The 245,889-nt window shown below is 47.0% G+C and overlaps 3 protein-coding genes and 1 pseudogene across 5 annotated transcripts; 1 reads left to right on the top strand and 3 right to left on the bottom strand.

Annotated features, from left to right (window-relative positions):
- Positions 1–21,333: 21,333 nt before the first annotated feature.
- CFAP221 (cilia and flagella associated protein 221) lies at positions 21,334–125,648 on the bottom strand. Of its 3 annotated transcripts, XM_060625506.3 has the most exons (25): positions 125,497–125,640; positions 124,290–124,379; positions 123,922–124,107; positions 120,159–120,259; positions 112,790–112,876; positions 112,546–112,644; positions 110,532–110,632; positions 90,542–90,645; positions 74,253–74,412; positions 69,830–69,950; positions 69,634–69,745; positions 69,083–69,191; positions 65,918–66,005; positions 61,291–61,380; positions 59,181–59,279; positions 56,876–56,981; positions 53,719–53,852; positions 51,269–51,349; positions 50,514–50,621; positions 50,079–50,213; positions 37,324–37,482; positions 35,669–35,760; positions 29,906–29,998; positions 26,717–26,812; positions 21,334–21,623 (listed from the first exon to the last, which is right to left on the bottom strand). In XM_060625506.3, the coding sequence occupies exons 3-25, from the start codon at positions 124,058–124,060 to the stop codon at positions 21,515–21,517; spliced, it is 2,523 nt and encodes an 840-aa protein (XP_060481489.3). In that variant the 5' UTR covers positions 124,061–124,107; positions 124,290–124,379; positions 125,497–125,640; the 3' UTR covers positions 21,334–21,514. The 3 variants fall into 3 exon arrangements, with proteins under 3 accessions (XP_060481489.3, XP_060481490.3, XP_060481488.3); XM_060625507.3 differs by lacking the exon at positions 124,290–124,379 and having other exon boundaries at positions 125,591–125,648; XM_060625505.3 differs by lacking the exon at positions 124,290–124,379.
- Positions 80,029–80,122, bottom strand: LOC132674030 (U6 spliceosomal RNA; annotated as a pseudogene).
- A 16,700-nt stretch (positions 125,649–142,348) lies between the features above and the next one.
- SCTR (secretin receptor) lies at positions 142,349–220,764 on the top strand. Its single transcript, XM_060625508.3, has 13 exons — positions 142,349–142,672; positions 165,611–165,731; positions 183,324–183,431; positions 189,907–190,010; positions 196,842–196,939; positions 198,072–198,204; positions 200,341–200,494; positions 208,308–208,368; positions 208,685–208,754; positions 212,692–212,783; positions 214,203–214,329; positions 219,172–219,213; positions 220,283–220,764. The coding sequence occupies exons 1-13, from the start codon at positions 142,613–142,615 to the stop codon at positions 220,451–220,453; spliced, it is 1,341 nt and encodes a 446-aa protein (XP_060481491.1). The 5' UTR covers positions 142,349–142,612; the 3' UTR covers positions 220,454–220,764.
- A 1,600-nt stretch (positions 220,765–222,364) lies between these two features.
- On the bottom strand, positions 222,365–230,376 carry TMEM37 (transmembrane protein 37). Its single transcript, XM_060625511.3, has 2 exons — positions 230,003–230,376; positions 222,365–223,706 (listed from the first exon to the last, which is right to left on the bottom strand). Exons 1-2 carry the CDS (start codon positions 230,021–230,023, stop codon positions 223,134–223,136), a joined length of 594 nt encoding a protein of 197 aa, XP_060481494.2. The 5' UTR covers positions 230,024–230,376; the 3' UTR covers positions 222,365–223,133.
- Positions 230,377–245,889: the final 15,513 nt, after the last annotated feature.

Below are 245,889 nucleotides of genomic sequence, written 5' to 3'. Positions count from 1 at the left end.
AGTGATCCATGCTGTACAGCCCACAGAGCAGCGTCACACCTGTCACTTCATCTTCCCAGCAGCGCTGCTCGCCACCTGTTTTTTGTAAATAAAGTTTTATTGGAGGACAGCCATACCTATTTCTTTACAAGTTGCGTATGGCTGCTTTCTCCCAGAAGGGCACAGTTGACTAACCAAGACAGAGACCGTCTGACCCAGAAAGCCTAAAATTTTAGCTATCTGGCCCTTATGGAAAAAGTCTGTGGACACATGAAGTACATTATTCCCATCTTACAGATGGAGAAACAGAGGCATTTAGCTTGCACAGGATGCCCAGCTCATATGCACCTAGCATGCACCAGAATGGCACAGGACTCCTGTCCCTGTACATTTCCCATTACATCTCCTGCCTTCATACAATTCAACCTAGTTGCTCTTGTCCATTCTCCCAAGTGGGTCTGGCCTCTGTGTCTGACTTTCTCTTCCATCCAAGCCCTTTTCTGCCACCCCCAAGGAGAGAGGAGGGCTTAGGTCCTGGGTGGAAAGGTGAGGCTGCCAGGGAAGATAAAGATGTAAGGAGACCCAGAAGCCTGTGGGCATTGGGGTGGGGTTTTGGATGGTTAGCAGGCTATGGGCCACTGTCTCTCCACACAAACCATCAGCTCTCTGCAGGGGTCTTGACCACGAAAGGGCTAGCAGCAATCTCAGTCAGGACCATACCTGATTCCTAGCTAACCCTCTGTGTGTAGTATCCCATGGAGACACCTTGGGGTTGGTGTTTTCTGTCTCAGGCTTGTCCCAGCAGCCCCTTCTGGAGCCATAGGCTGGCCTGGCAGAGATAACCCTACTGACACTAGGGAAGAACCTAGATCTGGTGTGGCTGCCCCTGGGGCAGACGTGGGTTGGTCCCTCAGCCCAGAAGCAGTGTTTACAGAGACTGAAAAAGAACTTTCTTAGGAGGCAGGGGGCTCTTGCCTAAAGGATGTCACCTGCCCTGGACCTCAGTTTCCTCATCTCTAGAGTGAGGATAATATCTACCTCAAAGGACCATGTTACCTCCTAATCCTAGAAGTTTCCTAGATACTCTCATCCCCATAACTAAAGAGGGGTCACTTCAAGTCACATGCTCCTGAACAGGACTTGGGGGTCTCCCTTCAATCTTGGCCTTGAAAGTCTGTCGTAAAAGGTTCTGTGACCAGATGTAAATCTAGAAATAGTGCAGCGCACAGAGGCTGACGCTAGACTGCTGGGGGTACATCCTGGCTCTACCCCTTACTAGCCGTGTGACTTTGGGCAAGTTAACCTTTCTGGGCCTAGTGTTCTCATCAATAACACGGGATGAGAGTACCATCTAGCTCCTAGGATTACTGTGAGGATTCAATGGGTTCATGTACTTATGATGTCCTGCATAGTTTGTACCAAATAGCTATTAGCTATTATTACTGGGATCTGTTCTGATTCTGACGCCAACTCTGGCTGCTCATTTGTTTGTGTGTAAATGATGCTATAACACGCTTCAATATGTGACCTCAGCTAGATTCCGAAGGTGGGATAGTCTACAGGGCAGATGATGTGGTCTTTCTAACAAATCAATGGCCTAAAAAACAAGGGAAAGGAGACATTCACAAAATAAGAGATGTGAAAGACAGAGCAGTTAAACGCAAGATGTGGCTTTTGTTGGGATCCTGAATCAATAGTTTAAGTGTAAAAAAAAGACACCTTTGAGACAGCTGGGGAGATCTGAATATGGAGTGAACGTTAGGTAACATTAATGAATTGTTTATTTTGTTAGGTGGGATGAAGGAAGATATTTATGTAAACCAAAAAGTCCTTGTCAGTTAGAGATGCATATTGAAGTATCTAGAGGTGCAACGACATGATGTCTGCTATTTAGTTCAAAATATTACAACCAAAACAAAACCACCGCCATGAAAACAAAAACCAGGGGCATAGATGAAACAGCAACGAAATGTCGGTAGTTGTTGAAGCTTCGTGACCAGTTTAGGAGGGAGTTCGTTATCCTGTGCTCTACATACGTTTGGAAATTTCCAAATAAAATGTGTTTTGTTAAATGTGTATTTGAAAGTACGCTGATCTGGGGCGCCTGGGTGGCTCAGTCGGTTAAGCGTCCGACTTCGGCTCAGGTCACGATCTCACGGTATGTGAGTTCGAGCCCCACGTCAGGCTCTGTGCTGACTGCTCAGAGCCTGGAGCCTGTTTCAGATTCTGTGTCTCCCTCTCTCTGACCCTCCCCCGTTCATGCTCTGTCTCTCTCTGTCTCAAAAATAAATAAACGTTAAAAAAAAAAAAATTAAGAAAGTACGCTGATCAATTGAACTTCATCAAATTAAAAACTTTTGGGCATCAAAGAACATTATCGAGAAAGTGAAAAAACAGTCCACAGAATGGGAGAAAATATTGGGAAATCATAGATATAATAAGGGCCTAGTTTCCAGAATATATAAGAACTTGTAACAACTCAGCAACAAAAAGACAACCTAATTTATTTTTTTTTAATTTTTTTTTTAACATTTATTTATTTTTGAGACAGAGAGAGACAGAGCATGAATGGGGGAGGGGCAGAGAGAGAGGGAGACACAGAATGGGAAGCAGGCTCCAGGCTCTGAGCCGTCAGCCCAGAGCCCGACGCGGGGCTCGAACCCACGGACCGCGAGATCGTGACCTGAGTTGAAGTTGGATGCTTAACCGACTGAGCCACCCAGGCGCCCCAAAGACAACCTAATTTAAAAGTGGGCAAATTGGGGCACCTGGATGGCTTGGTTGGTTAAGTGTCTGACTTCCATCAGGTCGTGATCTCATGGTTTGTGGGTTCGAGCCCTGCTTCGGGCTCTGTGCTGACAGCTCAGAGCCTGGAGCCTGCTTCAGATTCTGTGTCTCTCTCTGTCTCTCTCTCTGTCCCTCCCTGCTTGTACTCTGTTTCTCTCTTAAAAATAAACATTGAAAAATTTAAAAGAAAAAAAAAGTGGGCAAATGACTTGAATAGACACTTCTCCAAAGAAGATTCACAAATGGCCAACGAGCACATAAAAAGATGCTCAGCATCCTTCATCATTAGGAAAATACAAGTCAAATCCACAATGAGATACTATTTCACCCACTGGGACGGCCATAAAAACAAAACAAACCAACAGAAAATAACAAGTGCGAGGATGCGGAGAGACTGAAGCTCTCATACGTTACTGGTGGGAATGTAAAACGGGTCAGCCACTAGAGAACACGGTCTGGCGGTTCCTCATAAAGTTAAGCGTAGAATTACTGTATGATCTGGCAATTCTACTCCTAGGAACACAGACAACCCTCTTAGCTGTGAAGGATGGGGTCTAAGAGGCTTTGTTTTGTTCGCCATGTTTATATGATAATGATCTCACTGAGAAATAGTGTATTGAGAGTATCTCATTGAGAGAGACAAATTGATGATGCCAGAGAGAGGGGATCCCTGTGGGAAAGAATTCCTTGGGTAGGTGAGAGGGGTTGGGGTCCAGGGCATGAGTGGGAGAGGGAGTGGGATCAGGAACAATTCTTCACCGTAACAAGATAAAGCTGCTAACGAATCAACACATTGTAACTTTAAACTTACAAAATTCTTTAAAAAGATTTATTTATTTATTTTTGAGAGAGAGAGAGAGAGAGAGAGAGAGAGAGAAAGCGTGAGTGGAGGAGGGGCAGAGAGAAAGCAAGAGAGAGAATCCCTCTTCACTTATAGGGTGGAGCCTGACACAGGGCTCGAACCCAGGGTGAGAGCATGACCTCAGCTGAAGTCGGATGCTTAACCAACTGAGCCACCCAGGCGCCCCAAACTTACATAATGTTATATGTCAGTTATATTTCAATAAAGCAGGTGGCGGGGGGGGGGGGGGGGGGAGGGGGAAGCTGTGGTCAATGGGCCCAGGCTAGTGATTTCACAGGCGGAAGGTGAGGCTGTTCTTACCTGATTGCTTCTTTGTTTTCTCGGTGTAGGGACAGGGTGGGGAATGTATGAAGAAAGCAGAAAAGATGTGAAATTTCCACATGAAGAGGAGGAAGGAGCCCACCTGGACCCTGTAATGATTGTTGAGTGCCCATTTGGGATCTGGGTCAAAAACACAGCGTGAGGGCAGTTAATATGGTTGTGTGATTTTCTACAATAATGTTCAGATGCTTAGGTGCAGGGATGGGTGGATGGATAGTTGAGGGGTTTAGCCAGAGGTAGAGTTTGCCAGTCAGGTGTAGGTGGGGAGAAATGAACGAGGGAGGTGAGGGCATTTGCAAAGAAGTGGTTATATAGTGATGGACCATGAACTCTAGGCTAGAGAAGAGGACAGTGAGGGCCCATGGGGATGATTTATGTGCTAACCACGGAAATGGTGGATACCACGTGCACTTAGCACTGTTTCTAGGCCCTTTGCAGAAGGAAGGAGTGGCAAGATCATCGTCCCAGTGGAATGTAAGGATTGTTGGAATGGGGTCACCATAGTAAGGTGTGTAGAAGTATAAGGAGGTGGTGATTAGAAGGGGGGAGGTTGGAAATGGACACTTCAGAAGTGGTGTCAATATTGGTGATGGCAAGGTCAAGAGTATGACTGTGAAGGGCGCCTGGGTGGCTCAGTCGGGTAAGTGTCTGACTTCGGCTCAGGTCATGATCTCACGACTCGTGGGTTCGAGCCCCACATCGGGCTCTGTGCTGACAGCTCAGAGCCTGGGGCCTGCAGCCTGCTTCTGATTCTGTGTCTCCCTCTCTCTCTGGCCCTCCCCTGCTCACACTCTGTCTCTCTCTCCCTCTCAAAAATAAATAAACATTAAAAAAAATTTTCTGAATAAAAAAAAGTATGACTGTGGGAGTCAATGGCTATGGTGAGGCGAAAGATTACAGAGAATTGAGGAGGTGTATGACTTGTGTTTTTTTAAAAATTTTCCATATTTAACGATATCTTGACAATTTAGGGGTCTCGCTAATGCTGGAAAGACTGCCCCTCCCAGGACTAGCTAATTCCTAGAGAGAACAAGTGACTCCCTCTACTTTGCCCATAAACATACCTTTCACATGGGAAACCAACCGTACCCCCGACCATTTCCTTCAGCTCTCACACACCATGCCAGTATTTCCCCTGCCCTAAATGAATGACCCTTGAGTCAGGTACTGGACAACTAGAGACCATCCCTGTCATCCTGGAGGCGGCCAAAATTATTCAAGCTATCCAATCCTTAACTTCTTTAAACTTCCCTACGCTGCCTCACCATTCCTTCCCATGGAAACCACGGTAGAGGTTCTGGGCCATGCCTTCTACCTGCTCCTTTTGCTTCTGGACTGACCCCGCTACTTCCCATGTTGCCCCACGTGGCATGATGTGCTCCCTCCTCTCAGGAAATGTAAATAATAAATACTTCTTTCAATGGCGTTGACCTTTCCATGTTGCCCCTCAGTCACCTCTATACATTACATCTGAGGTACAATCAAATGTAAGGAGGCTCAGTTGCAAGAGGCCGAGGTCTTGGGTGGATTGTCTCTGCCAATGTTGAAGTTGGCAAGAATGGTGAAAAGGAGAGTGTTAAAGAATGCAAGGGTCCAGGTGCTAAAATAATTCAAGAAGGAGACAGAGAGTGACTAGGAGGTGGGTGGATCACGGTAGCAAGGCTGGCGGTGTATTGGAATGGTCTGACGGCACGGATGTCACAGGTTTGTGAAGGAAATGGCCATGGGGGCAAAGAGGACACCTGTTCTATCCTGACTTCCGCCTGGTGTGGGGAGAAGTTATGGTATCCTCACAAAAGAGAGCCAAGCTTTGGTGAAAGCAAGCAAGAGAAACAAATGTTCAGAGAAGGAGGTGAAGGTATGTGGAATTTGCTGATGGCGGACCAAGCATCCTAAAGGTTGCAGTGATGTCTGGGAGGCTTGCAAGGGGTGCATGATTGGGACTAGATTAGGGTAGAAAGAGGAAATAAATATATGGGGATAAGCACCCAGGGAATGACAGATTACAGGGCATCTGGTGGTTGGTATTTCTCGATGGTGGTAAAACACACATATTTTTAAGTTGTACAGTTCAGTGGTCTTTATACATACATTCATCATGTTGTACAAGCATCACCACTATACATCTCCATAATTCATCTTGTGAAACCAAAGCTCTATACCTAAAAACTCCCCATCTCCCCTACCCCCTAGTCCCTGACAACCACCCTCGTAATTTCTGTCTCTATAATTTTTACTAAGTATCTCATATAAGTGAAAACATACAGTATTCGTCTCCTTGTGACTGGGTAATGTAATGTAGCACAATGTCCTCAAGTTTTGTCCGTGTTAAAGCGTGTGACAGGATTTCCTTTCTTTTTAAGGCTGAAAAAGATTCGATTGTATGTATGCACCACAATGTGTTTATCCATTCATCAGCTGATAGGCATTGAGTTGCTTCCACCTTTTGGCTATTGTGAATAGTGCGGTTATGAACATGAGGGTACAAATATCTCTCTAAGACCCTGCTTTCAAATCTTTTATATAGACCTAGAAGTGAATTGCTAGATGAAATGGCAATTCTATTTTTTCTCTTTGAGGGACCACCGTACTGTTTCTCACAAAGGCTATACCATTTACATTCATCAACAGTGCACAAGGGCTCCAATTTCTCTACATCCTCTCCAACAATTGCTGTTTTCTGGGATTTTTTGATAGAGGCCATCATAATTAGTGTGAGATAGTTATCTCATAGTTTTGATTTGCACTTTCCTAATAATTAGTGATATTGAGCATCTTTTCCTGTGCTTATTGGTCATTCACATATCTTCTTTGGAGAAATGTCTATTCAAGTGCTTTGCCCATTTTTTAATTGGGTTGTTTTTTGTTGTTGTTGTTGTTGAGTTTTAGGAGTTCTCAATAGACTCTGGATGTTGATCCCTTATGAGATATATGATTTGCAAATATTTTCTCTCATTCTGTTGGTTCCCTTTTTAGTCTGTGGACATTGTCATTTGATGTTTTTGTTTTTGTTTTTGTTTTTGTTTTTGTTTTTGTTTTTTTATAGAGTTTGAAAATTGTCACGAAGTCCAATTTGTCTATTTTCTCTTGTTGGCTATGCCTCTGGTGTCATATCCAAAAAATCATTGCCAAGTCCAGCACCAGGAAGCCCTATCACCATAGGACAACTGTGTTTTCTTCTAAAAGTTTTTATCATTTTAAGTCTTACATTTAGGTCTTTGATCTGGTTTGAATTAATTTTTTGCATACAGTGTTAGGTAAGGGTCCAATTTCATTCTTTTGCATGTGGATATTCAGTTTCCCCAGCACCATTTGTTGAAAAGATTGTTCTGTCCTCATTGAATGGTCTTGGCATCCTTGTCAAAAATCATTTGGCTATATATATGAGGGTTTACTTCCAGATTCTCTCTTTTGTTGTATTGGTCTGTCATTATGCTAGTACCATACTGTTTTGATTGTTGCAGCTTTGTAGTAAGTTTTGAAATCAGGATGTGTGAGTCCTTCAACTTTGTTCTTCTTTGGCAACATTGTTTTGGCTATTTGGGATCCCTTGAGATTCCATATAAATTTTAGGATGGGTTTTCCTATTTCTATTAAAAATGTCATTGGGATTTTGATACATTGCATTTGTAGTTTTCTTTGAATAGTACTGACATCTTAACAATATGAAATCTTCCAATTCATGAACATGGGATGTGTTTCCATTTATTTATGTCTTTAATTTCTTTCAGCAATATTTTGTAGTTTTTATCATTATATAAGCCTTTCACCTTTTTAGTTAATTCCTAAGTATTTTGTTCTTTTTCTTGATATTATAAATGGACTTATTTTCATAATTTCCTTTTCAGATTGTTTATTGTTAGTGGATAGCAATTGAATTTTGTGTTGACTTAGTATCCTGCTACTTTGCTAAATTTCATTTATTAACTGTGTGTGTGTGTGTGTGTGTGTGTGTGTGTGTGTAATCTTTAGGGTTTTCTACATATAAGACCATATATCACCTGTAAACAGAGATAACTTTACTTCTTCCTTTCCAGTTGGATGCCTTTTCTTTCTGCTCCTTGCCTAACTGAATTGCTCTGGCTAGGACTTTTAGTACTATGTTAAATGCAACTGGTGAAAGCAGGCATCCTTGTCTTGTTCCAGATCTTAGAGGAAAAGCCTTTGGTCCTTCACCATTGTGGATGATGTTTGCTGTGGGTTTTTCATATGGCTTTTTATTATGTGGAGGCAGTTTACTTCTACTCCTAGTTTGTTGAGTGCAGGCGTGCTAACAACACTGACTCCATCTTTGGCTTTCCATCTTGCTCGTGACTCCACTTTAGATGACTAGTAGCACTCCTCTCAGGTGCACAGGTGGCACTATTTTAGATAACTACCTTGGGACCTCACCACCAGGCGTCTCCATTTATACAAGCTGTGGTTGCAGTCAGGGCTTGGTGGAAAATGGGCAGAGAATAACTGCCTAGCACCACTTGGATTGGCAGCCCTCCGGATTGCCCCCATCAGTAAACTGTGCAACCAGTATGAAGTGGCTTGCTTTGTGTTTCAGTATTAAAGTGAAACACTTTCTCCTTCTGGAGGACACGTACTTACTGACCCTCCTCTACCATCTAACAGTTGTGTGTCAAATTTTATAGAAGTTGAGATGATCAATTGGCTTTTTTTCTTTATTTTGTTAATGTGGTGTATTATGTCGATCTGTTATGTTGATATGTTGAGCCATCCTTGCATTGCAGGAATAAATCCCACGTGGTTGTGGTGCATAGTCCTTTTAATGTGCTGAATCCGTTTACTAGAATTTTGTTGAGGGCTCTTGCATCAGTATTCACAAGGGATATTTGTTGAATTTTTCTTGTAGTATCTTTGTCTGGCTTTGGAATTGGGGTAATCCTGACCCACAGAATGAGTTACGAAGTGTTCCCCCTTTGGAAAACATTTGAGAAAAGAAAGACTGGTATTATCTCTTAAAAAAATTTTTTTAATGTTTGTTTATTTTTGAGAGAGAGAGACAGAGCGTGAGCAGGGGAGGGGCAGAGAGAGAGGGGGAGACACAGAATCCAAAGCAGGCTCCAGTCTCCGAGCTGTCAGCACAGAGCCTGACTCAGGGCTCAAACCCATGAACTGGAAGGAAGATCATGACCTGAGCCAAAGTCAGGAGTTTAATCGATTGAGCCACCCAGGCACCCCCTTGGTAGAATATTGAAAACCAAATAGACCAGTGAGACCATCAGCTCCAGAGCTTTTCTTTGTGGGGAGATTTTATATTTTCATTTTTTTAAGTTTATTTATTTTGGGAGAGGGAGAGAGAGAATCCCAAGTGTGGAGCTGGATGTGCGGCTTGAATTCACAAACTGTGAGATCATGACTTGAGCTGAAACCAAGAGTCAGATGCTTACCCTACTGAGCCAACCAGGTGCCCCTTTTGTGGGGAGATGTTAAATCACTGATTCAATCTCCTTTCTTGTTATTGGTCTACTCAGGTCTTCTATTTCTTCATTAAAAAAAATTCTGAAAAAAAAAATTCTGAGGGGGCTTTTGGGCACGATAGAAATATTTAAAAGTTCATTGTACTTTGATTATTATTTAGTTGATTAAAATAGCAAGCTCCAGAGGTGCCTGGGTGGCTCAGTCGGTTGAGCGTCCGACTTTGGCTCAGGTCATGATCTCGCGGTCCGTGAGTTCTAGCCCCGTGTCAGGCTCTGTGCTGACAGCTCAGAGCCTGGAGCCTGTTTCAGATTCTGTGTCTCCCTCTCTCTCTGACCCTCCCCCGTTCATGCTCTCTCTCTGTCTCAAAAATAAATAAGTGTAAAAAAAAAATTTAAAATAGCAAGCTCCAATATCCCATGTCTTCTAAGCCGAGAACCTCAATTTACAAACAGAATCTTAGTAAGAAATCTAGTATTTTTTTTAAATAAAATAAGAATTTTTTTCTACTTGTTCTGTGATTACCTTTTAATTAAGTATGGGCTTTACAGATTAAATCTTCCTTAATTATATCACATCCCTCCTGTACTTAATTGATCAAATTCCCTTAGACATTTCCAACCATACTTTCAAATTTAATTGAGCTGATTCTTTTAAATACACTCTCCTCAGACTGCAGCCTTTCAAATCCAGTAAGCAAAATCTTTCAAACAGTGGAATGAAACTCCTTATTACAGATAGCCTAACCGGCACCGAAGTACCAATTCAGGTAGATTTCTTTATTCATCCTGACATTACAAATGTCGTCTCCCAACCCAGGTGTCCAGAACCATCCTCTCAAGGCACTTCACACTGCAGTGCTCTGGGTCAAACTTTCAGTGGTATGTTCTTGCCCAGGACGGGTCCAGAATGATTTCCGGGGTGATTCCTCATGAGTTCGTTTATTAGGTTGAGTATCGGTGGGGATAATTGGACTTCCCAAACCTCTGTGGGGTTTTTTTTTTTTTAACAGTAAATCTTCCACAACTTTTCATTGCCTGAGGAGAATTGATGCGATGCTGAATCCCCTGCCAAGATTGCAATCCATCTTTTAGCTGTTTGATTTGTAATGATCAAGTTTTGATGTTATATTCAAAACCTGAATATAGTATATACATCATTTTGGCTTTGTCAACATACTGTAAACATCATTAAAAAGTTGTACCTGCCTTTTTTTCTTTTTCTTTTTTCAGTATGCCTCATAGGGTTGTGCAGAGAACTATTGCTATCTTTCTAATTGTCACAATTTGCTCAGTGGGAGCCCTTTCAACTGGCTCCTTTATCCTTTAAATTGCGTTGGATCACTTTGGAGGCATACTTTCTTTCTGGCAACAAAGTGATACCCCACACCCATCTGAATGATCCTTGCTCCAGGATATAGAATCAGAAAACTTTCCAAGGCTCCTTGGTTCTTGCTGGGGAACTGTAAAGACTAAAATCTAGGTGTTTCGGGCACAGGTTAGACCGCTCTACTCGATATTAGGGGTGGGCTACAGCATAGCAGACTATTTTAGAGGCAGACCCAGAAAAAATATCATGGAAGGGGCGCCTGGGTGGCTCAGTCATTTAAACGTCCGACTCTTGATTTCTGCCCAGGTCATAATGTCGCGGTCATGAGTTTGAGCCCCGAGTTCAGCTCTCTGGTGGGCATGAGGCCTGCTTAAGATTCTCTGCCTCTTGGGGTGCCTGGGTGGCTCAGTCGGTTGAGCGTCTGACTTAGCTCAGGTCATGATCTCGCGGTCTGTGAGTTCGAGCCCCGCGTCGGGCTCAGAGCCTGGAGCCTGCTTCGAATTCTGTGTCTCCCTCTCTCTCTGACCCTCCCCTGCTCATGCTCTGTCTCTCTATCTCTGTCAAAAATAAATAAAACATTAAAAAAAAAAGATTCTCTGCCTCTCCCCCAGTTGCATGGGTGTGCGTGCTCTCTCTCTCTCTCTCTCTCTCTCTCTCAAAAATAAAAAACAAAAAAAATCCCCCCCAAATAACAACAAAAAGGAAAAACATCACGGAATCCTATTATTTTCAACTCCAACTTAACTGAGAACCTAAACAAATCATGCTTTAGTATAAAAGATTTTTCCAGAGATACCAGCTTCCCTTATTGCCACAATAATACAACACTGTTTTCCTAACTTTAACATGTCAAGCTGTATATTGTAATTCTGACCCGCAGAGACCAAATTAGATCCTGTATCCCTCTCCTTAGGCTGCACTGAACACCCTCCCTTCCACTTTCATGATCCCATGTGCCCACTGACTATCATTCCTCTCTATGAGTCACAAGCTGGGACTTGGGGTGGTGACTATAGTGTGGATAGTTTGATTGAGTAATATATCAGCTCATTGAGGCATAGACGAAATAACTTTATTGTTCAGGTAATTACTACCAACTGTATTTAAACATGTGCTTTCCTGCCTACTGGTGGGCTCCCTTAATGATACACAGTCCAAACCTATAGTTTGTCGGTCGATGTCTGTTACTAAGACAGTATCCTTTTGGTGAAGACTCGGTTTCATTGTGTGTTTTAAAACTTCAGTCCCGTATTTGACACAAGGCTGCCCCTACCATGTCAGCACGCCACCCCCAGTGTAGACCAGACTTCTATCTCCAACAGCTTGGAGCGCGGAAGTACGGTCTGCTCTCGTTCCCATAGCTCCTGGGGCTTCCTCTTTTGGTAGGAAGGATGGAAAGAGAAACAAAGATGTTTGCCTACACGGCTGCTCACTGGTGGTCTTCCTGGTGGGTCGTAATGTGAACAGCTGATGTTATAGTGACCAAGTTCCTGTTGCCTTCTATTAGCCCCTCTGCTAATCTAGCTTGGTTGGTGGTGATGGTGGCGGTAAACACTGAGTCAAGATGAGATTGGCCTTGGTAAGTACTCTAGACTTTGAATCTAGGGCAAGGTGGGTAAAGACCATTTAAAGGTCCAGAGTAATTCGCCGGAAGTTGCAGGAGAGGCTCGGGGCTTCGTTGTTCAGGCTTGCCATTGGAGGTAGATGCATCAGCCTGAAGCAGAGGCAAGAGCTTCTGGAACTTCAGAGTGGGAGGAGGAGCAGCAGAAGCCATTGGTGCCCCCAGGATGGCCAACTTGGAGCTCCGGGCATTGGGGACTTTGAAGAGTAGCCTGTCCTTGGCTTCAGCCTCCACCCCGGTCAACTTCCACCTTCAGGGACAGTAAGCACATAAAAAAGGGCTCTACCTTTTGCAGGTATCTAGTTGTTGAGATATTGACAGCTGGACCCCAGGCAGGGTGTGTATGTATGTGTGTGTGTGTGTGTGTGTGTGCGCGTATGGGCTTGCACTGTTGGTTACTGAGGGAGTAAGCATCATCTGACAACCTTCTCTATACATCTCAAGGTCTTTCTTTTGCATTGCTTTCTCTAAAGTCTTCTCCCAATGGCTTTAACACACTTCCTGCAAACAGTATCTGAAATGAAACGTTTTTTTTTTAATACACTGCTATTGGAGAACGTGACACCAGACCTCTGTGCCCATGCCTTGGCCGAGTCTCGAGATCGGATTAGCCTCTTTGGTGTTAGGGAGTAGATTCTCCTAAGCTTCTGAAGAAAGAGAGGGCTTGTTACAGGGTGGGGTCCCAGGACTGGGGCTGGCTGAGATTGGGGCTGCTCAGGGAGAGGCATGCTTGGGTTCCATCCTGACTTGCCTCTTGTCTCTTGGTGCATCTTGGTGCATCTTGGTGCATCTGCTTTATTTCTTGTGTTTACCAAACCAAGAAACCTGCTTCTTCACTGCTTCCTAACTTCAGCTGCTCAGGGCCTATCATAGCTGCCCCACATAACTTCTCTGTTTCATAACCATCCAGTTTCTGTCCCTGTTACCAGGTTGCTCAATCTCTCTCTCTCTCTCTCTTTTTTAATGTTTATTTTAGAGAGAGAGAGAAAGCATGAGAGTGTGTGGGGGGGGTGCAGAGAGAAAGGGGGGCACAGAGGATCTAAAGCGGGCTCTGTGCTGACAGCAGAAAGCACAATGCAGGGCTCAAACTCACAAACCATGAGATCATGACCCGAGCTGAAGTTGGACGTTTAACCGACTGAGCCACCCAGGTGCCCCAGTTGCCCAATCTCTTTTGAACTTCCTGGTTCAAATTCCTGATAGAAGGGATCAGATTAGTTCAGTCTACCTTTTTTTAAAAAAAATTTTTTTTTAACATTTTATTTATTTTTGAGAGACAGAGCACAAACGGGAGGGGCAGAGAGAGAGGGAGACACAGAATCCGAAGCAGGCTCCAGGCTCTGAGCTGTCAGCACAGAGCCCAACGCAAGACTTGAACCCATGGATGCGAGATCATGACCTGAGGTGAAGTCAGATGCTTAACCAACTGAGCTACCCGGGTGCCCCTCTATCTTTTAATGACAGACTATTGGTCCCCATCTCCCATAGACCAAAAACCTTTGGGTAAGGTGCTTGCTTGCTCTGATTGAATCAACTGTAAGAAGGAAGGGGAAGGGCACCTGGGTGGCTCAGTTGGTTGAGGAGGATCTGACTCATGATTTCAGCTCAGGTCATGATCTCATGGTTGCTGAGCATGGGGCCTGCTTGGAATTCTCTCCCTCCCTCTCTCCCTGCCCCTCCCCCACTGTGCTTTCTCTCTCAAAAATATCAACGCTATTAAAAAGATAAAAAAAATTTAAAAAGGAGCGGGAGGGGTGCTATGGGCTCTCTACCCTGGAAGTAAGTGGCTGCCCCCTGGATAAAAGGCCCTTCTGGATGTCCTCTAGGAGAGGTAGTTCTCCTTGCCTTCATAATCAACCTCTCTCCATGATGCCATCTGCTGGGCAAAGGGGGAATGGCCTGTGATGTGACTGGGAAGGGGAAGGCGGCGAGGTCTGGACAGAGACCCAAGATGAAGTCCTCCATCTTTGGAAGGCACATGAGAGACCACTGCGTCGATCAGTCCGCTCCCCACCTTCAAAGAGGCCCACATCCCAACCGTTCCATTCCCAATCTTTAGCATTTACGTGAACTCCTGTTCCCAAACCCTGCTTGAAGAGAGAGACTTTGTGTTCTTTAGTGCAATGTTTCATCCCCACACCTTCTGGAAGGTTCTCTTTCGTGTGTTCTCAGCTTAGCCATTGGAGCATGGGAGACAGATGGTAGAGGGTGGCAAGGGGAATTGCGGAAGGTGGGGCGGCAGGTAAGGAGTCAGCTTCACTCCCTCAACAAATAAACAGTGAGACGCTCCTAACAGCTAATCTCTATTGTGTAATGTGCTGCCATGTCATCTCACTTAACTCCACAGCCATCCCGTAAAGTTATTATTGTTATTTCCCTGTTTAATAAAAGGCAAGGAGATTGCATAAACTTGCTGTATTTGCTGAGAGTACACCCTTGTTTACCAGGGATTCAGAATTCATTTATTACCTTCAGCTCCTATTTCTCCTATAACAAATATTCTCCATAAACACACACGTTCATGAAAATGTAAATGGATATTAGACACATAGTTTTCATATTTCTTTCATATTCTTTGATTCAACAAACATTTATTGAGAGCCTATATTGTGCCAAACCTCTTGCTGTGTGCTGGGGACACATAAATGTGGCCAATGCCCTGGTGGGGTAACATACTATCTGATTTCTTTAAATCCAAACGGATCGATTTTAGAGCTAGGAGATTTGCTAATTCGTGCTTTTTCTACATTACATATTTTAAAGAACAAATAATTAAGTAAAATGTAAGTATTATTCTGTGACACGTAGAAACCCAGAAGCTGAGATTTTAAATTAAAAGTAAAGAAATATATAGCAGTAAAATTTCCATTGACTTTCATTTGGTAGAAGGAAGAGTGGATGCAGAATCAGGCAGCCTGGGTTCTGCCCAAACCTGGCTGTTCTGTTAATTGGGCAAGTCCACGAACCTCTCTGGGCCTCAGTTTCCCCACTTATATCACGATAATAACAGCCAGTCTGTGTGTCTCAGCACACTGTAAGGATCATTGAGAAAATACTTCACAAACTGAAAGTCTTCAACAAGGAAGCAGTTATAATTACTTGTAAAATGAAGCAACGGTAGTGAATTATCCTGAGGTCCTTTGGTTTCACAGCTCTTGGACTTTAGAGAGAAGGAGAGGGGATAATCTGAGTAAATGCAAGCGGGAAGGAGCTAGCGGGTCTTCAGAGACCGCTGCTTAACCCTGAGCTCCTCATCTACCCTTTGACTATATCCACGATCCCTAGAGAACCTGGCTGACTGATTCCGTAGGAAGCCCCCAAACTTCACGTGGTCAATGATTCCACTGAAGAAACTTTATGGGATTGATTGTGGAAGACAACACGTATAAGGGTTCCTTGCCTTTTCTCATCTAAGGGTGGTCTGAAAAGAAGGAAGAAAAGCACAGACCATAGTCCCTCTTTGGAAGCTGGTTTGTTTCATGGGGGATATCTGAGGCTACGGTGTACTTGGGAGGCAGATGAGGCCTTTCTTGTGGCATCCAGCAGGTGGCACCAGATCCCCAACACAGTCCCATTCTTTCAGAGGGCCCATAGCCATAGGTCGCGTTTGGAAGGCAAGGAGAGAAACAAAAGAAGTTGGCCCTTGTTTATGTGGGGCAACAGAGCTGGATGTAAACACATGCACTGACATGAGCCCAGGTTCCAAGCCCTTGGAACAAGCCCTGAGCGGGAAAGTTCGCACAAACAATATAATGCTGGGCACCCAGGAAGAAAGGGGGAAGGGGCGGGTGGAGTCAGCCAGGGGCTCACGGGCTGGGTGTGCTGAAGGAAACAAAGTAGACAAAGTGGTGTTGAATGTGGACGTCGAGGGAAGCAATTCCCTGAACAGGCAACGATGCCTCGCCGCCTTCCTCAGTAGTGGAGGTACTGAGTACCAGGTACCCAGAGATGACAGACCTAGTCCCTGCCTTCGAGGTAGTGCGGTCCTGCAGAACCAGGGGCCGAGGGAAGCCTGACCTGGGAACAGGAGGCAGGAAGGTGGTGGAACCTTAGGAACAGTAGGGGCACAGGTGCGGGATGTGCACGCGTGGGCTGTGTCTAGGGAACTTCCGAGCGAAGGTGGAGGCGGGATATGGATCTCAAGACCAGCCCGTGAGAGATTTACGAAAACTACCGATTCAGAGGATAAACCACAAACCAAAGGGACTGGTTACCTACAGGGTGCATATGAGGAGGAGGGAGAGACCTTCCCCTGAGTCTTTTTGTGGAGCTCTGGCTCTTAGAACCGTGGTAATGCTCCACAAACCAACCCCTCCCCCCGCCCACCCCAAATATGAGCAAATAATTAAACCCAGAGATGGAAGATAAACAGTAACACATGGGCCTAACTGTATCCCAAATGCACGGCACAACCACAGTGGTAGAAGCAGACAAGAAAAAGAAAAGAACTAACTTTGGAAAACTGTATTTTAATTGGACTCTATAACACTAACGACAAAAAGAACCCAAGCAATATAATCTAGTTAAAAGGTATGTTTCTTGGGGCGCCTGGGTGGCTCAGTTGGCTAAGCGACCGAGTTCGGCTCAGGTCGTGATCTCACTCACGGTTTGTGAGTTCGAGCCCTGCATCGGGCTCACTTCTGTCAGCGCAGAGCCCGCTTCAGATGCTCTGTTCTCCTCTCTCTCTGTCCCTCCCTCACTCCTGCTCGTGCTCTCTCTCAAAAATAAATAACATGTTTTAAAACAAAACAAAAGAAAAGCAAACCAGAAAACACCTGTTGTTGCTGGAGTCCTACCCCAGCTGGTCCGTGCTGGGTCTGAGCTACAGCTCAGGCGTCCTTTCTTATGCAGTGCTTATCAAGTGCTTCTGAAGCACAGCCGGGTGGAGGTCTCTCAATCCAAGAAGAGCAGGTGTATCATTTCCCAGAATAAAACCTGGCCGACTGTCCACCCCGTGTCCGAGCCCTAGAGCATGGCCCTTACCCTGCAGACACTTGGCTTAGGGCAGCAGGCAGGGGAGATGTGTCCCAGGGCTTCCCCTTCCCACCTATTTTCCACGGCTCCAGCAGGAGCCCCCATATTTGTTGTCCTTTGTTGGTGTAACAAGATGCCTGACCCTGAGATGAGCCCCACCCCGAAGAGCTCACCTTCAAAAAAAAGGCCTTGGTGCCAGACAGCAGGAGTTCTGACTGGGACAGACTGGTGCCGGTGCCCCTACCCCCTATGGCTAGTTCTCCACGCAGGCCCGTAAAGTGTGTTTATTTTTGTGTTTTTTTTTTTAATTTATTTTTTTTATTAACGTTTATTTATTTTTGAGACAGAGAGAGACAGAGCATGAACGGGGGAGGGGCAGAGAGAGAGGGAGACGCAGAATCGGAAGCAGGCTCCAGGCTCTGAGCCGTCAGCCCAGAGCCCGACGCGGGGCTCGAACTCACGGACCGCGAGATCGTGACCTGAGCTGAAGTCGGACGCTTAACCGACTGAGCCACCCAGGCGCCCCTATTTTTGTGTTTTTTTTAAGTTTATTTATTTATTTTGAGAGAGAGAGAGAGCACAGCGAAGGGCAGAGAAAGTGGGAAAGGGGGAATCCCAAGCAGGCTCTGCGCTGTCAGCACCGAACCAGATGTGGGGCTCAAACCCACAAACCGTGGGATCACGACCTGAGCCAAAACCAAGAGTTGGACGCTTAACCGACTGAGCCACCCAGTAAAGTGTGTTTAAAACAGAACATGGCTCCTGTTACTCCCCTGCTCAAGACTCTCCAAGGACTCCCTGACCTAGGATGAAACTCCAAATCCAAAGTCCATGCCCTAGCCGCAAGATCCCATGTGACCAGCCTCCTGGCCACATCTGTGTTCTTTCCCTGTCCCTTTCCCTGCAGCCCCCACTGTTCTAGCTATCTGAGCCTTGTCCCTGGTCCTCCAGCAGGCCAAGCACACTTCCTCTGAGGGCCTCTGAATGCGGCGTCCCAAGTGTCTGGAAGTGTCTGTCCCCAGATGACAGCCGGCTTGCGCCTTCCTACAGTCAGGTCTCTGTTCCATGACAAGTCCTCCGGGCGGCTCTTGGGCCACTCCCTCTCCCCTAGGCCAAATGTCAGTCTTCCTTTGTAGCACTTCTCCTGCCCTGGCTTTATAGTGCATATGTAAAATCTGGCTTTTGTTGATGACGTGTGCCCTTTGCCACGGGGCAAGCTCAGGGTTACATCCCTTGCTGGGCCCAGCAAGGCCCAGCTCCTAGACGGCACTCAGCAACTCTTCTGAATTGTGTGTCTACACGTGTACATCTTTGTGTGTGGGGGGGGGGGGCGGGGGGTGCGTGCACACGTGTGCCCTCTTCCAGGCCACTCTTCCCTTCTCCACCCAGAGAACCACTGCCTGGCCAGCAACGGTGGCATGAGCCTGTGTCCCCACAGCAGATGGGCATCCATCCGACACCAGCCTGCAGAGACCCCCAAGCTGGGCAGCCAAAGGTCCAGGCTCCTCAGCGGTCATCAGGACCAGCCTCTTGGGCTGAGCGGGACTCCCCAGGGTGCTTCCACTTATCCTGGAAAGGGAGTGTGACATTTTAGGTGGGAAGGGAGATACAAATTGTGAACTCTGATTAGTCCGAGTACTGTGACCTCATTTTATCCTTGAAGCTGATGAGGCAGGACAAACGGGTAGCTTAAAAAAGGGGCAGTTGGGGAGTCTGGGTGGCTCCGTCGGTTAAGCGTCCGACTTCAGCTCAGGTCACGATCTTGCGGTCCGTGAGTTCGAGCCCCACGTCGGGCTCTGGGCTGATGGCTCAGAGCCTGGAGCCTGCTTTGGATTCTGTGTCTCCCTCTCTCTCTGCCCCTCCCCCCGTTCATGCTGTGTCTCTGTCTCAAAAATAAATAAACGTTAAAAAAATTTTTTTTTAAAAAGGGGCAGGAGGTGGCGGTGGTAGAGAAGGAAAACAGAGCCTGTTGTATGTGACTCGGGAATGAAGAGTCTGGTGTCCTCGGGCAGAGGCAGGCAGTGTCCCCATCTCTGACTGCCCCTCTTGCCCAGCACAGGCGACCCAGCTGGAGTTCTAGCTGCCTGAAGAGTCCCTCTCTGATTCTGCCCAACCTCGTAGTCACACAGGCCTTGTGAGTCGTCACCAGCTTGAAGCGTCACCTGGCTTCTGGGACCTTTGGACTTCTCTGTGCGGGAGGGTGTGAGGACTCAAAGAGCAGTCCCCCCTTATGGGCCAGCACAGGGCCTGACACATGGGGGACGCCAGGGAAAAGGAACCGGTGTTCTTGTTCAGAAAGCCTGTCCCCTGCCTTACATGCGACTCCCATGTGAACCACTGACTCTGTGTCGTTCGGCCATCCCATCTTTCATTCACCCGGGATCTCTCACGAGGCTGTTGGGTGTCGAATGGGGTCGGCGGATTCAGCAAATAAAAATGTAGGATGCCCAGTTAAATATGAATTTCAGAGAAACAATGAATTTTTTTTTTTTTAGCGTAATATGTCCCAGAAAGTGCATGCCCTATTGGGACATACGTACAGTAAAATATTATTTGTTGATATCTGAAATTCAATTTCAAGTGGGCGCCGTTGTATCTGGTAACCCCAGTTCTGAGGAGGGGCCGTGGCCTCTGCCTAGTGCTGTTGGTGTCTCCCTCTCTCTGGGACATTCCCCAGAGGGACTTGGTTGCATAAATGAGTGATGCGAAGTTCTGTCTTGCACGTGGTCTGGGTTAGCCTTTAAGAATACTGAAGGGGGCGCCTGGGGGGCCCAGGTGGTTGAGCGTCCGACTTGGGCTCAGGTCATGACCTCACGGCTGGTGGGTTCGAGCCCCGCGTCAGGCTCTCTGCTGACAGCTTGGAGCCTGGAGCCTGCTTCAGATTGTGTCTCCCTCTCTCTCTGTCCCTCCCCCATTTGTGCTCTGTCTCTCTCTCTCTCAAAAATAAACATTTAAAAAATATATATTTTTTTTAAAAAAAAATTTTTTTTTCAACGTTTTTTATTTATTTTTGGGACAGAGAGAGACAGAGCATGAACGGGGGAGGGGCAGAGAGAGAGGGAGACACAGAATCGGAAACAGGCTCCAGGCTCCGAGCCATCAGCCCAGAGCCTGACGCGGGGCTCGAACTCACGGACCGCGAGATCGTGACCTGGCTGAAGTCAGACGCTTAACCGACTGCGCCACCCAGGCGCCCCTAAAAAATATATATTTTTTAAGAACACTAAAGAAATGACTTCACAGACCCAAGCTCACTTGTGTACCTATTATACTGACAGCAAGGAAACGGTCATTAACAACATTTAATTGTCTAACGTATGCGAATTGCCTCAAACACACTGTAGGTCCTGCCCCTAAAGAGTTTTGGTTTCATGATGGAAAGACAAATCCCAGAAAAAATGTCAGAATCAATGAGCTAATGAAGAGCTCTTTTAAAATGGTACATAGAGTCTGATAACAGCTTCGCACAGAAAGAGGAATGTAGGGAATACATCCAAATATACTTGGATAATGATGGGTTGTTATAACCCAAATGTCATCAGTCTTACCAGCTTCTGCAAATGAATGGCGTCATGTTAACAAACACAAGCAAAACCAAAGACCCACACAATCAAAAGGTTTTCGCTGATGCCTTCACAGAGCCTCCCGACCCCTTGGCAGTGACCTTTTGCCTCAGGTGTTTCTTAGCGTTTCCAGAGGGATAGTTTCCAGTTGCTTCCAAACCAGTCTGCACGCTTGGGTGGCTCACTGTGTCCCCTCCGTTTTCCAGCCCCTGCTCGCTAGTGTGTGCCGTCCCACAGATGCTTGGGGAGCGAGGGTCCTCACCAAGGCTGTGACACTCAGGGGCCGCGGAGGTGAGCAAGCAGCTCTGCTCTGAACCCTCCTACCTCCGGCCCCAGGCACCACACCTCCAAAAACGCTCTCAGGAACACCGGATAGCCCCGGCTCTTGGTCTCGGCATGGTGGCCCACGACTTACTCAGGAAGTCTGTGCCAGCACGAAATCTCGCACCGAGAAGCTTCCGACACCGCCATCCCACCAGTGACATTTTATTTTTGAAAGGAAAGATCATTACTTAAAAATATATACACCGTCCACATTCCGATTTTATCCTCTAGGAAGTTTAATTCCAAAGATGGCTGGGATGCAAGTGGACACAGAGGACCACGGTGACGGGCGGAAAGCCGACGGAAGGAACTGACCTCCTGGAGGTTTTATCCTAGAATCAGGTACGAGTTGAGAGCTTTGTTCTGCAGAAGCTTCATCTCCTCCAGCACCTTTTCTCCTGCCTTCTCCTCTGGCTGTGCTTGTTCTTTGGCCTCTCTGCATATCAAACACCCAACAAGGACACATCAGGGCATTTGGTAACAGCTCCAGTCACCACCTCCCATCCCCCCACGCCCTTCTGCTGGCTCGGGGATAGCGTGGTGAAGGCTGGACGACTTGTTTTACATGTTTTTATACACGATTGATAGCATATATGTATATATGTACACACACATCTCAATGTACATAAACGTGTATGTATAACTACATGTATATATAAAAAACTATATTTAGCGATAATTTAGTTACCAGTGAAAACACTTGGCCGATAAGTGATGCAAACCTGGCTTCCGATCTTAGCTACATGCGTTTCTTAGCATGGCCAAGTTCCCTAATTCAGGCTCCGTTTCCAGACATACAGACAGTGGGAATTCCCACCTCCCAATATTGTCGAGGTGAAATGAGAAATTACTCCTAGACATCTTAGTATGATGTCTTCTGAATGTTCAGGCAGCGTTAGACGCTTCCTCACGTTTGTGAATGAAGCAGACACATAATATCTCCGACTCTGATGACGGCTCCAGAAGCGGGGGAATCAAGAGGGAGGGTTCTGCATCTGGATCAAGTGATGGCTGGTGTGGAGCCCAGACTTTGGCTGGGCGTGGCAAGGGGGTTGGTGGGTAGAAGTTTCCAAATGTCTGGCAAGGAATGACCCAAGTGCATTTGGTTGAAAGGACAGATGTCTGAGGATGGTGAGCTCAGCTAGATGATGTGCCTAGTTAGGAGAATACAATATAAACTCAAGTGTTTCTGGAACGTTTTCTAAGCAGGGTGAAATGTAAAGTTCTGACAAATGCCTGGCAGTTTTGAGAAAGCAGAAATATCTGAAAATGAGGAATTAAAATGTTCCCTGATGCATGTCATAAAAATATTAATTGGTATCATTTAATGGAATCAATCTCAGGGGCGGTGCCTGGGTGGCTCAGTTGGTTGGGTGTCCAACTCTTGATTCGGCTCAGGTCATGATCCCAGGGTCGTGGGATCAAGCCCCACATTGGGTTCCGTGCTGAGCGTGGAGCCTGCTTGAGATTCTCTCTCTCTGTCTCTCTCTCTGTCTCTCTCTCTCTTGCTCCCTCTGTCCCTCTCCCCTGCTCATGCTCTCTCTCTAATAAAAAAATTAAAACATTTAAATATATAGGTCTGTCTCCCTATCTTTATTAGTAAAGATACTAATGGTCGAATGATATTATGAAAATCTCAGAAGTGTCAAATGATGTGTCAGCAACTGAAGTCACCCTCACAGTTTCTTGGACATTTTGCACGATTCCCCTTAGGGGGGTCCTGAGCAGGCTGAGATCACCACGAGGGCAGCAAAGAACCTCTCAGGGTAATTACAGCTGTTGAGGGAGAACACATGATTCTTTGCATCCCTGAAAACAGAATTTTCCAGAGACCAAACAGATAGCAGTCCTTATGGGAAATTATACACCACGGATGTGTTCTTTTCATTCTGTCTACCTCCTGGTTGTGTGTGTGTGTGTGTGTGTGACAGCGAGGACGCTGGCAGCTTCTGCCTGAGGTTGAAGAGGTGAGGAAAAGGAACAAGCAGGGACAGAGAAGACAAAAGAGCACAGGATAATGCTTGATACGAGCTGAAGAGAACCTGTGAATCAATGAACTTTCTAAAACCGTCTATGGGCTATCAACCTGTTGGAATAGTCTTCAGCCAATAAAATGATGATCATGTTGATAATTTTGCCATGTGAAAACATGTACATACAATAATGTAAACAGAAAAATAGGTGAATTGAAAATGCCATGATAGGGGCGCCTGGGTGGCTCAGTCGGTTAAGCGTCCGACTTCAGCTCAGGTCATGATCTCGCGGTCTGTGAGTTCGAGCCCCGCTTCGGGCTCTGGGCTGATGGCTCAGAGCCTGGAGCCTGCTTCCGATTCTGTGTCTCCCTCTCTTTCTGCCCCTCCCCCATTCATGCTCTGTCTCTCTCTGTCCCAAAAATAAATAAACATTAAAAAAAAAAAATTAAAAAAAAAAAAAGAAAAAAGAAAAAAAGAAAATGCCATGATATGTCTATTGAAAGTGGGTCGAATGTTCTTGTATTTTTTAAGGTCTTTTTTGAAGTTTATTCATTTATTTTTGAGAGAGAGAGAAAACGTCTCTCACCCCTACATCTGTGTTTTTTGAAAAAAATTAGAAGCTAATGTGATGTGCAGAAATGTTTAGAGGTCACTCTTAGTTTATTTTTGTGGTAAAGCAGCTGAAATATGTAAAAAAAATACCACTGGGTGAATATATAAAGTAATAACTTCTGTTACATTTAATAATAATTTGATAATCAGGTGGCATTCAACATTTGCTCTGTAGTATAAAGGGTGAAAAACCACATTTAAGAGCACATGAGCAGAGAGGTATTACATATTACTCCATTCGTGTGGCAAGTCATTATTTGTCCAGGGGCAAGTTTTAAAATAGAAAAAAAGGGGCGCCTGGGTGGCTCAGTGGGCTGAATGTCTGACTTCCGCTCAGATCATGATCTCGCGGTCTCTAAGTTCAAGCCCCGCATCGGGTGCTGTGCTGACAGCTCAGAGCCTGGAGCCTGCTTTGGATTCTGTGTCTCCCTCTCCCCCACTCTCACTCTGTCTTTCTCTCTCTCAAAAATAAATAAATACTAAAAAAAAAAAGAGTCTCTTAAAAAAATAATAAAATAGAAAAAAAAAGGGTTTTATTTAAAACCCTCAGTCAATTGTTTGAAACCTGAAACAAATGCAGTGCAAAGAGCATCTGTTTGTTGAGGTACATGAGGTTTGACATGTTGTGTTGTGTAAGATGATATTTCATTGGTAATTGACCAAAGCAGGCTCACTGAAATTCTATTTAACATTTTTCTACCTTAAATTTCCTTTTCCTAGAAACTGCTAAAAAATTTTCTGAGGAGTGTTGGTTTCTGTAGGCCTCTGAAACCATCACAAACAGGCCAAAGGAACCCCATACTAAGACATGTGGGGGGCGGGGAGGGGGTTAGTTCCTTTAAAAAAAGGCAAGGCCTCCCAAAACATTCCAAACAAAGTTCCAAGACACACTGAGAAACTTATAAGTATCTAAGAAAGGGCAATTATCCTTAATGTACAAGAGACACAGAAATAAACGACAAACAGATAAATGCTTCTGGCAAAAAAGGCAAAGCGAGCCCCTCGTTAAAGAAGAAAAATAAGGTGATAATAGCCTGGGAAACTATGTAACATCACTTGTACACACAGAAGTTAAAATGAAGACAATGAGAAGGGCTTTTTTAAATCTATCCTATTGCTAAAGAAGAAAAGAAAAATGATAGTTTTCCATGTTATTCAGGGCATTTGAATGTGGGCAGTCCTGACCTCTGCTGATGGAACTCTGAATGACAATTAGACTATATACAGTGATTCTCAATATGCAGTATGGAGTAAGCATGGAAATTTACTACAGCACAATCGCTAACAGCAGAACACTGACAACTCAGAAGACAGTTAAATAACTTATGGTGGAATACAATGTCTACCTATATTTATAAATATATGTTTATGGTAAATTGATAAATAAAAGTGCAGAAGATGAAACATTATGAATAATATGTTAAATGTTATTAAAACATAAGTATATAATCAATATAATTATGTTAATATATATTAACATATATAATGAATAATATAGATATTAAATAAGTAAATATTTGGAAGACCGTACATCAGAATGTACAAGTTACTGTCTCTGGTGGTATTATTGTTTTTATTTTTTGTATTTTCCGATTTTTTAATAATAAAAAGGCATTTTTAAATTATTTATTTTTATCTTTATTATTCTTTTTTTAAATCTGTCTTTATTTTTGAGAGAGAGACAGAGCACGAGAAGCAGAGGAGCAGAGAGAGAGGGAGACGCAGATTCTGAAGCAGGTTCCAGGCTCTGAGCTGTCAGCACAGAGCCCAACGCGGGGCTTGAACTCACGGAAGCGAGTTCATGACCTGAGCCGAAGTCAGACGCTTAACTGAGCCACCCAGGCGCCCCTATTTTTATTTTTTAACGTTTATTTATTTATTGAGAGAGAGAGAGAGAGAAACCACATTTGAGAGAGCAGGGGAGAGGCAGAGAGAGAGGGAGAAAGAATCCCAGGCAGGCTCTGCGCTGTCAGCACAGAGCCTGATATGGGGCTCGAACCCACAAACTGTGAGATTGTGACTGGAGCCGAAATCAAGAGTCAGATGTCTAACTGACTGAGCCATCCATGCACCCCAAAAAGGCATTTTTTAAAAGAAAAAAGACATTTTAAACAATATTTTTATGTTTATTTATTTTTGACAGAGAAAGAGAGCGAGAGAGAGCGGGGGAGGGGCAGAGAGAGAGGGAGACACCGAATCTGAAGCAGGCTTCAGGCTCTGAGCCGTCAGCACAAAGCCTAACTCCGGGCTTGAACTTGCGCATGGTGAGAGCATGACCTGAGCTGAAGTCGGATGCCCAACCGACTGAGTCACCCAGGCGCCCCAAAAGAAAAACATTTTAAAAGCATACTTGGAATTTCAAACTTATAAACCATATGAACTATATCAGGTTATTTCCATTACAAAACTGTTCACCGAAACTAATGTTTTGAGGGATGACGATGTTTGCTTAGCTCTTTGGCCCCTGATGGAGAGGCGAAGGGAAACATTAACGTTTGCTGAGCGTATTAGCTCCCATCAAGCAACTGGCGAGACGTCCTCTCGTTGGTGTCTCACTTAATCCTCACGCCGTCTGTGAGGGACACTATGTTCCGCACGGTATAAACTAGGAACCCGAAGCTCAGTTACTGAGGTTAAGTGACATGGCTGGAGATCTCACGTGTAACACATGGTGGGGCTGAGACGTGGCTACAGGTGCCCCCCGCCCCCAAACACACCTGTGAAATGAGATGATAAGCAAATGGAAAAATTGGATTCAGTTCTTAAATGTTCACTTACCAACCACATTTGAGGGCACGTAATTGTGCATAAACTAAGATATGTGCAAATCTCTCTTTTTTAAGCCTGAGGTATTTCGATTCGGACAACGTGACAATCATGCACTTCATATAGGACACATTCGATCGGAAGGCTGCCCCTTCCTAAGCATAAATCATCTACTTACTTCTCCTTTTTGGTGTCCTTGTGGTCCAAGATAGGGAATTCTGCTTCAATTATTTCTGGAGTCAGTATAACTTCTACATTCTGTTCGCAGAGCTCACTGAAAAGGGAGAAGACGCTTAGCTGGCATGGATTTTCCTTCCCAAAATAAAATAGAGAAATATTCTGATCGTTTAAGAGTTACGTAATTCTTGTGGCTTTCAAGGTTAGTTCTACCCACTTTTGTTGAGTGTATGTTAAGAGAAGCATAAGGCTGGGGCGCCCGGCTGGCTCAATCAGTTGAGCGTCCGACTCTTGCTTTCAGCTCTGGCCATGATCTTAACGGTCATGAAACTGAGCCGTGGAGCTTGCCTGAGATTCTCTCTCCCTCTCTCTCTGCCCCTCCCCTGCTTGCCTGTGTACTCTCTCTCTTTCTCAAAATAAATAAAGTTAAAAAAAAAAGAGTAGCATATAGCTGATAAATTGCTTTCCACTCAAAAACAATGGTAGGAATCATTATTTATAAGCAGAGAATAAAAGGGAATTTTTATTTTTTTTATTTATTTTTTTAATTTTTTTAACGTTTATTTATTTTTGAGACAGAGACAGAGCATGAACAGGGGAGGGGCAGAGAGAGAGGGAGACACAGAATCTGAAACAGGCTCCAGGCTCCGAGCTGTCAGCACAGAGCCCGATGTGGGGCTCGAACCCACGGACCGCGAGATCATGACCTGAGCCGAAGTCGGACGCTTAACCGACCGAGCCACCCAGGCGCCCCAAAAGGGAATTTTTAAAGTGAGGTTACAGAATTCATATTCTTTTCAAGTGCACGTTTGAAAATGTGTACCAGTCTTGACCATATCTTACACCAAAATGAAAGCCTGAATGATTTCAATCTTCTGATATTAGTCACAATATGTTCTCTGGCCACCATGGAATTCAAGTAGAAACCAGTGAGAAGATAACTAAAAAATCCACAATTGCTTTAAAAATGAAATAATATAGGGATGCCTGGGTGGCTCAGTTGGTTGGGTATCCAATTTTGGCTCAGGTCATGGTGTCCCAGTTCGTAAGTTCAAGCCCCATGTCAAGCTCTGTGATGACAGCTCAGAGCCTGGAGCCTGCTTCGGATTCTGTGTCTCCCTGTCTCTCTGCACCTCCCGAGCTCGTGCTCTGCTTCTCTCTCTCTCTCTCTCAAAAATAACTAAACATTAAAAATTTTTTAAATGAAATAATATATGGGAAGGCAAGCTGGTGCAGCCATTCTGGAAAACAGTATGGAGGTTCTTCAAAAAGCTAAACAGAGAACTACCCTATGACCCAGCAATTGCACTATTAGGCATTTATCCACGGGATACAGCTGTGCTGTTTCGAAGGGACACATGCACCCCCATGTTTATAGCAGCACTATCAACAGTAGCCAAAGTATGGAAAGAGCCCAACTGTCCATCGATGGATGAATGGATAGAGAAGATGTGGTATATATATACAATGGAGTATTACTCAGCAATCAAAAAGAATGAAATCTTGCCATTTGCAACTACATGGATGGAATTGGAGGGTATTATGCTAAGTGAAATTAGTTAGAGAAAGACAAATATCATCTGACTTCACTCATATGAGGACTTTAAAACACAGAACAGATGAACACAAGGGAAGGGAAACAAAAATAACATAAAAACAGGGAGGGGGACAAAACAGAAAGGTTACAGGGAGGGTTGTGGGGGGGGGGATGGGCTAAATGGGTAAGGGGCACTAAGGAATCTACTCCTGAAATCATTGTTGCACTATATGCTAACTAATTTGGATGTAAATTTAGAAAAATAAAAAATAAAACAAGTTAAAAAAAAAAAAAACAACAGAAACGTCATTCAGCAGTAGTAGACAGAAGTGTCATAGCAAGTTTCTGTTGTGGAAAGTACCCTCGAAAGCCACAAAAGCTGTTCCAGTCCCATATGATTGAAAACTCACGATTCCTAAGCAGCCACAGGCGGGTGCTCTGCAAACATCATCTTCTTGTGAGCAGTTTCCTGTCTCTAAGATGGGGATGACGGCGAGACCTCATCATGGGGGGTAGATGAGACTGCGTGCAAAGTGCTGTGCCCGATACACAAGTAGTGCTTTAAATGTTTGTTATAATTACCACCCCCGTCATCGGCATCGGCATTATCGCCTATAATTTTGACAACTTGCGTGAAATAGATACTCTTATTCTCATTTCACAGATGCGGACACTGGGTCACGACAGTCCCCGCATCAGTGCTGGGTGGAGGGACAGCTAAGTTTTGGCCTGCTGGGCATCTCCCCGTGGCCTCTGAACCTCGGGCAGATGCGTGCCATCCCGCCCTGGCTGCAGCGTCCTCACCGATGCCCGCAGGCAGTGGTTTGAATAGACAAGACTTCAACCTTCCCATTCAGACCTGGGTTCAGTTTCAAATGCTCAGGTACTGCCAAATGTCACTGCGTGTGGGCAGGTCTGAGAACTAGATGCGCGCCTCAGATATTTAGGATTTCACTAATGGATTATTTACATGTAAGAATGTTGACATGGGCACGATGACAGAAAATTCAAGGATGTATTTCTACTGGCTGTTGGACGCTCACCAGTAAAATCAAACTTAAGCGCCTTGGTTTGGGGCCTATAGTTGTATTTTTTTAATTAAATTTTTTTTTTTTTTTAACTTTAGAGTGAGAGTGTGAGGTGGGGGAGGAGGGGTAGAGAGAAAGACAGAGAGAGAATCTTAAACAGGCTTCACGCTCAGCGTGGAGGCTGATGCAGGGCTCAGCTCGATCCCACAACCCTGGGATCATGACCTGGGTGGAACTCAGGAGTTGGATGCTTAACCAACTGAGCCACCCAGGCACCCCCTTTTCTTTATTTTAGAGGAGCCTATTGTTTTTTATGCCTCTCCAAATCCTACCCTTTTTCAAGTACTAACCCAAGTTCACATGACCACTGAAGCCTTCCAAGCCCACTTAGCACCACCTCTACTCTCTGGCTCCTTTGAGCTCCAGGGGCACCTAAAGATCAGCAAATGTGAGGCCGCAAAGACTGTCCATTCCCGACCATGAATTCAGCATGTTATCCCCTAGGGAGGTCTGAACTCCTCTGGGTTGCAAGCTCGGACACCGTGTGCTCTTCTGAAATCTCTCACGGCACCTGGCGTATTTTTGTGACACAGACCACATGAGAAGCCAAAGGCAAAAAAAGTACCGTTCTGCTGTTTCCAATCTGTCTTCTTCTGGTAGGGCCTCAAGAATGCCGGGGGCATTTATAGGAAGCATAACGGAATTGAAGGGATCACATCTGTGGAGGAATCACACAGGCAGCTGGGATAAATGCTCGCATTCACAGTCTTGGAATGCCGACATAACTTTCTAAAACACTTTTACTTTGCCACAGGGGAGGACTTTACCCTTCTGTCCTTTGCTCCTGAACACCCCCCATGTTTCCCTACAGACAAAGGCAGCAGGTGCAACAGGTAAGTAAAATCCGTGAGAATGCGGCCCAACAAGCCATTTCCCAGAGTTTAGAAACAGAACTTTCAAGCTGGTAGTGTCTAAAATAATGCCATTTCCTGGGGGGCCTGGGGTGAAATTTAGATAGCTCACTTTTCAATTCCTAATATTTCCCCCCATCTTTACAGTCTCCCTTTATTGTTCTATTCAATTTCAGACCTTCCGCCAACCCCCTTATATATTGCTTGGTATTATATACTTAGAGCTTTATATAAAAATTCCCGGGTATCGAGCACATTAAAATATTTAAAAAAGGGAGAAAAAATATTGTTATTTTAGAGGTTGGCAACAGAATTCTGTTTCAAGATGGTAGAGGCATTTGCTTTTTTTCTTTCCTTTGGTCTCAATTACTTAAAAACCTTTAAAAATTGAACGCACAACAAAGAGGAAGAGAAAAAACATACGTGGGGTAAACGTTTTCAACAGTTTTCTGGAGTAAGTTTCTGGAGGCTGGGAAGAGTGTTGTCTCATGAAAAAGTACACAGTGACAGAGCGTAGAAAACGCAGGAAGGAAACCGGCCTCCTACAAACCCTAGAGAGGTTGTGGGCTGATGGTGAGACAGGAGGCAGGCACGGAAAAACAGGGGATTAACTGAAGCCTCCTTGGCATGTGCACCTATGTCTTTGAAATAAGCTTTTTTCTCTTCGTTTTTTTTTTTTTTCCTGTGCAAAAATGCACCTGCTTGCCAAGTATAGAGAATGAATCAAACTAGGGCATATAGCTTTGCAGCTGTATAAAAGAGTGAGGAAGAGATCTATAAACTAATATGCAGCAATTTTCAGGAGATATTTTTTATAAGCAAAAAAAGCAACGTGCAGTAGAGCATATCTAGTGTGGCACTTTTTGTGTAAGGCAGAAGGGGAAATGAGAAAAAAATATATATTCTGCTTAGCATTAGAATATATTAGAAAAAACTGCAAGAATGAGTCAGAAGACAGAGCTGGTTACTGACAAGGATGGGAGGGAGGTGGCCAGCATGGATACTTCTCTAAGTGTGCCTTTTTGTGTAGTTTTGAATTTGGAAAGCATGTCATTATTCTACATATTAAAAAAAAAATTAGATTAAATCTATCACAGAGGGAAGTGGGAAAACCCCAAAGTGAAAGCAAACTGAAGCAAATAATATTTCACATGAATTCCACAATCACAGTGGAGGGAAAGAAAGAGAGAAAGAAAGAGGAAGAGGGAAGGAAAAAAGAAAGAAAAAAGAAGAAGGAAAGGAAGGAAGGAAGGAAGGGGAAAAAGGAAAAGAAAGAACTAATCTAAGAAACTTAGAAATGTAGTAGTTGACTGTCCGGTCACAGTTTTGGTGGGATGTGGGTATAGGGGAAACTGAAGATAAACCTGAACTCTATTTATGATGCTTGTTTATTGAAATGGTTATCGGTGAAGCAATTCTGAAACTATTTTGGACGTACTAGGGAACAGAGTAATGAGTAAATATGTTGGGAGCCAAGGTTCTCACAGCAGAAGGGACATACAAATACAGAATGGGGGACAGCAGGCAATAACTTTATGGGTAGGACTGGAGTTACAAGCATTGCTGCGAATCCATAATTTCTAAAATGTGTGTACGTGTGTGTGTGCATGTGTGTATTTCCCCACCTACACTCCCTGGCGAGTCTGCTGAGAAGGCCAAGGAACAAACCCTCCGAGTAGCAATGTGAACCCCCAGCCCCCAGGTGTTGGGTTTTAACACCATTTCTTACTAAAGGGAACCTGGGTGCTACCACCAGGGATTAGTCCTATCTACTGACTTCATGACAAAGGTCCTAACTGACAAGCCCACTGACCGCCAGTGTCGCAGGGGATTCCAGACGGGAAGAGGTGCTGAGAAGTGGAGAGCCCAGATGCCTCTCTCCAGAGTGCGAGCCGGTCTGGGAACACAGCCAGGCAAGCATTTCTCATAAGACCAAACGTACCTGATTTTTAAATTCTGAGACTGTGTTTCTTTAACTTTTTTGTGTGTATTAATATGTTCTTCTGGAATTGAAATGGTGGAGACAGTAGATGGTGGTTGGGCTCTTTGTTTTGCTTTGCTTGTTTTTTTTTTTTTTTTAATTTTTTTTTTTTAACGTTTTTTATTTTTGAGACAGAGAGAGACAGAGCATGAACGGGGGAGGGGCAGAGAGAGAGGGAGACACAGAATCGGAAGCAGGCTCCAGGCTCTGAGCCATCAGCCCAGAGCCCGACGTGGGGCTCGAACTCACGGACCGCGAGATCGTGACCCGGGCTGAAGTCGGACACTTAACTGACTGAGCCACCCAGGCGCCCGCTTTGCTTGGTTTTAATGCCTTTCTTGGCAAAGCAAAACTCGGACGGCTCTAAAAACGGTTCTCAGAATTCTTCTGGACGTTTCACTCGTCTATAAAGTCCGAAAGTTGGGGGCTCCTGGGTGGCTCACTTGGTTAAGCAACCAACTTCGGCTCAGGTCATGATCTCACGGTTCATGAGTCTGAACCCTATGCGGGACTCTGTGTGGACAGCTCAGAGCCTGGAGCCTGCTTCGGATTCTGTGTGTGTGTGTCTCTCTCTCTGCCCCTCCCCGCTCATGCTTTGTCTCTCTTTCTCAAAAATAAATAAACATTAAAAAGAATTTTTAAAAAATCCAAAAGTTGGGGTGCTACTGAATTAGGTAATTTCTTCTGTTGCTGCTGACTCTCGAGATGTGTATGGAAGTCCTAGAGACTCAACAAATTCGCACTGAATTTATTAAAGAGCAGAGAAGCCAAGCAAGCTTGTTTTGATTAGTATGAATACAAAAATGACTTGAAATAAATAAACAGTAAATAACCATATCGCATGGTCTGACAACAAACAGATAATTCTCAGGGGCAAAAGAAACATCTCATAAGTAATAGGTCATTTATCGAAGCAAAATGACTACAAAGTTGAAGTATCATTAATGGATTTGTAGAAACTTAAAAAAGAATACCATTATTATTTTGTAACTGCCTTTAAAAATAAAAACACGGGGGGCGCCTGGGTGGCTCAGTCGGTTGAGCGTCCGACTTCAGCTCAGGTCACGATCTTGCGGTCCGTGAGTTCTGAGCCCCGCGTCGGGCTCTGGGCTGATGGCTCAGAGCCTGGAGCCTGCTTCCGATTCTGTGTCTCCCTCTCTCTCTGCCCCTCCCCCATTCATGCTCTGTCTCTCTCTGTCTCAAAAATAAATAAACGTTAAAAAAAAAATTTTTTTTTAAAAATAAATAAAAACATGGTCTAGAATCTGACATCATGGAAATCCATGATAAGGAAACGTAGAATCCCCTCTTGATTTTATAATCTGTTACACAATTACGGTTTATTTTGAAACAAACTGGCCCCACAGAGCACCCAGGCACAGAAGTTGAAACCAACAACTCATAGTTGGAGAGTTTTCTTTAATTCATGTAGAGTTCATGTTTAATTCATGGTTAATTCAAGCCCAAGGTAACTGCACTCTGACTGCTTTTTGAAAGAACAGCGTCTGGAAATTTTTCCAAGGACATGGGTTTGGAAGAAAAAAAAAATAGGATTTTTTTTTCCCCCTTAATTCTTGAGACTTCTGCGTGCCGAAAGCTGGTGGACACTTCTTACGATCTATCCATGGGTCATTTTGCTTATTCGGTCTCCTGATGGTACTCCACAGCCAGCTATGCCTGGTTGACTGGTTACCTGGGTGAAGCGTCCCTACCCTACACCAAATGTGTGTCAAGGTGGTGGCAGACCATCGCCATCTGGTGGCAGGAGAGCCACTGCAAGATTTAGTGGCTGGGGGGAGGGCAGGGGGGAGGGTAGAAGGGCCGGGAAGAGTTATTATCAAGGATTGTGCTAGACGCTTCACATCATCGTTTTACTTTGATCCACACAACAGTCCGGGTAGGACACCACTGCTGTCCCCGTTCACAGGTGAGGAAATTATTGCTCAAAGGGCTTCAGTAATAAGTAACTCGCCCAAGGACACAGAGTAGGTGACCCGCTAATGAGTTACAAAGGCAGGTCTCCAAGGGCTCCTCCAAGGCGTTCATTCTCTCTACAGTGCCATCGCTTCTCCTAATTCTGGAAATTTCAGATTTTAAAAACACGCTGAGGTGAAGAACAAAGATGTGGAGTTTATTTTGAGGTGGCTCCAGGATGGATGAAGTACGGAGGAACCCACAGAAAAGGAACTAATATCTTTGAGCCCCAACCAGGTCGCAAATCCTAGGCTGGGTGTTTTTTTTTTTTTTTGCTTGTTTCCTGTTCATCTCCAGGCAGAGGAGAGTAGCTGAGAAGTGCTAATGAAATAATACAAAAGAAAGAGCATGTGGAAATGCCTGGGGAAGTGTGGCTGAATGTTGCTTAATTCTGAACCAGCCTTTCCTCTGGCAATGAAGGAAGAAGTAAAACTCAGTGGTCTAGAGTCACAAACTGGCTTTCACCGATCCCCTCAAATACCTGGGGAAGGCCGGTGGACAGGGAGTCTATCAGGGTCACTGCACATCCAGTGACTCCCTGGTGGGAGTCAAGGGGCATAGTGCTCACCTGTGGATCCTGGATAGTGGCAAAGCTCAGGTTTCCCCCGGGGGGTGGGCCTCATTTTGGATCAAAGGACTTGAACGAAAGGTGACTGCCTGCCGATGGCCATCATTGTGGATACTAGTCACATTCACTCACCAATAACCGATTTAACTATGCTTGTAAGAACAGTGGACTAAAGACGCAAATTCAGGGGCTCAGGAATGGGGTACTGACCAGCCAGAGTCCCAGAGAAAAGGCACCGGACTCCTCGTTTGAGATCTTAGGGCTCTGAAGAGGTGTTAAGTAAGCAAACTAGCAAAAAAACGTGGCTACTCTAGATTTCTTCTTTCTTTGGCCCAACAATATTCTCATCTACCCATTCTGTTTCTGCAGCTGTGGCACCTCGCAGGGAATGCCAGGCTGCGGCAGAGAGAGGAGTACATGCTCTAGAATCGGATAGGGAGGGTGTTGAAGGCTCATCTTGGCAATTCAAAAATGTTAAAACCTGGCCATGAATATTTCAGCTGAATTATATGGATTGGTTGTCCACGTTTATTGAAATATGGCCAATCAAAGCATAAGAGACTCTTAAAAACTGAGAACAAACTGAGGGTTGATGGGGGGTGGGAGGGAGGGAAGGGTGGGTGATGGTTATTGAGGAGGGCACCTTTTGGGATGAGCACTGGGTGTTGTATGGAAACCAATTTGACAGTAAATTTCATATATTGAAAAAAAAAAGAAATATGGCCAATCAACCACTTGGGACGTTCATTTTTTTAACAAGTAGACCTCAATGATGATAATTAAAATACGTGAATCAGTTATACACATCATCATATTTCTCTAACTAGCAAACTTCCCTCACACACTTCAAGTAGGATTTGATACATTATTGGCATTTAACTTTGAGGATCTTAACCTCTGTGATCCGTGGGGCAAACATGCCCCTGGGAGGCACACAGATGAGTTGTGGCTTACCTCTGTGTAGTCGCCATCTTCGAGGTTTCCGGCAGGAATGAGAGGGCCAGGGGCTGGAACTTACGCCAGTTCATTATTCCAGGAATAATGTCCTGTAGGGAGAGCCGGCACAGGATCTGACATGTAAGGGAACTGTGTGGTGAGGTTAAAGTCTAGGAAGGACTTCCGTTTCACTCAACTGGCTTTTTTTGCAGCCTTAGAAGTTAAGTTCCAAAATGTATTTATTTATGCATTTATTTTAAATGTTTATTTTTGAGAGAGACAGCGTGCGAGCAGGGGAGGGGTGGAGAGAGAGGGGGACAGAGGATCCGAAGTGGGCTCTGTGCTGACAGCAGGGAACCTGACATGGGGCTTGGTGCTTGAAATCACAAACCAAGAGATCGTGACCTCAGCTGAAGTCAGATGCTCAACCGACTGAGTCACCCAGGCGCCCCAAGCCCCAAAATGTATAATTTCATGAAGTTTGACTGAAGTGTTCCGAGGTAAAAGACAATTTCTCTAGCAAAGGGCACTACACAATGCTGTATGGAACTTAAGTAGGGGTGAAGGAGACCTTTTCTCCCCCCTGATTCATCAGGCACACAAGAAAATTCTCCTGGTGATGGAGGACGGATCGGACCTTTCAATCTGTTTGGTGAATGTGATGATAAAGCAATATTCAAAGCGATGGGGGTTCATCAAATGGCATTCCGGGCAGGGCAAAGTGCCTGCAAATGCACAGAGATGCAAAGGAGAGCACTGTCAGGGGACCAACAGCTTGGCTGAGTGCAGGTCTAGATGGGGCCTGGTGGGAAGTGAGTCTGGACAGGCAGGCTGGGCAGGAAGGGCCTAGCCAATGATCGGGGCTCATTGGGGCCGAGCCAATGAGCTCCAGCCGCGCCCTCGGGCAGCAGGGACCACTGAAGGTTATTAAACTGGAAAACAAGACCCAATTTGTGTCAAGGGAAGGTTTCCAGGGAGGGCTGACCGCACAGTCAGTCCGTGGGGTGAAGTAGAAGGAGACTTGCCTGTTGTGTGGGGCACACTGGGGGATCCGGTGATGGGCAGATATGGGGCAGGAAGGAGAGGGAGTGATCAAGGACCACATGGGTCACTGCACAAGAGCATGGAGAACAGAAAGGCAAGTGGGCAGCCCAGGAAGGCGAGGCGGTATGAGGTCTGACTGGCAGAAGCAGGGCAGAGACAATGATTTGAGTTAGGGACTTCTTGACTTTGAAGGGCCTGAGGGCCCCCTTTAAGAGATGTCTCTGGACATTCAGGTCAGGTTGGTCATCTCAGGGGAGAAGGAGTTCTCTGGAGCCTCTCCTGTACTGTGCACTGGTCACATTGCCACCTTGTCCATTCTGATGTTTCTGTACTTGATGAAAGAGGAGGTCAGGTCGTGAGGTTACACCAGGCACATGACCATCTTCTACATGGTTGAAATAGGAAGAAAATGAATAGTAGTCACAGCTTTCACGGGTAAAAGAGAGCGATAACGTTGAAACAATCGGCCACATGCTGCCTGAGACGTGGGCATGGAGGGGACAAGAGCAGCACCGGGGCTGTGGTTGCAAACCTTCTTCTTGACTCCAGCTGCGACCCTCTATCCTTGTCCCCTGCCCTTCCCTGCAGCCCAGGGCCAGCCGCGACAGTGAGCCCACCGTTGGCATTACCGTGTGATGAAGAAACTGCTTTTGGGTGAGAGGAATGCTGGACCCCCTGTGGGACTCCTTGATGAACTTGTACTTGGGGTGAGGGCACAGATGGTAATCTATCAAGGTTTCTGCGTAGGTCAGAGGGTGCATCACAGGAAATAATCCTGGGTTGGGATTCTGCAGGAGAGAGACAGAGAGAAAGAGAGAAAAAAATCTCTTTTGTTTACCAGTTTCTAAGACAGGCACAGGCCAGGCGACAGCGAGTGTTGTCCATGGCTCCTGCTAGCACTAACACTCTGGGTCCTCGTCAGCTCGTCTGGGAAAGAGAAGCAGCGGAAGAGACACGTCTTCAAATTGGTAGCAGCCACAGTCATTCATAAATGCCACTTTTCTGGTTTAAGAGCCTCAGTACATGCCATGTAGATTTACTAAGTTCTCGTGGAAACAAGTACAACTGAAATCATAGCTTAAGACAGCTTAAAGTTCTGTATTTATTTCTAAATTTGATGAATTAGGGGACTCTATTAGATAAGCAAACTGGCTTTAAAAAGCAAATAAGCTTCTGGGTTTGAAAACAAAAATAGCTTCTTGAAGACTACTTTAAAGACAAGACAAAGAAGAGGATGACATTTGATAGATCAGGAAATGTCAACATTTAACATTGTTTTGGTAATGTTTTTAATTCAGGAAGGCTCCATTTGGAAGCAGTATCTGGTTTTAAGGGAGATCCTGTTTTTTCCTAATTTTCCAACAGAACTAATGGAGGCCCAGAGCAATTATATCACAATAGGAAAATAGAGAGCCTTTTAATGTCCCTTCTGGGGCTTGTCCAACAAACCCTGCTCTTGTCCCACACAACAATGGAGCTTTTGTCCCTCACGGTTGTTTAATTTCAGATGTTTAAGAACCACTAACTTGACACTTGGTTCTTTTTGTATGCTCATCTGGTTTTTATTTTTTCTTTATTACGTCTATTTTTTATAATTTTTTAATGTTTATTTATTTTTGAGACAGAGGAGCGGAGGAGGGGTGGAGAGAGAGAGGGAGACACATAATCTGAGGCAGGCTCCAGGCTCTGAGCTGTCAGCACAGAGCCTGACGTGGGGCTCGAACTCACAAGCTGTGAGATCATGACCTGAGCCGAAGTCGGACGCCCAACCGACTGAGCCACTCAGGAGCCCCTCATGTTTATTTATTTTTGAGAGGGAGAGTGTCTGCACAAGCAGGGGAGGGGCAGAGAGAGAGGGAGACACAGAATCCGAGGCAGGTTCCAGGCTCTGAGCTGTCCGCACAGAGCCCGATGCGGGGCTTGAACCCATAAACTGTGAGATCTCATGACCTGAGCCGGAGTCGGACAGTTGACCGACTGAGCCACCCAGCTGTCCTCTGTTCGTGTGATTTTTAAGGACATTTTTTTTTTTTTTTTTTTTTTTTACAAAACAACAAAATTCCACATGGCTTACAGAAACCCAGTCTCACTGCCAAGCAACAAATGTCTCCCACAAAGAAGAAAATGTAGCTAGCCAGGTGGGGAGGAGGGGGGGAGCCCCAGAGCACCCAGATGTCAGGGGTAGGAGAGCTGGCATCCTCGGTGGTGTACTAATCAAATGTGGCCCAGCCATGAGCACTGCCAAGAGTATATGCTGTTGGTGCAGACGCTGACCTGCAGCTAGAGCCAGGGAGAGAGATGCAGAGAGGACCCCTGCCTGAACTGGAGGGTACAAAGGAAGGTGCAGGGCAGGGAGAGGGAAGGTGCCCCCTGGTGGAATCCGCAACACCCACAGCCTTGTAGAAACAAGCAAACCCCTCAGTGAGCAGTTGCGGTTGAAAGAAGAGTTAGGGTACACATCTACATGTATTTTTTTGACAGCAGCAGGTTCTTTTCAGGTCCCTCAAAGCACTGCATGGGGTGGGGGCAGAGACAGAAGAGAATGGGCTCCCGTGGAGCCCAAGGGAAGACCCCTTACCCAGTTAGGGGCCGGAGGGTTGGAAGGGAACAAGGTGAAAGTGGGGGCCCTGGCGGGACAAAGCAGGGGAGGTCTGAGAACATAGAGAAAGGTGGGTGAGGAGGAAGGATAGTAAGGAGGGGGGTGGTGGAGGAAGTGGGGGACATTTCGTGTTCCATTCAGTGCATTTCAGAAGGAGAACCCAAGGACAGAAGACAGAATGAGCCCCCCAGTCCTCATTGGGCGAACCAGGTCGTCTGTATATTACACCACAGAGATGCCCAAGGAGCAAGGAGGACTTTGGCCACCCCCAGCCAGGAAGCGGGGGAGACCGGCAGGACTGGAGAAGGGACAAAGGAACACAGCCCCACCTCAGGGGTAAAGAGAGCGATTGGAGGGTAACAGTCTGATAACTGCTGACTCCCACCACCAGGAGTCACCCCTGAGGTGACCGAAGGCCAGTCGGGAAAGTGCCTGGGAAGGGACTCTAAGGGGAATTGGGGCAGGAGTGACGGAGACCTCAGTGGGGCTGGGTCACAGTGAGACTAGGAGACCGCGTGATGGCGGACAGGCCGGCTGCACCCTAGTCAGGTGGTGAGGAAGGCAACAGTGCACAACACCAGGGAGGTGAAATTAGCTGCATGGCCTTCAGGCTCCTCTCCTACCCTGCTTGATTGAGGGCCAGTGAAGTTGTGTGGCCGACTCTCTGGATGTGCCTTGGGGCCAAGGGTGATTAATGAAGGAAATGCTTTTGGAAACGGCAATATCACTATCTTTAATAGTTGTCATACTTCAGATTCCCCTGGGTGGCCATTGCCACCAGAGTAAGCGGCCTGAGTGGTCATCCCATAATTATTTTAATTCTCATTTTCCTCAGACTAATGCACGCATGTGGCAGCAACTCGTCCAGGCTGGAAGGGTTTGTGATGAAAAGCGATGGGGCTCCTGAAGACCATTCCTGTCCCCAGGCCCATATCCCAGAGGCTGTTTCTTTCCATTATGTCTGAGTTTTGTGCCTCCAATGGCCATTACTCTAAACATTATGCTTATTCTTCCAGCTCTCTATTACCAACCTCAGCCAGTAGCCATTGACTCATTCCTATGCGAATGGGGATTTTGCTCATGTACACCAATGCTCCTTCCAATTTTGAAAATCACATTGTTATTTTTAGTGCTGCTGTGAGTTATCTTTGTGACTTGGAAGGATGCACTTATACCCCTATTTGTTGTTTCATTATCTTTGGCTGCGTATTTCAACTCCCCCCTCACATGCGATGAAAACATTACCATTCCTATGCTTTCTTGTAACCCTCCTGCCCTCTTCCACAGTCTTGCTTTTATGTCATGGAGATGGTTAACATCTGCCTTCTGGAACCACAGTCAAGACCTCCATACTTTGTTCATTAGTTGTCTTTGAAAGTTGGCAACTAATAAAGAGCATTTCTTTTGTCTTAACTGTGGAAATATGTTTCTCTGCCAGGCCAAGTGGAGGCTCAGATTATAGTTCTTTTTTTGTGTGTGTGAAGGTTCACTATCAGGTCACTGACAGAAAAAGAGTCCCAGTAGCAAGGCTAACTGGATTCCACTTTTTCTTTTATTTACCAGTAACTCTTAAAAATGACATCGAATTTTAGTTCGGTTTCCTATTTGGAACAAATATCGATTTTTAGTTGATTCTTTTCCCCCCTAAAGTTTATCTTATTATTATTTTTTTAATGTGTATTTACTTATTTTGAGAGGGAGGCAGAGAGCTAGCAGGGAAGGGGCAGAGAGAGAGGGAGATAGAGAATCCCAAGCAGGCCCCACGCTGTCAGTACAGAACCTGACATGGGATTCGAACTTACCAATGGTGAGATCATGACCTGAGCTGAAACATAGAGTCGGATGCTTAACTGACTGAGACACCCAGGCACCCCATCAATTCTTTAAAAAAAAATTTTTTTTAACATTTTATTTATTTTTGATAGAGAAAGACAGAGCACAAGTGGAGGAGGGGCAGAGAGAGAGGGAGACACAGAATCTGAAGCAGGCTCCAGGTTCTGAGCTGTCAGCACAGAGCCTGACACGGGGCTCGAACTCACAAACCGGGAGATCATGACCTGAGCCGAAGTCGGACGCTTAACCCACTGAGCCACCCAGGCGCCCCTCCCCTCTAGAATTTATAATGGCTTTTTCTTTTGCCTGGATGATGTACCTTTCTCAGGTCCTCGAATGTTTCCATCCTTTCGACTGCACTGTTAGTGTGTGGGGCCCACCCTTCCCTCTACACCTCTTTCCCAGAGCCCTTTACCTTTCCTCCTGCAGGCTGAATGCAGCAGGACTTCTCGATAATGCTTTCCAACTGGTATTTCTTCCCTTTGGTTTTTGTTTCTTTTCTTAGGGTTTCCAAATTTCTTCTTTTATAGCTATACTGATATAGAACTGACACACAATAAACTACACATATTAAAAGTATGTAATTTGATGTCTTGATGTATGTTACATCTGCAAAACCACCAGAAAAATTACAAACATCTCAGGAGCGCTTGGGTGACTCAGTCTGTTAAGCGACCGACTTCCGGCTCAGGTCATGATCTTGTGATTCACGAGTTCGAGCCCCACATCGGGCTCTGTGCTGACAGCTTAGAGCCTGGAGCCTGCTTCGGATTCTGTGTCTCCCTCTCTCTCTGCTCTTCTCCTGCTCATGCTCTGACTCTCTCTCTCAAAAACAAAAACATTAAAAAAATTAAATTAAAAAAATTTAAATTAAATTAAAAAAAAGATCAAGATTTTTCTTGATCACCCTCCAAAGTTTTCTCTTGTCCCTTTGTAAGCTCTCTGTCCTTCTTCCCTGCTCCGCCATACCAATCCATCCAACTCATCACTACACAGTCAGTAATCTGCTTTCTGTCTCTATAGATTACTTTAGATGTTCTAGACTTTTACACAAATTGAATCATACAGCCTGCATTTGTTTTTTGGTCTGATTTCTTTTACTCGGCATAATTATTCTGAGAATCATCCATGTTGTTACATGTATCAAGAGCTCACTTTTTCTAGGTTACTCAAAAAAAAAAAAAAAAAAAAGAAAGAAAGAAAAAGAAAAAAGAGAAAGAAATACCATATGACCCAGCAATTCTACTTCTGGGTATTTATCCAAAGAAAATGAATACATTAATTTTAAAAGATATATGCACCCCTGTGTTCACTGCAGCATTTTTCACAACAGCCACCATATGGGAGCAGCCCATGTCCATCAATAGGTGAATGGATAAAGAAGATACGGTACAGGGGCGCCTGGGTGGCTCAGTTGGTTAAGCGTCCGACTTCAGCTCAGGTCACGATCTCACACTCCGTGAGTTCGAGCACCGCGTCGGGCTCTGGGCCGATGGCTCGGAGCCTGGAGCCTGCTTCCGATTCTATGTCTCCCTCTCTCTCTGCCCCTCCCCCGTTCATGCTCTGTCTCTCTCTGTCTCAAAAATAAATAAAACGTTAAAAAAAAAAGAAGATACGGTACATATATACAAAGGAATATTAATCATAGAAAGAATGAAATATGGCCATTTGCAACAATATGGATGGACCTAGAAGGCATTATGAAAAATGAAGTAAGTCAGACAGAGAAAGACAAATATGGAATGATTTCACTTACATGTGGAATCTGAAAACAAAACAAACAAGAAACCAGACTCTAAATACAGGAAGCAAACTGGTAGTTGCCCGAGGGAGGTGGGTGGGGAGATGGGTGAAACAGATAGAGGGGATTCAGAGGCATAAATTTCCTGTTATAAAATAAATAGGGGGCGCCTGGGTGGCTCAGTCAGTTAAGCTTTCGACTTAGGCTCAGGTCATGATCTCAGGGCTTATGAGTTCGAGCCCCGTGTCAGGCTCTGTGAGGACAGCTTGGAGCCTGGAGCCTGCTTCAGATTCTGTGTCTCCCTCTCTCTCTCTCTGCCCCTCCCCTGCTCATGGTCTGTCTGTCTCTCAAAAATAAATAAACATTAAAAAATTTTTTAAATAAATAAGTTATGGGGGTGCAAAGTACAGCATAGGGAATATAGTCGATAATACTGTGATAACACTATACAGTGACAGATAGTGACTATACTTCTTGCGGTGGGCGCTAAGTCATAAATTAATGTTGAATCACTATGTTACACACCTGAAACTAATATAAAATTGCATCTCAACTATACTTCAGTTTTTAAAAAAGGAGTTCGGCTTTCAGCTCAGAGGAGGCAAAGGTACAACTGTCTTCCATTGTCCCAAATCCAGGTTCATCTAACACCAGCCGCCTCCACCATGTGGCCCAAGTTCGACCCCAACAAGATCAAAGTCATATACCTGAGGCGCACTGGTGGGGAAGTTGGTGTTACACATGCCCTGGGCCTGAGGATTGGCCCCCTGTGTCCTTCTCCTAAGGCAAATGGTAACTAGAACAGTCTATGGATTACGGTGAAACTGACCATTCAGAACAGACAGCCCCAGATTGAAGTGGCACCTTCCTGCCTCTGCCCTGATTATCAAAGCCCTCAAGGAACCACCAAGAGACAGAAAGAAGCAGAAAAACAGTAAGCACTGTGGAAATATCACTTTTGATGAGAGCGTCAACATTGCCCAACAGATGCGGCGCCGATCTTTAGCCAGAGAACTCTCTGGAACCATTAAAGAGATCCCGGGGACTGCCCAGTCCATGGGCTGCCATGCTGATGGCCGCCACCCTCATGACACATCATAGATGACATCAATAGTGATGCGGTGAATGCCCAGCTAGTGAACAATAACAACAACGGAAAATATCGCAATAAAGGATCATTTGGCAAATGATCGCCACCATCGCCACCAGTAACAAGAAAAAAGGGTTCATTGCTTTCTATTACTGAGGAGTAGTCTACTGGATAGTAATACTACAGTCTGTTTATCCATTAACCTATTGGTGGTCGCTCTTTTCCAGGTTGGGGAACATATAAAGCTGCTATGAGTATTCTTACTCAAGCCTCATGCTTCCATCTGTCTTGGGTAAATACCTAGAACCAGAACAGCTGGATCATATGATAGGTATATGTTTACTACTAACTTTTTACCTCTGTAAGAGACTGTCACACTGTTGTTCAAAGTAGTTGTACCATTTTACATTCTCACCAGCAGTCTTTTTAATTTTAGATATTCTAACGAGGTATCTCACTGTGGTTTTAATCTGTATTTTGCTAATAACGCATTATTTTGAGCACCTTTTCATGTACATATTTGTCACCTGTGTATTTCTGGTGGAGATCTTTCGTCCATTTTAAAATTGGGTTGTTGAGGGGCGCCTGGGTGGCTCAGTCGGTTAAGCATCCGACTTTGGCTCAGGTCATGATCTCACGGTTCGTGAGTTCGAGCCCCGCGTCGGGCTCTGTGCCGACAGCTCAGAGCCTGGAGCCTGTTTCAGATTCTGTGTCTCCCTCTCTCTCTCTGACCCTCCCCCGTTCATGCTCTGTCTCTGTCTCAAAAGTAAATAAACATTAAAAAAAAAATTTTAAATTTGGTTGTTGAGGCATGTGGGTGGCTCAGTCAGTTAAGCATCTGACTTTTGATTTCAGCTCAGGTCATGATCTCATGGTCGTGAAATCAAGCCCTGAATCAGGCTCTGTGCTGGGCAGGGAGCCTGCTTAAGATTCTCTCTCTCTCCCTCTGTCCCTACCCTGCTCTATGGCATGCATGTGCTCTCTCACTCTCTCTCTCTCTCTCAAAAAATAAAAAATAAAATTGAGTTGTTTTCTTAGTATTGAGTTTTGAGAGTTCTTTCTATATTCTGGATATAAGTCTTTTACCAGATATTGTGATTTCAAAGTGTTTTCTCCAAATCTGTGATTTATCTTTTCATTTTCTTAACAGTGTCTTTAGAAATGCAGGAATTCTTACTTTGGACAAAGTCTTATTAATCCATTTCCCCCCTATTCATGGATTGTGGTTTTGGTGTTCTAAGAAATCTTTGTCTAACCCAAGTACACACAAATGTTCTTCTATGTGTTTTCTAGAACTTTTCTAGTTTTTGGTTTTATATTTAGGTCTATGTTCCACTAATTTTTGTAAACAGTGTGAGGTACAGATTAAAGTTCTTTTATTTTTATTTTTGGTAAATAGATACCCAAATATCCTAGCAGTATTTCTTGAAAAGACTATCTTTTCTCCAATGAATTGTCTTTGAGCTTTGTCAAAAATTAACTGGCCATGTATGTACGAACACATTTATTTCTTGATTCTCAATTCTGTTCCATTGATCTGTTTGTCTGTTTTTATGCAGATACCATACTGTTGTGGTCAGTGTAGCTTTACAATACCCACTGAAGTCAGGTAATGTAGATCCTTCAACTTTGTTTTTCAAAGTTGTTTTGGATATATTTGCATTCCAAATAAATTTTAGAGTAAGCTTGTCAATTTCTTTAAAAGTGGGGTGGGGGTAGGCTGCAAGCTTTCGAGTGGATTGTGTTAAATACTTTTACGTTACTTTGTACATGTGATGTCTTAGCGATATTAAATCTCCCAATCCATCAATATGGTGTTATTTCACCATTTATTTAGATCTTTCTTGATTTCTCTCAGCAATTTTTCTTAATTTCGGTGTATTAGTCTTACACGCTCTTGTCAGGTTTATCCCTAAGTGTTTCATATTTTTTGGAGCTATTGTTCAGTGAAATGAATTTTAAAAATTTCAGTTTTGGACTGTTTGTTGCCAGTATATAGAAATATAGCTGATTTTTGTGTCTTGATCTTATATCCTGCAATTTTGGTAAATTTACTTATTGGTTGTATCAGATTTTTGGATAGATTCAATTGTATGTTTTGAATAGACAATAATTTTGTTTCTGAATACAGATAGTTTTGCTTTTTCCTGTCAAATATAGAGGACTTTTATTTCTTTTTTCTTGACTTGTTACACTGGCTATAGTTACAATCTTAATAGAATTAGTAAGAGCAGACATCCTTGCCTTATTCCTGATCTTAGGGGGAAAGGATTCAATCATTTACCATTCAGTATTGTGCTAGCTCCAGGTTGGATTTTTTTTTTTTAATGTTTATTTATTTATTTTGAGAGATAGAAAGAGCATGAGTGGGGGAGGAGAAGAGAGAGAGGAAGAGACGATCACAAGCAGGCTCTGTACTGTCAGCACAAAGCCTGATGCATGGCTCGAATTCACGAGCCATGAGATCATGACCAGAGCAGAAATCAAGAGGTGGATGTTTAGCTGCCTGAACCACCCAGGTGCCCCTCCAGGTGTTTATCTGTCCGTCACTTACTGAGACTATCAGGAATGACAGACTGCTCCTCTGTACCTATAGAGATGCTCATGTTGTTTTTCTTTTTTAGTCTGTTAAAATGGTGAAGTACCCTGAGTTTTGAACATTAAACTAATTTTGTGTTTCTTGCATAAGCCCCTATTTGCTCATGATACATTATTCTTTTTGTATGATGAATACGATTTGTTAAAATTTTATTTGCTTGTATTTTATTTGCATGTATTTATTTATTTGCATCTATGCTCATGAAGGATATTTGTTGATCCTTTTCCTGTAATGTCTCTGTCTAGCTTTGGCATTAGAGTAATACTGACTTCTAGAATGAGTTGAGAAGTAATCTCCTCTTCCCTTTTCTGGAAGAGTTTTTGTGGATTTGGTATCATTTCTTCCTTAAAAGGATTGCTGAATTCTGCAGTGAAGGCATCTGTACCTACAGTTTTCTTTGTGGGAAAGCTTTTAATCACCAATTCAATTTTTAAAATAGATACAGAGCTAGCAGAGTTATCTACCTCTTCTTGAATAAGATTTAATATTTTGTACCTTTTAAGGAATTTGTCCATTTAACTTGTTGAACTTACTGGCATGAAGTTTTTCATAACATTAACTTATTATCTTTTTAATATCTATAGAATCTGTAGTGATGTCACTTCTCTCAGTCCTGATATTGATAATTTATGTCTTTTAACCATTTTTTCCCTAATCAGTTAGATTACAGGTTTATCCAGTTTACGGATCTTCTCAAAGAACTAGTTTTTCTCTATTGTTTTTCTTTTTTCTGTTTCACTGGTTTTCAGTCTAATCTTTGTTATTTCTCTTCTCTGATTAGTTTGGATTTCATCTGCTCTTCTTTTTTGAATTTCTAAAAGAGTAGCTGAGGACATTAATTTAAGTCCCACCCTTACTTTCTAATGTAGGTGTACAGCATTATAAAATTCCCACAAATTTTTTTTGTTTTCATTTTCACTAAGTTAAAAATACTTTCCAATTTCTCTTTTGATTTCTTCCTTGGACTATAGACCATTTAAAATTCTTTTTAATGTTTATTTATTTTTGGGGGAGAGAGAGAGAGAGAGAGAGAGCGTGAGCAGGAGAGGGGCAGAGAGAGAGGGAGACACAGAATCTGAAGCAAGCTCCAGGCTCTGAACTGTCAGCATGGAGCCCAATGTGGGACTCGAACCCATGAACTGTGCGATCATTACCTGAGCAGAAGTCAGATGCTTAACTGACTGAGCCACTCAGGTGCCCCAATATAGGCTATTTTATAGTATTTAATTCAGCTTCCGAATTTTGAGGGGAGGTTTGTAGATATCTTTAGGCTCTTCTTTTCTGATTCAAGTTCTTCAAAACCAAAAAAAATACTTCATATGATCGGAGTATTTTCAATTTTATTGAGACTTATTTTATGGTCCCAAATATGGTCTATCTTGGCAAACTTTCTGTATACACTTGAAGAGAATCTTCATTCTATTACTTTTGGGTAGAGTATTCTAGCAATGTCAATTAGGTGAAGTTGATTGATAGTGGTATTTAAATATTTTATATCCTTACTGATTTTCTGCTTACTTCTTCTATCAACTATTGACAGGGGGGTGGTATTGAAATCACCAACTATAATTGTGGATTTGTCTCTTTTTTCCTTTGCATTTCAATGGGTTTTTGTTTCATGTATTTTGAAGCTCTGGTTATTAGGTGGATAAATATTTAGAATTGTTGTGTCCCTCTGATGAACTGCCCCTAACCTTAGGTTCCTAACCTAAGGCATGCTCTTAGTATTTGTGGAATTAATGAGTTAATAAGTAACTACTGATATTTTCCAAGGAAGTATGAGTGTGACTGTGGAAAATTCCGGTAACTCCTTTAGACCAATTTCCTGTCTTTTAGAACGGGGAGGGGGTGGTAATGGGTGAATCTGGGGAACAAAAGATTGAAGAGTGTTTTTCAAATCTTGCTGTGGGGAGCCCCACAGTTTTGCAGGGACATCTTCCTCAGGAGAGCCTTCTACCCCACTGCCATCCCAGCAAGTAAGTAGGATTCTAGGTCATTTTACCTATTGCCTTCTGATGTAAAATTTCAGCTGATGTGAGGACTGTAGTTCTAAATGAAGTTTGAAAATCTGTGAGTTAAACATCCTGTGAGTTTATCCCAGCTCCAAGATTCTAAGTCTCCAAGGAACACTCCTCTCAACCAATGTGACTATGAAAAAATGCCCATAATGGCTAATGTAGGAAAGCAACACAGTTCGGAGGAAGAGCCCTGAGGCAAACAACCAGGAAATAGGCAGGTTTCTGTCCTACGTCTCCCACTAGCTGACTGAGAGACGTTTGGTGTTGAGTATCAGCATCTCTGCCCACCTTAGAGATGGAGATTCCCATATGGAGATTCTCCAAAGAGACTTTCTCAACTAGTATCTAAGGTTGTTCTTGGTTGTACGTATGTGTGTGTCTGTCTTTAAAACATAAACCATAACTTGGGCGACTACTGTGGCATCTCACTGATGATCCCATCATTACATAGAACCTCATCAGATTTCCTGTCAGCGTTTCATTCACTCAGGACTTGGGTAGAAAGAAATATAAGGGTAGGAGAAGGGACCCCACGAGGGCAGATCAGCAGAAGTGGAGGCCTGGTGAGGGAGGAAAGTGCACCAAGTTTGGCAGGGAACTACGCAGGGACGCAGAGAAGGGGGTGTGGTCTTGTTGTTGGTCTCACATAGGCTTGGACTTAATTTGGAAGAAAATGGGGAGTCAGTGAAGAATGTGGAGCAGGACAGTAGCATGGTTAGGGTGTGCTTCAGGGAAGTTAATCAAGTGTGGCTACAGAAACAAAGTGGAACAGAAATCTGGGAGACAGAGGTAGAAGTATGGAAGGGATGCCCAAGGAAGAAATAAGGCATCCAGAGAGCTCTGAGTGATGAGGTTTAGGTTGATTTGACTTTCTCTTTCTGCTGTTTTTCTTTCTTTTTCTTTTTCTTTTTCTTTTTCTTTCTTTCTTTTCTTCTTCTTCTTCTTCTTCTTCTTCTTCTTCTTCTTCTTCTTCTTCTTCCTCTTCTTCTTCCTCTTTTTTTTGAGAGAGAGGGAGAGAGTGGGGAGACTGCAAGCAGGGGAGGGGCAGGGAGAGAGAGAATCTTAAGCAGGCTCCATGCCTAGCATAGAGCGCTGACTCGGGGCTCGATCTAACAACTGTGAGATAACAACCTGAGCTGAAAACAAGAGTCAGATGCTTAACTGAGTGAGCCACCTACGTACCCTCTTCTTTTTTTTTTAACCATCCACATATATATATATATATATATATATATATATATATATTATATAATTATATGAAATTAGAAAAGACCATAAAGGTATTTTCATAAACATAAATAAATTCTGGAATTGCTAGAAGACAGGAACATTGACATTCTTCAAACAATAAATGCTGGCAATTGATTTCAAAGGTGAGATATCGCTTAACACTTGAAACTCCAAAGACAGAAAAATATTCCCAAGTAATGCTTCTGTTTTCTTACAGAGTAACTTTTGAAACAGAGGAACATAAAACCTGAGACTTCTGCCAGTTGTCACTTACAAAAATATAAAGCGGGTCATAATCTGGAGACCTGGCTAAGGCCTCAGGTGGTTTCATGCCCAAGACTGAGGTCTTGCCAGGGAGCTGAGTTGTGGCGTCCTGCTTGGGCAGAGTTATGATGGTAGTGGCTTCATCCTGTGAAGGGACCAAGCAGCGTGTTAGTCTTGACACCAGGACAAGAGCGGAAACATAAGAGCACTTCTTTTTATTTTTCATGTTTATTTATTTATTTTTGAGACAGAGAGTGAGAGCACGCAAGGGTGCTAGTGGAGGAGGAGCAGAGAGAGAGAGACAGAGAGAATCCCAAGCCTGACTCAGGGCTCGATCTCATGAACCGTGAGATCGTGACCTGAGCCCAAATCAAAAGCTGATGCTCAACCAACGGAGACACCCAGGCCCCCCGAGAGAAATTCTTAAAAGTGGGGGTTGTGTTACCTCAGCCCCTTGCTTCAGGGTTCGAGCAAGCTTTTGAGGTCTGTAGCTCGTTGACGATCTCTGGACACAGAATGGCTGATACCCTTTAATTTTGTACAGCTGAGGAACCTGAGGTCAAAGAAGACAACTGACTAAATGCTCTTAAAACTCCCGTTACCAATGAATGGGATCTCATTCTCAATAACAGCACTTCTGAGCTGCCCAACGGTAAAAGGAACATGAGTACCGGCTTGCAGCCATCACCTTGTGCAGCCAAGCACTGGTTTGGCCCAGCACTGGGGGACATTAGCGTAAGTCCCAAGCCCTGTTCCAGGTCCCTGCTCTGGGTCCCAGGACACATGTGCATTTGCCATTACTCTTCTGTACCACAGGGCTTATCCGTAGAAATACACCGAACACTGGTTAACAAACCAGTGATTTAAAATACTTAGATTTTCGAAATCAGAAGTGGCTGTATACCTCAAGAAAGGCTGACTAACTTCTGTTCACTTCACCTTGTGCTTTTTCTTAAAGTTTATAATATATGTAGTTCGGATAGCTTCACGCACGCGATATATACCATATATCCCCAGGGTAAAGAGAAACCACGTATGTTACACCTCGCACATACCATCAAATGATAGCAGAAAAACACACACGGTATGCTCTAGTGTATCAACTATAAAAGAACAAAACCAGTAATGCAATTCAAATTCAAGAATATTTTGTACACTTCATAAGAAACCCATTAGCTAATCCCGTATGACAGGTCTGACCTGCAGATTGAAGAAAGAGTAACTCTGCTTGATTTGAATTTCCGAAGATTTAATTGGGACTGGTCCAAGGCCATCAGGAGCCTAAAACGTGGAAATTCAAAAGACAAGGGCACATAATCAACGCTGGGCGAAAGCGGCTACGCTTCTATTCCTCTACCTCCCGTCACCTTTCCCGTGACCACAGTTGCTACCTGATGTGTGAGGCATGGAGGCAGTGCTGACCAACCTCCCCTCGTCTCATAGTGTCTGTGACCCTTCTTCCTTTCCTATTGTTGTGGGTGCTGCAATATGCCACCCAGAATCCCCTTCAGGCTTAACGGACTCAGTCCTCTTACTTCAAGGAGTCCTCTCGACAGAAACAACTCTCAGGGGTCAGCCCTCTTCAGGGGTTGCTTTGGTTGAAGGGAACTGCCTCCTTCAAGGTCCTGTGCCCCACCCAGGGAGGCCTGCCTACAACCTCAAGTTGAAACAAAGGTATAAATGCCGGGTGGCCTCACGCTGCCCCAGCTTCAGAGCCCCTCGCAAGTTCAGCTGAGGCCTCTGCCCAGGAGGGCGGTTCTCCTCTCTCTGTCCTATGCCAGCTCCCGCTGCTTCCCTTCCCCAGGGGCTGATCCCCAAAGCATTACCTTCCTGCATGCTGTCTGCCTCCATCACCCAGAGAACCTGGAACACTGCCTGACATACTATGGACATTCAATAAATACTGTACTTCACCCAATCTGAGACACCATCATGAAATGAATCCGATGCAATGCTAACATGCCATCCATTATGAGACATTTCCCAATTTCAAAGATGGTAATAAAAAAGAATTGATGAGATAAAGTATCTATGGAATCAATTATACAATTCTTTATAAACTGGGGTGCTGAGCACTCTTTCATCAACCCTGAGCGGCAGAGAAGTCTTTGTAGGACTAAGATGCCAGATGGAATGTGTGAGATGGGAACTACTGGAAAATAATGAGATGCACCCCACAGCACAGTGATCTCTTCATCCCTCTCACCCTTTGCACCCCACTAATTATTAAGTGTGCTTATTAATGCTTGAAAATCACCGATTTATTATTCCCTAGGAATTCTGTAGTCTGATCTTTTAGGTCATTTAATTATCTAATGCAGAAAACACATGGAATTTCTAAACTCAGTCCTGCAATTCTTGAGTAGATGAACCGGCAATGTGTAAAATACATCGTAGGATGTGAATGGCAAGCTTATTCTTTAAAAGTAAAAAATTAGGGGTGCCTGGGTGGCTCAGTCAGCTGAGCATCTGACTTCGGCTCAGGTCATGATCTCGTGGTTCGTGAGTTCGAGCCCCGCATCGGGCTCTGTGCTGACAGCTCAGAGCCTGGAGCCTGCTTCGGATTCTCTGTCTCCCTCTCTCTCTGCCTCTCCCCTGCTCACGCTCTGTCTCTCCTTCTCTCTCAAAAATAAATAAACATAAAAAACATTTAAATTTAAAAATAAATAAATAATTTGCCTGTGCACTTTCAACATCAATTTATTTAAAAAAAATTTTTTTTAATGTTTATTTTTGAGAGAGACAGGGTGTGAGCAGGGAGGGGCTGCAGGACAGGGAGACACAGAATCCGAAGCAGACTCCAGGCTCTGAGCTGTCAGCACAGAGCCCGACGTGGGGCTCAAACCCATGAATCATGAGATCATGACCTGGGCCGAAGTTGTCCGCTTAACCAACTGAGCCACCCAGGTGTCCCTCAGCATCAAATTAAAGATGCCTTTTATTGCTAAGGACATGAACTTAGGCTACATTTTATTACCGGCCATATGACCTTGTGTCTCAGTTTCCTCCTCTGTAAAACAGTAAGCCTATCACATAGATTCGTTGAAGATTAAATGAACTGTTACAAGTGAGGCATTTCAGGCACTGCCTGATTCATGGTAAGTGCAATGTAAGAGTCAGCTATTATTTTTATTTTAATGCATCATCATGCCCATAAGGCAAGAAAATGAACTGTCGCACCTCTTTCCAGAGAGAGTGAGAGAGAAGGAGAGAGAGAGAGAGAGACAGAGAGAATTGAGAGTCTCATGGCTTAGAGTGTTAGATCCCGGGGCCACCCGTCCCTGGCTGCCCCATTGCCCATGCAGTGGGGCCCACCTCCCCAGGCCTGGCCTTCTCGGATTCTCCACCTGCCCTTCTGCTCTCAGGCCCGGTTCCCCGGGCTGTCCGGAGGGGTTCTTGCTGGCTTCCAGGCTGGAAACCACCCAGTGCAGATTACCAGGGAGCTCTGCACATGTGTGTTAGGGGCCGGGCAGGCGGCAGTAGATGATCCCTGGTTTCCCACTGGTCACAAGTCCCTGGGCACAGGTGTCCCCTGGGAGCTTCTCAAGGGGAGGTGAAGGGACAGAGACTGAGGTACGGCTTGCCTTGGTATCTGCCCAACAAGCATCTGCTCGAGCCCCGTCCCCACCCCACAGCCCGACAGCACCTACCAACTCGTTGGAGCTCTGAGGAGGACTGTAGGATGGGAAGGCGAAGGGCAGCACTTTCTTGGGTGAGACAAAGAACGAGCTGGAATAATCATCTCGACTGATCTGGGACAGGAGGTGTCTGGACGAATTCTTATCTGTGGGTGAAAAACAAAAGAGCACTTTGGGGGAGTTCTTGGGGTATTTTTACGTGAAACTACCATCTTCAGTTTCTTATTTGCCACCCACCAATTAGTGGATATGTGCTGCATGCCATTGTGGAAAAGAATAGAGGTCTGGGGCGCCTGGGTGGCTCAGTCAGTTAAGCATCCGACTTCTGCTCAGGTCATAATCTCACGGTTAATGAGTTCGAGCCCCACATCGGGCTCTGTGCTGACAGCTCAGAGCCTGGAGCCTGCTTCTGATTCTGTTTCCCTCTCTTTCCTCTCTGCCCCTCCCTTACTCTCACTCTGTCTCTCTTTCTCTCTTAAAAATAAACATTAACAAATAAAAATTAAAAAAATTAAAAAAAAAGAAAAGAATAGAAGTCTATGCATACGGTCCCATTTGTAGTTTTCTTTAGTTCTTTATCTCACCCCTTTTCCAATTTTTAGAAATTTCATTTTTTTACCTCCAAAAAAAACTATAATTCCTAACGAAAGGACTGCTAATGAATACTCTTTGTCCTTGTCAGCAAAGAAAAAGATCATATTAAAAAAAGACATATGAAGGGGCGTTTGGGTGGCTCAGTTGCTTGAGTGTCCGACTTTGGCTCAGGTCATGATCTCACAGTTTGCGAGTTTGAGCCCTGAAATCTGGCTCTCTACTGTCATCGTAGAGCCCCCTTCAGATCCTCTGTCGCCCTCTCTCTCTGCTTCTCCCCCACTCATGTTCTCTCTCTCTCTTTCTCAAAAATATATACACATTAAAAAAAAACTAAAAAAAAAAAACCAGGAAGACATTTTACATGGGTCCATATATAATTAACAGGTAAACTTTACAATACTTTAAAAAAGGGGGTGTCTGGATGGCTCAGTTAGTTGAGTGTCCGACTTCGGTTCAGGTCATGATCTAATGGTTCACGAGTTTGGGCCCTGTTTCGGATTCTGCGTCTCCCTCTCTCTCTGCTCCTCCCCCACTGGAGTTCTTGTCTCTCTCTCTCTCAAGAATAAACATTTAAAAAAATTAAAAAACAAAACAAAACAATACTTGAAGAGTTCCTTTATTAGAAACATCAATATCGGACATCAAAATAATATAGGAGGGGAAAAAAGCATAATTAAAAAAAAATGTTTTATTTATTTTTGAGAGAGAGAGAGAGAGCACGTGCACACATGAGTGGGGAAGGGGCAAAGAAAGAGGGGGACAAAGGATCCCAAGCAGGCTCTGCACTGACAGCAGTGAGCCTGATGCGAGACTCAAACTCACAAACTGTGAGATCATGACCTGAGCCAAAGTCTGATGCCCAACTGACTGAACCACTCAGGTGCCCCAAAAACATAATTTCTTTTTAAAGTTTATTTATGTATTTACTTGAGAGAGACAGACAACACGAGTGGGGGAGAGACAGAGAGGGAAAGAGAATTTCAAGCAAGCTCTGCGATGCCAGAGCAGAGTCTGATGTGGGGCTTGAACTCATGAAACCCTGAGATCATGACCTGAGCCCAAACTAAGAGCTGGATGCTTAACTGACTCAGCCACCCGGGGGCCCCAGAAAAAAGCATAATTAAAGTGCAATAAAATGTTATGAAAAACAAAATACCCATCTGGATCTTGAAGGGGAGGAAGAACCGGGGTTTCTCCCTCCCTTGGGGCTATGTGGGTCTCTCCCTGGCTCTGATTTGGGGGCCCTGCCTGCGACAAGTGATGGGATACTGCTGGGGACATGCCCAATGACTGTTGGGTGTGTCCATGGTGAAGGTCTGGACAGGTTGCTTGTCCTCTGTAGGACTCCAAGCCTCACACCTGCTGCCCCCCCAGACCACACCCTCCTGTGGTGAAGCCCAGCCCACTATTTTGTGATAAATGGCAAGTATTTTCTTCCTCTGATAATGGACTCAATAAACAGCACTGGATGAAGAAAAAAAAAAGGATTAAAATGCGATAAAATATTTTGAAAAAAACACCTATCCAGATCTTGAAGGAGAGGAAGAACAAAGAGCCAGGCTCGGAGGCCTCAGGCTAGGGAGGGCAGGAAGGGTCTGGAAGGATAGGGGCCTGCCCGTGGGTCTGCAAACAAGCCGCAAATGAAGAAGACGGTGACACAGCTTTTGGACTCCCAGAAGCCACTGAGAGCGTGGCTCCAACAGCCCAGTCAACTCGGGTATCCAAGGACTGGAATACCTTTAAGTAGCAAAGATGATATGAGATAAAAAGCTTTTTGTGCAAATGGTAGGTTGAGACAGCACCAGATGCAGCCACTCAGTCAGCAAGTAGGAATATGGACTACCCCGGTCTCTCTGATGACCCGACAGAACAGAGGGCACACAAAACAAGAGATCAAGCCATGCCCAGCCTTTGTGGACATTACAACTTGACCTGATTGGTCGGACTTGCTAACTCTCAGTTGGGCATTTCAACCAAACCTGGTGGGGAAGTCTGATTCATGTCCTGGGTAGGCTGAAAGGTGGTCCCCTTAAAAGATGTGCACGTTCAGTTCCCCGGGGAGCTGTGACTCCATCACCTTACACGATAAAAGGGACTTTACAGGTGTGATTGAGTTAAGGATCTTGAGATGCGGAGAGTGTCCTGAGTGATCCAGGTGGGCCCAATGTTGTCACAGGATCCATGTAAGAGGGAGGCAGAAGGGTCACAGTCAGAGGAGATGTCACGACTGAAGCAAGAGGTCAGAGTGGTATGAGGAAAGGGCCTCTGGAAGCTGGAAAGACCAGAACAGACTCTCGGCTGGAACCTCCAGAAGGAGCCAGCACCACTGACACCTTGATTTTAGACTGCTGACCTCCAGCAATGTGCGATAATACATTTATGTTTGTTTTCAGCCATTAAGTTTGTGTCGCTTTGTTACGGTGGCCATAAAAAACAAAACAAAACAAAACAAAACCCTAATGGATGTGATTTATGAAACTGTTTTACCTCTATGCAGCTAACCTCATTACACAGAAGAATCATGTTCAGAGAACTTATGGCCGAAGCATCGTTGCACCTGACAGCTGTGCTTTACCTGATGTTATTGTCTGTCTTCCTTGGTTGAGCTTTCTGATTATGGTCTCTCTGTCCATGTTATGAATAGCACTCAGCATAACGAGTAACCTCCGATGAACCATGATCTGGAGTGAGAAGGGACAGCTTCAGATTATTAAATTGGTACATGCTCATTTTGACGTACGAGTTAATTCATTTTCCCCAACCACGCTAAGGGCTGAGGCCTCGGCTCTAAGTCAGACTTCACAGGGAAAATGGCACGCTGCCCCAGGGACTTCAAGGTCTCGGCCATGTTGACTTGCCTGAACACAAACAAAGACCAAGTTGTCATCTGGCCTTGTCCCACCCAATTTATGAGCCCTGTTTTTCTATTTCCAGAGTGGAAAGAATGACTAGTCCCACATTCCTTCTTTTTAGTGTATCTGAATAATAATGCTCCCGCCGTGTTATTTTCAGAGTGGAGGGAGCAAATAAATAGACGATTGTGTGGGAACAGGGCTGTGGATTTTGGGCAATGCTAACTGTCTATCACTGTGCTTTGCACCCAGAGCACCTGCTACTGGAGGTTGAGTGCTACCTGTGCACAAAGCTGTGGCTGAAAGGACCATTCCTTCCATGATTAATACCCCTTTCCATCCTGTAAAGGACTCTATTTAACAAAGAAATAGTACGACGTGCCAGTGCTGTGGCCGGTTCTGTTCAAGGTATTGCAGATACCATGAGATCAAACAATTGTCCTGCCTGCACAGAACTGATGTTCTAGGTGTGTGTGTGTGTGTGTGTGTGTTGGTGTGTGTGTGTGGGGGTGATAACAATAAACATTTAAATGAATCTACAGGATAAATACCATGAAGATGATAAAAGAGTAAATGCACAAGGGCATGACCGAGGGACTGGAAAGGGGGTTCGTCTGGCCACTGGTGCAAGAATAATTAAGCAAGACCTCCCTGAGGAGGTGAGGCTTGATCTCAGACTTGATGAGGAGGAGAGAATGAACTGGGAAGAGAATTCAGAGCAGAGGAACCAGCGAGTATGAAGATCCTGTTTCAGGAACAAAGGAGACCTATTTAAGGGACAGAGAGAAGTCCAGTGTGGCCTTGGCCTTGACAACAGTTGTGCACTTCATTCCGATTGCAATGGGAAGGCTCTGGAGGGTTTTACCAGGGGAGAGGTGTCGTCACCTTTAAGTTTTGGGAATGCTAGTCCGGCTGCCATGGGGGCACTGGACGCAGGGAGAGCTGTTGCCCTGGTCCAGGCAGGGGATGATGGGGCTGTGGCCGATCCAGGGAGATGGCAAGAAGTCATCAAACTAGGTGCATATTTGTACATTGAGCTGACAGTCTTGCTGAGGAGTGAGGGAAAGACTGAGCCATCACTTAGAGCAAAGCACATGACTACTGACAACACTTTTTCACACTGGAGGGCTCACCCCAGAAAGGCCGTGTGGTCCCGCTGCTGGGGAAGCCAGCCTGGCCAGTCTCACTGTTGTTTGCCCATTGTCAACACCTGTGCCCTCGTCCCTTGACAGTTTTGTGCTGCCTCTTTCCACCACTTTCTTCCCCACACTGGAGCATCTTGGGGCCACCTCTGTTCACACATGCAGAGCCCTACAGGGCCCTGGAGGTTGACGCACAGGTCACCCATCAGCGGGCTCTGCCTCTCTCCCCCTAGATTGTCATCAGTCCACACTGAAAACACTGCTCGAGGGGCACCTGGGTGGCTCAGTCGGTTGAGGGTTCGACTTCGGTTCAGGTCATGATCTCGCAATCTGTGGGTTCGAGCCCCGCGTCAGGCTCTGTGCTGACAGCTCGGAGCCTGGAGCCTGCTTCGGATTCTGTGTCTCCCTCTCTCTCTGACCCTCCCCCACTCACACTCTGTCTCTGTCTCTCTCTCTCAAAAATAAATAAACATTAAAAAAAGATGTCCAGAAGAGGTGAATCCATAGAGACAGAAACAGACCAGTGGTTGCCAGGGACTGGGGGATGGAGAGGGGCTCCTGATGGGAACCAGGTTTCTCTTTGAGGTGATAAAAAATGTTCTAAAATTAATTGTCGATTGCCAAATCGTACACCTGAAACTAATAAAACATTGTATTTCAGCTATACTTCAATAAACTTTTAAAAAAATGTTCTTGAGTTTGGATGGTGATGGCTGTACCACTCTGTAAATATATTAAAACCCACCAAACTGTCTACTTTACCAAGAGTGAGTTTTATGGTATGTGAATTATCCTTCAATAAAACTGTTATAAAAAAATTCACTGCTTGATTTCCTTGTGCTGAGGGCTACACGAATTGAAATTTCCGTCTGGTGCTGGGACTCACCTTGCGGGCTGCTTGTTGAAACCGCCTTTGCGCCCTGAACCTGTTGACCCAAGTATTATTAATAAGTGGGTCAAAATTAGGATGCAATTCCTTGATTTTCTGTGAACACAGAACACAGGCACATCTTAGACTTAAAATTTAACTCCAGGCATGAGAATTTAATAAAAACGTTTATTTAACTCCAGGCATGAGCATTTAATAAAGACTTCGATCCCAAATCAAGTTATTATTTATTTGTTCTGCTACTGAATGAGCATTTATTCAGCACTTTAAGTGTATGTAGCAATAAAGAGACTTCTTGCAGGGGGTGGGGGCAGCAAACGTGGGATTTGCGATTTGGGTTTTAAGAAATTTACGGTCTAGGGGCGCCTGGGTGGCTCAGTCAGTTAAGCATCTGACTTTGGCTCGGGTCATGATCTCACAGTTGGTGAGTCTGAGCCCTACATTGGGCTCTGTGCTGACGGTTCAGAGCCTGGAGCCTGCTTCGGATTCTGTGTGTCTCTCTGTCCGTCTTCTGCTCACGATGTCTCTCAAAATAAATAAATGTTTGTTTTTTTTTAAAGGAAATTTTAGAGTCTAGAGAAGTTCAGGCAAATACATGCAACCCTGAAGAGGAAGAGACTTGCAGAGCAATCAGTCCCATGTGGTGGGTGCTGGCACTGCCACATTGAGAGGCACAGACTCTATGACCCCCCCCAACCCCCCCCCCCCCCCAGTGCAGAAGGAGGAGTGCTCTGCTCAGCCCTGTCCTCAAGCACCACACAGTGCTTGCATGTCGTGGCACAGAGTGTGTAGACTGGGAGGAATGGGTGTCTGGGGGTGCACTGAGGCCAGCCAGAACCTCAGGCACTGTGGGTTCTTGAGCAGGGAAACGCTATGAAGAAAAAGGCATCAAACGTGAATCAGTCTCAGGGCATCTGGCTGCCTCAGTTGGCAGTGTGTGTGAGACTCCTGATCTCGGGGCTGTGGGCTCGAGCCCCAGGCTGGGTATAAAGATTACTTAGATAAACTTAAAAACAGTGAATCAGCCTCACACTGGCATATGCAGTGGGCTGCAGGGGGCAGGGAGGATGGGCAGATATATGAACAATCTGTTGGAATAGTTGAGGGTAAGACACGAAGGCTTGAGCTCACGTGTGCTTTCGTGGAAGAGCTATGGGCAAGACTTTGTGGCCAGATTAAATGTAGGGAGAAGAAAAGAGGTAAGAAAATCCAGAGGTGGCAAACCCAGGAATAAAAATCGAGAATGATGGGGGTGGGGAACATTAAGAATTGTTTTCATTTTCAAAATTAAAAATCGGGGTTTTAAAAAAATAAATAAAATAAAATAAATAAAAATTGGGGGTTTTAACCAGACACTATCACATGACAGAGGACTCTCAGGGGGAGGGGCCACTGTCCCCTTTTTATGTTTGAGGACACTGAGGCACAGAGGCTAAGAGGGCTTTTCCCTGGTCCCAACTCTGTGGTAGAGCTGGGACCACAACTCTGGCTTCTGGCTTCCTGTCATGCAGGAGGCAAGGAACGAGGCCCTGGGACCCACCTCGAGGACCTGCAGAGGGGCTTAGAGAGCAAAGGGAAACAACAAAAAAAAAAAAGATCCAAAAAGGAGAAAGTAGAGAGGCAGAGAAGAGCCAAAGAATTTAAAGCTGTTCATTTCAAGGGTAATATTAATGAATGACTTTTGATGGTTCGCTTGCAAAAATGTAGTAAAAAAAACCACTCTGAAAATGTACGTTAAAATGTAAATGTAAATTAAAAGTTAGCAAGCCTCTCTTAGTGGAAGTGTTTCTATAAAATTATTCAGTGTTTTAAAAATAAGCATTATAGGCCCCTGGGTGGCTCAGTAGGTTGAGCATCTGACTTCGGCTCAGGTCATGATCTCATGGTTCGTGGGTTCAAGCCCCACGTTGGGCTCTGTGCCGACAGCTCAGAGCCTGAAGCCTACTTCGGATTCTGTGTCTCCCTCGCTCTCTGTCCCTAACCCACTCGCATTCTGTCTCTGTCTCTCTCAAAAATAAATAAACATTTAAAAATAAATAAATAAAGAAAAATAAGCATCATAAAGGGCTACCAAAAATTAGGTCCCAAATAAAGGAAAGTTACCTACTTCTTCCAGATTATGAACAACCCGTTTGTGGCTGACTTCTGTCTTGAGGCGCTGAAATTCCTCATCCAAAATGGGATCTCCTCTATCTAGCTGGGTTTTTTAATCAACAAAAATATTAAAATTGAATACAAATGCGCACAATGTTGCATCTCTTTCAAACTGACAGCAACTCATCAAGTGATCGGCCACACCTACCATGAGGTCTGGCTGGGAGCCTGACAGAAGTTTCAAGTGACCATTATAATTACACTCACTGTTTCAACACAGGGGTTGGTTACAGACGCACGGACCCAGCACTTTGTTTTCATAACGAGTGCAATCTGGCAATCATTTCCAAGACATTTAAAATTCACAGAAAGGATTTTAGAAAACCGTGTAACTACGGGAGTGCAGAGATTTCATTTAAAAGAAATTTAATGTCTCAGTAAAGTTTCAAGCTCTTCAGAGTGGATTATCTCAGCATCAGGTTCAACAAAGGCCCAATAATTCCTCCCCCTCTCCTGGGCGGTGCAGGTGGATGGGGATCTGCCCCTTCCCTGGAGGAAGTGTCCCCCCAGGCTGCTCGCCTCCCTCACCTCCTTCTTCCCCTGAACCAGGAGCCCCGGGACACTGGGACACTCCCAGGAAGGCTGGCTGGCTGGGCTTGGATTGATATCCCCACATACACCTGCTTTCGGGGAAAAGGGGACTGTGCACACTGCAAAAACTTACTGGTTTTTACCTGGGTTTTTATTATTTAAGTGACTTCTAAATCTAGCTTGGTTTGTGCATACGCTGTTTGCAATCATTTAAAAAAAATTCCTTTTAAATATTTATTTTTGAGAGAGTGAGACAGCGTGTGAGTGGGGCAGGGGCAGAGAGAGAGGGAGACACAGAATCCGAGGCTGGCTCCAGGCTCTGAGCTGTCAGCACAGAGCCCGACTCGGGGCTCGAACTCACAGTCCAAGAGATGATGACCTGAGCCGAAGTCAGAGCTTAACTGACTGAACCACCCAGACGCCCCTGTTTGCAATCATTTCCAAAGACCTAACTGAAAGAAAGGTACTCTGATCACCACACTAACAAGAGAAACAAGAGAACTGTATTATTGTCACCAGGGGGTAAGCTGTGTAGCTCTGATGTGAACCTATCTGGGAGCTGACTGTGGACCTTAGCTTCAAAATACAGATTTTGTGGGGGAGACACCAGACCCCCACCATGACTAAAAATAAAATAAAATAAGCACCTTAAAGAAGGGAATGGCGAATAGGTTGGTAGCCAGAAGAGAGAGGAGGGTGATGTATTATACGTTTATCAAGACTCTACTTATTTCGAATGCGCATTTTGGAATTCACTATCATTGATCATCTCCCGAGGAAAAGCCCATCATCCTGCTAGAATGCCTACTCCCTCCGCTCCCTCCACAGCCCCCTCCAGCTCTCTTTCATTCGCCTTTCTGCCACCTGCCTTGGGCCTCCAGGTGTTCCTTGCCGCTGGGTCACCTGCCAGGATTCGGCTGCCAGATGAAATCTCCCGGACACAACAGAATAGGGTCTCTGCAACAGTCCCCCTGCACTGGGGCTCAGGGTCCTGGTGGGTGTTGTTAAGGGTGTGATGGCTCCTTTCCTGCTCTACTCGGGCACCTTTGCGGACGCTCACTACTCTCTGCAGGCCTCTCTCCAGCCCCTGCTCACGGCTGTCTCTGCTTCCTGGACCAGAGAAGCCTTTTCTTCTGGGATTGCTCTTTGCTCTCCGTGTACAAACATGCCCGAGTCTGCCAACTCAGAAACCAACCTCCTAGACACCTCATCCCCCTCTAATGGTCCAGGCCCTGACTCCTCGCCCCTGCTCATCTCAACTTTTCAAGAAACCATCTACTCGCTTCCATACATTCTTCGGGCAATCGCAATTTGGCTTTTTACCTCCGCCTGTCTCCCAGGATTGCCGATGCTAAGGCAAACAAAGGCCTCAGAATGGCCAAATGCCATGGGTTCTTCTCAGGCCCTGCCATCCTGGATCTCTCCCCCATCGGTTTTCTCAGCGTTGTCCGTTTCTCCTGACCTCCCTGACCACTTCCCTTCTGTCTTCTCCATCGTCCGCTGCTCTTCCCTCAAATCAGGAGCTTCTCTAGATGTCCGGTCTTGAGTTACCAGCTTCTCGCACCATTCACTTTCCCCAGGTCACCGGGCTCCTCTGTGGTCTAGTGGCTACCTCTCTGCTGAGGCACACTTGTTCCTTCAGCCGCCACCTGGATGCCCTCCAGTCCCAACAACATGTCCCAAACTGAAATTTTCATCTTCCTCCTTCTTTGGTGTTTGGGATCTCATTTAAAATCGCCAGCAAGCATCAAGCTGGATACCTAGGAATCATCCTATCTTCCCCCTTTCTTTACCCTTTAATTACTGCAGTTGGTACATTTTTAAATCATCCCTTCATGTTTCTCTGCCCCTTCTGGACTGTGCCCTTCTTGAGGGCAGGAAAAGTGGCTTATTCTCCAGCAGAATCTTACAGACAGTGAGTATTCACTAAGCACACTTGCCACGCGAATGCACAGTTGGGTTGGCCCGTCCACCAAATGCTGGCAATTCTAGCCCTAACGGTCACATTGACCTGGTGGTGCCATATCTGTATCACCTTCATCTCTAAAACAGTTAGAGGGGTGCCTGGGTGGCTCAGTTGGTTGAGCGTCCGACTTTGACTCAGGTCACGGTCTCGTGGTTTGTGAGTTCGAGCCCTGCATCAGGTTCTGTGCTGACAGCTCAGAGCCTGGAGCCTGCTTCCGATTCTGTGTCGCCTCCTCTCTCTCTGCCCCTCCCATGCTCATGCTCTGTCTCTGTCTCTCAATAATAAATAAATGTTAAAAAAAATACAAAAAATAAAAGTTAGAAAATATCATCAAAAAAATAAATAAGGGGCACCTGGGTGGCTGAGTTGGTTAAACGCTGGACTTCGGCTCAGGTTATGATCTCGCCGTTCATGGCTTTGAGGCCCACATCAGGTTCTGTGCTGACAGCTCAGACCCTAGAGCCTGCGTCAGATTCTATGTCTCCCTCTCTCTCTGCCCCTCCCCTGCTCACGCTCTGTCTGTCTGTCTGTCTCTCTCTCTCTCAAAAATAAATAAACATAAAAAAAATTCTTTAAAGAAAACATCACCCACTGTAGGGTGGACAGAAAACTTGGTATTTTGTTTTGAAAATCACATATGGAGAAACTGATCTACTCATCAACCTAAATTTAAATGCCAATCTAATATGTGCCTTCCCCCAATGCTAAGATTTACTAATGCAATGATTTTACATTCTTTTGTCTATCTCATGAAAAATAAAGAAAAGTAAGATAAATTTATTCAGATATTTGACTTAGACTCTAATCAAGAAGAAAACGGAGGAAGAAAAATGTATTCTATACGAGAAAAATATTCCTATCTGACAACATACCTATTTTTCCGCAGTCCCTCCTACCCAATGCTGCCACTGTGTGCGGCTCTGACTGTGGGAAGCACACACTCCCAGGCTGAAATATATGTGTTATGGCTGAATTATGTCCCCAAAAGTCATATGTTGCGATCTTAACCCCTAGTCACATCAGAATATGAATGTATTGGGAGATAGTCTTTGAAGATGTAATCAAGTTAAAATGAGGTCATGGCATGGGCCCTACTCCAGTGTGACTGGTGTCCTTTATAAGAGGGAATCTGGACACAGAAACTATGAAGTCACAGGGAAAAGACGATCATCTACAAGCCAACGAGAGGGATCATTCCCTCATGTCCCTTACAAGGAGCCAACCTTGCCAACACCTTGATCTTGGGCTTTCAGAATGGCGAGAAAATACATTTCCGTTGATCACACCACCCACTCTGTGGTACTTGGCTATGGCAGCCCCGGCAGGCCAACAGGACATGTGGTGATTCTGCAAGTCCTACCACCAAAGTCCGAGCCCCTGAGACAGGAGGTGCAAGCGAAGCCCTATCTCCTCTGGCCCGTGTGTGTCCTGTGCTTCGGCCATTACAGGCCTGTCCCCGGTGTCCCCTGCACCTGTCCTCAGGGAACAACATCTCTCATGCCATGACAAGCCCAGGGGTGTGATCCAGCCCTGCCATTCCCGTCTCCACCCCCCACTCCCTGAATCCACAGGTGCCGCCTTGGCGACCTAGCCGTGGCTCCCTCCCCTCAACCGGTTTCCTGCTCTCTGCTTAGCCCCCTTGAGCATCTCTGACTTGGACCTTTTGTCTGGCTCTGGCATGGCTCCTGGCCACTGTCTTTGTGTCCTTACTTTCATGCCCTGCAGAATACAGGACAGATGCACCTAATGTCCAGAATTCCAACCTGAATTTGAGGCATTTCCCTCCCTCTGAATTGAATGCCTCTGTCCTCTCTATTGCTTTTCAAAATCATACCGTGTCTTCCAGGAAGCTTTTCAATTAAATGAGTTCTCTCATCTCTCTGGCTTCGAAATCCCCACAATACTTAGTAGAGGTCTCTTGTGACATTTATGGCCGGCCTTGATTTATGGTTAACAATGAACTTGTCATCAGCTTCCTCCCCCCAACTTTAAGTTTTCTTTCTCCTGATGTGGCATCTTGCATATAGCCGGAATTCGACCTATTGAGTGCAATCAGCGACATCAAACTAACAGTGATTCTGACCTTGTATTTGGCGTATTCTCTTTGCCGCTCTTCAATAAGGTCTTTTTTAAATTTTAAAGACACATGATCTTTACCAAGGTGCACCTGCCTGGGGAGAAAAAAAACAACAACAAAAAAACCAGCTTCCAGAACCGATCAGAATACCATGGTCGGCTTGGGGATGGAATGTCTTAGCTATACTCTACAACGGAAGAGGAGTGCTGAGACATTGGAGCAGGGCCATGGGGGGGCAGACACTGTGGAGACTACAGCAACACAGCTGAGATGAAGAATGTGTTCTACAAAATGAAGCTTCTCTTCTAGCAACACATGCTGGATCTTTATAAATAAATGAAACAAAAATCCGGACGCTCAACATCTCTAGTCATTAGGGAAATGGAAATCAGGACCAGAGTGACTCGTGTACTGGTACGCCACACCCACGAAGATGTCAGTGACGATGATGACGGCAGCAACAAAGCAGGCACTGCCAAGGATGTGGGCAAACTGGAACCTTTGTTACACCGCTGACAGGAACGTTCAGTGGGGCAGCCACTGCGGAAAACGGTGTGGCGGTGGCACAAAAAGTTGAACATCGAGTTCCCACGCGACCAAGCAATTCCACTCCTAGGCATATACCCAAGAGGACTGAAAAGATGCGCTCACACAAAAACTTGTGTGTGAATGTTCACAGCAGCGTTATTCACGACGGCCAAAAAATGAAGACCACCCAATGCCCATCAACCGAGAAACGGATAAACAAAACACCGCATGGCCATACAATGGAATAGTATGCAGCCATAAAAAGCAACAAAGCCCCGATAGATGCTATGATGTAGATGAACCCTTAAACCGTGTTAAATGAAAGAAGCCAGTTACAAAAGGCCATATGGGTGTGTATGATTCCATTTATTTTTTTTTAATGTTTCTTTATTTTTGACAGGGAGAGAGTGTGAGCTGGGGAGGGGCAGAGAAAGAGAGAGAAAGACAGGGAGACACAGAATCCGGGCTCTGACCTGTCAGCACAGAGCCCATCACAGGGCTCGAATTCATGAACCGTGAGATCACGACCTGAGCCAAAGGTGGGTGTTTAAACAACTGAGCCGCCCAGGCGCCCCTGTATGATTCCATTTAAATGAAATGTCCAGGGGCGCCTGGGTGGCTCAGTCGGTTAAGCGTCCGACTTCGGCTCAGGTCACGATCTCGCGGTCCGTGAGTTCGAGCCCCGCGTCGGGCTCTGTGCTGACAGCTCAGAGCCTGGAGCCTGTTTCAGATTCTGTGTCTCCCTCTCCCTGACCCTCCCCCATTCATGCTTTGTCTTTGTCTCAAAAATAAATAAACGTTAAAAAAAATTTTTTTTAAATAAAAAATAAATGAAATGTCCGGAATAGGTGAATCTACAGAGATATAATAGTGGTCACCAAGTGCTGGGGGAGGGGAGAGGGGACTGGGGAGCGACTGCCTAATGGGTATGGGGTTTCTTTCTGGAGTGATGCAAATATTCTGGAGTCGAGTAATGGTGATGGCTGCACAGCCCCGTGAATACACGAAAAACTTCTGCATTGTACACTTGAAAATGGCTAAGATGGTGAACTTTGCGTTTGGTGAATTTTACCACGGTTTAGAAAACTCTGGTATGGAGTGTATTGACTGTGGAGGCTGGCACATGTTCAAAAATAAATAGCAGCTACGATGGGAAGGAGAGTGAAGAGACCTAGAAGCTAAATACATATTGTATGACCTTTGGATGCTGGATTCTTCCTCTCCAAAAACAAACAAAAAAGCCAGATAGAAAGGACATTATTGAGACAACCGGGTAAATCTGCATATAGGCTGGAGATGATAATATTACGGTATCAATGTCAGCGTTCTTGGAAGTGATTATGGTAATGTTGGAGAATGTCCTTGTTCTTAGGAACTACACGCTCAAGTCCCTAAGAGTGAAGCCTCATGACATCTGCAACTTACTTTCCCATGGTTCAAAGAAAGACGCGTGTGAAGCGTGTGTATGTGGAGAGGGAGGAGTAGATACGGCATAATGTCAGCAACCGGTGACATGTCAAGTGTCAAGTGTGAAGAACCCATGTCAAGTGTCTATGGGTGTTACTGGCAGGTTTAAAAAGCTTTCAACAAAAACAGCCGGGGGAAAACATGAAGTGAAGAACACAGCATACAAAACTGAATTTAGGATGTGACTTGAGGTATGCTGCGAAGAAGCACGGGAGGAAGGAAATACACCAGGGCTAATGGTGGTCATTAGCACATTATAGAGATTTTTTTTTCCCTTCTCTACACTTAAAAAATATGTATTTTTCAGGTTTTCGACAATGACAACGTGATCATTTCTTATAATAGGGAAAGAGCATTTTAAAAAATGATCTGAAGGGACTTGGCGTTCTTCCCATTTAACAGAGGGCAGCCCGTGGATACAGACTGCCGCGGAAGCAGAGGTGCTTCCGTGAGAAACTAAGGGTGGTCCTCTGTGCAAGCAGGGGGGCCACAGGGGGCATCTGCGAGGGCCCTGGGGCTCAGCGCACCTTCCTTCTGTCCAGGAAGTGTGGAGGTGGGGCGTGGACGAGGCGGCCTCTCAAAGACTCTTAAATGGCCTCTCAAAGACTTTTTAGCTCAATTCAAGAGTTCCTAAAGTTGACGTTAGTGGAGTCTGTGCACACGGATGCATCTGGTATGAACTGGTAACAAATTGTGGAAAGGGCTCTATTTTGACTGCCGGAGCACAAGACAGAAGTCTCACGGCTGAGTTTTAGAACCCCGCCCCCAGGGCCTCTCCTAACCCCTAGCCAGCACTGCTGGGCTCCCCGCAAGGCCCCTGGGGCACACTGCCCAGGGCACAGGGGGCTAATGCTGGGGCAAGAGTTGGGGCACCTGCGGAGAGAGAGATGGTACGCTGGCAGCAGTGGCCGGGGGGAGCAGGGTCCTGGTTCTGCCACTGTCTGCTCACACTGAGGAAAGAACATGTTTGCTCGCAATAATTTAGTCCTAATGGAAACTTCGGAGGTCCAGTGGAGGAGAGGGAATAATCAAACTTCTAAAAGGGCACAAAAAGCTGTTACATTTCATCATGTCTCATGTATAAAAAGCCATTACTAAAAAAAAAAAAAAAAAAAAAAAAGCCATTACTAAAAACACTGTAGTTTCATTTGATATAAATAATTGCTCAGTATTTACCACTTAAGGTGATTTTCCATCTCTTCATAAGTGTCCTGTCTGACTTTCTGTTCAAACAGTGCTTCCTTCATCTGTCTTGTTTTTGAAATCTCATTGCCTTGGTCCAAAACTGAGGGCAGAAGCAAACGATGATTATACCAGAGTCAAATCAGAATCATTTGCTAAGACAAAAACACATTTCTAATGGCAAAACACAACAGCAATCTCAGCTTCGTTGCTGCTGTTATTAACAGTAAATGTGGCAAGCAGTGGGGCGCCTGGGGGCTCAGTCGGTTGAGCGTCCAACTTCGGCTCAGGTCAGGATCTCGCGGTTCATGAGTTCGAGCCCCGCGTCGGGCTCTGTGCTGACAGCTCGGAGCCTGGAGCCTGCCTCGGATTCTGTGTCTCCCTCTCTCTCTGCCCCTCCCCCACTCTCACTTTGTCTCACTCTGTCTCTTAAAAATAAATAAATGTAAAAATAAAATTAAAAAAAATTTTTTTTTTTAAATGAGACAAGCAATAATTCTTTCCTGTTCCGCCAGGGGCTGATTTATAATGAATCGACCAGTTACCTTCTCTTAATTCTTTAATCTTCAATTTCCCTGGTTCTTGGTTTAAAACAGTTGCCACAGCAAATGGATTTGATAAATCCACTGGAAATCTCAAGTCGTGATATTCAATTTCCTGAGACCAAATCAGGAGGGAAAAGTCACTTATTTTGCTTCTCTATCATTCCTTCCAGCGTGTTGAGTGTAATGCGCACGTTACCTTAATCTTTGGGGGCTTTATTTTTGGTGGCAGGCGGTGAAAATTTATGTGTGTCATTGCCTTTTCTGGAGGAACATCCGCTCTCTTAGAAGGAGCATTTAATCTTTCAAATTCTTCTAATCTATAATTTAAAACAGGTATTAAATTAGTATATGATCCAACAACGCAAAGTTCCTATTTTTTAAAGGATTTTTTTAGGTAATCACTACACCCAATGTGGGGGCTCGGATTTACAACCCCGAGATCAGGAGTCACATGCTCTACTGACTGAGTCAGCCAGGTGCCCCACAAGCTTTCTATTTTTAGTGTTCCTTCTGGAAATACCATGGCTTTTGGTCAATTAATGACTATATCTGCACTGAAAATAAATTTATGCGCTAAAACAGTGGTCTACTAGGACGCCTGGCTGGCTCAGTCAGTAGGGCACGGAACTCTTGATCTCAGGGTCGGGAGTTCAAGCCCCATGTTGGACATGAAACCTACTGAAAGAAAGGAAGAAAGAAAGAAAGAAAGAAAGAAAGAAAGAAAGAAAGAAAGAAAGCTTTATATTAAAAAAAAAGTAAAACAGTGGTCTACTAAAATAAATGCAATGTCAGTATACCAGCGTATAATCATATGTGTCAAAATAGTCTACCAATGGGTGCTTTTCTTTACCTTCTCGAAGAATATAACAAGAGGACAATGTGACACACTGAAAAATGCTCTCACAGTCTAGTGTGATTCATTTCTAGGCTGTTGGTTTTCAATAGCTAAATCTACTACATTAAAAAAAAAATCTTATACTGATTTATCTTCCTAGTAAAAGAATGATTATGGCCACTGTTTACAGTGTTTTTTTTTTTTTTAGAGAGATAGAGTGCATGCGTGCACACACACACACACACACACACACACACGTGTACGTGAGGGGGAGGGGCAGAGGGTGGGAGAGAGAAGAGAATCTCAAGCAAGCTCCACGCTCCGCTTGGAGCCCAACGTGGGGCTTGATCCCAGGACCCTGGGATCATGACCTGAGCCAAAATCGAGAGTCAGATTCTCAATCAACTGAGTCACCCAGGCACTGCCAGGAAGATCTTTTAAAAAGCAACTCGGACTAATATTTGAGATCTTTTCTGCAACTGAAAACTGTCTTGGACACGTGTAGGTATAGGCAGTGCTATTACCGTGCCTACAGAAGCTACCGGACTTATTTATTATGAGATGTAGTAGAACTACGTCACGTTCAATACTGTGAGGCATTTCTTCAAGCTACAATATGTGAGCACTTGTTTTGCAAAATGACTTATGTCCATGATATTACAGAAAAAGGAATACCCTAACGTTTACTCATTCTTAATTTTTTTTTAATGTTTATTTTTTTGAAAGAGAGAGATGGAGTACGAGCGGGGTGGGGTGGGGGGGAGCAGAGAGCGAGGGAGACACAGACTCCGAAGCAGGCTCCAGGCTCCCAGCTGTCAGCACAGAGCCCGACGCGGGTCTCGAACCCACGAACTGTGAGATTATGACCTGAGCCGAAGTCGGACGCTCAACGGATGGAGCCACCCAGGCGCCCCTAACGTTTATTCACTCTGACAATCACAATACACGTGCTGAACCCCTACCCCCACTGCACAACATGGGACACACCAGCAATCTCAAACTTAACATTGCCTTCATAAGAGTATCTTGAAAGGTCGATAGCCTGAGAGAACATGCCCTTTGGCAAAACACACACTGACTGACGGGCTGCGACGTGCAGGGCAGAGGCAGCGGGTCAGGGGGTGAGTTGTGGCCCAGTGTCCACATCTCATCAGAGCGTTGACACCACCTCTGCTATAAAGATTGGGAAACATTTTTGTTTCCACATCTTTGAAGGCGTGGAAAAACAGTCTCCTCACGCAATCTAACGGCTGACGATGGAAACGAAGGGGTTGAACAAAATGGTAAATTTTAACAAGGAGTTACTCGGGGAACTTGAGGAATTCCATCATACACCATATTCTGCCATGACAAAAACCAAACAAGACCCGGCAACCTATGAATCTTTCAGAGAGCACTGAGGCCAGGACAATTTTCTTCCTTCATGGTGGAATTTATATGTTCTAGTACTATCTACAGTCTGGGGAGATACGTAGGTCTTGAGGCACAGTCCTTGAAAACATCAAGTGTGTACTAAATGAGATATTAAATTCCAGCTGGGTGACCAAAACATAGTAGTTTAAAAACAGGGTATGTCTGCATTTGCATGGTGCTTCTACCGTACAATGCCCTCGTATATTTAAGAACATATCTTGCGGGGGCTCAGTCGGTTAAGCATCCGACTCCGGCTCAGGTCAGGATCTCGCGGTCCATGAGCTCGAGCCCCGCGTCGGGCTCTGTGCTGACAGCGCTGAGCCTGGAGCCTGTTTCGGATTCTGTGTCTCCCTCTCTCTCTGACCCTCCCCCCGTTCATGCTCTGTCTCTCTCTGTCTCAAAAATAAATAAACGTTATAAAAAAAATTCAAGAAAAAAAAGAAAAAAAAAAAAGAACATGTCTTGGGAAGCAACAGTCCACTCAAGCGAGGTCTTTAAGAAAGCCATTTGTACATCACAGCATACGACATGAGACGACAAATAGCATTTTCTGTGGCCAGTTACCTAATACCAGAAAAATTACTACGGTCTTTCCCTCATATCCAATGCTACTCGTTCATTGCCAGGATGATTTTATTTCTACCGTGGTTACTTGCGGGATTCGGGTTCAGCAGGTCACGCTAACATCCTACAGTTGATTTAGTCTGCTTTGAATTTTTAGGAAGAAAGTCATGACATAAATATATAATCATGGAGTTCATTCATATTTTGATATGGGCATGTTACTCTACTTTTAATATGCTTAATGATTTCAACGTGGGATGTGTATCTCTATGAGAAAAGGAAACTCCAGATATTTCTTTATCCTTTTCAAAACATCTGTAAGGATTTTCCTTATGCCGTGACAAGTTCTCCTTTAGCTTTTATACAAATCACGCATATTAGGAAAAATGTGTAACTTTAACCAGATATATTGGGATATAAAAATACAAGCTCACAGTCAAATAGAAATAGAAGTTCAGAAAAAATTTGTTACAAAGTAAAACTTAATCTCATTTCACACTTTTACTCTGTGAATGCTGATGAGTTTAAAAAAAAAAAAAACAACCTCCCGTGTGGCACATTTTCATTTTTGCCTTATGTTGAAGTCACTTGTTACACCTGACTTCTTTTAGCTCCTCTGCTGTGAGTGTCTTCAGAGTGTAGACTGTGTCCCATAGGGCTTTGCAATGGACACTGCGCACAGCAGGCACTCAACTAATTATAGCGTCATATTGAGGCACCTGGGTGGCTCAATCGGCGTCCGACTTTGGCTCAGGTCATGATTTCACAGTTCATGAGTTCGAGCCCCACGTTGGGCTCTGTGCTGACAGCTTAGAGCTGGAGCCTGCTTTGGATTCTGTGTCTCCCTTTCTCTCTGTCCCTCCTCCTCCTAGTGACCCTCCCCCACTTGTGTTCTTTTTCTCTCTCAAAAATAAATAAACATTAAGAAAAATGATGTCATGTTGAAAATTTGAAAATAGTTATGCTGTTCCTGTCTTATGATTTACATTTAAAATAGAGTGTAGGGGGGCGCCTGGGTGGCTCAGCCAGTTAAAGCGTCCGACTTCAGCTCAGGTCACGATCTCGCGGTCCGTGAGTTCGAGCCCCGCGTCGGGCTCTGGGCTGATGGCTCAGAGTCTGGAGCCTGCTTCCGATTCTGTGTCTCCCTCTCTCTCTGCCCCTGCCCCGTTCATGCTCTGTCTCTCTCTGTCTCAAAAATAAATTTTAAAAAAACGTTAAAAAAAATTTAAAATAGAGTGCAGGGGCACCTGGGTGGCTCAGTTAAACATCTGACTTTGGCTCAGGTCACGAGCTCGCAATGTGGGAGTTCAAGCCCTGCATCGGGCTCTGCACTGATAGCTCAGAGCCTACTTGGGATTCTCTCTCAATCCCTCCCTCTCTGTCCCTCCCCCACTCTCTCTCTCTCTCTCTCAATAAATAAATAAACTTAAAAAAATAAAAAATAAAATAGAGTGTAATACATACATACGATCATGTATGTAATGTGTAATGTACATACGTGAAATACATGCATAAGGTCAAAACTCAACCAGCCCAGCAGTAGTAATCAGTAAAAGCAAGTATCCCTCAAACCACCTTTTCTTGGTCATCTCTTCCCCTCTCAGTAGGAACAACTACCGCTACAAGCCTAGAGCTATTCTGTGCATTATTATTTACTTTAAAGAGTATTTTATGAAAGCTCATCATCTTACGTACGGTTGTGATGGCATTCTGCTACAAGAAAGAAAGAATGGGAAGAAATGGTGACTTAGGAATTACTTTAAACAAATTTTAGGAAGAAACAAAAGACATTCCAAAGCAGCCATACGGTAAAGCCACGTTGGGACAGCATGTTCCGGTGAAGACACATTCGTATGGTTGAGAGTTGAACTGTGAGATCCATAGCTGCATTTTTATTTGTGCAATCCCGTAGTGAAATGGTGTGAACTTCACGGTCACGTTCATCTTCCCGTTAGCCGGGATTAGTCCTGAGGGGAAAGAAAAGAGATGATCCTTCCTTGTCTTGCAAAGTCCAGTCAAAGAGGCTGATACACACACAAACATGTTCTTCCCATGGTAAGTACAAGTATTTCCATGCTCTTTTCATTAAATCCATGTGAATTGACTTCTACATGTTTACACTGATCTTATTTACCAACTGCTACGTTAATCCTTCATAATAATTGACTGTCACTTATATAAATAGATATATGTCCATCAGCATTAGTGAGTCAGACGTGAACTCCCAGAACTATCATCTTTAAGCCAATTACCACTCGTCGATGTTAATGCTGTAAGCAACAAAGAATAGCTAGGAACACGCATAAAAGTTTCTGTCCAGGTAATTCAGTTTCCTGCATTTTGGTGTAATTGGATTCTCTCCTTCTAAATCTTTGGGACGGACTACTGCTCTCTCTGAAGTCAAATATCCCAGCTTACCTTATTTTTCTGTTCTATCTCTGGTGCCAAAAGGGCTTAGTAAGTGCTCAATAACAGGGAAAGGGAAAGAAAAGGGAGAAAGAAAAGGAGGGAGAAAGGGAGGAAGGATCAATGTAGTAGATACAAGAAGGGTTAATGTTCTCTCTGATTTCCACTGAAGGCTCTTTGGTTTGCCTTCTAGATGATTCCTTATGCCCTCATGTGTCTGGTCTTTGCACTATCCCTGCAGAGGCCTTATACTTTCCCTCCGAATTGCTTGGCATACCCTCCTTCTCATCTACGCCGTTCTCTCAATCTTGTCCCGCTGTCTTCCTTGTTCTCTATGCACAACCACATGGACCTTTTATGTGCCTATCCAAGCATTCACTAAGAATTTACTGTGTTCCAGGCAATGTTTTAGGCACCTGAGAAACAGCAATAAACAAAACAAAGTCCCAGATCTCACAGACTTTACATTCTAGCTGGGGACTGAAAGCAAACAAACAAATAGATGAATATAAAATATAAAGTCATGTTACGAATACCAGCAAGAAAAGTAAAGCAGGGTATGGGGGAAGCAAGTGAAATGAAATGCTCCATTTGAGACAGAATGAACAGGAGGCTTCTCTAGTGAGGAGATGTTGCAGCTGAGACCTGAAGGAAGGTCATACACATTGGGCTCCTGCTGCCTCAGGGCCTTGGCACGTGCTATTCCCTTTCCTAGATCTTCTTTCAGTTTTTGTTTTTGTTTTGTTTGTTTGTTTTTTTTTAGAGAGAGCAAGTAGGAGAAGGGGGAAGAGGGAGAAAGAACCTTAAGCAGACTCCACACTCAGCACAGAGCCTGACATGGGGCTCGATTCCACAACCCTGGGATCATGACCTGAGCCAAAATCGAGAGTTGGATGCTCAACCGACTGAGCCACCCAGGTGCCCCCTCTTTAAGTTTTTTAATCCTACTCTCTGAAATGACCTCTTTTTGCCATCTGCCTTCTCCTAGACTCAAACGTAGTTTTACAAAAGTAGGAACCTGCTCATTACTGTGTTCCCAGCTCAATAAATACTAGTTGAGTGAGTGAATGAACCAAGTTTCATTCACTCACTCAACCTCTGTATCACGTGAAACTCCTCCTGACTCCTCATCCCTAGGAGCCTTCACTCCCTTAAACTTGTATCAGCCCAAGGGCCACCTGAACTGTTGCCTGCTCAAGTTTACAGCTCTCCCCCTGGACTGCACACCCTTAAGGCTGGCAGCAGGCCCCAAAGCTCATTTACCATCCCAGACCCTTAGCTCAGTGCTTCAGAAATAGGTATGGGTCAACTTCCTGAGAGCAGAAGTCTACACCTTTAAATGACATCCACTAGTGACCCAAGAACTCCCTGCAGGGCAGAGTGAATCAGCAGAAGAGCTCGGTTCTACAGGCCAACCTAGGATCAGCTGAATACAAACCCATGTGCTACAGGTCCATACCTTGACCACCCACCCGGTCAGAAAATAAAACATCCTCTGACCCGCAGTTCATTGGGGGGCTTTAGACTGCTTCTGCTCCGGCTCATTAACTTAAAATAATAAGAACAAGCTCTGGAGCAAGGATTAATGTTTGCCTTGACCCGGCTGATTTATTTTTAAGTGCTCCCGGCCCACACCTAATACATAAAACACACTGGAGGCGTAACCTGGGCAACCAGAGTGGACAATGCTTTTTCCATCAACGGGGACACCAGTTAGCACAGCTCCGTTAACGGAACTTGGTTGCGGCTGATTGTCAAATGTTAACAGCTCTTAAAGGTGTGCCTAGCAGTCCTGGCTTACTGCTTGGCAAAAACTAATGGTGGGAGGAAGGAGAGCAAGTTTCATGGTTTAACAGTAAGAAACACCCCCCCCCCCCATTACTACTTTATTTTAAAAAGCCCAGACCAAGATTTTATGGGTTCCGTCCACTCTGGGGGCAATTTCAGATCACTGCCCTTAGATCAGCAGGGATACTGTTAAATTGCAGGGCAGTGAGGGTGTAGGGTGGAGAGAGAGAGGAGAGAAAAACTGAGAAATGAACTAGAGGCTAAGAAAATCCTAGTCTATCAGTAAAATGGCTGTAACGAAGAAAACATAGCAACACTGAAAAATACTATAATGATTCATGAAGTGACCAGAAAATACCACTGGATCTTTGCCTTGATTTTTGTTTTTTTATATATTTTTGAGAGAGATAGAGAGTGCGAGCAGGGGACGGGCAGAGAGAGAGGGGGACAGAGGATCCAATGCAGGCTCCTTGCTGCTGACAGCAGCAAGCTTGAAGCGGGACGCAAACTCACAAACTCTGACCTGAGCTGAAGTCAGATGCTCAACCAACTGAGCCACCCAGGCGCCCTGACCTTGATTATAATTATGTAAAGTATGCATAAACATGGCCAGCCACCCACAGGAGATTTGTTAGGGTGGTTAGGCCCAGGATGGGGATCATTTTTTATTTTTATTTATTTATTATTTTTTTGGGGGGGGATCATTTTTTAAACATTTCTTCTTTCACGTCCATATAGTGTCATTACAATATTGTTATCCTTTTTAAGTCACTTTTTATTTCAAATTCTCAGAAGCCACAGATCATCCTCCTTAAATTATCACAAAGCCCTCATGCTTGAAGTGTTAGTAAGTATTGGTTTTAATCTTCCAGGATTTAGGGTTTTACAAGCTGTGCGATGTGGGGTAAATTTCTTCATCTGCCTAAGCTTCGGGCAGGGATTTAATAGCGCATAGTTTAAAAACTGTCCACAAACAAGCCGTTGACAAATTCGGTGTCTTGGATTCACTGGATCACAGAAGGGAGGGCTTCGAGACTCACCACCATGAACCACATGCCGCCCACAGGGACACTCACAGATCACTGCCACTGCCCAGGGTGTGTGGACAACAGAGACCCTGGCTCACTGGGCCCCATACGAGCTCTGCGACTTGGCTTGTTATGTTACCCGAGGCTCAATTTTCTCAGCTGTAGGATGGGACAAGGTTTGAAGGAGACAACAGTGTACAAAGTCTGGGATAATGCTTACTTAGGAGGGAGTGTGTGTCCTATAAACCTTCCCAACATTTGTGCCAAATATAATGAGTAATGACTTATTCTGTATTATATTATCGTTAAAATGTCGGGAGGAGGGGGCCCCCGGCTAGCTCAGTTGGTGGAGTGTGCGATTCTTGATGTCGGGGTTGTGAGTTCCAGCCCCACGATGGGCATGGAGACTATTTTTGTTGTTGTTAAAGTTAAAAAAAAAAAAAACAAAAAAACAAGATGTCAAGAAGAAGAAGTATTTTTTGGAAAAACTTACACAGTTGATTGTGGAACAACATGAGGGGGAAGAGCACTCACCCCCTGTGAAGTTGAACACCTACATACAACTTTTTTTTTTAAAGTTTATTTATTTATTTTGAGAGAGAGAGACAGAGACAGCACGAGTGGGGGAGGGGCAGAGAGAGGGAGTCAGAGGATCCCAAGCAGACTCCGTACCTTCAGTGCAGAGCCCAATGAGGGGCTCAAATCCACGAAACCGTGAGATCATAACTCCAGCCGAAGCCAAGGGTCAGACGCTTAACCGACTGAGCTGCCCAGGCGCCCCTCCTACATATAATTTTTAACACCCCCAAAACATAATGACTCATAGCCTACTGTTGACCAGAAGCCTTACCAATAACATAAACAATTAACACATATTTATAAGTTCTATGTGTTTCATTTTATCTATTTTTTAATTAATTAATTTTTAAATTTTTAAATTTACATCCAAGTTACTGAGCATATAGTGCAACAACGGTTTCAGGAGTAGATTCCTTAATGCCCTTTCCCCATTTAGCCCATCCCCTCCTCCCAAGTTCTATGTATTTTATACTGTATTCTTACCATAATGCAAGTTAGAGAAAAGAAAATGTTATGGAGAAAATCATAAGGAAGAGAAAATATATTTACAGTTGTGCTGTACTTACTGGAAAAAAATCTGCGTTGAAGTGGACCCAGACAGTTAAAATCGGTGTTGCTTAAGGGACAACTGTACCAGTACCTAAAAAAGGAAGAGGCAACAGCCTCACGGTGCCAAGCCACTGGGATGGGTTTCCGAAAGTACCGGGTCTTTCTTTTTGCTTTTTTTTTCTTTTTGCTGCCAAACTCAGGCTATTCTACAGGTCATGAGATAAGGACTGGGCTGCCCCTGGGAATGTCTACTTAAAAAATTTTTTTTTACATTTATTTTATTTATCTGAGAGGCAGAGAGAGTCAGAGCACAAGTGGGGGAGGGGCAGAGAGAGAAGGAGACACAGAATCCGAAGCAGGCTCCGGGCTCCGAGCTGTCAGCACAGAGCCAGACGCGGGGCTCGAACCCACACACCGTGAGATCATGACCTGAGCCGAAGTCGGATGTTCAACTGACTGAGCCACCCAGGTGCCCCTGGGAAGGTCTACTTTAAATTTTAGGCCTGTGGACTTTCTGTAAAGGGGTGAAATATGAGCCCTGAGGCTTTCAGTTATCAGTTCATTTCTAAGCTTCCTGGGAAGAGCCAACGCTTGCTCAGCCGCAGCAGGTGCGGGACGGATGCTAACAGCCAATTACCCCCGATCTTCCTTTAATCTTTCATTCTCTTCTCCCTCCAGCAAGCCTTTGTGACAGAAACTAATCAGTAAAGTGAGAGTTTGGGGGGATCTTCCTTTTCCTCCCTGTCTACCAAGTACCCAAAATGCAGGCCATGGGAGCAGGATCAGAACAGCTTGGGGACCCTACCTGTGCTGATGGGAAGCTGAGGGGCAGTCTGAGCAGGAGGATGCTGGGAGAGGCAAGCCAGGCCACCAATTCATTTTCTGTCAAGCCTGTAACCTGCTGGCAGGGAGCAGTGAGTGTAGCACACATATGTTACATGGCCACGGTCCTGGGCGCTGTCCAGCACGCAAAGACAGCTCCGGGGAGGCCAGAGAGACTGTATGGGAATGCTTATAGATGAACTCAAGAGCTGCACGAAGCACCACGCACAGCACCTGCACTCCCCATCACTCACGGGGACACAGGGAGCCACCCCCTGAGCACGCTCCCAGTTCACCGACGCCTCAGCAAAGCCCAACTGTGCCACCACCCACCCTTCGCCGTTTTCACAGCCAGTACCCATCCAGGCCAACCTGGCTTCCTTCCTTCCTTCCTTTTTTTTTTTTTTTTTTTTAAGTATGGAATGCTTCACGAATTTGTGAGCCATCCTTGTGCAGGGGCCATGCTGATCTTCCCTGTGTCGTTCCCAGAGGCGAGCCCTGGGCTTCCTTCCTGAAGACAACCTGCTCCCTACTTGTGCTACTCCAACCCACTCTCCCCTCAGGAGCGTCATGAGGCCCCACCTCCTGCTGAGAGCCCTCCACTGGACTCCCTCCCAGCTCAGAACCAAACCCTAACTCCTACCACCCTCAGCTCCCCGGGGCCTCTCCAACCTGGTCTCCCCTTGGGCACATCCTCCAGACATGCTGGGCTTCCAACCTTCTAGCGATGGTGGCTCCTGTGCTTAAAGCCCCCTTCCCCAGTTCCTGACCACCGACGAAAGCAGTCACCTGGTCACATCCCCTTATTTTGTTTTTCTTCACAACCACTTCCACTCCCTGGACAATGTCCTCCTTATGTGCCTGTGTCTCTCCCCTGAACTGGGACATCAGAGAGGGAAGCAGGACTGTCTTGTTCCCTGGGGCAGCCCAGGGCCTATCAGTACCTGATGCACAAGTACTGAGTGCTTAGTTCTGGAACAAATGCAAATGGGGGGCCACAGGGCAGGAAGCAAACCCAGCAGCAGGAGGAACCGAGCCCAGCAGCATTTCTGGTACAAGACGGTGAAGCGAAGCTATTCTAACTAGAACACCCTGCTGGAAAACTCACCAAAACTCCAAGAAGCAAATGCATAAAATGGAAGAGAAGGAAAGTCTTCCATTAAACAATCCCAAAGCCTGAAAAAGCAGCACGCTTACCAAATACAGTAAAACCTCCGATTTCAAGTAACTTGCTCTGCAAGCGTTCCGCAAGAGGAGCAAACATTTCTAATAAATTTCAACTTGACACACGAGCCACGTCTTGCAATGCGAGTAGTGTGTGATGCCGAATGTCACGTGATCACAAATGAGCCCATGGTTCTAGAAATTCGCTTTGACACACGAGTGCTTTGGAAGACAAGCATGTTTCCGGAATGAATTATGCTAGCAAACCAAGGTTTTACTAGTGTAAAGTAAGGCATGGGAGTGTGCCGGGAGCTGGGAGGGCAACAAATTTCCCTGAGGATAAGGGGAATGGCCCTGAAAAAAAAAACCACTCACTAGTCTTTGATTAAAGAGATAAAACGTGGTATGTGGCTGGGCCCTGGAGAAGCAGGGATCAGGACAGAAGAGACATGACCTCAGCATCCTAGAATAGCGGGGGAGGCAGCTGAAGAAGTAACTACATTGCCCTGACATTTCTATGGCCTTAGACCTGGGACCGGGAGGCTGGAGGTGACATGACGGGGACAGAGCAGAGCAAGTGACCACAGAATGACAGCACACAGCACAGAGGACGCACCCTGCCCTCGTGAGCCTGAGGCAGTGATGGGAGATGTCCTCCCAGGATGCCCGAGCCCATGGACTGTGGGCCAGACCCTGGTTCCAATCCCAGCTCTGCCCTTGGGCAACTTACCTAAACACTCCATGCCTCGGATTCCTCATCTGCAAAGCGGACATAATAATAGCATCCAGTCATAAGTGTTATTGGGAGTATTAAATGAGTGAGTGAGTATTGAGGTGCTGAGGTGGCTCAGTCGGTTAAGCCTCTGACTCTTGATTTCAGCTCAGGTCATGATCTACCTCAAGGTCATGAGATCAAGCCCCACATCCAGCTCCATGCTGACAGCACAGAGCCTGCTTGGGATTCTCTCTCTCTCCCTCTCTCTGTCCCTTCCTCCACTCGTGCGTGCACTTGCGTGCATTCTCTCTCTCTCAAAATAAATATTTGTTAAAAATGAGCAGCACTGATGTCTGGCACGTGGTAAGCACCATATAAGCATCAGCTGCAATTATAATTATTATCACCGCCATCATTTCTTTCCCCACGTTATCCTTCTGCTGGCAGCAGGCCCTACTCAACGCTGAGTAAAATGCTGAGTGGAACCAACATTTTGTGTTATGCACAAAAACCGAAAATTCAAAAATTAATCCACTTTGGAGGAGGAAGGGAACATAAGCAAAAGCCGGTGAAGAACACACATGCAAGGAAGGGAGAAACACAGGGAGAGCCGTAGCAGGGAGGAAGGAAGAATCCGTACAGAATTAAATTATTTTCAAGAAGATAACAGATACCAGGGGCAAAGGGGAGCCAACCCATATACATGATTTATATGCCTGAGGGAAAGAACAAAGCAAATAGAAGATTAACGTATCCAGTTTTAATAGTTGAAAAATTTCCTAAAACAGGGGCGTCTGGGCGGCTCAGTCACTTAAGGATCCGACTTTGGCTCAGGTCATGATCTCACGGTTCGTAGGTTCGAGCCCCGCGTCGGGTTCTGTGCTGACCGCTTGAAGCCTGGAGCCTGCTTCGGATTGTGTGTCTCCCTCTCTCTCTGTCTCTCCCCTGCTCGTGCTGTCTCTCTCTCTCAAAAATGAATAAAAAGGGGCACCTGGGTGGCTCAGTCGGTTAAGCGGCCGACTTCAGCCCAGGTCATGATCTCGGAGTCCGTGAGTTCGAGCCCCGCGTTGGGCTCTGTGCTGACAGCTAAGAGCCTGGAGCCTGCTTCAGATTCTGTGTCTCCTTCTCTCTGACCCTCGTTCATGCTCTGTCTCTCTCTGTCTCAAAAATAAGTAAACGTTAAAAAAAATTAAAAAAAAATGAATAAAAATTTAAAAAAAAAGAAAAGAAAAAAAAAAAGAAAAATGTCCTAAAATAATGAAAGTTCTTTCTCTCCAGACCAAAAGGACATGCGACGTTCAAGGAAAACAAATGATACGGAGCAACACCAATACATATCTTGGCAAATTACTTAACCTCAAGGTTGAAACAAAAACAAAAAGAAAAAGAATTCTAAGGGCATCCAGAATTCACCTTGGGTGGGTAAAGATTCCGACCAGCCTCCGAATTCCTAGCAAGTTCAAAGCAAAGGGCAATCGAGCAACGTCTACAAAGTTCTGAGGTGACCAAAGCTGTACACCAAGACTTTTAGACCCAGTCAAGTTGTCCTTCAAGATGACAGGCTGCAGGGACGTTGTCAAACAGGCAGGCACTCTCGGTATGTTGCCTCCAGGAAACGTTGGTTAACAAGCCGCTGGATTACATAGTCCAGACAAGCCAGGAGAAAGGACGGACGTGAAGAACTTAGAGTGGAGAAAACATGGAACAAGAATGGAGGGGACACCCTGGTTCCATTTAAATAGAAACTAAGCAACTGTGGCATTTATGGTCACAAGGCAGAATGCAAAGGCTGTAAACCCAGATAAGGTAAGATAATATCACAGAACAGGAAGCCATAAGGGGGGGGGGGGGGGAGAGACAGTGCATGGATGCTACTTCCCCTTTCTGCACCACCAAGACTCTAGCTGAACTTGAAGCATGCAGCTGAAGGAAGCAGTGGCTCTGACCTCTTAATCTCTCTCTTTTTTTTAAATTATTTTAATGTTCCTTTATTATTTTGAGAGAGAGACAGAGTGTGAGACATGGAGCGGCAGAGAGAGGGAGACACAGAATCCCAAGATGGCTCCAGGCTCTGAGCTGTCAGCACAGAGCCCGACGCGGGGCTCAAACCCACGAACTGTGAGATCATGACCTGAGCCGAAGTTGCATGCTTAACCGACTGAGCCACCCAGGTGACCTTTCATAATCTCATTTCTTAATTTTTAGCAGTAAATTTTAGGAATATCACGTTTTTAAAGTTTTTATTTATTTAATTTGAAAGAGAGAGGGAGAGAGCACATGAGTGGGGGAGGGAAAGAGAGAAGGAGCAGAGAATCCCAAGCAGGCTCCACACTGTCAGTGCAGAGTCTGATGCAGGGCTCGATCCCACGAGCCATGAGATTATGACCTGAGTCAAAATCAAGAGTCGGATGCTTAACTGACTGAACCACCCAGTCAGGGTATAAGGTACCCTTAGGAGTATCACTTATATCAAGGAAGTTCATTAATTCCTTTGGCTTCACCTGTTGTTGTTGTTGTTTTTAATCAATATCAAGTAATGAAACATATTTTCATAACAAACATATTTCATTTTTATAAAGCCATTTCTTAAAGAAATTCTTACGTTTGCTCAGCCCACTATCTCCCACACTTATTTACACCCAGAACTTTTCTTGTTTCCCTCTGTCGTTGCTGTTGCCTGGTTTTGGGCAAGTCGCCTTTCCCATACCAGCCCCTTGGGACCCCCAGAAGGGCCTGTTCTGTAAGCAAAGCTGGCGTTCCCTTCCAGTCTCCCGGAAGACAGGCTTTTCCAGCAGGATAAAGGGTTGGGTCATGCTATCCTTGGCCTCTCCCTGGACCTCCCTGGGGCTGGCACTTCTGCATGGGCAGTAGGGGTACAGAGTTTGGTCAAAGTACAGGAGTTGGTCTCTGGGCAAAGTCCACTGAATGGTGTTGGTCAACTGAGCTCAAACCAGCCCAGACTGACATGCCACTAAATGATCATCTTGAGCAAGAGATACCTAAGGACCCTGAAGCCAAGGAGAATACACAAGGCCTGGTTGAGAGCTATTATTGATCTCCCTAACTTTTCTCTCCCAAAAGAGAACGTTCCTAAACTCTTAGTCTTGTGATACAATTCTATTTGGCTTTCTCTCCTATTTCAAGGATCCTATATCGTTACTCTTCCAACTTAAGGGAGTGGTTGAGAGCTCGGGGTCTGGAGTCAGACAGACCTTGCTGCCTTGGGCGAGACATCTGGCCTCCCCGAGTCTGGGTGTGGTTGGCTGTAAAAAGGGGTGATGCTAAGAGTTCTCATCGGGTTGTAGAATGCAATGTAGTAGAGCATCCAGTGTGCTTAGGACAGCGCCTGTCACGTGCTTAACAATTAGCAAATGGAAGCGATTATTAACGTTACGCCAGCTACTCTATGTACAACCACTGTCACCCATCAAGGAGATACCAACTGCCAGGTAAAATGTAGCATTGCTGGGGCGCCTGGGTGGCGCAGTCGGTTACGCGTCCGACTTCAGCTCAGGTCACGATCTCGCGGTCCGTGAGTTCGAGCCCCGCGTCAGGCTCTGGGCTGATGGCTCAGAGCCTGGAGCCTGTTTCCGATTCTGTGTCTCCCTCTCTCTCTGCCCCTCCCCCGTTCATGCTCTGTCTCTCTCTGTCCCAAAAATAAAATAAAACGTTGAAAAAAAAAATGTAGCATTGCTACAACGTGACAGAACGGCCTCAGGGCTGTGCATAAAGAATTGCTACCTGCCTGTCCAGCTTTTCCTGCTTCCATTAGTTACTGCTATAAATTAGTTACATATATCCTTAAATAAGGGGCTTTGGGAACTCATTTGCATTTGATATATTACCTGTCCCTAGTTGTTCTCACTTCCTCACCCTTAAGTCTGGTGCTCTAGAAAGTCATAGAAACGTTTGATCTCTTGACTTTACTTCCCATAAGTGTTCTATTCTGACCTGGCATATGGGCCCTGGCTTTTCTCCAGTTTGCTGACCTGAAAGGTAATCAGAAGCATTTGGCTGGTGTATCTCGCTCATTTCTATCACTTGCCAAAGATATATCTGTGTGTCTCCATTTCGCTATGTAGCCGTATAATAAGCATTATTTTCTGGGATGAGGCTATTCACGATGGACCTAACTACCAATAAGAAACATTTTATGGGAGCCTCCTTTGTGTGCTGAAGATCCAAAGGTCTTACCATCCTCCTGACAATCCTGATCTGTCCCCTACTCAGTCTGTGCTGGGATTGGGGGTCTTCTGTCTCACCCACCAACAGGTGTATAGTGAGGTGGGGAGAAGCAGGGGCAACCTTCCCTATTCATACTCTTGTCTGGAAGGAAGGGGTTCACCTGCCGGTGAGGCTTGTTATATGATAAAATACCTCAGCCAGTGGGGAAGGAGCCTTTGGAGAAAAAAGACGCAAAAAAATGAGTTAACCCTCACTTCCTGTTGAAACTTAAATGGGTAAATGCTGGGGTATGGCCAGCACCATGGCAGGTGCTGCAGGAGTATGAATGAATCCAACGGAGATCACATGATTGGACTAGGGGTCAAGTCCCTCTGGCCCACCCAGAGTAAGAGGTGCATGGAGGTGCCTTGGACTTTGATACGTAGGGTGCACACTCTTTATGGCATCCTAGTGCTCATCCAGGGGTAAGGGAAATTATTATTTGCCAAGATGTGCTCCGGGCTGGGTTGCTTATAATCAAAAAGTAGTCTGGGTCCAAAGCGAGGGCAGAGGCTCTGGGATTACTCCCAAATCAGTATCACATTGTCATAAATTTGCATTTCATAAGAAAATGCAAAATATAAAATTATTTCCAAATGACTGCTCTATGCCTCATCACTGGGGGAAAAAAGAGAACAAAAGTATTAAAACTTTCTATAAGAACTCTGGGCAATAGTCCTCAGGAACTCTTGCTTAACTAGCCATTGTATGCTACAATTTACTATTTATATGAATTGCATGCATTCGTCTGAGGGTATGGGACACCAAGTGAATGCCCAGGATCTCCAAGTGTTCAAAAGTGAACGAATTCAACAATTTTTTGTGTGTGTGGCATTTGGCTGTTCTCCAACACTAATAAAATGTATTGCTGCCTCTTCCAAAATTATCGACGGAGTGAGCGTTCTTGATGCTTTCATTGTATATGATTTCTTGTCAGCACTGTAAAGAAGGTCACAAAATCCTTCACTCCTTTCCCCCAGTCTCAGGAAGATCTTGGCACAGTCAACAGATCTAGCTTCTGATAGCTATAGCACACACATGCATCTTAAGGACGCCCAGTGGGCAAATGGCCAGTTGAGTTAAAATCAGGGGCACTATGTCAGATTCGTATCTTGTAAATGGAATTAGCTTTATTCAAATTTTTTTCATTTGGCAAGCCTGAGCACGAAATGCCTGGAAGGCATGGATAAATGATGCTTCTAGTTCCTAGAGGAGAACTTGCTTTATAACCCCATGGACCATGGATGTCTCCACCGCCTCTAAAGATGTGCCTAAAACAGTGTCTATAACTATACACCCTAACTGTGTAAAATCAGCCCATGGTTCTTAGCCTATCTGGGTCCTATTTATAAAATGGGGGCAATAAGGACTTAACTGGCCGAAATGTGATCCCTGACTGTCCAACTGTATAAGACCTAGGAGTCAGGTCAGATGCCTGGCAAGTCAGAAAAGCCCAGCACCTGCCTGGGCTACATGCACCTGACCTGCAGTCACCGTCCTCGCAGACACAGAGCTTTTTTATTCCAGGTGAGTAAAAGTCATCAGCAAATTCCATAGCCTCAAAGATGTATAACAGATGCATCAATACATTAACAAAGTGGGAAACCAAAGCAAGAAAATGCCAGAGAGACCAGTGGGCCAAGGAATGCACCAGGCCTCATAAAATGGCTACCGAGGAGGCTGAGCGGTCCAACCTAGGAGACCTGCTTGTGTACAAGCACATCAGTCACATCAGCAACACCATCCATATGACGCAGAACATTTGAAATCGTATAGGTGGATCCCCAAAGCTCAGGAGCCCTGGCTCGCTCACTCACCCGCTCACTCACTCACTCACAGCTTTGCTTGCCTCACACTCTCCAGATTTTCCTCCTGGTTTCTGTCCTGCACCCACTCCACCCCCCCCCCCCCCCCCCCGGTGTCCTCTGAGTGCCTGTGTGCTCAGGTCTCAGTTCTCCATCCACTTCTCTTCTCTGGTCACCCCTGCTCCCCGGGTGATGTCATCTCCAGACCCCCAGCAGTATGTTCCATCAGTACCTAGGTGACATCAAAACATATGTCCCTAGCTCCCACCTCTCTCTCGACTTCAAACTGGTATATCCAACTTAATTTCACTTAAGGGAAGAATTTAAAAGATAAGCAACAAACAAAGCACCAGAGCAACGAAAGCTTATCAGGTGGATCAAAGAGCTCATGGTCCCATTTGTCTGAATTATGTGGCTGTGCAATTTATAATCTGAATGCTCAAGGACACACCTGCATAATTTTTAAGTACAGTTGTCGTTCATCGATGCTCAGCACTTACCTGCATAATTTTTAAGTACAGTTGTCATTCATCGATGCTCAGCACTTAATTGCTTATGTATGTAGTCCACTGGTTTTACGAATAGGCCGTGTTTCAAAACCCTTCTCGTCGATTGATATTCTGTGTCTTGGACAATAATTCTTGGCAGAAGTATGACTTGGCCACAAGAACCTCTAGCTTTCTTCCAGATACTCCCTTTCTTTTCCTTGGCACTGATAACTAGCTTAGTTCAGGCTCTCAAGGCCTACTCGATTTCATTCCCGATACAATGATTTCCTGGTTTCCTGCCTGCTCCCACCTCAGTCACACCTGCACACTGCAGCTACACTGGCTTCCCTAAAAAACCGCTCCTATCACAACTGCTCGGAAATCTCGGTGGTTCCCTCTCTTCCCTTAACAGCTTTATAGACCATCAGGTGGGACAGGATCTTACTGGTGAACCTTGTCCAGTGATTACCAAGAACCACTGAGGAATGCCTATATCAGAATCACCTGGAGGTGCCTGTTACCAGTACAGAAAACCAGACCCTTCCCAGAGCTACTAAATGCAAATCACCAGGGATGGCTCCCTTGGCTTCATAGCTGTCCTAAGTGTTCAACATCTTGGGGCACTGCCCTACTCTAAGCCCCATCTGCCGTCTGAGCCTTTGGTGAAGGTGAACTGGCTGCTTGATAAGAAACCGATTTCATATTTTAGCGTCTCTGGTGATGTACTGGGAGCCACCCGGGCCAAGGCCATTCCTTTCTACACCACGGTGATTCCTGTTACTGACACAGCTAGTCTGCCTCCAATACCTTTCTCTTCTTGAGGCTCCCCCATCCCTGTTCCTGCCGTGACCTGATGCCCTCTCACTGGGATTTATCTGGATCTGTTTTAGCACGTGGCTTTCAGGGACAGTCCCAGAGGTCCAGTATGGTCTGATGGCCCAGGCCGGAAGAGGAACCCCTCCTCTTTCTTGCCATAATCTCTAAGCAGAGCCTGGACTAAGATCGCAGGAGCTAGCTCACTTTACCAACTTAACTCGCGGGTCAAATTTTTATAACCTTTTGGAGTTAAGGCAAAAATTCAGTTTGTATTTCATGAGGCAGGTGCACAGGCTTTGGAACCAGAATGACTGCTTTTAAGTCCCACCTCGGCCACTTACTACTGAGTGTCCCTGGATAAGTTATTTAAACACTTGGCACCTCATTTCTATGTCTATCAAATGGAAATAATAATTGTACCAATCTTACCTGGTTGTAGTGCAGATTAAATATATAGGTACATAGGGGCGCCTGGGTGGCTCAGTCGGTAAGCGTCTGACTTCAGCTCAGGTCATGATCTCACGGTTCGTGAGTTAGAGCCTCGAATTGGGCTCTGTGCTGACAGCTCAGAGCCTGGAGCCTGCTTCAGATTCTGTTGTCTCCCTCTCTCTCTGCCCCTCCCCCACTCACACTGTGTCTCTCTCTCAAAAATAAATAAACATTAAAAAAATTTTTTTTAATGTATAGGTACATACACATATATAAAATGTATCTATATCTATCACTTAGAATAGTGCCTGGCATATAATAGTTACTAAGTGTTACTATTATTACTCTACCAAAAAGCTTAGAGTGAGAACATCAACTATAATTAAAAGCAGAAATATAATATTATTTAGTATAATTTTGGTAACCACTTATTCTCTCTTCTTTTTAAAGCCTAAAAATAATAAACCTTCTCTCTGGAAAGAGAATCAAGTCCTGTTTTATGCAGTATAAATGGTAAAGTTACACTGAATTTCCAAAATCTCAGAATGGCTCCTGGTTCCCTAGGAAATAATCTATATACATTTCATAATTTAGAAGTAATTCAAAATTTCTGCTTTGAACACTCATCTATGCACTTGCAATCAGGAAATTAATGGATTCCTACCCAGACATTCAAAAACAAAACTATTTTAGTGTTCGCAGCAGACTGCTGTGGACAGATATTTAAAGCCCAAACCCAAACATCAAGAGACAGAAACCGGGAAGCAGAAATCACTTCAGATGGAGACAGCATTTCCAAAAGTCCTGAGCAGTGTCAGGATCTATGTCCTTTAGGGCAGGCAAAGACGGACTGGCCACACCACGTGCAGCAAATTCACAAGAGCTTTCAATAACATTCCAAACGCTTGGTAAGAAATAATGTTCCCATGTTATTTGAAATTGAATGAAAAGATGAATGCAAATCCAAGGATATACCAAGAGCCAAAATTAGAGTAGGAATGGATTAGTTTCCAACTTCAAGTGTTGGTCGTGAAAGAGATTTACCTGGATGCTATTATAAATTATCTGCATGACCCAAATGATCCCAAAGTGGCCTCATTCTCTAGTATCCAATCCCAATTTACAATATGTCAGGTACGTCAAATTTGCTATTGTTACACATGTGAAAAAACCATATTCAAATGAAGTTTATTCTCTTTCATAACTTGAGGCCTACTCTCCAAATCCTCTCTGATCTGAGAACTCTGAGGAAATTGGAAACTTGAAACCTTGATTCTCCTTACCTGATAACGGGTCAACAGTAAAGGCTTCATGAGACTGAACCAAAGTGATATGAAACTCGAAATCTATAGGGCAGCTGCACTGTAAAGGGATAACATATTTTTTGCTGCAAAAAAAAACAAAACAAAAAGGAAAAAATTTTTTTTCTTTATAACTAGTTCTTTTGATATCAAGGAATAGACTCAAGTTACATAATAAAGAACCACAACAGGGGCACCTGGGTGGCTCAGTTGGTTAAGCATCTGACTTCCGCTCAGGTCATGATCTCGTGGTTCATGAGTTCAACCCCTTTGTGGGGCTCCGTGCTGACACCTCAGAGCCTGAAGCCTGCTTCGGATTCTGTGTCTCCCTCTCTCTCTGCCCCTTCCCCCACTCATGCTCTCTCTCTCTCAAAAATAAACATTAAAAAAATTTAAAAGGGGGCGCCTGGGTGGCTCGGTCGGTTAAGTGTCCGACTTCAGCTCAGGTCATGATCTCACGGTCTGTGAGTTCGAGCCCCGCGTCGGGCTCTATGCTGACAGCTCAGAGCCTGGAGCCTGTTTCCAATTCTGTGTCTCCCTCTCTCTCTGCCCCTCCCCTGTTCATGCTCTGTCTCTCTCTGTCTCAAAAATAAATAAAAAAACGTTAAAAAAAATTTAAAAAAAAAAAAAATTTAAAAGAACCACAAGAGTGACCATAGTCAATGCGGCTGTAGTAATTCCTGGGTGCCAGCTACTGTATACATTTCCCAGATATTAACTCTTCTAATCCCATGAGGCGGTACTGTGATCGATCATCCCCACTTACAGACAAGGCAACCAAGGCACGAGAGAACATAAGTGTCCTGTCTGAGGTGACACGGCTAGTTAATGGCAGAACTGGGATTCAAGGCAGGTCAACTGTGCCCAGTTTCCACACCCCAAATACCTTGGTCCTCACTGCCTCTTGAGTACCAGTGGGTTTATCCTGTGGACACTCAGTCACAGGGAAAGGGCTTCTCTGCCACACAACGGGCCCCAGGGAACCTAGGGAACACTGAATGGGCAGGCTTTACACAAAGAAGCCTGGGAAGCTCCTGGCTCTAACAGAGCTTAGAACTAGACCGTGTTGAAGAAACCACACTTCCGGCTGTGTGTGATGGAAATATGCCAGAGACTGTTTGGTAAGAAGGGCAAACAAGCAGTAGAGGACCCGGAGAGGGTCTGTGAATTCGGAAATGCTCCCTCAGCCAAGACCAGCCCAACTTCTAACTGGGCCTGCGGTGGTCCCTTAGGGCACTACAGGAGTCATTACAGCTGTGACATCTCTCAGAGAGGCCTGAGCTTCTCCTCATGTCCTCTCCTTCTATGAGGTGGGTCAGAGTTTGTGGGATGAGCAAGGCATGGAGAAGCCGAGTTCTCTACTTGTCCCCTGGCATCCTACAGACACAGAGCTGGGGAGGGTTATCTGGGCCCCTTTCAGCAGCTGGACATTGAGCTCCTCCACTAAGAGACTCAGCCCTGCCCTCTCTCCCTGGCCTTTCTGCCTCCTCCCTTCTCTACCTCGTAACTCCCATGCCCTCACAGCCCATCTTGCCCTCCTGCCCAGTGGTCGGTCCTTACTCCTTAAGCTTTCGACGATGAGCCTTCCTGCCCACTACACTTCTCCCTCACATCTCCCAGTCCTGGGGGAATATGACTGTAAGCAGAGCGGCCAGAGCAGCTAGCGTGCTGCCTTCTGGGTGGTGCCCATCCCGACCTAGTCTGTGTGGGGACCTTTCCCATCAGGACCCTCTTCTTTACCTGCCCAGCGCCTGTCTACCTGGGAGACTCTAAGTCCTATGAGGGCAGAACTGAGTCTACTTACTTCTCTAGCATAACCTCAACAAAATTCCAGAGTCCTGCACAGGCCAAACATTCAACAAACATTTGTTGGAGCAAAGTAGAGTAACTCTTTTTTAGTAGTAATTCTGAGGATATAGTATAGCTCAAATGTGGTCTTAAAAATTATGCCACGGGGCAGCTGGGTGGTTCAGTCGGTTAAGCGTCCGACTTTGGCTCAGGTCATGATCTCGTGGTCCGTGAGTTCGAGCCCCGCGTCGGGCTCTGTGCTGACAGCTCAGAGCCTGGAGCCTGCTTCGGATTCTGTGTCTCCCTCTCCCTCTGCCCCTCCCCCACTCACACTCTGTCTCTCTGTCTCTATGTCTCAATAATAAATAAACATTAAAAAAATATTATGCCACGAGGGGCACCTGGGTAGCTCAGTCAACACTTGATTTTGGCTCAGGTCATGATCTCACGGTTCGGAGATTCGAGCCCCATGTCAGGCTCTACATTGACAGAGCGGAGCCTGCTTGGGATTCTGTCTCCCTCTCTTTCTGCCCCTCCCCTGCTTGCTATCTCTCAAAATAAATAAAAATAAACTTAAAAAAATTATGCCACGAGCATTTTTACTTGGGTTTAATTAAGTTCATTACTTTTTTTAAATTTCTGGAGTATCTCAAATGTAAAGAAAAATACAGAGGATAATATAATCGAGGTCCCTCAGGGTGCCTGAGGGACTCAGTCGATGAACCAAGGTCATGATCTTGCAGTGTGTGCGTTCGAGCCCCGCGTCAGGCTCTGTGCTGACAGCTCACAGCCTGGAGCCTGCTTCGGATTCTCTGTCTCCCTCTCTGTCTGCCCCTCCTCTGTTCTCTCTCCGTCTCTCTCTCTCAAAAATAAATAAACATTAAAAAAAAGTAGAGGTCCCTTTATCCACCATCGAGCTCTCAAATCTTCCGCTTTGGATAAATCAGTGTTTTATTTTGAAAGAAATAAAACACTGCAGAACACTTGAAGCTCCCTGTACACCTCTCCACCCCCCTCTACTTCTTTTCTCTCCAGGAGTGATCCCTACCTCGTCTCCGCTGTCTACCTTCCTCATGCATTTTCATAACACTGCCACATGTGTATGTGCTCACGAAATATATAATATGGTATTACTTGTTTTCAACAATGTCATTCCAAAACTTGCTAATGTTGCTCAACACTCTGCAGATTTATCCCTGATACACAATTTCGAATCATGATACACGAAGTACTGTTCGTTCATTTCACTGGGGATGAATATTCTAGTACATGACTATGTCACCCCTGTCCACCTACTCTCTTGCTGGGGGCATTTAGGTTGTTTGCACTTTTTTCACTATTGCAACGTGGCGGCGACAATCCTTGTGTGTGACTCACGCATCTATGCCAGAACTACTCCAGGTATAACCGACAAGTAGAATTGCTCGTTACGAGCAAAGTAAAATTAGCAACTTTACTAGACATAGCCCAAATGCTCTCCAAAGCCCTTTTACTGATGTCTACCTCCATGAGCAGCCTATGAGAGCCTCTCTTGCTTACCAACACAGATTTTCAGACATTTTAACTCCTTCTGGCCCAATGGGGGTAAAGTGCTATCTCATTTTATTTTCATGTTCATTTCTTCGACGTTGACCTTCTATTCAGAGGGAGACGTTTGGGTTTCCTTGTCTATGGACTATCGGTACATATCCTTTGCCTATTTTCCTATGAAGTTGTTCTGCTCTCTTGTCAATCTGTAAATTCTAGAAATTAATTCTGTCAATTATATCTAGTGATATAAATTCAAGTCAAGGATCATTATACACAGTAATCTCTTCAGCCAGCAGTGAGATGAATGCTTCATAGTTTTGTTTTGTTTTTTTTACCAAACTCATAAACTCTGTCCTTGGTCAGACTCTCTAGAAGCAGCCAGTCCATCTTAACTCTCTGAGGTGCTTCCTAATTCTGAAACACAGGGCACATAAAGGTCATTACATTTTCAAGACACTGGGGTCCCACTGAACATCAGCTGCTCCACAGCACTGGGGAGATAAAACTAACTGTACAAGTTACATATGCCCCTCAAGAAGTGAGCAGCCTTGGGGCGCCTGGGTGGCTCGGTTGGTTGAGCATCCAATTCTTGATTTCGGCTCAGGTCATGATCTCACTGTTCGTGGGATCGAGCTCCGCATGGGGCTCTGTGCTGATAGTGCGGAGCCTGCTTGGAATTCTCTCTCTCCCTCCCTCTGCCTCTCCTCTGCTCATGTTCTCTCTCAAAATAAATAAATAAACATTAAAAAAAAAAAAAAAAAAAAAGAATGAGTAGCCGTGGGTGATGGTCGATGTGAAGTCTAAACTGCTCACACGTGGTCTCTGAAGACCAGGCTGGGGACTCCCACTCACACAGCCACATGAGTTAGATGGTGCTTGGGGCATTAACCCCAGCCATCGGCTCAGAGCCACCCAGTGAGGTAAAGCCGGCTGCTCAAGAATCTTCTGCTAAAAGCTGCATGTTTGCATTTTCTGAACTAAAACAAAACAAAAAAAAAAAACAAAACAAAAAAAAACCAAAAAACCCTGCCGGAGCTTTTATATATGCCCAATTTAAAACTAATTTTAGACCTCCGATAATTCCCATAGAAAAGGTGTAAGGGTATTTGTTTAGTGATGATTACGTGAAACCAAGTTCCTGATGCATTAACCAGTCTGGAAAAACAAACAATTCCTTAAGGGCAAAGAATTCCAAGTACCCTGATTCTGAAGGAGATATTGCAGTGCAAGTAATACAGAATACAAATTTGTGTTCCTTACTGCAGCTCATATTATGGCTGTCGAATTCGCACAGATGACCACCAAAATCATAAATCAAGGACAGTCTGGATGACTTTGGGTCACAAAGAATTTTGACAAATATAAAGTTTAGTTTATTCAGAAATGTTTCCTGTTTGAAAAAAACAGAGTCCCATTAGATTCTAAGGGGACTTAGAAATTCTACACTAAATTCCTATGCTAAATACCATTAAAACCATAAAACAGACTCTTGACTACAGAAAACAAATTGAGGGTTGCTGGAGGGGAGGCAGGCAGGGGATGGGCTAACTGGATGGGTATGGGTGATGGGTATTAAGGAGGGCACTTGTGATGAGCACTGGGTTTTGTTTGTAAGTGATGAATCACTAAATTCTACTCCTGAAACGAATATTACACTGTATGTTAACTAACTGGAATTTAAATAAAAACATGAAATAAACAAAAACAAAAAACTGATCTACACTGAAGAAACATGAATAAATACATGTATCTTATGCCTATGGTTTCACAGGCACAAACAGGACCCTGAGTTCTTCTGTAACTTATAGAAAGCGGCCAGTTAAAAATCTCAAAGCAGATAGAAGTTAGTTAACTTTTGAAGTTAACCACAACTTTTATACCTGTTACTTTATTATTTAAACATTTTATTGGTTATGCTAAGGCTCTGTATAAATATCTATTAAGTACGTTAAAAGGATATACAAAAACATACTACTTCAAAAGAATTGTTCCCTATTTTGCGGCACCTGGGTGGCTCAGTCTGTTAAGCACCTGACTCTTGATTCGAGCTCGGGTCATGATCTCATGGTTTGTGGGTTCAAGCCCTGTATCAGGTTCACACTGATAGTGTGGAGCCTGCTTGGGATTCTCTTTCTCTCTCTCTCTCTCTCTCTCTCTCTGCCCCTCCCCCATTCACACTCTGTCTCTTTTTCAAAAATAAATAAAAATTAAAAAAAAAAAACTTTTAGAAGCCATTTCCTTTCATTATCCCATCAGCAAGATAAGCCTAGAAAATCCCAAGACCTTTCCTCAAATGTTACTGGCCTCCTCTCAAGCACTGCTATGCACACAGAGACAAAGGAAGAAATTTGGGGGCTGGCTAGTTATTTTTCTTTAAGCTTTAGATGTAAATTTTTGTATTCAGAGTGTGACCCCCAAAACAGAAAGAAAGCAGACATAATGGTTAGTTGCCTGATAAACCAGACCCCACCCCCCACAAACAGGCAACAATTTGAAAAGACATAGAGTTGAGGGTAAATTACGTTTCAAATTTCAAAGTATGTCTTTTCATCTAAGATAATTTATGTTCGTATGAACTTTCATTTGCTGCTTATCTTATTTTCAAAGACACAATTAATCTCACCAGGATTGGAGCCTCAAACCAGAAGCAGAGTGGACCCGTGGTCCTTAATGATATAGTCAAATAAAGAAAAACACAAATTTACATGTTCAAGTAGCAGGCATTTTTTTTAATTTTTATTTAAAAAAAAATTTTTTTTTTAACGTTTATTTTTTTTTGAGACAGAGAGAGACAGAGTATGAACGGGGGGAAGGGCAGAGAGAGAGGGACACAGAATCGGAAGCAGGCTCCAGGCTCTGAGCCATCAGCCCAGAGCCCGACGTGGGGCTTGAACTCACAGACCGCGAGATCGTGACCTGAGCTGAAGTGGGACGCTTAACCGACCGAGCCACCCAGGCGCCCCTCAAGTAGCAGGCATTTAATTATTTTTTACACCTAGAGAATTAAACACCACCCTCCTTTTTAGCCTAAGCTTAGACCAAAATTGGAGGCAAAGAACAAGAAAAAGTCAAAGAATCAGGGAGATTCGATGTCTTTGTCTTGCTGGCCTGGCCTTTGAGCTCCTTTCTTGCCTTTGGTTCAACTCTTTTCTCAACCTAATTACTTAGTCCTCCCTGTTGGTAAAATCCCCCGTTCCCTGCTCTCATTCATGCCTCTGTAGTTTAGAAAAAGGTGCAACACTAGGGAAAAAATCAGAATTAAATGAGGTCACTTCTGCCTTCTTGGTAAAAGAAGTTAAGGCATTTCTCTAGGGGCTGGAATGGAACGGAATTCGGAAAAAGTTCGAGGTGACCATGACATGTTATCTGCCATCCGCAGAGATAATATGTGCCCTATTCATATTTTTTTTAAAAAAACACTTAAAAAATGGTAAGGCATACATAACATAAAATGTACCATTTTAACTATTTTTAAGTATACAGTTCGGTGGCATTAGGCACATTCACACTGTTGTGTGACTATCACCACCATCCTTCTCCAGAACTCTTTTCATCCTGCAAAACTGATACGCTGTTCCCATTAAACACTAACTGCCCCTTCCTCCACACCCCCAGCCCCTGGCAGCCTCCACTCCTTCTACCTTCTGTCTCTGAATATGCCTGCTCTAAGCACCTCCTGTCAGTGGTCTCATACAATAATATATAATACCTTTTAAAAATTAAACATTAACTTCATTTTAAAATGAGAGTATTCAGATAAATAATAAATATTAGAGAAAACTGCACCTTGCAACTCCCCAGAGGGATAATATGGGGCAAGGAAGGAAATTCAGGGGGTGCTCCTTTGAGTCGGAGCAGGGCCTGTGGCTGAAGACCAGAGAACAGGGACATCTGGCATCAAGCAAGAGAGTCACATTCAAGGGAAAGGAAGCAACTAAATCGAGACATGAAGGGAGATGAAAAGCCTCCTGCAGACTGCTTTTTCCTTTTGTTGAGAAAAATATAGCGTTTATTCGGAAAAGATAAGAGGATACACTAAAAACTACTGCTAGGCCTCTTCTTCTTTTAGAACAGAGGGCAGAAGGAACCTCACGCCAACTGTGTTCCAAACATACTTCCTCAGAGCTAAGTGCCCTATAATGTCTGGCCTGACACAGCCAGCAGGGCGCCCAGCTGCCAGCTTCTAGTCTTATGGCTTACCCACCAGCAATTACTAGAACTAAAAGCTCACTTGGAAGAGGAGCAAGAAATGAATTTTTAAAGCCAGCAACTTAAATTCAAGTAATTCTGGTCTTGAAATGGTATTAGGATTTTTCATAAGAAATTTGGGGCATATTCAAGAGAAAGCAACTACTTAAGAAAAAAAGAGTCACAATTCAGTGGGCTGGTAGCTAGTGACTCTGTTCTAAGTGTTTTGACAGGCATTAAATCATCACATTCTAGAAACCACATTAAAAGTGTGTGTATGCGGGGCGCCTGGGTGGCTCAGTCAGTTGAGCGGCCGACTTCAGCTCAGGTCATGATCTCGCGGTCCGTGAGTTCGAGCCCCGCGTCGGGCTCTGTGCTGACAGCTCAGAGCCTGGAGCCTGTTTCAGATTCTGTGTCTCCCTCTCTCTGACCCTCCCCCGTTCATGCTCTGTCTCTCTCTGTCTCAAAAATAAATAAACGTTAAAAAAAATTTTTAAAAAAGTGTGTATGCACATGCGTGTGTAGGTTCTACCTTTGAGGTAGAACATGGAGTGCAACAACAGTGGTGACCAGATGTGGCTGCTTGGATAGTGTTTGGTGTGAGATGTAATAGCTGTATAAACCAAGCGAGGAGGAGGAGTGCCCAGAATCATGGAAACATGCCACCTTTAATTACCGCCCCCGATGCACACGTTCATTTTTCAATTTAGCGGTATCTCTCCAGGACCGAAAACTATCCACAGGAACGTGCTTCGGGTGGACTTATGAAAACTCCCTGTGTTGTATTCTTGAATATCAGAATTAGGAACTGACCCATGAATATTTTTTGCAGCATTTAAAATGTAGAACATCTGGGGTGCCTGGGTGGCTCAGTTGGCTGGGCGTCCAACTCTTGATATACGCTCAGGTCCTGAGCTGGCAGTCGTGGGATCGGACCCAGGCCAGGCTCCTTGCTGAGCATGGAGGTTGCTTAGGATTCTCCCTCTCTTCCTTTCCCCTCTCTCAACTCCTGTGCGCGGGTGCATGCATGTGCCCTCACTCTCAAAATAAATAAGTAAACATTAAAATAAATAAAACGTAGGGGTGCCTGGGTGGCTCAGTCAGTTGAGCGTCTGCCTTCAGCTCAGGTCATGATCTCACGGTTCATGAGTTTAAGCCCCTCATCGGGCTCGCTGCTGTCAGCACAAAGCCTGCTTCTTCAGATCCTCTATCCCCCTCTCTCTCTCAAAAATAAAAAATAAACATTAAAAAGATTAAAATGTTCTACATTTTACTTATTTATTTTTTTTTAAGTAGGCTTCATACCCAGTGCTAGGCTTGAACTCCCGACCCTGAAATCAAGACCTGAGCTGACATCAAGAATTGGACACTTGGGGCGCCTGGGTGGCTCAGTCGGTTAAGCGGCCGACTTCGGCTCAGGTCATGATCTCGCGGTCCGTGAGTTTGAGCCCTGCGTCAGGCTCTGTGCTGACAGCTCAGAGCCTGGAGCCTGTTTCAGATTCTGTGTCTCCCTCTCTCTGACCCTCCCCCATTCATGCTCTGTCTCTCTCTGTATCAAAAATAAATAAACATTAAAAAAAAAAATTAAAAAAAAAAAAAAGAATTGGACACTTAACTGACTGAGCCACCCAGGCGACCCTAAAAAGTAAAACATTTACAAGTTCTTACTGCTTGGTCCGTGATACTAGCTTGGTAGTTTCACGTAAGTCACAACATTTATATGCTGTTGAGTTTAAGGAATCATTTGAAAGACTAGAGGACCCTAAACCACGGAAACATGCCACCTTTAATTACTGCCCCCGATGCACACGTTCATTTGCTCTAGATGCCGGCTATACATTTGTGCCGCTCCTTTCCTGAGCCCCACGCAAACCAAGTGAGCAGTTTTCCAAATAAATCTGTACAGAAACTAAGGGAGGAAAGCAGAGTATGAAAGCCAGGCTTCAATAGGGTCAATAGTGTTTTCCCCATTTTCAGTTTTCTAGACTTGCCATCACTTTCTCCAAGAGTCAAAAGTCTAGATTTCAACATTTTGTGAGACAAACTTGAAAAAAAAAAATAATTTAGGCCTTCCGTTGAAAGTTCCCTTTGTTGGGGCGCCTGGGTGGCTCAGTCGGTTAAGCATCCGACTTCGGCTCAGGTCATGATCTCGCGGTCTGTGGGTTCGAGCCGCGCGTCGGGCTCTGTGCTGACAGCTCAAAGCCTGGAGCCTGTTTCAGATTCTGTGTCTCCCTCTCTCTCTGGCCCTCCCCCGTTCATCCTCTGTCTCTCTCTGTCACAAAAATAAATAAATGTTAAAAATAAAAAATAAAAAAAAAGATATTTAAAAAAAAAAAAGAAAGAAAAGAAAGTTCCCTTTGTTGATGGTACCCACGTCTGCCAACTGAAAGGGGAAAGCAGGGGCACCTGGGTGGCTCAGTAGGTTAAGCGGCTGACTTCGGCTCAGGTCATGATCTCGCGGTCTGTGGGTTCGAGCCCCGCATTGGGCTCTGTGCTAACAGCTCAGACCCTGGAGCCTGTTTCAGATTCTGTGTCTCCCTCTCTCTCTGGCCCTCCCCCGTTCATCCTCTGTCTCTCTCTGTCTCAAAAACAAATAAACGTTAAAAAAAAAATTAAAAAAAAAAGAAAGGGGAAAGCATTTATACCCTTTCATTATTTTTTTTTTTTAATTTTTTTTTAACGTTTATTTATTTTTGAGACAGAGAGAGACAGAGCATGAATAGGGGAGGGGCAGAGAGAGAGGGAGACACAGATCGGAAACAGGCTCCAGGCTCTGAGCCATCAGCCCAGAGCCCGACGCGGGGCTCAAACTCACGGACCGCGAGATCGTGACCTGAGCCGAAGTCGGACGCTTAACCGACTGAGCCACCCAGGCGCCCCTACCCTTTCATTATTAATATAGATCCCTATGGTTTAGGGGTGGGATGATTTTCTTTCCTGCTAGAATTCATAGAGACTGGGTCAAGATATTAGCTCAACAAAGGGATATTAAATCAAAGCAATTTTAACTATAAAATGTGGTAGAATTTTTCATATAGTAAACATTTAGGCTGTTAAGTGACAGCAATTTTTTAAGTCAGCTTTGAAGCAATTTTGAAATGCAAGTTCACGACGGCTCAATAATCCCAAGTAGGGGCCAAAATGAATTAAAGCACAAGTGTGTTGATGAGCTCAAGTTGCCTTTGTTAGAAAGTTTCCACAAAATGCTGCTGCTCCTTCAAGTCAACTCTGACTTTGGGATATGAGAAATGAGTCTCTAGAATGAATAAGGAACGTGTTTCCCTGGATGAGCTAAGAAATGGGAATTATTCTCTTTGGGTAGCGAGGGCTCCCAAAAACCCCTCTAAAGATCAATTTTGTAGTCATTCTGGTACCTTCTTTCTAACTCAGGTATAGCTGGTCGGTGCGCCCTTCACACAGAGACTCTTTCCTGGCACAGTTCAAAAAAGGACCTGGTTGCTGTCTATGCTGGGCATCTGCGCTGTCGATCTTTCCCTCCAGTGCTAGTTTAAGGATGCACCTTCTCCCATGGCCCACATGCTTTCAACTGTAGGACAGTGAGAGAACTGAGTTTTATTCAGACATCCTACTCTGACTTTGGCCATTCCCACACTTTCTAAAATGAGGCATGAGGTTCAGTTCCTAAGGAAAAGAATCCTTTGGTAAATTCTTAAACTTGTGTAAAAGTTCCAGAGGCTAAAATATCCTGGCTTTGGAATGGTGCAGCCAGGGACAGGTTCTACTGGTGTTGTTAATGTGACCCTGTGGTCTACACAGCATCTGTATCCCTGAGATAAACTCAAGAGTTCCACTTGCTTTAGATCAACATGGCTGCTTTGTCTATGGCACAGCCCAGAGTGAAAAATGGGAAGTGACAGGGAATCCAGGGGAGGACCCAGGTGACTTTCACATAAGCTTGTCTAAAGCACACTAACCAAACAGTCAACAGAGTCAGCTTGGGGCAAGGAAGATCAGTTGATGCTCCATGGAGAGAACAACCGGTCAACTGACTGGGTTTGTTCCAGATTTCAACCAGTTATTTGGTAGCAGGTTGGCACCGCTAGAGAAACCACAGAGTATGATGAATTAATATGAATTGTTTAGAACCACAAAAATGGAAAGATACCGAATTTCAGTACCTAAAAGCAGCAAGTTCTTCTTCACTTGCGCATATAGGAAGGGGAAAATCGTATTTTATCGACAGCACTCTCTAAGATATCACGTGATCACGGAATTTAATCAGCCAGGGTGGTGAGACTAGTTATAAAGCAGAATTTCAAACTACAAAAGGGAAAGAGAGTTGAAAGTCCTCTGCACCCCAGTGTTTGATTTAGAGATGTTGGACAGAAACCAGAATGCAACTTTTGGTTATTTACAGAAGCTGTCAAAAATACATTTTACCAGATCTCGAGCCACCATGGTTGTTTATGGGTAGCTGGCAAATGTCCACGTGGGATTTTATCTCAGCAAGGAAAATTTACAACCGTCAAATCCAGCCAGTGGAAACAGGGTTGATGAATATATGTGAGTCTACTTCATGACCTTGTGGAAAATGTGTGAAGACTATCCCGTCCTCGGAGAGGCGCTATCCAGGCCAGACTTGCTTCTCTCCAGAAGCAACCTCAAAGTAAGAAAGCAAACTTGGTGGTATTAAATGCAGGCCCTGTGACTTCTAGCCATTTTGTCTAAATTGATTCTATAGGCAAAGGGAAAATATACCCTCTGAATCTACCTTCTGTTTGGATTTATATTTTCCCATCACCTTTGTCTTTGTAATTTTTCTTTAGCTGTGGAAATGGCTGCTTTACTCTAACATTTACAAATGTAAGTGCCCATTGGAACTCTCATACATTGGCAGTAGAAATTAAAAATGGTGCAGCCACTTTGGAAATTAGTTCCACAGTTCCTTGAAACACTACACATAGAGTTCCCATATTCCCTAGCAATTGCACTCCTAGGTATACACCCAACACAACTGAGCACATGTAGCCACATAAAAACATGCACACAAATGTTGCATTATCCAAGGTGGCCCAAAAGTGGAAACAATCAACATCCATCAACCGATGAAGGGATAAATAAAATGTGGTACCGGCACACAGTGGAATATTACTTGGCAATAAAAAGGAATGAAGTGTTGATACATGTTGTAAGTTAGATGAACCTGGGACACATGATGCTAAGTGAAAGAAGTCAGTCACAGAAGACCACGTAATGTATGCTGCCATCATATGAACGTCCAGAATAGGCAAATTTATAGAGACAGAAAGTCGGAGTCTGCTTGAGACTAGGAAGTTTGAGGGGAAAAATGAAGAGTGGATAATGGGTTTCCTTTTGGGGTAATGAAAATGTTCTAAAATTGATTGTGGTTATGGCTGCATATACTAAAATCCATTGAACCATACGTGTTATTTTATTTATTATTTATTTTTTTTGAATGTTTATTTATTTATTTTGAGAGAGAGAGAGATAGAGAGTGAGCAGGAGAGGGACAGAGAGAGAGGGAGACTGAGAATCTCAAGCAGGCTCCTCACTGTCAGTATGGAGCCTGACACGGGGCTTGAACTCACGAACTGGGAGATCATGACCTGAGCTGAAACCAAGAGCCAGACGCTTAACCAATTGAGCCTTCAGACGACCTGAACTGCACATTTTAAATTAGTAAGTTTTATGACATGTGAATTATATCTCAACAAAACTTGTTTTTTTGTTTGTTTTTTTTAAGTGTAAATGCCAAGACAAAAGAGCTCCTGATCCTGGACTTACAGCCACACCCTCCTCCCTGCCCTGCCCCTCTGTGCACTTGCCACTGGGCCACTCTCCCCAGCTGGGGCCCAGTACCTGCCTGGCTGTTCCAGAGCTTCACACACGCCCCTTAGCTGCTAGCCCAGCTGCTCAGTGTCGGAAGGCCACCTTCAACTTGGCGGCCGCCTTCCTGCTCCAAGCTTCTCATCCCGATTTCTCTATATGCTGTCTACCTTTGCTCCAGTGTGAGCCAACCCGTCTGGGTCTCACGTGTGTGTTACTTAGGTAAAAATCTCTTGGGTGATGATGATGATGATGCTGGCGATAGCTAATATGAATCAGGAGCTACATGCTAAGCACCGTTCTTAGTACTCGTAAGTATTAAAAACTTACAAATGTTGTTAACTATTAATAAGTCCTACTTTAACCTGCTTAATCCTCCAGAACAACTTTAAGAGGCAGAGACTCTTACGCACTGTATTTTACAGATGAGGATTCTAAGAGGCAGAGAGAGGCTGTCATTTTTCCGGGTCACACAGCCAGCATGCAGCAGAGGGAGCCTGGAGTAGACACACAGACAGAACGGCTCCAGAGCCATCAGTGGATCCGTGCTGTGGAACCCGACCCTTGGCTGCCTTGTCTCCTTTTCAGTGTTTTTGCTGAAAGTCCTCAGAGGCCAGTCAAGTAACAAAAAGGAGTGAGGAGCAACTCACATACAGCCCTGTGAGTTGTTAAGGAGTGGTGGGGACTGCGGTGAGCTGGCAAAGGCACTGCCCTCTAAATAGGCAGCTTCAGGTGCGCCCGGGTGGCTCAGTCGGTTAAGCGTCCGACTCCTGGTTTTGGCTCAGGTCATGATCTCATGGTTTGTGAGATCAAGACGCAAGTCAGGATCTGTGCTGATAGTGAGGAGCCCGCCTGGGATTCTCTCTCTCTCCCTCTCTGCCTTTCTCTCTCTCTCAAAATAAATACATAAACTTTAAAAAAAAATAAAGAGGCAGCTTGTGTTTTATCTCCATTGAACTAACTGTGATCATGCAGGACCGTGGGCCCAGTATTGCTGGATCTTTTCTTTTTTTTTTTTTTTAATGCATTTTAAATGTTTATTTACTTTTGAGAGAGACAGACAGCATGAGCAGGGGAGGGGCAGAGAGGCGGGGGGGGCGGGCAGAGGTCTGAAGCGGGCTCCACGTTGACAACAGTGACCCCGTGAGGGGCTCGAACCCATGAACCGTGAGATCATGACCTGATCTGAACTTGGATGTTTAACCAACTGAGCCACCCCGGCACTTTTCTTTTAAAAAAAAAAAAGTAAAAATCTAAATTTTTATGTGAAATCTTTTGATTTTTAAATGTTGACAGCGAATTCAAGGTTTAAAAAAAAACAAAACCAAACTGTGCGGGCCACCACCATCTGAAGGAAACCAAACAGGTCAGCAGTTTAATTAAATCAGAAGCTACAAATTGGGGGTCAGCAGGTCCAATTCAGAGTGGATGAATGGACGCATGAATGGATGGATGGATGGATGGATGAATGAATGAATGAAGCAATGACAAGGTGGGGACTAAAAACAGTCTTCAACAGACAAGCTTTGGTGGACTTCGTTCTCTTCCAACAATCTAAAACCTCCTTAGAAAACCATGCGGGGATTTAGGTTTTCCATGAGGAGGCACAAACGGAGAGGCCGAGGATGCGGAGCTAAGGTGGGAGCACAGAGAGCCAGAAACAAGACTGCAAGCAGTCAGGCACCCCCATCTCTAAAAGACACCAAGACAGGTGGACGCAGGGCAGAAGGAGGTGCTGACTGGAGTTGCCCTGGGGCAGGGCGGGGCGGGAAGGAGAGCCGGGTGAGGCGGGCACAGAAGCAGCTGGGACAAGTGTAGAGTTCAGCATGCGACGACGTGCATCCCTGTCTAGTCCCCGCCCCAATCTCTCAAGCAGCCCCTGCAGAAACCGAAGGAGCAGTGTTGAGGGTGTTCCGTGTGCATAGAGGTGGCGGGGGGGGGGGGGGGGGGGGGGGGGGCTCACACTGAGGCAGAGAAAGAGCCAGAAGCCCACTGCCAGAGATGTCCCAATGGGCCGCACAGGTGAGGAAATACTGTGATAAGAACAAAAATGAGGCCTCAGGGAGACTGGTGGTCACGAATGAGGCGATCGCTTCTCATGGGTCTGAGCAGCAGCTGGGAACAAGTCTCCCCTTGTAGGGAGGAATATTTCATCACCAGTAATATTTAGAATTGTTGGGGTATGGCGCTATTCAAAAGGAGTCTGACTTCTAGAAGGTTTTGTCCTCTTCAAATATTTTTCCACGGGGGCGTCTGGGTGGCTCAGTCGGTTAAGCGTCAAACTTCGGCTCAGGTCATGATCTCACGCTTTGTGAGTTCGAGCCCCGCGTCGGGCTCTGTGCTGACAGCCTGGAGGCTGCTTCGGATTCTGTGTCTCCCTCTCTCTCTGCCCCTCCCCTGCTCATGCTCTGTCTCAAAAATAAACAAACACTAAAAAAAAACAAAAAAAACCAAAAAAAACCCAAAACAAACAAAAAAACCCCACAACACCTCAGTTCAGAGATATTCTCCTCTAGAAAATCCTGTCTGAGCACTTCCCACCCCCTGTCCCAAATGCCCTCACTTCCCACTGCACTGGGTTAGATGTCCTTGCTCTGAATACACCCACATTAGACATTAGGATTGTCTGCTTAGTCATGATCTCAGCTCTTAAGCACCTCTGTGTACTCAGTACCTAACATGGTGCGTTGCACCCACTGGTATTCAGTAAACATCTAATGAATGAATGAATCCCAAATAAAGAACCCACCCAAAGGGTACCTTCAACCCTCAAGGTAGCCTAGAATGAACAGAGAACATTGAAGGTGAAAGCCATTTCAAATCCTTCCCTCCTGCCCTATAACCAGATGTTTTTAGATTGAACGAAGCAGAAGACAGTTTGGACAGTTAACAGTTGTTAAGTAAAGGGCATAAAGCCTTGGGAGGATACTGCCTGCTGCCAGTATGTGTGAAGGAAAAAAGGAGCATGCTTATCCTTTGACAGAGTTTTAAAAAATTCACACCATTATACACAGTAACTCAGTTTAATAAACTGTTTAGCTGAAATTTTCATTCTGATTATAAATGAAGGGCATTATGTACAAAATAGTTTGGGAAAAGCTTCTCAGTAAGTTGGTAGATTTATGTATTAAGAATCAGACTAATGTCTGCACTATAAGCTACATTGTTTTCACCAGTTTATTAAACCATTGTTCTCAATTCCTTTTTTTTAACTTTTTTTTTTAATGTTTATTTATTTTTGAGAGAGAGAGAGAGAAAGAGACAGAGCGTGAGCAGAAGAGGGCAGAGAGAGAGGGAGACAGAGAATCCAAAGCAGGCTCCAGGCTCTGAACTGTCAGCACACAGCCTGACACGGGGCTGGCACCCATGAACCATGAGATCATGATCTGAGCCAAAGTTGGACGCTTAACCGACTGAGCCACCCAGGTGCCCCTGCCATTGTTCTCAATTCCTAAGCTTGGCTTATGACCCAAACAAAAAGTAATTTGAAATTTGTGGAGGGAAAAAAGGAAAGAAAGAAGGAGGGAGGGAAGGAAGGAAGGAAGGAAGGAAGGAAGGAAGGAAAGAAGGATTCAAGAACTAGGAAGTTAGATAGTTCCTACTTTTCTACCACTTTGATTTTCATAAAAGTCACTATAGTCACCCATTTAAAGGAAATAGCTATATTTGGCCTCAAAATGCATAGAGTGAGTGGGTCCTGCCAGGAGGGACTCAACTTTGCAGAGCACTTAGCACTGACAAGGACTGGGTGAAGACAGGAAGGGTTGAAGAGGGGGAGAGAGGAAATACTGGGATAGAGCTCTGGCAAAATGTGTTCCGGAAAATAAACAGAGGGCTGAAGAGCAAGGGGGCAAGAATATATGTCAGTGAAAATGTCAAAATCTGATAATACCCATCGTTCGGCAGTGGTATAGGCAGAGAGGAATTCTCCTGCGCTGCAGGTAGGCGTGTGAATGGGCATAGCCATTCTGGAAAACAAGCTGGTGTTACAAAGTTAACAGTGAACTTGTGGTAGACCATCCACTTGTAGATGCATACCCTGGAGAAACTCTAGAACATGTGCTCCACACCACTTGCAGGGATGTACATCAGCAGTGCTGGTCAAAGCAAGGCACCTGGGTGGCTGAGCATCTGCTTTCAGGCTCGGGTCACGATCTCACTGTTCACGAGTTCATAGTTCAAGCCCCGCATCGGACTCACTGCTGTCAGCACAGAGCATGCTTCTTCAGTTCCTCTGTCACCCCCACTCTCTGCCTCTCCCTCGCTCATGCTCTCTCTCAAAAATAAATAAAACGTTAAAAAAAAAACTAAAATAAAAAAAAAAATCGTGGTCAATCCATTCAGTGGACACCAACTGTAGCTATGTGAGTTAACATGGCGAAACCACAAAACCCTAATGTGGAATAGAAAAAGCAAGTTGCAGGAGAACTTACATACAGTAAGATTCCACTTATATAAAGATCCCACGCTGGCAAAACGAAACAATGTGTTACTTAGGGGTGCATGCGTATGTGGCAAAACTACTAAAATACATCAAAGAAATGATTATCACAAAAGTCCAAGTAGTAGCTGCAAAGTTACTGGTAATGTGTTATGTCTTGAAGGCAGTGTTCATTATATTATTACTGTTTATTTATTTATTTATTTATTTTTAATTTTTTTTTTTAATGTTTTATTTATTTTTGAGACAGGGAGAGACAGAGCATGAACAGGGGAGGGTCAGAGAGAGGGAGGCACAGAATCTGAAACAGGCTCCAGGCTCTGAGCTGTCAGCACAGAGCCTGATGCGGGGCTCGAACTCACGGACCATGAGATCATGACCTGAGCCGAAGTTGGCCGCTTAACCGACTGAGCCACCCAGGCGCCCCTATTATTACTGTTTAAACCTTACACATGACTATATATTCTTCTGTGTGTATTATTTATTTGTAATTCTTAAAGAATTTGAGAAAAGAAGTATAGACGGATGGAGAGTCAGAGGTCATGGGAAGGTGTATGGGCTGGGGGGCGGGTACAAGGAGAAGGTTACACGTCGGCTGAACTAAGGCCACTATTTCAGAATTAATTTGGGGGTTTCGCTCAAGGATGCCAAATGGTACTACAAAGGAAGGGCCATGAAGCTATACATATTAGTCTATAAGCGCTCCCTCATCCCAAAGGGTTCAGCTGGCTCTCTCTCTATCTAACCCTGCTATCTGGTCATTAGCAATTTGTACGCACCCTGCTCAGTGCTGCTGCAGGCACTTGAACTTGCTTTCACCCCCAAAGCATGCTGAAACCCAGTCTTTGTTCACCATCCGGACCTATAGCAAGAGACATCTAGTATCTGCCAGCTACTGGGTGGATTAACACCCTCCAGTGGCTAAATCACCTATAAGATATAGTCCAGGCTCTCTGCTGCCACCATGCCTTTGTACGTGCTATTTCCCCGCCTCAAATGTCATCCTCATATTCTACCACCCTATGGAGTCCTCTTAGGACAACCAGATGTCACCCCCAGAGAAGTGAGGAGTAATCACTCCCATTTCTCCAGTCAGCTTCATCTTCTGGGCCTATATAGGACCCCAAACGTGTCTCTAATACATATAGCACTTAGCGATCGATGTAATTAACCGATGCCATGATTCTATCCCCATTAGACTCTGAGGCATTCAGAATCAGAACCTTTGTCGATTTACCTTTTTGCCATGGGTGATATTCAAAGTGTCAATCAATCGGGACTTCTGGGCAGCACTCAAGTAGAGTGGCTATAAGGCTGAGGCCATGTCCTGCAGATGTCTCCCCCCGACCCCCAAATTGCCAGGTATCAACAACTTAGTGGCTGAATCATTAAAAGGTGGCACGGAGGGCAGGAAAGGGGCCAGGCAGCTGGGATGGAGGGACGGGAGCTCAGGACAGTATATATTTCCCAACCAGTATAGAAGTATTAACAACTGGCATGGCCATTATATAGCTTTATCTAACAGCTCAGTATCCATCTTTTTATATCTTTAGGGACAGGTAGAGATATTTAGGTATGAGTAGTAAATATTTAATAAATATTTACTGGAAAAAAACAACAACAGGTACATGACACGGGAGACTATTTTCCCAATAAGACAGGGTCGAGGAATCTGAGACGTGGCTTGGACAGTAACTTTCTGTTCTTTTTGCTTTCCCATCCAAAGCAGAGTTTGGTTAATGGATGGGCACAAAATCCAAGTTGGTCCAATAAGACTCAATCCTGGGACTTTTGCTTGAACACCCCCAACCCCTCCAGTCCCTCCAACCCCTGTTGCCAACAGTGTTTAAAGCTTCTGGCAGCTTTCTTACCCCTGTGAAGGGGAAGCCTCTTGTGAAAGAAGCCTGCAGAGAGAGAAGCAGAACCAAGAAATGGAGAGAGGCAGGTTCCTGAAAGCTGATTTAAACCCCTAGAACCAGCCATGCCTGAAGATCCACCTTGCAGCTTTCAGTTAAATGGCCCAATAAATTCCCTTCCTTGCTCACGATATTGTGACATGGGCTTTTGTTTTTGTTTTATCTTTCTGACTATTAAGTCCAGGCTAACTCAGCTAGAAAAATACAAATCTAGGAAAAATACAAATCTCAGTTTCTGTTATGCGTATCTCTTAACTTTTCATGACCTATGACATTTTGGTAGGTCATCTTGGTAACTCACCTTTCACCAAGGAGAACATTTGATAGATTTATAAATGAGGGAAAGTCCAGTGTGTTCATGACAGGATAGGCATGGATAGGAATGAGCAAAGTGTCATCTCCCTAAAATTAATGGGAAAAAAAGTCAAGTTTATCATACTGGAGGCTATAATTTTCAAAGGTGAACTTGTAGGCACTTTATTGCTTATGTTGTTTTCTATCGTTAAAAATATTTCCTTAAGAAAGCTGAGTGCTTAAACAGAACATTAGACATACTGAGCTTTCTTAGCTATAACCAAAATGTAGGCGATTCTAAGCACATTTCATTGAAGCGATATTCACTATTACCCAGGGGAGATGATGCCTTTGTGTAGACACAAAGACAGTAATCTATCGGCTTCTATTTCAGAAAATTAGAAGAAAACACAATCGGCAGTAGCCTGAGAGGAACAGAAACCATGATGGCAGCAGCTGATCCAGATGGCATCGAACAGTAAACAATGAACTGGTATAGGGCACATCTACTTCCAGCCCTGCCTAACGTATGACCTTGAACAAGACCGTTAACCTCTCCAGGCCTCGATTCTTCCTTTGCAAAATGGGAATAATTTCGCCTTCACTTTAAAGGTATTTTTTTTTAATTTTTTTTTAACGTTTATTTATTTTTGAGACAGACAGAGACAGAGCATGAACAGGGGAGGGGCAGAGAGAGAGGGAGACACAGAATCGGAAGCAGGCTCCAGGCTCTGAGCCATCAGCCCAGAGCCCAACGCAGGGCTCGAACTCACCGACTGCGAGATCGTGGCCTGAGCTGAAGTCGGACGCTTAACCGACTGAGCCACCCAGGCGCCCCTAAAGGTATTTTTAAGAATGAAAGCCGGTGCTGGCCTGGAAGAGTTAAGAGCACTGCATAAATGCAAGTATCATTATTAGCGCTACCATTAAGTAGCAGCAGACGTGCTGTGGCGCTCTGTACGCCTGCCCTCGAGATTTGTATTCTTGGTACAGATACTCCTTCTGAAAGCAATACTCTAATTTTTAGTTGAGCTTTTTTATTTTCTGTTTAAAAACTGAAACTCACTGGGGCGCCCGGGTGGCTCAGTAGGTTAAAGCGTCTGACTTCGGCTCAGGTCATGATCTCCCAGTAAGTGAGTTCGGGCCCCACGCTGGGCTCTGTGCTGACAGCTCGGGACCTGGAGCCTGCTTCGGATTCTGTGTCTCCCTTTCTCTCCGTGCCCCTCCCTCACTCGTGCTCTGTCTCTCTCTCTGTCTCTCAAACATGAATAAATGTCTCAAAAATTTTTTAAAAATGAAAAAAAAAAACTGAAACTCATTGATCACTAAAACATACTCTTCCAGTTTTAGTTATGAAAAACTAAATTTAGTTCACCCGAAGCCTTCTTGACTTGCAAGAGCCGGACGTGGGAGAGAAAAGGGAAGTGTCGGGGTGGGGGTGGGGGGGACAGTCTGAAGAGAGGGATTGACAGCACATGGAGCTGGGCTCCGGCTGGAGGCCACGGGATGAATTCACTGGCTTAGAAGAGGCTCACAGGGACTCACATGGCGCAGCCATCTGGGGTCAGGCCACACAGGCGCCCACCTCCCTGCAGACCCCCAGGGCTGCCTCTGAGGGCCTTCCCACAGGACACCATCCGGTCCCTGGGGTTTATAATCACAAATTAGGGGTGTTGCTAATTTTGTAACCTAGCACTTAAAGGAGTATGTCGAAGCTACTTGAAAAAAGTCCTTATCAACTCCTAGCGCTACACGATAAATGAGGTTTCTAGGCCAGGGCAGGCAGGAAACCTACAGCAAATGATGTCTCACGGCTCTGCCCTGGTTCTTTGTGACTGTCACACCTGGGGCCCATGTCACTGGACAAGGACCCTCGTGCCACTCACGCCAACTGCCCAAGGAACACACGCACTGGGTGAGAACTTCACTTACCGTATCATTTCTTCATTCTTCCCTCAGGATGGAAGTCTTGACATCCTTCTGCCCCTTACCCCAAAAACACCAATTTTAAGAAAACTTACCTTACAGTGAACCCGAATGCAGTCGTAATAGTATCGCCACTCATCCGGAGAAAATGTAATGGTGATTGTGAGGGACAAGCCGGGGACAAGGTGGTGTTCCTAGAACACAAGTAGGCTGTCATGGGGACAGGCCCCAGAGCACACAGACAGCAGGGCTGTACCCCGTCCCAAGCCGACCTACCACCCAGGAAGCCACAACCTAACAAAGAACACAGTGGAGAATAGGTAACCGGACCACACTTACCTTTTTCACATACTTGATCTGAAAGTATTTGGTTTGAGGGGGTAAAATATGCACATGTGTGTCTTCATTGGAAATATTGACCAGATGCTGCGAGAAACAGAGAAGCATTCAGAGAAAACACGGTCTTATGTATCTGCGTACTTACCTCCGCATTTATTTAGACCTTACCTTGTTCCTGAAGGGATTTGAGGAGATAGAATTTGTTTAACTTTCAAAAAGATTTGAAATGCATCACACCCCTTTTAAAGAATAATAAAATAAACATAACCCCATTTAAAGGACAATAAAGCACACCCACGTGCCTTCTGCCCAGATTAGGGGCTTTACGAGAGCCTATAGCCCCCAGGAAGCTATCTGCTTAGGCACATGTCCCTCCTCCCCAGTCCTGACCAGTTACCTTGTGTGCCTTTTTGTTGAACTCTGTTAACCTCAAAAACAAAACTGCCAGGGGATGCCTGGTGGCTCAGTCAGTTGAGCATCTGATTTTGGCTCAGGTCATGATCTCACCATTTGTGAGTTCAAGCCCTACATCAGGCTCGCTGCTGTCAGCCTGTCAGCAGAGCCCGCTTTGGATCCTCTGTCCCCTCCTCTCTACTCCTCCCCTGCTTGCAATCTCCCATAAATAAACAAAAATTTAAAAAACAAAACCAAACCTGCCAGTCATCTTGCCAGCAAAAATGGGTTTATTCAGAAGCAGCAGAGAACTGCAAACCAGGACGTGCAGGCTACCGAAAAACCCATACACAAGTGCCCAGACTAAAGGAGAGGACTGCTCTCTTATAGAGGAAAGGGGGAAAGGGGGAGAGCAGTTATAAACAAAAAGTCCATTGGGGTAAACTCCACTGGAGTTTGAAGTATAGGAGTTTTTCACTGGTTGAGCTGTGCCGGTCTCTCATTGGCTGGGCTGTTGCTAGGGCAGGAGGAAAACCTTCCTTTTTCCTGCTGAGATAGTAGCACAGTACCTAAGGTACATCTCTTCCTATTGGGTGTGCAATTGCAGAGTGGTGGGGGCTGAGAGCTCCCCCTGTTGGCCACCCGACTCCTCTCAGAACCAGGTTGCCTTTCATTATGGAATTTTCACAACAACTCCATTTAGGCCTGTGACTCAACTAAGAAGAAGCCAGCCACCCGGTCATCTCCCACAGTTTCTGGAATTACATGCCACTGGTGCTGGGGGCCCAGCAACACTTAGGTGGTCAAAAAAATCAGGAAAAAGGCCTGTGGCTAGGACAGCCTCCAATCCATCCCTGGGGCAAATGGGAAAGATGTCCAGGTCGGGAATTCTCCGCCCATGAGGTAGGACAATATGATGGACAAATTAACTCGGTCTCCAAGTACAGGTGTCTTTCCTCCTTCTGCTTGAGATGGGACCAAGAACTTTGGAATCTGGGGGTTTGGGCTTCACCTGGGCAAGGAACAGTTAAGAGGAGTTTGGTTTCCAAAGTCTAGGCCAGAGGCTGGGCCTGTCACGGGGCCCATTGTCCAACACTGAAGCCCTAAATTAAAATTCAGATATTACTTCCTGATGACGTTACAGTAGTGTTTGCATTTGTTAAAAGTTATTCTTTGTCACCTCTGAACATGCCTAAAGTGACCCTGTGTTTTGGCATATCTTTTCTTTTTTTTAATATGCTAAAAGCCTTAAAAAAACAAAAAACAAAAAACAAAAAAAGTTCTCCAGGCCACTCCTGACCTCCAAGGAGCCTGCAGAGGGGCAGTTTTGGTGAAGGTGTGGGCTCCTGGGGCCCTGCTCTTGAGAGGGGGTCTTTCAACAGAGATTGGGGGGACAGGTATGCTGGGACCCAGGATGCCTGGGGCCTGTGTTCTTCACACCCAGAACCCTGGGGTGGTGGGACCTGCCTGGAGGTGGAGAGGTAGCCATGCAGCCCCAGGACCTGGAAGCCTTGACAAAGAACTCGGCCCCCTGGGGCGCCTGGGTGGCTCAGTGGGTTGAGCATCTGACTTAGGCTCACGTCATGATCTTGCAGTTCATGAGTTTGAGCCCCACGTCGGGCTCACTGCTGTCAGAGCAAAGCCCACTTGGGATCCGCTATCCCCCTCTCTCTGCCCCTCCCCTGCTTACATTCACTCAAAAATAAACAAACATTTAAAAAAAAAAAATGAACTCTATGCCCATGCTTGTCATCAAAGGAAGCCCTCGCGTTGCAGTCCAAGAATTGGGAGTAGAGGTGGTTTATATTGTCTGTCACTTAAAAAAAAAAAAATCCAGTATGAGGATAGGGCAACAAACAAGGGTGGTAGGGACTGCTTTTACTGTGTATTCTAGGTATGTATTTCTTAGAAGAAATCAGTAATCTGCACTCTAGGAGTACTTAGTGCACACTGCAAGATCCTAACCCAGAGTCCATACTCCAGAGGTGGCTACTGAAAGCACTTCAATCCTGTTCACCTAAACTGACACTAGAGGGTCTTCAATGTAAGCATAAGGGATGTTCAGGGTGTACGTACTAGCTAGGAACATCATACAGGCATTCCTGCTCTTAAACGAAAGGCACAGGAGAACCTGGTGAGCCCAGAGCCCAGTGTCCTTTACAGTGACCTCCAAAGACCCAGGACTCCTTTAGGTCTTGCGTTTTGCACAGCACAAAACATGTTGTTAGCCCGTTGGAAGGGTGGCCAATCTTACCCACAGATGCTCCTGCATCTGCTGCCAGCAAAGCTTCCTTGCAAGGAGCTAATGGCTGGGCCTTCCTGGAGACTGTGAGTATGGAAATTCCTTGCTGCCTGCTTGCTAGTAAGTGTCTTATGCGTTGCACAATTTCTTCTTGGGCCTGTTTGCATTGCGGCAGATAAACCTGGTAGTGAGGCTGCTGGGAGGGGACCGGTGGCTCCCATCTCCCATCGGGGTCAGATTATCAACATGCACCTGGCAATGAGACATAACTTCATGGACTTAGGTCAGTTTGCAATCAGCAGCATCACGGGCTATAGAGAGGTCTGTCCTCAAAGCTCCTGAGGTGGCTCAGCTGTTCCAGTCTTCCTGAATGGGAGGAGACAGAAGCTGGCTCTCTCGAGACTGGAGATGCGGCCAGCACCTGTGGGTGAGGGCCCAGCCACAACTTGATTTTAAAAAATACAGAAGGGGCGGGCGCCTGGGTGGCTCGGTCGGTTGAGCGTCTGACTCTTGATTTCGGCTCAGGTCATGATCTCGCAGTTCGTGGGATCAAGCCCCCTATCAGGCTCTGCACTGACAGAGTGGAGCCTGCTTGGGATTCTCTCTCCCTCTCTGTCTCTACCCCTGCCCTACTCGCGCTCTGGGTCTCTCTCTCAAAATAAATAAATAAACATTTTTAAAAAAGTAGAAACCTGATGCTTCCTCCAACCTGAGTGTGGCAGAGCAAATTCAAACACGCCCACTACTCATTTGTAGGTGAAGCCTATGCTTTGGAACTCAGGAAGTAATATCTGCATTGTCAAATGAATAAAAAAATAGCAATACAAAAATACTGAATTAATTTCTTAAATAATTAAACAACATAGATCCCATTTATGATCATAAAAGATGTATTCTTTGGCTATACATTGCAGGGGGGTGGGGAGGATCTTAAAGGCTGCAATAGGGAATTGAAAACTAAAACTTTTATTTCAGAAAGCCTGAAGCAACTGTTAATTTATGTAAGATAAGTCTGTATAGGCTAACAACTTTGTTTTGGGCTGGCCGCGGCAACACTGCTTGTCTCATGAGAAAATGCAGTAATGATTTATTTAATAAATATATTTTCCCAAACAAAATCTTTCTTCCAAGGGGGTAAAAAGAATTTAAGAGGTCTTTGTTTTGAGAAACACTATTTCCAATTTTGAAGTAAGTTGAAGCATTGATCTCAATATGAATCCAAGCAAAATGCTTTCAATCCTTTAACCAGATCTGGATCAATCTCAAATGTTAATGAACAATTTATTGTGGTTTTAAACCCACATTCAATCATTCCATTCTTGGGAAATTTGCATAGTTTCCTGTAGCAACACCAAGATAAAAACAGAGCTGGATTTTCCCCGTGTTTGGCAAGAATCTCAAGGTAATTGCCTTAGGCTTCCGCTTAACTCTGCTGGTGGAAACAGGAGGCTTGGCTCTCCCAAGATCTCCCAGAAGGCTATTAAGATGAAATCATTTTTCACATGTATCTATTCCTGTTTGTACAAAAGAGATGATTTCTATTCTTCAACAGAATGAAGCTTTCACCTCCCTCCCCAAACCCTACAGTCTAAGTAAACCAGATTGCACGCTAGTATCCAAATTTGCAGCATGGACCCTGAACCTCTCAACGTCTTCCTTTATGCCCTGAATATCTTTTTCCTACTTCTCTTTCCTTCTGGGCTATATCAAGTGGCTTCTCCTCCTCATGCTTATCTTTTTGTTTTTAAGATTTTCTTTTTTACGTAATCTCTACACCCAGTGTGGGGCTCAAACTTATAACTCCAAGATCAAGAGTCACATGTTCTGGGGTGCCTGGGTAGCTCAGTCGGTTAAGCTTCCAACTCTTGACTTCAGCTCAGGTCATGATCTCACGGTCCGTGAGTTCAAGCCTCACGTTGGGCTCTCCACTGACAGTGTGGAGCCTACTTGAGATTCTCAATCTCTTTCTCTCTCTGCCCCTCCATCCCCCTCAAAAATAAATAAATAAACAAACAAACAAAAAAAAGAGTCACCTGCTTTACCAACTGAGCCAGCCAGATGCCCCCACAAGATTTTTTTTTAAATCATGACCATCCTGGCCTAAATATCTTCAACATCATTAGTCCTTAGGGAGATGCAAATAAAATGTGCAAATACGCAAAAATACAAATAAAGTAGTGAGTTGAACGGTGGCCTCAGGAAGGCATGGTCATATCCTAACACCTGGAGCCTGTGAATGTGACCTTATTTGACAAAAGGATCATTGTGGGTGTTATTAAGGACCTTGAGATTCAATCATCCTGAATTACCCAGGTAGGCCTCAGTCCAATAACCTGTCTGTGTACGAGAAGAGAAGACAGAGAGTCAGAGAGGGCCATGGGAAGGCAGAGGCAGAGAGTGGAATCATGTAGCCACAAGCCAAGCAACACCTGCCAGAAGCTGCCAGAGGCGAAACTACATTCTCCCCAAGAACCTCTGGAGGGAGCACAGCTCTGCCGACACCTTGATTTCGGACTCTGACCTCCAGAATAAATCTCTGGCTTACTAAGATCCTCAATTTGTGGTTATTTGTTAGAGCAGCCACAGAAAACTAACATACCATATAACCCAACGATTCTACTCCTTGGTATACATCCAGGAGGACTGAAAATAAGTCCACGCAAAAACACGTACACAAGTGTCCCTAAGAGTGCTATTCATAGGAGGCTCAAAGTTGAAACCCAAACGTCCATCGGATGAATGGCTAAACAAAACATGGGATAGGCATACAATGGAACAGTATTCAGTCACGGAAAGGAAGGAAGTACTGATAGATGCCACAAGTCGGATGAGCCTGGGAAACATTAGGCCAAATGACAGAAGCCAGTCACACAAGACTACATGTTATATGATCCCACTTATATGAAATGTCCAGAGTAGTTAAATCTATACCAATGCAAAGCAGATTAGTGGGCGCCTGGGGTAAAGGTAGACTGGGTGAAGGAATAAGGAGAGTGAGGGTGCTGGGGGGGGTGGGGAGTGAATTGTTTATTCATTAATTATTATAAACAGCGAAGAACTATGAAAGATAATTATTTTAATTCTACCCTACCACCGTTGAGGCATCAAACCTAATATCAGGAAAAGTAAGCTTCAAAATCAATTATTAACCTGGGTCGGTCTTTGATGCTGTGTTCTAAGAAATGTGTCCTCATTAGTTGCGGGGGGGGGATTTCCTATTCACCATTTTAAATTCTAACCCTTTTACCGAGGGGAAACACTTGGCACCTAACAGATTTCTCTCCGGATTCATTCTCTCTACCCACTTTGAGGCACGAGGACTCACGGAAATGGCGTTGTTTATTGGGGACTGCCTGATAGAAACCTGACTTCACTTCCTGACGGCTTGGCCATGTGTCAGCTTCTTCTCCTTGCCCTGAGCAATCCAACACAATACTTGGAGTTCTTTCTTAAAATGACCTACTCTAGGGGCGCCTGGGTGGCTCAGTCGGTTAAGCGTCCGACTTCGGCTCAGGTCACGATCTCACGGTCTGTGAGTTCGAGCCCCGCGTCGGGCTCTGGGCTGATGGCTCAGAGCCTGGAGCCTGCTTCCGATTCTGTGTCTCCCTCTCTCTCTGCCCCTCCCCCATTCATGCTTTGTCTCTCTCTGTCTCATAAATAAATAAAAACGTTAAAAAAAAAATTTTTTTTTAAAAATGACCTACTCTAAGACATGGCTTCTAAGAATGCATCACGTCTAAAAGTAGAGACTCTTGAGGCATCTGGTGACAGAGCCAGAGGGGGGAACATCGTGTACAAAGCCAGAGTCTCAGAGGGCCCGTGTGAAGAGAGCCCACCTCTGCCCCACTCCCAACACATGCACAGATGCCATTGTAGCTCAGATCCAGAACCCAGTGGGAGTAGTTCTGAGATGTCCTGCTCAGTGTGACTTTAGGGGGTCGATGTGAGGTCATTGAGGTTGTAGAGGTGACTTAAATGTTCAGGTCCCTAGAAGCATAGAAGTTAGAGATGCTGTGGCCACCCAGAGCCCACCCCAGTTTGAACATGCCGTCGATGAAGGGCACCCACGAAGCTCTGTGGTGGACTGAAGTCCGTCCTTTCAACTGTCCCTTCTGGAGCCTGTCCAGTGGAGCTGACCCTTGCCATCAGACCCAGCTAGAATCTCTCTGGTCAGAATGGATGAATTAGGCATGGGCATCAGACCTGAACAGGTGGAACAGAACCCTCACCAGAGCCTCTTAGGAAAGGGATACCCCTTTCCCTGGTGGTGTAGGCTTGGAGCAAGCAGGCACTGGTTTAGAGGAAGGCAGCCGAAAAGTCGAAGTCGGTCTCTATCACTTCCTAGCTGTGTGTTCTTGAGTCAGCTATTTAACCTCCTGGAATCCTGGTTTCCTCATCTATAGACTGAGAGTAATAGTACAACCTCCACAGAGCGAGTGTAAGGACGAAATTGAATCATGGGTGGCACAGGGCACCCAGCTCCTAGCCCCTAAGAGCTAGTTAGCAATGACACGCATTCAAAAAGAATGCTGTGAGGAGCCTTTGGTAGGAGAAAGTAGCTTGTCCAAGGACACTGGTACAACTTTAAAATTTCTCATCCTAGAACCATCTTTCTGGCCCAATGGACATTCGTGCTTCTGCAGATTACGCTGCTGTTTAAATGAATAATATAGATGCAGAACATTCACGTCATTTCATTACTATGATTAGTTATCCCACTTAAAAAATACCTACCAGAATCTGTTGGTGTTGTTCTCCTACTTGATAGCCTCCAAAATGCACTACGCCAGGTTTTGCCTGTATGACCTTATTATTCAGAAGTTTTGCATAAACCTCTATAAAAGCAATGTAAACAAGTACATCAGGAGATGAGACATAAAAGAAAATCTTAAATAAAAGAAGATCCTGTTAAGGTGGGCTCTCTTTAGGATATTTTAAGCCTATGAAAGTTTCAGACAGAGGATACAGATGTGAACCAGATTAATGATCTATTCCAAATGAACTGTACTGCTTCTCCCTTTTTTACACATTGTTTGGGAGATATTATCATCACAATACAAACTCACATGTACTGTTGACCACTTAGTGAAATAATCTGCTCTTCACGTTTTGTGCAAGTCTTCAAAATAAAATGCGAGCTTGTAAAAAGCACGCGCCTTATCTTTGCTGCTCGGTATAACACCAAGATTACCTAGCATGCGATGAATATCCAAACACCAAGTGTTAGTTTTCTAATGTGTGTTTACCTGTTATTATTTCATTTCCTCTGGATAGAATTACAATGTGATAGAATAATTGTAAAGCTCTGAATAGTTATCGCTCTGGACAGAAAAGTCTCCAACTGCTATTACTATAATGTGAATGTCTTGTCTTTTTTCTTTTCTTTTCTTTTCTTTTCTTTTCTTTTCTTTTCTTTTCTTTTCTTTTTTTCAGTTTTGAGAACAAGGTTGAAACAGCTGATCTCTTTTACAAAAGGGTACAGGCTCAGTCCCTTAAGTGTCTAACTATTGATTTGGGCTCAGGTCATGATCTCACAGTTTGTGAGTTCCAGCCCCACGTCGGGTTCTGCGCTGACAGTGTGGAGCCTGCTTGGGATTCCCTCTCTCTGCTCCTCCCCCGCTTGCTCTCTAGCTCTTTCTCAAAATAAATAAAAATTAAAAAAAAAAAAAAAAGTGTCACTGTTTCAAAGAAGACATCCAGATGGCCAACAGACACATGAAAACATACTCAACGTCACTCATCATCAGGGAAATACAAATCAAAACCACACAGATACCACCTCACGCCGGTCAGAGTGGCTGAAATTAACAACTCAGGAAACAACAGATGCTGGCGAGGATGTGGAGAAACGGGAACCCTCTTGCACTGTTGGTGGGAATGCAACCTGGTGCAGCCACTCTGGAAAACCGTGTGGAGGTTCCTCAAAAAAATTAAAAGTAGAACTACCCTATGACCCAGCAATAGCACTGCTAGGAATTTATCCAAAGGATACAGGAGTGCTGATGCATGGGGGCACATGTACCCAAATGTTTATAGCAGCACTTTCAAAAATAGCCAAATTATGGAAAGAGCCTAAATGTCCATCAACTGATGAGTGGATAAAGAAGATGTGGTTTACGTATGCAATGGAATACTACTAGGCAATGAGAAAGAATGAAATCTGGCCATTTGTAGCAACGTGGATGGAACTGGAGGGTATTATGCTAAGTGAAATAAGTCAGGCAGAGAAAGACAGATACCATATGTTTTCATTCCTATGTGGAACCTGAGAAACTTAACAGAAGACCACGGGGGAAGGGGAGGGGGGAAGAAAAGAATTACAGAGAGGGAGGGAGGCAAACCATAAGAGACTCTTAAATACAGAGAACAAACTGAGGGTTGATGGGGATGGGGGGGGGGAGGGGAAATGGGTGATGGGCATGAGGAGGGCACGTGTTGGGACGAGCACTGGGTGTTGTATGTAAGCGATGAATCACGGGAATCTACTCCCGAAAACAAGCGCACACTGTATGCTCTGTATGTTAGCCAACTTGACAATAAAATATATTAAAAAAAAAAAAAAAAAAAAGCATCCAGGTCTACACAACTTTTCCCAGCTCTTCATTCAGGCAGGAACTGAGATGTGTAGGAGGCACTGGGAACCCACTACCCCATTGTCTCTGCGCCTTTAGCGCTGATGTCAGGCATTTGTTCGTAATCCTCACTCCAACCCTGTGCAGCAGGTATTATTTCCATTGTGCAGATGAAGGCGCTGAGACTCAACAAGATTAAGCAACTTGCCCACGGCTGGTAGTGGAAAATCAAGCCCAGGTCTGATTCCAGCTGCTAGACTGCCTCCTTCAATACGAATGCACCATCCAATTTCTCACCAATGGTGACTTTTCACCTTTGGCTATATCCACACCCTGTGAGCCACAGATCCCCTACCCCGCTCCTTAGCCCAGTGTGGTTCTTGTAAACATCTACAGTGAGTGTGAAATGGTTGGTGTTCTTGCCTCTCACCAACAGTGAGCTGAACACTGTCATCAGCTTTGGGCCAAAGTGAAGGGCTGGAATGGGGTAAGGATGGTCTTTCTGGGGATAGATGATCTCTGTCGGTTATCTGATCATTTTTTTAAGTACTGAAATGAACATTATTTGGTAATTTTTAAAAGATTTTACTTTTAAGTAATCTCTATACCCAAGGTGGGGCTCGAATTCACGACCCTGAGATCAAGATTCGCACGCTCCTCTGAGTGAGCCAGCCAGGTGCCCCATTTGAAAAAAATTTTTTCAAGTTTATTTATTTATTTTTGAGAGAGAGAGAGAGCACACGCACAGGAGCACGAGGGATGGGCAGGGAGAGAAGGGGAGAGAGAATCCCAGGCAGGCTCCAGACTCACCTTGGAGCCCAACATGGGGCTTGATCTCCCAACTGACCATGAGATCATGGCCTGAGCTGAAATCAAGAGTCAGAAGCCTCACCGACTGAGCCACCCAGGCACCCCTATTTGGTAAATTTTTTAGATGCTGGATATTTTGCTTTTGTTTTTAGAGCCACAAACAGGTGTAAAATAGGCATTGCTCTGCTAATACCCAGAAATAGTTGAGTATATTAATCTGCATTCAATAAGTTCTACGGTAATGAAAGAGCCACACCAAATTACTGCATTTCCAGCATTTGTGATGGGCCTTGCAAGATGAATTGGAAGCCAGCTAGTGTGATGGTAGAGAGCTGGACATTGGGCTACAACGACTGAACACCACCTCCCCACTCAGCTGTGCCACCTTGGGGAATTCGTTTGACCTCTCTGATTGTCAGCTTTCCCAACAGTAAAATGAAAACAGAACGCTGATGTTGTGCAGAATGAGTGAGAATAACGTAGGCCGAATGATTAGCCTTCTACATAATCACTAGAGGATCTACCAGGCTTTCCATGTACATGGAATGGGAGAGATGTGCACGGAAAAAAGCAAGGGGGTATTAAGTGCATGTGGTCTTGAAGGAGCAGGAGTAATGGTGTGGCTGCAGCTGGGGGTGAGAGGTACAGAGCATGGTAGGCCTGGGGGGCGGGGCCGAGTAGGCAAGTTCACAGCCACAGCAGAGGAGGCCAAATGCCAAGGGAAAGAATCGCAGCTCTATTCCGTATGCAAGGGAACCGCTGAGAGCATCTGAGCAGAACAGGGGCAGGGACAGCCGTGATTCCACAAAGGAAACTGACGGAGTGTGAAGGTCGGAAGGAGGAGAGCACTACAATATCCTAGTGACCTGCTGAGGCAGTGGGGACAGATAGGTAAGATATTTGAGGAAGTGGGAGCAGCAGAACTTGGTGACTCATGTACACCACAAGGACCTATCACGTGAGTGGATGGGCCTAAATAGAACCATTGTTCTTAATAATAAAACCTATTGTAAGCCTATAAGACAATATAGAGAGATCAGCACCAAAAATTTCTTTGTGCTTTCTGGACTTTGGATCCTCTGCGATCCAACTTACTTGATTAGATTCCAACTTACTTGATTCTAGAAGGTGATTAGGTACTGGAGTTCTTTTCTTAGGCTCCTCCACAAGGCTCCTCAAAAGGAGGGGAGATACGTTAGTAAATGGTTCTTTGGCACTGTTTAGTTCTCTGCTGGGGGTTTTCACCACTGCCATTTTATCATGAAAAATTGAGTCTCCTTTTTAGAGCCAAAGGTCACTTCCTGGGAAGAAAACAGTAGCAGTATGAGAAAGCACGCACATTTTTTTTTTCTCAATCTTTAACAAACGTACCTCTGTGACTGTGCGGTTAACTGTGGCCCAGGCCCTCCCTGCCTCCCTGCCTTTGCCGGCCACTCCATTCCCACACAGGGCTGTCCCGTTAATCTGGCGTCACATATCACACCCCAATCTCCTGCCGTCGCTCAAAACCCTTCGGTGGCCCTTAATTTTCAAGAGCTTTTCCCAAACTGTAGTCCTGAGATGCTTTGGACTCCTGAAGGGAAAAATAAAGGCACTCACAATCAAAAAAATCAGAAAATGTTGAAGTAAATAGTTAAACAGGCCTCTTCTGAGATTTCTCCAAATCAGTTTCTTAGTTGCCTGTGACCATGAAACCCTTTAACATTTGGAGACACTATTTATAAGACCCTGGCATTTTTGAGCCACCTTCCTGGGCCCCTCTCTGGGGTGAAAAGGAGACGGGGCAGCCAATAGGCCCCCTCCACCACCAGGGGGTGCATTCCTAGGGGCTCTGTCCCAGGACCTAGGGTCCCGGTTCATGTTGACCCTTTGTCAGACTTGCTTTTCCTTAACATTCATTTTAAGTTCCACCCTCTTCATAAAGGCCACACTGACCCCAACACCCTTCAACATACTTTACAACTACTGCCTCTACTACTCATGAAGTATGAATGATTTATTGCCATGTACAAGCCTAGGCATCTTGGTATCTTCTACAGCTAAGTCTCTAAACTGGGGGTCCTTGGACAAGTAAGCTTGGGGGGGGGGTGCTGCTCTGTGATGCCTCTGAGACTGAATGTAAAATCCGGTCTGGATCTTTATGTGCTTGCTTTTTTTTTTTTTTTTTTCTGGAGAAGACTCATAGCTTTAGATTCTCCAGAGTCCACAACAGCAAGCAAAATACAGTGACTATACTGAAGCAGGTGTTTACCAATAATTTTCTGAAAATTTCTCCTTTCCCCTTACCCCCAGCCCCAGCATCTCTGAAGATTCCCTACTTCTCAGCACAGCCTCTACCTCACCTGCTTCGTTCCCTTTCATCCCTTCAACACCTGCCTCAAAGTTCACTTTCCAGCCCCCTCTCCTTGGGGCCCCTCAAATTCCTCGCCTGTACTTCAGGCAGGAACAATGCCTAAACCATTTGCAGGAGAGCTCTCCTATTCCAGTTCACTCACTCCAGGGTGAACTTGTCTCTTTTCACACACCCCCATCCTTGGTCTCCTGGCCCCATCCTCTACCCGCAGGCCCTCTCATCCTAGCCAGACGCCTGCTCTCCCTCAGCGCCCCTTCACTCCATCTCCGGCTAGGGGTAGGGGTCGACCCCAGCCCCATGCACTACCCACATCCTCACTTAACCCTTTAGGTCCGACCTCTCCTCTGACCACCTGCCCGCGGTTCAAGCAGCCTCAGCAGCTCAGCGGCAGCCAAGGGGGCACTCCTAGCCCCAGGTCCCAGGCCGCTCACACAGGAGGTGGTTCCGGGGCGGGATTCGGCCGGCGCCGGCGCCAGCCACCGTCGCCATGACAACTAGGACGCGCTCCCAGGGTCGGCGGCCGGACGCGACCAAACTCCCCAGGGACGTGGGGGCGGGGCGGATACAGGCGGCAGGCGCTCGAGCTCCGGAGGCCGCTGGTGACTTCTGGGGACTCGAAGCAGTCTGTGCGGCCTGGGCAAGAACAGAGAGAACGACTTAGGAGGTGCGAGGGCAATGGATTTCCGAAGGGAAATGGGAAAGTCATAAAAGTATAAAAAAGTATAAACTGGAATCCTGCGAGAGCAGATGGCGGAGAGCGGCTGGCCTCCAAGGGGCGGGGCCTCCTGAGCTCAGTGGGTGGAGCTTCCCGCCAGACATTCATTCACCCAATCACTTAATTCTTCAATATATTTTGTTTTCCGTTTTCTGTTACGGTAAATTTCAAACATATACGAAGGTAGGCAAATAGTATGATGAAGCTTCAACACCCATCTGTAACAATGATCAAATCACGGCCAATCTTTGTTTCGTCTATACCTTCCCCCTATTCCCTGTATTCTTTTGAAAATCTCAGGCATCATTTCATCCATAAATATTTCAGAATATACCTCCAAAAGATAAACATTCTTTAAAAAAAAAAAAGAGTACAACCACAATGCCAGTACCTTAATAAGTTACAGTGATTTAACATCTTCACTTACCCAGTACTCAATAGTTCCACAAATGACTTACCTGTCATGTTTAGAGTTGCCAGTCTGAATCAGAATTCGAATAAAACCCACACGTTACAACAGACTGATATGTCTTTAGGTGTCTTTTAACCAACATGTTCTCCCTCCATTTCTTTTTGTTGTTGTTGCAACGTATTCACTGAAGAAACTGTTTGTGTTCTGATGCTGGTACTTAGGAGTTATACACCACGAAGCTGGACCTGCCCCCCCTAGACCTCCTGCCCTGTCTACTCACCCTGCCCACCCATGGACATTATTCCATACACAGACAGCTTGGGCTTCTCTCTTCCCAGGAGTTGTCCTGGTCTCGTTTTTTCATTCTATGACTCGACACTTGCGTGATATTATTTATGGCTTCATGTCGATAAGAAATTATAGCAGGAATCCAATAAGAATACCTGCCTTTCCCACACCCACATCACTTGTTGTGCTCTATGTGGTCCCCACCTCCCCCACACACACTCACACTGGGAATATTTACTTTTCCCATCATCCTATTTTCCAATCCCTCCCCCACTGCCATCATCACTGGTTAAAAATCTGCCCATCTTTCAAGACTGGTGTTAGAGATGGTATATTTTCTACCCTCCTTGAAGCCCTCTGAACCAGAAGGACTGTTTCCTTCCTCCGGGTTCCCACACACTTTGTTCTATCATCTTTTTTGGCACTTATCTTTTTATATGTTGTACCTCTTATTACTTGTGTGTCTTAAACTGTGAAATTCTTATCAGGAGGGGACTGTGCCTTATCTTTGGATCTCCCACAGCCCTTGACACAGATCTTTGTTTATGGTGATTACCCAGTAACTGTTGGCCAAGTGGATGAAAAAAATCTATCTGCTTATACAGTAGGTTGTTTTAGTTCTTTCTGTTTTGTTGCCCCAACAAAGTTGTAGATTTTAGAACAAGTACCGTGTTTCCCACAGTCCCGGACCTTTCTACTCCAGCTTAAATCATCAAATGCTTGTTTCCATATACTTTTTAGTGGGTCTTGGGTAAGACCCATTAAAATCCTTAGTTTTTTTAATTTTTTATTTTATTTTATTTTTTAACATTTATTTATTTTTGAGACAGAGAGACAGAGCATGAATGGGGGAGGGGCAGAGAGAGAGGGAGACAGAATCCGAAACAGGCTCCAGGCTCTGAGAGGTCAGCACAGAGCCCGACGAGGGGCTCGAACTCACGGACCGCGAGATCATGACCTGAGCCGAAGTCGGACGCTTAACCGACCAAGCCACCCAGGCGCCCCTAGTTTTTTTAAATTTTAATTTAAAAAATCCTTATTTTTTTTTCCTTAGGTAAATTTGGCAATGTCCCTATTTCATATGTAAAGATAGACACAAACATAGATATATAGATATCGATATCGATAGAAGATGTAGGTTCTCTGCACAATTCACCAAAGTGCATATTATAGTGTAGTGGACATTTCTGGTTGTGTACTCCCACCTTCCAGCTTTGATCAGGCTTCTCCCCAGTCCCTGATCCCCAGATCCCCACTTCCAGCAGTAGATGCTGGTTAGTCTATGCTGGTCATGGAAACTTCTGTCCTCTTGCCCACCACTGATTTACGTTGAGTATGTAACCCAAATCTGGCCACACAGACATTAGGAAAAGGCTTCCGGGAAACTTCTGGAAAATACTTAAACAGATAATCTTTCATAAATACAGTATCTTTCTCTTTCTGGACATTGTAGTATCCAGAAGTGATTCCTTGGAAATGCAGCAGCCATCAGAGGCCAGGAGGGGCCTGAGCGTGAAGGTGAAGCTGGTGAGAAGGATTAGCAGGGCAAGGAGACAGGAAGAAGATTCTGGACCTGCATGACATCATCTCACCTCTGCTTGTCTGGTGCCCGCATCCCATTATCTCCTTTCAACTGAAATCGTTCTGACATACAATGATTTCTAGGCACTCACCACTCAAAGCGTGCACTTTAGCACAGGAACCTGTTAGAAATGCAGAATTTCAGGTCACCCAGACCTACTGAATTAGAACCTAAATATAAATAAGATCCCCCAGAGATTCACAGACACATTTTAAAGTTTGAGAATCACTAAACCAATGACCTACAATTACAGCTGTTTTCCACGATCAATTATTTAACCAATTCATTTATGTATTTCACATTTATTTCACTGAGAGTTTGCGGTGAGCAGAATACAAAGGTATCCCAACCTCTGCCAAACTAAGTCAATGAAATGAGTGTAATAACAGACACAGAAGCTGTAAACAATAAGCTTCAGAAGCACAGGGAACAGTTCATTTCCTTCCTTAAAACTCATCTGTGGCTTCATATTGTACGGAAAAGAAAATGCAAAACCCTTAACATAACTTTCAAGGCTTGACAGAACCTTACTTCTGGCCTTCTCTCTCCTCCTTCTCTCACCACACCCCACGGTGCATCCCCTGGTGTGCTGGGTTAAAGCTGGCTGAAAATTCTGACACTCCTCTCATGGAGAGGTGGGGTCCCTGGGCCCTGCCCATGAATCTAGGTAGGTCTGCAACTGCTTTAACCCCCCGGTCCAAGCCTGCCTGAATTTGGGACCGCAACATTTGTAGGAAATAATAAAATGGTTGTTGTTTCAAGCATGCAAGCTTTGGGATAAATATAGCTGCAGCGATAAATAACCCAAAACTTGGCCAGTTCCTACTCAGCCTAAGGATCCTTAGATGGGCTTTTCCTGGCTTCCTTTTCTAAATCAGGCCCTACCCCAACCCCACCACCCTCTCTCCCAGCACTGGGTGCTCTCCCTTCAATGCACTTACTGCAGTGTGTGATTCTAGACCAATGGGCTTACCTCTCTGATGTCTGTCTTCCTGATGTCTACCTCTTCTGAAGTCAGCTGATGGCCTGACTTGTTCACTACTGTATACTCATCACCTTGCACTCTGCCTGGCACATGGGAGGACCTCCAAAATATTTGTAGGATCAGGTCATTAATGAGTCATGCCAACAGAGATCTAAATTTCTACATACGTATACATATATTATATGTATATGTACATGCATATGTATATATTTTTGGAATATTTATATATTTGGAATATATATATATATTTATGTATATTTGGAATATGAATGATATACTCATACAGTTTAAAATACCCACATAATGCCTGGACTTCCTCACAAGATGGTCACTGGATTCCAAAGACAAGTGTCCCAGGACAGAGCCAGGCATAAGCTAGCCATATGACCTAGCCTTGAAAGTTGCACAATTCTGCTTTCACCTCATTCTACCCATTGAGGCCATTCTCAAAGACCCACTCTTTTATAAGAGGGAACATAGACTTGTAGGGGCCAAGGGCAGGCCACTCCAAGATGGGCCACTTTGTCAGGAAGATTATTTTGAATTAAAAAGCAATCATGGGGCCCCTGGGTGGCTCGGTCAGTTAAGCATCCTACTTCTGCTCAGGTCATGATCTCACAGTTCACAAGTTTGAGCCCCGGGTCTGGCTATGTGCTGACAGCTTGGAGCCTGGAGCCTGCTTTGGATTCTGTGTCTCCCTCTCTCTCTACCCCTCCCTCGCTCTCTCTGTCTCTCTCAAAAATAAATAAACATTAAAAAAATTTTTTTTAAGCAATCAGGGGGCACTTGGGTGGCTCAGAGGGTTAAGTGTCCTGCTCTGGATTTCAGCTCAGTTCATGATCTCACTATTCATGGGATCGAGCCCCGAGTTGGACTCTGCACTGGCAGCCCAGAACCTGCTTGGGATTCTCTCTCTCTCCCTCCTTCCCTCTCTCTGTTTCTCCCTCTGCCCTTCCCCTGCTGGTGCACCACGTGCACTCTCTCTCTCAAAACAAATAAATAAACACTTAAAAACATCAACAAATAAAAAGTAATCAATACCCAGAAGATTCAAGAAAAGTTCTTTATCTCCCCCTCAGCTCCCTGAAAAGAATGTAGCTAAAGGAATTGCTCTAGGAAGGAAGCTATCACTAAACACAACTACCTTATACTATGAACTGGGTACGACAGACAGGGAGGGACCCAGCAAGTCCTGTTTGATCAAAGTTGTCTATGCCCCCCTGTTTCTGAGGGGCCCAGCAAATGTTTGTTTACAGCAAACGTTTATTCTTTTTCATCTTCCTATGAATTTATTTTCTTCCCTTTGAAGTCCCAGGCCCCTATCCCCTCCTCCTTAGTTCAGAATGACGTACATAACTTACTTTGCCTGTCTTTGGAATTTCTTGTCTGTCTGGATTCCCTGAATGTATGTCATTACGTTTTATTTTCCCCTTTTAATCTGTCTCATGTCCATTTGATTCTTAGTCCAGCTAGTAGGACCTCAGCAGGCAGAGTAAATGCTTCCTGCCTAGCACACTCCACCTCTCAATAGAAAAGTGTCAACATCTTTGGGGTGATGGTGGGGTTGTCCGGAGCTCACAGCCAAGAAAGAATTCTTGAAGACATCTTTGGTGCAAAAAGATGATTTTATTAAAGCATGGGGACAGGACCCATGGGCAGAAAGAGCTGCACTGGGGTCATGACGAATGACTAGTTATATACTATGAAGTTGGGGAGGTAAAGTTGAATGGGAGCCCTCCAGAGGGACTTTGATATGCTAAAGAGGAGAGGAGGAAGGGGCAAGAGAACCACGTGCAAACAGAGCCTGAACCACGCATTCGTCCACCCTGAAGGACACTCTGTCTCTGGATTCTCTGTCACATAAGCCAGCACCCAACCTTATTGCTACGTCAGCCAGTTTGAGTTGGTTTGTCCATTGTCTGCAGCCAAATGCATCTTAACTTGTATATCCAGACAATTTAATTGTACTGATTTTTTTTCAACCTCATACTGCTGAAAGATGGGTATTATTTGGCCCATTACGCAGATGAGGAAATTGAGGCCTGGAGGGTTAAAGTAACTGCCTGATAGCACATGGCTAATTGATGACTAAGTCAGGATTTGAATCCAGGTTTGTTTGTTGCCAGCATTCTTTTCTGAATGCCAGGCCAAATTGCCTAATCAGGCTGAAACGTGGGGAACCTCTGGGAGGTCGGGGCATAACTCATCATTTTTTGCTCCATCCGGAGAAGATAAGGCCTTGGGAACACTGGCAACATTGTCTTTCAGATTTGGTTTTATTTGCCCTTTTTTATTTTGATCTGTTTTAACAAGTATATTCCATAGAAATATTTAAAAGGATGCTGACAGGGGCGCCTGGGTGGCTCAGTCGGTTAAGCATCCGACTTCGGCTCAGGTTGTGATCTCACAGTTCGTGAGTTCGAGCCCCACATTGGGCTCTGTGCTAACAGCTCAGGGCCTGGAGCCTGCTTCAGATTCTGTTGTCTCCTTCTCTCTCTGCCCCTCCCCCACTTGTGCTCTGTCTCTCTCTATCAAAAATAAATAATAAAAATGTAAAAAAAAATTAATTAAAAAATAAATAAATAAAATAAAAGGATGCTGACAAATGGAGGCAGAAAATAAGAAAAGTAAAGGAAAAACTGCTTTCCTGAGAAAGCCAGCCCACATTTCCAGAGTGTAAACAGTGAGCCTGGACCATAAAAACCTCATTAAAATGTCAGTGTTATACCTTTGTACTTCAGCACTGAATGGGAAATCATGCTTGCCCCATTATTTATGGCTCATCAATAATACATTAGCTCGGCTCCAGAAAAGCTCACATTCAAGAGAGGACAGACCTCTTTGTTTGGTTTATTGAACAGCTGAAGGGGCAGAGCAAGTTCATGTCATCGGTGTGTTCATTTGGTGAAGGCCCCCGACCTCCAGGGACAGCCAGCTCCTCACTCCTTCACAATGTCCTCCTCATCCCCTACCCCTAGTCCCTTCTGCTCACATATCACTTTCCCAGGGAGACTTCCTGAAGTATATGCCAGGGGAAATTGTTACAAGTGACAGAAATGGATTAGTGACAGAATGGATTCAAAAGTAAAACAAAGGTTAAAAACATATCTACCTGTCTATCTTCTGTCAAGAGAGGCTTTAGTCACAGTCGCCTCTAGGTGCCAGAGGATGGGGTTAGGATTTTGTCTTTCTTTGTCTCTGGGTTCTCCACTCAATGTTGACTTCATTTTCAGCCAAAATGGCTTCATGATATGGGAGGGCCGCCATCTTGCTACTGGCCTGAGTATAATGCTAATGCCTAGGTTTGGTGGCGCCACTCTTATTGGCCCAGCATCAGTCAAGAAGGTGACGGAGTATGAAGCAAGCTGAAACCCTGCAAACTACCCCCTCCACCACCACCACCAGGTGGGATATGTGTGACATGCCTCAGGCACTCCTAGCTATGGAAGAACGAAAGAAAAGAAAGAAAACAAATGGTTAACTGATAGAGATCACAGTCAGGAAGGACACTAGTCTCCAATTAGTTTACAAATGTCTTAGTAAATGACAAGAAAAAGGCAATCTTATCAATAGTCTAATCTCCAGAAACCTATAGGTTTCCTGGAGCCCCAACATCACCCCTCGATAGTGATGTGGGGAAAAAAGGCAAGAAGGAAATGGCAGGGAAAATTAAATTTCCTCAAAACCTGTAGCCCGTTGACAAATACTGGAGGCAAATACAGAGTATAACATTTCTCCAGGAACCTTCTACCGTGCTAATGTTAATGCCTTCCTAGAGGGAAAACAACCTTAGCTTGACCATAGCAAGGCCTCAAGTAGCTTAGGAGTCCTCTTTAGCATCTCAAAGCCCTCTGGAGGCTTGCCAGTTGACTTTACCTCTCCAACTTCATAGTATATAACTATATAACCAGTGCAGGTCTTTCTGCCCATGGGTCCTATCCCTGTGCTTTAATAAAATCACCTTTTTGCACCAAAGAGGTCTCCAGAATTCTTTCTTGGTCGGCAGCTCCAAACCCCCATCACTCCAAAACCCCATCGATGAGCCCAACCCTGAAAGCCGTCATTGTGGTTAGTTGCTGGTGGTGCCTCTCCTTGCCGAGGTCTGGGTCATATGCTCACCTCTGGGCTGCTGTTGATGGAAGTCCCACCCAAGCCACAAGGTCTGAGAGTAGGGGAGGGGAAGGGAGATCCTTATACCAGAAGAAGAGGGATTAGAGGCTGGCCAGATACAGCAGGTGTCTGTTAGGTTGAACCTTATAAAATGATCGATATTCAAATATATTTTACGTGCAAGAATGGTGACTGATATGGCTCAACCTCATACATTAACCCACGAGGCTTGGTTCGGTCCTTAGTACATGGTCCCACGGAATGGATCGCAGTTCACAGTACCATCCACTGTACATTCTGGAGTTGCTCACTTCAGCTGACCGACTGGTTTGTGAACTGTGTGGTTATGCAGGCCTCTCAAGTCTTGACCACCAGCCTCCATCATCTTGCCAGCACCCCCCCCACCCCCCCCACCCCCCACCCCCCGCCCCAGGAGGGGTTGCAACTGAGTACCACAGGCTTTGTGTACAGGGTTGAGGTTGCCACGGGCAATTTCCCCAGGCCTCTATCATTCTGGCACAGCCACCTGGAACAGAGTAGGAGCTCAATGAATATTCATCGAATGAATGTACTTAATTAGTTCTCCAACAAGTGTTTGTTGCTTTTGGAAAAATGCAAAAACAAAACAAAGCAAAACAAAACAAAACAAAACAAAACCAACCTAATTTCTTGTTGGAGAAGTAATTTTATTTAAAATAAAATCTCTAGGGGCGCCTGGGTGGCGCAGTCGGTTAAGCGTCCGACTTCAGCCAGGTCACGATCTCACGGTCCGTGAGTTCGAGCCCCGCGTCAGGCTCTGGGCTGACAGCTCGGAGCCTGGAGCCTCTTTCCGATTCTGTGTCTCCCTCTCTCTCTGCCCCTCCCCCGTTCATGCTCTGTCTCTCTCTGTCCCAAAAATAAAAAAAAAAAAAAAAAAAAAAAAAATTAAAAAAAAAAAAAATAAATAAAATCTCTAGCCAACCAGGTGAACCGTCTCCCCAAAATGAAGAAAAGAATGAATCAGTTTTATTGTTTAAAAAATTTTTTTAATGTTTGTTTATTTTTGAGAGACAGAGAGAGACAGAGTGTGAGCAAGGGAGGGGCAGAGAGAGAGAAAGACAGAGAACCTGAAGAGGCTCCAGGCCCTGAGCCGTCAGCACAGAGCCCTACGCGAGGCTCGAACTCACAAGCGGCAAGATCATGACCTGAGCCGAAGTCGGACGCTCAACCCACTGAGCCACCCAGGCGCCCCAATCAGTTTTATTGTTAAGCATTAGACCAGACTGTGATGCACGTCGCTGAGAATCCCCAAAACAGATGCCAAAGACAAATAAGAAATCTAACCTTTGTATGGAGCCCAGGCAGATACAATTCATTACACGCAAGTTAATTGTCTTTATCCAAAGGAAAAATAAAACTTCTCATATTTTTTTGACAAACAGGAAATTACAGCTTGGAGCCAAATGCCTGAGCCAACCTCCATGGTGACAGCCGGGGCACCATCATGCCTTGATGTCCACATTTCACGGAGATGTATCCACGGCCTTCAAGAAAGGCATTTCTGGGATGCAAAACTGGCAATAGGCTTATTTCACTTTTAAAAAGATTTACATAAATCTCGAAGAGATGGAGATTTCTAATTACAAGGTTTCTAAAGGAAATGCTAAGATATGAGAGAGGAGAAAAGATCTCTTCCGCTTGGGGCTCCAGGGAAGTTTCTAAATTTAATTTTTGGAGGATTGTATTGTAGGGGAGGGAAAAATCTTTTACCCCCTACCTTCCCAGGTTCAATGGCTGAAGCTTGCAAATCAATCTGATAAAAGACAGCGTAACAGCGGCAAAAGCAGATGAGCTGGAGTTTCACAAGGAAATGAGATTCAGGAAGGTGGCCAGATGATTGAAGTGTATATACCATTTTAGGCTAAACAAAGGAAAAGGGGGTTGGGGACTTCTGGGCTGGTGGGGGGGCGAGTTATGAGAAGGGGAGGGGAGCAAATGCATGGTAAATAAGGTTTGTCTTCTTATGTGGATAAGAGTCTTTTAGGTGATAAGAGTTGTCTTGGGGATAGCTCTTTTCCCGGTCTGGAGACTTTCTTACAAATGTAAATTTCCTTTACAAATGTAAATTTCCTTTATTAAAAAAGCATGTTTATACTTTATTATTAGGTAGTGGGAGGTGGGGTAAAGACTTTTCCTGTAGCTGCTAGTTGTCAATTGCTTTTGGCTCAAAATAACCCTGAGACTGAGATGCCTGGGTGGCTCAGTCATTGAAGCATGTGGTTCCTGAGGTCAAGCCCAGCGCTGGGCTGTGCACTGACAGTGTGGAGCTTGCTTGGGATTCTCTGCCTCTCTCTCTCTTTCTTTCTTTCTCAAAAATAAGTAAATAAACATTAAAAAAAAAATCCTCACACATATTTCTGTGCCCTTCAGTTTTTACCCTTACATTCTGCCTCACTGGGGTGATAAGAATATCTGTATGAAATCAATGGAGAACAAGTTAGTTACCCTAGAACCAAATGCAGGACCTTCCATCCCCAGGGTAACTTCTTTATTATTATTTTTTTATTTTTTTTAATGTTTATTTATTTTTGAGAGAGACAGAGCGCGAGCGGGGGAGGGGCAGAGAGAGAAGGAGACACAGAATCGGAAGCAGGCTCCAAGCTCTGAACTGTCAGTGCAGAACTTGACACAGGGCTCGAACTCAGGGACCGTGAGATTATGACCTGAGCCGAAGTCGGACACTTACCCGGCTGAGCCAATCAGGCGCCCCAGGGTAACCTCTAATTACTGTTATGAGAACATGAACCTCCAGTGTTTGGGGTGATCATGACTTACGTGTGTATGCCCCACTCTACCTGCAGGAGTACTAGGAGAAAAGGGTTAGAATCGAGATATAGAAAGTCATCAGAATCAAAGAGAGGACCCCTCTCATGGGGGCTGTAATGAAGTTTAAAGGGTTTATAGCGTGGTATTTCCCCACAGTCCCCATAATGGTATTTATGGTCTCACACACTCTTCCAGAATCTTCTCATTCCTCCATAAAGAGGTTGAGTCTGTGCTGTCTTCCCTTGAACCTGGGCACGCTTTTGTGGTTGTCTGGATGTCAGGAGTGAGCCCTCTTGCTCAACTAGACCGCAACGGTTATAACCAGAAATAGACAAGACCCCTTAACTCAGCTCTAACTAAAACCCATTGTGCTTATTCCTTATCACACTTTCTTGAGGCTTTGACAAAGACATTTTGCAATAACTGGAACATTCCAACCACCAGTCTAGAGCAACCGAATGCCTAGAAGACCACTCCACATATTCCCTTCCCTTCCTGTGATCCTGTGCTGAGCACGTACTGACCCCCATCTCTCACACACATGCCCCCATCTCTCTCTCTGTAAAACTCTAGTATCCATCTTTCGGGCTAAGAGGTTGGTTGTTAAGGCTTAAGCCTGCCACCTCCCCCTGCTGCTGGCACCCAAAATAAACTTATTTTCCTTTCTCTTTCCAAGCCCTAGTCTCTGGAGTTATTGGCTTGTCTTGCCACGGGTTTATCTGAGTTTGTTCAGCAAAGGTGTTGGCCAACTCAGCCAGGAGCTGTGCTTTCCAGGCTCCTGGGGATCCCACTGGGACAACCAGCTGGTCCCAGCAGAAAGGTGGGGCTCATTTGTTCCTTTCCTCAGTTAACAATTATGAAAATTGGTAACACGGACCATAGAAAGCCACAGCAGTAGCACTGTGTGATTTCCAGGGCTCGCTCATCAATTACAACACAGTTTCGGCCTGCTCTTTCTTGGGATGCACACCTTTGGGATCCTGAGCCGCTACCTGAAGCTGCCTGTCGCTGAGACCACTCTGTGTGAAGAAAAAAAATCCAGAGTTTCAGTACAGCAAGCCTACCTCCCAAATGTGTGATCTTGAGCTACAGTCTCATCATATCTCAGTTTCTTCATCTGTTAAATGGGTATAATGATATTTCCTAGTGGGGTTGATGCGGTTTGAAGTGTTGGGGTTTGGAGCCGATGGCCAAGAAGGAATTGAGACATTTTTGGTTCAAAAAGGTGGTTTTATTATTTTTTTTATGTTTGTTTATTTTTGAAAGAGAGAGAGAGAGAAAGCATGAGCGGGGAGGGGCAAAGGGAGAGGGAGACACAGAATTCGAAGCAGGCTCCAGGCTCCGAGCTGCGAGTCAGCACAGAACCCGACGTGGGGCTCAAACTCACAGACCATGAGATCGTGACCTCAGCCAAAGTCGGACACTCAACCGACTGAGCCACCCAGGCGCCCCCAAAAAGGTGGTTTCATTAAAGCAAAGCATGGGGACGGGACTCGTGGACAGAAAGAGCTGCACTTGGGTTGTGAGGAGTGACTGATTATATAAGATGTTCTATCCTGTGGAGGGGAGGGTGATGGTATGGCTCCAGGAAATTGAGTCTATAGGTTTCTGGAGATTGCTTTTTTGTTGTTGTAAATCATTAAGACAATTGCAAACTGGTGGGGAGTCACGTCCTGCAAGCCCGTGATCTCTATCAGTTAACCACTTGTTTTTCACTTTCCTTTGTTCTTGGGCAGCCAGGAGCGCCTGAGGAATGTCGCACATACCCCCCTTGGAGGGAGTTTGTGGGGGTGGGGGTGTTAACTTGTGTTTTACTCTCAGCTTTCCTTTGTTCCCTCATCGGGATTTTTCTCCTTTTGCCTCATCCCTCCCAAACCCATTTTCTACGTTTTCCATCCAGCAGGTAAACTATGTGAATAGTTTCTTTCTCCCGTCTGTCCGCCTTGTCTCTGGCATTGGGTTGTGTTCAACCAATGGAAAACATCTCCAGAAGATCAGGGGAGGGGAGAGGAGGGGTCAGGGCATTTATCTGACCTCCTGACCCCTTTGCCAGGGCCACGGTTTTGACAGTGGCTGCATTGCTCTATGCATTGCTCACCCTATGGGTGAGTCTAGAACAGCTCTTGCCAGCTTCGGGGACACTGTTTTCTCTCCTTGCCCCTTGTTATAGAAAATGTTATCTGACAGTTATTAAAATGGTAAGGAAGAATTCATTCAAGACTTACAATAGTGGTATTGCAAGAAGGGAGAGAGACGGAGCCCAACTTGGAATAAAGCAAGAACAAGTGGGGATTTATGGCCAAGGAGCACAGTGAGGGGGCAGTGGATGGAAGATCCCTAAGAGGAGATACCAAGGTGGGGGTGGGGATTGTTGCTAACAGAATTTAACAGGATTCTTGCTGAAGGCAGGTCGGGATTGAGACATCAGAGGTGGGAATGAGGGACTTGATTAGATATCAAGTTTGGTCAGCCATCAAGAGTTGGAAGGATTCTCACTAAGCTGAAGACGGCCAGACTTGCTAAGACTGGGCTGGGCAGGCCAGAGACAGAGGGCACCAAGGTCAAGTCCTAGTCAAGAAAAGGGCCCTGAGGAGCTGAGATCAAGTTTCCTCAAGGAGAGAGTCTTTGCCATTCTTTTGGCCCACTGTTGTTGGTCCCTGGAACCTTGTTGTCCCTCATCGGTGCCCTTAAACTTGCCCACACCTCTGCTCCTTTAATGGTCCTTTCGTTAAATTCAGCTGACTTTTTGTCAGTGAAACTATTTGAGCCAAGGGTTCTCCCTTTCCTGCCAGACCTCCTGCTGGGCCTGCCTGCCCCATGGGGTTTTGAGGGTCAAACAAGATGATACATGCAAAAGCACGGTAAGGAAGTCATCTTTTTAAAAATATTTTTTTAGGGGTGCCTGGGTGGCTCAGTCGGTTAAGCGTCCGACTTCGGCTCAGGTCATGATCTCGCGGTCTGTGAGTTCGGGCCCGCGTCGGGCTCTGAGCTGATGGCTCGGAGCCTGGAGCCTGCTTCCGATTCTGTGTCTCCCTCTTTCTCTGCCCCTCCCCCGTTCATGCTCTGTCTTTCTCTGTCTCAAAAATAAATAAACAACGTTAAAAAATTTTTTTTAAATAAAAAAAAATATATATATATTTTTAATTTTGGGGCGCCTGGGTGGCTCAGTCAGTTAAGCCTCTGACTTCGGCTCAGGTCATGATCTTGCACTCTGTGAGTTCGAGCCCCGCGTTGGGCTCTGTGCTGACAGCTCAGAGCCTGGAGCCTGCTTTGGATTCTGTGTCTCCTTCTCTCTCTGCCCCTCTGCCTCTCATGCTCCCTCTCTCCCTATCTCTCTAAAAAAATAAATAAACATTAAAAAAAAAACTTTAAAATACTTTTTTTATTTTGGGGAGAGCGCAAGGGGGGAGGGGCAGAGAGAGGGGGCAGAGGGTCTGAAGCAGGCTCTGTGTTGACAGGCATGACAGCAACGAGTCCCATGTGGGGTTGGAACTCACAAACCATGTCCTACGCGATGCTCAACCGCTCAACCAACTGAGCCACCCGGGTGCCCCAGGAAGTCATCTTCACGATTGAGAGGAACTCTAGTCCAGTGCAAAGGGCAAAGAGCAAAGGGCAGAGGCTTTGCGCTCAGTCCTGGGTTTAAACCTTGCCCCCCTGTCCCTTGTTAGCTGTGTTGTTGGAGGTGAGTGCCTAAGCCTCGAGTGTCATCAACCAATCAAGGAAAGTAAATATCCCTCATACAGGCGGGAAGGACTGGCTACATGACCTATCCCAAGTTCCTAAAATGTTCTCCAGCTCCTGGCAGGTACTAAATACGTTGTTCTTTTGCTACCTCTTCCCTCCACTCCTATCATGGAGTTGTTTTCTCAGACGTGTTTTGCAAAACCACTAACCGTGGCTTGTAAATGGGCTTCTCACCAAGCACTTGAGACCCTTTTCTCAATGCTCAGAGAGGCTGCCTCCCATTTAAGGAAGAATAGCTTGCCGCGGGCCAGAAATTCATTAAATTGCCCAGAACAAATGTTGCTCTGCTTTGTTACTGGCAATCTGTATACGGCACAGATTACATTTTTGTGTATTGTTTTCTTGAAAAATTTTTTCCATCAAAAAAGCAATACATACAGCGGTTTACAGAAGATGTTCAAGCAACATGGAAGTCTAATCAGTAAGAATGGCAAGTCCTTACAGCATCTTCTTTCGGATGCACATTTAGGGTGTTGGGGTTTCAGGGCCCCAGGAAGCAACATTCTTTCTAGCCTGAATCTTGAACCATTTAAGAATTAAGGTTAAGACAGATGAGGCCAGGGGCTTCTGAGTGGCTCAGGCTTAGGTTAAGCGTTGGACTCTTTGATTTCAGCTTGCAGGTTTGTGAGTTTGAGCCCCGCGTCGGGCTCTGTGCTGACAGTGTGGAGCCTGCTTGGGATTTTCCCTTTCTCTCTCTGCCCCTCTACCCAGCTTGTGCTTTCTCTCTCTCAAAATAAATAAATAAACTTTTTTAAAAAAACGTAAGACAGATGAGGCCAAATATCACTTTCATGGGTAATAAAGTCAATCTTGGATAATGTGGTTTATACTTACAGGCAAGAGGGTTTTCTAGCACCGAACTGCAGAATTACATAGACCACCGCCCTGTCACTGGTGATACTGGCTCACAAGGGCAGAGTTGACCTGCAGTGACAGCCTGGCTACAGCAATCCAGTGATAGGCTCTCTGCAGGTGGGGGACCTGTCAAAGGCAAGGGAGGGAGGGGGGAGGTGCAGAACCTCATGCCAGTCCTTATCCTAAATGTGTGAATCACATAGAGCTCCCCCACCGGTGTGTGTGTGTGTGTGTGTGTGTGTGTGTGTGTGTGTGTGTCTGTGTTAGGAGGAGGGCGTTACTGAGCAGGTAGAGAAGGTCAGGAGGGTTATACTCATGGCTGCACTCCTGGAGGAAGGAAATATCAAGGTGGGGCTAAGTGTTCCTCTTCCACATACATTATGTCCTGTTCTCTGGTCCTGTGACAGTGCTTCCAGAAACATCCCTGCATATATTTCATTGAGTCTTTGGGTGAGTATTTCTGGAGCCAAAGTTCTTAAAAATGAGCTCATGTTCATGTATACTTTAGGCGGATACATACAGGGCATTTAGTATGGAGCTGAGAGCTGAAAACATTTTTTCCCCTTTTATTTCTGCTGTGATTTACCAACTGTACCTTTATCAATAGCTTCTTTGGGTAGGGAAGGCTGCTAAGGGCTAGAATGTGTTGTTTTAAGAGCGAGCAGGTTAGCAATCTGACCAGAGGTCAGTCACAGAAAATCAGGGTTAGTTATGGAAGTGTATGCAGACCCAGGCTTTTCCATCTGAACTGCTGAGTCGCATGTACCTGGCAACAGCACTGTCTTCTGCATCCTCAATGCCCTTCTCTGTCAAATGGGCATAATATCTCTAAAGGGGTGGGGGGGAATTCAAGGAGCTGATGTGTACTTAAAGTGCTGGGAGAAAGGGTAAGATAGGAGAGCCAAGAGGAAGGGAGTGGGCACCAGATCAGAGAAAGAAAAACTTGAATCTAGACGAGCCATTTGAGGGTGCCTTGTACTGAGAGGCTAAAAGCCAGCCTCCAGGCCCTCTGGGCACTCAGACTCAGGGTTGAGCAGGCTACTGAGAAGACCTGCCCCGTGCTTAAATAGCTTCTCAGGGACACCAGGAAGCCACCAGGCGGTTCTCTTCAGCACAGCCACCAGAATTCCTGGGTGTGCCACAGGGTCCCCCTGGGTCTCACCTGGTCACCCAAACTTCCCCTGGGTGACGGCGCCCACGGGCGTGTAATGTCCTACAAGGAGCGTGCACAACTTTAATAATGAATGAAGAAACACAAAGTGAAAATCAGAAATAAAGTGCCAAGTAGCTGACCCACCCAAGTAGATGCAAAGGCATTCACGGAGCACCCGCTGTGCTATACCCACAGAGCACAGGCACAACCTTCTTCGTCCCCTAAGGTGGGTCTCGTTAGCCCTGAGACTCAACGAGGTGGCAGCAAGGTTGCGGCAGGGCTGCCCCAGAACTTCGAGAACTTCGAGAATGCTCTTTCCGGACTCGGGGGTGCTGCAGCGTGGAAGGCTAAGCCAGCATGCCCTCTCCCGGTCTCCTCCGCCCCCGCCCCGGGCTGAGATTGCGGGAGCCGGCTGCAGCCCCCCCCCCCACCCCGCCTCCTCCTCTGTAACCTCCGCCCCCCCCCCCCCCGTCTCCTCCCCTGCAGCCCCCCCCCCTCCCCCTCCCGCCTCCTCCCCAGCAGGCCCGCGCGCCGGCTCCCTGCCAGTCGCGGCCGGGTGGAGGAGCGCGGGCGGGCGGCGCAGCGTCCTTATCAATGGGCTGGGCGGCTTAGCGCACTGCCACCTCTTCCGAGGAGAAGCAGTCCCGGGGCTCGCCGCGGCTTAGGTGGCCCTGCCATGGCTCCTCCGGCCGCGGCTGCAGGCCGGGGCGCGGGACCCTGCGGAGGGCGTTGAGCCCCCGGGCCGGGGGTGCGCACAGGTGCGCGGCCGTCGAGGCGCCCACGGGGAGAGCGCGGGGCACCATGCGTCCCCGCCCGCTGCTGTTGCCGTTGCTGCTGCTGTTCGCCTGCGCTGCGCACACCGTGAGTACCGTGCCTCTCCGCGGATACCCTGCGTGGCGGGCGTGGAGGGGCGCAGATCTTCCTCGATGGAGTGGGAACTCTAACACCCTGTCCCCAGCAAGGATCATCCCTGTCAGCTCCTCTCTCTATAGCCTTCTCTCCCAGGATAAAAACAGCAAGTGAGTCGGGCCAAGGCAGCTGTAAGATAAACCCCCTCGGCCCCCCAAGCCACCCCTTCCTCCAGGCTGCACTTCGACGGAAACTGGAGGCGCCCTGGCGGCGCCTAATGTGTTCTGGGCACCCTCCATCCATAGTTCATTGGAACCTTACAATCGGCTGATATTGTCACCCTCGCTTTAGGGTCTAGGAAACCGAGGCTCTCGGAGGCCAAAAATCTTGCCCCAGGAAAAGGCGATTGGAACCCACATCCGTCTGCCCCAAAGCCTTGACATTTACACACACACACACACACACACACACACACACACACACACGCATGCACGCACACGCACACAGGACTGCAGAAGGGAAAAACCTCAAAAAGCTCTGGCTGGAGCTTCCGGCTCTGTGGTGGGAGCATTCGCAGCTCCCTCCCTCTCCTGTGGGATTTGGCTCCCTAAAGTCTGCACGTCTGGAGAGTTCTGGGAGTAGCAGTCTCCGCAAACCCGGTCCAGGGAGGAGCTGGAAAAGAAAAGAGAAAGGCAGAGTGGGTGGCTTGTTTTCCTTTCCCACAGAAACTCCTGGGAATCCGGGGTCTCTCCCACTGGGATTTGCGAATGAGAGAGTGGCCGTACTCAGACAGGCTGGATGGAAGGAATAGGGAAGGGGTGTAGATTCCAGAACCACTTCTTCCTCCCAGCATTACCAACTGGCCCTCAAGGCCTCTGTGCCAAGAAACTCCCCAGGAAAAGTGCTTGGGGACCCAATTCTGAGTCTCCAGTCTGTGTCCTGGGCAAGTCCTTCCTGGTATCCAACGACCTTGCCTTCGGTAGTCCTCTCCTGTTTGACTGTAAGAAAAACCTTTGCTTCCAAAGCTGATGGGAGTGTTGATGCTCAGGAGATGCCCCCATCTTTCTGGCAGCTCCGTGACATTCCAGCAGCAGTAAGTTTGGAAGGGTGGAATTTGGGACTTTCGTTCCCATCTCCCGTGTAACCGCGGAGCCTCTTCTCATCAGTGGCAGTGCTGGTACTGGAATATGCTAGAACAACAGTACCCACTCATTAATCTGAATTCCCAGTTTGAGGAAATGCCACCTGGGACACTGGGGACAATTCAAAGCCTCTAGGTATGTTGTTATAAAGAGCCCAGGGATGGGAGAGGCAACAGCTTCCTCCTTGTGACCTTTCCCACCTCCTTCTTAAGTATTTGCAGTAACCCTGAGGTTGTCAGAAGAAATCAACAGGTGTCTGGGCTTCAGGACCGAGGGTTAACTTTTTCATCTCAAAGGGACCCCTAGGGTATGTCAAGAATAAGCAGTGGGGGACATGAGTCTTCAGTGTGCCTTGGAAGGCTGCTTCCTTATGCTCTGGTCCAATTCCCTTATGGTACAGATAGCAAACTGAGACCCACAGAGAAAAGAGACCTGCCCCAAATCTGCAAGTTAGTGGTGGAGCTGGGACTAGAACCCAGATCTCTTGATTCTCACTCATCCAGGGCCCTCTCCCTTATGTCGTCTTAAATGTCCTTTTCATACACTCATGTACCGCCTTGTATTATAAGATGGTTTCCTGTGTGCAAGTCTTGGTCCTCCGGGTGTTTTCTGGGCTTATCCAGACCTGAGGTCTCATACTTCTTGGCAAGAACTCCTTTAATAAATAAGAATGGAGCTGACCTACTTTGGTTGGAGTATTTCCCAGGCTTTGAAACCCTGCTTACCTTCTGTTTTTTTTTTACTCTGAGTGGTCAGACATTTGATTTAGACATTTAAGGGCATTCAAACAATTTTTTTATTCATTTGCCCCTCCCCCTTGAGGGAGATCATAGGCCTCTTCCTAATGGGCATTAATAGGCCAAATTGTTGATTGTCACTCCCCACCCCAGTCCCTCGCCTTGCCATACAGGGAGGTGTCAGGGGGATCCCTTGCAAATAGAAACCAGAAAGTGATGATGGTTGAAGGGGCCAGTGTTCTGAGACCTCCATAGGACATGTGGGCCACACTCCCCTTTGCTATCCCAGGCCCCGTGTATCTCATGAGGGCTTTTACCCAGAATGATATTGTCATTATTTACTAGAGCATCTGTCCTCCTCCTCCCCAATAAACACATCCTGAGATTTCTTTCTATTCACTCTCTGTCCGTAGAGCCACCCCAGTGTAAGGAGGAGCCCAATGAGTCTGTGTTGGTTGAGTGAATGGGTGAATGAATGAAGGAGTGAAAGAATGAAACAGTGATACCCAAAAGGAGTGTCGTAAGCTGTGGCGCTTTCCTGTTAGCAGCGAGTAAGAAACAATGACATCCTGAGGACAATTGTTGCTTACAAAATTGTGCATAAGCGTGTCAAGCAAATAAAAAATAGCCCTTCAAGGTCCGGTTTTTTAATCCGTGGCGTCTGGCAAGCTGCCAACTTGATAACCTTAGTGAGTTAAAATCAAGTGAGGTTTCTTGACACCCCTAATCCCGGATACTAAAGCTGAGTTTTCGGCGAGGGGTGCCAGGAAGGGGGCTATGCCCTCCCTCAGCATGGAGGAAGCGAAAGGGTGGGAATAATGGAGACATGATGGAGAGAGGGGAGCTCCCCAATTCTTTGTTGTGGGGGGCTGGCCTGTGCCTCGTATGCTGTCTAGCACCATCCCCGGCCTTTACCCACTAGAAGCCAGGAGCATCTCCAAGTTGTGCCAACAGAAAAATCTTTCCAGACACTGCCCAGTGTCCCCTGGGAGGCTGAGAGGGCAGAACTGCCTGCGGTCGAGAACCACTGCCTTGAAGGTTGTCCTGTTTCCGGGGAAACGCGTTAGCGGAACTACCAACAGGTGTTCATCGCGTGTTGGATTCGGGGCAGTGGGTTTGGTGACAGGGAACGTGGGCCGAAGACAGAACAAGTGTACCTGATGAAAACCCACTTCCCGACAAGACTTGCACCGAGACTGGACTTGATCTTCTCCAGCCTCCCTCCCACTTTCCCTCCTGTCTCCATCCCGTCTCCGTTGATGGCTCAGAAACAGAAGTCTTGGCACACGGTGTTCCTGCATCCACAGGCTGACAAGCTCTGTGGCAAGCCGGGGAGCAGACTTGTAGGAAGGCCTGCAAGGGTCCCCTGAGGGGTCTGGCTATTGATAACTCCTCAGAGGAGGGTCCCTGGGATTTTCTATGTACCTGAAAAATCACTTTCTCATTTTCTGGGGAAATATTTGTGGATTTCTTTTGAAATCTTTACTCTAAAATTAACGTGAATGACGATGGTGATAACGGTTTGCCTTTTTTGAGCACGTACTTCACACCGGATACTCGGCCAAGTCCTCGCCAGCACGATCCAATGTCATTCCCACATCAACAATTGGAGCCTTTGGGGCCCCCGGGTGTCTTGGTCGGTTGATCGTTGGACTCTTGTGTCCAGCTCAGGTCATGATCTCATGGTTCGTGCATCAGAGCCCCACATCTGGCTCTGTGCTGACCCTATGGAGCCTGCTTGGGATTTTCTCTCTCTCCCTGCCCTTCTCCTGTTCATGCTCTTGCGTGTTCTCTCTCTCTCTCTCCAAATAAACTTAAAAAAAAAACAAAAACGATCATAACCTTCATTGTGCAGAGGCAGAAACAGAGGCTCAGAAAGAGGTGAAGCCATTTGTCAGGGTCGCCTAGCCAGACGTGATGTGAAGACCCAGCCCGGGGATTCCTAACTAGCACAGGCATCTGGTCCCAGAAAGAGGCCTGCACTGGTTTCTGGTGCCCAAGGGGCTGTCATAAAATTCTCTCCCAAGCCTATAAATGACATTAATTTCAGTTTTATCTAATCGTTTTATAAAACATAAAACAAATATTGAATTACACGCAGCATTTTATTGAGGCGGGTAGAGATGAGCTTGGGGTCACAAAATCAATCAAACAGGAGGTACACTTCTCAAACTGGTTAGGGGGGTTCCTTCAAGAGATTGCGTATAAGAAGGGGAGGGGCAGAGAAAGAGAGAGAATCCCAAGCAGGCCCCCCAGTGCCAGCGCGAGCCCGAGGCTGATCTTAAACCTAGAGATCATGACCTGAGTCAAAACCAAAAGTCAGCCGCTTAGCTGAGCCATCCAGGCACCCCTAGGAGGCTGCTTCTCTTAGCTTTGACATCACCTTTCTGCATTCCCATGGAGCCCACCTCCCTCCACCCTGTCCCCCAAATCTCTGGCCTATGACTTCCTTCATGCCATGGGAGGGCTCAGCTCTCTTCCTGGCACCCCTCGCTGAAAGATCAGACTTCGTAACCAGAGTGAGAGTTCCCCGCCACAGTGGGACCCCCAATGTCCCTGATTTGCTCCTTGCTTCCCTGCCCTTAGCAAGCTGAGGTTCCTCACCGCTGACCTTCACTGGGGCGTTGGGACAGCCTGCAGCCCGAGGTAAAACCCACAACACTCAGATCCTATCGACTTGCTTACATTATAAACAGAGGGCTGCTGAGCATTCATGTGGACTCTAGAAAATAATAATACCTGGGGCCCAGCCTCAGCATTCTGTGTCTGACCAATTCCAGAGGGCATTTGGGGAAGGGACACTCCTGCTTGGCCATGTCCTGCAGTCCCAGCCCACCATACTGCCAGGGTTTCCAAGGTTTCCAATCTTCTCCAGAATCCCCACATGTCCAACATCAGTCCCTCCCTTGTGGGCTCTCCATGATGTCCATGGGTCATCTCATGTTCCTGACGTTACCAACCTCTTTCATTTTCAATGGACAGGCTTGCTTCCTATTTCCTGAAAGTCAGAGAATGAACTTACTCTGACCAACACCTTGCCCTCATAGACGTGACTAAATTGTCTGCCGCTCCCCACCCCTGCCCCGTCCCCTTCCCTCCCATCTGTCTCAGTCATCTTGGGCTGCCATAACAAATTACCACAGATTGGGTGGCTCAACCAACAGAAATTTATTTTCTCATGGTTCTGGAGCTGGATGTCCCAGATGAAGGGCTGGTAGGGCTGGGTTCTGGTGAGACCTCTCTTCCTGCTCTGTCCTCATCTGAGTGGGTACAGAGAGACAGAGTGAGATCTCTGGTTTCTCTTCTTGTAAGGACACTAATCCTATCAGATCAGGGTTTCACTGTTATGTTAACCTTAATTACCTCCCTATAGGCTCTATCTACAAATATAGCCACAATGAGGGATGGGGTTTCAACATATGAATTTGGGGGGGACACATTCGGTCCATAGCACCATCCGAGTGGAAAAGAGGCTCTCCTGCTGCCTGTGTGGCCAGTCCCTGCCCCTGTGCTCCCAATCCTCCCACCCCAATCCATGGGGACCCCAATCCATCCTGAGATTACACAGTGAAGTCACTGTGCCCAGTCTTTACCGTCTTCCTCCTACCTGGCTGTCCCCATCAGCTGGTCAACTTGCCATGGTCTGTCCACCTGGTAAAGAGCCCTCCCTCTGCACTCTGGGCCTTCTAGCCACAGGTCCACTTCTGCCCCCTGATGGCCAGTTACTTGGAAGAAGCATTCATGATGCCTCCCCTTCCACTGATTTCTCAGCCCACTGTAGCCTGCTCGTCCATCACCGCCCCCCCCCCCCCCCAACTGACATCAGTCTCTTCATTTTGTGTGGCCTTCATTTTGCTGTCTTCACTACACGCTTTTCGGCCCTGGTCCTACCTAGGGTGACCGCATGATTTAGGAGAGAGAAGGAAGGTTGTAAATAATGATGAGACAGCAGGCATACACCCAAGTGTCCTGGGCAAAGTGGGCATGGGACCCTGGCCTCTCAGAGGCCTCTGGTGTGGGAACCTCCCTCCTCTCCACTCGCCCTTCTGCTCTTCACAGGCTCCTGGTTCCCATCCTGGGCCCCTTGCTGCCACTTTTGGTCCCCTATGATCTGGCCGCTGCCTTCACTGTGTCCTTTAGCTGTCGGCCTCTCTGGACCCTCTTGGACCATGAACTTCAAGAGCAGGAACTGTGTCCCATTCACCTTTGCGTCTCCAGTGATGAATCAATTGCTGTCCATAAAGTAGGTGCCCAGTGAATATTTGATGAAATTTTGCATTTTGAACTGGTTGTACGATAATAAGTTTCCTCTTCTTAGTTCTCATTGTATAAACTCGACTAGTATTGTATCTCCTTTTACTTGAAAAAATTGAAAAAAATTCTTTCCAGTCTCAAGTTGGCAGGCAAGTAACTGTATCGTAAAGTGTGTACGCAGAGTGATGCTGAGTTTCTTCACCTTCTTCAGAATTCTACAGAGTTTTAGTTTATCTCCTCCCACATTTTACCTTTTCAGATTCAAGAGTCCAGAGTTAAACTAACAGAACTCTCGCTTGATATCTTTCCTCCCTTATTTTGCTTAGTTATTCTCTCTCTCTGCAGACTGGATTTTTCTCTCGCTTTCTGAAGGATAGAATATGGTTGCCCCATAATTTTCAAGATTACATGCTTTAGGAGTGGGAGAGGTTGACCTTGATCCCCCTCCCTATACCAAATATCCAAGAGAGGAAAGTGCATTGTCCCAAACTGGGTTAAATTTCCTCTAATAGTCTGATCATTGAGATGGGACCTCACAGCATATCTCAGGATGAAGAGATCTTCCCAGGGAGGAGTTGTTGGCTAATAGGTTGAGCAGACACCTCAAAATATGTCTACCATCGGAGCAAATCCCCCTAAGAAACGGACAGTGGAAACTCTTCACAATCATCAAGCCACAGGTATGAACTTATATACTGTAGTGGGCCAGCCATGATTAACTACTAAGTGACATTCAAAGAGTGATACTTGTATAGAGACATTACTAGGTACATAGTCTTAGAACGTTTACAATGCAAGTGACTTTCTAAAAAGAAATTACTGTAGGTTATACCCAACGAAGCCGAAACTGGATCTAAAATATGAGATACAGGGGAGCCTGGCTGGCTCAGTTGGTAGCACATGTGGCCTTTGATCTCAAGGTCGTTAGTTCAAGCCCCACATTGGGAGGCTAGTTTTAAAAAATTAAAAATAGGGGCACCTGGGTGGCTTCGTCGGTTAAGCATCTGACTTCAGCTCAGGTCATGATCTTGAGGTTCGTGAGTTCAAGCCCCATGTCAGGTTCTGTGCTGACAGCTCAGAGCCTGGAGCCTGCTTCCGATTCTGTGTCTCCCTCTCTCTCTGCCCCTCTCCCGCTCACTCTCTGTCTTTCTCTGTCTCTCAAAAAAACAAATAAATGTTAAAAATTTTTTAAATTTTATTTTTTAAACTTACATCCAAATTAGCATATAGTGCAACAATGATTTCAGAAGTAGATTCCTTACTGCCCCTTACCCATTTAGCCCATCCAGTAACTCCTCCCACAATCCCTCCAGTAACCCTCTGTTTATTCTCTATATTTAAGAATCTTTTATGTTTTGTCCCCCTCCCTGTTTTTATATTATTTTTGCTTCCCTTCCCTTATGTTCATCTGTGCTGTGTCATAAAGTCCCCATATGAATGAAGTCATAGGATATTTGTCTTTCTCTGACTAATTTCACTTAACATAATACCCTCCAGTTCCATACACGTCGTTGCAAATGGCAAGATTTCATTCTTTTTGATTGTTGACTAATATTCCATTATATATATATATATATATATATATATATAGACCATATGTTCTTTATCCATTCATCCATCGATGGACATTTGGACTCTTTCAATACTTTGGCTATTGTCGATAGTGCTGCTATAAACATTGGGGTGCATGTGCCCCTTCGAAACAACACACATGTATCCCTTGGATAAATGCCTAGTAGTGCAATTGCTGGGTCATAGGGTAGTTCTATTTTTAGTTTTTTGAGGAACCTCTACACTGTTTTCCAGAGTGGCTGTACCAGTTTGCATTCCCACCAGCAATGCAAAAGAGAGCCTCTCTTTCTGCATTCTCGCCAATATCTGTTGTTGCCTGAGTCGTTAATGTGAGCCATTCTGACAGGTGTAAGGTGGTATCTCATTGTGGTTTTGATGTGTATTTCCCTGATAATGAGTGATGTTGAACATTTTTTCATGTGTCAGTTGGCCATCTGGATGTCTTCTTTGGAGAAGTGTCTATTCATGTCTTTTGCCCGCTTAGTCACTGGATTGTTTATTTTTTGGGTGTTGAGTTTGATAAGTTCTTTATAGATATTGGATACTAACCCTTTATCTGGTATGTCATTTGCAAATATCTTGTCCCATTCTGTCAGTTGCCTTTTAGTTTTGCTGATTGTTTCCTTTGCTGTGCAGAAGCTTTTTATTTTGATGAGCTCCCAATAGTTCACTTTTGCTTTTGTTTCCCTTGCCTCTGGAGACATGTTGAGTAAGAAGTTGCTGTGGCCAAGATCAAAGATGTTTTTGCCTGCTTCCTCTTCGAGGATTTTGATGGCTTCCTGTAAAAAAATTTTTTTAATTAAAAATAAAATAAAATAAAGTAAAATAAAATATGGGATACAAAAAAGTGGAGTTTACAAAGGACAGCAATGGGCAGATCAGTTCCACAGTTCTGAAAAAGAGAGGATTTAGTCCGGAAAGTCTAAGGACTCCTTGAAGTCAGTTCCAAAGAGGTTCATAGACAATATTCCACAGAGCTGCTCTATTCAGAACCTTGGAGTGCAACTATGCTATGTAATTGACAAGGTGAAGGCTTATGGATTTTGTGATCAACAAGAAAAAAGAAAGTTGACTTAAAATTCTAGGAAAAGACAAAGGTATATGAAACATTTTGCAGTCTAAATATTTAAAAAGCCAAAGTTTTGACATGATTACGCCAATATTTTTAAAACTCCAGATGTAAAGATGGGCTGAACTCAAAGTCTGAAACTGAAGAGGAAAGTAATGTAATGTGTGTTTCTGTTTGGTTAATTAAAATAACAAAGGGGTGGCTGGGTGGCCCAGTAGATTAAGCCTCCTCTCCTAATCTTGTCTGGGTTTAGGTCAGGATCTCACCATTCCTGGGATTGAGCCCTCTCCTACCCTCCCCTTCACCACAGCATGGAGCCTGCTTGGGATTCTCTCTCTCTCTCTCTCTCTCTCTCTCTCTCAAAATAAATAAATACATTTAAAAAATAATAAAAATTTTAAAAAGTACAATTTGGTAAATTTTTTTTCTGATAATCTCTTACTGAATTTATGGGGAATACATATTTTTAAAGGTGCTTAGTTCTGAGGTGCTATTTGGTTTTTTAAAAGTGTTTATTTATTTTTGAGAGAGAGCATGAGCACGGGATGGGCAGGGAGAGAAGGGGACAGAGGATCCGAAGTAGGCTCTGTGCTGACAGCAGTGAGCCTGATGCAGGGCTCAAACCCAAAAACCTTGAGATCATGAACTAAGCCCAAGTGGGAGGCTTAATGGACCAAGCCACCCAGGCGCCCCCTGAGGTGCTGGTTTTTTTTTTAAAAATTTTTTTTAACGTTTATTTATTTTTGAGACAGAGAGAGACAAAGCATGAACGGGGGAGGGTCAGAGAGAGAGGGAGACACAGAATCCGAAACAGGCTCCAGGCTCTGAGCTGTCAGCACAGAGCCCGACGCGGGGCTCGAACTCACGGACTGTGAGATCATGACCTGAGCCGAAGTTGGCTGCTCAACCGACTGAGCCACCCAGGCGCCCCCTGAGGTGCTGTTTTTACTACCAAACAGCATCCCATTCTTGGCACCAACTATTTTGGTATTTTCTGCTCAAAACATTTCACTTATGACACTAAATATATGGTTTTTTTTTCCCCTCACATTGACAATCAATTCCCCAACTCTCCAGATACCAGCTGGGTGTTCTAAAATTCAATTCAGTTCTGACTCTAAGCACCTGGAATTAGCACAGACCCTACAGGTTGAGGACAGTCCACAAGATGGTTTCTACTTCAGACGCCAGTCCCAAGCCTGGGCCAAGTGCACTTCTGACCAACCAGCTGTACTTTGGGCGCTCCCGTGACCTCCTCCTTGGAATCGATCATTTGCTAGAAGGGCTCCCAGGACTCAGGAAAGCACTTTACTTACCATTACTGGTTTATTATAAAAGGTACAATACAGGGACAGCCAAGTGGAAGAAATGCAGAAAGCAAGGAAGGGGACACGTGGAGCTCCCAGCATCTTCGTGTATTCACCCACCAGGAAGCTCCAAACCCTGTTATATAGGGTATTTACAGGCTTAAAAAAAAAGTTCATTTATTTATTCTTGAGAGAGAGAGAGAGAGAGAGAGAGAGAGCAAGCAGGGGAGGGGCAGAGAGAGAGGGAGACAGAGGATCCAAAGCAGGCTCCTCATGGTCAGGAGAGAGCCCCACGCAGGGTTCGAACTCACAAACTGCCAGATCATGACCTGAACTGAAGTCAGATGTTTAATCGACTGAGCCACCCAGGCTCCCCTACAGAGGAATCATAGGCATGATTGTTGAAATCACTGGCCATTGGTGATTAACTCAATCTCTACCCTGTCTTTCATCTCCTGTGGCCAGAAGGGCAGCCGGAAGTGCCAGTCTCTAACCACCTGAAGTGGTTATCTCTGCTGAAGTTATCTGCGCACCCCCCCCCCCCCCCCCCCCCAGCCACCGATCATCTCATCAGCATTTACAAAGTCACTCATCACTTCGGAGATTTGCAGGGTCTTGGAAGCTCTTGTATTAGAAGAGTCAGACCAAATATTATAACAAAAGATGCTTCTCTCACCCCTACTGCTCCGGAAACTACAAGCGTTTTAGGAGCACTCTGCCAGGAGCCAAGGATGAACACCAAATGTATATTTCTGTTATATCACAATGTTACATGAGGACATCCAGTTTAAAATGGCAGATTATCCACAAGTGTTTATCTGCTCTTCACTTGGGAGCATCCTTAAAATGATAGTAAAGGAATCACAAAGGTATAAGCCCACAAAGTCAAAGAGAACAATATAAGACAACAATGAAGCAGAGATTTCAAGAAATCTTCAGGAATGAAACAATGGTAGCAGTCTGGGAAAAATAACAATCTACGTCCCTGCACCGGGTGGAGGGGGATTGATGACAAACTGATCGGCCTGCATCGCCCTGGAAAGTCTCCAAGCGTGGAGGAGAAACATAAATCCTGACTAGGGGGACCCTCTCAGCCTGATTATTATTATTATTATTTTTATAGCAAAGGCCACAAACTGTTCAGGCCCACAGTGGTTCCAAGGACCTCTTTAGGGCCTCAAGTGTAACTGTGGCATTGATCGCAGCACAGGGAATATAGCCAATGGTATTGTGACAGTGTGGTATGGGGACAGAGAGTATCTACACTTGTGGCGACCATAGCAATAAGGTACAGGCTTGTGGAATCATTATATTGTGCACCTGAAACTAATGTAATAGTATATGTCAACCATACTTCAATTGCACACACATATATATGTACCTACATATATATATGTAGGTACACACACACACACACACACACACACACACACACAGATACATATGTATGTATGTAGATATGGCATTGAGGAAGGCCTCCAGTGTGAAAGCAAACAAACAGGAGAAAGGAACTTAGAGAAAATGTCGTCCATGCAGAGAGGAGGAAAAGATCACGTGACTACAATTAATATCCTGATATACAGTTCTTAACAAGGATACCAATTTCAAGAAGAGGGAGTGTGGGAAAGAGGGTGCTGGAGAAATGGAATCACCAGAGAGTAGGAAAGGCTGCCTGGAAAGTAATTGTATGATGAGGACAAAACATTTATTAGGAAACTCAACAGCACATCAGGGTGCCTGGGTGCCTCAGTCGGCTGAGCGGCCAACTCTTGATTTCTGCTCAGGTCATGATCCCAGGGTTGTGAGATGAAGCCCTGAGTCAGGCTCTGTGCTGAGTGTGGAGTCTGCTTAAGATTCTCTCTCTCTTTCTCTCTCTCTGTCCCTCTCCCCCACTCATGCTCTCTTTCTCTCTCTCTCTCAAATTAAAAAAAAAAAAGCATATGACACAACGGTAGAAGAGTCAAGAAAGGTGAAAAGATTAGAGGGTCCATCCACGTTGCCCATTATTCAAATAATATGAGTTCTAGGAAGACAGAATAGAGAAGATGAAGGGAGGAAATAATAAAATAAACCACATAACATTTAAAAAATTCCAACACAAAGAACACAAATCTTCAGATAGAAATGGCCCCTGAGTCTCTTAACCAATGAATTAAAAAAGGACCATTTCCTCAAGGAATTTAAAAGCGACTAAAACCAGAAAAATCTGAAATATTTCTACAGAGAAGAGAAAAGTCACATACAAAAGGTTTGGGAGCACAGTTGGGTATCTTATCAATACAGGAAGAGAGAAGGAGAAATGCCTTCAAGATCTGGAACGAAATTTATTTTCAACCTAGAATTCTCTGCCCAAATTATTCATTTGATAATTAATCAAACTAATAAAAGCTTCTTCACTCCTGCAAAGATTTCAAAGTTTATCTCCTACTTACACTTTCTTAGGCGGCAACTTCTGCAAAACGAGGAAGTGAAGCAAGGAAAAAGATGGGGAACCTACGAAATCAAAGTCTAGCCAGAAAAGTTGGGGGGAGGGTACCCCAAGCCACAGCCAGGCATGAGGCCCAGGTTGGCACAAGAGGAACGAGGACCGGCAGAGAAGTCTCTGGAGGTAAGACAAGTACAACCGTTGATAGATGTCCCACGGAGCTGTTGGAGGACTTAAAAAAATGAACCATATGTACAGAGAACGCTAATCAAATGAAAAAACAAGGTAATAATTGACCTCAGGAAAAACAAAATGTACAAGAAGAGACATAATCATTTTACATGGCTAGACTCAGCAGTGGACGATACTTCAGAGTCAAAAGAAAACGTTATAAATACACACCATTCATTTCACTAAAAATTAAATCAGCAGAAGTATATGTAATATATGGGGGAAAGAAGTATATGTAAGGAGATTTAAAAACATCTACATCTTTGTCTTCCATAACAGAGTTTTGGATAATGTCTCAGATTAACAAACCAAGAACTAGTAGTATAAGAACATAATTTTAAAATATGGAGGGGCGCCTGGCTGTCTCTGTTCATGGAGCATGGTCTCGGGGTTATGGGTTTGAGCCCCACGTTGGGTGTAGAGATTACTTAAAAATAAAATCTTGAAAAAATATGGAGATAAAAAGGAAAATAAACAGCTAAAAAGAGTTGAAAATGATTGCCTCCGGAAAGCAGGTAAAGGTTAGAGAAGGGAACTGCTGTTTTTCATGATAATTTCTTTGGCACTAGTACAAGTAAAAGAGGAAAAAAAAAGCATGTACAAACACAAACTCAATTTTTTTACAACTGTTTAAGGGTACTTTTTAAGGACTAATAGTTCTGGTTTTGAGGAAAGTTTTAGCAATTCTCTAGTCTTCATTTGCTGTTTCTCCTGTGAATTTTGAGTAAAATTATATTTAATAAGTATACAGAAATATATGAATAAATATACTAATTTTCAGCTACTAATGGCTACTAATTTTCCGCCCCCCCCCCCCAGCTTTTCTGGGTTAATTTAGATGGTCAGGGGGCTTGTGTCCCATTTATTCTCCCTCTGATGCCTCTACCAGCTGGTTCCTCCATTGAACACACTCTTCTCAGCCACTCCCAGATACCCGAAGGGCCCCTTTTCTTCTCTACTGGTCACCATCGGGGGCCATGGGCTCAGTCCTTTCAGCAGAATGCTTTTGCTGTCTTTAGCGGGCATGCCACCACAACCCAAAATTATTTTGGCTTATTAAGTTTTATTGGAAGGATCGAGGGTGAAAGAACTGTGGAATGAGCCACTTCACACCCATCAGGGTGACTGTTATGAAAACAAAACACAAATAGGGGCGCCTGGCCGACTCAGTCAGTAGAGCATGCAACTCTTGATCTCAGGGTCCTGCGTTCGAGCCCCACATTGGGGGTAGAGCTTACTTCAAAAAAAAAAAAAATACAGTGGATAAAAAACAAAACAAAACAAGGGTTGATGAGGATACGGAGAAAATGGAACCCCTGTGCTTTGCTGTGGGAATGCAAAATGGTGCAGCTACTATGGAAACCATTTGGTGGCTCCTAAAAAAGTAAACATAGAATTACCATATGATTCAGCAATTCTGTCTCTGGGGATACACTCAAAAGAATCAAAAGCAGTGATTCAAAGAGATATTTGCACACCCATGTTCATAGCAGCATTATTTATAATAGCTAAGTGGTCGTAGCAACCCAAACACCATCCATCAACAGATGAATGGAAGAACAAAATGTAGTGTCTATACACAATGGAATATCATTCAGCTAAAATGGAATGAAATTCCAATAGATTCTACAATGTGGATGAGCCTTGAAAACATACTAAGTGAAATAAGCCAGGTATGAAAGAACAAATATATGATTCTACTTACATGAAATACCTACAATAGGCAAGTTTGTAGAGTCAGAAAGTAGACTAGAAGTCACCAGAGGCTAGGGAAGGAGGGAAGTGGGTAGTTACTATTCAATGGGTATGGAGTTTCTGTTGCAATGCTGAAAAAATTCTGGAAATGGATAGTGATGATGGTTGCACACCATTGTAAAGTACATTATAAATGTACTTAATGCCACTGACTTGTACACTTAAACATGGTTAAAGTAGTAAATTTCATGCTATGTATATATCACTACAATTTAAAAAAGGGTCAGTCGGTTAAGTGTTCAGGTCTTTTTTAAAAAAATATATTTAATGTTTATTTTTGAGAGAGAGAGAGCAGGGTAAGGGCAGAGAGAAGGGGACAGAGGATCTGAAGCAGGCTCTGTGCTGACAGAGGTCTCAACACGGGGCTGGAACTCATGAAGCATGAGATCATGACCTGAGCCGAAGTCGAACTCTTAACCAACTGAGCCACCCAGGTTCCCCCATTAAACATCCCCCATTAAACAAAGTCTTGATCTCAGGGTTGTGAGTTCAAGCCCCACGTTGGGCTCTGCAATGGGCATGAAGCTTACCTTAAAAAAAAAAAAAAAAAAAAAAAAAATATATATATATATATATATATAAATATATGTATATAAAGCTAAACTGTCCTCTGATTATTATTCTTAAAAAAAATTTTTTTAACTTTATTCATTTTTGAGAGACAGAGACAGAGCATGAGCAGGGGAGGAACAGAGAGAGAGGGAGACATAGAATCCGAAGCAGGCTCCAGGCTCTGAGCGGTCAGCACAGAGCCCGATGCGGGGGGGCTCGAACTCACCAACTGCGAGATCATGACCTGAGCCGAAGTCAAACGCTCAACCGGCTGAGCCACCCAGGTGCCCCGTGATTATTATTCTTTCTATAGTCCAGGGTAAAACTGCCAAGGAAGTTGAACTTTTCTTGGAGAGATGTTCCCAGGATAGGTGTTCTGTCATTTTTTTTTTTTTTTAACGTTTATTTATTTTTGAGACAGAGAGAGACAGAGCATGAACGGGGGAGGGTCAGAGAGAGAGGGAGACACAGAATCGGAAGCAGGCTCCAGGCTCTGGGCCATCATCAGCCCAGAGCCCGATGCGGGGCTCGAACTCACGGACCGTGAGATCGTGACCTGAGCTGAAGTCGGACGCTTAACCGACTGAGCCACCCAGGCGCCCCTGTTCTGTCATTTCTAACCTTGCTCCATCGCTCTCAAGAGTCCACTCTGTGGGAGTACTCCTTTCTTTAACCCCACAGTGCAAATCGCCACCCATTTGGTAGAAACTTCAACTCCCTAAATCATGCACCTTGGTGCTGCCTCAGAATCTCTTTCCTACCGTGTGTCATGCATAACAGTCACAAAAAAAGCTCGGGGATATTCAGCAATAAGGCTTTATTTCTCTCATGGTGTTCGCAAGTCAACTAGGGTTTGATTGATCCAGCCTGGGCTCAGCTGGCTTGGTTCCAGTCCCTGGGTTGGGTACAGGTCTGCTGCACGACCTGCAAGATACCCCAGGTGGCAGAAATGCAAGAGAGCAAGCACAGCTGTGCAAACATATTTTGAGCCTCTCTTCCTATCAGATCTATCTAATATACCAGTGACCAGTCACATGGCTAGGCCCAAGGAAGGAAGTATACTCCACCCACCTTGAGCTCATATGTATAAACTCCTATACGGAATTGGGACTGATAATTCTGACTACGATATGCCTCTTTCCCTGTCCTTGGCAGTAAATCTCCTAAGTCTGTTACGAGTTACGTTGTCAACGTTAACACCGAAAGGATGCTGTGAAGTGTGGAAATTCACAAGTGCAGTCCCCCATGGGTTTTGTCCTCTGAATCTGGCAACATAGTCAAGCCTGAAGCATTGCCCTCATCCCCACGATTGAATATGGCTCATCACCGTATCCACGCATGAAAGGGGGAAGCATGTCCCTTTCCTTTTATGGGCACGAGATTGCGCTTGCACACGTGTCTTTTGCTCTACTCCATTGCTAGAACCTAGTCATGTGGGTGCACTTTAGTTGCAGGGAAGCTGGAAACTCTAGTCTCCAGATGGGCAACCATATGCCCAGTTAAATTCTGATTGCAGCAGCGGAAGAGTAATTATTAAAGAGACAAAGATCAGTCTCTGCCAGAGAGGTTGCAACTGGAGGTAGGAATGGGAACAGAGCCATGGAGTTAAGTATCTACCTTCCTCTATATATTTACATATTTTTAAAAGTGTATTTATTTTGAGAGAGAGGGGGGCGGGGAGAGAGAGAGAGAGAGAGAGGGAGAATCCTGAGCAGGCTCTGTCCTGTCAGCACAGAGCCCCGATGTGGGGCTTGATCCCACAAACCTTGAGATCATGACCTGAGCCAAAACGAGGAGTTAGATGCTTAACCGACTGAGCCACCCAGGGGCCCCTACAATGTAAACTTTTGCCTCTGAGAGAATTGTAGACTGTAAGAAATAATGCGGAAAGATCCCCCGCATAGCCTTTTGTCAGTTTCTCCCATTGATAAAATCTTTCAAAACTATAGATAGTACAACATTACATTGATGCAGTCAAGGTACAGAATATTTTTGTTACCCCAAGAATCTTTCATGGTGCTCTGTTACAGTCACAGCCACTTCCTTCCCACTCCTGTCCCTTCGTTAATTCCTGACCACTAATTTGCTCTCTCTTTCTATAATTTTGTCATGTCAAGAGTTCATACAAATAGAATCATATGGTATGTAACCTTTTGGGATTGGCTTTTTTCACTCCGCATACTTCTCTGAAGATTCATCTCCTTTTTATTTTTTTAAATGTTTATTTATTTATTTGTTTTTGAGAGAGAGAGAGAGAGAGAGAGAGCACACAGGAGAGGGGCAGAGAAAGAGGGAGACAGGAGACAGAATCTCAAGCAGTCTCCTCTGCACTGTCTTCGCAGAGCCAGATGTGGGGCTCGAACTCATGAACAGCGAGATCATAACCCGAGCTGAAATCAAGAGTTGGATGCTTAACTGACTGAGCCACCCAGGCAGCCTTAGTTTATTCCTCTTTATTGCTGAGTGGAATTCCATAGTATGGATGTGCAGTGATCTGTGTAATCATTCACCCATTGGATAAAAACCTCTATAAAGATTCGCGTATTTGTTCTTGCATGAATGTAAATTTTCATTTCCCTGAGATAAATTGGTGGATCATGTAAAAGCTGCATGTTTAGCTTATGTAAAACACTGCCAACCTGTTTCCCAGAATGGCTACACCATCTTACATTCCCACCAGCAACGTATGAGTGACCTAGTTTCTCCAAGACCTCACCAGCATTTGTGGTTACTAGTTTTTGTATTTTAACCATTCTGATAGAGTATAGTGATAACACATTGTGGTTTCAATTTGTGTTCACTTAATAGCTAATAATTTTGGAAACCATTTCATGTGCTCATTTGGCATCTGTATATCTTCTGTGAAACGTCTTCTCGTGTCTTTTGCCTATGTTGTAATGATATTGTTTGTTTGTTTACTGTTGAGATTTGAAGGGTCTTTATGCATTCTAGGTATTAGTCCTTTCTTGAATATGTGAATGCAAATATTTTCTCCCAGTCTGTAGTTTGTCTTTTCATCTGCTTAACATGAAGTAAAAGGCTTTAAAATTTTTTAAGTTTATTTATTTATTTTGAGAGAGACAAAGAGAACCCATGCACTTGCAAGCAGGAGGAGGGGAGAGAGAGAGAGAGAGAGAGAGAGAGAGAGAGAATCCCAAGCAGGCACCGCACTGTCAGCACAGAGCCTCATACGGGGCTCGAACTCACAAACCATGAGATCATGACCTGAGCCAAAACCAAGTGTCAGACGCTTCACTGACCAAGCCACCCAGGTGCTCCTTTTAAATTTTTATGAAGTCCACTTTACCCGATTTTCCTTCTATGGATTGTGCTTTTGTTGTCACATGTAACCCTGGAAATCTGTTCACGCTTTGTTTTGTTTTTATTTTTTAATTTATTTTTTAGGGGCATTTGGGTGGCTCAGTCGATTAAGCATCCGACTTCAGCTCGGGTCATGATCTCATGGGTTCGTGAGTTCAAGCCCCGCATGGGGCTGTCTGTTATCAGCATGGAGCCCTCTTCGGATCCTCTACCCCCTCTTTCTGCCCCTCCCCAGCTCGCTCTTTCTCTCTCTCAAAATATATAAATAAACTTTAACAGAAAGTAATTTATTTTTTAAGGATTATTTTACCGTTTCAATTTCACTTTTTATTTTCGTAAGCAGGCTCCATGCCCAATGTGCGGCTTGAACTCATGACCTCAGGGTCAAGAGTCGCATGCTCCACTGACTGAGCCAGTCAGGCCCTCCAAAGTCTGTGCCTTTTTATTTTCAGTTTAATTTTTCTCTCTGTTGAGCCCTCCCACTGAGCTTTTCTACTTCAGTTATGGTCTCTTTCAGTTCTAACTTCTACATTTGATTGCTTTATATCTTTCATTTCTTTGCTGAAACTTTCCTCTTTTTGCCGAGGTCTATATTTCTACAGTTGTTCCAAGTGTGCCTGTAATTGCTCACGGAAGCATTTTTATGATGGCTCCTTTACAACCTTTGTCAAATCATCGCAGGTCCCTGTCACCTCAGTGTTGGCATCTATTTTTTTTATTATTATTTATTTATTTTTGAGAGAGAAAGAGAGAGAGAGAGAGAGTGCCCAAGCTGGGGAAGGGCAAAGAGAGAGAGGGACACAGAGCATCTGAAGCAGGCTCCAGGCCCCAAGCCATCAGTGAAGAGCCTGACTCAGAGCTCAAACTCATGAACCATGAGATCGTGTTCTGAGCCCAAGTCGGACGCTTAACCGACTGAGCCACTCAGGTGCCCCTAGTGTTGGCATCTGTTGATCATTTTTCATTCAGTTTGGTGTCAACCTTAACGTGATGAGTGATCTTTGATTGAAAGCGGGACATTTCGGGGGCACCTGGATGGCTCAGTTCGTGGAGCGTCGGACTCTTGATTTTTGTCTCAGGCTGTGATCTCGTGGTTCGTGGGATCAAGCCCCACATCAGGCTCTGTGCTGACAGTGCGGAGCCTGCTTAGGATTCTCTCTCTCCTTCTCTCTCTGCCCCTCCCCTGCTTGTGCTCTCTCTCTCAAAATAAATGAACCTTAAAAAGATTAAAAAAAAGAAGAAGAAGAAAGTGGGGCATTTTCTATGCTGTAGGGCTCTGGGTCTTACTTAAACCTCTTTGTGGGCTTTTTCTGATGAGGAAGGGGGTGGATGCTCCCTCATTTCTTCCAGGTGCAAATAGAAGTCCAGCTTCCCCACTCTGCCTGATTTGACACTGACAGAGGAGGAAGGGTCCCCCTTACTGATGAGTGAGGGGTGGGATTATGAGCTCCCCACATGGTCTCATAACACTACAGTGGGGGCTCCCGTCACACTGGTGATGGTGAAAGTGCCGAGTGTCTGCCAGGCCTCCTTGTGTTTAGAGAACCTTCCTTTAGCCACTCTTTTAGGGGAGGATGCCGACAATGTGTTCTTTGAGTTTTCCTTCCCTGAGAATGTCTTGACTTCCCTTTCATTCCTGGAGGTATCTTTTGCCGAGTATAGGATTCTGGGTGGGCAGTTCTCCTGCAGCACCTGGGACACCATCCCGGTGGGGAGATGAAGGGAACCTCCTTCCTTCTGGGCTGGGGGGAGAGTCCAGTCTCCGCTGGCATCACGGGCTGGGGGGACTGTGTTACCGCACAGCAGGGATGAACGCGCCAGCTCCTTGCTTGGCCGTCTGAGACACCGGCCTGGCAGGGAGGCTGGGGCCCTGCGTCACAGGCTGGGGAAGGTGGAAGTCCTGGCTCCCCAGCTGATCACAGGCTTTTCTGTGGTGTTTGGCTGGAGTGGGCAGTTATCGCTTATACATTTTCTGTCTTGCTAGACTTCCTCTTTCCTGGCCCTTGGCTAGAGCGAGCAGGCTTTTGTTGGGGCTTTTTCCTCTGCATCCGGCTGCATTTCCTTATTGCTGACTTCTTCACCTCCAGGAATGGGGTATATGGGGTGAAAAGAAACCTGACAGAACTCACCACTTCCTTGGGTCATGAGGTCTTTAGCCACTTTGCCTTCTCTCCACCTTCCAGAATCTTCTAATGCTTCTTTTGTATATAACGTCCAGGGTTTCTTGTACTTCGCGGGAGCAATAGGAAAAACGTACATGTGCTACATCTTCCAGAAGCCCATCCCTTTGTTTTCCGTTATACTTAAAGCTGTCGCAGAATCCTTCTATATAAAGCTTTTGCCACCTACGGGGTGGATTCTCAGAAGTAAAGTCAGTCAGCCAAAGGGTCTGGACATTTTTGTGACACTTAACATATGCTTACATATATACACTTAAAAGATTGTACCTGTTCACACTCCCTCCTGCAGCCTCACCTTTTAAGAGTAATGTTAGCTTCAAAGTGGCACCGAACAGACTGTGTGCCTACTTGAGACCTTTGGCGAACTAATGGCAGCCTGCCAACCTGCAGGTGGATTTTTCCACTCAAGCTCATCTACCGCCTCCGCCGAAAAGCCAGAGGGTGGTGGTGATGATGGGCTTCCGCGAGGACCCGGAGAGAACGCCACAGGGAGACAAGGGCACGAGTATGCGGGGCTGCGTGCCAGTTCTCCTGACAGTGACTATATTCTTAGGGAATGTTTTAACATAAGTGTCTAAATATAAGTCATCACAAGCAAGGTGATGAAGTCATGTGTTGTATGGTCAGGAATGAGATGGAAACTTAGGGGTGATGAACGGGGAAGGAATGAATTTTAAGTGTATTTATTTTGAGAGAGAGAGCGCGCGCGCAGGGGAGGGGCAGAGAGAGAGAGAGAGAGAGAGAGAGAGAGAGAGAGAGGGAATCCCAAGCAGTCTCTGTGCTGTCAGCACAGAGCCCGATGCAGGGCTCAAACTGTCAACCTGTGAGATCATGACCCGAGCCGAAACTAAGACTCGGACACTCAAGTGACTGAGCCACCCAGGTGCCCCACATAATATGATTTTAGTGCTGGGCAGACACAGATGGTCCTGCAACAGCTCTGTTGTGGCTGACTGTGGGCTCCGTGCCAGGGGGGGTGATGTGTGTGTTTCATGGGGATCACGGATCCAGTCACGTATCGTCAGGGAGTAGCTGGAAGAGAGCAGCTGCTGACAGCTGATAGGTGCTTTCTGACTGCATTAGTGAAGGGTCATGAGATGTGGAAGACCCAAATTAACAGAGAGATCGTCAGATTATTTATGTTTGCGTTTGGAATCGTTTGAATACAGTGCTACCTTAGGTGCCCTTCTCTGGCCCAGAGCTTTTGTTTATTTGGGCCATTTTGGAGCATGGCCTTGTCACCGGGGACTTCTCCCCCTGTTCCATTATGTTGACATTTCCATCCACAAAGCATTTAGTGCAGGGGTGACAAGAGGGTTTAAGACTTGGTCCTTGACCTCTTGGAAGGCCGGTTTCTGAAATTCGGAACCTTGGGTATAGGACCTTGGTCACATGCCCTAACTACTATGGGCCTCAGTTTCCTTTTCTGTGTCTCTTTATGGGGTTATTTTGATGCTTAAGTAAGTTAATGTATGCGAAAAGACTCTAATATTAAAATTCCATACTCTGTAGGGGTGCCTGGGTGGCTCAGTCGGTTAAGCGTCCGACTCTTCATTTTGGCTCAGGTCATGATCTCACGGTTCATGAGTTCGAGCCCCACATCGGGCTCTGTGCTGACCACATGGAGTCTGCCTGGGATTCTCTCTCTCCCTCTCTCTCTGCCCCTCCTCCGCTCTGTCTCTCAAAAGAAACAAACAAACAAACTTTAAAAAATTTATTAAAAAAATTCCCTACTCTGTAAAAAGTAAAATAAGGGTTCAATTCATTGGTGTTTTGAGTTGTTCCTTCCTTCCTTCCTTCCTTCCTTCCTTCCTTCCTTCCTTCCTTCCCTCACTCACATATTTATCAAGTGTCAGGCACAAATGGAAGAATGGAGCCATGCTCTGGAAATCTACTCTAGGAAGAGCTAGGAAGCCAGGACTGTGTGCCAGTCCTTCTTGTCCAACACATCCCTCCGTCAGTGTTTGCCTGGGGTGGATATATGCTCTCGTCTGGGGAACAGGGAGATGGTTGAATGTAGGTTTCAAAGACCCTTGAATCAAAACTTAACTTGCCAAGCCTGAGAAATGAACACTGTTGGAATAAACGAAGTCCTGCAGACTAATAGTCAGGTGCCCAGAAAGTAAGGAACTCACCGGGCTCGGGTGTCCTTGTAAACTCAAGGGCAAGATTTGCAGGGGACAAGCTACAGATGGTTCGAGCATCCTGGCCGTCCCAGAATTCAGTGGCCTGAATTCTCTCCCAGGAGTGGCTGCCTCTACCTCACTGTGAAGAGCTCCCTGCTGGATTTTGCCCTCCTCAGTTTGAATCCTCACTGTCTAGCCCCACTCGTGCTCACAGAAAGTCTCTTTGTGGTACAGTGGAGTTAGTGGCATGGATGTGCATTCTTGGTTTTGGACTTGCAGGTGGGCGCCCTCCCCCGACTGTGTGATGTGCTCCAGGTGCTTCGGGAGGAACGGGACCAGTGCCTGCAGGAACTCTCCAAAGAGAAGCCGGGAGACCTGGGTGTGGAGCAGCCGGCCCCAGGTATGTGGCCTACTTTAGTCCACTCTTGGACATGCATTGTGGCCAAACCCACTGCGGTACGGGAGGCGGGGCCAGCTTGGGGACACAGGGGACGGGACTGGCTGTATTCATTCAGACAATCAGCTGGGGGGAAGGGTCGGGAGTGATCCTGGTGAGCGGTTGACTCACACCCAAGAAGCCACATCAACACCACTCACCGTTTCTCTGGGCTTGTGGATACGGCCTGTGTTTTCATTCCACCAACTTCTGCATCATGACTTCACCAAGGGAAGAGTTTGGTGAGAATTACAAGTCAAGGAAGTGTGCCTCTTACCCATTCTTTCGCCTCCTCTGACAAGTTTGTTGTGTGTGGTAGTCAGAGAGGCAGAGAGGGGTCAGAAAAACCTGGGGTCCAAAGTTGGCTCACACTCGCTGGCTGTGCAACCATGGACAAGTTATTTAACCTTCTGAGCCTTGGTTTCTTGATCTATACAATGGAGGTGATAATGTCTACTTTGGATTATGATGATAAATGAGATAAAGTATGTTAAATACTAGTGATTCTTAAATATTATTAATGTTGGGGCGCCTGGGTGGCTCAGTCGGTTAAGCGTCCGACTTCAGCCCAGGTCACGATCTCGCAGTCCATGAGTTCGAGCCCCGCGTCGGGCTCTGGCTGATGGCTCAGAGCCTGGAGCCTACTTCCGATTCTGTCTCCCTCTCTCTCTGCCCCTCCCCCATTCATGCTCTGTCTCTCTGTCTCAAAAATAAATAAACGTCAAAAAAAATTTTTAAATATTATTAATGTAAACATTATTATCATTAATCATTTAAAAATACCATTAATTTGATATTTTATACGTTAATTTTATTTTTATTCTGTTTTTTAAGTTTCCCTCTTCTAAGGATAAGGAAGGGTGTAGTATTAAGAAAAGAATCCATTATTGGGGCGCCTGGGTGGCGCAGTCGGTTAAGCGTCCGACTTCAGCCAGGTCACGATCTCGCGGTCCGTGAGTTCGAGCCCCGCGTCAGGCTCTGGGCTGATGGCTCAGAGCCTGGAGCCTGTTTCCGATTCTGTGTCTCCCTCTCTCTGCCCCTCCCCCATTCATGCTCTGTCTCTCTCTGTCCCAAAAATAAATAAAAAACATTGAAAAAAAAAATTAAAAAAAAAAAAAAAAAAAAGAAAAGAATCCATTATAGGTCTTCAAACAAAGACTTGTACGTGCATATTCATAGCACAACTAGTCTCAATGGCCAAGAGGCAGAAACAATCCAAGCGTCCATGGACTGATGAATGGAGAAAAAAATGTGGTGTATACACACAATGGAACATTATTGAGTCTTAAAAAGAAATGATGGGTTGATACATGCTACAGCATGGATGCATCTTGAAAACAAGTTAAGTGAAGAAAGCCAGTTACAGAAGACCATGGATTGTATGATTCCATTTATATGAAATGTCCAGATCGGGCAATCCATACAGGCAGAAATTAGATTAGTAGTTGCCTGGGGCCAAGGGGAGGGAGAATGGGGAGTAACTGCTGAGCAGTTCCCTTTTGGTGGTGGTGAAAATATCTTAGATCTAGATAGAGGTGATGGTTGCATGATACTATGAATGAGTTAAACACCACTGAATTGTACCACTTTAGAATGGATAATGGTTAATTTTATGTTATATGAATTTTTAATTTATTTATTTTTTTAAGTTTATTTATTTTGAGGGAGAGAGAGTGCCAGCAGGAGAGGGGCAGAGAGAGAAGGAGAGAGAGGATCCAAAGCAGGCTCCACACTGTCGGAGTGGAGCCCAATGTGGGGCTTGAACTCACGAACTACGAGATCATGACCTGAGGCGAAATCAAGCGTCAGACACTTAAGCGACTGAGCCATCCAGGCACTCCAAGGGTTGTATGAATTTTCAAATGTACTTTATTTTTTAGAGCAATTCACTGCAAAATTGAAAAGAAAGTGCAGAGTTCCCATACACTCTCTGCTCCCCACTCAAACACACAGCCTCTTCCCCCATTAACATCCTGTACCAGAGTGATACACTTGTTATAATCGTTGAACCTGCATTGACACGACATTATCACCCAAAGCCCATAGTTCACATGAGGATTCACTCTTGGTGTACATTCTGTGGGTCTTGACAAATGTATGATATGTGTCCACCATTATAGTATTTTCTGTGCCCTAAAAATGCTCTGTGCTCCACCTATCCGTCCCTTTCTCTCCCCTAACCCTTAGCAATCACTGATCTTTTTATTGTCTCCATACTTTTGCCTTTTCTAGAACATTGTACAGGTGGAATCCTACAGTAGTATGTAGCCTTTTCAGATTGGCTTCCTTCACTTAGCCGTATGCATTTAAGTTTTTCTCCGCTTCTTTTCATGTCTTGATAGCACGTTTCTTCTTTTTTTTTTTTAATTTTTTTTTAACATTTATTTATTTTTGAGACAGAGAGAGACAGAGCATGAATGGGGGAGGGGCAGAGAGAGAGGGAGACACAGAATCTGAAGCAGGCTCCAGGCTCTGAGCCATCAGCCCAGAGCCCGACACGGGGCTCGAACTCACGGACCGCGAGATCGTGACCTGAGCTGAAGTTGGCCGCTTAACCGACTGAGCCAACCAGGCACCCTGCACGTTTCTTCTTAAAGTAGAGTAATATTCCATTGTCTGGATGTAGCACAGTTTACCCATTCACTTACTGGAGGACATCTTGGTCACTTCTGCATTTCGATAGTTGTAAATAAAGCTGCTGGGTGTGGACACAAGTTCTCAACTCGTTTGGATAAATACCGAAGAGCTTGATTGCTGGCTCATGTGGTAAGAGTACGTTCAGTTTTGTGAGAAACTGCCGAACTGTCTTCCAAAGTGGCAGTGCGGTTCTGCGTTCCACGAGCAATGAAGGAGAGTTCCTGTTGCTCCACATCCTTGCCAGCTTTTGGTGTTGTCAGTGTTTCTTTGTTGTCTTTTTCTTTTTAATTGTGGTAAAATACATATAACATAAGATTTACTGTCGTAATCAGTTTTAAATTTAAAACATCTAAACTTGGGGCGCCTGGGTGGCTCAGTCGGTTAAGCGTCCAACTTCGGCTCAGGTCACGATCTCGCGGTTCGCGGGTTCGAGCCCTGCGTCGGGCTCTGGGCTGATGGCTCAGAGCCTGGAGCCTGCTTCCAATTCTGTGTTTCCCTCTCTCTCTGCCCCTCCCCTGTTCATGCTGTGTCTCTCTCTGTCTCAAAAATAAATAAACATTAAAAAACATAATAATAAAAAAAATAAAACATCTAAACTTTAGTGGAAAACACGTAACATGAAATTTACCATCTGAACCGTTTCTAAAGGTACAGTTGGGGTGGTGTTGAGTACATTCCCCGTGTTGGGCATCCAGTCTCCAAAACGGTTCATCCCGCAAAACTGAAACTCTATACTCATTAGAACAACAACTTCCTTCCTCTCCCTTCCCTCAGCCCCTGACGGCCCCCATTCTACTTTCTGTTTCTATGAATTTGACTACTCTAGGTACCGCACGTAAGTGGAATCATACAGCGTTTGTCTTCTGGCAATTGGTTTATTGCACTTAGCATCATGTCCTCAAGATTCATCAAGGTTGTAGCCTATGGCAGAATTTCCACGTTTAGGGAATCCATTCATTCCTGAAAGGACATCGGACTTGCTCCCATCTTTTATCTGTGGTGAATAATGCTACTCTGAACATGAGTGTGCACGTATCTCTCTCTTCAAGTTTCTGCCTTCCATTCTTTTGGGTGTATACCCACAAGTGAAATTGCAGGATTGTGTGGTAATTCTATTTTTCATTGTTCCTGGGTCCCGTATACCGTGTTTTTCCATAGTAGCTGTACTGTTTCACATTCTTACCAGCAGCACACAGGAGTTCCAATTTCTCCACATCTTCACCAACACTTGTTACTTGGTTGTTGTGGGTTTTTTTAGTAATTTTTTTTAATGTTTATTAATTTTTGAGAGAGAGACAGAATGTGAGCAGGGGAGGGGTAGAGAGAGAGGGAGACACAGAAGCAGGCTCCAGGCTCTGAGCTGTTAACACAGAGCCTGACGCAGGCCTTGAACCCACGGACCGTGAGATCATAACCTGAGCTGAAGTTGGATGCTTAACTGACTGAGCCACCCAGGCGCCCTGTTACTTGGCTGGTTTTTGATGATAGCCATCCTAATGGATGTGAGGTGATATCTCATTGTGGTTTTGATCTGCATTTCCCTAACAATTAGTGATGTTGAGCATCTTTTTATGTGCTGGTTGGCCTTTTGTATATATTCTTTGAAGAAATGTTTATTTCAGTCCTTTGCCCATTTAAAAATACGGTTGTTGTTGTTTTTTGCCAGGGAATTATAGGAGTTCTTTATATATTCTGGGTCTTACCCCCTTATCGGATATATGATTTGTAAATAATCTCTCCCGTCGTGTAGGATGCCTTTTCATTCTGTTGTTTGCGTCCTTTGATGCACAGAAGTTTTTAGGTTTGATGTAGTTCGCTGCATCTAGTTTTTACTTTTGTTGCCTGTGTTTTTGATGTCATATCCAACAAATGATTGCTAAATTTAATCTCAGGAAGCTTTTCCCATATGTTTTATCCTAAGATTTGTTTATAGTTTTAGCTCTTACATTTAGGTCCTTGGTCCTTTTTGAGTTCATTTTTGTATATGATGTCCACCTTTGTCCTTTTTTTTTTAATGTTTATTTATTTATTCATTTATTTATTTAGAGAGAGAGAGAGAGAGAGAGAGTGAGCGCCCGCATGTGCGCGTGCCTTCTCTTGGGGGAGGGCAGAGAGAGAGAGAGAGGGGGAGAGGGAGAGGATCTCAAGCAGGCTCTGTGCTGTCCATGCGGAGCCCAACATGGGGCTGGATCTCATGAACCGTGAGATCATGACCTGAGCAGAAAGTAAGAGTCGGATGCTTCACTGACTGAGCCACTCAGGCGCCCCAGAACGGCTAGAATTTTAACAGGTACTTTGTATGCACGGCTCACCTGAAGACAGTTTCCCATCTTTTCCTAAGGGGTTCAAGTTGGCGCTCTTTGCCACCACTGGGTACTGAGGGACGGGGTGGACAGAGTAAGGAAGGGGTGTAGTGCCTTGCAAACAGGACAGGGAATCAGAACGCCTTTCAATGGTGATAACTGGCAGTTCATGCTGGGGCGGGGTTGGCAGCTTTATCACTTGGAGTCCCCTTGGGGGCATTTTAGGAGCCAGCACAGAATACACACCTCAAAGTGGCAGAGGATCTGGGATATTTATCCACCAACGCCCTATCAGTCAGAACCTGGGCTGTTTCTGGGGAGGGTGCATGGATTCCCCCGCATTTCCCTTTGCCTGCTGTCCTTGGGGGAAAAGTGGGCTCCAGCAACTGGAGAAAGCCTTCAGGCAAAGGGATCCAGGGGCTAGCATTTGAAAGTGAGGTTGGGGGGGCGTCTGGGTGGCTGAGTCGGTTAAGCCTCTGACTTCGGCTCAGGACACGATCTCACTGTTGGTGGGTTCAAGACCCACGCTGGGCTCCACACTGACAGCGCGGAGTCTGCTTAGGGTTTTCTCTTTCGCCCTCTCTCAGCCCCTCCCCAACTCACACACACACTCTCTCTCAAAATAAATAAGTAAATTCAAAAAAAAGGGAAGAAAGACAATGAGGTTATTGTGTGCAGGAGAGGTAGATCAAGGAGATAGATACGAGAGCAAGGTCTTCTCCCGAGAGCAGGGTCTTCTCCCGAGGGAGGTGGAGATGGAAAGGAGCAGCCGCATGTGAGACCAGTGTAGATGGTAACCCAGACGGGACGTGGGGGTGACTTTGCTCAGGGGCAGGGTGGGACAGTGCATGTCCAGGATAACCCCCAAATGTTCCTTCTGAGCAGCGGGAAGATGGGGCAAAGGAAGACCAGGGATTCTGGGCAGTAGAGACAAAGATCAGGAGGTGAGTGTCAGCTGTGCAGAGCTGAGACTTCGGAGGAGGGGCCAGGGCTGGGGAACCCCTCTGCACAGGTGACAAAGGAACTGAGGTTGTGCGAGGTGAGGGTGTGAGAGAGGAGAAGAGGTGCCCAGGAGTGGACCTCAAGATTGCCAGTGTGCATCGTCAGGGGCAGCCAAAGGCAGGAGGAAGATTCAAGGAGTCGTGGGCAGCGGGGGCCAAGCGGTCTGGATGTTGCAATGTGCTTTAACCGATTCGCCCACTCTCTGCCTGAGGGACAGGGTCAGGATGACCCTCTCCCATAGTTCCAGCCTTTCTATCCTCTCTGCTGGCTATGAAAGCTGCTTGTGGGGAGGCAGACTATGGTCTTGCGCTGCTCACTGGGGGGCACCACTGAGCCTGAGTCTCCTGATTTCCCAAACCCTCCTGCTACCCTAGAAACTGTTTGGAACAGCAGGAAACAAGGTCTGCCTGCGTGTCCCCAGTGTGAATGCCTAAAATTCCAATGACAGGGCATGGGCTTTTCATTCAGCTCTGAGACATACAGCCTAGAGATGCTAGGCCTTTGGGACAGATATGGTGAGCTTCAGCTCATGCTGACAAGTAAGGGACACTTATTTTAAAAGTCAGCATCTGATGTGTTTAAAAAGTCCTACTGCTCTTCATCCCAGGATAAGGTCCAGCTCCTGACTTGGCCCTTGTCCCGGCCTCCACTCCAAACATGTCCTCTTGGCTCAACCAAATTGCTTACAACTTCATGACTATGTGACTATGTGGGTTTCTCTGTGCCTCCAGGCCTTTGCACATGCTGATCCCTCTGCTACACCACCATTCCCTCTTCTTCACTCGGCCAACCACTCTGCTTTTCAGACTCTTCCAGGAACAATTTCTGCTGCCACCCTGAGTCCTGCAGGACCCTCTGCTCCTCTCCCATGCGGCACCTTGCCCTTTCCCTGGTGCGTGGCACAGGGCTTGCACAGATCGGGTACTCATTGTGTGTTTGTGGACTGACTTACTGAGTGAATGAGTGAGTGCAGATACTTGGCTGAGAGCAGAGAGAGAGGAGAAAACAAAAGAGCTGGCCCGGAGGAAATAGTGGGAGATGAGACAGAGCCTTTGGAGTTCTAAGGACCCCACAGGGGACGTGGATGGCCCTCACCTTGCCCAGCTTGTCACACACTAGCTGAGGTGAGCAGTGTAGCCCATGCTGCTCATGCAGGGGTGCTCTCTGGAGCCTGACCTGGCAGCAGAGAGGTTGAGCCCTTTGTCCTCCTAGGGCCTCCTATAAGAAGCAATCCGCTGCTCTGCCAGCCCCACTGAGGCCCTGAGTGACCCACCCCACTGGCTGGGCCCCCTGCTTGACATTCTGGGTGTCCCAGTGTTCCTGTCGGCTTCCACACCGCAAGTGCAGATCTGCTCCTGTAACAGCGGGAGGAGGTGGTCGGCGGTGGGCTTAGCACGGGGCGGGGGGCGGGGGGGGGGGGGAGGCGTGAGCGCCAGGCTGGGGGACAGATGGAGCCAGCCAAGGTGTCAGTGCTGCTGCTTCCTCTCTGTGATCTTGGGCAAGGGGGGGGGTTCATCCCTCCACTCCTCAACATGCCCATTTTCTTTTATTTTTATAAAAGAAATAAAATATTAATTTTTTTTAGAGAGAGAGTGAGGGTGCAAGTGAGCGAGGGGCAGAGAGAGAGGGAGAGAGAATTGCACAAGGGGCAGAGAGGGAAAGAGAGAAAGGGAGAGAGAAAGAAGGGGGACTCACCCGAAGCAGGGCTCGTGTCACCTGATGCAGGGCTTGAACACACAAACTGTGGGATCGCGACCTGAGCCGAAACCAAGAGTCAGGTGCTGAACCGACTGAGCCACCCAGGCACCCCTCAACTTACCCATGTTATTTATTTTTTATTAAAAAAATTTTTTTGGGGGCACCTGGGTGGCTCAGTCGGTTAAGCGTCTGACTTCGGCTCAGGTCATGATCTCGCGGTCCGTGGGTTCGAGCCCCACGTCGGGCTCTGGGCTGACAGCTCAGAGCCTGGAGCCTATTTCAGATTCTGTGTCTCCCTCTCTCTCTGACCCTCCCCTGTTCATGCTCTGTCTCTGTCTCAAAAATAAATAAATGTTAAAAAAAAAATTTTTTTTTAAGTTTATTTATTTATTTTGAGAGAGACAGAGACACAGTGCCAGTGGGGGAGGGGCAGAGAGAGAGGGAGGGAGAGAAAATCCCAAGCAGGCTCCAGGCCGTGGGCACAGAGCCTAACTTGGGCCTCCTGCTCACGAACCCTGAGATCACCACCTGAGCCGAAACCAAGAGTCAGACGCTGAACCGACTGAGCCACCCAGGCACCCCTCAACTTGCCCATTTGCAAATGGGGATATAATCTTATGACCTCATGGCCCTGTTGGCAGGACGCGAAGGCAGGGATCTCGTTGTCGCGGGGAGCTTCTTTCCTGGCCCGGTTGCTCCGTGCGGACAGGCTGGCCTCTGCCATGGATGGGCAGCCTCCACTGGGCCCTCTGTCCCCGTGTGCTCAGCCTCGCCCCAGGAGGTTCCCCACCCAGTCACTCTGTGGACGCCGGCCTCACGCTCCCAGTGCTTGGGGAGGTTGTAAGGGTGCCCTCACTCAGGTTCTGGGCTGACTCGTCTGGAGCAGATCTGGTCATCTTTCCTCCCGAAGGCTCTCGTGGGGTCCTCATTGAGTATCCAGGTCCGAGAAAGCTCAATAGGGACTCCTGCCCTCATTCCGCCTCTAACTCCCTGGGGAGACGTGGGTGAGGCCCTGAACACACCTTGTCTGGACCTCACTCGCCTCATGTGAGAAAAAGGCTGCGTTGGATTTGCAGTATTTGAGACTGTTTGGCAAGGCCTGGCTGGTGAGTGAGAAGGCGGCCAGGATCCTCCCCCCCAGCCCCCTCCCCACCACTGCCATCACCTCCAGTCTAAGGAATCTGTGGCTTTGCAAGCCTGGTTTAAGAGCCCTCGAGACCGAGGATGTCTGAGCACTTGGCCTACGGGAAAGTCTTCAGGCCTGCTCTGCTGAGAGACTGAGAACGCGGGGTCACTCATCTCCGTTTGGAACGAATGTGTGGCCAAGGGGGAAGAACTCCCTCAAAGATGGAGGGAGAGGAAGACAGAAACAGCAAAGGGGGGGCGAGCTGTCTGGCGTGGGTGTCCGTGTCAGAAACACGCAAGCACAGGGCCTACATGCTGGCCCAGTCCTGCTCTGAAGACTGTCCACGTCCCCACCAGGCCACCCAGGCCCACAGGCCCACGGGACCTCCGTCCCTTGGCGCCCGAAGCAGGAGGGGCTGGTGGACTCTCTGTTGGGGGCACAGGGTTAATGGTTAAGCTGCCCAGTCCTCCCTGGGGAGGAGGTTAATGTTTGATCGCCAGACGAGTCGTAGGAAATGCCACTCACGGAGTTGTCAGTGAGCCCGGCACACTTATCACAAATAAAAAATTAACTCTTCAGCTATTCCGGGTTAGGTGGCCAAGGCCTTCCCAGCATTTTGTGGGAATGTTTCAGGGTCACCCTAATAGCTGCATGGACTGCTCTACTGGGCTATTTATTGCTCTGTTTACAGAAGCTGATACCTCCTCAGAGTTGGCTGGTGGAAGAGCTTTGGCTCTTCACAGGGAAGAATGTTCCAGAGAGTCAGTGTGGTGGCAGGAAAGGTGTGGGCTTGGCAATCAGAAAGACCTGGGCATGTGCATTCCTCTGTCACTTAGGGGCTGCGTGACCTTGAGCAAGACACTAATCCTCTCTGGGCCTTAGTGTCCTCGCCTTCAGAGTGGGTCATTTCCTTTTTCCCAGCTTGCCTCTGCTAGCTGGTTGCCCAATCCTGAAGAACATGGGCAGGAGGGAACAGGCTGACTTCTTTTCAAGGGGTGGGGTGGGAGGGGCCGCTGGGGGTAAGGGGGCAATGAGGTGAAATTCACAGAAGAACTTAACCATCATACAGTGAACAATTCCATGGCATTCGGTACATTCACAGAGCTGTGCAGCCAGCCCCCCTCTAGTTCCAAAATGTTTTCATCACCCCCAACTAACACCTCATGACCTGTAAGTAATCAGTCCTCACTGCCCCCCTCCCCTGCCCCTGGCAACCACCAATCTGCTTTCTGTCTCTATGGATTTGCTGACCCTGGATTTCTAAATGGAATCATACAGTATGTGACCTTTTGTGTCTGCCTTCTTCCAAGTTCATTCACACTATAGCATGTATCAGTGTCTTACATGCTGGCTTTTAATGCAATTTTCTCTCACAAACATTCTTGGCTCCTGATGGTTTTCCACAGCCAAACACCCACCCTGCCCGCAGCTCACCTCCCCCCATTCTTTCCTTGGCACAATGATCTTGGCGCATTTTTCAGAAACAAGCATATGTTTGTGTAACATTTCAGTCTTTTTATTTTTATTATTATTATTTTTAAAAAATTTTTAACCTGTACCGTAAGCACCATTATTGACCCCATTTTACAGATGAGGAAATTGAGGGTCTGAGAGGCTCGGGATCACCCAGATCTGAAACAGGACTCTCAGCCCAAATCTTTGACTCTAAATCCTGAAGATTTTCTAGTTTGCATTCCGGACTGAGCTGTGAATGAGTAATGTCCTCACCCTCCCAAGAAGGGATTTAGAAATCAGTGGGGGTGCCTGGGTGGCTCACACGGTTAAGCGGTTAAGCGTCTAACTTTGGCTCAGGTCATGATCTCGTGGTTCGTGAGTTCGAGCCCCGCAGCAGGCTCTGCCTGACAGTGCAAAGCCTGCTTGGGATTTTCTCTTTCTCCTTCTTTCTCTGCCCCTCTCCACCTTGCAGGCACAGGCTCGCTCTCTCTCAAAAACAATAAATGACTAAACTTTAAAAAAAAAAAAGAGGGTCTCCTGGGTGGCTCAGTTGGCTGAACTCAGGTAATAATTTCCCGGTTTGTGGGTTCCAGCCCTGCATCAGGCTTGATGCTGTTGGCACGGAGCCTGTTTTGGATCCTCTGTCCCCTCTCTCTGCCTGCCCTTCACTTGTGCCCTCTCTCTCAAAAACAAATAGACATTAAAAAAATTAGAAATTAGAAACAAAAAACACAGACTGTTGATGCCAATTAATCCTTAATTAGTGTGAGAAGTGGCTTGAAATGAAGAGCTTTCAGCCAGGGGAGGGGGATTTTGTGAGGCAGGGTATAATTTGCATAGTGCCTGGGAGGGAAAGGGCTCAGCATACAGTGCTCAGAAGCTCGACTCCAGCTGGCCTCCTGGAGGGGGAGGCGCCAGCCTGCTCCAGGAAATCAGCCTTCGGCTTCAGGCTCGAAGCTGAAGTGCAGCCTCCATGCAATGTCTGAAGCATATCCCCGTCGGCTAATTTCGTGCCTCTGTCTGCTTGAATACTTTTAGTGGTGGGAAACTCACTACTCTCAACACAGTTTATCCTGTGGAACAGCTTGTGCTTCGTGGTTTAAAGAGAACCACTGCCCCCTCCCCCCGACTGTCTAGCTGCTCCTCCTGTGCCGTGCTTTGAAACGCCCTTGCCACCTGGGACTTCAGTCCCTCTGACCCCATCCTGACCACTTCTGTGTGTGGTCCAGCCATCACCAGGAGGGCAACACCTTTCATGACCTAAGTACTATAGATCAGCTTGTTAGCAAAGACAGGGAAACCTCACCGAGTTGCCCCTTGGATGGCCTAGGGATGAGGCCAGGGTAGCTAAGAAAGGCAAAAGGAGGCAGCAGGAAGCCAGGGAACAGGCAGCTGCAGGAGCCCCTGAACAAGGGCTCTTGGGGAGGAGAGAGGGTGAATGGTGGGAAATGGGGTCTGGAGGCACCTGGGAGATGAATATGGCAGCTGTAGGCGGAGAGAGTTAACACTGCACAAGCAGAAGCCAGGGGACGACCAGAAGGGCAAGGTGAGGGGGACCTTGGGTTCCATTTTGACCTCCATTAACCTGCACAGTGAGCAGCCGGGGGCGGGGCGTGGAGGGACGGCAGACCCGCTGCCCGAGTCAGCATGGCCCCGGGCGGCCTGGCTTGATCCTGGCCCCGTGGCCCCACAACCGGACACGTGGCTCCCGAAAGGCTCCCAGGTTATCGTCAGGCCATCTGAGCTCATTTATAAATACATCAAGGACTGGAAGATTGATGCCTCTGTCTGGTGGGACTCAGGGCAGACGGGCAGTTCGCAGAGGGCCGGGCTGTATTCCAGGCACCGGGCCAGGTGGGGGTTTAGACATGCCACAGGCTGTCCTGCCCTCTCCAGTCACCTGGGCCTGTATTCCAGCCCCCTCCCCATCGCCAGACCTGCCTCTGGGGCCACTCTCCTATGGGGGCAGGGGGTGGGGGAGGACGGCGGGACCAGGATGGCAGGACAGAGGGAGCTCTGGGCCTGGCGCGGTGCCGGGGGCTTCACAAGAGTAAAGGAGACCAATCTCTGTCCGTCAGCTCCAGTGGGCAAAATAGAATTTCCTCAGTTTCGTAAGTTTAATTCTGACTCCATTCTCCTGGGGTGGAGAAACCTCAGCCTTGATATTTTTCTGGATCTTCCTCAACTTGCCCAGGGTATCAGAGATTCACACGGTGCTGGGGTACCTGGGGGAGCCCGTGTGGTCTTGAGCTCTACGGAGTGGTGGCCGACAGACCTCTGTGTTTCGTGGGAAAGCATGGGCGGCGCGAGGCTGTCTGTGGTCCTGCTCTAGACATGTCCCCACAGCCATTTATCCTGTGGGCTATCCCACCATCCGGGCCTGGTGGGCAGCGGGGTACCCCTGCCTCTTTCTGGAACCTTATCTGTCCTGCTCATCGCTTGCCCTCCTTACCTCCCAAATCTGAGGGAAGTCTCACTCCTTTTCTGTTTTCTCCCAAGCATTTTGTTTATACCAGAATTCTTGTCCACCTCCCCCTGCTCCTCTCCCCCTATACGTATACCCAGGGCCTCTGAAACCCCAAGCTAGGAAGATTATAAGTTTTCCTGACCACCTCTGAGAATGTGAACCAGTAGTCTGAGGAGGAGGAACCAAAAAAGGCGGGGAGAAAAACCAGAATGGAGATGAATAGATCAGAAAATATTCTCCTGCACACAAATCATTTAATCCACACCAAAATCCCCAGGTATGTTACTATGCCCATTTTATAGATGAGGAAACTGAGGCCCGCAGAGGTAACTGGCGTGCCCAAGGTAGATTTGGGTCCAAAGCTAGCTCTGTCTCCACCACAACACCACTTCAACTCAGGATCCTGTGCTGTCCTCTGGGGCCATGGCTCAGCAGGTGCCCCCTGCTCCCCCAGATGGCACTTGTGGCCCAACATTGTTTTTTCTTGTCTCCCCACTTGAGCTTCCCCAACCTTCCATCCCATCCCTCCAGCTGGACAGTCAGTGGTGACAGTGACCAATCAGAGATGGTGGAGGGCTTCGAGGTTCGCCCGTCACCTGCCCCGGGCCCTGCTGGCCCAGGCGGCAGCTAATTTGTGTGCATTTGAGCCCTGCCTTTCCAGAGGCAGTGAGCCTTGCCTACTGGCTCAGTAACATGAGCCCCATTTACCAAGCTCCACCAATCTTTTTTATCTCATTGGACGGCCCCTTACCTCGGACTCAGCAAGCGAGCGCTGGGGCTCAAGATTTAAAACTACCCAGGCTTTGTCCCTTCCCCACCAGAACTCCAGAAGGAACCTAGTGCCAAGACACCCTCCCTCCCTCCCTCCCATCCATGCTCCACCTGTGCAGGCCTCCCCCCCACCACCTCAGAGCAGGAGCCTGGTGGGAAGTGGGATGTGAGGCCCTCCACTCACACCCTGGAACAGTGCAAGCAAGGGAGGTCCCTGCCAGCAGTCAGGAGGCCACACAGAACCACCCTGCTTGCCTGGCCACAGTCCCTCGAGCCCAGCTGCAGCCATGCACAACCTGTACTGGTTTCCTTCATCTTTTCTCTTTTTTTTTTTTTTTTTTTGACGTTTATTTATTTTTGAGACAGAGAGAGACAGAGCATGAACAGGGGAGGGGCAGAGAGAGAGGGAGACACAGAATCTGAAACAGGCTCCAGGCTCTGAGCCATCAGCACAGAGCCCGACGCGGGGCTCGAACTCATGGACCGTGAGATCATGACCTGAGCCGAAGTCGGACACTTAACCGACCGAGCCACCCAGGCGCCCCCATCTTTTCTCTTTAAATCGATTGACTTTTTTTTTCCCAGCATGCTGTACATTAGATCTTAGACTTACTCATCCTTCATATGAGGCTTTGTGCCCTTTGACTAACCTCTCCCCGTTTTTCCAACCTCAGCCCCCGATGACCATTCTATTTTCTGCTTCTGTGAGCTCGAATCGTGCAGACTCCACATGAGGGAGGTCCCGCGGCATGTATCCATCTGTGTCTGGCTTAGTTTATTCAGCATAGTGTCCTCCAAATTCATCCATGTTGTCACAACATGGATGTCTTTTTTTTTTCTTATTTTTAAAAAAAACTTTTTTTTTTTTAACATTTATTTATTTTTGAAAGACAGAGCCAGAGCGCAAACGGGGGAGGGCCAGAGAGAGAGGGAGACACAGAATCTGAAGCAGGTTCCAGGCTCCGAGCTGTCAGCCCAGAGCCCGACACGGGGCTCGAACTCACGGACTGCAAGATCGTGACCTGAGCCGACGTCGGCCGCCTGACCGACTGAGCCACCCAGGCGCCCCTGATTTCTTTCTTTTTTAAGGCTGAATAACATCTCACTGTAATTTTCCTTATCCATTCATCATGTGATGGACACCTAGGTTGTTTCCACACAGTGGCTATTGTAAATAGTGAAACATGACTAGTGAAACATGGGTCAGATAACTCTTTGGGATCCTGATTTCATTCCCTTTGGCTGTATACCCAAAAGTGGGATTGCTAGATCAATGGTAGTCCTGCTTTTATTTTTTGAGGAACCTCCATACTGTTTTCCAATGGTGGCCGTACCAGTTTACGTTCCTGCCAACAGTGTGCGAGGCCTCCCTTTTCTTTCAATTGACTGTTATTTTTTAACATAGCCCCATCCTAAATAATAATAGCTGTAAAATCACTTTTTAATACATGTTAAATTCTTTCTAAAAAAAAAAATGTGGAGCTATGGAAATGAAAAGCATCCGACCATGTACCCGCTAAAAGAGCGTGCCGGCGAGGATGTGCTTCCTGCACTGGGAGCACTGGGTCTGTCCCCAGACGGCGAGGCTGAAGCTGGGAGAGAGCGTGGCCGTGTCACAGCTGTGTCACAGTGCTCCAGACACGAGCAATGCCACGGGAAAGTAGCATCAGGTCTGCTGCCACCGAGGGTCAGCCGGGAGGGTGGGATCCGAGCTCCACCAGTGCCAGCTCTGTTCCCCCACACATGTCCCTTTGCCTCTTGGAGCTTGCGTCCCACGTCTCTATCACCCCTGCTGTGGGGCAGCGACGTTACCCAATCCCCACGGGGTGCACGATGTCTGAAACGTGCCCGGTGCCAGCCTGGCTGGCCCCTTCCCCAGCCTTTTCGCTCTGCAGGGTTGATATGAAGGGTGTGACAGTGACCCAGCTGTCAGGGGGACCCCAGGCACCCTCAGGGGAGCCGGCTCCCACCTTACCACCAGTCACTCCCCCGCTGCCTTCTGCCAGCACCAGGGCAGTGTCCCTGTGGGCCCTGGGCAGCATGACCCGGGGCAGGACGCCTGCCAGATGACCTGGCTCCCTCCCCATCTGTCTGGCCAGCTGCACATGGGTTGTCCAGCCTTATGGGCAGGAGGTGTGGGCCGATGCTCTGGCTGACCTGGCCGGCTCCAGCCCTGAATCCATTTCTCCCAAAGTGAGGAAAGAGGCCCCTGAATTTTTCCACAGCTGGGAAGTGCACCAACTGCTTCCACTACAAGAGATGTGGCTCATTATAAATGAGGCATCCTGCTGCCGCGGAGAGTTCTGGGTCAGCCTCACCCCCCAGACTCCAGATGCCAGAAAAAGTCAGAGTAGACAGACACAGTGGGACGTCTGTTATGGGCCTTCCCAGCACCGTGTTGCCGTCCCAGGGGCATCTGGGGAGGCCAGAGTCATGGGGTGGGGGTGGGAGCGAGGAGGGGAGGGGCGAGCAGCGCCCACAGCTGGAATCTGGACAACTAGCTGCCTAGATGGCCGTAGAACCCTGCTTGGGTGCTTTGGGTGGGGGGCTCAGATGGAAAGCTCCAGTGGCTCTTTCAGGGCTGGCTGTGAGAGTCGGGGTGAAGGTTCAGGGACATCCAAGGGGCTGCTCATCTCCCACATTCCTTGAATGACACAGACCCTGGTCCTCAGTCTCCACATACTTCCACTGTCCTGCACAAGCCCCGTCTGAGCCCTGCCTCTGTGTCCACGCGCTCTCTCATTCTGCACCAGCTCCCTTGCCCAGGGCCACAGCTGTCTGTCACTTCAGGGGCTTCTCTGCCTCCAGAGCCCCTAGCCAGGCATCCTGACCTCAGGCCTGGCCTCCTGGGGGCAGGGCTCCCACTTCCTCTCTTCCTCTAATCCCTCTGGGGGCTGGCCCTCCTGCAAGAGAAGAACCCCATCCGCCCTCAGCCCACCTCTCCGCATCCTCCCTCTTTCCCTCCTGTCCCAGCCTCACACCCTGCCTCCCCCGACTCCTGGCCTCTCTCCAGCTTCCCTAGCCTGGCTCCATGAGCCTGGCTTCCACTAGGAAGCTGGGGTTGGTGCCCGAGGAGACAGGGCAGGTGGGCAGAGCCTGTGAGGTGGCACCGAGCAGTGTGGCTGGAATAGCCACTTCCCGGCCCCTGCATTTCTGGGCTGTGTGACTCCAGGAACCTTCTTCTTTTCACTGCTTATTGCTTCATTTATAAAACCAGGACAGGGCAGGTGCCTTGGAGCATGCTGTGGGTGCTTCCTGTGTGTGAAGCATGCGGTGACTGCCTCCCACTAGCACCAAACCAGAGCTGGTAGGCAGAGGACCGGAAGGCCAGGACATTTACATGGAATTTAGAAGTCAGTGCCCAGATAAAAGCCTGCTTCCAAGGGATGCACGCCAGGGAACGGTACGGGAGCTGGTTTTAACACAGTATTATGCCTGGCCCCCTCCCAATACCGATGAAATCAGGATCCCTGGGTGTAGGGCCCCATCTGTATGTTTTTAAAACTCTGCAGACGGTTCTACTGTGCAGCCAGGATGGAGGCCCGTAGCTGTCGAGTCCTTTAATGCAAACTGAGGCCAAGAGGTATTTCGTTTTCCACTCTAGAGAAATCCACACCAACCCTTAGGAGGCTTATGTAAGATAATGGGTGTTCCTTCCTGCCTTCATGCCTTCAACATGAGCACTTACAGCAGAGTCAAAGATTAAAGATTAAAAGCATGTTAGGGGTGCCTGGGTTGCTCAGTCGGTTAAGTGTCCGACTTTGGCTCAGGTCATGATCTTGCAGCTTGTGAGTTCGAGCCCCGCATTGGGCTCTGTGCTGACAGCTCAGAGCCTGGAGCCTGCTTCAGATTCTGTGCCTCCCTCTCTCTCTGCCCCTCCCCTGCTTGCACTCTGTCTCTCTTTCTTTCTCAAAAATAAGTAAACATTAAAAAAATAAAATAAAAGCACATTACATACCATTGGTTCCTGATGTCAAGGGGTCAGGACCTGATGGGAACTCCTGGCAGGCAGGGGGGTTGGGGACGGTGACAAGGTGGTGGAGAAGGCCCTTGGCCCCCGCTCCATCCCTGACTAATGCTACTGTTTCTCTTCACAGGTTGCGAGGGGCTGTGGGACAACATGAGCTGCTGGCCCTCCTCTGCCCTGGGACAGACTGTGGAAGTGGGGTGCCCACAATTCCTCCGGATGCTCACAGGCAGAAACGGTAAGCTCTCAGCCAGAAGGTCTTGGCTGCGAGACAGTGGGTGGCCCTCTGGGTAGGGCCTTGGCCCGGAGGCCACAGAAACTCTAGGGACAAGCAGTGACTGGAATGGTGACAGGTGGTCTTTGTTGGGAATCGGAGGCCTTGCTGGGGGTGTGGGGCAGGTTTCACTCGTGGGGTCCCAAGGAAGGGGGCCAGGAAGCATTGTATCAGGAAGTGACGAAGGAGACTGGGTTTGCTTCTCTCTGTCCCACACCTGCATTTATGGGCTCCCCGACTCCCTTTGACGTTTCTGTCCCCTAAGCAACCAGACCCCTTGTTCTGGCTCCTGGACCTGGGTCCCACCCTGGCACAACGCGACTTTCCAGAAATTTACTTCCTATGTGTCCATTCTGTCAGGCCCTGCTGATAAACCACACCCTCCCTGAAAGCCCCTGGCCTCCTGGGTGATCTCTTGGTGAGGAAAATTGCAGTTTGCAAGGATTTTCTTAATTTGAGGCAGAGAAGTAGGTAGACTGTTTCAGACAGGGGATATTCAGGGACTAACATTAGCTGAAGCTCCCCTATGTGCCAGGCATTTTTAAACACCTGGGCTCATGCAATCATTACAGCACCCCTACAAGTCACAGAACTTTCTCCTTAATGTGACCCAGTAGAGTGGAGATAACAGGGACAAATAGGGACTCAACAGTTTGCTTAAGGTTCACAGCTAGAAGACAGCGAAACTAGGATTCAAACCCAGATTTCTCGGACTTCAAAACTATGCCCTGTCCTCAAGGGCATGGTCAAGGTGGGACTCTGGCCCCGTGGTGGGGCTGGGTGGAGGCAAGGTCGCTTCATGGCCTTTGGCCCCTGGCCTCAATGAGGTCATTTAAAGTCTAAAGCCTGACCCAGCCCTGCTGCCCTTCTCCCTTCACTGGTTTGCAGCAAGAAAGGCTGGCCAATGAGGCCCTTAACAAGAAGGAACCAACAAAGATGATTTCACACAAAAACCCACCAGCATCCCAAAGCTAGGGATGGAAACCAAGACTGGGTGGTGTGGGAGAGGAGTGTGAATTCCTCAGTCTATAATTCTCTAGTACACATGTGTGCACACGTGTGTGCATGCACGCACATGCACACACACACACACACACACAAATTTGGGGAGCATACTGTGGTAGCTGGCTGTCCCTCTCAGCCTCATTGGTACCCAACATACAGGAAGTGTAGGGGGACCAGGTTTGAGTCCCCCTCTCCGCTTACTGCTTGGATGCCAGCTGCGGACACAGACAGATCTCCCAAATTTCAAAGCCTTCGTTCACACAGTGCCATCCCCGCCTAAAGTCCAAAACGGGTGCTTCTAAAAATATTTTTTTTTACATTTATTCATTTTTGAGAGACAGAGAGAGAAAGAGAGAGAGCACGAGCGGGGGAGGGGCAGAGAGAGAGGGAGACACAGAATCCGAAGCAGGCTCCAGGCTCCGAGCCGTCAGCACAGAGCCCGACGCGGGGCTCGAAATCACAAACCGCAATATCGTGACCTGAGCCGAAGTCGGACGTTCAACCAGCTGAGCCACCCAGGAGCCCCCAAAACGGGTGGTTCTGATTAGCAGCAGGCCTGAACGTGACCCCGCTTCTGCCCACATTGCCTCTGCCAGAGCTAAGTCATGTGGTGACATCTAACTGCAAGAGACGTGGGAAAGTGTGGTCCCGCCAGGTGTCAGTCTCTGCCTCAGAGCCCAGGCTACTCATTCTCGGCCTCATTTTTCTCGCCTGTGAAATGGGGAGAATAAACAAGACAGGTCCCTAAGGCCGTGCTTGGAAATGAACTTTAAATACCTTCCTTTATCTTTTCTCTCCCTCTCTTCTCCCTTCTTGCCCTCCCGCCCATCCCCCCAAGTCCCCCCACCTGCACACACATGCTAGCAAACTTACCAACAGCTTGACCCCTCCACATCTGTGTCTGGGATCCACAGAACTCTAGAGAGACCCATGAGGTTAATCCACACATGGCTGCCCTGGAGTAAACGCTGGTCAGGTGTAAGGCTAGGACCAGATCCTGGACTCCCTGTCCAGTGCTCTTCCCTCACTGACCAAGTTCTCCTGTTGGAGGGACTAGAAGTTCTCCTCCTTTCCCAGCCTTCCCTTCACAGCCTTCCCAGAGCCGCGTTGCCTCTGCCTCCCCCAACACCACCGGTCCTGCTTTTCCGCAGAGCGCCAGGCAGATCCGTGCTCATGGCCAAATCCTCCCCAGTCAATTGCTAGAAACCCTGCCTGCCTCATTAACTAGTAGCCCTCTCACTCCTCTTTCAGGCTCCCCAGCCCTTTCATTGCTGGAGACCTACCAGAGTTCACCCAGGAGTGCAGTTCAGGTCTGCACGCTGTGGGGGAGGAAGCTGGGGTCCTACGCCTACCTCTGTTGCAGTTTCCTCTTGATGACACATGGTGTCGCTGTGGGGCTGCGGGACCCACCCGTCCGCCTGTCCACAGGGACCCTGCACCCCAAGCGTTACCCACACGTTGGGAGGCAATGTCATCTCCCCTCCCCCACCTCCCTACCGCGGGGCCATACCCAGCCCCAGGCCCAGGGCATACCCAGCCCCAGGCCCAGGGCATCGGCCAGTCCAGGAGCACAGGTCAGGACCAGGCCAGCCTGAGTCAGTCACCAAGAACCATCTTCTACCTCCACCCTCACTCCTCATAGATCCTAGCACCCCGGTCTTCTCTCAGGAGGAAAGGCTCCCCTTAGGGGTGTCCTACAGGATTCCAGGGCTCACCCACCCAACCCAGAGAGGAGCACCTGATGAGGACAGTCTGGTATTTTGGTCCAACCCTTCCTTCTGATGGAAGAAAATAATAATAATAATAAAGTAATTCTTTCTCAGGGCACCCACCACCTGGGCCCAGACAGGATGGTTGTCCGTGTGACTGGAGAAATGGCAGGCTGGACTCTGCCCCCAGATATTTTTCTGTGTGTGCCAAGGTCTAGAGTGTTCCCTCCAGGATGCATTCCTTTGATTCTTAATAGGACACTGGTCTTCCAGAGTGCCTCATTAAAAAACACACTTCCCGGGCAGGGTCAGACCTTGGCCTTTCTCTTCTATCTTGGGACTGGAGCCTTAAAGCAGTAGAGGTTCCTAACCTGATTAGGGTCCTGGAGCCTTTTGAGGATTGGATGAAACTTTGGACTGGCTTTTCCCCAAACTGCACATATGTATATGCACAAAAATCCTGACTGTACCCTCAGGGGCCCTGGAGGTACACATTGGTCTGAAATGGGAATCACTGATCTTATCTATTAGGAATTAAACCCAGGGGAAGTGGGTGGGGTTGAAGGGACTCCTGAGAGAGGCTAACCCTTGTCTCTGTGTTTCTGCCAAGAGCCCCGTCAGTAAAGGGCACTGCCTTGTGAGCCACGCTGGGCGCCTGGCCTGGGTCACATTCAGCATCTGTCTTGGGAATCCCCTTGGGTCGGTGAGAAGGGCTCAACACAGGCAGTCCGGCCCAGCCTCTAGGCACACGCTGTCTGATAACCTGTTCTGGGCTCCAGGGAGTGGGTGTTCTCGTAGTTCAACTTCCCATCCCACCAGCCTAAATCTGACCATCATTCTCTCCTGTCTGACAACCTGTAGCTTCCTTGACTTAACTAGAAATCTTCCAGCCCCTACTAAATCCCGAGATTCCAAGCCCCACCGCTCCTGGTCTGTTTGCGAAAGGCCAAAAGGAAAAGGGAGCCATGCCTCGGTGTTTGCGGGTACTCAGCCTGGGCAATTCTGATATGCTGTCTTGCTTCCTGCCCCGTCCTGCAGAGGGGGTGGTTACTCCTCAGGGCACAGAGAAGTCATGCACCCAGGTGACCCCAAGATGACCAAGAGGCGATGCTGGGTTTCAGACTCAGATCTGGCTAGTTTGAAACCTGTGCTCCAGGTCTCGTGAGCCTTCCTTCATAGGCTGGGCATGCCCAGAGTCCAGAGGGCGTGGTCTCCTGGCGCCGGAAGCTATCTCTGGGACTGCAGGGAGAGTGCCCAGGCGGGAGGGAGGCACAGTGAAGAGTCACGTCCTGGCTGGGCCCTGTGGCCCAATTCCGGGCCTTGGTTTTCGTATCTGTAAAGGAAGCCAGCAGCGCCTTCCTCGCTGGGTGCTGTGAGGATTAGATAGGAATCTGTAAATTAGCATAGTGACTGGTTCTAGAAATGCCAGCCATATTTCTCCAGCTCAGTGGAACCCATTTGACCCTGAACCCTGTGAGCCAGTGGTCCACACCCTGAGGCCTGTCGGAGAGGAGCACGGGAGGCCCAACTGGGGTGGTTAAGGCCCCTCCAGAGGGTACCCATTAGAGTAGGTGGCGTGTGAGGGCTCCTATCTCCAGGGCTGTGACCAGCCTCCTGTCACACCCACTGCAGCCGGACCCAGGGACCAGCACTCGGCTCTCCTGGGCATCCAGAGTAGAGGATGCAGCTGGGCTAGTCAGTCCATGGAGGGAAACTCCTCCTGGAGCTCCTTCTTGGACTGGCAGCTTCCCTTCCCCAGTCTTCGGGCTCCTGCTCTACAAGCTCCTTGTGGGCAGACCCCCCTGTTCTCTCACAGAGGAGCTTAGCCCGGGGCTGCTTCTTCTCCACTCAGCTGCTTGTCTAGGCAGCCAGCCAACGCTGGATGAGCAGGGGCTCTGGGCCGGCACCGGGAGCCCTCGGGAGCTCATCGTCTGCTGGGCGAGGCAGGGAAGCACAGTGAGCTCTGCGGGAGGACCGCAGTGATGCAGAGAAATGTGGAGCTGGCCTCGTCCTGGTTGCTGGAGGACCAAGAAGGCCTTCCCTCCCGTGAGGAGCAGCTATCTGGAAGGTTTCCCTCGGTGCCGCTCTGGTGGTTTGCAGGTGTGGGGAGAGCAGGACGTGAAGTTAAATGTGAAACAGAACTTCCTCGGTGTGGGAGCAGCACCCGGAGCCCGAGAAAAGTTCACTCCGGGAGTGGCCGGGTCCCTGCCAACCACGCCAGATTCTTGGGGGATCCAGCCTTTAGATGGTGGCGGGACCCGGGATCAGGATACGCAGGAGAAGGAAAGGGGATCGGCACACAGTGTGTGGCTAAGAGTAAGGGCGCCCAGACGGCTCAGTTGGTTTAAGCATGCAACTCTTGGTCTCAGTCCAGGTCATGATCTCACGGTTTCGTGGGTTCGAGCCCTGCATCGGGCCCCGCGCTGGCAGTGTAGAGCCTGCTTGGGATTCTCTGTCTCCCTCTCTCTCTGCCCTTCCCCCACTTGCACTGTCTCTGGCTTTCTCAAAATAAACTGGAAAAAAAAAAAGAGTCAGGGTCTGAGACTCAGGGTTCAAATCCCACTTCCCTCACTTCCTCTGCTGTGATCTTAAGCACCTTATTTAACCACTGCGTGCCTCAGTTTCCCCAACTGTAAAATGGGCACAGTATTTACATGTTATGATATATTTTATTATAAAAATAACTGCCTGGTTCATAGTCTCGTTAGGGTTAAATGAGCTGCTACCTGTCACAAGCTTAGGACAGTGCCTGGCACACAGTCATCATCATGTGTAGTATTACTATAGTAGAGCACAGGACTTTGTAATTGAGCACATACGTAATCATTAGGGAGCGAGATCAGTGGCTTTTTGGTTGGGGGGTGTATCATCGCTTGGGACTGCTGTCCTCGAGCACTACACTTGGCCGCTCGAGTCCTATGGGACATGACAATCCCTGAAAGAGAACTGGTGTCCTACCAGTTCAAAGCACGAGGACTTATTATTTATCTCCCGTGAACACCCAGGGGTGGGGGAACAGCCCCCTGTTTGGGGGAAACCCTCCAAAAGCCAGCAGTGGCTCCTCAGCCAGTGGGGGTCGAGGATGGGGAGGGGAGGTCCCTCCTGGAACGCTGAGGGATGTTGGAGCTGAGATAGGAGCCGGAAGGGGAGGTGAGGGGTGCGGTGGGAGGGGACGGCCACGGGACCTAAGAGAGCCCTGGAGTGAGGCTGGGCCTGGGGGCAGCAAGCTGGGCTGGGGAGCTGTGACCGGAAGTTCTGCAGGGGCCTGGGGTCTGGTGGAGGAGAGTCACTGGGGCCGTGGGGGACTGTGACCTGTGTGATAAGGTCTCCCTGTCTGTGAAACCCTGGGCCTGGCACAGAGGGACGGGTGGGCGGGTGAGGCAGTGAGGGCCCTGGGAGGAAGGCAGCAGTGCTTGGAGGCTGGACGGGGTACGTGTTCAGAGCTGGCATGGTTTGTAGATCGAGGCATCAGGGGTCAGCCGGTCTGCCCGTCTCTCTCACACGTACACACACATCTGTGTCTTCGCCCTTTCTGAGGCCACCTCCCTACATTCCTTTCCCACCACCTCTCCTCCCTGACTCTTACGTCTTCTTCAAGGATCAGCTGGGGCCGAGTGACAGGGCAGGGCCTGGCTGCCCCTAAGGTGTGGCAGAGGGGACCCAAGACACCAGGCCGTCTGCCTCCGGTCCCCACTGCTCACCTGCAGGATGCTTGGCTCCCACAGGCTCCGTGTTTCGAAACTGCACAGAGGACGGCTGGTCAGAAGCCTTCCCTAGGCCTGACCTGGCCTGTGGGGTTAATGTGAACGACTCATCCAACGAGAAGCGGGTAAGCCTGGGCGCCCCTCATTCTCGGGCTGGGGGCCTGCAGGGTGAGAAGCCCCTGGGAGAGGACAGAGTGGAGCCAGCCCAGGGCCACGGCCAGGGGACCGGGAGCTGCTCCTGCCACCCACCCCCTCCCACTCATCAGCCGGGGTTCGTTGGGCCTGCCTCACTGCCCTAGTCTGTCAGTCTGGAGACGGTGTTCATGGAGACTGTGGCACAGTGTGAACCACCCCACGCAGCCACGAGACTGAGGGTGATTTAGTCAGGAAACCAAAAGAGCGCCAACGTGGTGGCTAAGTGCCTGGAGCCAGGCTGGTGAGTCTAACCCTGACGGTGACCTTGGTGGGGGTGGGGGGGGACTTAACTTCTCTGTGCCTCACTTTCGCCATCAGGGAAATGGGGCTAATAATGGTTCTGACCTCACAGACTGGCCAAGAGAACCAAATGAGGTCATCCAGGGAGGTGCTGAGAAGGGTGCCTGGTCATAGGAGGTGTTCAGTGAATGCTGGCTCTCAGGAGTCTCGGGCTCTGACAGGAAGAAGAGAGCCCAGCTGCTGCAGGGCAGGTCTGGTTTGAGAGAGGGGGCCGAGCTGTGGGCGGAGCTTCTTCGGGGGCTGCAGAGGCCTCCCGGAAAGTGTCCGTGAGTCTCAGAGAGCCCTTCTGTCCTCACTTTTCCTGCCTGATTCATACACATCCTCCAAGACTTCACTCCCGCCCATCAACTCCAGAAAGCCCTTTCTCCCCACCCCCACCCCCAGGGAGGGCCCTCTTGATATGCTGAGTTGGCTCCACTGTTACCTACTACGTTACATGGAATCGTCTGCATGTGCCACGTGCATCCATTTCTCTCACCAAAATGCGAGCTCTTCAGAGGCATTAATTCACTTAACATTTATTAAGCACCTACTGTGAGCCAAGGAGGGGTCTAGATGTGGGAATATGGCAGGGACATATCAGAATCTTATTCATTTGCAGGCCCCCGGTGCCCAGCACAATGCCTGGTGCCTACTAGGTGCCCAATGAATGTTTATCGTTGTACTGAACACCTACTATGTGCCGGCTTCCTGACATAAAATCACACTAAGTCCTCAGAAGGATCCATTGTAAGTTCATTATTTTCTCCATTTTGCAGATGAGGACATTGAGGCTCAGAGGGGTTAAGGAACATACTCAGACAATAGTGGAGGCAGGAGTGAAACCGAATCAGTTCCAAAAAGAACCTGTGCTCCTTCCTCTAGCTTCTGCTGCCTCCCTGGAATGGTGCATGCCTCCCCTAGGAGATGCGCTTTTGCAGTTTCCATGGGTTAAACTCCCCAGTGGGAATACGGATGGGCAAGCACGTTTGTCCCTTGGAGGATGGAGTGGGGTCACGTTAGAGAAGCGTGGGGGGCCAAGGGCAGGGTGAAGGGAGAAAGGCTGAGGTTGGAAGACAGACCGTGCCCACTTCTGAAGTTTTTCTAAGACTCCTCTCTCTAGCCAGTCAGTCCTCTGTGTGAAAGACACTGATTGGGGGAACAAGTTGGAGGCTCAAGTTTCTTCCCTCCAAGGGAAGAACTTGTTATCCAGTTGGGGGAGACACGTGAAGTCTTCAGATCTGGCCAGAGTGGGATAATTTAATAACGAGACCCAACAAAGATTGATCAGTGGGTACAGATGGTCTTGGGGGGGGGGTGGATGGGCTCTGATCCCTGCAGGTTACCATTTCCATCACTGACTTACATGAGGACAGGAAGTTTATGTGTATCACGTTGGTAAGATCCATAGAATTAAGAGGGAACATTCTTATGACTAGCGGCAGCATGGAAGTTCAAAGGAATGCTTTGGGCTGCAAGAAAGAAATTTCCCAACTTGCCTAATAAACGAATGTGGCTCATGGAACTGGGCTGCAGAGAACAGCCTCCATGGCTCTTATAAAGTGGCACTAAGAAGCTGCCCAAGGACCGGGCTCTCTCCATTTCTCTCCCTGCTATCCTGATGGCTCCTTCCCCAGGCTGGCACCTCCCTCGATGTAAGATGACTGCCATTGGTGACTATAGCCACAGACTCCCCTGTGCCTGCTTGTCCAGGAGAAGGGATAGCCCAAGTTCCTATGGCTCCTTCCTGAGAGCAAGAAAGCTTATTCTTTTTTTTTTAAATTTTGTTTAAAGTTAATTTATTTATTTTTGAGAGAGACAGAGAGAGTGCACAAGTGGGGGAGAGGCAGAGACAGAGGGGGACAGAGGATCCGAAGCAGGCTCTGGCGTGACAGCAGACAGCCTGACGTAGGGCTCGAACTTACGAACCATGAGATCATGACCTGAGCAGAAGTCAGACGCTTAACTGACTGAGCCACCCAGGCGCCCCAAGAAAGCTTCTTTGCCAAACCCCAGCAAGCTGTCCTCACATCTCAGTGGCCCAGTGACTTGAGCCTGCCCACCCCTCGACCGTCCCTGGCAGGGGGGTGGAATACAGGATAAGCCTAGGCCAGTGGTTCTCAAACCTTTTGGCCTTGGGATCCTTTTATACTCTCAAGAATATATATATTGTGAGTTATGTCTACTGAAACCATATTTGAGACTCTGTTGGCTTAGACTAATCAGCTGGGAAAGAACAAAGCCCAGGGCCTCAACCATGATATCCATCCAGGGTTGAAACTGTAACATCTCCAAACAAGGAACTAAAAGTGAACAAAGGTAAATGCAAAGTTTGGACTTAACTCAGAATATTAATTGGCCAAAAATAGTGGAAAGGAGACTTACCTTGGCTTCAGCTCACATAAAAAGATTAAAAAATTAAAAAAATTAAAATTCCCGAGATCGGAAGGTTTTCCAGACCAGTGTGATTTCCTGGTGCCTAGATGTTGGTCCACACACTTTGCCTTTTATCCTGAGGTTTGAATCATCCTATTTCTTATTGTTGAAATGTCTTTTTTCTTTTAATCAAAGGGTGATGGAAATATACATTTGTTGGTTGTCTTTTTTTTTAATTTCCTTACTTGGCACATAATACTCTATTCATTAACAAAAGTCAATAACGGACTCAGATTAGCAGAAAGACCAGGTTTGCTTACCTGGAGCAGAGTTGGGCAAACTATAGCTCTTGAGCCAAATCCAGCCCACCACCTGCCTGCCACTTTCAATAAAAATAAAGTTTTATTGAAACATAGCTACGCCCATTTGCACTACAAGGGCAGAGTTAAGTAGTTGCAAGAGACCAAATGGCTCCCAAAGTCTAAAACGTTTATTATCTGTCCCTTTACAGAAAAAGCCTGCTGACCCCTGCTCTAAAGGATTTAGAAGGAAAGTGGCCTAGTCAAGAAACACAGCAGAGACAGGCAACTTGATCCAGGGCTTCTGGACCCGATGCCCTGTGAGGACTGGTGCACCGTTATAGATTATCGAGGGCTGGGGCACTCAGGTCATATCAAGCCCCCTAGGAGCAGGGCTTTTTCTGGGTCCGAACTTAAAGACATAACACAGGAATGAGTAGAGTTGGCTGGTATCCTGAGGGTCCCCCGGCAATAATGAACCCAGCCACAGGACAGTGCAGAGTAATCAGCCTGAACGCCCCATACTTGTCACCCCATGCCTCACGCTGCCACAGACGGGCCCAAATCTGTTTCTGAACTGAGAGCTGCAAAACCAGGTGTCCTCAGGAGTGAGGCTCATGCCCTCTAGCATGCGGCTCATCCTGCCCGTGGCAAGATTATCGGCTGACAGCTGGAGCCTCTAATTTCTTGACATCTGACTGCTCTTTAATATCCCAAAGTCTAGGCACTATGGATCTAATGCAGCCTTACCACCCTGGGAGGTGGCTCCTGGCTTCTGGGACCCCCGTCACATTAGTGGGGAAGCTCAATGTCACATGACAGCCATCCCATCGAAGGCCACCTCTTGCTTTCAGAAAACTTCCGGGCACTCTGAGTCAGATTTCTTCTTGGTAACTTCGTCCCACTGGAGCTCACCGATTGGGTCTTACGCTTCTACCTGTCAATCATTCTAATCTTTCTCTTCCCTAAGTTTATTTGTTAGTTTCCTCAAGGCATAATGTACCCAGGGTTTTCCATGCCTTCTTCCCTTCTCCAGAAATGTTCCAGTTTATTAATGTGCCTCATAAAATAGCATGATGCCCAGAACTGGACAAAGCACTCCAAACGTTCCAACTTTGTCTGCTGTCCCCATAGCACTTCACTACCGTAACTGAGAAGAGGCCTAATTTTTTTAGCAGCTATCTTATACCTCATAGTTCATACCATAATCTTGGCCTGGTGACTCATGTTGAAGGGTGGATGATGGGGGTGGAGGGTGGAGGTGGGGAAAAATGAACATGCCCCGAGTGTCTTCTAAGTGCCAGGCATTGTCTAGATGTTCCACCTGATACTTTATTTGTTCTTCCAATGAGCCTGCAAGGTAGATATTATCCCCATTTTACAGATGAGGAATCTGAAGCTCAGAGAAGTTAAGTAATTTGCCCAAGGTCACACAGCTGGTGAGTGACAGTCGTGGGTTTGGAAACCTTGTCTCTTGGCTCTGAAGCCTGTGTTCTTTCCCTACGGTACATTTCTTAACACCACAGAGCTTGGGCCATTTGAACCTCAAGGTCATTTTCATATGAACAGCTGTCAGCAAGATTTCCCCAATACTATTCTTGTGCCTGTTTTTTTTTTTTTTTTTTTTTTAATTAATTACCCTTTTCTTCTGATTATACCATAGTACTTACCCACTGGAGAAAAATGAAAAAAGTAGAAAAAATAGAAATAAAAATAACCACTCTAGCCACAAACTTATCATCCAAAGTTAACCATTATTAACCTCTAACATCTTTTTACATCTTTTTTCAATCTTTTTACAATCTTTTTTCCGTGCATGTTTGAGATCGAATCACATGAAATGGCCAGTATTCAATCATTTGATCTATAAAAAAGGGCAATTTCATGTAATGCAACCTAACACTTTTTTTAAACATATAGCAGGAATCACACTGTACATGTAAAATTTGTACTCTGCCTTTTCACTTAACATTACACTCTTAGCACATTCTGACCTCGTTTAAAACCCTTGGTGAGCTGCATTTCAATGGTGGCGTCACATTAAAATAATTTGATTTGAAATAATTTAGTTAATTGTTTTATTGTTGGACATTTGAGTCCTTTTCATCACAAATCGTTCTGTGATAAACATCTTGATACATAAATGTGCTTTTCCATTTGTGCTTACTTCTTAGAATTAATCCCTAGTGGTAGAAGGGAGGTCAAAAAGAATGCATATGTCAAAGGTTCTCGATACATGCTGCTTTCCAGAGAGATTGAAGCAATTTTTGCTCCCTCTACACCCTCACCGGCATAGAATATTATTACCATTAATATTTGTTAATTTGATTGGCAATATACAGTACAGCGTTGGTTTAAATTTTTTTGATTCTTTTTCACATTGTCGTACAATTTATTTTTTTGAACCTAAAAGATGTAGGTCTTAAATTGATCTTTATGTGTCACATTCTTCCATTCCATTGAGATCTTTCTTTTCTGTTGTTGTTGTGTTGTTTAAGTTTATTTATTTATTTTGAAAGAGAGGGAGTAAGAAAGCGTGTGTGTGCACATGAGCGGGAGAAGGGCAGAGAGAGAGAGAGAGAGAGAGAGCGCGCGACAGAGAGGGAGAGAGAAAATCCCAAGCAGGCTCTGTGCTGACAGCACGGGGACTCGATCCTATGAACCATGAGATCATGGACTGAGCGGAAATCAAGAATCGGACACTCAACCAACTTGAGCCACCCAGGCGCCCCTCCACTGAGATCTTTCTGAATCAAAGATGAGTCAGTAATGTGAAGGGGCTGTTGGCCACGTTAAGTAAACGCCTGCTTGGCTGTGTTAGTGTAAGTGCAGTGTATGGGTCCGGGGAGGTGATGGTCCCGCTCTACTCCTTCCTGGTCAGAGAATACACTAGATCTTTCCAGCTGTCCGTTCTGGGTGTCTTATTTAGGAAGGGCATTGACAAACTGGCGCATATTAATTGAGCAGAAGGATAAAGGACTGTGGAAAGATACTGAAGACACAGGAAAAATGTAAGGCTGAAAATACGTGTGAGAGATGAGAGGGTAGAAAAGCTGTATTAAGAAATGACAGACCTCTCTAAGATCTTTTCAACTCTTCTGTAAGTCCAAAACTATTCTAAAGTGAAAAGTTTATTTAAAAAAAATAATGACAGAGGGGCGCCTGGGTGGCTCAGTCAGTTAAGCTTCCGACTTGGGCTCAGGGCATGATCTCATGGTTCATGGGTTCGAGCCCAGTGTGGGGCTCTGTGCTGACCGCTCAGAGCCTGGAGCCCCACTTTGGATTCTGTGTCTCCCTCTCTCCCTCTCTCTCTCTGTCTCTGTCTCTATCCCTCTCCACCTCACGCTCTGTCTCTCAAAGATAAATAAACCCTTTTAAAAACAATTAAAAAATTAATGACAGGTCTTAGGTACATAACAAATTCAGTTTATTTTAAGTGGCTCCAGAAGCAGAATTGGGACCAATAGCTGCAATTTAAAATAGGTTTTAGTCTCACATGAGAAAAAACTATCTAATATTCTGCCCTGTTGTATACCAGACGAGTTCCTCAAAAGGCAGTGAGCCCTGAATCCTTGGAGGTATTCCAGCAAAGGCTTGAATTCGGGGTGGGGGTAAGGGGTCCTATACACGGGGTAGAAGTTTGAGTTGGCATCCGATGATCCCCAAGATCTTTACCGAAGCCAAGGTGTTCCGAGTCTGTGAACTGATGTCCGTGGAGTCGGATCAGCACAGCATTAAGAGTTGAACGGTTCAAGCAGCCTGAGCAGGTGCACTCAGGCTGGGACTGATGCATGCCTCTCTCTGCAGCACGAGTACCTGCTGAAGCTGAAGGTCATGTACACCGTGGGCTATAGCTCCTCCCTGGTGATGCTCCTGGTTGCCCTCAGCGTCCTCTGTGCTTTCCGGTGAGAACACACTGCCAGCTCTGTCTCCCCAGCCTTCCGCAGACACAGATTTTGGGTCTTTTTCAGTTGCTCGGGCCAGAGAAAGGAAGGTCTGGGTGGGCCACTTTGTTAGCCCTTGATCTAAATGTTACCTGTGGCAAAACATTGATGTTTCTGAGACCTCGCTCATTCTTTTATGCATTCAACATTGACTCGGTATATATAGCTAAGAACGTAACGCACAGTTGCTTTACATGTACTGTTTCTGATTTTCACATAATGCTCTAAGGTGGGTATTATCAGCCCCATTTTACAAGTATGTTAGCCAGAGTCTTGGGTACAAGAAACAGAAATCCACCCTAAAACGTTTAAGAAGGGGCGCCTGGGTGGCTCAGTCGGTTAAGCATTCGACTTCGGGTCAGGTCACGATCTCGCGGTCCGCGAGTTTGAGCCCCGCTTCGGGTTCTGTGCTGACCGCTCAGAGCCTAGAGCCTGTTTCGGATTCTGTGTCTCCCTCTCTCTCTGACCCTCCCCCATTCATGCTCTGTCTCTCCCTGTCTCAAAAATAAGTAAACATTAAAAAAAATAAACAAAAAAAACAGTTTAAGAAAGCAAAGGTGACCTGGCACACATAACTGACAAGTTCAGGGGTCTCTGGCTTTAGGAATGGCCAGCTCGAGGTGGTCAAAGGTATCAGCAGAACTAGACGTGTCTCCCTCCCTTTCTCCAGTCTGCGTTGGCCACATCCTCAGGCAGGCTCTCTGCAGGGGCACCTTCCACCAGCTAGGTAACACCAGGACAAAGAGAGCCTCTTCTCCATTAGATGCAATGAAAAGTCCTGGGGGGAATGGGGGGCGGGGGTTGTTCTCATAGGCTGGGCTTGGATCACATGCCCAACCTGAGCCAGGGGTGGAGTACTGTGATTGGTCGAGTCTGTCAACAGGGTGGGAGGGTGGAGTCGCCCCCACCCAGAGCTGCAGTGGGTTCCCCATAAGAGAGCGTGGTTCTCGTACCAGAAGACGAAGAGCAAGCAACCGACGCTGACCCCTCCAGCAGAGGAGGAAACAAAGTCTCTGGAAGGTGAAAAGGCTTGCTCGAGGTTGTACAGCCCTTGTGGTTCTGGCCCCTATGGCCCTGCATTCTCTCCCTCCAGGAGGCTCCACTGCACCCGCAACTACATCCACATGCACCTGTTTGTGTCCTTCATCCTGCGTGCCCTGTCCAACTTCATCAAGGACGCGGTCCTCTTCTCTTCGGACGATGTCGCTCACTGTGATGCCCACAGGGTAACATGCCTGCGTGCCCTGGGGTGTGGCCAGGCCGGCCTGCTCTCCCCAGCCTGACTTTGGAGAGGGTGTTAGCCACTTTGCCCTTCCCGAAGGTCCCTGCAAGGCTGCACCCAATGCTTCGTAGAGGGCCCAGTACTGGAGCCGGGCCAGGAGGTTTGGGGAGAGTCCCATGTGTCCCCATGCAAGGTCTGGGTCATGTATGAGAGCAGTTTGTCAGGAAGCCCCTGGGGGCTGCCCTTCAACTCCCAGCATCCAGGAGTGGATTAGCCATTGTGGCAATTAGATATATAGCAAGGCTTGTCTTTTCCCTTCATCTGCAGAGTCCTAACTGTAGAGAGATGGTCAAGTTTAAAGAGGGTTGAGGTTGGTGGCAGAAAGAAAAGTATGAGCGTATGCCTGTATGTCTGCACACACAGGTCTGCAGTACAACAATTGTTTTGCTAAGTCTAACACTTTTCTCCTTCTGAGTGCTTAGAGAGCCTTATTTCTTAGCAATATCTCTCTGTGTATCAGTTGAGACTCTCTTTTGCTGCATATAACAGAAAACTGCACATCAGTGGCTTAAACAGACAGGAGTTTTTTCCCACATAAGCAGTCCACAGATGGGCAATCTAGAGGTGGCACAGTGTCTCCATGATGCCATGGTGGGCCCAGTCATTTTCCCTCTTTCTGCTCTGCCATGTTTGATTCCATACTTTACACTGCATGTTTACAATACGGCTGCCACAACCCCAGGCTTCACATCCATGTTCCAGGCACAAAAAAAAAAGAGTCAAGATGAAACTTTTTTTTTGTCTTTGGGCAGCTTTGCCTTTTTATGGTGGGAAGGAATCCCCACCCCAAGACACCCATCTACATCTCGTTGGCTAGAACCATGTCATGTGACCACACCTAACTGCAAAGGAGGCTGGGAGATTGAGGTTTTTTTTTTTTGTTTTTTTTTTTACCATCATAGTCTCCACAGCAGAGGCAAACAAGAGAGAAAGGGATTGGAGATTGAGATTGGTTCAGTCAACCTGCCTGTCACTTCCCACCACTCACATCTGTAATTCCTTAACAGATCTGTTAAGTTTGTACTGTTTGTAGTTTTGTGTGTGTGTGTGTGTGTGTATTCTGACTCAAACTGAGCCGTCCCTGCAGGAGGGCCCTATCCCTTAGGGAGATTGGCAGGCTGAAGTAAGAGTAACCAGTGGGGGAGTCAGAAGGCTTAAATTCAGACCCTGCCCTCTCACTGACCAGCACCGGGGAAGTCCAGCAATGCCCTGCAAGGAAACTTCTAGGGTTCTACTAAACATTAGACTCACGAGACAAGCATGGGAACCTCTGAGAATCAGAGTCTGTGGGTGGCCGTAAGGGAGGAACCACAGCTGGCCAGCAGGACAGTACCAGGTGCCTCTCCTCTGTGGATGTGACCTCAAAGCAGTCCATGCAGCAGCCCTCAGGCCATTCCAGGAGCTGTCCTCTCCCCAGAGGACAGCTCAGTGAAAGGAAAGGGACCCTTGTAGTGTGGGAATCGTTTCCTTGCTGGCGCCGAAGCCCCGTGCTCCACATCCCCCCAGGCATAGCTTCCAGTGATCCTGGCAAGAGACAAGCCTGTAATGTCACTGAATCAAGCAAGGCCAGCCCTGGTGCCCCCATCCGGTATTTAGAGGTCTCCAGAACAGGTGCAGTGTGCCAGTCAGGGGCCATTGTCACCGTCAGTGTTGCCTGCTAACATAATTGGTACATCCCTTCAACCGTTTCTGGGGAAACAGCATGGAAAGCATTTTGTTACCCTTTGCTCAGAAATCCCTTTCCTTCTCCAGGCTTCTTTCCTCATCTGCAAATGAGGAACTTGGGAGTCGGGCGATATCTGACACAGGTTTACAACTGGCAGCCAGTTCCAGAATTTGAATGTAGTTCCTGCTTCTGTGATGGCCCATTAACCTTTTTGACGGAGCTTGCTGGCATGTTGAGTTCCACCCTCTAGAGAACTCTGTGGGCCTGGTCTTCTGATAATGGAAGGCCACAGGGGATGGCCATGAACCTCAGGGACTCGGTCTGCGGCATACCGTGTCACTTCCTTTGGGGGTGGCCACCAGAGGGAAGTCCATGGTTACCCAGCCTGGGGCTCACCTGCCTCTCTCTGTCCAGGTGGGCTGTAAGCTGGTCATGGCTTTCTTCCAATACTGCATCATGGCCAACTATGCCTGGCTGCTGGTGGAAGGCCTCTACCTTCACACGCTCCTCGTCATCTCCTTCTTCTCAGAAAAGAAGTGCCTCCAGGGATTTGTTGCCCTCGGATGGGGTATGTTTCTCCGTAGGTATAATGGCTGTGTGTATGTGGGAAAGGGCACCGAGTCAGAGGATTTGGTTTTGAGTTCCAGCCCTACACTTCGTTAAGTTAGCTAACTTGTGTCATCTTAGGCAAGTTGCTGCTGCTGCTTTTTTTTTTTTTTAATGTTTATTTTTGAGAGAGAGAGAGCAAGGGAGGGGCAGAGAGAGAGGGAGAGAGAGAATCCCAAGCAGGCTCCGCACTGTCAGCATAGAGCCTTATGCGGGACTCAAACCCATGAACCATGAGATCATGACCTGAGCCGAAACCAAGAGTCGGATGTTTAACCAACTGAGCCACTCAGGCACCCCTCGGCAAGTTGCTTCTTGTTTAACCCCCTGGCTTTGGTTTGTTTGTATGTCAAGTGGGAATTAACAGCTAAAATTTAGCCCCAATTTCTGCCATCCAAAGTCTCTTACAATGTGATACCCCCCACCCTTGTTTCATCTTCCTTAGACATTTATTCATATATTTTCATTCTTGCTTCCTTTCTATATCAGGGTACTTTTGATTATAGAAAATCTGGCTTAGATCAGCTTTAAACATAAAAGAAATTAATTGGCTTATCTGTCTGAAAGTCCAGGGGTCACCACCTTCAGGTGAGGCTGGATCCAGCAGCTCAACAACATTTCTTCGTGTCTTTCCACTTTGCCTTCTGGAACATCAGCTTTTTCATTAGGCTGGTGCTCCCAGTGTAACTGCCAGCAGCTTCTGGGCTACCAGCTTCCTTGTTACCTCTAAGGAGAGCAAAAGGCCGTGTCCCAGCATTCGCAGCAAATACTCTGAGGTTCACCCTGATTGGACCACTTTGTCTCATACACATTCCCTGACCTGAGGAATACACTGATTGGCTTAAGCTACTCAAACCACATGGCTTCCCAAAGGAAATTAAGGATTCCTTTGTAGGAAGGAGACGACATAGTAGTAAGATAGCCAACTCAGCCTCCATCGAATCTCTTCCCCCTTCCCTTTCTGACCAATGCAGATGATAACTCCCATTTCTTGAGCACTTACTATGAGCGCGGTACTTTACATGCATTATTTTATTGGCATAACTTCCAGAAGCTTCTCAAAGAAACCTGGCTCAAGGACATGAGGTAATATCCTCAGCTCACACTGCAGACAAGGGCAAACCCAGGATTCAAACCACAGCCTGTCTGTTTCCAGAGCCCCTTAACTCCTATTCTGCCATTGATGGACATCTATCCATCTGTCCGTCCATCTATCTGTCCGTCCATCCATCCATTCATCCATCCATCCATCCATCCATCCACTCAACCATCCATCAACTGTTCATTTGATAAACATATGTAAGTTACCCACTGGGTTCTGGAAAGATAGCCAGATTCTTCTGAGTGCCTCACATGCTTACAAGGATAGTCATGTGTACCAGCCATTAATTTCATTTGTTTTCTTCTTGGTGCCTTTAATTAAGAAGTGCCCCTGCCAGGAATGCTGTCTTTTCTGCCTGTCTAAATCCTTACAGGCAGAGGCCCTATCTCCTCACATCAGGGAAGTCATCTGAGCTAGAGCTCGCTGAGCCCTCCTGTAGACTTTGGCAGCCTAATTAGCACATGACCTTTGGCCAGCGGGAGCTGTAGGGAGGACTCTGCAGATCTTTGGATTTCTGCATAGGCCAGTCATCCCAGAGTGCTGGGGGACCAGGGACTTGCTTTATGCAGTTGACTGCCCCCCAAAAAGCACCCGGTTCAAAACCTAGTTCACTGACCTTGACGCCCAGATCTGCCATGACTTTGCCATATGAACATGGGCATTTTCTTTATCTATAATATCAGGATCATAATTTATTCAGCTTTCTTTGAGCACTTCTTTGTGTTCAGAGGGGTTTCTAGAGATTACAAAATCCAAACCAAAAAAGTCCCATCATTCAGATAAGATCAGGCGTGTTCAGTGTGGTATGGCTGTAGACGAAAGTACCATCATTCAAAGGAGTCACAGTCTGGTGGGGAGATAAAATTGCATTGTCACATCTCCATCACAAGTTTTTAGAAAGCCCCCCTTTCTTCCTCAAATATTTACTGAACATCTACAATATGCCAGACCCTGGGGGTGGAACAGCACATAAATCAGGGGTTCCTCCCCTCCCCGCCTCTCTGCCTGCACAGCCCTAAGGAGACCGTGAAGGGGCTCACAAAGGTCTAAAGTTCTCCAACTGGGAGAAGCCTTTCTCTTGCGAAAGCAGTGGCCCCTTCTCAATTTGTCCGCCAACTTGTCTCCCCAGAGATAGGTTGCTTAAATGAGTACACACGCGCTCACTGTAAGACTTTGCAAAGAAAAAAAAAATAAGTAGAAAAAAACTTAACCTCGGTCCCATCTATTGAACACTTTGGAAGGGTTTCCTTTCCAGACTATGTTTCCTCCTCCGTTTTCCCCCCCCACATTGTTGTGCTCATGCCATATGGAGAATTTTGAACCCTGCTTCTTTCCACTAACATGTAAGCATGCTCTGTATCCTTCCGCCTCTGCCGATAACCATTTTTAACTAGTCTATGGGTGTATTTAACCCAATACCTGTCATGTGGGCATTTAGGTTGTTTCTGATTTTCCACCGTCATAGGTAACACAGTGATGAATACTTTTATGGGCAAAGCTTATTTCCATGTGTAATACGGAATCCTAGAATTAGGATCACTGAATCAGAAGGAGTGAACGCTATTGGAGTTTTTGACTTGGCCGACACTTTTACTTTTCGCAAGGTGGCTGGGGTGTCAGTCTGTGCCTGGAAAAGGGCCATACCTCTGGCTTTTATGGGGACGAACGAAGCTCCCACTCACTGAGCTGGTGGTTCTCCAAGTGGAGCCAATATCAAGAGTCACATGGAGGGTGTGTCAAACCCAGCTGGCTGGACCCCACGTTCTGTGCCTCTGAGCCAGTTGGCCTTGCGTGTAGCCAGAGACTCTGGATTTCTAACGAGTCCCCGAATGACTCTGATGCTGCTAGTCTGGGGACCACACTACGAACCCTAAATCAAGGCATTATCGGTTCTCCCGCTTTCCACCAACTCTGTCAAAGATGGGAGACAATGAACAGGAAGGCTTTCAGAACCCATGTTTTTGCCAAAAGCATTCAAAATTGAGGCAGGAATTTTTTTTAAATGTTTATTTTTGAGAGAGAGAGAGTGCAAATGGGGAAGGGACAGAGAGAGAGGGAGACAGAGGATCTGAAGCAGATTCCACGCCGACAACACAGAGCCTGACGTGGGGCTCGCACCCACAATCTGCAAGATCATGGTCTGAGCTGAAGTCAGGGGCTCAACAGACTGGGCCACCCAGGTACCCGAAGGCAGGGGATTTTTTTTTAGTGTTATTTTTATTAAAGTCATGCACATACTTGGTTTAAGGAATTAAATAGGGTGAAAAAAAAGCAGTCTTCTGCCCCCACTTCTGCTCTGCAGAGGTAGCACCCTCAAGATTCCTTAGCTGGTCCTTCTAATGTTCACTCTCATGTTTCTGAACAAGATTCTGCTGTTTCCTGATTTGTCCATCTGAGGCGTTACCGGTTGCCTCCTTATGATGGAAGGTAAGGATATAAAGTTCTCCATCCTACCATTAGTTTTTTAGTTTTTGGTTAAGTTCTAGTCAATGATTATATCATTATGTCTGTGTAAGTGTTGTTTACTCTTGAGCCAAGTGATGTACAATGATTTTACCTCCAATGTCTAACCTTTTGTTTTTCATGGAGCCACTTTTTTTTTTTAAGTTTATTTATTTATTTTTGACAGAGAGAGAGAGAGAGAGAGAGAGAGAGAGAGAGCGCATGAGCAGGGGAGGGACAAAGAGAGAGAGGGAGAGAATCCCCAGCAGACTCTGCATTGCCAGTGCAGGCCCCACATGGGACTCGAACTCACTAAACACGAGATTATTACCTAAGCCAAAACCAAGAGTCAGACGTTTAACCGACTGAGCCACCCAGGCGCCCCTTCATGGAGTCACTTTTAATTGATTTATTTGTTTTGGGTTGCTGTCATTAATTCCCCTAAATTCTCCACCAGAACCGGAAAACCCTCTAATGCTATTTTCCAAATCAACCAATGCCAACAGGAAATCTATTAGTTCCTATTTGTTTGGTTTCTTCCTGCTGAATTCGTTTCCCAGGGGTTGCCTAACGAATTACCACAAACTTGGTGGCTTGAAACAATAGACATTTATTCTCTCGCAGTTCTGGGGGCCGGAAGTTCAAAATCAAGGTTCTGGCAGGGCTGATTCCTTCTTTTTTTTTTTTAATTTTTTTTTTTTTTTTACGTTTATTTTTGAGACAGAGAGAGACAGAGCATGAACGGGGGAGGGGCAGACAGAGAGGGACACACAGAATCAGAAGCAGGCTCCAAGCTCTGAGCCATCAGCCCAGAGCCCCACGCGGGGCTCGAGCTCACCGTCTGTGAGATCATGACCTGAGCTGAAGTCGGACACTCAACCGACCGAGCCACCCAGGCGCCCCAGGGCTGATTCCTTCTGAAATGCTCCGTGCCTCTCTTCTGGCTTCTGGTTGTTGCTGGTAGTCCTTGGTGGTTTTTTGGCTGGTGGCTGCATCATTGCAGTTTCTGCCTCCATCTTTACGTGGCCTTTTTCCCTCGATGTGTCCTCTCTCTCTGTGTCTCTCATGGCCTCCTTGTAAGGATGCCAATCATATTATATTAGGGGCCCGGTACAACTGGCATCCTTATACATATGGCCTCTTCTTTTTAAAAAAAATTTTTTTAAACATTTATTTATTTATGAGAGACAGAGTGAGACAGAGCATGAACAAGGGAAGAGCAGACAGACAGGGGACACAGAATCCGAAGCGGGCTCCAGTCTCTGAGCTGTCAGCACAGAGCCCAACCCGGGGCTCGAACTCACAGACCACAAGATCATGACCTGAGCTGCAGTCGGATGCTTAACCGACGGAGCCACCCAGGCGCCCCATGTATGGCCTCTTCTTAACTGATTACACCTACAAAGACCTTATTTCCAAATAAGGTCACCCTACAAAGTTCTGGGTAGTTATGAATTTGGGGAGGATGCTATTCAACCCAATAGACCCACCGGTGTTCTTAGAGCCTCTGCCCTCCTGCTCTATTTGGGCTGGTGGTTCTTTAGACTTGCTTAGTTCCCTCACTCTCATGCTGAGAATTTCCTTCATTTTCCTCTGCAAATCCTATTCCTTTATTTCTTGTCTCCTCCCCTTGGTTTGCTCCCTAGTTGTGTTGGGGCACATGTTCCGGTACCTGTCTAACAAAGAGTGCGTGGAAAGTACGTTTTTGCATTGCATATCTGAAAATATCTTTTTCAACGTTCACACCTAACTTGTGGTTTTCCCAGGCATAGAAATTAGGTTGAAAAATCATTTCCCCCCAGAATTTTGGAGGCCTTCTATTTGGGCAGCTGGGTATAGAATGTGCCATATTATTCTGTTTCCTGAGCATTTTTACTCTTTGTAAGCTACAGAAGCCTCTCTCTGCCCCCCGTGTTTTGAAATGCCGTCGGGATGTGTCCCCACGAGAACTGCCTTCATTCTTTTTGCTGACATCCAGTGGTCCTTTCATCTGCAAACTCACATCCTTCATTTCCTGGACAATGTTCAGGAACATCACCTATTTGATTTCTTTCCCTTTGGTTTTTATCCTCTCTTTCTGAAACTTTTAATCAGATGGCACACATCCTGAAACGGACCCCTGAGTTTCTTATTTCTTTCCTCCTGCTTTTCATTACATTCCTTCTGTGTTCTGCTTTCTGGGCGATTCTTGGTCTTTATCTTCCAACCCATCTGTGGGTTTTTTAAATCTCGGTTATCATGTATTCAATTTCTAAGCCCTCTTCCTTGTTCTTGGAATGCTCCCAGTTTTCAGCATCCTGTTTGGGTCCTGCAGAGGTGATCTTTCCTCTTATCTCTCTGATGATATTCCCTAGAGTTGTTTGTTCAAGTTCCTCCAGCAGCTTGCATGGTCTGTTTCCTCTGAGTTCCTTCTCTCTGATTGTTTTGGTCCTTGCCTTTGATGTAATCAGCTTTCCTCAGATGTTGGCGACCTTGACTGTTCGTGTTTAAGAATGAGTCACTTCAGGGACACCTGAGTGGTTTAGTTGGGTAAGCGTCTCATGTCGTGATCTCAGGTCGTGATCTTACCGTTCATGAGTTTGAGCCCCCAGCGGGGCTCTGTGCTGACAGTGCAGAACCTGCTTGGGATTCTCTGTGTCCCTCTCTCTCTGCCCCTCCCCTGCTTGCATTCTCTCTAAATAAATAAACAGATAGATAGATAAATAAACAAATAAACAAACAAACAAACTTAAAAAAAAAAAGAATGGGATGCCTGGGTGGTTCAGTCAGTGAAGCATCCAGCTTTGGCTCAGGTCATGATCTTGCAGTTTGTGGGTTCCAGCCCCATGTTGGACTCTGTGCTGACAGTTCAGAGCCTGGAGCCTGCTTCAGATTCTGTGTCTCCCTCTCTCTGTGCCCTCCCCTGCTCGCCTTCTGTCTCTTTCAAAAATAAAAATAAACACTTAAAAAAACACTAAAAAAAAAACAAAAAAAAAGAATGAGTCACTTCAGAGCTGACTGAAGGCCCTGTGTGTGGAATGGGGGTGGGGGTGGGGGGGTATGTACATGGTATGTCTCTCAGGGAGACTGGCCTGGAAGTGGCCGCTGTGTTGGGGGGTCCCCAGCATCACCATCTGTAGGCCCTTTGTCTGAGGCTGTTTGATTCCTCCAGAGAAAACTCCTTTGATCTCCGCCCTGGGGTAGAGGTGTGTGTGGAGGGCTGGAGCTAGGGTATAAACCTGGCTGCTGGAGGTCTGGAAGCGGGGCAGCCTGGGGACGTGGCTCTTGCCATTCAAGTGCAGACAAGCATGTCCATTAGAAATAGAAGGAGCCAGGGCGCCTGGGTGGCTCAGTTGGTTAATCATTCGACTTCTGATCTCAGCTCAGGTCACGATCTCACAGTTTGTGGGATCGAGCCTTGAGTCACACAGCCCGCTTGGGATTCTCTCTCTGCCCCTCTGCCTCATTCTCCTTCAAAATAAATGAACTTAAAAAGAAATAGAATGGGCCACATATATAACCGAACATTTTCTAGGGGTACCTGGGTGGCTCTGTTGGTTAAGTGTCCGTCTGGGCTCAGGTCATGATCTTGCGGGTTGGGAGTTCAAGCCCTGCATCGGGCTTCCCTGCTTGGGATTCTGTCTCTATCCCTCTCTCTCTGCCCCTCCTCCACTCTCTCTCTCTCAAAATAGACTTAAAAAAATAAATGCAAATTTCCAGTAGCCACAGTAAACCCAGTAAAAAGAAACAGGTGAAATTAATCTTAATAATATATTTCATTTAGCCCAGTGTAAAAATACTATCATTTCAACATACAATTAACATAAAAGTTAACACACTTCACATTTTTTTATTCCTACAAATCTTCAAAATCCGGTGTCCTGCACTTACAGCACATCTCCCCCGGGACCAGCCACGTATCATGTACTCACTCGCGACATGTGGCGAGTGGCCGCTGCAAGGACAGGACAGGTGTAGACCATCACTTCAGGCTTCTCTTCCTGGCAGAGGCCCTCCTGAGTCTGGCCCGGGCTCCCAGGAGCCCCGGAGCCCCTCATGGCCTTCAGGATCCATCTGATACCCAGGGCGTCCCTGCCACCCTTGAAGCAGGAGGCTACCCATTTGCACAGGATTTCCTAGGGGGTTCCATGCACCTGTTCACTACTGGGCTGGGGGAACTGTCCTGTCCCTGTGCGGGTGTTGAAAACTGAGTCCCCTCTCTCCCGTCCCTCCCTTTGCTTTTATTCTTCAGGTTCCCCAGCTGTTTTTGTTGCTTCGTGGGCCATCAGCAGGCACTTTCTGGAAGACGTTGGGTAAGCTGCTTGAAGGAGAGGTAACAGGAGAGTATTTTATATCATCCAGCTCTTCGAACAGGATGGACACTTGTTGGGAGCTATCTAGGAAAGGCCTGTTTTTCAAACTGGGGACCACAGGCGAGTTCTCTGGAGGCATCGTCAGCCTCAGACGTGCTCTGAGCCAGAGGGGAGAGTCGGTTCTGATAGCACTGGGCACACAGCCGCAGTGCTCAGGGTCACCAGCATGGGCCATTCATACGAAGGGCTCCTCAGAGGACTAGCCTTTCCAGGTCAGCTCAGCTCTCCACGCCTAACGGAGCCTGGCTGTCCACAGGTGCTGGGACATCAACGCCAACGCGTCCATCTGGTGGGTCATTCGAGGGCCTGTGATCCTCTCCATCCTGGTGAGTGGCCATCTGCCTGAGCTGGGCTCCAGTGGGAGAGAGGGAAACAGTGACTGGCCTGGACAAAAGGCCAAGAGACAGGGCTCCCTCCTGGTGCGGGGAGGGATCAACCACAGAACTTCCAGAGGTTGGCGGCCCGCAGGAGGGTTTAGAAGCTCCGCCCCCTGAAGAATGGCGGATGGAAGTGGGAGGGGCAGTTAGTAGGTTACATAACTCCCTTTGGTCTGTGAGTAGCCACTGAAATGTGATTAGCCGAGCTCCTTGCCCTAACCTGGCTGGCTCTGTGATGAAACCCCCCCCACCTTCAGATCCTTTGGGTCCTGTCCTGATCTGTTTTCTAGGCATCCCCTTGTTACTGGGAAGAATCATTGAGCTGGGATCATAGGCAGGGAGCTGAGGAAAGCTGAGTGAGGCATGGTCTTGGGCCCTCAGGGTGCTGTTGGGAGGGGCGGGGAGGAGATACAAGAGTGACTTAGGGACAGGGAACCCAGAGGGTCTCAACTGGGATGCCCTTCAGAATCACCTGGGAGCTGTTTAACAATATTGATGGCCAGAGCGCCCGGGTTCCTCAGTCGATGAGCGTCCGACTCGATTTCAGCTCAGCTCATGATATCACGGTTTGTGAGTTGGAGCCCTGCATCAGGCTCTGCACTGACAGGCGAAGCCTGCTTGGGATTGTCTCTCCCACTCTGTCTCTGTCCCTCTCCCCATCTCTTTCTCAAAGTAAATCAATAAACATTAAAAAAAAAAAAAATACTGAGGGCCAGAGATTCTGCTCTCGTTGTTCTGGGGAGGGGCCCGGACACCAATCTCTGGTTTAAGTTCTCAGGTGCTTCTACTCTGCAGTCAGGGTTGGGAGCCCTGGAGCTGAGCCTGTGGGTGTGGTATGAAATAGGGGGAGAGAGGACGGGGGACACCCTCGGGTTGTCTCCTGGATGGAATCAGCCCCTCAGCCGGGTGCAGGGTTCAGGGGGGGTACAGGTACAGGACCAGTTGACAGGAAGTGCCCTTCATGGGCTCTCTGGGGCGGGGCAGGGGTGCTGCACAGGGCAACAGCCCCTCCTCTTCCACTGGCTGGCTGGTGACCTTCTAGGGGCAGTTGGGGGAAGGGAGCCATCCTGCCATCCCATGACCTCCCTCCTTTTTTCTTTTTTAACATTAAAAAAATTTTTTTGGAGGTGGGGGGGAGGGGCAGAGAGAGGGGAACAGAGGATCCAAAGAGGGCTCTGTGCTGACAGGCTGACAGCAGTGAGCCCGATGCGGGGCTCGAGCTCACAAATCATGAGATCCTGACTTGAGCTAAACTTGTAGGTGCAACTGACTGAGCCAAGCAGGTGCCCCTTTTGAGCATTTTTTAAAAGTTTGTTTATTTATTTTGAGACAGAAAGTGAGTGCACATGCGTGAGCGGGGAAGGGGCAGAGAGAGAAAGGGGGAGAGAAAGAATCTCAAGCAGGCTCCATGCTGTCAGCACAGAGCCCTACACGGGGCTTGATCCCACGACTGGGAGATCATGACCTGAGCCAAAATCATGAGTCGATGCCTAACTGACTGAGCCACATAGGTGTGCCCGCCCCCTTTTTCTAAATAATAGACTTCATGTAAAAAGAAAAGTTGGAAGATACAAAGTCTGTTTTTCAAAAGGGAATAAAATCACACATACTTTTAGCACCTAGATACACACAATGAATACACATGTGCTTTTCTTTCCTTTTTCTTTGAGGAAAAACATACTTTTTTCAAAATGCTTAATATAGTTTTGTATTCTAGTTTGGTTTTTCACTTAGCAAGAGATGTGAGGTGTCCCATGTCCTTTGAAATTATCTAATGAACCAATGTGCTATGACTGCATGATATTCCCACAGGAGGGCATTTCCTCATTTAGTTAGAGCAGTTTCCTTGCTATAATTCTGGGAATCTGACAGCCCAGCCCAGGAGAGCCCCAGCAGAGGGACAGTGGGCCCCAGCGTCCTGGCAGATTTCATGGGACTGGGTCTATCTAGTGATTGAATGTTTGGTGGATACTCTTGATGCAACATATCTCCCAACAAGGGCACCTGGATGGCTCGATTGGAAGAGCATGGTGAATGGGGCACCTGAGTGGCTCAGTCAGTTAGGTGTCTGACTTCGGCTCAGGTCGTGATCTCACAGTTTGTGGGTTCGAGCTCCATGTCGGGCTCTGTGCTAACAGCTCAGAGCCTGGAGCCTGCCTCGGATTCTGTGTCTCCCTCTCTGTCTCTGGCCCTCCCCACTCATGCTCAGTCTGTCTCTCTCCCTTTCAAAAATAAATCAACATAAAAAATAAATAAAGAAAAATATAAAAGGTTTTATCTTAAAAAAAAAAAAGAAAAAAGGAAGAGCTATGACTCTTGATCTCAGGGTCATGAGTTTGAGCCCCACATTGGGTGCAAAGATTACTTAAGTAAGAACTTAAAAAAACAAAACAAAACAAAATAAAAACCTCCCAACCAGTTGGTCACAGGGCCTGGAATTTCACTATTTGGGACTCATTCTTGGGACCTTAGAGAATTTTTTTTTTTTTTTTTTTTGCCTTCCAGTGCTCCCTATTAAATTGAATCCAACTCTAAGACAAAAAATAAATGGAAAAAAAAAGCTTTTATTCATATACACCATGCATAGCCAGCTCTGAGCAAGAGGCATAAACAAACAAGCTGAGAAGCATGTTCCTGAAGAAGCAGCTGGGCTAGGAGTCCTGACAGGCCCCTAATCCTTGTCTTGTGGCCAGCATTCCCAGGCCCCAGGCTGTTTGTGTGAACAATGAGGGTGCCCGGCTGGCCGAGCCCACTGATCCCTGCTTCTGTAAATGGTGCTGGAGCCCGTAGGTGGGTGAGAGAGGAGGAGAGGTACCACCGTGTGGGCATCTTTATAACATTCTGGCACTGGGCTCCGGGAAGGCAACACCAAAAGAAATAAACAGACTACATTCCTGTCCTTTAGGAAGTTGGGATTGGGACTGGCAGATACGTGGACACACACAAGTTTGACAGACGTATGCATTTGTCCTCTTTCAAACATTTCAGGTGCTTACACAGTGACATGATCCCTCACTGCAATATATCAGGAAAAGAGAGGTGATCAACGGTGGCTTCCTGGAGTTGGTGATTGAACTGCAAAGTGAGGCTTTAAGGCTCTGAGGCAGTGGTTCTCAAAGTATGGTCCCCAGGCCGGCAGCTTCACCATCACCTGGAAGCTTGTTAAAAGTGCAAATTCTTGGGCCCCACCCCAGATTTACTGACCTATAGCCTTGGGACCCCACCCCCACCCCCCAGTCAATACCCTAAACCTTAAGAACCTCTGCTGGTGGGGCACCTGGGTGGCTCAGTTGTTAAGCATCTGCCTGTTGGTTTTGGCTGAGGTCATGATCTCAGGGCTCGTAAGTTCGAGCCCCACATCGGGCTCTGCACTGGCAGTGCAGAACCTGCTTGGGATTCTCTCTCGCCCCGTCTCTCTGCCCCTCCCTGTTTGAGCTTTCTCTCTCTCTCTCTCTCTCTCTCAAAATAAACATTAAAATGACAACAACAAAACTTCTGCTGGAAGAAAGCCGTGCTACTCAAAGTGTAGTCAAGGACCAGCTTTGACATCATCTGGAGCTTGATGGAAATATAGACTTTCAGGTCACCTGAAACCTGCCTTTTAACAAGGTCCCCAGGGGTTTCAATGCACCCCCAGTGTGAATAATCCCTGATGGCAACTGAGCAGACCTCAGAGCTCCAGCAGCCAGGGGGTAGGAGCAGGTGCCGGGTCAGTCATCCCCTCCCATAGGTTTGCTCCACCAGGACTGTGGGGCAGGTGAGGGGAGGCACAGTGGTGCAATCTCGGGTGTGGCCTGCAGTGCCTTCTCTGCCCTCAGGTCCAGGGGTCAGGGGCCTGGAGGGGTGGCGATCACCTTCAGCCCCACCTCTGTCTTGTGTTTTACAGATTAATTTCATCCTTTTTATAAACATCCTAAGAATCCTGATGAGAAAACTGAGAACCCAAGAGACAAGAGGAAATGAAGCGAACCACTATAAGTAAGTGGAAGGCAAAGACAAGGCTTGCTCAGTCAGCACGTATTTCCTGAGCACCTATTGTTTACCCAACTGGACCTAGTTCCTGGGAGGTTACAAATGTAAATAGGAATGGGGGCGGGGTGAGGGGGGGTGGGATGGGTCCTTTGTGCAGCCTGAGAAGGCTGCCCCAGTGGTGGGAAGATAAGAAATCTTTCAGGATCCCAGGAAGCAGAGATTTGTGCTTGGGGCAACGCCAGGGAGTCTCCTGATGGGTTTCGGGGACCCAGCTTCAGGGACATCGATATAGGTCTGTGTATTGTTCAAGGGAGAATGGCCTTCATCAGATTTTCAAGATATGTGATCGAGAAATACTCTGAAACCTTTAAGATGTTGAAGGGAGATGCTGTACTAGTTTGCTAGGTCTATCATAACATAACCACACACTGGATGGCTTAAAGAAGAGAAACTTACTCGCAGTTCTGGAGGCTGGAAACCCAAGGTCAAGGTGCCGGCAGGACTGGTTTCCTCTGCCTTGTAGATGGCTGCCTTCTCCCTGGGTCCTTTTGTCTGTGCTCAAAGGTGTCTCTTCCTCTTCTTAAAAGGACGCCAGTTGATTGGACTAAGGTCCCATCCTAACAACCTCCTTTTAACTTAATCACCTCTTTTTAGGTCCTGTCTGCAAGCAGAGATAGGTATTTCTGAGGTCCTGCAGTTAGGGCTTCAATTTATGAATTGGGGCTGGGGAGATGTAATTCAGCACAGAACGGTTAAAGACAAATCAGTGTCCAGCGGTTCTGAGCTTTGAGAATCCAGCAGTGAGTTGGATTACTTGGTGACAGATTCTCCAGGACATTTTTAGAGCAGTGGTGTCCAGAGTAAGCTGGAGCCGGGGATTCAGGATAAAGCTGCAAGACAGAACACAGGATGCCCAGTTCAGTGTGAATTTTGGATAAACAACAAATGGTGTTTTAGTTACTTACTCAAAAAAATATGATCCTTTGTTTACCTGAAATTCAAATTGAACTGGGCATCCTGTATTTTTTATTTGCTAAATTTAGCAACCCTAATCTGGGAAGAAAAAAAAAGCACATCTCCTTATAGGTATTTATTATCAAAAAAAAAAAAAAAAAAAGAATCCTGGCTTTGTGAATAATATGTTAAATAACACATGCACATAACTTATAAATAATAAAGTTGTTTGGGTGCGTTTGTGTCCAAATGTTATTTGCCGATAGGGGTGCGTAATCAGGTATTTTGGGGACTGACCATGGGTGGTGGTATGTGGGAGTTAGAAATTCTCTAGAATGAAAAGTCAAACCACAAAGGTTGGGGGGGGGGGCCCTCCGCTGGCCTCCTGCAGTCAGGCAGGTTGGGTGTGTGGAGCTGTGCCCTAGGGGAAGGGGGCAGGACACCGCAGCGGGTCTGGGTCTGTGTCTGTAGGCGCCTGGCCAAGTCTACCCTCCTGCTGATCCCCCTCTTCGGAGTCCACTACATCATCTTCGCCTTCTCCCCAGAAGATGCCATGGAGGTCCAGCTGTTCTTCGAATTGGCCCTTGGCTCGTTCCAGGTAAGTTTCGCAGGACTGTGACTTTCGGGAGTTCTCTCTTTCCTTAAAGAGAAATGGAGACCACAGAGGCGGCAAGCCAGGTCTTCCCAGAAGGGTCCAGCAGGGGGTTTGGGGGTGCCTGCTTTGGCTGACATCCAAGAGAAGCTGGGCAGGACCTCACTGTGCTGTGGGACCCAAGTTCCCCACCAGTCAGATGGTGGGAGGTAAAACTAAGGAGAGAGACTGACTCCAGGGAAGACGAAAGGGAAAAATAACCCCACATACTGCATTGCACACCTCTCCACAGTTTATATGTAGTCAAAATAGCCTTAGTGCTGAGGGCTATGGCTGAGCCATCAAAAAGCAGGGCAGGAAGAGGAACATTGTGGGAATGAGGGAGAGGGCATCTGAAAGAGAATAATATCTTCGTCTTCATACTGGGAAGTCCATAAAAAATGCCCCAAACCGAAAAATCCAGAAGTAGCATCATCAGCATATTCTTCAGAACCAGTGAAAAGAATTCCAAGTAGTTGCCTCTGAGGAACAGGAAATGGGGGCAGGGGTGTTAGGAGGCTGCTGTTGTTTTGTGACAGCAATCATTTGACTCTTTGAAACTTGCATGCATACACAAGTTACTGAGAATAATACCCAACCTAAAAAAAAAAGGGAAGAAAGAAAGTGAGGGAAGAAAGCACCTACCTATTCATTCGAGATGTTGTGAGGCTTAAAAACAAAACAAAACAGTAAACGTGTTTAGACAGAAGGACTCTTAACATGAATCCCAAACGTCACAGTGTTACTTTGTTTACTCATAGCTGTCTCCTTCCAAAAATAATATGATGTAGCTTTCAGGAAAACCATACAGAGGACAAAAAAAGAAAAGAAAAAAAAAGGTAGCGAAGGATCAGTGAAAAAAATAAAAATAAAAACCAAAATTGAGTTCATACAGAGAAGCAAATTCAGGAGAGTGCTAGGAAGGTGGGAGAACTTAGAGATTTCCAGTAGCCAGAGCAAAAACAGAAACACAGTCTGTTCTAAGATTTATAATATCCGCAATGGAAACAAGCAAATTCCCAGGAAAAGGCTAGAGATTATAGGCTTCAGGGCCTGAGAGAAATTTCTCCCAGTGGATTTTCCTAAAGAAGCCAGCCTGTTCGCAACAAGATTGATTATCCTGCAAAGTCCTCCTCACTGGGGAGGCTTTGGTCTCAGGGCGGGGCTCAGAGTCTCCCTTGTTGCCTGAGTTCAGTTCAGGGTGGGTGAGGCCGGGGTCACTCTTCTGTCACTTTCAGGTTCCGGGGAGGACACATCACTGGGCACACGTCATTGAGTAGAGTCAGATCTTCTCCACACCCTGCCTTCAGACCCTACCCCAGGGCTGTCCCCTCTGCCCAGAGCTCCCTGCCGGTGCCCCAGGCTCCAGAGAACCCAGCCTCTTATGTAATCCACATTCTTCGTTTCTCCATCCAGAGTTTCCGTGTCCACCTGCTCTTGTAATGCGTGGGAAGGCTGGGCTCACAGTGGCCCATTCAGCAGGTGGGGGATTCCGGGTCCACATGGGTGGAAGGCCTTGACCTGGCTTCCAGAAGTGGGTAGTGACCTCACTGAGAGCACAGATACCCGTGTCTGCCTCCCTGCACAGAAAGGGAACTTCCTGTCCCCTGGAGTTGGGGCTTGTGGCTGGGTCTGGGCCATTTGGTTTCTCTCTAAGGAAATGGCTTGTCAAGAGAAAACCCAAAAGCACTTTCAGAATGTTCTCATAGAAACATTCTATGTTTACAAAGAAAATGGATCGTTAAGGTTTTTTTAAACTTTGCTCACACACAAACATATATCACTTGATTATCTATTACCCGTGTGTATTTTATATAATATATATATTTTAAAAATTCTATATTATAGAAAATTTCTTCCATATATTAAAGAGAATAGTAGATAATGAGCCCCCATGTAGTCATTGCCCACTCAAGGCGGGTATGTTTCATGTCTGTCCCCAGCTGCTTCCTCCACCATGTCCCCCCTCATTTTAATCAAATCAAAGACTGTTTTATTCAAATGTGAATATTTTAGTCCGAATCTCTAAAAGACAGGGGCTGAACGAACACACACAGAACCACAATACATTATCAATGGCATATACTTTTATTTTAATGTTTATTTTGAGAGAGAGAATCCCAAGCAGGCTCTGTGCTGTCAGCACTGAGCCCCACGCGGGGCTCGATCTCACGAACCGTGAGATCGTGACCTGAGCTGAAATCAAGAGTCGGACACTTAACCAACTGAGTCACCCAGGCACCCTGTCATATACTTCTGGCTTTTTCTGATTGTACACATAAGAGTTGTTGTAGAAAATTTGGAAAATAAGGAACCATTAAAAAAGAAAAAAAAAATCATCCATAATCTCATGGCCCCAGAAATAATCTGCTAAAAATGATGGTGGGTTTACTTCTACGCCTTTTTTTTTTCTTTTCTTTAAAGTCTCTTTTCTATCCAGGAAGACACTTATGTACGCACAGCTTATATAATTGAGGTCATGCTATGTGTGGTTTCCTTTTTTTTTTTTTTAATGTGTGGTGTCCTATCTTGTGTGTTGTAATTCTCTATCTTCCTGTTGTCTCCACGTCACTAAAATTCTTCAAAGACTTCATTTTTAATGATTGTATAAAAACTGTGGAATTTTTTTTTTTTAATTAAAAAACATTTTTTTTTAATGTTTATTTCTGAGACAGAGAGAGACAGAGCATGAACGGGGGAGGGTCAGAGAGAGGGAGACAGAATCTGAAGCAGGCTCCAGGCTCTGAGCTGTCAGCACAGAGCCCGACGCGGGGCTCGAACTCACAGACTGCAAGATCATGACCTGAGCCGAAGCCGGACGCTCAACCGACTGAGCCACCCAGGCGCCCCAAAAACTGTGGAATTTCTTAAACTCGCTGGCTATAGGAGGCCTGCCCTATATGTACCTGGGGCACAACTCACTTTCCCTCACCTGGGGCTCCGGCCCTCACCTGAACTGTGAAAATGTGTCTCCGGATCTTGGAGGCCCAGGCACCCCCGGGCCCCATGAGGTGGGCGCCATCCACAGCCAGCAGCCTGACCACCGGCGCTGGGCCAAGCACGGGGCCAGTCCTGCCTAAACCCCTGTGACCCAGTTCCCTCACCTGTAAAATCGGGGTCCTCCCCCTCCCCCTCCCCCCTAGGGCTTTGGCAAGGATTCAATGAAGCCCCTAGAGCCCAGAACCCCATGGTTATGTAGGTCAGACAACTCCACATCTAGTTGTCTCACCTTAAAGCCTGACTTTTCCATCTGCTGACAGAGGCTCCCAGGTGAGAAAGCTGGAGAACCACCTGGGATTTTTTTTTTTTTTTTTTTTTTTTTTTTGAGACAGAGGGGTGGAGGAGGGGCAGAGAAAGGAGACAGATTTTCGGAGACAGATTTTCAAGTAGGCTCCATGTCCAGCACAGAGCCCAATACGGGACTTGATTTCACCGTGTGATCATGACCTGAGATGAAATCAAGAATCAGCCACTTGACTGAGCCTCCCAGGTGCCCCAGTCTGAGATCATCCGTCCTCAGGCATTCGGATTTGGGGTAACCTAGGCAAAAGCTCCCAGGCGATCCTAACGTGCTACAGAAGTTGGAGACTGCAGCCTTGAGTAGGCGTTCCTGCCGTCCACTTCCCCCAAATGGTCTCCGTTCTACGTAGCAGTCCCGGACGCCTGATATTCTAAAGCAAATCCTTGAGTTTTGTCACTGTTAAAACGCCAACAGCCCTGAGCCATTGTATGTATTAAGTCCACCATAGCTGGGCTGGTTCATCATCCTCTGGGGTCCTTTCCAATGTGGTAAGTAGGTAAAGGCAGGTCTGGATGGGACCGGGAAGGGGAGGGGAGCCCCCCTGAGGTCAGCGCTATGGCACGCAGACCTCTGAGGGGAAGGGTGCCCACCAGCCAGGGAAGCTGCAGGGCAGAAGGAAGGGCAGGCTGACCTGAGGGGTCCCTGAGGAGGTGAGCAGAGACCCTGCCCTTGGCTTATGGTCCCCAGCAGGCCTCTTGGCCTCAAACCCTGCATCTCAAGACTGGAGTCCCTGGCCGAGCTCCATGCCAGGACCACTGGGAAAACAGAAGCTGCAGATACTAGTGAGGAAGGGTCCTGACAGGCACAGACCTCCATCGCACCAGGGAACATAGAGTGCATACAGCCCCGAGGCCCCTAACCAAGGAGATATATACGGGGAGGTCACACACACCCCACTTTTGGCAGGCCAGCACCAGCACGCGGGCTTTGCTGATTTCACATTCACGCATTCATGTTTCAGTGTGAAGAGCTGGCCGTGGTGGACCGCCTCCGGATTTCCAGCTGATCTTGAAAATGAGCCCGCACCAGGCCCAGGGTCTCCCAGGGGCCGGCCCCTCCCCCTACCTGAGGGACAGTGCGCTTTGGGCGCCACCAGTCTCTGCTTCTCCCAGATGGCCCGCCTTACTAATTCAGGGGACTGGCCTGGTCCCCACGGGCTCAAGTTAGCAGCTTCTACTCTGTGGTTGCTGGAACCACAGGTGTCCAATGCCCGATGCTGGACACTGGGCTCACAGACAAAAGGGGTCCTGCTCTTGCCCCAAGGAGCTGAGTCTATGCTGGATGATGCCAGCAGAGCCAGGGGTACAGTAGGGGGCTCAGAGGACATAGCCCTAATTCCCCCTGAGGTGAGAGGTGTGAGAAGGCTCTGGGACACTTCCTGGGGAGAAGTGAGCCTGGGGCTAGCAATTCAAGGATGTTGGGGGTGGGGGGGGAAGCTGAAGGGAGGCTGGGTACAGGAGTACCTGCACTGACCCCTGCTGCCTTGCCCCCCCTCCCCCCCCCTGCAGGGCCTGGTGGTGGCCGTCCTGTACTGCTTCCTCAATGGGGAGGTGAGTTCTCAGCTGGCCTGGAGAGAGGAGCTTCCTAGCCACTGGATCCCTGTTCAGGAGCTCCCCGGAAAAGGTGGTGGGGAGAGGTGGGGTGCGGGCTGGGTCTCCTGAGCTCACTTCATGGGAACATCGAAGCACCCAGAAGCCTAGTTCACACATTTACTGCGCACGACCCTCAGTTCAGCACAAGGGGGATTCTGTAGGTCTGGGCTGGAGCCTGAAAATGTTTAACAAGCTCTCTCCAGGAGGTTCTTACCCTAGAGCAAGTCCAGGAAAGAGGGAAGTATGGGCACCCCAACAAGAACCCGGGCTCCTGACTGCTCTGCTGCTTTGCCTGGTGGGTGACCCTGCTCACTGCCCACTGCCCTTCAATGGGCCTCAGTGTTCCCATCTGTAAAATGGCGCAGAGGCAGTAACAGCAAATCCATCCTCAAGGACCCTCCAAATGAGTGTTGACTCCTGGGAGGGCCAGACACTTACTATGAAGTCTCTGCTCCTGCACAGAGCAGTTGGGGGAGGACACACACAGAAGCAGCCCAACCACTAGTTGAATACAGTCCTTCACACAAGTAAGGCCTTTCTAGAACTGTCGACCATCAAACTGGTTTGCCACACTTGAATGGGAATAACCTGTTTTCCAAAACTCAAGCATGAAACCTGGCTTCAAAGGTTTGGGCTGCTACAGCTGGGCACCCTGGAGGACATTTCCAAAGAGCAACTCCCGGGCCCCCAGATTAAGTTGTGAGCTAGGGAGGCTTCATGGGAAGGAGTCCAGTTTGTCCCAGGTGATGACCTGATTAATTCTGGAGTTCTGGAATTTGTGAAACAGCCCAAAGCCCCTTCCTTGGGACCCAGGTGGCAAGATTGAAGGTGAAAGTGTCCAGGAGAGAGGGGCCCTCAATCCCTACTGGATGTTGGGGCTGGAAATGGCCAATCTGAGGGGTTTGCAGGAGAGGGGAAGGTTCGAGTCTTGGGACCATGCTGAGGTCCCGGGGTGGGGGCGGTGAATGGGACTGTGGGTACAAGGTCGGTTCTTCTCTCCTCCACTGATGGTGGTCTCTGGGGGCAGGTGCAGCTGGAGGTTCAGAAGAAGTGGCGGCAGTGGCACGTCCGTGAGTTTCTACTGCGCCCCGTGGCCCTCAACTCCACCTTCAGCAATGGCACCAGCGGCCTCACCCACAGCACCAAGGCCAGCACCTCAGAGCAGAGCGGGGGCACCTGCAGGGCCAGTGTCATCTGAGAGGCTGCAGCAGGGCCACGCACGGGACAGAGACCAAGATGGGTCACGAGAAGGCTAGACATTGCTGCAAGACAGTCCGTATCGGTCTTCTCAGCAGACATCATAGGCTTTTCTCCTGTGACCAAGAACTCCCCTTCTCTGGGCCTCAGATTGGGGAGGGGGCTGTGGTGAGAATTCCTCAGAACTGATCAAAGCACAGGCACCGTGGGGCAGGTCGAGGGCCCGGGATTTGGGTCTGTTGTGTTACGTGAAGGGCAGTTCAAGGGTTCCAGAAGGCAGGGAAATAAATGGTAGCTGGGATGGGTCTGGTATGTAATTGCCCACTCTCCTTTAGCCCTCGAGACACAAGGTGAAGGATGCTGAGGCTGGCCTTCCCTACCCCTTCCTGCAGGAATAAGCTCGAAGCCCAGGAAACATGGCAGTCAAGACCCTTGGCCCTAGATGGACCCTCCTTACCCCTCACTACAACTCACCTGTCCAGTAGCTCTTACCCTAGAGCCTCAAGACAACTGGATTAACCTGACCATGTCAGTGAAGCCAAGAGAGACGCCAAGACCCCCAGCTTCCTTTTACTAACCCAACAGGGTACAAGGCACCCTCCCGTGCCTCCTCTTTCACAGTCACCTGCAGCCCAAGGGGCAGAATAGCCAGGAAGGGGGCAGGATTCCATTGGGCCGAAAAAGAAACAGGTTCACGAAGGTCCTGTGACTTGCCCAAGATACTCGGCAAGCAGGGGCACAAGTTCAGTCCAGGGCTTTTGGGTTCAAATCCCTCTGCTCCAAGGCTGTGTCTGTCTTCACTCCTAGGCAGGGGGGCAAGGGCCTGTCTCCCTGTCCCATGGGGATCTGTCTCCCCTTTTTGTCTTTGGACTTTAGTTTCCTGGAACTAAAATTATTGGCACTCCCTCTCCCACCAGCCGTGTGAGGATTAAACGGGACTATTTGAACCCTTTTACAAAACACAGCCTATTAGTGTTCAGGGGAAAGCATTCCGGACAGAAGCCCCAACATAAAGGAAGAGGCGTCTTGCTGGTGGGTGACCTTGGACAAGTGCTGTCCCCTCCTGGGCCCTGGCCTCCCACCCCTGCATCTCCCCACTGCAGAGACAAGGAAGTCACCCCTTTGTACCTTGTGAACGGTTTCTGGAATGAAAGCCCAGGTGCTTATTTTCCAGGGCCAAGAACCCAGCCTGTAAGGTTGATGAGCTCTGCTCTCTGAAAAACTGGTTGGCCCATGACATCTTTCTTGATCTCCATGGACTCCACATGCATTTGGAAATAGAAGTTTTTAAAAAGCCACAGGGGGGTGCCTGGGTGGCTCAGTTGGTTAAGCGTCTTGATCTGGGCTTGGGTCATGATCTTACGGTTCAGGAGTTGGGGCCCTGCATCGGGCTCTGTGCTGAGAGCCAACGCAGAGCCTGCTCAGCATTCTGTCTCTCCTTCTCTCCACCCCTTCCTCACTTGTGCTTTTAAACTTCAAGTTTAAAAAATTAAAAAAAAAAAAAAAAAAAGCCACAAGGGATAGATAGAAGCACCCAGAAAGGGCACCTGCAGTAATAAGGGTGGGGCAAGAGACCAAAAACCCATACAGTGACCAGCAGCCAGGATGGACCAGGTAGAGGGGGAAGGGGCTAGTGTGGAATGAAATGGTTGAAGCTACTGGGCAGAAAAGAAGCTGGGAAGGGGGCAATTGGCTGCACAAAAACGCACATTTGCCAGCAAGGATGGAAGTCTCCACTGGTTCCTGGTCCCCTTCACCTGCACTCATCCCCAGGGCGGGTGGTAATCATTACAAGTGTAGGCAAGTCCCCTTTACCCCCTGGAGTCCAGCAGGTCCAGATATGTGCTCTGGGAGCCAAAAATGGTACCTCGAGGCTGTCTGACCCTTGCCAAAGACAGACACGCACACATGCTCGCCTCAGGGAGGACTGTGTATTGGAAGGTTGGTGGGCCATCCTGGGAAGCTGGTTCGAAGAATTAAGGCAGGATTCCCACAGACAGCAGAGATGGCCGGCTGCTGGCGGCTGAGGTTATTCATGGATTATGCCCCCCCCCCCCCCACCGCAAAGGCAGGGTTCAAATCAAGTCAAATGGTTTAAAAACCTATTATGTGCAAGACATTGAGGGAATCCTCAATAACATGACCAAAGCTATAGCAAGGAAAGGTGCACAGAGGTCCTTTGGGCTGGTGGAAGAAAGTCCTAGGCACTGACTGGGTATGCTTAGCTGGAAGAATGATCTGCTCTGGGCAACCCCAGGGGATCCCAGGGACCCACCTGCCCCTATCCTGGCACACAGTCAATAAAACAAGGGTGAACTTCACTTAGCTGTGCAGCCAGCCCAGGCACCAGTCATCCAAGCTGCTTCCTAATCTAGTCCCATCCTGGGGAGAAGGATTCAAGAAAAGAGTCTTAAAATGTGTTAACTTCTAAAATCAACATCCTAATAACTTGGCTAAGGCTGTGCAGCTGGTGGCCCTAGGGACGCTCCTGACCTCTGCAGGCCAGCTGCAAAGGCCACTGGGCTGGTTCTGGCCAACCACCAAAATGTTATGGACTAAGCAGCAGCAGTTTCAAGTTCACGGTCCCACCCCTACCCCCATCAGAGGTCACGTGTTGAAAAAGTCCCGTCTTGACCACACTTTCTTGTAGAACCTGACGTCCTCGGATTTAGGAGGGAGGCCTAAAACTTCCTTGGTTGGCTCCAGGGATGGGTGATGCTGTTGACGTGAAGGCCGCTGATGGCATTCAGAAAGAAGAGGAAGGAGGCCGTGAACTCGCACCAGAACATCAGGGTGAAACCAATGAGCGTGACCTGGTTCCAGAGGAGGATCACGAAACTCAGGAGCCCCCCGGACGAGAGGATGAAAGAGACGAGGAGGAGGACACAGCCCACAGCCCACTTGCGCCGTGAGTGGAGGTCTTCACACACCTGGGACACCATGAGGAGCTCCAGGCCCAAAATGGTGACCACCACAGCCAGGGCGCCCACGCTGCGGGCCAGGACCATGCCCACGGCCAGCCCGGGCACGTGGGCCTGACTCAGGTCTCTGAGGCAGCGTGGCCCCGTCTGGTTGGAGGAAGTGCAGAAGTGCCAGAGCCCAAAGAGGCGGTCCTCAGCCAGCAGCCAGTGGCCATCGCAGATGGAGACGGAGGTGAGGACCAGGGCCAGGGCGGCGCACACAATGATGAGGACCCGGATGAAGGATTCCAAGAAGGGCCGCTGGGGCCTCCGCCGGGCCAGCAGCCTCTGGGCCTAGAAGACACCACAGATGGCATGTCAGGGGAAACCCTTGCCCACGCTCCCGGCTTCCCATAGCCTTATTTTCTGTTGCCATCCCCTGGGAAGCTTGGGACGCCCACCTTTGCAAGTAGCTTCCCTCCCTCCCAGCCCCTCCTTAACTTGCAGCACAGACCCGCCTTCTTGGGGAGCCCTTCCCCCACTCCACCTGCTCCCTGTCCTCTGTTCAAGACCCAGAAGCACGGACTGTCCAGCTATTCACCAGGCACGAAGGGTTCCCTGACCTTTCTTTCTCTAACGATCTTTATGAAGAAGAAATCCAAATTCTACTGACCAGCAAGGCGGCAGATCCTAGTCTGTTCAGAATTCAGAAAACTTGTCAGACCAGGCCAGTGTGACCTTGAACTTGCAGCGCCCTGTGGGTTTCTTTGTATGCAAAGCAAGAACCCTGCCTAAAGCACTGTGAAGGTTGTTAAAAGCACTGGAGTATTAGTATTCTTTTTTTTTTTTTTTTTACTTAGCCTTTTATTTTTAATTTTTATTTTTTTAATTTTTTTTTAACGTTTATTTATTTTTGAGACGGAGAGAGATAGAGCATGAACGGGGTGGGTCAGAGAGAGAGGGAGACACAGAATCCGAAACAGGCTCCAGGCTCTGAGCTGTCAGCACAGAGCCCGACGCGGGGCTCAAACTCACGGACCGCGAGATCATGACCTGAGCTGAAGTCGGACACTTAGCCGACTGAGCCACCCAGGCGCCCCTTTACTTAGCCTTTTAATACAAGGCTCCGTTTTCCCTCTCCCAGGATTTCCCAGTAGACTTCAGTTTCACCCTACTCTCCACCCAGCTGGTTCTGCACATTCCAGGCTAGGTGTTATTACCTTGTTTTCCTCAGTACCAAAAGCGATGTTTGCACCTTACCCTTTAGTCTTGCTCAGCCTGAACCTGAACCCCACCCAGCGCTGGCCAACTGAACTGTCTAGCAGCTTCTGGGCGTGGGAGAGCCACGGAGGCTCTCCCTCAGCCTCTAGTTGCAGCCCTGGAAGAGTGCACCCACCCCTCTCTTCTGGCAAGCTGGGCCAGGCGTCCAGTGAGGTGTCCCTTATCTCACAGCCCTGGGACACCACCCACGCATGGGTCCCCTCCCCAACCCAGAAAGCAAAAAATAAAAAATAAAAAGAGAAACACTCTGAAGAATCAAACTCCTTAAGACACACCATAAGCCCTGCACCTTCTGCCCTGCCTCCCCCTCCTGCTTCACCTCCCAGCACACGCTCCTGGCCCCCTCACTCAGACACGGCCGCACTCGTTCTAGGCCCAAGGACAAGCCCAGAACTTTCTTCCTCAGACCTACTGGTCCCTCTGCCTACAAGAGTCTTCCCCCGACTGTCTCCTTTTCTCCATTCTTCATGTCTCAGTGGAAATGTCACTTCCTCACAGAGATCTGTCCTGCCTCCCCAGCCAAACCAGGTTCCCTCCTGTCAGGAACCCTGTTTTCTTCTCTGTTCCGACCACCAGTCATCCATTTCCTTTTGATTTGTGCTTATATGTTGTCTAGCTCACACAGACACCGCTCACCAAGAGGGCAGGGCCTCCCATGCAGGCACTGCTGCGTCCCCAGTACCTGGCACAGTGCTTGTCCTGGGCATTCAGTAGGCCTACAACCACTGTCGCTTCCATCTGAAACTCCTGCCCCAGCCCCCCGCTTTTTTGAAAGTTTATTTACCTATTTCTTGAGAGAGAGAGAGAGAACACGAGAGGGGGTTGGGGCAGAGGGAGAGGGAGAGAGAGGATCCCAGGCAGGCTCCACATGCTGGTGCAGAGCAGGAAACGCGAGATCATGACCTCAGCTGAAATCAAGAGTTGGATACTTGACCGACTGAGCCACCCGGGGCCCCCCTGGAGCTCCCTTTAAACGAATCTCCTGCCCCGTCATAAATTACCCCCTTGACAGTGCCTATGGAAGCGGGTTACACCCCGCTTTGGGAGGTAAGCAGACAGCTCATGGGGCTCTGTCACTGCTGGGAAACTGAACAGGGACTATGGGGTGCACCCTATACATGTGCAAATGGAGGCAAGTCTGGGTCATGCTTTTCAGGGAGGGACAGGAAGCAAAGCCACGCTCTGGGAGACTCCTGCTTCGGTCAGAGCCCCAGCAGGAACATCAGACTGGTTGCTGACCTGCCCACCACCGTGAATTTTCTGCCCCAGGGATACATGAATAAGGACCTGATTTGCTTTCAGCACTTCTGCGTAAGCAGGGGCTTGTTTTACTCAAAACTGTGAGGTTGGCAGAGTAGGAAGCTCCCATGGGGGCGGGGGGGCGGGGGGCGGAGTGGGGAGGTGGCATAAAGAGGGAAACTATGTCACCCAGAGGCCAGATGACTTACCCAAGATCTCTCACCTAAATCACAATAAAGCCTGTTACGGCTGCCTGGACAAACGTATAATGTGCAGGATGCATTCAGCCAATAAATACCGACTGGGGCCTTCCAGGTACAGGGTCTTTGGTTAGGGGCTCAGTATTACTAGTGAGAGGAAGGAGTAGAGAATGTAGAGGGATGCCCCAGGGGTCAGGGCCCCAACTCCCCTTGCCTCCTATGCAGGGTTCTAGGTGCCGCAGGAGGGGAATAGGGGAAGCTGAGCTGGCCATCTCGGGCCCTGTCCTCACTCAGCCACAACAGGTCATTCTTTTTTTTTTTTTTTTTCTTAATTTTTGAGAGAGAGCGAACGAGCACGAGCAGGGGTTGGGGGCGGCGGGGGAGGAGCACAGAGAGAGAGACACAGAATCTGAAGCAGGCTCCAGGCTCTGAGCTGTCAGCACAGAGCCCAATGCGGGGCTCGAACTCATGAACCACGAGATTGTGACCAGAGCTGAAGTTGGACGCCTAACCGACTGAGCCACACAGGCGCCCCCACAACAGGTCCTTCTTACCACCTGGACACATTGGTAGTCCAGGAGTCTGTGTTGGATTTCATCATAAAAAAAACAGCTTGACTACTAGGAAACAAACCAAGGAAAATTTGAAACCTCTGTGTCTACAAACCATTAAAGGTGTTTGTCCTTGGGCAGCTTCTTAACCTCTTTGGCCCTTGGGTTTTTCATCTACAAAATGGGGTAGGTGACCGCTGCAGGAAAGCAAGAGCCATGAAGGTACCTGGCCGGGTTACAATGCCCCTAGAAGTTGGCTGGTAAGGTCCTAGGATGGGAGAGCCCTGGAAGCAAGGCCTCAATCAAGTCACAGAACACAGGACCCAGAAACCTTTTGACCCTAGACATCACGCTGTCTAGACAACAGGTATGTCCCATCCCTCCCTCAGCCCCTCCTTCCTTGGGCACAGACTGGACTTTAGTCTCCTGGCCCATCACACTGGGATCCAAGAGAAGACAGCTCACGTCAGTTCATTTCTTCCCCCTCCCACCTCAAAGCAGGGCCTCCTTTAAATTCTCTGATCGCCAGGGCGCCTGGGTGGCTCAGTGGGTTAAGTGACCAACTCTTCATTTCGGCTCAGGTCGTGATCTCACAGTTTGTGGGGTCGAGCCCCAAGGACGGCTCTGTGACTGGCAGACAGTGCAGAGCCTGCTTGGGATTCGCTCTCACTCTCTCTCTCTCTCTGTCCTTCCCCTGCTCACGCTGTCTCTCAAATAAACTTTAAAAAACAAACAAAAAACAAAGAAACTCTGATCACCAAGAAAACTCCCAAGAATTAAAAGACATCATGCATATAAAGGTGTTGGGGAACTATTGATAACATGAGTAACAATAATAATATATATTGGAGTCTTCATTCCTCACCACCCTGCACCACACTGGTCACTGTTGGCAGCTCCACTGGCCTTCAGTGACCTAGGGCCTGAAACCCTCTCCTGGAGAGGCAGCTCGTAGCAGTGTGGTCAGTGCAGGGCCAGTGGACAAGAGGGAACCAAGGCAGTCGGGTCTTGCCCCCGCCCGGCCCACCTGCAGCTGTGGGACCTTGAGCAAGGAACTTTAATCTCCTTTCCTCGGAGGAAAAAAAATGTGAGTGTTTCTCTTTTCCCTCTCTAACCCTCAATGATTTCTATTTTCTGTAGGACAGGGTCACTTGACGCTCCTGGGCCACTGAGTCCAAGGCTAAGGGCTTCCCTTCCGCAATCCCCCAGGACCCCACCTGCCCCCCCTCACTACTCATCGTTCACGTCCCCAGCCCCCGCCTCCATACTTGCCTCTAGTCTCACTGCCCACTCTGTGCAGGCCCAGGCCAGGCCCCTGTCATTATTCACCAGAAATTTCTTCACCAGTTTCCTAAAGAGTTGGCCTGCCACCGTCCTTAGGGCCACAGCCTGGCCTGCACTGGCCTGCATGACCCCCGCCGGCCTGCTTTTTAGCTCTCTGTCCCCGGGCATGTTATTTATCCCCTCTTTCTCTGGGTTTCCTCCCCTATAAATGAAGATAACATCATCTACCTCCGCTGGTTGTCTGGTGGGGCTGGAATGAGCTATCACTTCAAATGCTTACAACAGTCCCTGGGGCTGATTTAAGGGGCTACTAGGCAGCAATGACTAGAGTCATGCTGGGACAGCGCCCCACCCTTGGGGCAGAGGCTCCGGGGTTGAGCCATCGCCCACGAGCTCCCACAGCCTATCCAGCTCCCAAGGCCTATCCCATGGCCTCCCCCTCTTCCTCCGCTTACTAGGTCCCCTCCACCTGCTGCCAGACTTCAGGCCCCTCTGGGCCCAGCACACAACGCCCCTGCCAGTTAATCCAGCTTGCAGCTTCTGCACCTCTTAATTTAGCACTCACTTCCAGATATGTCTTCTAAATCCTTGTTTACAAGGATTTACAAGGATCTGCAGCTGCACCTCACGGGGCTTCTCCTTGAGGGGAGAGACCACACCCGGTCCCACCCTCCTCACTGCCAGTCCCCTTCTTCCCAGGGCCTGTCCCAGATGCTCCCTCATCAAGACTCAAGATTATGAAGGAAAACAAAGACAAGGGACTCGATGCAACCCGCCGTCCTTCTCCAAACGCCTGTGTCCGGGGGCTTGGGGGGTGGCCACGATTTCTCCTGTTAGTCAAAAGTGGAAAGGGCAGGTACGATTTGCAGCCAAGAAGTCCTGTTTTGAATCTCGACTATGTCGTTTGACTGGCTACCGTGAGCAAGTTACTCCACCTCTGGGCCTCAGTTATTTTGTCTATAAATTGGGCGGAACAGCGTCTACCAGAGTCACAGCTGGGGGCGGGGGGCGGTCTGGGCATTTGCAGGCAAAATCAACTGAGCCTCTCTAATCGTTAGAAGGTTCCAGCCAGAAGACTCTGGGGGAGGCGAGTTGGGGAAATGCCTCCGCGGAGAAGCAGCTTGCTCGCCTGGTAGCTAGCGGTCGCGCCACTGACTTGCCTTTGGACAGCAACTCACCAGAGGGCAGGGGGCAGGAACGCGTAGGTTCTGGGCCAACAAAAACATCTTGCACCAGTGTGAGAAGTCAGACCTTTGGGGATGCGAGTCCCTCTCCCTCCCCTCGCCACAACCTTCTCTCTCTCTGTCTTTTATTTTAATTTTTAAAACTGGTTTTTGTTTAGTTTTGCGATAGAGACAGAGTGCGAGCAGGGGAGGGGCAGAGAGAGAGAGGGAGACAGAATCCCAAGCAGACTCTAGGCTCGGAGATGTCAGCACAGAGCCCGGTGAGGGGCTCAAACTCCCTAACCCCGAGATCTGGACCTAAGCCGAAGTCCCCCACTTAACTGACTAAGCCACCCAGGCGCCCCTACAACCTTCTCTCTTAAGTGCCTGCGCGCCCCAGTGAGTCTGTCCCCGCCCCAGCACCTCAGATGCGTTTGGAGAAGTGGAGAGATGGTCTTTCTAGCCCCCCACCCCCGAGAAAGTTCTGGCTTCCCCGGAGTCGCATCTTCATGTTATGTAAGACAAGCCTCACTCTGCAAGTGGACTGTGTCCATCCTCCGCCCCAGACGCGCCTCTCCTTTTTAAAAAGGACCCCTGTGGAAAGCCTAATCATAGTTACTGGTGACCCCAAAGAGAAGCAGAAAAATCCACCGCAAGAGGCTTGGGGGCCTCGGGTGCTAGTAGGGCCCCGAGCAGAGGCCAGAGGAGACCGCGCTGCAGGAACAGCGTGGGGGGGGGGGGGCAGCGCCCCCAGGTTGCTTCCCGCCCACCTGCCTCCGAACCCCACAAGCTTGCAACAGAAGACCCGCAAGGCGGGGATCCGGGGTTCCGCGCAAAGTCCCTTCCCACCTCCCGGTGGGGCAGACCCCCGGACCGCTCCGGAAGGGTCGGGGGGCAGCCAGCCCAGCGCCCCGCCGGGTTCCCGGGGTTACCTGCACCGCGATGGCAGTCATGCTGCGCCCGTGCTCCGCCGCGCGCTCCTCCTCGCGCCCTCCGGCCGCTCCGCAGCGCCGCCAGCTCTGGGCCCGGCACCCCTCCCGGGGGGCGGAGCGGGGCGGCTGGAGGGCGGGGGAGAGGGAGGGGGCAATCAAAGCGGAGCCAGGGAGCCCGGGGCGGGCGCGTCTGACCCCGCCGCCCTCCGCGACTCGGCTTACGCTGAGTCAGCGCGGGCGGCCCGGAGGAGCCCCCGGGCAGGGGCGAGGAGGAGGGCTCGGGACCCTGTGGGCGCGAACCCTGCCCGAGCCGGCAGGGGTCCCCCGAGAATGAGGGAGGAGCATCCGGCTCTCGGGGCAGGGCCGACCCGGCTGACTTCGGGGCGGGAGTTACTTCCCCGCTTCTGAACCTGGGGCGTCGACATCTGGGACTCTGATTCCTCGAGGGAGGGCCAGGCGGGCGCCGGAGGAGTCCGCCCCAGCCCCAGCTCGTCCGGAGGAGGCGCTAAGGTCCAGAGAGACTAGGCACGCGCCCGGGCTCTGCTGCTTTCAACCACCCGCTGTGTGGCCTTGGGCTGCTTGTTAAACGTCTCTGAGCCAGGGATAATAAGTAAAACATTTGTGAAAGATCGGGGTCTTGCGAGGCCCTAAGTATGTGTAAACGGAGTGGGACCTTCTGGAGCCATCCCTGCATCACTGTTCTCCTCCCCGGAGGGGTATATACAAACCTGCTTCCCTCCTGGCCTCAGGAACCATTGAAAAGGCAAATACAACAAGGCATTGTGCTTCCTCGGCTTTTTTTTTTTTTTTTTTTTAATTTTAATGTTTATTTATTTTTGAGAGAGAGACAGAGTGTGAGCGGGTAAGGGGCAGAGAGAGGGAGACACAGAATCCGAAGCAGGCTCCAGGCTCTGAGCTGTCAGCACAGAGCCTGATGCGGGGCTCAAACTCATGAACCATGAGATCATGATCTGAGCTGAAGTCCGTCGCTTAACCAACTGAGCCACCCAGGTGCCCCTTGCTTCCTCAACTTTTGACGGGGCCTGAGTTCCAGAGAAGGCAGCCCATAAAGTCCCCACACCAGAATGGAGTGGCAACAAATTCCAGACTAAGACCCTTCTTTCCCTCTGCAGTTTTAGGGGGCTGTGTGTTGATGAGGAGGGCAACTTCTGCTTAAGGCAAAGCGAGATCCTCTTTCTCCTTAACTGAATCAGGGATAAATGAAATGATTGGGCTCAATTAGGCAGGCAGGCAGCTTCCTGGTGACTTTACCCAAGGCTATTTGAAATAACTACATTTCTCCTGGACCTGAAAATTTCTAGATGCTAAGAAAACCCAGAAAGTCATGTGAGAAAGGGGGAAAGTTACAGTGGTCTGAATCTCCCACTTAGATGTTCCTTTTGAGTCCCTCACTGCCAGGTTCTCCTCCCTCCACAGCCCTGGGCTCTAGAGGAGGGATTCACCCAGGAAAGGAGGGCCTGGCCCTGTTGGGGTCCCTTTACAGAGCCCTAGGATGCTCTGTGGGAGGGAACTTCTGGGTTTCTGGGGCCTGAAGAATTTCACATGACCAGGAAGGGAGTGCCTGGAATAAAAATCAGGAAGAACTGTTAGGTTGGGTGATCCAGCCCCATTGTGCGCCTCCAAATGCCTTCTACGATTCCATGTGTGGTCAGGCATGTTTGGGGATATATTGTCTGTTATGCTTTCTTGGTAAGAATAGAAAGTCTTGAATCAGTGGAATTTAGAACAACATGTCCTGTCAGCAAGACAGCTGGAGAAGCAGAAATGGCTTAGGAATAATAAGGAGGAAGTAACTGTCATTTTACGGTCTTAAGAAGGCCTGGAAACAGCCAGGAGTCTGGATGGAGTCTGTGCTGGTCCTTTGCATTCTAAAATCTGTGGTACCTTGGTGCCCAGGGCTTGGGACTCAGTGGGTACACAGCACTCCCTTCGTGTACCACTCTACCCCTGGGGAGATGGAGAGAGAGGCAAATAACTCACCAGATGACTGTCCGTCCAGAGGGGCAAGGGTTTCCCCATGCCGTGGGGGCCATGGCAGGGGCAGAGGCAAGGGGTGGGGTGACAGGGTGGGACCCCCAGGAATTAAAACCAGAAACAGCATGGGGGTGAGTGGGTGGCCTCTGGCACAGCACCACCTGCCTTATTCCTTGACTGTCTCTGCCTTTCCTCTAGGTGGTGTGACAGATTCAATACCTGTTCCTCCCTCTTCCCGACTTCTAGGCCTGGCCTGTGCTGGGAAAAGAGGGACGGCGTAAAGAGAGGAAGGAATCGGCTCCCATTCCACCCCTCTGACCACACTTGTTTGGTGGGAAAAAACCCAGGCATTGTTCTCGGAGACTTCCAAGGCGGAGACACGGTACTGATTAATGAATCAGCAAGTAACAGATCTATTAGTCAGTCAACAAGCACCCCCCCACCTCTGGGCCTTTGGACTTGTTGCTTTCTGTCTGAAACATACTTCCTCAAGATACTCACATCTGACTCACCACCTCACTCTTTTGAAGTCTGGGCTCAGAGATCACCTCGTCAGGAAAGCCTACCGTGACCACCACATCAAAAACAGCCCCCTCTATTCCCCTTTTCCTTCTCTTATCACTAATCACACATGCGCTTGTGTGCAAACACGTATCCTCTCCCTCTGTAGTGTAAGCTCCGAGGGGCCAAGGACTTTTCCATCTTCATTGGTATATCCCTGGTGCCTAGGGCAGAGCCAGGCACATAGTAGGTGCTCAATAAATATTCACTGAATACATAAATGAATTGAATACCTACTACGTACCCACCACTGTCCTAGCCAATGAGGGACAAGGAAGAAAAAGACAAAGTTTCTGTCAGTGGTAAAATGCTTGGGTTGTAGGGTTAAAATCTGCTTCCCTCTCATTTCTGCTCCCTCCCTGGCCTCCTCAATTCTGTCTCTATACTCCCTCGCGCCTTGGGTCCAATCCATCCTCCTGCCCATAGGCCTCATCATCTCTGAGCTGGATACCTGTGGAATGGCCTCCTGCCTGGCCTCCCTGCCTCTGCTCTCACCTCCTCTGTCCCTTCATGCGGCTTTCCCCTTTCCCAAAGCCCACGATGCTCGAGGCTGGAGTTATCTGCCCCGTGCCCACCCCTCGGTGCTCAGGTCCAGCTCGGCTGGCCTGCTTGCCGCGTGGGCCCAGGGCAGGAAGCTCCGTCTGGTCTCAGGGCTTCTGTGCTCACTGTTCTCTCCATGTGGCAGGTCCTCCCCCGCTGGGGAGCTGGGGTTGCTGGGCAGGGGCCTCCCTTGACTCCCCAGCCTGAGCAGCAGCCCCCACAGGCTTGCCCCTCTAGATCACCTTTTCATGTTCTTAGTCATTAGCTCAACTTCTCTCTTCGCTGCTTGATTTTCTGTCTTCCGCTCTAAAATACCAGAAGCCCCCTGAAAGTGGAGACTGTCTCACGGCCGCATGCCTGGTTCCAAGGATAGGGACTGTCCGTAAAGCTTGCAGACTGAGTGACCAGGCTTTAGATGCATCCTGGGCCAATCACTTCCCCTCTGTGTGCCTCTCTTTGCTGCCCAAAGGGGAAACGTATCCATCTCGGTGTCCTGAGGGTCACATGCGACAATGTGTGCAAAGTGCCCTGTAGACCACTCGGCATCCAAGTGCCCGATAACCTGTGGTCACCTCCATCCCGTGTCCCCGACCCCAGGGAACCTCAGATCAGAGAAGGGGCTCAATCCCTGAGTGTCAGCCTGAAGAGGGAGATCCCTGCCCTGGAGTTTTCTCCTCTGAGGGGTTGGCGTTGGGGGGCAGGGGCTCCAGGTCTAAGGGGCAAGGCAGGCAGACACTCCGGAGACCCAGAGGCGATGACAGGGATTCTGCGGTTCGTTGGGTGGCTTGAAAGCTGATGACTAACCCTGCCTGCCCCGTGCCCTGCACTTCGGACCTCTCCAACTCTTGCCTGGTTTCTGGCCTTGGAGAGAGAGCCGCACCACCGGGCTGCCCCTCCCCTCTCCCCTCTGCACCTCCCGCTGCCCTGCCTTCACCCACCAGGTCTTACTCTTCTCCCAGCCCCCTCCTCCTGGCCAGTCTGGCTCTCCCTCCACCCAGGCGTCCTCCTGCCCTTTGCTTCCTCTGCTCTGCACTCCAGCCCTGCATTATGACCTCCTCTCAGGCAGAGGATTGCAACACAGACCTTGTTTACCGGATTCTAGTGGGGCTGGGGGCCAGGGGGTCTGCCTCTGTCTCACCTTCTTTCCAGGCAGGCCTCAAGTGTAATGTTTACCCCGCATCTGAAGAAAGGGCCTGAGGCAGGCTTAGCAAGCCCCATGGCACCAGCTTCTGCTGGGGAAGGTGGAGAGAACTAGCTGTGGTTGAAGCAATGAATGAATGAAGCAGGAAACACACACACACACACACACACACACACACACACACACACACAGGCACATGCTTTTTGAAGGGCGTGGGAAGTGATGTACAGGGACATCTGAGGGTGGGGGTCTCTGCTTTCCAAAGCAAGTCCTTCCTTGAGATGGGAGCCCTCCAGGGCACCAGGAGCCAAAGATTTCCAGGCAGACCTCATACCTGTGCTGGGGAGACTTCTAGCACCTTCTCTTCAGACTTGGACTTTGGACTTGTTGGCACACACCGAGGCACCCAGTCTCTTGGGGACAGTCCCCTGTTAACGAAACACACTCAGAGAGGTTGCATAGAGCAGACTGCCAGCCCATCCCTGCCTGAAAAAGGTGGTGTTCTGCCCTATTCAGGGCACCCCGCTGACATCAAAGTGCCCGCAAATCAAGGTTAGGCAGCAGGAATCGGTTGGTGAGCACAGACTGATGACAAGGGGAATTCAATGGTGTAGACACGGCTTTGCCTGAGCTCTGGGGAAGCCCAGGAAATACTCTCCCCCAGTTTATTAGATTTGATGTTTACAAGAAAGGCACGCTGGGTCAAAGGATCTGGGAGGGAGGAGTGATAAAGGAGACAAAATTCTCTAGGGAATTCATGAGGGAGGATTGTCTCCCCAGGAGGAGGGCGGTGGCTTCTATGTGCTGGCCGCTTACATCCTCCGTCCTTGGACATGTTTTGTCCACAAAGTGTTTTTAATTAAAAGCAAAAAAAAAAAAAAAAAAAAAGTCAATACAAAAATCAGGAGACTTGACACTAAATTCCTGATTTTTAGCTTTGCTAGGAAATACGACAGCTTGGAACCCTGAGGGTCCCTTTTCCACATGGAAACGATGGCCACTGTGGATAGATGTTCTTCGGACAGACTGTGCTCGACGGGCCCCACTCGATCTTACTCCAGGCTCTGTCCACGCCTGTGTGTTGCCTGCCTGGCCCTTGTAGGGTTTCCGTTTGTAAGCCCAGCTCTGTGTTGTGCTGGTAAAGTAAGCCAGCCATGCCTTCCGAGTCTGCATGTTTCCACCCCACCACCCCTGGCTTCTCTGGCTTGGCCCTGGTTTTTGTTCCCTGTAACTCTGGCCTGCCCCAGACCCACCCCCGTCTCTCCTGCCCAGACTTATGACCATCCTGCTACAACCCTCACTCCTATGGCAGTGATGTCTCCCTCCCTCGTTCAGGGCCCGGACACAGAATTCCCTTTGTCCAGGAGAGCCAGTCTGCTCAGTTGAAAGAGAATCAGACATCTCTCCCGTGCTCTCTCTCTCTGCCCTCCCCCGGCTCAAAGAATAAATAACATTTAGAGGGAATCAGACAGCCCAAGTGCTCGTTCCTCTGGGGCTAGGGGTCAACCCAGTCCAGAAAAGCTGTGACCAAAGGCTGGGGACAGGGTCACATGGTATAAGATATGGCCTCCTGGGCAGCAAATGCGGTGGGCAAGAAAGGGACGGCAGCAAGGCAGGGTATATACCGACCAGCCAGGCCTCTGATTCATCTCTTTGCAAACTTCCAAGCCCACTGCCTTGTTTTCAGCTGGCATCTCCTTATCGATGGTGAAGGGACCCTTCTTCCTTTCTTCCAAGTGTGCCCTGGATGATATTTTGTCTCTGACCCTTGCAAACTGATTTTATTAATGCATTTCAGGATTTCTAAATATGGCAGGGGTGCCTGGGTGGCTCAGTCGGTTGGGCATCCGACTCCGGCTCAGGTCATGATCTCACGGTTTGTGAGTTCGAGCCCCGTGTCTAGCTCTGTGCAGACAGCATGGAGCCTGCTTTGAATCCTGTGTCTCCCTCTCTCTGCCCTCCTCCGCTCGCGCTCTGTCTCTCTGTTTCTCAAAAGTAAACATTAAAAAAAATTTTGTTTTTAAAGAATTCTAAATGCGGCATTCTCTAGCTCTTACATATCTCTGGATCTTTCCACCCGTCTCTGTTTTTTTGGACCCTGGTTTAGGGCACAATCAACCATTCTGCTCCAAGCATGGCCCGGTGGCATAATCCTTGCATTCAAGATCCTTCTGGCATTTACCTTTCTTTTTTCATTTCCCCTCTGGCACCCGCTTTTATATATTTGCTATATTTCCTTAACCATGTGAAGATCCATGTGTGTGCACGTGTGCTTTTGTCTCTCTTAAGTGGCATTGGGCTATAAATCTTATTCAGGGTCCTATTTTTTTTTTCCACCCAACCACCTGATTTAAGACTATCCCTGTTAATGTACCTATAGATCTAATTCAATGTTTTCCAGATGCTAGGTTAGGTTCCAAGAGTGGCTACTGAAAACGATTTGGCAGAGGCATCACCAGCATTTATAAGAAATGAACAGAACTTAACAGAAAATATCAGAGTGGCTCAAACATAATTAGGTAAATCTTATTTCGTGAGGTTTTTTGTTGTTGTTGTTCAAAAATAGATATAGGGGCGCCTGGGTGGCTCAGTCGGTTAAGCATCTGACTTTGGCTCAGGTCATGATCTCGCGGTTCATGAGTTCAAGCCCCGCATTGGGCTCTGTGCTGACAGCTAGGAGCCTGGAGCCTGCCTCGGATTCTATGTCTCCCTCTCTCTCTCTGACCCTCCCCCATTCATGCTCTGTCTCTCTCTGTCTCAAAGATAAATAAACATTAAAAAAAATTATTAAAAAAAATAGATAGATAGATAGATAGATAGATAGATAGTCATGAATTACAACGTGAGAAGTATTTCTTCCTGTGGGTCCCAGTAAGAAAAGTCTGAAAGCTCCTGGTCTAGCTCATTGTTTCTTACTGCTATAGAGTGCTCTATTCCCCCACTGTATTGTATTTGCTTATCTTTTTTTAAAATTTATTTCTGAGGGATAGAGACAGGGCATGAGTAGGGGAGGGGCAGAGAGAGAGGGAGACCCAGGATCTGAAGCAGGCTCCGGGATCTGAGCTGTCAGCACAGAGCCCGACGCGGGGCTCGAACCCACAAACCGTGAGATCATGACCTGAGCCGAAGTCGGACGCTTAACCGACGGAGCCACCCAGGCGCCCCCCCCCCCCCCCCGCCCCGGTGTATTTATCTTTTTGATGAGCAGTAGGGTTACTTCAGCGCCCCCACCCCATGCTGACCACTGATGAATATCTTGATTCATGTTCTGTCGTGTGGAGAATTACCTTCATGCTATGAAAACTTCCAGGTACACTACCAAGCACGTTGATCCAAAGATTACAAAATCTTGGACGGCTCATAGACCAAGTTGGGATACCTGACTCACAGGGAGGATTAAATCAATATAAAGCGCACAGAGAGAAGATAAGACATGGGATGGGATACCTGGGACAGGGTGCGGGGCGGGGCATGTGCTACCTGGCTCCTGAGTATCCAATGCTTACATGTCCTATGTCTCCATCTCTCTCTCTGACATTAGCCTTTTCATTGAATGTGAATTATATGGGCTAGAATTGAGGTTTGAGTAAGGGGCCCAGCAGAGAGAAGGTGCCCTGGGGCAAACACACAGCCTTGCTCTATTAGAGTCAAAGGGACAGTGGGCCTGACCCAGCTGTAACTCACCAGAGGTCTGATGAACAGCCCTGGGCTTTATCTGGCAGAGGGACCCTGGGGCAGAATGGGTGCCCGCCCGCATCAAGATCAAGAATGTTAGGTGTCTTGGATGCCTTGTGTAGATCTAGCGTATTATAAATAGACTGCGCCCCATGAAAATGTAACATATCAGGAATAGTTCCCATCTTCTCTTCCTTCAACCCCTTTCTATCTATATTCGCAGTATGATCTTTTGGTCCATCTGTTCTGTCCTATCTGTCTGTACTTAACACCTTCCGAGTTTCATCCTTCCCATTTTTCTGACAGAACTGAATGTTCTCAAACAACTTAGCAAATGCACATGCCCTGTTCCCAAGATACTGGGGCATGAAGCATCTGCGTATGTACTTGAAATTGTTAAGTGTGCCCGTCGCTCCTCAGAAGGAGTCCTTGGCGCCTACCAGCACCAGCAGCTGCATCAGACTTTCTGTCTCCCCACATCCTTGTCAACATTGGATTTTATCCTCTTTGTTAAAATTTGCTGTTTTGGCAGACGGCCTCTCCTCTGCTGTCCTGCCTGCCAGTCCCTTGTTGTATATTCAATAAACTATCTCTTTAAAAAAAAAAAATTGCTCTTTTGATGGGTATAAAACAGGGCACTTTCATAGCTTGAAAAATTGTTCAGAGTTCTTCATGATAGTTTCTTGATTGAGCAAAGTACATGTTTGCATGTGGATTCCCAGATTCCTTGCAAAAGCCTCCTCCAGTCTGCTTCCCGTGACTGGTGACCACTGGTCTAAACTGTTGACCCTATGGGGTGCCTGGGTGGCTCAGTCAGTTAAGTGACCAACCAACTTTGGCTCAGGTCATGATCTCACGGTTCATGAGTTCAAGCCCCACGTCAGGCTCTGTGCTGACAGCTCAGAGCCTGGAGCCTGCTTTGGAATCTCTTTCTCCCTCTCTCTCTGCCCCTTCTCTGCTTGCACTCTGTCTCTCTGTCTCTGTCTCTCTCTCTCAGAAATAAATAAACATTAAAAAAATTTTTTTAACTGTTGACCCTATCAAAGAACCATTGTTCTCAATTTTTATCTGTCTGAGGACCTGTTGATGTGCTCTGTGGGGGTGGTGGGGTGACAAGTACGTAGTAGGGGCCCAGAAGGCCCCCCAACTCCAACTTCCAAATTGAGTAGAATTCATGAGATAGGTATATATTACACATTTACACATTTATTTGTAGGTATAAAAAGGTTTTCCTAACCATGGAGGTAATATGTTCCAAACGTTCTCCCCTTGTGATTTTCAAGCTTTCCTCTGGAAGTTTCTTGCTTTGACTGGGGCGTGCCTCTCCTGGAAGTTGGTTATACGTGGTGAACATGCCTGGCCCACTAGAGCTGTATCATGGCCCCAAGGCTGCCATCTTGGAGGACTGGGGTACAGGAGGGGAAGAAGAAATTCTCTTTTTCCCTGAACACAGGCTCAGGTCTCAAAGAGGTTAAGAGTTTCAGACTTGAAGGGATCCAGAATTCACCACTGGGACATCAAAACCTTTTGGAGCGGAAGATATTTCAAGATAGGTTGTTCTGTGTGTTTGTTTTTTTTTTCCTGAACCGTTTTGTCCACCTAAATGCAGAGCTTCTCGAAAGAACTTGAAGGGAAGGAAAAACTTGTTTTCCCTCTACCCATCTTTGGTTCATTGTCTGGGGCCCTGTACATTGGACTGACAAAAGACAGATTAACAAGAGGAAAACACGTTTGTAAGCATGAATATTCCCCACATACACTGGGGAGCACTCAGTGATTAGTAACTCAAAGGGGGGTAAGTTAGAACTTGGCGATGCAGCATTTTAGTAAAAGAACAATAGATTTTCATTTTATTTTATTATGTTTATTTATTATTGAAGTATAATTGACATACAATGTTATATTAGTTTCAGAGGTACAACTTAGAGATTCGACAATTCTTTTTATTTATTTATTTATTTATTTATTATTTATTTATTTATTTTTTACCTTTATTTTTGAGAGACAGAGCACAAGTGGGGGAGGGGCAGAGAGAGAGAAGGAGACACAGAATCTCAAGCAGGCTCCAGGCTCTGAGCTGTCAGCACAGAGCCCCACGCAGGGCTCGAACCTGCAAACCATGAGATGGTGACCTGAGCTGAAGTCAGATGCTTAATCGACTGAGCCCCCCAGGCGCCCCGAGATTTGACAATTCTATACGTTGCTATACGTTTTTGTTTGTTTTATCATAGATTTACTTATCCACTTTAAAATTTCTATTACAAACATATACTTTATAATATGCATAGTATTTTATAAGTGTAGTATATTATAAATAACAATAAACATTGGAGGTGTGTGCTCAACCTTTTTTCTGAGAGGGCTGTAATGTGAAATATTGAGTAGCTGTATTTCCATGACCCTGGGTACTCCAACTTGAAGACATTCTCTGGGGTTCCACATATGTGTCATAACCATGGTAAGTGTAGTCCCCAGCTGTCACCACACAACATTATTACATATTATCATTATTTTTAAGTTTATTTATTTTGAGAGAGACACCACGAGTGGAGGCACGTCAGGGAGAGAGGATGAGAGAGAGAGAGAGAGGGAGAGAGAGAGAATCCCAAGCAGGCCCCACACGACCAGAGCAGAGCCCAACACGGGGCTCGAACCCACAAATCGCCGAGATCATGACCTGAGCCAAAGTCTGTGGCTTAACCAACTGAGCCAGCCAGGAGCTCTGTGACTTAGTTATTTTACAAGAGGAGGTTGGCATCTCTTAATCCCCATCTCCTATTTCATTCATTTCCCCTGGTAACCACTGGTCTAAACTGTTGACCCTATGGGGCACCTGGGTGGCTCAGTCGGTTAAGTGATGACTTTGGCTCAGGTCATGATCTCACGGTTCATGAGTTCAAGCTCCATGTCAGAGGGTGAACAAACCACCACTTTGTTCTCTGTATTTCAGTCTGGTTTTGTGTGTTTGGTCTTTTTTTTTTTTTTTTCCTTTTTAGATTCCACATATAAATGACACCAAAACGGCAAGACACAGGAAAGAGACGGAGTTTCTAGGGTGGCAAGTACACGAGGGGGAGATTAATGGAAGGTCAGGGCTCGGCCGTAAGCTTGTGCTGCAGCGCCACCTCTGGGCTGGTAAGGGTCTACTGTTGATCAAGTTTTGTTCATCCCTGTAGAGAAGGGAGGAGGGACACCTTTGTGAACTTAAGTTCTGCTTCTAGAGAAACAGGGGGAGGGCGGAGAGCTTTTCTTGTATCTGCTTTTTCTCAGTTGCCTTCAGCTCAAAACCATCCTTAGGCCACCGTGACCTATTTCGGGGTGGCTTCTTCTGCCATCCTTCTGACTCAATTGTCACGAATCCCCTCCCCAGAAGCAACCAGGGAGGAAGGAGTCTTATCACTAGAGACTAAAAATCCACATCCTACCAAAACAGACATTGTCACAAGACCATCTTGTCTCCCATCAGCTCTCCTGAGAGCCTGTTTATCTTTCCAAAAAGTCATTTGTTTTCCCACAAGTGCCGTTTCTCTCCTGTTTCCCCTATTAAGAAGCCAGTTGTTTTTTTCCAGCAAGTACCTTCTTCCCCTCTCTCTCCTCTATTTAGGTGGTATATAAGCTTCAAATTCCAACTATCTCTTTGAATCATATTTTGTGAGTGTGTGTGTGTGTGTGTGTGTGTGAACTCCTGTTTGTACATGATTAAGCCCTGTCTTTTCTCTTGCTAAGTTGTCATCTGTCTGTTTAATTCACAGGCCCCCATAACCGAGAATAAGAGGGTAGGGGAAAAGTTATTGTCCCCCAACCATATTGGACCATCTTCTTTCTTATTATGAGTCTGCTTCCTGGTGACTTTCTCCCCCCTACACCAGTGGTTCCCCAACCTTGGCTGCTCAATGGACGGAAGTTCAGATTTAATGGTCTGGGCTGGCCAGTTAACAACACTATCCTAGAGTTGCAGCTGGGGCACACCCAGCCCAGGTACCCTCCCCAACATTCTCCAACTTCGCTTTCCCCAACTTCCTTCCCTCATTGACCTGGAACTCAACTGGGTGTGAGGCACTAATTAACATTAAGTAGTAAACGGCCAATTTACTTCCTTCAAGGAAGTAAACTTTTAACATGACGCTACTGGTTTAGGGAGACAGATCCCTAATTCGAAGACTGTGTGGCAGTGTAGAAAAGTGCACCTAGAGAGAGTTTTAGGCTGAGACCCTAAACTAGGATTGTCAACCCTAACTGCATGCTAGAATCACCCAAGAAAAAATAAATAAAATAAAATAAATAAAATAAAATAAAATAAAATAAAATAAAATGGCACTCAAGACCATTCTCCATCCCAGACCAATCAATTCGGTGTTTTGGGGGGGCAAGGCATGGGTGTTCTTCCATAAAGCTTCCCAGATGATATGTGCAGGCAGATAAATAAGGTGTCAATGTGTGCTTTGTGTTATTAGGGGCACAAGAATTTGGTAATGACGAGGGAGAATGGGGCAGGCTGAGGGGCAAAGCACAAGCTAGCGCCCCCCCACCCCCAGGTGGGACGGGTGCCATATTCCTTGGACACTCCCGGCTACCCCCAAACCAGGAGAGGACAAACAAACAAATGGTGAAACTGATAAGAGTCTCCACCAGTTTGCCAGAAAGAGGCAACCCCATCATAGCCTAAAGTTCAAGAACTCCCCACTGTCTTAATGTTAATACTTTGCTAGAGGGAAAAACAACTTTAGCTTGACAACAGCTAGACCTCCAGTAAGTCTTTGCATGTGAAACTCTCTTTGGAGACTCCCTCTTGACTTCTCTCCCATGACTCCATAAAATGGTTATTACCCCCCACACTTGCAGTATAGCTCTTTCTGCCCCTGGGCCCTGTCCCCCCTGTTCCCGCGCTTTAACAAAATCACCTTTTTGCACCAACGGGCATCTTCAAGAATTCTTTCTTGGTCTTTGGCTCCAGCCCCCCCAAACTTCATCAGTAATATTTGCTGAGTGCTTATTATGTCCGGTGCCACACCAGGCATGCTCGAATATATTGTTTGATTTATTCCTCACATTACCTTTTTTTTTTTTTTAAGTTTATTTACTTATTTTGATAGAAAGCATGCGTGAGCGGGGGAGGGGCAGAGAGAGAGAGAGGGAGAGAGAATCCTCTGCGTTGTCAGCACACAGCTGAACACAGGTCTCGATCTCATGAACCGTGAGATCATCACCTGAGCTGAAATCAAGAGTCAGTGGCTCAACTGAGTGAGCCATCTCTCTCCCATCGCCCTTTTAAGGCAGGTAATACTATTATATCCATTTGGAGATGGAAAACAAGCACAGAGAGGTTAAGCAACCGACCCAGGCACACACAGACAGTAATGGCATTGTGGGGGTTTAAATCTAGGCCTATCTGCGAGGTCAGCGCTCTGAACCTCAGCATGAGACTCACAACCCGGGCTCACTACTCACATCCTGGGTGCCCTGAAAAGGCCCGTGTTTATTTGAAGAGTCTCCTAAGTTTACCACGGCTATTTTCTAGAGATTTTCCAGAATCCCCAGCTGCCAAGATGGTGAGCAGAGAACCAGGAAATGCCTCTCTCTGGGCAAAATGTAATTGGAGACTGGAGCAGGCAGGAGAATTGTGGGTCTGTGGCTCTCGGTCTGCCCACCCCACACCCCTGGGCAGAGGGGCTGGGCTGGGTTCTTCTGCCACTCACCCAGGTCACTACTGTGAGGGTTCAGAACGAGTTGCCCCAGGATGTGGTATTTTGGCTTACAAATTACATTGAGCTGAAAATGATCAAAGCACAGAAGACAGGAAGAAATTTTGGCCTTTCCCTTAATTGCCTAAAAGTATGTAGGTAGAGGGCCTGCTCCAGGAAGGCAGTTATCACCAAAGGTAACTACAGGATGATAGGAACTAGGGGTGACGGAGAGGGAGGGATTTAGCAAAGTCTGTTTGTTAAAATTCCTCTCTGTCTCGTTCCAGAGAAGCCCCGCAAACATTTGTTTACCAGACATTTTGTGAATTGTCTTCCTTTTCTTTGAAGTCCCAGACCCCCACCCACTTCTCCTTAGTTCAGGGAGCCATGCATGCCTCATTCTGCCTTACCGTCTTGGAATCTCGCTTTTAGGTGGGGTCTCAGCATGTACGCATTTAAATTTGACTTTCTCCTATTAGTCTGTTTCATGTCAGTTTAATTCTTGGACCACTAGAACCTTGAAGGCTAGATGAAAAGGTCTCTTCCCTAACACCACCGACAGAATTGCCCCAGCAGGGCATAAATTTGCCCAAGTCTGTGGGCAGAGGACCCCACAAATCCCAGAAAATTACAACGCCTCCCTCTGCTGGCCTCTGCCTGAGATTACAGTCAAAGGATCAGTGTTTCATTCCCCCACCAAAGCCTTGCACCCAACTGCCTCCCATACACACACCCCTTCTGGTTACAGTTCTCTGCGGAGGGTGGTGGTGGTGGGGGGGCAGAGAATGACTCTTGCCCACCGTCCATGTCTCTCAATCCCAAAAGAGCCACAATCTCAGAATCCCATGCTCCCTGGCCATGGCAGTGGGCATGTGACCGAAGGCAGTGACAGTGATGTGCCTGAGGGGTGGACACATAACCCAAACAGGACAGTCCTGGGGCATTATATGTGTGCTATGGAAGTCCCCATTCTCCTGGTTCTCTCCAGCTGGGAGCCTGGGTTCTTTGTGGGCTCGGCTCTCCTCCCACATAAGAAGCCTTGTCTACCACTATAAGGAACAAGGCCGGTGTGCAGAGAAACCCGCTGGGGGTGGGCGGGAGCCTCACATGAGTTCTAAGATCCAGAGAGAGCTGACCACTGCCTTTATCAAATGCAGGCTTTGGTGTGGGATTTGAAACTTAAGTGGGGGGAAAGGCCCTAAAGGAGGAAGTTGGGAGTTCCTTGGAGGCTTTCCCATCTTCAAACTTCCTTGTGGACATGGCTGAACTAACTAGCCACGTGTTCCCGGGAGTACCCTGGGTCAGTGAACACACTACTCATTAGATTGGTTGAATTCCTGTTTGTCAAACCCTTCTTCTTATGTATGTCTTTTTGTCCACCCCTCAACGAAAATGCCACATTCTCTCACTCTCTCCTGAGCTGGGAAAGATGCTTTCCTTCCTTCCAGTCTTTCTGGTCCTGTGTTTTTAAACTGGGAGGGCCTCAAGTCCAGCCTTAGTTTACCTAGTGATGTGGCTGGGGGCCCTATGGCAGGAGCACACCTCCTCCTTCCTCACGTTCACACAGCTGCTGGCTGCAGTGATATGGGAACCTACAGGGGCAGGATTTCCCACAAAGGGCAAAGGCTTGGCTTTCATTGCCCTTAGGGCTGGGGTCCCCCATTCAGCAAGGCCAAAGGAGAGAGCAAATTTTAAGGCCTGCATCATTTCTGTATTCTAGGGATGGTGGCAAAATTCTTCTGCAGGAAAAGATTTCCTATTTTCTTCCTTCCTTCCTTCTTCTTTCCTTCCTTCCTTCCTTGTTAAAAAACAAAAACAAAAGATTTCCTATTTTCTTCCTTCCTTCCTTCCTTCCTTCTTCCTTCCTTCTTCTTCCTTCCTTCCTTCCTTCCTTCCTTCCTTCCTTCTTTCCTTCCTTCCTTCCTTCCTCCCATCCTTCCTTCCTCTCTTCTCCTCCCCTCTTCTCTCCCTCCCTTCCTTTCTCCTTCCCTTCCCTTCCCCTCCCCTCTTCCTTCTTTCCCACCCTCCCTCCCTTCTTCCTTCCTTCCTTCCTTCCTTCCTTCCTTCCTTCCTTCCTTCCTTCTCTTTCTCTCCTAATGATCTCTGAAGGGTTTGGAACAAGGATTGTTGGGGCCAGACACACTAGGGCAGGACTAAAATGGGAACTCCCATTGGTGGGCCCAGTAGCAAGTTCTGGAATGTAGAAATATAGTGTATCTTTTTGTTTTTGTTTTTTAACAATCAGAAACCTAATTTTTTCTGACATATCAAAAGAGCTGGTGTTTGGGCATCCA

The sequence above is a fragment of the Panthera onca genome, chromosome C1, assembly GCF_046562875.1.
Source record: "Panthera onca isolate mPanOnc1 chromosome C1, mPanOnc1 haplotype 2, whole genome shotgun sequence".
In the NCBI taxonomy this organism is placed as follows: domain Eukaryota; kingdom Metazoa; phylum Chordata; class Mammalia; order Carnivora; family Felidae; genus Panthera; species Panthera onca.
Note: the sequence above shows the minus strand (reverse complement) of the source record. Positions and strands in the feature narration are given on the sequence as shown.

What these genes read in the sequence shown, in the direction of transcription:
- CFAP221 (XM_060625507.3), bottom strand. Translation starts at nt 124,060, where the DNA reads ATGGCAGTGGTGAAAACCCCCAGCAGAGAACTAAACAGTGCCAAAGAA. An exon ending in TACTGTTGACCCGTTATCAG is followed by an intron (nt 74,413 to 90,541) that starts GTAAGGAGAATC and finishes CTTTCCCCTCAG; the next exon opens with GACTAATCCCGGCTAACGGG. An exon ending in ATGACCCGCTTTATATTTTT is followed by an intron (nt 37,483 to 50,078) that starts GTAAGTGACAAC and finishes TCTCTCCTGCAG; the next exon opens with AATCCCAACCCAGGATTATT.
- TMEM37 (XM_060625511.3), bottom strand. Translation starts at nt 230,023, where the DNA reads ATGACTGCCATCGCGGTGCAG. An exon ending in TGACTGCCATCGCGGTGCAG is followed by an intron (nt 223,707 to 230,002) that starts GTAACCCCGGGA and finishes GGTGTCTTCTAG; the next exon opens with GCCCAGAGGCTGCTGGCCCG.
- SCTR (XM_060625508.3), top strand. Translation starts at nt 142,613, where the DNA reads ATGCGTCCCCGCCCGCTGCTGTTGCCGTTGCTGCTGCTGTTCGCCTGC. An exon ending in AGCGTCCTCTGTGCTTTCCG is followed by an intron (nt 196,940 to 198,071) that starts GTGAGAACACAC and finishes CTCTCCCTCCAG; the next exon opens with GAGGCTCCACTGCACCCGCA. An exon ending in ACTGCTTCCTCAATGGGGAG is followed by an intron (nt 219,214 to 220,282) that starts GTGAGTTCTCAG and finishes CTCTGGGGGCAG; the next exon opens with GTGCAGCTGGAGGTTCAGAA.